Source organism: Plectropomus leopardus, chromosome 5, assembly GCF_026936395.1.
Source record: "Plectropomus leopardus strain MGB_pleo_1.0 chromosome 5, ASM2693639v1, whole genome shotgun sequence".
Lineage (NCBI taxonomy): Eukaryota > Metazoa > Chordata > Actinopteri > Perciformes > Serranidae > Plectropomus > Plectropomus leopardus.
Window position 1 is genome coordinate 30,360,012 of NC_142180.1, and position 282,949 is coordinate 30,642,960.

Sequence of the window (282,949 nt, forward strand, 5' to 3'; positions counted from 1 at the left end):
AGATCTGGGAAGCCCCTGGGAGGGTTAAGTAGGGAAACAGCAGAGATTGAAGTGGGGAATTCTCATCAAAAACGTCCAAATCAGGAAAGGTGTCGACAAGAGCCACCCTGCGAGGGGACAGAGGGGAACAGAGGCGTTGGATGAGTGTGTGAGTGCATGTGCTTGTGCATGTGCGTGTGTGTGGTGCAGTTAGAAGACAGATGAGTGTAATGTCTGACATAAGGGTGGCAACTGCGACGGTGAAGATGAGGGTAAAACAAAAGCAGGAGATACTGGAGTTACTTTGAGATTACAAAGGTTAACAGTTTATGTGGAGGGGATGTACTTATGTAGATATGCCTCACAATGTGGGGGCTCCATCTCAGGGGCGAGGTCGTGTTGGGGGGGGGGGGCCTTTGGGGCAGTCCTGTGGTAATGAGCTATTACTCTCAGAGGAAGAGGAGCTCTATTACAGGAGCACTGAGCTGCTATTCTGAGGTTTAATCTGCGGCTGGTTCACCTTCTCATGCCGCTCAGCACAGATACGCGCTCGTCCTTTGACAACCTGCTGAATCTTAAAGAGAAGCGAGCACTGAGCTCTTTGGGTTCAGAGTTAGAGAATCAGATCTAGAAAACAAATCTGCTGAAAAATGTTCCTGTTGTCAGATCTGAGCTCAGCCTGATGCTTGAATGGAGGGTGACGATCACTGTGGCACAGTTTTATCTGCGTCAAATCTGATTTCTTTGTTTCCTTCACATCAGTTTGTTTCTCTGTTCCTCTCGCTGTCACCCTCCTGGTGGTGGTGTGGGAATCCTGTTTTATTCTAAATAAACTCACAGGCAGAACGCCAGTCCTGCCGACCTCCGGTTTCTCTACAAGTTCAAAGGTTCAGCCCTGGAGGGAGATTTGCCGTCAGACGGCTAGTCAGCAGGTCAGCAGGTCGAGGTCAGAAAGCCAAACGTCTGCTGGGGACATTTGTCCATCATTTTAAGTTAAGCTCCGGGCACAAACAGTACTGTGTCTTTTTTCATCATGATTCACTTGTCAGTGCATCCTGTGAGACTGCAGTTTTTGTCTGTCACTGTTCGGTGACTTCAGTGATGAGGTGAAATTATTTGCATAAAGTTTTTGTTTTGTTGTTATTGACAGAGAAGCAGAAATAAAGATTAAAAAAAGCTTAAAACACACATTTTTAGCATGGCTTTCATCTAGTTTTCAACTTGCAATCTAACTGTTATTTCTTATTAGTTCTATTGTATTATATCTTATTCATTAATTTACATATTTTTATATAAACTCATGTCCTCATGCCTTTATTGTTTTTGCTCTTTCATGTTCAGTACATGGAGTTGCATTTCCATGTAGGCTTCAATTGTACAGGTCAATATCAGTTTACCAGAGCACTGCTGCATAATAAGCTGCTCTGGTGGCAGCTTTCAGACATTTGAATGAAACAATGATGATGACACCATGGTTATCTCTAACATAAACCCTGTGTTACAAACTGGGACTATAAAGTTTGCAATACACTGGCATTTACAGGCATGAAGTACCTAACAAAAGATGCTACTGAATTGTGCTATGAGAAGTGTTTTCAGAGCTTGACCTAATCCAATGTGATCTCAGCATGTAATATGTTGACAATTGGACAGAAGCCCTGTAGTGACCCCGGGGCTGTCCTTTGCATTGTATCTTACTGCAGAAGGGGTCGGCAGTAACCCCGTCTTGTCACATGAGTCAACTCACTGGACAAAAATGGGTCATGGTTGGGTTTGGGAAACAAAACTACTTGGTTAGGGTTACGAAAAGAATCTGACTGACATCAACACAGCTTACATCAACAACTGACGTGACCATATAACTCAACTCTTAGTTTTACACGAGACACAAACAGCGGCCTCCTCTGTCAAAGTCCTGTGCTTGTTGGACCAAACCACCTCCACCGCATGCTATAAGTGAACTTTTGCGCTCTTTATACTATGTCCCTTGCTCTAATAGTCTAATAACAAAGCTGCTGGGATTAGCAGTTGGTCTATGGCACCACATCTACAGAAGCTGCATCATCGCTGCAGTGGCTGCCTGTTCGATTCCAGCCTCGGTCCTTTGCTGCATGTCATCCCCTTTCACACTTAAGCTGTCCTGCCAAATAAAGGCAAAAAGCCCAAGAAAACAATATAATAATAATAATAATCATAATAATAATAATAATAATAATAATATTAATATAGGAAGTTAAATACTTTTTAAAAAAATCTAATGAAATTTAGTGGCCTGTTTACATATATTTCTTACTATAGTTGACAGTTAGAGGATTGCATAATACTTTAATTACTACTACTACTACTACTACTACTACTACTACTAATTTAACAAAACTATTTTTACTGATGAACTGAACTGTCAGAACTGTTCAGGCATCCTTGTGTGATCCAACTGAAACCTACTTCTGTTACAATGACTTGGTTAGTTTCATATGAGAAAATATGCTGCACAATATGATGTTAAATGTATTGATAAAATCAGTTTTTTGTTCTCAAGTTTATATTTTGGCTATCTGCAACTTCCTCATCATATTTTTCAACCTCAGACTGGGTCCATATTGAAGAACATAATAGTTAAAGGTGATATTTTTCTGCAAATATATTTCATAGTTGTGATCATCAATTTAGCAAGTGAAACTGTGGAGTCATGTTTTGTTGATGCTTCTGCAGCCCAAATCGGTTGAATGAGCTGCATCAAATGAATTTTCAGGCAAGCTGAGACGGACAGCCACACTCAATTTTCTGTCTGAATAGGAAAGCTTGTTGTAGAAAAAAAAGGACACAAAAAAGACACCAAATACAGGATTTTCTTAAACAATGGGCTACATAATTTTGCATCCTTAGTAAATTCCTCTTCTTTTTTGTTGTTGTTACAAATGGTAAACGGAGAAGAGCACATTCAGCCAATTGAAATGGTTCCTTGTCCTTGTTTTTCTGCCTCAGTGTGTCAGTGTGACCTGGTGACACACTGAGCTGTCAGGATCGATTGAGGCTCCTTGGTGCTGGCAGCGGAGACCAGGACTGGCATTCTGGCATCGGCATGCCATGTCTGGTCTACCATCCCTCCTGAAAAAGCCCACAGCCACGGTGACGCACCACTCACCAAGTGGAGCTGCAGCACACACACACACACACTGCACAAACACACTTTACCTACTTTAAATTTGCACCATTTTTTTCCACCATTAGCTGGGCTGCCAGGCTGAACCCTCTCACCTACAGCACACTGATAAACTCTCCCCCTGTGTGTCACTCTTTCTACCACCTTCAGCTGTGTTTTCTCTCTCCACATTAAGTGCCAAGTGAAGACGGCTCCACTGCAGTATCTGACCCATCCTGGCAGAGGTGAGGTTGGATAATAAAACCAGTGTTCCTGCCAAAAAGACGAGAGGAGATAAGGGTAAGGAGAGCAAAAGACAAGACAAATAAGGAGGCAGAGTAGGAAAAAAAAGCAAACAAGAGAGTGAAGAAACACTGGGGCCACAGAAGAGGGAGAAAGAATTGAAAATGGGAATTAGAGAGCTAGTGAGACAGAAAAAGACACGATTGGACAAGAAAGGGGAGAGAGGAAGAAGTGTAGTTCAGGGTTGACAAGGTCTGAGTGAGGTTGCAGGTGCAGCAGCATTATGTGCCTCTCCTTTCCTCCCCTCCCACCCCAGCATCCCTCCGTCCCATTTTGAGTGCCAGGGCGTTGGTGCAGAGGCTAAATCAATCACCTCTCTGCCCTCCTTCTCCTCCATCTCTCCATCCACACATTGTGCTGACGTAGTAGGTGGACCTTTTCCACATCACCATATAGGACATGGAACACAGAAAAGACCCAAAGAGGACACATTTCAGAAAGAGTGAAGCCACAGTCGTTGGTTAAACATCAGTCTATCGTTTTAATAATAGTAAAAGATAAAATGTTACTTAATATAAGTTACTGCAGTTTTTAAATAGCCAGAACCGCCAGTCATACAGAAGCAAGTTCTGTGTAGATTCATACAATAATAAGATGTGTGTGTGTGTGTATGTGTGTGGGAGTGTGTAAAGCCAAAGATGAGAGACTCAAAAAAGGAGAGCTACTGCAAGTCCGACAATCAAGATGATAGGCCAGAGATTTTTTTTTACCATGCTGTGAATGTATGTATCTTGTACTTCCTACATAGTGAGGACCTTGCTTTTAACCCACAAAGTGTAGACACTTTTGGAAAGTGAGAGGACATTTTGGTCAGTCTTCACTTCTGTAGAAGCCTGTTTGAGGGTCCAGACTTGGTTTAAATGTTTAGTTTGTAATTAGGTTTATGTTAGGATTTGGGTAAGGGGCTAGGGAATGCATTATGGAAATTAGGGTCCTCACAAAGACAGAAGTACAGGCGTGTGTGTTTGTGTGTGTTTGTGTGTATTTGTTGGAGCGTATATAGCCAGTGATGAGAGACTCTAAACAGGAGTGCGACTTTGGTCAGTCCTGACTTCCTCAAAAGGCCTGTTGAGGGTTAAGACTTGGTTTTAAGATTCAGATTACAATCAGGTTTAGTTTAGGGCGAAGGGCTAGGCAATGTATTATGTAAATCAGGGTCATCAGAAAGATAGAAGTACAATGTGTTGGTCTTGTACTTGCTACATAGTGAGGACTAATGATTATAACTCACAGAGTAAGGACGTCTATGGACATTTTGTCTGATCCTCACCTTCAAAGGCCTGCTATGGTTAAGACTTGGTTTAAGGGTTCAGGTTACTATAGGGATTATGTTAGGGTTTAGGTAAGGGGCTAGGAAATGCAATGTGTTAATAAGGGTCCTCACAAAGGTAGAAGTATGTGTGTGTGTGTGTGTGTGTGTGTGTGTGTGTGTGTGTGTGTGTCCTATGTGATATAGGTCAAAGACCCTCAGGTGCATTGATGCTTAGTGTGCTGTTTGCTTGTGGTGTGTTTCTAATGTATGGAAAGTGTGTCATGTAATTATGAAACATCTGTCTTTAGCCCTCTTGTGACCTCTGCTAATCACAATCTGGGCAGGCTGGAAAAGGCGCTTGCTGTCACTTTTCACACCTGATCCTGCTTTTAATTTTATTTTTAGTTAAAATCACCCCTGTCCACAGCGTAAAGCATGAACAAGAACTAAGACTAAGTTCTGGCTCTTTTGCAGACATTTGTAGCTAATACGTTTAGAATTATAAATACTGTTTTCAAGTTTTAATCATACTATGTTGACTTTTCTAGCATGGACTTATAGTCTGACAATTATTGTTTTCTCCTTTTAGTACAGCTACCTACTGCCTCACACACAGTTCACTCAGAATATATTGAAAGAAAAATTTCTCTTTCAAGTAAAGGTCCTTATAAACTCTGAGCACTTTTTCTATTGTAGGATGACTAATGTAAAGAGAAAATACCAGCATTTTTTAACCTTGGGCTTTCTCTCATGATTATGGCCATTCTGACTCATGTCAACTTTGCAAACTACCATTGCTTAGTAGAGCCCCATGCAGTTAGCTACATGAGCTATATTCTGTTAACTTTCATTATAAACAAGCATCTTGAATTGATTCATGTTCAATTCAAGTTTATTTGTAAAGCTTTAGGAGGTTTGTGCTGCTTATCCCAATATATGTGGCCACAATAATGAGAATAAGATTTTTTTTTTTAAAAAGCCAGAATTTTCCTCTAAGGAGGCTTTCACATCAGGGACCAAGGTCCAAATTCGAGTACACTTGACCCCAAAGTCCAGTCCATTTGATTGGGCAGAACACTGTGTACTGTATCTGTACAGGATTTGTTGATCCGTGCCTGAGTCCACTTGAAGAGGTGGTCTCGAGTATGACTCATGTCACTCGCATACTGTTCAGATCAGATATGAAAATTGACTGAATCAAAACACACAAGCTGATAGCCAATCTTATGCTCTGAACTAGGCTGCTCTCATGCACTGTGTTAATAGTTTACTATGTTTTTCTAAGAAAAGTAATGCACCAAAACATTGTGTTGCTGTTGCGTAATGTCATTGCTGGGTGCTAATTTCTGGAATATCATACAAAAAATTGTGTGCCCATTTTAATAGGATATCACACCAATCCTTGTTTAATGATACATTATCTGAACTGCAAAGAAATTGGTAATTAAGGAGGAAGGTAGGTGAGAGGGTCATTCTTGACATTGTCTCTACAATATAAACAATAACAGGCATAATGCGAAGGTCAACTGCATTGATTGGGCTTGGGATCTTGCAATTGGTGTGCTTTTATACGCTGTAACTACATGTCTCGTATATGATGACCCGAGTGTACTGGGGTATGGAACATTATTACAAACAGCGGGGAGTGGGGCAATCAAACTCATGCACGGATCAATCGTCCCTAATATGAAAACCCCTTAAGTCTCACAAATCTTTTCTAGCATGGCCCATCTACTGATTGTGTTGTCCTTTATGGTACAACCATCAAGTGAGTCCCTGCTCATCTCTTCTCAGGCTCCCTTTAACGGCATTCAAGGGCAAGCAAGCAGAGGGAATCCTGCTGACAGCCACACTCTCCTCTGTTCCCACACAATGTCATCTGCAGAAAGGCTTTTACGCTAGAAAGTGTGTATGTGTGTGTTTGTGTGTATGAGCTCTCAAAGTGGGGTCACGCTGAAAGTGATGCATAAACAGTTGTTGAGTTTTGACTCTTCACCTCTCCTGATTGATTTGAATATTCCACATATGTGATGTTCACCTCTTAAGAGATGTGAGATGAGAGCATGATCTCTATCAAAACTTTGTCCCGCTGCAGCCCCACTGTTCAGGGTGAGTACGGACGATGTAAAGGAGAATTCAGACATAAACTGGTTCAAAAAGTAAGAAGAAAATGCTCATCTTCACCCCGGAAGGCTGTTTTGTGCTGCGTGTGTGTGCATGTGTGTGTGCAATGATGGGATGTATTATTGACTTATTGCATTAGATGGTCTCTGTGCTTCATGCTCACGCTCTAACATCACCCTCAGAGAAATAACGGGATCAGAGTGAGCACACAAACTCAAGTACACACCCACACACACTCATAAACACACAGTAAGGGCTATGTGAACTCAAAATGTTTTGTCTTGTAGCATTGCTCTTGTGCTTCTGGGGTTTTGTGTTCTTAGTAGTATACATTTGCCATTTCTGTCTGTCTGTCTGTGTCCGCCTGTCTGTCTGCTATCGTTCACTGTCTCTCTCAAAGGGAAGCTGCAGAAAGCTGTAACATCCAGCAGGCTGAGTTTTGAGGGCCGTGTGAAGGATTAGAGCCTGCTCTTTGCCAGTAGAGTGGCTGAGCAGTTGGCAGCACAACTGAAATGAAGGGGGGAGGGGGGTGGAAAGAAAGAGAAAGTGGAAGGGTGGAGTGCTGTGAGCCAAGCAGGTGGGAGCAGGGTGTGAGGACAGATAAAGAGAGGAAAGAAAAGTTGTCAGATGAGAGGGGAGTGAAAACATTCATGTGTGCATCCATTGAAGTCTTCCGTGAGCCTCTGCTTCCTGCTCTAAGTCCCCGACCCTATCCTAGTGCCCACTGTTTGTGTACGTGTGTGTGTTGTGGTGTGTATGTGTGTGTGTGTGTATGTGAGACAGAGAATCTCAGCCTCTCTGAGATTGCTCTTTCGGTCCTCACAGAGCGGAGGTTATCTGTGAAACTGAGCCTCAATAGTCTACTACAGCAAAATGCACACATACTCACTCACACTTACTCCTGCATACACACACAGTAGGGACTGAGTATTAATATCAAAGGACACCACTTAAGTTTTAATCCATAAGGTCCAACTGAAATTAAATTACTATTTTGATCTTGCATACATATCTCCTCTCTAAATCACATGTCCGGTGCTCTTAAGGGGACAAAAAAGGAAACCAAAGGGAAGAACTTCATATTTTCTGGTTAAAATTGTACCCCTTATTTTTTAAAATAATTTGACGAAATACCACCAGGTCATAGATGGAGACCTTATGTCCATACAGCCATGAGCATCAACGTCGTAACCGGAGACTGTAAAGATGGACAACATGACAGTTCCCCCAAAGTGTGACATTTCAATCTCGATTGCCCCCGGCGTCTATCTGCAGTATAGGTCACAAAGCCCGCCCCTCCATGTTAGTTAATGGGACATGGGCCAAACTAAAAAGTAAAAGTATTCGCCAAATACATTTTTCCCAAAGATGGTTTCTGTCACTGCAGGTAGTTCTCATCTTTCTGAATTTTTTTTGTTTGTATTTTGTTTTTTTTTACAAGTTTGGTTTTAATTAGTTATTTAATTCTACAAAAAGGGGATTTTCTGCCATGACTGAAAGCTCTATGTGCCAATCTATGTGCTTGCATTCAATGGGGCTGCTTGTGATTGGTCGAATTAGTGTTTTGGTGGGACGTTGCCCGCCAAAACAAGGATCTCGCTACAGCACAGACTACGACTCTAAGTAACTTCACCAGTGCAAGATGACAGCGGCCATATCCCGTTATTTTATCCTCACTTAAGCATAGAAGGGGTAAGTGGGGGCACGTCGTCCATCTTTATATACAGTCTATGGTTGTAAATTAGGCAGAGCAGACTTTTACAATGAGCCAGCAGCTTGGTCTCAGTCCCAGGGCATCAAAAAATGCTGCTTGGTCAGTGGCTTCAGATATGGCAGACAACAAACCCCAATGTAAACCATCTGTGTCATTATTATATGGTCGGAGCCATGGGCATAGTTTAAAAGTGACCCATCCAGATGGGTCCAACAAGCACAGGTATTTGACTCAGGAGGCCGGTGTTTCTGTCCGGTGTGAAAGTAAAAGTTGTTGTTGAGTTATTTTGTCATGTAAAACGTTAGTCAATCATAATGTTTTCCTAACCCTAATTAAACAGTGTGTTGCCTAAAACTGACAATCTCTTGAAAAAGATACAAGTAAAACAGCTGCCCCTGGCGTACTGTAATGACTTGTGCCCAAGCATCAAAATATGGTAAGTTGGGAGCCAGACAGCAGCCTGCTATGTAAGACAAGAGCCACAGATTTTGAACAACATACATCAACTTTCCTGCAAGTCTCCTTCTCATCCAACTCACAAACATAAACACACAAATCTTGTCCTGCATCTTAGTTTGTTGAACAAGTGATAAAAAAAAACATTCAAGTGCAATGCTAACATCAGTTTGCAGGTTAGATAGCTGATTAGCTGTTCAGCTGCAGCAAATTTATTCTGTATGGTTTTACATCTTTGAGTATTATGAAAAGTGCTCTATAAATACAATGGATTATTATTATTATTATTATTATTATTATTATTATTATTATTATTATTATTAAACAGCATGTTAAAGATGTAAGATGTAACAACATGCTGTCTACACATAACATGTAGGCTACAGGGCAAACTGTTTTTGTTGTGCCCCTGAAGGGGCTCAGCCTGCAAGCTGCTGTCAGTCAAACACAGACACTGACGTACCTCTCCAGTCAACTTAGATAAGAAGGAGCACTTCTGATATCTGCCCAAAGACCCTTTTTCTACCTGTCTATCATCTAGACATTATTTTAAACTACGTAAAGAGATGTTTAAATGTAATTTCAGTTTGACTTCAACGTCTTTTGTCCTGGTTGATGTAACTTTACTGAATAACATATTTTACAGCAAACACTTGACACACTTGCTTCTTTGTTAGAAATGCAAGCTACTGCTGTATCCGTTTGCAGTGCAGCCAAACAGTCTCATGTTGTTTGAATAACTACATTGATCAATAGCAATTGCAACTTTCACAATAAAAGCCACCCCGTGTTTCAACAGTTTTTAATGTGAACTAGCAGCAGTAGGAAATATTCAGTTAGCATTAGCAGTAACTTAAATACAGCTCTGATACGGTGTCAGGAGTATGAACAGTAAATGGTGAGGCAGTTATCAGTGAGATAAAACTGCACTGCATTACATGCATGCATCTTTTTCCTGTGAATCTCTTGTGCTTAGGTAGGCAATCTGAATGGCGGACCTCGCCACTAACAATGAAAACAACCATGTAAAAAGAAAATTACAGAATATAAATATATTGAATTGTGTTTGCCGAAAAAATACTGACCATTCATGGTATAAAAACGAGGTGTGATTTCATGAAAATTTTAACTTCAAATGGATGAACTGAGTCTACAGATACTGTTAACACCCTGAATTAATGCATTTGATGCGAGACTCATTATTAGCACTTATGTATGTGTAAAAGAAAAAGTGCTTTGAGACAAAGGTTTTCCAGTATTTGTGGTATAAAAAGTCTTACAATATTTAACTGCTTAGTTTTTATTCATGTATGAATTCCTGTTCTATTGCAGCACAAGAATTCAAATCACTCTCTCAGTATTAACAAGCAAATTCTTAGAAAACTACTTCCCATCCATTCTTCATCCTTATGTTCTTTATTGCTTATGATTCATGATGTACAAAACTAAAGAAAACTCTAAAACAAACGACAACGTAAAGACATAATATACTGTACATCAGCAGGTTCATCGGCATCTGTATCACTATCAGAAATCCCATATTGAACAAACACACACGCTCACACACACACATACAGTGAGGAGTATTCAGTCTCTGCAGTTCTGTCGCCTTTGAGGACATCTGCAATCTGCAGCTCTAACAGCGAGCCAACACAGCACCTATGATCTGAAATCAGCGGGCTAATGATGTTTTCTCCTCTGCGTAATATTGTAAGAATGTACCACACACACGCACACATACATGCACACGTGTCAAGAGATGTCAAGAGGAGGGGAGAAGTTACAAAGCAACCCCTCCCTCTTATTCATCACTTGCTTGCGCCAGCCACATCCAGAACACCGCCCCGGGCAATGATTTTCTGAGCAACACCACGTCGATTTCTTTGAACTCGTCAGCCACAAAACGCTACACTTTTCTCCAGCGGGCGCATTAAATAGCTGCAGTGACTCAAAAACACACCACATCTTATGCAAATGTACTGTTTCGCTGCCAAACATATGTAGCTCATGTATAAACTCAGAGTCCAGGCACTGTAAATATCTCTGCATACAACATTTCACAGATGACAAAACCCCCGACACCTCCTACATGTGTGCACAAACACACACGTGTGCACACACTGAACACACGTCCTCTACTTCTTAGATCAGTGATATTTTTACTCTGTCCTGCCACGAGGTAACACCAGAATAGCACCCCACAAACACACACACTCCTCTCACGCTTTTCGCACAACGACTACCTCCCCTGTCCTCTGACCTGCTGCTGGTAAAGGACTGACATTTTCTGTCTGCTAAACAGCTCTATATTTGTCGGCGGCGTAAAACTGACATTCAGCCGAGCAAAATAGCTGCTCTTTCCAAACAGGAAGCACTGTGTTTAAGGATATGTTTCAGGTATGTAGCTGTGAGGTCACACTCTTGGTAGGTCAAATGTCTTTTTTTATGAATGTGACGCGACATAAGAAAGATTGACACCAGCAATCTGCAGGTCATTTAAAGCCTGTATGCCTCTAAGCTTCCCCTTGAACAAATGATCTGATAATGACAACCTAAAGATTTAACAGATAAATCATAGGTCCATAGGTGTGTGTGTGTGTGTGTGTGTGTGTTTGAGTGTGTGTTTGCCTGCGTTGTATGAAAGCTGATGACAGTGTCAGATCGAGGATGGAGGGGAAGATGAGAGGATGTAGTGATGCATGGTAAGAGAGACCGAAACAGGAGTGTTAATGTTCTCAGGCCCACGGCTCTGACTTTAGCTGTGCCCTTGAGATTTATCGTGCATGTGGGCGAGTCTGTGTGTGTGAGAGAGTGTGTTTGAGTGACGTGTGTGTCTGTGTGACAGTGATGATGTGCTTCAGCGGGCTCCTGTGTGACACATTTTGATTATAAATGACCCTCTTATAATAAAAAAAAGCTGTTGGTCTCTTTTGCATCCATGTATAGATAAACTGTCATGATCATAAACCAAGCTGGAAATAACCATAAACATGCACGCACATACACACAAACACACACTGACACACTCTGCCAAGCCCTCTGGAGAGTTATCATTTATCCATGCCCATTCATCCGGGGCATTTGGAGCCATTCAGCTCAGAAAATGAATAAAAGCCCGACTATCAATCAGTCTTTCAATACAGCTGCTAAGTACATCAATCAGGATGAATTCCCGCTTCTGACGGTGACCCCACTCTTTCTCCACCCCACCTCTATCCGCAGTTTGTCGTTTATCATCTTTAACCGCCCATCCGTCCCGTGACGGACGGGGCGGAAGCAGAGCAGGATGGAGGAGGAAGGCTTTTGGATCAGTCTGGGCTTGTGAATCACTTGTCCATGCCGCTTACAGAGATGCTCTGTGATCGCTCTACACAGTCACGCATACATGAACACACACACACACACACACACACACACACACTACTCCAGGGGCCTACTTCTACAATGACAGCTGGGCTATAGACTGCGACCTGTATGTGCTTAACTGTAACATGAGGTCAATCAAGCGAGGCTCCCAGTCACATAGTGTAGAGTCATCGTTAGCTATACGACTGACTCGATCACCCTGACGCTGTGTGCAGAACCTGCCCCAATTCTGCAGCTTTAATAATTTGGAGACTGGATGAGCAACTACTGCAGCACAAGAAAGCATATACACACAGAAACATGAAACACATGTACAGTACACGCAAGATATGATACAGTCACGTAGTGTCGCTATAGGTAGACTTGTTCTGCCAATCTTTGCAGGGGAATGAGCCTAAAAAGGAAGTCAACACCAGGCTGAAAAGCAGCAGGTCTGTTTCACTCCAATACGTGTGTTTCCACCCATCTGTCTTTATGAGCATTTTTCAATTTTAAAAGAAAATCTAAGTGAAGCTTCCGAAAAAATATCAATCCCCGCCCCCCCAAAAAATGTGATAGAGAGCGCAATGGTAACAGACCAAGTGAATAAATGATGGTGCACTTGAAGCACAAACTGAAACATCCACTGAAGCTTTCCCACTGAATTTTTCTATTCAGGGAACTTTTCCACTGAATTTTTCTATTCAGGGAACTTTTCCACTTAATTGACGAAAAGGCGGTAGACAAGAAACATCAGATTGGTGTGGCATGATGAGGAGACTTAAACGTTCTTCCCATCAGCACAATATAAATGCCATATTTCCATCACGTTTTCCATCATTTGACATTTGACAGGTGTTCTTTTAATCACTTCATTTTGTTGTGCCCTCTTCTTCTGTAATGTTATTAATGGCACGTGATTGGAGAATTAGTGCCCAATACAACATGCTATAGAGGCAACTTGCAATTTCCAATCTGGTCACTCCTCTAACTTGTCAAATAATTACGCTTGGTCAGTGACCCTCGGCCTCAGATACCGAAGCACTTTTAGTGGCGGCATGAGACATACCAGCTGGCATCATTTTTTCAATGCTCTGAACAACTGCTGCATTATAAACAGCAAAAAGCCCATCAATAGGTCAAACAAACTCCAGACTTTCACCCGAGTGTATGCTGTTCGTGTCCCAAAACAATCTAGTTTGTTTCTTTTATAACAACATAGAATGCCAGTATGTGTAGCATACTATGGTAGCGATGTATGTCAAATGACATTAAATCAAGTTAGAAACAAAGTACTTATTTTGAGCCAAATCATGATGCTGTTTTGCTAAATCTATCCACATGATTTTACTACCTAAATAAATGGAAATAAGCCTAAGTTTACTACCTAAGTTTTTTTTTAACCTACATTGTACGTGCATTTTGAGAAGAGACTGTATGCATTTCACAAGTGGAAACTGTACATTTCCTGTAAAAAAACAGGTTTAGTTTGAAAAGACATAATGCCTGAAACATGCATAAACCAACACACTGTCCCTGAGTGTCCAAAACTGACACTGGCAGGTTACCCAGAGCGTCAAAGTTCGATGTGCGGGCCACTGACAAGGGTTGGTATTTGACGAGTTGGGAGTGAGATTGTCTTGGATTTTCTTGTAAAAAACTTAAATTATGTGCCACATTTGGATGGAAACTTGGTCAAAGGTGTGCTCTGTTGCACCAGTAACCACAACCAACGGTAATGTACGGACACACCAAAGAGTACACCTCTTCATGATTGAAGCAAAGTAAACACCACTAGAAGTCAGCAAAAACAAAATTTTCAGGAGGGTGTTAAGTTGCTCTTTTAAGATACCCAGTGGAGTTTTCTTGTCAACAAACACAAGTTTGTTTACATTCAGAATTTATCGCATTTAATTTTTAAATTTTTTGTACCCTTGAGGCCTACGAATGTGCTGAAAGCATTTATATCCATTTAAAATATTTGATTTAAAAAATGCATTGCTTACATCCACGTTTAACCATCATCATGTCACCAGTGTGCTCATGCATATACACAGAGCACAACATACAAAAATTTTGCTCCATTGTGCCTCTCGGGGTTCAAAACTCCACAGGGTGCCTTTAAACTTCCAAACTCACATGTTAATCCCAACCAGCAGTGAGTTGTAAAAGTAGTTCATTCTTTAGTTTTTACATTCAAATAATTTCATCATTTCTCAAACTGTTTTTGGACAGATTCTGTCTATAGGAGACAACAGTGACTGTTAACTATTTCAAGTGAGTTGCCTTAAGGCATTCAGGAAAATCACATCTTAATACCGAAATGTACGAGTTCTCCCTTTTTTTTATTGTAGCAGAGATAAGGCATCACTCTCTTTGTGACCCCCAATACCTTCCAGTGTGTATGAATGTGTGAGTATGTGTGTGTGCGCATGTGTGTCACTCACGTAACACGTCTTGTTATAATCATCATTTACAGAATGTTACTCAAGAGCACTTCACATAGTATGCAGGTATGTCCGCCCACTCAGAGAAACCAGCGGCTCTGTGGAGTATCTGTGCTGAGGTGAGCAGTGTGTGTGTGTGTTTGTGTGTGTGTGTGTATGGGGGTTATTGCTCTCAATAATCTCAGAGGTCATTCTGTACTCCTGAAGTGAAGGCATAGTCATCCTTATTGCTGTCTCTGTCTGTCTCTCTTTCTCTCACACACACAAACACACTCACACACACACACTTTCTGTCCAATATGGTGAGGAGCATATTGCAATATCTAAATCTGTAACAAAGAGAGACAGTCAGATCTTTGTTCATCGCAGAGCCTTTGGTCTCAGAGTCCTCTCATCACTTCTGGTTCCTCCGCTCTTGTCTCTCCTCCCCTCCTGCATGTCATCCCTCCTCATGTTGCTCCACATCAGTCTGTCACACCTGCATGCCAGGCTTGCTCAGATCCCCGTTCCCCTGGTTCCCTCCTCCTCCGCCTCCTCCCCCACCCCCTCCGCCCATCCCTCCCCTCTCGTCCTCATCATCGCTGTCCAGCTCCTCGCTCTTCCTTTTGCTGTAGCGCTCGTACAGCACCATGAGCACGCCCATCACCCAGGCCGACACCGTGCCGGCCGAGAAGATGACGAAGCCGATGGCGATGAAGAAGAGGTAGTCCCAGTAGCCCAGGCCTTGGTGGCAGTCCGCCCGCAGCTGCATGCCGACCTCCGCCAACCGCTGGCCCGCCAGCTCTGGGGGACTCTGGCAAACTGTCTGGCCCTCGTCTGGAGGTGAAGGAGAGAAATAGGAAGGAGGGAAGAAAGATAAAGAGAGGTTAGAGGAGTAAAGGAGAGAATAGATTAATGAGGAAAGATATAGAATAAAAGAGAGCAGAGGATAACCAGTACATATGGGTTAAGATGAAGGGCAGAGCATCAGGAGAGAAAAAATGTAATTACTCCAGAGAAAATGGTGTACAACAACAAAAAAGCCAGGACATACACACATTCTCGTCCCTCTGTCTTTGTGAGGATTCTTGTTGACATTATCAATTCTGAAGCCTCTTAACCTAAACCACCACTTAAATACCTAATCCCAACCCTTACCGTAAACCTTTTTTATGTGTTTTTATTTTCTTAGTAATCATTCCTTTTTGAAGTGCAATAAGACGGATGGGTTTACTGTTTGTCTTTTGATAATAATATTGCATGCACTTTAAATAAGCACTCATATAAATGAACACTGATCATTCTCACCCTTTGAAGGTTTCATAAATAAAGAAACTCATCTGCAGTTCTGAGTTAATGTTCTGTGACTTTTATTTCACTTGTAATTAACTAATAATACCATAATTTTAATTTACTAATATATGATGTGTGTGTTACTTTGTGGTTTTAATGATTTACTTTGATTCACCTACACCTATAGCACTAACATTTTGTCATTACAAAGAAGTGTGTATTAGTATGCTTTAAATATTTCAGTACTTATTTTTATTTTAAAGTCCAGCATGTGAAATTTGGTGAGATGTAGTGGCGTCTAGTGATGAGGATTTTAGATTGCAACCAGCTGAAACTTCTGCCGATTAGAAGTCCTCCAGTGTTCATCGTCAGGAGGTTTGGACCAGAAGCTGAATTATCTGCAGAGGTCTTATTCTCCAAAACAAATGCATCCGGTGATATTAACCAGTAAAAACACTCAATAAAGCAGCATGGTGAACCATAAAAGCCTAAAAGTAATATAATCGATCCCTCCTCTGCCCCAAAACCTTACCCTAACACTAACCTAAACCTAATTGCATTCTGAACCTTAAAAGTAACTCTTAACCCTCAAACAGGCTTTCAAAGAAGTGAGGACTGGCTGATATATCCTCACTTTCCAAAAATGTCCTCACTTGGTTGGTAACACGTTTTGGTCCTCATTATGTAGCAAATACAAGCAACACACACACACACACACACACACACACACACACACACACACATACACACACACATCTGTTAACAATGCAGTGATAACCTCTATGATAAATGATCCCGAGAGACACTATAGATTTCCTCTGGGTAATGTAGGTCTTTGGTGTCTAGGACATGGCAACATTATTATGCTGCACACACATGTTCACACACACATGCTCACACACATGAACAGAAAAGGTGACTAGACTTGACTGCAAGGCTCTGACACACCAACCCTCCCTTCCCCTCACGCACATCATTATACACTAACAAATCACTCTGCAGCAGTGGAAAGATAAGGAGATGAGTGTTTTCCCTGACAAAACATCTGCTGCTCATAATGAGGAATATGATAATGAGCCGGAGCGACTTCAGACCACACGGGGAGGCAGAAAGAAACTCTACAAGCCTTTTGAATACCAAAGAGCATTTATTTATGTCATTTGATGCTTTGCGACAGAGAGGTCAAAGGTCGAGGGCGGCTGCAGAAGCTGGTCAGCGTCTCGCTCGAGAACACTTGAGCAGTAGCGCTTATCCTGCCCTGCTGCATGTTTTCATTCTGCTACAGTGACTTTGCAGCATTAGCAAATATACAGTGCCCTCATATGTTAACCCCTTAGATCCTTTCTTAAGCATTTAAACCCCTGAGACCCGAGAAAATTGGTTTGACTTCTTTTGAAAACATGGACAAAAAGCACTGAGCAACTTTGCAAGCGATATCCCCCAAATTGCAAAAAAAAAAAAAATAGTAAATGCTGGGAAGAAATTAACTTTAAAATATCATCTACAGTGGGATTATTAAATTTGAACAAAAAAAAGAAGGGAAATATTCATAATTTTTAAAATGAAATGTTTAAAATTATGCTACAGAAGATAGTTTTTTTAATTTTTATTTTGGTTCTTTCTTTAAGTAATTTTCTCAATTCTCCTTTTACTTTATTTTTTATCTTTGCTTATTTTCAGGTAATTTCCTTGTAATGTTTTACGAATTTCTTGTCAATTTTTGGGCCATTTCTTGTTGGTCATTGCTCATTGCCGTGGGTTATTGCTGTCTTTCGGTATTTTTCCAAAGAAATCAAGCCAATTTGCTCAGGCTTCAAAGATTTAATTAGTATGAATGCAGTGTTAAAAAAAAGAAAGGCGTGCTCTGTGTGGATCTAACGGTGTGATTGGAGACAGAAGGAGAGCAGGTACAGTATCAGTTCATCTGACTTCATCTCTCGTTACAAGCTAATTCCCCTGCTTCTTCACTCCCACCCTCCCTGCATGCTTAATCGCACTTGCACTCCCCCAAAAAAAGAAGTTCCTTTCAAGCTGGGAACAATGAGAGATGAGAGAGCCGAGAGAGCGATAGACAGACTGAGACGAGATGGGAGTATGAGAGAGACACAAAAAAGGAAGTAATGAGGAACAATTTGCACCCTCACACACTCATATGGAGGAGACAGATGCAGTGAGTCTGACCTCAAGTTGAGAGAGGACGGTATCTGGCTGCAGTCCTGTCCGCTGATGGATTATAACCGTTAACAATGTTAATTAAACGGCACTCATCTACCAATAAAGCCAAAGGTCTGAACATGGAACTGAGCGATGGGAGGATGGGGAGATATGATCTATACTCCTCTGTCAAGTTGCCAGGGCTTCATGAAGAAAAAATCTGGAGCTAGAAGTTGTGAAATGATTATAAAACCATCTTTTTGGCATCTACAGTCACACAAACTGACTTAAACCTCATAAATTCTTAAGCGCTTCCCTCTCCTAATATCCAAATTAACTCAGAGATAACCCTGAGACAGATTAGTCTGGTGATTAGATTACTCCGACTGTATGTCTGCAAGGGTTAAAATTACAGCTTAAAGTTCTGACAGGGTTTTTACAAGCCTGTCATTGAAAGCGTCCACAACACATCTGCAGGGGTTTGATAAGACTCTTGATCAATACGGACTTAACAAACACCTCCGCAGGGGGCTTTGTCTCAGATTTGAGGAGACAAGTTGTGCTGAAGCTGTCACAGTGATGGTTTGATGTTGTGTGTGCTAATGTCCTGTGAAGTTATAACAGCTCGGGATTATGCAAACTGTCGCCAGAGTTAGAGCGAGTGGATCAGGTAGCTGTTGTGTTTGTTTATTTGACGGTTAGCCCCATCCAGGCAGAAATAGCAGGTGGATATTAGGTTATTGAGTTAGCAGGGAACATTATGCAAGTCATTATAGTGATTAGTGGTTTGCTAAGATTACTGTACAGTTATTCAGTACCAATAGATAAACTGAGGGTGAACCAGGGGATGCATGTAACGCACTCAGCAGATGCGCTTATCCCAGTTTTAACTGTCCCTCAGTAGGAGGAAGGACATGCAGAGTCTTCCCCAAACTGTCACTTTCTATTCTCCCGCTCCTTGTCTGTGCTCACTTTCAGCACATGTCCTCAAGTGAAAAGGGGAACAATATATAATTCTGTCTGCAACCGTATGAGAGACATATGGGAGGTGGGTCTTAGCTAAAAATCAAAGAGGAAACAACATATGGAAAGATGCGGTTGGGTGATATCAGATGGTTAGTACAGGATTCCTACACATTCCAAAATTCCATACTTTTCCAGGCTCAAAGTGCCAGATTTCTTGGTAGATTTTTCAGACCATATTTGACACCTGAGAACAAAGCAATAACACGATATAAATAAATTGTTTTAAAATCCAACTGTTAACATATATGTTACATTCTGAGGAATTATGCTATTATACAGGCTGTTGTTATGCACTGTTCATACGTATGTATGTTTAAGAAAGTGATGCACCAGAATTTGTATGTAATCCTGAGCCAGTAATTTGTGTATAACCCACATAACTGGGTAGGCTTTGATCACTTGACCAATGCGCCAATGGGAGTAAAGAAAAGGTTAGGGTGGTGGATGGGTCAGACGACCGGGACTTTCCCCCAGGAAACTGGTGTTTGTGTCCCATGTGGTAGCATGTAAACTTTGAGTTATTTTAAGGTATGTCACAACCACGTCTCTTTTTCTAAACCCAACCTGCGTAACTTTATGTTAAATTGCCATTCGTGGGGCGATGTTATTTGTTAGATATCATACGAACTGTTGTTTAAGGACATGTTGTATTATGTCTTCAAATAATTGCCAAAAGATATTAGCGAAGTACTGTAGCTTAACATGTTAAATAAATAAATGTATATTACTGCTTCCTCCTATACTTTTTAGTCTCTTTCATAAATTGGAAACTCAAATGAGCTGAAACAAGTTGGATAATTTAATTTTCAAAGTGTTTGTGCAATCTTCTTTATTCACTGTGTCCTTGGAATTGGCAGCCGTGAAGGTTTTTTTGATTCAGCAAAGATTTGTTTACTTCTCTTATAATTACATCACTGTGAAACTCATACAATAAATGTTCAGACAAACTTCATAGTTGGTCATTTTAGATGCTATATGTATATTTGCTGTTCAAAGACTTAACCACATTGTCTTTTTCTAAATTTTATATATTAGAAAACAAAATAATAGGCAAAAGTCTAAGAAGATAAATATTTTCCCATACTGTTTTTTCTTAAAATCAAATATTCCACAGGAACCCTGTCAATGAGATCAACTAATCATAAAATCATTTTATGATTTATCATACAGTAAAACAGTTATTCAGAGCGACGTCCTTCAAAGATTGTTCTCATGCACTGGAGGAGTCATACAAAGAATGATTTTGCTGAAAGTTTCAAATTAACAGATTTTGGTCTAATTTTGAGCCTATTTAAAGAAGGAAATGTAATAAGTAAATACTCCCATTCATTTTTTATTGGGGAGAATGTGCTGCCCCAGTTTGGTTCTGTCGTCTTTTAAATAGTTTTTTGCTTTGTGTTGTCTTACTTGCAACAGATATTTTGAGTGTGTGATATGCTGTTATCTGATTTATTTGTCTTTATATTTTGGAAAATAATACAAAATAACAATTACAATGAACTTTGTAATACCCCTCTATTTATATCTCTCTATACTTCTCTATTTTTCTCCCCATCTCTGTGTCCCATCAGTTCCGTCCCTCCGTCACTCTCTGTCACCATCTGTGACGGTCTGGGCCGGCTCGCTGATCTGCTCAGTCTCATTACACTGCCAAGCTTGCCTCAGGACAGGTGTGAGGATTTGTCTTGTGATTGTGTGCGTGCAGTGAGGTTTCTGTCTATTAGTTCTTGCAATAACATTCATAGCTGGATGCCGGAGCAGCGAGTTAGAATCAGTGACTGTACAAACACACAACAGCAGCAAACAGGTCCCTTGGGCTGTTTGGGTCTCATCTGTCCCTCCTCAGTCACTGTTTCCTGCACCTTGCATTTGCACAAAGTTCTTGGCTGCATGTTTCTGCAGTCTGGTCACCTCTGTGAAGTGAGATGAAAGCCTGGACAAACTTTCAGCCAGAATTTGGCAGATGTAGCTCAAGTTCCCCCCAAAAAAGTTTAAGGCCCAGGTAAGCTTATCTCTTTTCCAAAGGTTGTTGGTCCTTTCGTGTTGTCCTTGAGAAAATTTCAGGGCCATTTAAGGCTTTCATCCACAGCTTACAATGTCCCAAACTAATCTTCTCAATTAACTTTCAGGCCAATTAAGGCATATTTAATTGCTTAGTATCACCTTTGAGAAGCCTGATCCTTCTCTCAGTCATTAGCTCTTACTTTGCCGATATCTCAGCTACATTTTGTAGCACTTTATCAAAGTGTCCAATGTGAATAAAGAGCTACTGTTGGTTAAAAACAGCATTTAAAACACAAAAATATAGGACGCAATTACTGTAGAAGTAATCAGTGATGCATAACATATCTTCTTAAAGTGAGGCCAGTGGTGGAAGAAATATTCAGAGCTTTTACTTAAGTTACAGAAGCAAGTTACCTTAACTAAAATTCCTCCCGTGTAAGTCTTGCATTCAAAATCTTACTTCAGTAGAAGTACAGAAGTATTAGCAGCATAATGTATGTAAAGTATCAAAAGTAAAAGTACTAATTACGCAGCAGACCCTTGTCAAGGTGACAATATATTGTTGGGTTATATTACGTATACATTACGATGTAGGCAGCATTTTATGTTGGAGCTGGTCAAAAAGTACAGTTGGGTATAACAGTCAATCTATAATTATTCTATAATTCATCATATTTTATAAACTGAACCTGTATGTTGTATGTAAAACCTTGATCTGAAAAGTAAATACAAAGTAAAGCTGTCAGTAACACAGCTGAGTGAAAAGTACAATATTTGTTTTGGAGATGTAGTGAAAGTAAAGCAGAAAGTAGCCTAAAATGGAAATATTTGAGAACAAGGTCCTTAAAATTATACTATACAATGCTTAAAAAAGTAAATGTATTTAGTTATTTTCCACCACTGAGCGATACTACTATCTTTTGCTTAACAGTGGTCTCTGTAGCTACAAGTGACAATTTTGGTATAATAAGCCAATTAGGCTAATGCTAAATAAGCCTCGATAAGCTATTGAAACAGCAGCACAAGGGTAAAAGATTCATGAAGTCTGTGTACTGACTCTTTAATGCTTACCTAAAGTTTGCAAGCATTAGTCACCATAAGCTTCAGGTCATACCAGACTAAGTGAGGCTGCAGCAGGAGAACCACGGAGCAAAGGTGCATTTTACTGTTTATGAATTATTTGTGAGAGAAAGATTGTGTTATCTCCAAGCTATTTAACTGTCAGACACACAGTTATTATTGTAACTTAGACTATGTCAACACTATAATACATTTTCCTTTTGAAATTAAAACAACTTCAGTCCACACAAGCATTTTTTTTCTATCTATCGAGCCAATTTTAGGACTGTTTCAGAAGTAATCTCCCCCCACACTGGCATGCCTGAAAATGCACAGCATTTTACCAGTCAAGTAAACTATGAAGATGGTGAAAAGTAAGACCAGAGATTTCTCTGCATGGACCAACAATAACGTTGAACCGTTACTGAAAACAACATAAGTATAGGGCGGCCAAGGCGGCAGAAAGCATAGATTGAGAGTAAAGCAAATTTGAATGGAGCGCAACAAATCAGGGAACGACATGTTGTGACTGAAAAGACCCAATCAGGAAGCGCACATCAGTTTCTGCGTCATTGTTTCCATAAGTCTCCATTTCAGCCCTTCGACAATCCAGGAGCTTTCATTATGAAACAGGTCAGCAGCATATTCAAGAGTCTACAGTTTCGGGGTTAACCAGAGTACTGTGGACGCAGGCACAAAAGTTGTGTTTGAAAATGAAAATGTGTGACTGTGAATGTAGCCATAGGCTGTTCCAAGTTAAGGAGTGAACTATGCAGCTGTATTATGTATGCAAACATAAATGTGGGACTGAAACAAGTGTTGGCGGATATTAGCCTATAGAAGGAATATATACATCAGGTATATTTCTTTGTCTCCCAAGCCCAAAGGAGAAAAAGGCCCGCAAATTTCTCTGCAAATCTATTCCTTTGCAATGACAGCTTCATTTTAGAAAGAATTCACGACTGCCTCTTATAATCAGAGATAAGAGAAAATAATTTGAGCATTACTGAAGAACACTGCGGGAAAAGGTGGCCGCCGGGATGATTCACTCTGCGTTCAGTCTCTCTTCACCGTCTGTTTCTCTGTCACTCACTGTTTTCTAACTCATCCCATCACTCAAGCAGGGAAACCACTCAGACATCATTCTGGCAGAACGCCCTTGACATTTTTAGCGTTTGTCCCTGTTTTTCACCGGTCCGATTTCTTTTACCTCTCCTTAATAATGTACAACTTAGCTATTTAATTTATAATCATATTCCTGTATCATAGAAGCTAAAGTCCAATATGTAAGGAATTACTGCAGTTGATGACATTGAATTAAAGGTGCTGGTGCTAACAGAGGTGAGGTGTTTTTTTGTGTCTCTGTGTATCTGATTATGAGGCACTTGTTTGACGATGCCAATTCATTTAAAGTGTGCAAAATCTACCCTTTAAACATTTCTAAAAAAGCCCACTCCTATTTCTTTCTAGTTTCTGCATATGTAGCACTAATAAAATCCTTTTGTAGATACCAAATCAGAAGAAGACGAGTACCTCCGGAACGAAAGTACAGGCCGTTTTCAGAGAGTATGTGCACGTATTAGAGTGGAAGGCAGAGATAAAGAAGTGTGTGTCCTTTTTGTTCCTGCAGCGCAGCTCTAATGTGCAGTCTAATTCCAGCAGTCTCAGGACAGTGGCTGCAGCCTTGAAGATTTCACACTTTTCTGCATGCATGCTGCACTGCAGTTTCCATATTCCTGCACCTTAAACAAGCACTGGCTGAGAAATGCTGCAGGATGGCCCCCACTCTGCCCTCTTATGATGAGATAGTCTGCTCTGAACATTAATCTCTGGCAAGAAATTTCTTCTCTTGGCCAGCGCTTAGTTACTGTCAGACTGTCGTTGGACAAGATGTCACTGTTGTCTGGTTTTTCCTCCAGCAGCATGACAGGAAGCAGAGTGGTCATCAGCCCCGTTCTCATTCTGAACTTACAAAATATGCTTTGACAGTGCTTTTGGCATTATATCGTAGCGCCAAAAGCCAACTTTCGCGTCCACATAAAACTCTGCTGGACGGCATCAGGTGAGAACGCTGCCAGATGGTGCCAATGTTATTATACGCGCCGAACAGCCGGGTGGCTGGATAGCATGTGCCGCATCCACCTGATGCGCGCATAACCCGCATCACTTGTGAACACAGGTGGACCATAAACTAGACGACATGACACTCTCCAAAAGTGAGGCCATCACCCCCTGGTGGCTGGCTGCAGTATAGGTCAAAAATCCTGCCCCCTCCATGTTAGTGAATTGGACATAGTTCAAACTAAAAACTTAAAGTACACATTCAGTAATTTTATTTTTTTTTTCAAAATATGGTTTCTGTCATTTAAGGTCAGGGGTGTTGGATGGGTCCAACAAACCCTGGACTTTCATGCAGGAATCCTGTGTTCACTTTACATCTGAATGTGCCTCCTTCCCTTAATCATAAGCATCCATGCCCTCGTTGCCTGATCTAACCAATTGTGGCAGCATGTGCATTAGTTGACGTCCCGGTGTTGGTTGCCATGTGCTGTTGTTGCGTAAACATAATGCGCAGCTTAATCGCACCATGTGCTTGTGTTGACATCACAGTAGCAGCATCCTGGAACGTAAACAGCAGCTGCAAAAGAATACGTAATATGTAGATGGGAAGTCCACTGCAAAGCAGTAACATGTGACGACTCTGGATGAGAACATGTCAGTGGTCACGTATCTGTCCTCACCGTGCTAAGAATCGTCTTGTTTCTGCTGTGCATGATGTCACGATGTTATGGAAATACAACCGGGGTTGTGGTCAGAGGTGTCAGTGTGGCACTATGCGGACAGTGTCGTGAAGCATGCAGCTGAGCGGACACAAAGCCCCGCAGCTCTGTGACACAGCACAGGCCGGGGGCTACAAGGACTAAAATAGTACCGAAGGAAATAAACTGCAGTAATCAGAGGAATAAACACAGTTCACTTACTTACAGATACACTCAAACACTACACACAAGTAGAGCTTTCCAGGAAATGTGAATGGGGACTTAAATGTTTTTCTGTTTGATCTGAAAGAGAATGCACAAGTATCCTGTGAACACAAACGTTGGTGTTTATGTGTGTGCGTGAATACATAAATGGCTCTAGTTGCTGCCACCGCTGCGGTGCGATACGGTCTCCGTGTCAAATCATCAGCTGGATGATTTCCAAGCTCAGCACTGAAACACTGACAGAGAGCAGGAGTCATCACCTCCCTGGAGGAGGGGCTATAGTGTAGGGGCGCGACGCCGCAGAAAAACACCGCTGACTCTTTTATGAACTTCACTCTGTTTTCCTCCGACTCCGCCGCTCGACACATGAAAGAGCAATGAGCGGCGGAATAACAATCATTTCTCTGGCTTTTCAGACTACGCTGTGAATGCAAACACATCCACAGACGCCTGCGGTCCGCACAGAAGCAATCAAACACTCAATTTGTGCATTCTGCGCGCATGCATGTACACAGTATGTTCATATAACTGATGATCAGAGCTGTGAGGTATTAACCTGCGAGGCACAGAGCCCGTCCTGAGAACTGGGAACAGAGCTATTTATAAGCAGATTAATTATGCCAATGCATATGGTAATCAGTATGGTTGTGGTCTCATGTGGAGGGGGAGGTGGAGGCTATAGACACAAACCTCCCCTCTTCCCCTCAATCACTGAGAATAAACCAAAGCCTACTGTTACATTTCTGTGGCTGACCTTGGCCTCTGACCTCCCTGTGGAAGCTGGCTGCTGAAAATAGTTTCTAAGATGTTATTTATGAATTCATTTGATCATAATAGCATTGATGTCCTCAGGCTCACTGCCAAGAGAGCCCAGGAACACTCATTTAGTGTTTTGCAGGTCAAAAGAAGTCTGGAAGTTGATGTTACAAAGTGTTAGGTAGCGTACAGACTGACTTTGGTCATCTAATTAGTTTGAAAGGAGCCAGTCCAGAGACACAGGAATGATCCCAACACAGATAAGGTCAACAAAACAACTCATTATTGTCTGGTGAAAAAAAGTCAGACGAGGCTTAACTTCTGCCACGACATTACAGCATCGGTCAAGATACTGCACTGGCCGATTAATGAGAACAGAAAACAAGTCCAGTTCATTAGTTTTTGTTTATAGTCTGTTATTCTGAGGACTTTCTTTGGGGGTTTTCTGTCTGTGTTTTCTTGTGTTTAGTCTGTTTCCTGTTTTATTTTGTAGATTCCCTGGGCCTTTTTCAAACCACCCCCCACACAGTCTCACTACCCACTTTCACTCCATTTCCGTGTTCATGCTGAGGGTCTGCCACATTAAGTGCTGTCCCAAACCATCTAGCATGGAGTGGAAGTGGCTTACTAAACCCTCCAACAGTGAACCTGCATCGATGCCTGACTACAAGCATCACCGCATTGTGTTTGTCATGGAGACACTTCTTAGAAGTCCTGTGAACACCCTTAGGACTGTAAACTGCTCAAACTAAGGGGACGTTTACACTGCAGTGTTTCTTGCACGACACATTTAACATTTGTTGCAGTTTGGCCTTTCGTTCACATGACAACCGTGTTTTGGGGGCCTGAAAACACAAACTATTGAAAGAGTTTAATCTTTTGAAAGCACAACCCTTCCTTCACCACGTAAACTGGCATTTTGCGGATCCTGTGAGAACGGTGACGTCACGGCCGCACTTTGTGTATGCACGTGGTGTTCTTCTATGTTGTGTCATTACAAAGTTAAACCACCAACTACTGGCCTGACATGCACACTACAGCGTTTTCTGTTGTTTCTTGCGGATCCATGTACATGAGGATTGTTCTCACAATGTTATGATATGAACATGGATTTTGTTTTTAAATGCAAAGGAAAGACTTTTCAGTTTTTAGTAGAGCGGCACAGCCTACAGATCAAATAAAAAAGAAAACAAACGCTTTATTTTTGTGCATGGTTATGAAATATTACAACAGCTCTTTTTTCCACTGCAGAGAGGGAAGTTTGTCCCAAAGCCTGCTGCTGTACTTATATCCAGCACCTTGATGAAGGTTGCTTCATTCAGCTGTGAAGGTAACTACAAATGAAGTGACACTCTGAGACGGAGTGGGAGTGTATAGGGTCGGTGTGGGTAAGGCCCCTTGTGTGTCATGACTGGTTTTGCTTCTTGCCTTTGTGTGTTTTCCCCCCTTAGTGATTGTCTGCCCCACCCTGATTTGTTTCACCTGTTTCTCATTAACCCTCCTGTCACCCGTCCCCCGTCCCTGCTCTCCTTGTGTGTTTGTTTAGTCCATCTGTGTTGTTCCTTTGCATTGGTCTCTGTGTCCCCCCTTGGATTCCCTGCATGTTTTTTGCTTACTGGTTTGTTTCTAATATGTTTTTTTTCCTCTGATATTTTGTTTTTCTTTTACCAGCTCTCTTAATTTTGTTGTCTGCTTGAGTTTTTGTCTTTTTGCACCAGCTGTATCTTATTAAAGCTCACTTTTCATTCTTCAGTCCTCCCTGCATAGTGTTTTGCAATTGAGTCCTCTCCTAAACTTTTGTGAATCTTGACTGTACAGACTGACCAAAAACAAGGGGAGCACGAAGACTAAATATCTCAGGGAGAGCAGGGAGATAACGAGGGAGAGTTGCAGAGTTGATGAGGGACAGGTGAAACAAATCAGAGTGGGGCAGACACGGCAGCCGGGCGGTAAAACCAGACATGAAATAAAAGCAGTGAACCTAAAAAGAAAAACAGTAAACCCCAAAACAAAGTCCGTAAAATGATGGACCATTAAAAAAAACCCAGGATCATGACAGAATATTGTAATCAAGCTACAAAAGATAAAATATTTGTTACCTCAATCACCACCCAAAATTGTGAAATTCTGCCTCTCGGTATTACAAACTGTGAGGTTTTAATGCTGATTTTGGTTAAAATGTTTGTTTGAAAATTTGCATTTTTACCAAAACATTACAGTTTTGCATTGACCATTTAGTTTTTCATAAACAGTAGTTCTATTTTTTCCATTTATGTTCTGTAGGTTTTAAAATACGTTTAATTGTATCATTATAAGGACATTTTTGTAAATAATTGATATGTTCATTGTCTCAGGTGCTGGCGCCCCTTTAGATAAGCTGTCACAGCCTGTGGTTTTAGTATAAAGACCTTGTTGTTTCATGTTGTGAATCTGACACCTGATAAAGGTCCAAGACTGTAGTGCTGTCAGTCATGGATTTCTGAACGAGCCCAGGGGCCCCATGTGTAAGGCCCCTCCGTGCCTTCACCTGCATGTAAAATGTCACTCAAACTGACATGTAATGACCAGGAAAAGACTCGAGATGAATACAGTGAGACACAAAAAGACCACAAAGAGATGCAAAGAAACTTCAAGATGACGCAAAATAACTATGCTAATAATGAGAATATGAGAAAATGAAAATGAATCTCAGAAAATGAGAAAAACAACCACAAAGTCACACAAAACAACCACAAGGCAATACAGAATGACACAAAACACTAAAAAAGACACAAAATGACCTCAAAAAGACACAAAATGTCCTAAAAGAAACTCAAACGACTACAAAAAGACACAATACAGGCACAAAGAGACACAAAATTACCATAAAGAGAGATAAAATAACTAAAACGAAACACAAAAAGACCATGAAGAGATGCAAAGGAACTGCAAAGAGACACAAATAACTGCAAACACAGGCAAAACACAGCAAGGACACACAATATGACTACAAAGTGATGCAAAATGAACAAAAAGAAAAAAGAAAAACATAAAATTGTCTCATTGAGACATAAAATGACATTGGTAAGACACAAAATCACCTCACAGAGACAAATTACAACAAAGTGACACAAAACAACCTCAGAGACAAAAGTAACTACAAAGAGACAAAACAAACAAAAAAAGACACAAAATGACCTCCAAGAGAGACAAAATAACCTCAATAAGACACAAAATTACATTGATAAAATACATTTTTACCTCAAAGAGAGACAAAACTGCCTCCAAGAGACACAAAATTAACCCAAAGACACACAAAGTTACCTCAAAGAGACATAAAATTACCCCAGAGACACAAAGTTACCTTGATAATACACTAAATTAAAGAGACACAAAATTACATCCAAGAGACACAGTTAGCTTTATAAGACATAACATTGAAAAGACACAAAATTACCTTCAAGAGACACAAACAACTACAAAACGACACAAAATAGTCAAAAGGAGACACAAAAAGATGCATAACGACTGTAAAGACATGTAAAAGTCTTTGCTCCTCTGCAGGAGAGGAGAGGTGGGGGGGGGTTTGCATAGCTGTTCCCTGGGGGCCCATTTTCTCATAATCTATTCATGCTCAATGTTCACTGGATCTCTTTTTTCTTTGCACCTCTCAACTAGATGCGCATTCGACAACATTTAGTTTGAACTACAGTCACTTAAATGAAATGCTGAAACAATGGCTATGTTGTAGGTGGACATTAAACTTTCACTTTCCGACCACATTTTAAAGACGACTGCTTACTGGAAGTGTTTGATATCGGATGTAAGACTTTTTTCGGCCCCTCCTCGCTGTTTATCCAGCCAAACGCATCATACAGGGGTTGGCTAAGACTAAGAATAGCTGACCTTTTCTCCATCACATCCACTAGGGCTGAATAACACACGCCTTCTGATTCCTCTCCTCTCAAATACGGCATTAGTCAGATTACCACATCCTCCTTTCCATCATTTCTCCATATGATCCCTTCTTCCTCTGGCGGAGGATGAGTAGAGAGAGAGAGTGAAGGTCAGATAGCAACAGCTCTCTCCTCGTCCCTCTATCGCTTTTCTTATCAGTCTTCCTCTCTTTATCACCTCCCACTTTTCATTTTCATTCTGGCACGTTTTAGCATTTATTCTCCCCTTCAGCCTTTATCGCTCTATTTCCATCTTCTTCTACGTCCTTCTGTTTCTCTCCGTTTTGCTCCGTCATCTTCGCACTCTCCCCTCTCTCTCTTTTCCAATTTTATTCTATTGGCTCGGTCGGACGCACACACACACACACACACACGGTCTCACACACACCTGCCTCTCCTCTTCGCCTCAGGTGATCACATCACAAACACACCCACACGAGCATCACATCAATCTTGGTTTCAAGCTCACACCGCGAAACGCACAGAGACATAAAAACATATACAGGCTGCACTACACAAGTAGGCCAGTTGAATTCGATACGGTTCTCCGCACCAGATGGGTCTGAGGAATCATTCCAGCTGATAAATAATGTATCCTCTACCTGTATTAAATTGAATTGATGCCTCCTTGTCATAATGAATGTTTTAATGGGTTTGAGTGACAGATCTGGGGCACAGACGATTGTTAACTCTTTTGTCCCTCTCTGTATCTCTCTGTCGCAAAGTCCATCTTCATCTGCCCAATTTTTCATCCCTTTCTGTCTTATCTCATCCTTTTTGTCCTGTTGTCATTTCGGTCCTCTCATCTCTCAAGTAATCTAAGATTCACTTTCATTAAGGATAAATCAAGTTCAAACGGTGCTAAAAACCTCCCGTCTCTGAACCCCCGGACCTCTGTTTCTGTTTCTCTTTTTATGAATATTTAACTCTTGCCCCGTGCGTGGCCCCTCTCCCTTGGCTCTTTGCCTCGGGTTTGTGAGCTGTCCAGGGCGCCGACGTGCAGCCAGAAATACTCCCCCCCCAAACACCGGAGCCGTAACACCACCAACTCTGCCAGCCCAGGACAAGCCACTTACACTCTGTGTGTTTAGCTGAGGCACTTGTCAAAATCGACCTACAAACAGGTCGTTCGACACGCTGAAATTCTATTACGACAAGAGAGGAAATGTAGGTATATTCCCAAAGTACGGAGAAGTGATGATAGAGAATATTCAGGTGTTCAGGGCCCGAAAGTTGAGAGTTTTGGAGGACAAGGCAGGGCAATAACAGTCTTTCACATCCAAAACCACATAAGACAGTAAACAAAACTAAAAAAAAGCCAAATCATCTGCATCCAAACGAACTGCAAAGTGCCAAAAAGCTAAATTATTCATTTGTCAAGTGATAAGGTCGTGGACAACATGTGCCAAACGCAGACAGTACGAACAAATAGTAATAATAGCTGTTGACCAGCAGCTGAAACCGTATAAAGGCAGTTTATAAAAGCTGTTAAAAGACATGCAACTGATATGAGCTTTTTTTTTTTAGCAGTAATTTAATCACCTGAAACTCAAAGTCCTTTTCAAAGTGTTTACTGGAGGTGTAAATTACAAAGTTTCATCACAATATAATATTGAGTCTTTGGATAACGATACAATATTTGCTGATATCAACAAGTCAAAACATGATTTTGATTCGGTTCAGTTCAGGGGCGTGATATTGATATGAGACATTATCAGTAAATGTCATCATTGTCTATGAGGATTTCAAAATTAATTGGCATCTAAAAGATGATATGTATCAATGTTTTGAATTTGAATTGGTAATATTGAATTAGTGATAATAAATTGATCCTTACTGATTATCGTCACATCCCTAATGTTTACATGATTTGGTTTATTATTAGCTAAGTTTAGTTCAAAACAATAAGCATGTATTCCCTTTTTACTCTTTCCTTATCTATTATTATTATTATAATTATTATTATTATAACATTATGTTTTGGTTTGCAGAACACCAAGCTAATAAAAGAAATACATAAAGAAATTTAAAAAAATAAACTAAAAGCTCACATGTGTAACATGGTTAACATGTTAGCAAACTATTGCCTGAATACCAAGTATCCAGCAGACACAAAGCAAAATTATCATAAGAGTTTTTTTTCGTGTTTTTGGCCATCTGGCAAACTCCAACATCCCTTCTCATTAAGCTCCTGAGAGAAATATTTATCTTTTTGGCTGCTAATTGCTCCACTATGTTCATCTCTAATTGTGTCGGTCTGCAACTTGGTATTAAGCAGGTAGTGTACAGCGAGTTTTGGGGGCTTTTTCTTAGCAAAACATCTGCCCTCTGTGGCTGAAGACAGCGTTTTAAGAGCAGTATGCATGAATCAAAACTGTAAATCTGCAGCTGGACTGCTCAACATTGAGCTGAAACTCACTGTAAATCTTTGCAAAACTGAGAAGACCTGCAGATTAAGGTGATAATTCGCTGTAGTTTCACTCCTTTCACATCATCACATTGTTTTCACATTGTCATGATGCACTGTTATTATCAACATAATCTTCAGTCTTTCTATGACCTGTGTGTACTTAAAGAGGTAAAGATTTTCCTCTGAGATCCAAGTTATATCCTGCACTCTCAGTATGAGCTGTTCAGATCAGACGGACAATACAGAGCTCAGCAGTGCAAATTTAAGCAGCCTAAGAACTCCTCAGTGTTTGCATCAGTTGGTATTTTAAACAGTAGCAAAGCAGAGGTTACAAAGGCTGTGCTGCAATAAAAAACCTGACTGAGTGGTGCCGCAGGGTGTGTATTTTTATATTGGTTGTGTTTTGGTATTTTTATTTGCTCTTTGATGTCTTCATGTCTTCTGTTTGCTGATGGAGAGCACCCACGTGTTGATGGGTCTAGCTTTGTAAAGTCCAACTCAAATTTCCCCATGTGGACAATAAAATTTCTATCTGTTTGATATCGAAAATATTAAGGCACAGAGCAACTTGGCAATAAATGTCCTGCAAACTGCAAGAAATGAGTGGATTTAGAAAATCATTTTTAAAAAATCTAGGGGAAAATGTCTATTCAACTATACTTAGAATTATCATAATTATGCATTTACAATTATGTTACAGAATTATTATTATTGCTATTTCCAAAGCGCTTTTTTCACATATTTCCTTGTTATTTTTTACTTTACTTTTTTTGACTAATTTTTGGGGTAAATGTCTTATTTTCTTTTTTTAACTTAACTTTTTTGGGGCAAATGTTAATGTTATTTTCTTGTGCTTTTTTTTTTTATTTATTTTTTTTTTTTACTAATTTTGTACTATTCTTTGGGTAATTTCTTAAGTTGCTCATTGTCTTTTTTTCCCATGTTTATGACCCAAATCAAGCCAATTTTCTCAGGTTTCAAAGGGTAAAACAAAATATTCCTCCTTTGCTCCCAAGCTTGACAAATATAATCTGCTACCAAAAAGGTTCCTTTTTGGTAGCAGCGCAGCAGCACAACTCAAGTTTTCCATAGTCATCCACGAGGAGACGGATCCACTCAATCTTTTTTATTGCTTTCTTACTTCCTCCCTCTTGTTGTCTTAATGTCTCATGGACAAACACTATGTGAATGCACCTGCCACGCTTTGACTTCGATGGCTCAAAATCACACCAAACAGACACAAACTGAGCAATTTCCTTAAACACAAGCAAACACAAGCTATACAAACTGGAACTCAGCAGAATGTAAATAATAAAGTTTTTTCCCCAATAACAATCAATGCGCTTATTAAAACCTACACAACCAGCAGCAATATCAAAGGGTCCTGAATGAGTTCCTGTGTGAAGACGTTGCACACACACACACACACACACACACACACACACACACACACACACACACACACACACACACACTCACACACTTGCATGCACCTGATTCATGTTCACACTGAGAGCTAGAGACAGCTGGAATCTCTGTACATTAGACTCACAGCCCTGCAGTCAGATTGGAGGGCTTTCATGACCAAGGAAACACACTACATGCTCTCTCACTCACACACACACACACACACACACACACACACACACACACACACACACACACACACACACACACACACATACACATATGCTCACTTGACCCCATTCACTCTGTTAAAATGGGTACAGTAGTTGTTATGGGTGCTGTTTTGATATTTGTGAGCGTGACAGACAGAGTATGTGTTACAGTTTTGTGAGTTCCTGAGGGATTACAGTTCAAACCAGAGTTCCTATGTGTATAATCACCTGAAAATAAGAAAGGGCGTATTTTGGTTGGCCCAGAATGAGTCATTTATATCTAAACGGGGGCTATATCCTCGTCCATGGAGATCGGCATTTTGCACCACTGTCTTTCTACAGTAAAACGGACAAACCAAACACTGGCCCTAGTTACGGCCATTTGTGTTTTTGCATCAGTCACCATAGTCAGCAGCCCTTTTATGACGAGCCAAACAGCGTTGAAAAACACTTTAATGTGAAACTGCTTTATTCACTGTTTTTACTGATTGTAATCACCTTGTGTGCTTGTTTTGGAGAGGAAGAAACCTCTGCAGATAATTAAGCTCCTGGTTAAAACCTCCTGAGCGTCTGTATTTTAAGGTATCAGAGAAAAACCGTGAGCACTCAGTAACAGGTGCTGGGCTAGTGGCCCGTTCCTGACATACCAACAGAAGAGAATGCCTCATTCAGCATTTTTACCCGTTTTAATCACCTGGTCGGTTTGTTTTTAAAAGGGAGGGGACCTCTGTGGGTAATTTGGCTCACGGTTAAAACATCCTCAACAATAAACACTGAAAAAATCCTAACTGGGAGTTCATGCTTGCCACATGAGAAAAGTTTCTGCTGGCTGCAATCTGCAAACCTCATCGGTAGATGCCACTAAATCCTACACGCTGCTCTTCAAAGTGTAGCGTGATGGCAAATACAGCTGTGATTTTGTAGTTTATAAGCTTGGATTCAAACCAAAACAAGGTGAACAATAACTCAGCTGTGGGTGTGTTGCGTCACTAAGATTCAAAAGCTCTTCTCTCAGAATATTTGTTCAGGTTTTTGTTTTTTTTTTTTGTTGCAAAAATGTGCTTGTGCAAGTGCAGGGCTTTCGGTGCAATGAATAGCAGAGCTGAGTGTGTACAGTAAGTGTATGCCAGCTTTTGAGTGTGCTTTCGTGCAGTGTAAAAAAAACAACAAAAGAAGGCAGATAAAAACTTTGGGGAGATGCTGTCTTTAAGTGGCCATCCTCTCCAGCTCCTTGTCTCTTAATCTCATTCCTGTTTCCCACGGGCCTCGGCCTTAGGGTCTCTCCTAACCTCTGGATCGCACACTGACTCACACACACTTAACTGGAGTGAGTCACTTGCAGATACACACACACACACACACACACACACACACACACACACACACACACACACACACACACACACACACACACACACACACACACACGCTGTCCTTAATGGGAGCATCGGAGTCCAGCTTTTTTGAGCACCATCATTAACCATCTGGACTGAAGGGCCAAAGCACACAACGGTGGGAGAGCCAGTGCACACAGGTGCACGCTGCGTGTGTGCGAGTGTGTGCGAGTGTGTGTCTGTGTGTGTACAGATGGGAGGGGCTGGCTAGAAAAAAAAGGCACAAAAGGACACAATCATCCTCTTAGCTTTATCTCTGCCTTCAGGACGCAGAAAGACACTAAGATCAATGGGATGTACTGACAGCTATTATAAGCGAGGCCACATTGTCACAGGACCTTCTTAGGACTAAGCTCAATTAACATTTACCACCAAAGATCATCTGAGCGTATCCTCGCTGAGAGGGTCACTGACAGACCCATTGTTGGTGATTTCTTTGGTCACTCTAATTCAATCCATTGGCTATTTAAGAAACGGACGGCTAAGGTGGCTGTTGCTTTCAAAATAACTCAGATTTGTTGGGTAAATTCGAGACATTATTAAGACGTGAAGGGCAGTCTGAAGGGATTACGTTGCAGAGGGGAGCAGGGGACAAAATTCTGAGATTGCTCTGACTCTGAGGTCAAACCATTAGGTCTGGAGTCCAAGTGTTTGTGTGTGTGTGTGTGTGAGTGAGTGTGTGTGTGTGCTTGTGAGAGACAGAGAGAGGGAGTCTGAGTCTACATCTGTGTGTGCATACATATCCATAAAATAGCAGGGAAAGCAATAAACAGACCACCATCAGGGACTACATTGACCAAGCGCCCACAATCAAATTATCTAAATGAGCTGATGTGACAATAACAAATGATAAGAAGACCTTGGAGCGTCTTTGGCTTACAGTCTTATCAGAGTAACAGTTTGTTCACTGGCCGGCGAGAGGATCCCGCGTCCAGAGCCAAACTAACAAGAGACCACCTGCACGAGGTCAGGCTGCTGCCACCTGAGCATGAGCTTAAAGGCTACATTTTGGCAAAGGATGCACGCATGGTGGGTACAACTGCCAGAACAAGTTTATAATAATAAAATAAAGTGTAAATTTCTCTTTTCTGACAGTTTGGATTACCCCTAATGTTCTATGTGTAGGGTGAAGTCAGGTAATGCAGGACATCAGGTTGCATAGGCCAACTAAGGTTCTACATATTGGGCTCTTTAACTCTTTGAAACCTGAGCAAACTGGATTGATTTCTTTCAAAACAACAACAACAACAACAAAAACGAAAAAAGGAAACGAGTAACTTAATGAGAAATGACCCAAACATTTGAGACCAGTAAATGACCCACAGAGCATAAATAAGTGCCAAAACAAAAATAAAAAATAGAAATAATAATATTAATTGTACTTTTTCCCCCTGTAACCTAATTTCAAATATATAATCATAATAATTTTTGAAATAATTTTCTGGACATTTTCCTCTTTTTTTAAAATTAATTTTCATTTTGTTTTGACAATTTCTTGCAGTTTGCAGGACATTAATGCCAATTTGCTGATAGGCTTTTTTATTTTTTTACTTAAAATAATGTAAATCAAACTACTACAGATTGCATTCAGCTAAAATGAGCTGTTTTTCTAAAGTGAAACCAGCATGTTTTTGTGCTACCAGGTGCCATAAAATCATGAGCTATGCTATTGTGCACCACCCTGTCACATTTCAGACATTTTTTTTGTATTTTTGTCACTTAAGAAATATTAAATATGATGCTGTGAGTCCATATCTGCCACGATACTCCAGAATTAGCCATAACTGTTAGAGACATGCATATCCATTGTAGAGGATATGGCGCCAAGGAAACAGGCAACAAACAAACTTGGAAAGCACGGCAGGAAAGTTGGATTTTTTTGCTGTTCTTGTTGATAAATCATTAGGTTACATTATGGTTTAATGAATTAGTAATTAACTGATATATGGATTTAACCATTCGAAAGAAAAACAAACATGATTTCCCCATTTCACCTGAACTGTTTGACGGATAAAGTTTTTTAAGTTTTGCTTACAGGTGCAATTCAGTCTTAAACCTGAGAGGCAGTAATGTGCCAGAGTAGTGTTTAACCTGCCTAAGTTTATATTAATAAATTGATACAACTGTTAAAAAGTAGTTTTGAATCTGACAAAGGGACATGTTGCTTGCTGCTAACTCCAGAAGTCTGTCTGTGTGTGTGTGTGTGTGTGTGTGTGTGTGTGTGTGTGTGTGTGTGTGTGTGTGTGTGTGTGTGTGGGAGGCTTTCGGGTAGCCTGTAAACACTGGCATGCAGATACCACAAGCTGTTGTTGGTATTGCGTGTGCACACATAAGTGAACGCAGTGCCCACACTAGGAGCTACAGGCAACAACAAGGCCAAAATCATGATGCCAATGAGATTTCTCAAAACAACTTGGATTACTTCAGACAAACAGTCTGGAGACGTTTTGTGCTTTCATTATGTATTTTTTTAACGTTCAAATAACCATTTGCTTTAATTGTTTGGGAGATGAGTGCAGCACCAGCTAGCAAGGAACGTTCCCATTACACTAACGTTACAGACAAGTTGCAATAACGTTTTAAAGAAAACATATTAAGATAAACTTTATTGTCTCCGGAGGGAAATTTGTGTTAAGCAACAATGTCACACAAAAACTGCAATCAAAGCATGCTCCAGACAGCAATGCACATCCAACCAACACAACACCACAACCACTTCAAAAAATGTTTTTACTTTTTAAACATTTTAACTGCAACATTCTGAGGATGTTTTGGTGATGTTGAAAGGTGACAGATCATTAATTGTTCTTTTTTATAAAATGTTCCCACAATGATACACGAGAACAAAACAACATTTCAAAGCAACATTCAGAGCATGTTATTGAGGCCTGAGATTGAAGAACATTTTATGAAAATGTGATGTAATGTGATATGTTAATAAAATAAAAAATGTTTGAAAAAGAATGTTACCCTATTTTTAACAAGAACATTCTGGGAACTAAAAGAAAACTCACCGCTGAAATTTTTACTAAAACATTGCACTGGTTGCATTGTACCATTTTAAGAACATTTTTAAAATCAAAAATTACTACCTGGGACGCTTTTTCCCCGTGAAACTCCAGCAGCATTTTGTGGACAATAAAACTTTCTGACTTTCCATTAGAAGATAAAGACTGAATTTTTGGATGAACTATCCCTTTAAGTGGATTTCTTGGTAATCTACCGAAAAGTGTCCCGCATCACCTGACTTCACACTATGTTTTGATCATCTTTCAGACTGTATCCATCCTCACCTTGGAACTTGAAGCCCTCTATCTGCACCCAGAGGCAGAGGTCCTCCGTGTCACAGTCGCAGCTCCAGGGGTTGCCGCTGAGCCCCAAAGAGCGCAGAGCTGGCAGGGCGATCAGGCTGCTGATGTTGAGGGCCGTCAGGTTGTTCCGGCTCACATCCAGCACCTGCAGAGCCATGTTCTCCGCGAAGGCATCCGGGTGGATCTCCCCCAGACTCGGGTTATCCGTCAGCCGGAGCATCACCAGAGACGCCAGGGGCCCGAAAGTCCGGTCCTCGATCTGCAGCAGGGTGTTGAACGACAAGTCCAGGTAGGCGAGTTTCCGCAAATTCCCGAATGTGGACTCGGAGATCTCGGTCAGAGAGTTGTTGCTGCAGTCCAGATAAACCAGATCGGACAGGTAGTTGAGCTGCAGCGCCGGGAGGTCCCCGATGCGGTTGTTGGAGATGATGAGCTGCCGGGTGGCCAGGGGCAGGTCATTGGGGAACAGGGTGAGCTCCTGCCCGGCGCACTGGACCACCAGCTGGTCGTCGCACACGCATCTGTCGGGGCAGCCGGCTGTGAGAGCCGGGGAAGGGGTCACCCCCATCACGAAGATAAAGAGGAAGAGGAGCCGGAGGGACTGGGCGCTGGGCTCGGGCAAGAGACGCATGACGAGGCCGCCCAGAGCGTCATGAACTCGGGCTGAGCTGGACCAGGACTCCCCGGCGCTCTCCGGGCATCCTGCATGGGTCTGAGGAGCTGAGAGAGAGGCGAGATGGCTGCTCTGAGTGTCTGGCTGTCGCTGCCTGAAAGCCTGGCTGCTGTTTATATCCAGCCTCTCTTTCTCTCTCAGAAAGACTATCGGTCAGTCACTCACACGCACTCTGGCGCGCCACGCACGTCGCCACAAGACATCATTTCAGAAGGTGACCGAGGGACGCTTATCGCTCTGTGGGTGAGAATCGCGCAGCTTACCGGACTTTGTCCCGTTTGAGAAGACCACAGAGCCGCTGGATGTTGTCGATCATTCCCTCGGTGACTCATCTTTGTGAATTAGTTGTCGCCAGCAGAGAGCATGGTTTATTTACTTTCCAAACAAATGCCATGACTTGCGCAAAAAAAAAAAAAATCCTGAATCCTGGATGTAGAGTCCACGCGGAAACGCACCCCGCTCACATATGTCCTTGACTGTTTGACTGAGTGTGTCCGTCGTACACCGCTGTCCAAGGCGGGTTTTTTTCCTGTCAGGAGCGCGATGGAGAGCGCGTCCTTCCTCTGCGCGCAGACCGCTCTGTGGCTGTGGCTCTCTGCTGCGCTGAGCTCAAACTCTCTCGCTCTGCGCTCCCTCCCTCTCCGCCGCTCCATCCGCACGCGCTGCAGCTCTGCACACACACACTGAAGTACTTTGTGTTTGTGTGTCACATGTGTGAGTTGGCAATGGTGTGAGTGCAATTGTGTTGTCACCAGGGTGTTGCTTTCTTAAGATATTCAGCGTCCAGAGTGCAAGAGAAACTCAGGAGGAACTAAAAGAGAAATACATCTCTCTCTCTCTCTCTCTCTGTGTGTGTGTGTGTGTGTGTGTGTGTGTGAATAGTTGTGGAATGTAACGAAGTACATTTACTCAACTACTGTACTTCAGTACAAATACTTCTACTCCACTATAATTAAGAAATATTATACTTCTCACTTCCCCACATTTGTCCATCACCTTTAGTTACTTTACAAATTCAGGTGTTAGGATAAAAACACAAGAAGAGTTTATAAAATATGATGTTTTGTTATTTAAATGAAATTACCATACAGTTTATAGTATAGTTTAAGTATAGCTGCAATGATTAGTTGATTAATCAATCAGTTGATTCACAAAATATCAGTTGCCAACAATTTTGATAAACTTTTAAGTCTTTTTCTTTCTTTTTATTTAAAATCATTTTGAGTTTTGTGGGTGTTCTTTCTTTTTTAATAATTTGGAGGTTTGGGAGCATTTTCCCCCCTATTCTTTTTTATTATTTTGAGTTTTTTGGGTGTGTTCTTTTTCCCAAAGAGTTGAATTACATCTTCCTGATAATACTTATATAATTATTTTTAGCTAAGTAACAATGTAAGAATTATACTTGTGTGTGTGTGTGAAGGTGTGTGTGTGTGTGTGTGTGAGTGTGGGTGTGTGTAGCAGCCTCTTAGCCATGCAAAGATTTAACAGGCCTTATCTCATGTGGTCCAGCGGCTAATTTCTTTTCATTCTGTCCCCCAGCGGCTTGTTGACAACATAATGCATTCAAATTGGATTGAGTGTGCTCCGTTATGATTTTTTTTCCCCTTCTTTTTTGGCATACTCAAATTTTAATTTAGGAAGTCACACATTCAGCTCTCCACGTGTGCGTCATTGTCTTTTGTCTGAACATTGGACCTGGAAGGTGGCTGACAGGATATTGACTGCCACCTCTTGTGTCTTTGCAGCCAACGTCTCATTACTGTGTCACTCAGAGGAACAAAAACAGTTAAAGGTAGATTTTGGATTAAGATGATGGATGAAATTAAGACCTTTTTTAAAACATAATGCCATTATGTTCCTATGGCTGTCAGAAATATGAATAAATCATGAAGTATCAGGTATAATTAAAGACATTAGTCCCATAAAGAGATTAAATATTCTTTTGAGCATAATTACTGATCATTTATTACCAGCTACTCTTTTTGTATGTAATATTGGTGCATTTCAAGCCTGCTTTCATTAAAGGTCACACAGAGGTCATTCATCTTTCAGTAGCATCATTACAACCGATGAACCTATTTTCTAAATCTGTCACTTAACATGAGACAGATAATCTGTGAAAACAAAATCATGTTTCTCTGGATCCCTCTACTGCTTATTATGGCATTTGAAATAATCCACCGAGCCTGAGCAAAAACAACCAATCAGAGCCAGGAGTCACTGCTCGTGCACACGCTGTGCTGCCAACAACAGCGTACAAAACAAGTAAACAGACCAATGATGAAAAGCACGCTAAAGGAAAGGGTTAAAGCAAGTCTGATATAACATGAGTTAACAAGAAAGAAGGGGGAGTAAAGCTGCATTCATGCGATGTCGAAGGTCCTAGTGTCCGAGTCGGGAAGTTGTCCTCCGACTTCGTCATGTTCATGTGCTTTGAGGGAGCAACATGGAAGCTACAAAGAAGATGGGATGCATTTTAATGCTAAGAGCATTTAAACAAGAGGTTGATTGCTGTTTCCAGTTTATATATATATATATATATATATGTTTTTTTTAAAATATATTTTAAATTATATTTTTATATTTAATCAAGGTCACTCTTCATGGACAGCAGTTAACATTACAACCATATTACACTATCAAAAATTGATACTTAATATGTAGATTCATAAAAAAGCTTCTTAGCATTGACCAAACATTGACTTTTGCCCGCCATGTTTATGCATTATGACGTCAAGTCAGCAACTCGTGTTATAAAATATTATTGTTATCAGTGTTAGTATACTCATCTGGCATGCTTTATAGTTTAAAGTTTGCTTGCTTGCTAAAGCTTATAGATGCATATACTTACATGAGCAACTACTAAAAGTTAATAGGAATAAAATAACAAAATATATCATTTTGTACCGTCAATTGTTGACACTGTTTCCATGCTTTCTGCCATTTCTGCTGCCCTTAAACGTCACATCTTTACAACTCAGGTATAACAGAAATTCCCCAATTTCCCACGCGTAAATACAACTTTGGCGGGCCGTTTACAGTAAAGCTGATGCTGACTGGTATTAGATTAGTTTTCCAGCTGGATCTGATGATGGAGGATCATCAAAGTTACAAAACATCATAAACAGGACATGAAGTTCTGTACCAAATTTCCAGACAACCCAAGTGACAGGTGTTAAGATATTTCAGTCTGAACCAGAAAATGTGGATGGACAGACACACAGACAGACAGACCGCCGTCAGCATCAACACTTAACCCTTTGAAACTTGAGCAAATCGGCTTGATTTCTTTCAAAAACATGGGAGGAAGGCGATGAGCAACTTGATCATAAACGTCTCCAAACCGGTCAAAAATTCATAGTAAAAAAATTACAGGAAAATTGTCTGAAAATTAGCAAAAAAATGTAATTTAAAAACAAAACCAAACAAGGAAATGACCTGGGGGAAAAATGCTACATATTTGAAGATGTTAGATATTTTGCAGCGTATTTTGAATACATAATTCTAATAATCATAAATATAGTTTCTGGAGACTATCCCCTATTTTTTATTTCTTGATACTTTTCTAAAATGTCTCTTTCTCTCTTCTTAAAAAAAACATAAAACATTTTCAGGCTGTTTTCTTATCACCTTTTACCAATTTCTTGCAATTTGCTCAAAGCCTTTTCCCATGTTTCTGAAGAGAATCTAACCTTTTTGTTCAGGTTTCAAAGGTTTAAATAGCATACTTAAAGGCATGTGAATGCAACACAAGATAAACTGATGTCCATTCAGCTTTCAAAGGTTTAATCAAGACTGAATTGTCATGACTGCTAAATCTGAATAGAGGGAATGGATAATTTGTCAATCGTGAAAACATTACAGCTTTGGATACTGACAGCTTTTTGCTCAGCTTTTGATATCAGAGCTGCTGTGGTCAGGCCTGGATATCCATCTTCAGTGTGATGCATCATTATCGAAGAAAAGCTCTTCTGAGTGCGTAGCAGCCTGGAGGAAAATGAGCCTATTTGATCAGTGTCGCTTCTCGTCGGCCTGTCTGCTCCCTCTGGCATCGGTCTGCTGTCTAAATGGCCCTGCTGGATCGTGTTCGCAGGTAAAGCCTGGCGATCAGAATCATTAATGTAACTTTCCTCCCTGACTGCTGCGGACGGTGTCAGCTTCCAGAGCTCCCTGTGTACATACACATACATGTGTGTTCATACAGTTGTGTGTGTTAAATGCTACTCGGAGGTCATGTGTTGCACGGTCATGTGTGTGCAGTACATGTGTCAAACTTGTCTGCATCGCTGTTCCCCTGCCTTTGTGACAGTGTGTTTTGAGTGCGTGTTTGCATGACAGTGTTGGCCACATCTTTATTTTTTAATAGGGTGTATACAGTGTCGGCTGTCAACTGCCAGACAGATCAACTGATCTCCGGCCCGAGGGGACGGCCAACTGTGCCATCAGAGGTGTCACTCACCTTTACTTCACACCCACTACAACAAATCTTTTAGCTCCTCTCCCTGGACTAAATAACGACAGGTAAAAGTTTTTCATAAGAGCTTTCTCCGTCCCTTTCTCTGCCTGTGTGTAGCTATAACTCCTCGTTCCTCCTCCCCTCTTCACTGTGGCTCAGTTTGCTCGTAAGTCTTCTCCCGCTATCTTTCAGGCTGTAAGTCCGAGGCTCTTTTTTTCCAGCACAACTCCATCATTCTAATGTAATTGAACCAAGAGTACGATGCTCTATCAGTCACCCTGACAGCCTCTATACTGGATGGTGTATTTGTGAGTGGGCGTGTACTCTGAGGATGGAGAAGATTAAACATAAAAACACAGCGTGTGGACTTTACATTTTATTTATTGCCTATAATGCTTCAGTATTGTTATCACAAAAACTGATCTGAAATGGAGGCAAATGTAGGATGTAGTGTCTTTTGTGAAGTGCTGCACATGGAGAATTTATTTCACATTACAGGAACATATCTTAAAGGATGAGGATCTACATTTTGGTTATTATTAAATGTTTTACAACATGTTAGTCCATCTCTTACTGACTTTCCTACCCTGTCTGTGGCTCTTGGTTTTGAAGGAACAGTTCACTCCCAAATCAAAAACACATTAGCCTGTTTTTCCTCCTACCTGTAGTGCGATTAATCAGTCTAGACTGTTTTGTTTGAGTGTTGAAGATATATCTGCCATAGAGATGTCTGCCCTCTCTCCAATAAAATTGAACTAGATGGCATTCGGTTTGTCGGACTCAAAGTGCCAAAAAATACATTTAAAAAAATAAATTGCAATCTTTTTCCCCAGAAATCATGACCTGATTACTCAAGATAATCAACAGACCTTATTATGAGCCATTTTAAGTAGAAACTATTTTCTCTCTACTAAACTACACCTGCCAAACAGAAGCACACATCTACTGCTAGCTCATCTGGCACCACTGAGACAGCTAATGTTACAGCTCAGCTGCGGAGGACACCAAAAATGTTTGCATTGCATCTCTCACTGTGACAGCATGAGCCTCTCATCCATCAGTAGATGCACACTGCCTTCTGCGCAGTAATACTTTACTTTCTGAAAAAGGTTAAATAGTTTCCTAAAACAGCCATACTGAGCTCTAGTTTCCAACAAACATTACTCAAACAGAATTAAATAGTGCTTTTGGGGACTTTTTTTCTCGTGTTGATGAATACACTACAGTGCTCATGTTCATGGTAAAGAAGGAGCATGTCAGCTGGTGCAACAGTTTGGCTCACTGATGGCAGCGGCATACCTCTATGGTCATGTCTAGCCAGGTCTTATTCCCAGGGCATCAAATATGGCAGCTTGGTCAGTGGCCGTCGACGTGCGATTCCAAACGCAAGGCACCTTTTAGCTTCTATATGAGACGCACATGGCTGTCAGCCCACCCGCAACAGTGACTTAAGAGCAAGTTGTGTTTTTAAAAAAAATTATATTACGTCATTATCGTCATGTGACAAACCTTTTAACTTATTTAACAAACATACTTATGTTAACCCAAAGCAAGATGTTTTTTTTCTGAACCTCACCAAGTAGTTTTGTTGCCTAAAGCCAAAGTAGTTTCAATAACAAAACCTATGTTTCCTGTGAACAAAGAAAAAAATTTTGAAAAGACATTTTGCATGTAACAGGCAGAAATGCCATGCTGTGCCTGCGCTTCCAAAATTGACACTAAAGGGGTACCTACAGTTGAGTGTCGTACTTTGAAGCATAAGGCCTGTGACCAAGCTGCTGTATTTGAGGCGATCCAGACAAAACTGTCTTAAGAACTACGCGATGGATTTCCATGAAATCTTGAACAGATATTCGTGGTCCCCAGAGGATGAATCCTACTATGTCCGATATGTTGGTTTATAACAAAACACTTGCACAACTACAGTCATGCCTTTCCCTGATTATACTTGTTCGTGGGAGCAATTCATGGTGCGTTTTGGTCTTTTAATGGGATTTGCTGACAGTATGAAAAATACAGTGTAGCAGACGTGTTCTTAAATATGCAAAACTTTTACACATCAGACAGTAATAGATGGATATCAGAGAGCGTCACACAGTCCACATCTACATTTTGATGGTATGTTATACCGGGGCGTTGATGACTGTCAGTTCTGCAGTATCAGCAGAGCGTATTAATCCACTGCAGCCTGCTTCTGTGCACTTTACTTAAGTTAATGTGCTCACATAATGGCAGCCCCTGTAGTCCTGCCCCCTTCACACACACTCACAAACAAATTTGCATCACCTCAAACAAGCATCTTCTCTCATATTCTTTATCTCCATCACTGCTCCTCCCACTACAAACATGCACACAAACACACAAGAACAAACACGACAGTGCTGCACAACTGTTGTTTTCTTCTATGGTTTTGTAAGTAAATTAGCTAAAAACAGCCCAGCCCGAGGGATGTTTCTTTTTTATATCAGTGACTGTGCGATGTGGAGCAAAAGTCTGAATGCAGACAGAGCTTGAGACAGAGAACTATGTGTGTTAGTATTACAGAATATGTGTGTGATAAAACATCAGACACAAAGGTCAAACACACTGTACATGCCTTGAGCGGATCACTGTGCTGTCTCGCTCTTGACAGACAGCTCCAGTAACAGGACGCCATTCACTCCCTCTGACTCATGCCCGGCCTCGTGCCCCGTCACCAGGCCCAAAATCAGCCACGGGCTTTGATGAGGCTGCGGCTGCGGGGCTGTCTGCGGCGGTCTACGCATGACTCTGCCTCCTGAGTCTGATGGGAGGAGAGCAGGAGGAAGGAGAGGAGTCACTTTTTGTAAAATGATAGACTCTCAATGACACAGTGGGCTGGTGATGAAGAAATCCAAAAGCCCATGGTAAAATGACATGACTGCACTGGAGCAGAGGAGCAACAGGGCAGAGTGAACGCTCCTCTAATACCCTCTGATACGAGGCTGACCCCTGCAGGATAGGAGGGGAGGTACTGTGGGGTTGGCATCAGCTTAAGTGTGCCATGCCCGAGCTGATTGTTGGCAGCGATGGGTGTGAATCTGTCCAGCTGCAGCCAGGAAATGATGCTATAGGGCAAATTAAAACACACTAGACAAAACAACTCCTCTCCTCTGATTAATGGCGACCATTATGTGTCTCCGAGTCCGTGTTCTTGCTGTGATGTGTGCCCAACCTGCACGTCTCGTCCGGGGACAGACTGCCTGTGTCCGTCACAGTCCATCAGGCTCAGTTTCTGTCACTCACACTCAAACGTCACACTGAAACGTCATCCACCATCAGATTTCCATCTCAAGGCACGTACACATGATAGGAGGAACGCACGCCTGCCAGACATCAAATCTAGGCGGCCTCCAGAGCAGAACCTCAGACATCCATCAGGTGACATTTCACTTCACTGCAACAGAATCTGCAGACGAACGCAAATCTGAGTGATCTCTCTTTACCTCTCAAATGACCTCGGCAGCCTTAAAGGTCGTGTGTGTAGGAAATAGGAGAATATATCAGCAGAAATACAATGTAATAAGTATATTTTCTAAAGTATATAATCACCTAAAAATAAGAATCTTGTTTTTCGCGACTTTAAATTGAGCTTTTTATATCTACATAGGGAGCAAGTCCTTGTCAGTGGTGTCTGCCACGTTTTCCAATTTATGGTAGCCCTGGCTCTGGATTTGCGTTTTTTCGGCAGCTAATGTAGTCAGCAACCCCTCGGTGACGCAACATTTTGAATGTCGGGATTACAAGATATCAGGGGACAAAAAGGTGAGCACACATTAGCAGGTGCCTGGCTAGTGTCCTGTCTGCGACAAGCCAAACAGCGTTGTTGAAACACTTATTTTTAACGTGAAACTGCTTTATTCAGTGTTTTTATGGGTTTAAATTACCAAGTCCATTTATTTTGGAAAGAAGGAAAACACTGAGGATAACTCAACTCCCAGTAAAAACCTCCTATGATCTTTAGTTATTAGAGAAAAGAAGGTGAACACACATTAGCTGGTGCTGGGATAGTCGTCCATATGTGACAAGCCAAACAGTGTCAAAGAAACACTGATTTTTAACGTGAAATTGCTTTATTGAGTGCATTTACTGGTTTTAATCACTGAGTCTGTTTGCTTTGGAGATGAAGAATCCTCTGGGAAAAATTCGGCTCCTAGTACAAACCTCCTTTATGTATGGATTTTAAGTTATCAGAGAAAAAAGGTGAGCACACATTAGCAGGTGCTTCCTAGCTAGCGTCCCATCTGCAACTTGCTAAACAGCGTCAGAGAAACAATGATTTTAAAAGTGAAACTGCTTAATTCAGTGTTTTTACCAGTTTAAATCACCTCGTTTGTTTATTTTAAGAGGGAAGCGGACTCTGTGGATAGTTTGGCTCCCAGTGAAAACATCCTGAACATCTGGATCATCAGAAAGATGAGCACACAATAGCAGTCTGCATGAGCCAAATAGCTTTGGAGAAACACTGAATTGTAACGTGAAATGGCTTTATTCAGTGTTTCTACCTGTTTTAATCACCCAGTTTTTTTATTTTGGAGAGGAGGAGACCTCTGTGGATCATTTTACTCCCAGTAAAAACCATCCCAACAATTAACACCGTAGAAATCCTGACCAAAAGTTCACCCTTGGTACATGGGGGACTTTTTTCCTGGTTATAATCTGCAATCTTCACAGCTAGATGCCACTAAATTCTACACACTGCTCGTTTTATATTCAAATTTTATACATTTCTGAGTGTCTTTGTCCTACTTTTATTATTTCTTTCAGTTTTATCCAATCTGTACTTAGTCGGAGGTCAGATGTACATGAGTAAAAATGTTCTGATTGGTGTTTTTGTATTAAGTTATTATTACAGTTTCATTTTCACTTTACCCACTTAACCTTGCTCACCCTCCTGACCCAACACCCTGCTGAACACAGCCGCCTACACTCTCCACTTTGGATGAATTTACATCTCTGTTACAAATTAATATGATTCATTGCCCAGAGTCACAAGCATCCATGTCAATTAGGAAGAGTAAACAAAGCCAGACAGCAATAAAAATGTGCTCGCTGTGGCAGGAGGAAAGTTACAGGATCGATATAAAGTAATCTGATGTACCTGAATGCTAAAATAACTTTGTGATATTTCATAAAAAGTCAATTTCAATTACAGTGTCTGGACTACACGCACAATGGATATGCACAGACTAACACAAACACATCGAGACCCGGTTCTCTCTGCTCAGACTGTTGTGCCATTAGAGCCACAGTCTGCCTGTGTAATTGCATAACCTGTAAAGACCTGCTCAATAATGCATGGTCAGACTAGACATGGGCAGCCTGACGGAAAACGTTACCTCAACCACATGCTTTGTCTGGCCAAAGACTGGACACTGCAGAGACAGGACACAACGCTGGAGGACAGTATGTGTGTGTGTGTATGTGTGTAGACCACTGTGTGTAGACCCTGTACCAAGCCAAATCTGGCTCAGTATAGTTGCTAGTTTGCCCCTCCTATCATTCCATACCATCTAATTAGGCCCTTCTGAACTGTTTATATGTTTTACTATCACTAAGTATCACATCAAAATGTATGTATATCCCACATAATCACGAGCTAGTAATTTGTGCATGCACCCACAAATTTTGTAAGGCTGCAATCATGCCATCGATGTGATGATGGGAGGAAAGAAGGACGGGGCCCCGGTGGTTGATGGTGCACAAATCAGAAATCAGAATCAGAATCAGAAATATTTTATTGATCCTCGAGGGGAAATTGCCTGACACAACACAGGACTTGTGAACTTTGAGTGACCTTTGAGTCATTTTCAGATACGTCCTCACCATGTTTCTTTCCCTAAAGCTAACCACAGTAACTTTACTTGCCTAAACCTTACCTCTATAACTTTGCATCAATTACATAAACTTACATTAAGGATATAACGTCATTCATGGGATGATAATTCATTGCGTATCATATGAATCATTAGTATATGTTGTTCATTCACAATGAAAATAAATTGATTCACACTGGATATTTTGTACTTTTCATTTATAAATTTAATATAGATTTCAAGAGTAAAGTCATAACATTACAGGAAAAAGTTGAGTTTTTAGGAAAAATGGTAAATTTATGGGAATAAAGTCCTAATGAGATTAAAATAAAAAAAGAAAGAAAAAAATCATAATATTGTGGGTTTTACTCATAATTTAATGAGAATTAAAGTCACAGATTAAAACCAGAGAGTTGGGTAATATGGTATAAAAAGCAACAAAGTATGAATAAATGATCAGAAGTGATAGAAGAATAAATATATTAGAAATATTTATTATGATTATTTGTGACTCTGTTTCTCATAAAATTATGAGTTTAATCTCAAAATAGTTTGACTTTTTCTTGTAAATTTACAAGTTTATTGTCATAATATTATGACTTTTTCTCGATATCTAAGATTTTTTTTCTTTAACATGGCCCTATTCCTCCATCATCATATAGGAGAACACAGAGCACATAAACAGCATAAAAATGGAGTTTTCTCATAAAAAAAGAGTGCCAGGGAGGCTAAGCCCCAAATCTCATGAAATCCTAGAAACGCAACTGAATACACCTGACCTGACCTATGTGCAGGGTCGGGCCTCGATTTCGCAATACATTTACCAGCAACTAAACAGAATTTACATGACTCAGAGCCTACAGCACAGTAGGTAGAGTTAAACTCACCTGTATCTCATTGAAACAGGGTTTACAAAGCAGGACCCACTTACACTAAATTGACACCAGCACAGCACAGATATTCACCTGAATCTCAGCAGGATTTACAGTACAGGGACACTTTAATCTAACTGCACAATAACCAAGAGATTATGTATTGCAAAATGAACCCAGAGAGGACGATACACAGAGAGGTCCTACATCACTCCTGGGTTGATTTTTAGCTCGCATTGAACATCTACGATTAAAACTGAATCCAGAGCAACAGTCTGTTGTTCACTGCAACTGTCTGCTATCCAAAAATAACAGTTTGCAGGACCCACCTTCACTAAACCCCTAAAATAATGCAATCTGATTGAATTTTAAACCCCAGATCTATTCTGCATGGAGAAAGCACCTGTCATTCATCACAAAGTTTGTGAATATCTAGGTTTTCCCTCTTCACAGTGCAGAAAGACGGCCTTTATTCAGTGGAATCCACTCATTTTTATTAAAACACACTTATCACAATTGTTATCTTTACTAAAGTAAAGGATATTTTCTTTATTATCTGTACTGCATAAGATTGTAAACACATTTTTTAGCAAGATATATCACTTGTGTGGCCTAACAACAGCAACAAAAGTCTCAAGCAACATAGATTATTATACTGTACAATGGGGACAGTATGCAAGTTTGTATTCAGATGTTTTTCTGTGTGTGTGTGTGTGTGTGTAGTTTATGTGGTATGAAAATTATTTTACAACTACCAGGTCAAAAGTGACCCTAAGACGATATTTTCACCCTGTGGCTGTACAGCTTTCATGGAGATATTAACAAATTTCAGTTTCTCATGTTGGAGTCATTCTAGGAAAAGTTATTTAATGTTGAAAAAAGATCATTAAGAGGGGTTTCTACGCTGCTATAAACTTAGTAGCGGGTCATTTTTGACCTCCTAAGACGACCTACGACGTGTCACCGTTATCTGTCAAAAGATGAGCTTAATTAGCAGCGGCGGTCTCACCTGTTGAGAAGCTGTCATGTCTCGTCTTCCTCTTGTCCCTGGCCTGTAACGTTTTTCCACTGGTATCAGCCTGGTCCTGTCCATGCTGTCCACACTCTGTCCTTGTCTTCGTTTGACATTAGCTCCGCCAACTCTGTTAGCACTGTCCCAACTTTCTGTCCTTCTCTGCTAACGAAAATTTTCGACACTAACTTTATTTTTCAACAAGTCTAAACTTTTTAAACAACCTCGAGTATTTTTTTATTGTTTTCTCAAACCTTCTTTGCTCCACCTGGTCATTTTTGGACTCCCCTTTCTCGTCTAATTTGTGTATTTATTCCAATTACGCCACTCCATCTTTATCTACTTAGATTTTGTTTACTTCCTGTTTGACCTCTGACATTACATGATGGACCGATCCACTTAAAACTGTGAGGGGAGGTGACCAGCGGCCGATACCACTGCACCTGCCTTAAATAGTAGTAGTAGTAGTAGTAGTAGTAGACATTTTTGAGGCCGTGTAAACCCCTAAGATATAATGATGTTTTTATTATTATTAATATTATTATTATTATTATTATTGTTGTTGTTGTTGTTATTAATAATAATAATAATAATAATTTATTATTATTAATTTATTTATTTTTGCCAGAAATGCCAGATGGGACAATCCGAGCTTGCTATGTAGGTTGCTGTAAGGGGCCCCTGCTCCTGTCATTTAGCAAAATTGTATATATGTTTATATATTATTCAGCATACAATCCAGTTAGGAACAGCAGCTTGCATGTAAACATGTAAACATATATATCTTCACTCAAACTGAGTAAATCAAATAGTAAAATACAAAACAACAACATTTATGATAGCAAATTAACCATAGACAGCAAGGACAATTACTTTAAGTGCACGAGACTGCACAACATTATATAAGTCACTCAGGGAATGATTATCTTTAAAATGTGTTCTTCTTTATGGAAAATAAATAGTTTTTGACTTCATTCTTAAGAGCTTAAGGAGGTTTGGGTATTGGCTAGTTTCCATTTGCATTTATGTGCATGATATTTACTCAGAATAATTATTATATTTACCGTTTTTGAGACTTCTTTTGGAAGACATCTTACCAAAACTGGGGATCATTTAGCAAAAGTGTCCCTGGGCAGAGCAAGCTGAGTGTCCCTGGTGCAGAATGAGGAAGTAAAAACATACTTTCACAATTAAATTTTCACTTTGAGACTTGCTGAGTAACATAGTAACTAGTATCAGGAAGTGGAAAAATACCCAAATTGCTTCATCATGTAGTCATTTCGGATAAACTGACAGAATAACATCATGTTTTAGCTCTCTGGTTGGTGTATTATCTTATATGAACCTGTCTGATAGGCTTATCGTTCCTGATTTGAAATAAAGGTCAGGAGCAGCTAAGTCCCTCCTCTCACAGGAAGAAACCTGCACAAAACTTCCTGCAGCTTTCCTCAACAATCTTCCTGCTTCTGAAACCCAAACAGCAAGCATGTCGACTCTCCTCCGCAGACTGGCAGGGCCCAGGTGTTTACCGAGACGGTGTTTAGGAGTGATTCTGCGGGAAAGGCACAGCCGAACTTCCCATCTGATCCCCCGGGAAGGATCGAGACTGCTGCCCGGAGGCGGTCGCCCTCTGACGGCGTGCAGTTGCGCTCACAGCCGCGGGCAGCACACGGAGGCGGTAGACCCAGTGGAGGTGGATTTAAAGCGGTTAGAGGGGGAAGACGATGGTAGGCACACACTTATATGTGATTCAACACTGTTCAAATTCACACTGACAAACTCGCTTCACAATCCCAGTCTAACAGCAACCTTTCAGCCATTAATCTGATAACACTGCACACTGAAGCCTGTATCTCCTGTGTGCTGTTACCACACACTGTAAAGGCAACCTAACAAGAAATAATGTTTAATAAGTAAGCAAATAATGATTTAGAAGACAAGATCACGGCACAGAACAATATTGATCCAGGAAGCAACATGTGGTTTGCTATTGAACGCTTTCTTTAATATAAAATGATGATATCAGAGGAGATACTGTAATACATTTACATTTTAGATTTTTTACAGTCTATGGCTGTAACTGCACAAATATTAGATTTGACTATATTTTCACAATTTCTGGCATTTATAGAAAACTACTAATGTACCAAGAGAACGTGTTTAATTCTCTTTGGAGGTTGTGTAACATCAGGAGATTTTACAAATGATTTTCTGTACAGGAATCTGGATCAGTGTTTATTTTCCTCACATGAACAGGACACTTAAATGATGATTTCTTCACAGCTGTTTCTGAGCTGAAAAATAGCATCAGAGCAGAACATTTCATGGAAATGCAGACTTTATGGAAGCTCAGCAGCCACAGGTTCAAACCCTTTGCTGCATGTTATCCCATCTCTTTCCCACTTTCACCCTTAAGCTGTCCTATCAAATAAAGGCCAAAGCCCCCAAAATAATCAAAAAACAACAAAAAAGAAGTAATCCCTCTCAATCATCATTTACAACTACTACAAGTGTGTTGTAATGTATTTTTTGCAGAGTCTGCCTGTATTTTGTTAGTATTTATTGCGTTTGGGGTGTTTGTGGGTGTTTATGGGCATGTTTCACCACATAGTCAGGTGAAGTTTGGGCTTTTTAAAAAGGTTTTAAACAGGTGCCAGACCAAAACACAAACATAACAAGGGCGAAATACTAAATGAGAGTGAATCTGGTTTTGGCTTTTGTGCTCTTCTAATCATTGCCAATTCTCCTCTAGTTATTTATTGACAGGAATATACTTCCTTACTGACTTAATAGAGACATCAGTACTTAACAAACCCACAGTTTTCACAGTCGAAAATAGTCAGTTGATTGCTGCTCTTTCTCTCTTGTTCCTCGCTCTTTCTCAGGGATAGTGGAGGTGCTGATGTGCCGACACAAAGCAAGAAACGCCTTGGGTCATGTGTTTGTGTCACAGGTGAGCAGACCTTCAAATCACCCCACAGACACACACACACACACACACACACACACACACTAAGACACCGTGTCCTATGTGTGCAGATGAGGGAGCTGGTGTCCACTCTGTCCAATGACTCAGCAGTTCATGTGGTCATCTTCAGGAGTTTAGTGCCAGGTGTTTTCTGTGCAGGTAAGTGTTGTCTGAACATCTGACACCAGCGAAGCGTCTGGGTTTGTGATCAAAGCTCGTGTCGATGATGTGTGATGGTGTGCGTCACAATAGGTGCAGACCTGAAAGAGAGAGCTCTGATGAACAACGCTGAGTCGGATCTGTTTGTTCACGGCCTGCGATCCCTCATGACTCAAATCGGTGAGACAGAGAATGTGTAAGAGAGTAAGTGAAGATGTATATACACTCACAAACCCTCCTCTGTTTATAGTAATGTTTATTATGTCCTGGCAGCGTCGCTACCCATGCCGACCATTGCAGCGATGGACGGCGTTGCCCTGGGAGGCGGGCTGGAGTTGGCATTGGCCTGTGACCTTCGCACTGCTGGTGAGTTACCTCTTCGCCTGTCCACTCTAAACTGTATGCATCATGCTATGGCATATTTAATCTTCCTCTTCCCTTCCTTCAGGTGATGTTAATGGTGTATGAAAGGGGATGTCAAGTTCTCTTCACAGCTGTCACCAGTCCAGTCATATCAGATCAGTGGTTGAGTCTCGACAGGACGGTGAGAGATAGTAGCGTCCACTTAGGGCCATTTTTCCAGACTGACAACTCCCTCATACCATCAGTGCAGATTAAAGCAGTCATTCTAAAGCTGCTTTTTGTGTGAAATTGTGGAGAACCGAACATCTCTGGGACTCTGGAACCTGTTCCACTTTAGTTCGTTATTTTTTTTAGTTATTTTTTGTGCATATGATAAAATAACAGGAAAACATACAATAACATGAGAAAATGGATAGGTGGGCTGAAAAAAACCCCTAAGGGCTTGCAAGAGGATCACACCTAACAATTAAATTAAATATACATTTGCTTATCACCAATTATCACCAACAAATAATTTTGAAATGTTTTTGAAACCAGTTTGCTTTGATTTCTTTTGATAACATGGAAAATAACAGCAAGCAAGAAATGTTCCACAAATTGCAACAAAAATAGATAAAAGGAACAAGAGAATTAAACTAAATATTTAAGTTTCTTTAAAAAAGGGTTTGAAAATGAAAAAAAGGAAAACATCCAGAAAACTATAGTCCTATTTGTTATGATTATATATTTAAAATTATGTTACAGAATTTTTTGGTGTGAGGGTCATTTTCCTGCTAGTTTCTTACTAGTCTGTTTTTTTCAGGTAATTTTCTAATAACTTTTTACTAATTTTTTTATTTTTGTCTTGTTAATTTGTTTATTTGCCTTCTCCTCATGTTTTTTTTGCAAGAAATCAAACCATGTTTCAAAGGGTTAATGAATATTTCAGCCACCAAAAGTCTTCAAAATTAGTATTTCTCTCTGTTTCATCATCTCATACTGTATCCTCCATGAATTGCTGGAGCAGGCTTGTGCAGAATATGCTGTATGTGATGTGGGCAGACTGTGGAGAAAGATGATTTTAATTATCTTAAAGAGGCTAAAAAGGTAAAAACTGATTTTAAGCGGTTAAAAATATAGCCATCCACAGCGGTTAAGCTAAAAACCAGCCTGTTGTTGTTCCTGTTGAGCAGTATTAATGATGTGCTGATGAGCTCGGGGACTAATGATCGCTGCTGAGGCAGGACACATCTGCCCAGCTGTTCACGTAGCTGAATCTACATGTGATTGGTTAAATTGGTGGTGGCAGCTCGGTGATTGGCCGAGCGCTGACGAGCTAGGTGAGCAGGTGTTTGCGTCTGTTGCTCTGACAGCGGCATCACTCAGACTTTACGCCCTCCCCGGCTTAATGGCACTCAGACCTTCAACTGTCCTCTGTGTGTGTGTTTGTGTGTGTTTCAGCCTTTTCTGCACAGATGGGTCTGATCGAGACGACACGAGGGCTGCTCCCAGGGGCGGGTAAGACGAACGGGGGTCACGGGAATGACCTTGCAAAGTAGTGTGTGTGTTAGTGGAGAGACAAAGCAGCTGTGAGAAGTTGACCTTGAGGTGGTTTGTCCTGCAGGGGGCAGTCAGCGGCTGCCGCGGATGGTCGGCATCACTCTGGCCAAAGAGCTCATCTTCACAGGTGGTGATACAGAAACGCTGACATGTTGCTGTGGATGCAGGATGCTTATCGTGTGGTTTTGTGTATCACCATCTCTCTGTGTCTGTCTGTTGTCAGGTAAGCGTGTGGGAGGGCAGACGGCTCTGGAGATGGGGCTCGTAAACAGAGCTGTAGAACAGAACCAGACAGGAGACGCTGCCCACAGAGAGGCGCTCAGCCTGGCCAGAGAGATACGGCCCCAGGTTAGAAAACAAACACACTTTTTCACTCTCACACAGCTCGCACACTGATGCATCCCTCCTCCTCCTCCTGCAGGCGGGGACCTGCTCTCTCACCTCTTCCTTCCTTAATCCTCTCTTTTTAACCACCCATCACCTCTGCCTCTTTTCACTCTGCTTCTCTCTCTTCCTGGTGTTTTCTTCCCACCTCCCTCTCCCTCCTCTCTTCCCTCTCTCCAGGCCTCTGTCGCTCCGCATTTCTTTCACTCCAGTTCAGATGCCTGCAGTTGGCAGGGCCAGAGTGGCAGTCAAGTGGAGAAATGGACCACAAATAGCACCACATGCACACAGACACACACATGAATCGACACATGCTTGTGTTGGTGTGGATTTAGTGATTGACAGGAGTTTGCATTGAATGAAAGTGAGGTCGAACGGAAGAGATAATAAGCTGTACGAGCCCAAGAATTTGAATCTTATTGCAGTTGTGGCTTCCTGACAAATATTCTCCCAATTTACAATACAGGTGAGGTAGTTTCTGCAGTTGCAGTTGTTAAGAATAGAATATAGAATAGAAATACGTCATTAATCCTGTGGGGGAAGTTGTTTAAATGTTTGGAGTCCCTGCAGTCAGTGTTGTGCAAGTTTCCACTTCACAAGAGCTAGCTCCAAGTTCACATATTAAAATGAAGTAGTTCTGTCTTTTGTTTTTTGGGGATTTTTTTAGAGAGAGCTGCTTGGATGCAACAGCTTGATTGTTGTTTCAAATTCACTGCCAGCAATGCTGACATTTGGACTTGTCTTTTCAGACACAAATAGCAGAAATATGTGAAACTTTTTACATTGGAATCTACTGATTTGTTCCTAAAACTCCTTCAAATATTCATATGAACTGCTGTGTGTGTGTGTGTGTGTGTGTGTGTGTGTGTGTGTGTGTGTGTAGATAGATAGATAGATACTGTATATGAACTTTTTTTAACCAGGTCAGAGTCTCATTGAGATTTTTTTCCTTTTACAAAAGTGGCTTTTGCTCCATTGATATGTGTTTACCAGCTGCCTAAAAACTGGGTGCTAAAGGAAAGATTATTTTAGGCCAAGATTACCACGATGACATCACTATGCCATCATCAGGGTAATTTTACAGATTTGACAGCACTCCTGCAGAATCATTGACTATATTTTATGTAAGTGATCTTTATGCATAAAGTTTCTGTGAACCTTTTAATGTTTTTAGTTTGTCATGTCCGGTTTTGGTCATTCTGTTTTTTGTTTTTTTTTTAAATGTTCCTGATATATTTAACTTTCATTGTGATGTCTGTAACAGCCAGTACGTGTTGTTTTATTAATACCATCCAACTCTGTTTCATTTCTGTTCTCAGGCTCCTATTGCTGTGCGGATGGCAAAAGAGGCAATGAACAGAGGCGTTGAGGTACATGATGATTCATACATTGCATTATTTTTTTTATTACATCCATAGTGGTGACTGAAATCTGTCTTTTTTAGGTTGACATGACAACAGCAATGGCGATAGAGAGGATGTGTTATGCTCGGGTAAGACTTCCAGTGCTTATGTAAAGTGGAAATAGAGTTTGGTAACTTTTATGAAAATAACTTTTTGTCATGTTTGCTGAAACTTTCACTAATCTCACACACTATTACATGAGACAGATAGTCTATAAAAGAAAAAATGCTCCTTTGCCTTTTTTTAGCGCTTCTCATAGCATCACCGCACGTGAACAGACACAACCAATGACACCCGAGGAGTCTTAAACGCAGCTGTCAAACATGTCAATCACTGCTCGTGAGCTGCAGTCAACCTGTCAAACTAGGCAGCGCTGATCAAATATGAATCAAGATTGTGTTGTTGCATTGCCTATTTCTCACCTCAAACGAATCATGTTTTAGTTCACTGTTTAGCTGTTTAAAAGAGTCTGGCACAGACAGTTTTATTTAATGTGTTTAAGTTATAAATTCATTACCATATCAAGTCAAGTCAATTTTATTTATAGAGCCCTTTGGAAATGCTCAGGGGAAAGTTGGAAAGTTTTCTCTTAATTATTTAGAAAAAAAAACGTTCTAAAATGTTGCACATGATTGGTGACTCAGATGCAGATGATCTCCATGATTTGTTACCCAATTAATTTTTGTTAAATTCAACAGCTTTGACTCTCCAGTCAGATCATCGTCTCACTGCTGTCCTGGTGTAACCCTGTCCCCTCTGTTTCCAGGTCATCCCGACACGGGACAGACAGGAGGGAATGGCCGCCTTCATAGAGAAGAGACCCCCGCGGTACACTGGGGAATAAACTCTGTTGAGCTATCGAATTTCTCTCTCACACAGACGCATGCCACTCTCCATAACCTCATGTCTGATCGACAATTAACACCCATTGATTGTGTGAGTGCATCCCAGCTGTTGTCAATACATTAGTTAAGGTCAGCGTCAATAATGACTGTTGCTTTGGATGAGACTGGTGAAGGGAGATTTTCATTTGTTCAAAACTATGACAGTAAAAAGTTGTTTTTTCCACTGTTAATTCAAAGATTCCACATTTTTAAATCTCATTTTTGGAATAAAAAGACGACAAGGTTTTTCTCCAGTTTACGGGAATGTACATTCTTTATTTCCAAACTTGAAAATGTGACTCTCTGCAGCAACATGGCACAGTCATAGCAGACATACAGCAGCTCGACTTTTTGTTTCCTCCATCTGAATTGTGAAAAATTAAACTGGCCGTTGTCCAGGGAGATGTTCAGAGGCTCGACTAAACAATCCAACACACAAGGAGCAAAGACTCAAACAGATCCTGTAATCCGCTGCTCTTTGCTCTCGCTGACACTGATGAGATCAGCTCAGCACACATGCATGATTAGCAAGCTTATACGACAGCTGATTTACAGAAAACGATAAGGCCATAATTCACTGAGCAGATGAGATGATGGATGCTTTGCTTGTTTTACAGTTCCATTTATTATTTATTGTTGTCTTTACTTCCATTAACATCAGAGTTATCTGACTTGTCATTGTGATTCCCGCTGAAGCCGAAATCCACTTTGCCTCAAAAATGTTGTATCAGGTTTGACAGCAGTTCCTATAAGCAAAATTTGTTCTGACTGAATAGAGAATGATGGTGAGGCTTTCATTAGAATCAAGACCTAAGATGATAAAGGAGAATGTGGACGTCAAGGTCAGCTGTTTCTGCAGAGGTGTACCTGGAAAATGGTCACCTGGTCCCAATCAACCCCCCCAGGAGCATCACTGGGCTCTGAAGCCAACTCGGCATAGTGGCCTAATGTGAAATTACAACATCTGGGCCCAAAAAAAGACTTTTTTTTCCCCCATAGGCTTACATTGTGATCGAAATGTCTATAAATTAGTGGATATACTTTTTTTTAATGCCACAACCCCTAATGATTAAATCATTTTTATCTCCAATTCAAGTTAGCGGAGAGCTAAACCACGAGTGAGTTGCTCGGCTGTCGTTTATCTCTAGTGCGCTTGCTCTGTGGCAGTGGTTCTCAACTTCTGGGTCGCAGTCCAAAAGTGGGTCCATTTTGAACAGACTGCAAGTGACTTGTAAAAGAAAAACAACCCAAAACTTTATTTTGAAGTACAATGAATTTCAAGCATGGAGCTTTTATTTTGATGTGCCATTTCTATTTATTCTTGCAATATTTTATTTCAATATATTCTAAGCCAACATTTTGTGTCATAAAACTGAATGTGGTCATTTATAATGTGTGGACCTTGACCTAATGACTAAGGAGAAAGGCCCCACCTTCAACACTGTATCCAATTCTCTTTATACATCCATGATCCTGACACTAATGTCACATGACCAGTCAATTTAGTGCAGAAATATTGAATATTTCCCATAACAACCTCACTATCTTCATGTAAACAGTGTTTCCTCTCTATTTACTTTGTTCTCAATCATAATTCTCAAATAAACAAATAATGGAACATACTGTATAATAATTTCCATGCAAACAATTCAACCAGTCCTGCACAAACAGATCCTATTTCTCTCTCATTTTCTATTCTGTACAAATTACATACAGACTTAAAGATGCAGCTACTTGTACAGACGTACATACACTCATGCTCACACTGCAGCGCAGTCTCTGTCTTTAAGCACAGCGAACATATCAATATATACACAAGTTTCTCAAAGAGAAAACGGCTGTGACTCAATACACATGTACACATGTCATGATTATACTGACCACTTCATTGCCATTTGTGTCAGGAGACACTTACAATTTACCAGGCATAATTGATTTCAGCTTATTTGCTCTAATCTGGATCTTCCAATTCATAGAACTGCTGGTTTTGCCGCTGATACGACACATTTAGGGCTGCCAAACATGTAAAAAAAAAAAAAAAAATGAACTGAAACTTCTCAAAGAGATACAACTTCTCTATAATTTAGGTTTTCATCTTTAATGTTTGGAACATTTGAAGCCACTGAACACACCCGAGGCAAGTGTCCTGTCACATCAAATCAAAAGGCATTAGCTGATAAAAGACTAAATAAAGAGGAGAGCAACAGCAGTATTGAGGAGCCAGAGGCGTGGGTTTCAGTGAAGCTACAAAACAAACAAGCAGGCATTCCTAAAATGAACATTACAAGCGTTCAGACAAACTCCAGCATGCTTGAGCTCACAGCAGCGTCATGCATTTATCTAATGAGCTAATCGACCAAATTCGGACAACCAGAGCCCTCAGTAACGTACAGCGCCGGAGGGTGTCGACCCTCAGCTGAGCTTTTGGGGGTCAATCCCAAACTGGGATTTATGCGTGTGCACTGACTGTTTGTTTTTTTGGTATGAAAATCATCATGATGTCAGACTAATGAGAGCGAACACAGAAACAAACCTCATATTGAGATTTGAGCTAAACTGACCGATGGTTCTCATAATTTAATTTTTTATCACGACATTAGCACACACAGAAATATTTTTGTTTTGAAACAAGCACAAAGAAAATAAATAAAGTTAGTGTGTGTGCAAAGAATTGCAAAGTCTTTGTCCTTTAGTGTTCTCGGGATTCTTGATAAAGTGTGTTTGTGCGTTGGATATGCGCACACACACACACACACAGACAGACAGACAGACAGACAGACAGACAGACAGACAGACAGACAGACAGACACACACACACACACACACACACACACACACACACACACACACACACACAAACAACCCCCTCTGTGGTGGATCCCAGCTTATGACCTGCTCTCAGTCAGGGAGCCTCATTTACTGAAAGACAAAATGTAAAAGAATGAAAAACCTCCAGCCTTTGTGAGACTGATAAAGCAAATGACCACCCGTGTGTGTTTTTACCTGTGAGGTTATTGCGGCGGTGGGCGGCGACTTGTGTGTGTCTGTGCAGGCTGGCCGGTGCGGGCTCTGTGGCGCTGCAGGCTCTCCAGAATGCTCTTAGCCAACAGTTTGACGTCTTTGTGGGTCTGTGGGTGCGTATGAACGAGTTCAAGTTGCTGTAGGCCGCCCTCCTCCAACAACATGCTGCAGTAGCGAGCAGCTGCAGACGCACGGGGAGAATTTAAAAAAAAAATCTGAATAAGTAACTTCTCAAACTGATGTCAGTAAATTATCTGTGAAAAAGTAGAAGCAAGTTTGTTTTTGTATGTGTCACCATTTTTGCTGCAGACATGCTGCATGGCCCAGGCTGCCCACAGCTGGACACCAGGGGTGTGAAAGCACTCCAGTAGGGGAAAGAAAGGGTTAAATGACCTAGACAATGAGAGAATAAAATATAGTTAGTATATAGTGTATATAACATGCTACGGTTTTTACCAGGCATCTACATAAACTTGTGCAGACTGGCATGATAAAGATAATGCATTATTTATTTCCCCATTTGTGCCCAAAGACTATGTTTAGTATGATATGGAAAAATGCAAAAACATTTGTTCTGCTATGGACATACGTTGGGCAACAGTACAACTTTGAAATTTTTAAGCTCACATTAAAAAAATAAATAAATAAATAAACCGCATATGTGTACATGTCTTTGATTCATCTTATTATGAGTTCATAGATACCAAGTAACACCAAGTAACAAGACATTTATTTATCAAACTTTATTTAGTCTTTGTGCATATTAGACTGCTCTTTTTTACTAAAACACATAGAAATATGGAAAAAATGTGGTCGAATGTGCTCCAAGACTAAATATTTGTGCTCAGGTAAGCTCAGAGAACAATTAAATAAAAAAAAAAATCAGTTGTGGTTGCAAATGGGTTAATTTTGTCAAGTTATGAATGTTTCTCTGCATTATTTGTGTAATGTCGTGCTTTTATTGTTTTTCTGCTTTATTTTTACTGTAGATAAGCTGCGTCTCACCTGTAGGCTACCATTTCACACTCAGGCGGGGGCCACTGCATTATGACATCATGCTAGAGAGACACACAAATGCACAAAAAACTTTTCAAAATAACAGTGCACAGTTTATATGTGTTTGCATTATGAGTGGTTTTGCTGATTCCTACCAGTTGCTCCAGCAGTGAGGATCGTAGCTCTGTGCTCAGCGTCCAGGCTTCCTCTCCTCGTGACGTCAGATGTGCGAGGATGCCTGCGGCAAAGTAGCTGACCTCCACCTCTGGGCTGTGCAGCAGAGTGCTGATGTGGTCCAGGAAGCCCTGCACCATCAGCTCTACATGCAGCTCCCCGACCTCCGCTATGTTGTTCTACACAACGGAAGGTAAGAAAGAAGGAATAATGATGCCTCAATATTGCAAATGTATTCACTTTCCTTTTTTCTAAAGGGTAATAAGGGAGTAGTGAACTCACCAGCAGACCGAGAACCTTCTGCTGGATGGAGGACTCATTGGGGAAGGACTGCAGAGAGAGGTGGTGGGAGGTATGGAAGCAAAACAATGAGTCAGCCCGCCCCAAAGACATACATACGTCTAGAGAGTAACGTGATTAAGTGTAATCATTAAGTAGTATGCCATGCTGCTTTAGGTTGTTTATTTACATGTACGTGTTGACATTTCTGTGTACCTCGAGAACTTTAATAAACAGGTCCAGGCCCTGGTTCTCGATAAAATGGCGACAGGTTGTTGGCGATTCATCAGTGAGGTTCCACAGTGCACTCAGTGTGAATTTGAGGGTGGCGTCCACCACGCCCTGAGTCGCCTTCTGACGTACAATGTGCAGCAGTTGCTGCAGGCAAGGGAGAGCATTTTAGCAATGAAAATTTACCTTTTTTAAAACATTTTTTAAAGAAAACGTGTTAGAGAACAGAGCCGAGATGAGATACTTACCTTCACTATGAACAGCTCTGCTCCCAGCTGAGCCGTCTGCTCTGTGGACAACTGGAAGAGAGTTCAAGAAGAGTTCATGAATCAGCCTACAAATGTGCTAAGAATGCATGCAATGTTAATGCGACACAACGTGTACCTTAGCAGCCAGTATGGAAATGATTGCCACGGCCATCCTCTGCATGTTCTGGTCTTCGTGGTTGCAGAGCCACTGCATCACTAGTTTGGCAGCTTCAAACCTTCAAACAGGAACATGTAAAATGATTTGATTTGATTTTATGTTAATTTTATTTTATTAATTAATATATATTACATTTTTATTTTTTTTTTACTTTTTGGTTTCCTGCTTTGCTTCCACTGACACACGTTTACCATTTTAATCATCTTTTTATTTTGCCCTTTTTAAAATGATGTAACCATTTGAAATGAACATTGAACTTTATGCAAAATTCGATTTAAAATACTACAGTAAAATGTGTATGTCTGACCTGTTAAAGGGAACCTCCTGCAGGATGCGATCACTGCACAGCGACAGCAGGCAGTTCTTCTGCAGCTGCACACAGAAAAAAGGGGGATCAGTCCAAATCCTGAACAACATGTGACCGTGATGACCTCATACAATCTACAAAACTACACTTTTTTTTGGCTTTGGGAAGTTTCCCAACACATTAGAGTTTTCACACTGTCACAATGCACACAGTTTGCAAACATTTTGGTATTTCAAAACAAAAAGTGTACCCTCTAAACTTGGCCTCCAACCCAAATTCACAGTCAAGCTTCAGTTATTACTTCTGTCTTGTTTGTGACCAACTGCAACTGTGTCTGAAGTTTTATGTACACTAGCGATTCTCAAAAGTATTGGGCAAAGTGTAGCCACAATACTTTCAAAACAGAAAGATTTTCTTTATTAAGGTGCCGTTTGCAAAACTTTGACTCTGAGCTGCTCCCGGGAAACAGTTTCCAAATTGTTAACATTTTATATATTTGATCTTTCCTCCATTGTGTATTTTATTCTGTAGCTTATTAATTGTTTAAATTGTCCATTTAACTGCTCTTACAAAGTTTCTAATTTGACTTTTATTCTTATACTAGTTGTTTATACACTTCTTATGATTATATATCTTCTACCTCCCTATTTATCTGCACTTATTTCTGTCTTTTAGATGCTGCAACACCTGAATTTTAATTCCTCAAAACCTCAAGACTCAAGAACAGTTTCTTCCTCTCTGCTGTCACCATCATAAACAATACTCCACCCTCCCTCCGCCACCGCCCACATGACACAGACTAATCCAGCCCCAGAGTCTGAAAACAAAACATTAATGTTAGGCTAAATCAGTTTTTATGCATTACATTAACACACACTGGACTGGATTTCTTTACATGCACACTGCCAGTTCACTTATTTATTTAGACTGTAGATATTTGCACTCCAACTTCTGCACATCTGTACTTCCTCCACTGCACCTTTTGAACAAACAGTTCGTGTTCTTTATATTTTGTTTTTTCATTTTTAAATTGCTTCTATATGTTCATATCTCATTCTATTTAAATTCTACATTTTTATTCTTCCTTCATGATAATTGTTTTGCATAATTGTTTTGGCAAATAAAAAGGATTCTGATTCTGATTTCCCCTCTGGTGATCAATGAAGGCTCATCTTATTTTGTGTATTATAAAGTATGTTGCAGGCTCAATATTAACATTTTAAAACAATAAAAAGTTTCATCTTTTGCGCTGAACAGTCTAAAATAAAAAATGCATTTAGAAATGCATGCTGGTAAAGAGGAAAACTGTGTAGAGACAGTTTTTTTATTGGGGTTTTTTTTTGTGCCTTGCTTGGCTTATCCATCTTTGATGGGGACTACTGACATGCCACACAAAACCCATTTGCATCCTCATATTTCATGCATGAAAATGAACTCTTCCGTGAAAAATTTCCCCTTTGCCCCTTTCATCAAAGTTCAATCGAGGGAAATTGATATGGCACGCATGACATATGTCATTAGGACAGCAGTGACGCTACCTGCTGGTGGTTGGGGAACGTCCTCATGGCCTCCAGTAGCAGCTGAGTGACGGTACTCAGCAGTCGCACAGGCATTCCCGCTGCCAGGTCCTGCTTCGTCAGGTTGAACACACAGGCGCTGGCTGCCAGCTGGACATTCAGAGTGGCAGGGTGATTCTTCATACCCAAGACAACCAGCTGGAAAAAAACACAAGAGAAGAGGGAAGTAATAACATCCTAAGTGAGACAAATGAGGAACTCAAAGCGTGAGGAAACGGCATGGGGGTGTACGGCTTTAACGTAACACTCTGCAACAGATTTCTAGGAAATCATGAGACTCTCCATCGCTTATCAGATAATTATGTGGTTCAGATAGGACATTATACGTAGTGCTTGAGCACAGTAAAAACAATGTAATCTGGTAATCTACATTGTTTTTTTTAAGGAGGCAATAATGAGGCTTCACCTTGAGGATGTCGGGCCGGTGTTTCTCCATGACGTGGGTCAGGCTGAACAGATGAAACAGAGCTTCTCTCACAAAACCTTCCCTCTCACTGTAGCGACGCAGGGCCTCACAGATCTGCGTCTCATTGGCTTCTCCTGTTACCTGTTTACATACAAAAGATAAATTTACAGTTGCAAACCTGAATTTCTATGCACATTATATCACTGTTAAAGAAAAAACTTTGATATCTTTTCAATCTGAAGCCTATTTTCCCATGTTTTTGTGTCTTGGACACATAACAATCTCAGAGTTTCTACACATTTTCATGGACAAAATTTCTACAAATTTTCAAAGACCCATAACAAAGATTTTTTTTTCTTGCTTGGTGTTAAACATATCACATTCAACCTCTCTTCAAACATAATTCCAGCTGGCTGGCATAAGGGAAGGGAGAGACAAACCCAGGACGAAAAAAACGAAATGAATGTAACGAAAGCCACGTTAGGTCGACAGCTTAAGAAAAATCCTTTGCCGCTATGTAACATTATGTGGAGGGTTATCCACGGAAAATTATTTTAACAAATCCATTATACACACAAAAAAATCGCTACATTTTCCAAGAATTTTTATGACTTTCACAAATTCCATGACTTCTTTGAGACCTGGAAAATGTGACTATGTAATTCCATGACTATTCCAGGGTTTCCATGACTGGGAAACCTGCAATCTGAGCCTGTCAGTGGCAAAAACAAGCACTTTAAGCAGACGGACATTTATGGTGTGCTTTTGCTCCAAACGATTACACTGTTGTCTGTTCTGTAGCTGCCAGCTGCATCGCTCTCGCTCAGTACTGGGCCAGTTTTTACAAAGTTGTTCCCATTAGTCATTTGGACACGAAAACATGGGAAACACATTCACGAGTCACCTGCCGTCCATTCAGAACGGACCCGTGACCCACCCTTGGACCACAACCCACCAGTTGGAAACCACTGCTTTAATGTTAATTTATACCTACCTTTAGATTTCCTTCTCCAGAGAGGAAGTCTGAAAATCCAGCATCTGTGGCCAGAAGTCCCACAAAGGTCATCCCTGGTCTCTCCTCAACAAAAGCCTTAACAGCTGCATCTGTCACCTGCAATGTTTACACATGTAAGATATTACAACTTAACCCTTCGAAAGCTGAGAAAATTGACTTGATTTCTTTCAAAAACAAGGGAAGGCAGCAATCAGGAACAGAAGAAGAAATGGCCTAAAATTTTCAAGAAATAAAAGTAAAAGAAAGCAAAAAATACAAGAAAATTACCTCAAAATTAGAAAAAAAAACCCCCAACCAAACAACAAAATGAAAACAAAGAAAGAAAAAGCATTGGAAAAAGTGCTTAAAAATCAATAATAATACTTATGCTACTTTGGTCTGACAGCAGCACAAGAAAAATGATCTTACTCAAGGTTTCAAAGGGTAAACTCTGTGTTATTTCTTCGCAATCTAACAGAGAAACCCATCGATAAATGTAAACACACACACCTGTTTCCTCCCCGACACATCCAAAGAAACGAGAGCGGGCAGGATCCCTGGCTGTCCGAGCAGCTGACGAGCCACGTCAGAGGTAAACTGCTTATCATCACTGATGTCCAGGTGCTACACAGATAGAGTTTTACACAATAGTATTTTTTAGTAAAATATAAACAAGCATAACTGGTGAAATTAAAGTGTTCCTCTCAGCACGAATAAATCAAATAAAAGCAGGATTAATAGTAGTGACAATACTCCATCCGTCCACTAACCTGCAACACGTTCAACTGGCCGATGACTCCCAGCAGCTGAGCGGTGCTCATCTCCAGCCTCTTCAGCTGGTGCAGAGTGAGCGAGCGCAGGCGCTCCTTCAGGCCCAGCAGGGGGCTCAGGTTGGTGACTGAAGTGTTGGAGAGATCGAGGCTCTCCAGCCGAGGCAGCGAACACACATCGACAATCCCGGAGTCGTAGAAGTCTACGTTGGCTAGAGAGAGGGAGCGGAGGCCCTGCAGGGAGCTGAAGCGATGCCGGATCGGTTCCTCTAGAGAGGACATGGTTAGACCTGTTAGGACAAGTCGCTGGAGGGACTCCTGCAGGATACACCCAACAAATAATAAGTTTCAGTTCATTAAACATCAACACAGACCATGTTTTTTAATAAACACAAGCTGACATACTCTCACTTTACCTGACAATATTTATTTGTGGACAGTCCCTGCAGAATATCGGGAATAGTGAGGTCTGCGTTGACCCTGGCAGCATCCAGCTCCAGCAGTCTGTGTGGGCAGACGGCTTTCTGGAAGGCCTCCGCGGAGATGCGAGCTGTGCGTATGCAGGCTCGTCTCAGCCGCAGATACTCGCAGTTCCGAAATACACCCACTGTGCTGTCATTCAACAGACCTGCGTGGAATGAACTCCAGTTAATCTCTGGGTTCATGGAGGACGCACTTGCACAATACTGCCTCTGTTTACCAACTGCAACATAACTGTGACAACTGTGACAACATACCATCAGATTAAGCGTCTTTTCTTAACTTTATTAATGGAGACGCTTTGGAAAGTCACCCAGGAAATGAATGCAAGTTAAGATTTTTCTGTTTGTATCAAGTGAATTAATGCAGGTCGGTATTACCTTATCTGCAAAGGGTTAACCCTTTGAAACCTGAGCAAATTGGCTTGATTTATTTTAAAAATATGGGGAAAACACAATGAGCAATGATAGAAGAATATGCAAATTCCATATATATATATATATATATATATATATATATATATATATACACACACACACACATATATATACACATATATATTGTGTGTGTATGTGTGAGAGAGAGAGAGTGAGAGAAAATTACCTGGAAATAATAATAATTTTAAGTATTTTAATTTTATTTTAAATATGTAATTATGATTACTATGCATATAGTTTGTCCCTTGCTTTTTTTTTTTTTCTTTAGACATTTTCTCCTAACTTTTTTAAAAATAATTTTCTAAATCTATTAATTTGTGTAACATTTCTTACCAAGCTGCTCTTTGCCTTTTTTCCCATGTTTTTGCAAGAATCTGCAGCAATGTACACAGGCTGCTAAGAGATCTTATTTTGATATCTTGAATTTTCCTTTCCTTTGGGTTTAGAGGTCCAGGTTTACCTTCAGTGGCCATCTTGGCCAGCAGCTGGTCTGCCAGCTCCTGTGGGAAGAGCACAGCCTCTCTGAAGCACAGGGAGCCATCAGGACGCTTCACACAGAAACACTCCAGGTTTTGGCTCACATGGGTCAGACACAGGTCTGTCAGAGCTGGCGGAGATGCCTCGTCCTGAATGCAAAAAGGGGATATCTGTTGCTATTGTGCAAGTTATTTATATTCCTTTTTCAGGTAATGAGTGAGCACAGACAACTAAATACGTCATGCAAATCACTTGAAGGCAAAACCGAAACTCACCGTGTTTAGGAAACTGCAGGCCATGGCTTATGAAGAATAATTTTAGCTTATGCAACAGAGACTGGTGTAGCTCCCAACACGGCAAAAAAAAAAAAAGCTATGCGTTAGCTGCCGAGCGGCTCCGTTGTTCGCCGTTTCAGTTTTCGGTCTTCTCACCTGCCTTAGACGTTTTGCAAACCTGTCTGACAAAAATACAGAAACCCAGAGATGACGACGAGCGAGCGAGCAGCCAGACAGCTAGCTCACTTGTTGTCTCCTCCGATGTGGAAAATCGCTCTCCGTGCAAAAATGTCGAAAGCCGTTTACTGCTGCGGAATCCATGTTTAAAAAAGTATCGACCGTAGCGGCTGGAGCTCCGAAATACGGGACCAGGAGGGGAATGTCGTTTTCACAGCCAGTAGTTGGGTCTATTTTTGACTAGACTGACAGTCAACAAAGGTCACAACACTGGAAGTACATCAGCCGAGGGGGCTGGACTACGGAAGCCTGTCAGGGATGGTTATGAAACCAGGAAGCGACCACCAGCGCATGATCGCGTTTTTCCTCTATTTTTAAAAACAGGAAAACCATTATTTAATCATCTTTTATCTCAACGTCACAATTGACATACATCATCTAATTTTTTTTTTCCAAGACATTTTTTTGCAACATCGCTGTGTAACACCAAGGTCACCAGTGCGACCAGTGGATGTAGTGGGAGCTAATCCCTCAGCACGCGATTATAGTAAAGTTTTAAAGCCGCACGTGCACGAAATATGGCTGGACTTATAAACTTTGAGGATGAAAACGAAGTGAAGCAGTTTTTGGACAATTTGGGAGTGGAGTACAGCTTCCAGTGCTACAAAGAAAAGGATCCTGAAGGTAAAACCCCTGAAACACTGAACAGCTGCCACACATGGAGGTTAAATGCTTAAATCCTAACCTAAACCCTAACTTAAATTAATAGCAATTATTTGCTTAAATCAATGAAGTCAATAGGCTAATTTTTGGGACAGGCGTCTCTCTGTATAAGAAGGGCTTTTAATTTATGTCCAACAAAACTGTTGCTCAGCAAAGATGGAAATACAATCAAATTATTATTTGATCCCTTTTCCCCCTTTTGTTTTTGCTCTCTTATTGTTTTAAGTGTTTGAATGCAATTTTAATGTTTTTTTTTTTAATTTGTATTTCATGGATTGCTGTGCCCCTGTAAAACACTTTGAAATGCCTTGCGTCTGAAGGGTGCTATATACGTAAATGAACTTGCCTTGCCTTTGAAACATATAGGCATATTGGCTTAAAAAAGGGAAGAAGTTAATGAGTAACAAAAGAAGAAATAACACAAAAGTAAGCAAGAAATCTGTGAAAAGTACAAAAAATACGTGGAATTTAAAACAAACAAACAAAAAAAAAACATAAAAAAACCCAAACAAACAGAGAAAGTAAAATTACAAAAGCCAAGCAAGAAATGACCTAAAATGCTTAAAAATTGTGATTCTGTAGAATAATTATAAATATAATTCACCTGACATTTTTCCTAGCTTTTACAAAAAATAATCTTCCAATCTCCTTTTTGCTTTTTTCTTGTTTACTATGCCGGTAATTTCCCCTTTTTTGTGTTCATGGTGTCATTAAAAGTAACTGAATTGTGGAGAATCTTATCAAGCTAACATTGTGAGTAGTATGTCCATGTTGATGAAAGTTTAAATATATATACTGGTATGTGTTAGTGATTATTACTTAAACATCTTTCCTTGTGTCGTGCTCTTTTTAGGGTGCCAAAGGCTCGCAGACTACTTGGAAGGTGTGAAGAAAGACTATGAATCTGCAGCACAAGTGCTCAAACATAACTGTGAAACATATGGACACGGAGAGAGCTGCTATAAACTGGGGGCATATCATGTCACAGGCAAAGGTAAAACAGTAATGTGTTTTTTTTTCATTATTTTACCCTGTCCAATGTTAATGGTCATTTTACATTTTGTGTCACACAAATTTGGACAAAATTGTCTGTATGTATGGGATTAAATAAAGTGCTCAAGTAAAGTACAATGCACTTTTTATCTACTACTTTTGTGACTGTATTCAAGTTATTGGTTAAATTGCAAGATTTAAAGGTTTAAAAAGGATAAAATATGGGGGATAACATCAAACATGATGCTTTCTTTGAGTTTGTAGAATAAAACAGTGTATGTGGTATTTAGTAACTATACCAAACCACCTACTACATAGAAATCAATTTGTATTAGTTTAAATGAGAAGCAGGTTAATTGATTACCAAAAACCTAATCAAAATCATTTATCAAAAGGTCAAAATGCCAAACACTTACTGTTCAATACCTCTAAAAAATGAAATTTAAGGCAGTAGTTTGGTTTCTTGTAACTTGTTATGCTAAAAAAAAATATAGTGTAGACAGAGTAATTCAAATGGGAGGAAGAAAGTATTTTAATTTTTAACAACAACTGATGATCTCATATTTAAAGTTAAACACAACTGAATTCACAGCATTAAAGTATTTACTTTGAAAAATCATGTATCTGAAATTATTTGTTCTGAATTCACCTCTTTGAAATTAAAATATAAAATCTGAAATTTACAATTTCAAAAGCTAAATTGGAATCTTTTTTTTTTAATGTTCAAAAATTCAGATCCAAAAATTAAAATTTCATAATAATAAAAATAATAAGAATTCAGGTCACCTAAATTTGACTAGTAAAAATCAGATCCAAAAATTCAAATAAAAATCTGTTATTTTAATTTTTTTTGTAAGTTTTGAAACCTGCTTTTTTGGCCCTGAATTTTTTAACATTACAGGAATATATAACTAAATTCAACCTTTCTAACTCAAGAAATTGTATAATATGTGATTTCAAAACAAATAAACTCAGATACATGGTCTTTGAAGGAAAATATTTAAACGCTATAAATTTAGTGGTTTAAATGTTAACTATTCAGTGGCTGGTAGAATTCAAGTACTGGTGCCTCTCATTTGCATCCATACATTCAATAAAACAATGTTAAAAATAAACTATGAATATTGTTAATTGTGAACATTAACATAAAACTCTTCACTTTGAATTTTGATACAGACAGTGATGGTTTGTCTTCTTTATATTCAAGTGAGGTATTTGAATTCCTCTGCAGGTGGAGTGACTGAGTGTCTGAAAACAGCGTTCTCCTGCTTTATGCGCTCCTGCAACACTGGTGGAAAGAAGTCTGTAGATGCTTGCCATAATGTTGGTCTGTTGGCCCATGATGGACGAGCTATGGAAGGAGGTACTGACCCGACTGTAGCTCGGCAGTACTACGAGAAGGCCTGCGCTGGCGGCTTCGCTCCCTCCTGCTTTAACCTCAGTGCTTTATTCATAGAGGGTAACGCCAAAGGACTGGCACCAGATATGGTACAAGCTCTGAAGTACGCCAGCAGGGCTTGTGAGTTGGGACATGTGTGGGGCTGCGCTAATGCAAGTCGAATGTACAGACTTGGGGACGGGACGGAGAAGGACGAGAAGAAGGCAGAGGAGTTGAAGAATCGAGCGAGGGAGCTGCATGGTTTAGAGAAGGAGAGGCAGCTCAAATTTGGTGAATGAATGTGACTCATCTGATTAAATTATTATTGTCTTGGTTTGACTACACATGTGGTGCTCAGTCAGGTTGTTTGTGGGGACGAGTAAATTTGTGCTGTTCAGGGCTTCAGAGGTAGGAGACGATAGGTTGTTTTTAAAAAGAATGGTTGAATTAACATGTTTGCCTCATTTACAGTGCGTAGACCATCAAATTCAGGGAGCAGTGTTGACTTGACTGTATTGGTAGCCAAATGTATGTTAATATAAATGAAAAAAGACAATAAAATGAATTGTGAATCGTATAAAGAAGTCAATTACTAATAATGCCAGTAGTGGTAAAGGAATTAGGAATAAGTTTATAGGGTTAAAGGGCAGTTTGAACTCAGTATACTGTATTCAGCATCAGATTTTGCCTTCATACAAACTATATGTATATATATAATTTATATTTTATGACTTATAGTTCTTGTAGAGGTTGATTATAGGGCTAACAGGTAGTTTGAACTCAGTATACTGTATTATACATATATAACTAAAAGTTCTTGTAGAGGCTGATTACTTACCACCAGGGAAATGGTAAAACCAACATTTTTGTGTTTATGTGACTAGGACCTTGATCTGTAATTTAAGCCATTTGTTCTGAAACTTAAATATTTTTGAAAAATAAGAGGAAGTCATTTATTGAGACAAGAAATGTTGCTGCATGACAGAAATGACCTTGTTAATAACAGGACATCTTAAAACCCTGTGTAGCCAAATACTGGATGATACTGGATAGTTTTTACGAGCACAACTTCAAATCGACCACAGGAGGGAGTCAGAATCAAAGACATGAACTTTGCGCCAACCTTTTCAAATCTCACAGGGCGCTTAATTGTGAGGTCCGTGCAATAAGTGGGCACTGAGTCTACTACTGCATCCTGTAAACATTTGAACTCAAACTGCATCAGAAACCTGTGCATAATTTAGCCTACACGTTGACAAAAGCTCTGTGTGTATATGTGTCTGAACTGAGCCGGTGTGCGGAGGATGGAGGGCGGACTAGCTCCGCCCGTCAGCCGTGCGCCTCCTCAGCCCTCATTCAAAACAGAACACAGCTGTTGGAGGCGCATCGTCGTGTCCTGAACGTTAGCCTAAAAACTGTTAGCTGTCTGCTCCCGTCTCCTGCTGGTTTCTCATGTACCCGCTGGAATACCGGAGGAAGAAAGAAGAGAACGGCGCACTTTGGTGAGTTACAGAGCAAAACGAGTTAAAGTTTGCTTTCGTTTGTGATATATCATTTTAGAAACCCCCCCCTCATGCAGCCGTCGAGTTAGCAAGCTAACGTAACGTTAAGCCCCACGAACGGTTTGGATGTGTTTGTTTTCATATGCAGGATGCTCCGTTATCAAAGTGCATCGACATCCATCAAGAGGAGGGGACAAGGAGATGAGAGAGAAACGATAATACTTGCCCTTATTTTTGTGAAGTAGACAATCTGTAGCTGGGTGCAGAGGTTTATTTAAGCCACTATTTAATTTTTTCCTCCACCCACGTGAAGACACGGCCACCCCACCGCACACACACCGAGAGGCAGCACCGAGGAGTTTGATTTAATGCTAATAATAAATCATGCGCTCCCTCACGAAGCTAAGTTGGCTAACGATTCAAGCTAGCAACAACACGCTAATATGGGAACCTCTGAGAAAAAGAGTGGTGAGAGTCAGTGAGTTAGCAGTTTATTATTCCTCCCTTGCAGTTTGTTTACTTTAGTGGCTACGGGGTTAGCTTCTGTTTAGGCAAACGGGGGACTTTATGTCCCGTTTGTGCTGTTAGCCCCACAGTCATACCCACTGCAGGCGCCCTGCTCCGGGTAGCTCATTGGCGGTGAACCCCCTGCTGCACAGTTGCCCTCCGGGGAGTGCTTTGGGTGTGGCGTGGGTTCACCCACGAACAATACTGTGTACAGCAATATCCTGTCTTCTCTCAACCATAGCATATCTCTGCTATAAAATAAGCACAAAAGATGAGTTGTTGAGGTGTTATAAGTCTGGGAAAGGGGGGACCAACAGTTCTCAACCTCAGTGAAATTACTTCCTTAAGAGGAAACTGTCAGAGCAGAAGAGGTTGCCTCTAAGTTCAGCTTGTAGTTAGGTGTTTCCTCAAATAATGTACTCACATCTCATCAACAAGTCAACCAACAAGCTGTTTGATTATTGTTTTCCTCCATTAAGGTAATCCAATTTTCTGATCAATAATAATAGTTTAAAGGTACAGAGTGTAGGGTTTAGGAGAATCTAATGGCAGAAATTATATATCATATCCATAAATGTTTTCATAAGTTCATAATCACCTGAAAACAAGTATCATTGTGTCTTTGTTACCCCAGAATGAGCTGTTTATAAGAAAAAGCTCTTCTTTTTACAGATTATCAGCCTGGTTGATTATTGGAGCCAATATTTGGCATTTTGCCGATTATCTGTATCTGTGTTTTACTGATCACCAATGAATTTAATTTATAAAAAAGTGCAAAGAAAGTGTCAGCATAGGAGGAACTTTCACTTTGCAAAACCCCATGGAGCTGTTTATTTTTTCATTTCTGTTGAAATTGAAGTTTTTTTTTTACTTTATTAAAAAAAAGTTTCTGGGGATTTGCTGTATATGTTAGTGAAAGCTTCAGTTCTGATTAATAATTTACTCAAGGCATTTAAACAAAGTTTTTTTTGTTGAAGTTTGTTATATTCCAAATTCTAAATATTGACAAAGATTTCCATTTTCATTGTAAATACACATCAATTCCAAATATTGGTTATTGTTCTCATTAACTACTAATAATAGGTGTCGTATTGACCCTGAAAAACCAATATTGGTCTGCACCTAATAAACAGCATGGCAGACCCCATGGATGAGGACCCGCTCTTTATGTAAACTGTTAATTTTAAGGTTACAAAAACACAACAGTACTTATTTTCAGGTGATTATAAAGTAATGAAAACATAGTTATGGATATTATATGCAATATCTGCCAATAAATGCCCCTCAAAACTTACACATTACACCTTAATTTTGAAATGAATCTGTGACAATGGCAATTTGTCATTGTTCCCTGAATTTCTGAGGTCAGGAGTATTCAGAGATATGTTTTTGTACTGGGAGCACACACACTTGAGTGGGCCAGCTCTATTAGCTGTCAAGCGCAATTAGTTTTGATTCAAATTCACGTCTTTTTCACTATAAGGCCGCCCCTTTTTTCTTAAACAAAGCCTCCCTCTGCTGAAAACTCCTATCTAACACAGTCTTTGTCAGTGTCTTGCGTGACGCTGCTGTTGCTCGCGCCTCGCTCCCCATTTTAACTGAGGAATGTTCCATATCGATATTTAGTGTGGTTGTTTGGAGCTGCTGTTCTCAACACTTAACATATGACCCAGAGGTCACTGGTTCACACTCATGACTGGAATGCCTTTACAGTGCTGTGGTGTCATGTTATGCAGTAAAGACTGAAACTCATTTGGCTTTAGCAGTCCTCTTCAACGATAAAATAGATGTGTAATTTATCTGTTCACCAGATAGAGTTGATAGTGTGCTAGTTCCAAAAGGACTGTTTGATTGAGTGGTTAGATAAAACTCAAGTTAAGACCAAAAAGGGAGATGAAACCTAATTATTTCCAAATGCTGGAGGTCCTCAGTCTGTCCATATGTCAGAGAAGGAATCTGTCAGGAATTCCTTTTGGTTTTTACTCCGTCCAATTCAGGCTAAATGTGGGAGAGAAATTGTTATGGATTATCAGCGAAAGTTTCACCCACAGGACAGTGGGTGCAAGGGTCCATCTTTAGTGTTTACTCATGTAGTCTTTGTACAGCAGCTTAGGTTTTAATCCAATAAAATATGGTTGATTCAGTATTGGAGTCAGCATGTCGAGTCCCAGTGTCCGTCTTAAGCAACACAAGTCCCATCTGTACGCCTATTTACAAACGCAGCGTAGAATTATCATTGTGTGTTTGGGGGTTTATCCTGTTCTTCGTCTCTCTCTTCCTGACTGTAAACATAAAGAGTCACGTTGCAAGTCTGTTGCTTGCCAACAGAAACAGTTTGAGCGCCCAGAGGATATGCCGAAGCCGACTTGGTCACAGAGTGCCGCTCTTAATTTCAGTTACATCACTGTGAATATAATACATAATTATTTATCCCTAAATGTCTTTGCAATGACGCAAGCCAACTCTTCTTAATTGAAACATTTGGTCAAGTTCCAACCGGAGGAAGGATACCATTCAGAGGATTTACCCTCACAGATGCATTTACAGTTTTCCATCTCTGAATCATTGAACCCACTTGGATGACTCCCCTCAGAGTCATTTGAGCTACTTTTTAGTAACCGTCCCTCTGTAACTTTACATCCCGCCTCCACCTTCTAGGCTGAGCTAATCCCAGAGATGCCTCGTGTACATGGGCCCATCTGTTCAGCACTGTGGTATGGCTGCTCCGTCCAAGGCCTGTAAATGTGATTAGTTAGAGATTACATCTGTGTGTGTGAAATGAAACTCCCCTCTCAGAATCAGAGCCGTGTGTTTACAAGAGAAAGGGATAAAACACTGAAGGGCTTTTGCGTCATCAGGTTCAATCCCTGGTCTGTCTCAGGTTATGTTTCTCTGCTCTGCATTGCATCATGTTCACTACACCAGTGGTTACCAACTGGTCCAGCCACTGGGTCCAGTTTTCTCCTTAGTTATTATATCAAAGTCAGCAAACAAGAGAAGTTACCACATACTCAGTATGATATGAGAAAGTGTAAATAACACATGGGTTTAAAACAGAATGAGGTCAAACATGTTGCAAGATAGTGTAATTAGTTTACACTAGGGGCATTTCTAGGATTTGAAGACGTTGGAGGCTTAGTCCGGACCTGTGAAGGAAAAAAAATCACTGGAATTTTTAAAAAGAAACCAAACGGGCACATGTTTTGTTTTTTTTTTGATTGTGGTGATTTTTTTTCCTTTAAAAATATTTGGTGACTTTTAACACTTTGGCTTTTTCTTTGGGGTAGGGTTAAAACGGTTTGGCAATTAATTTTTAAATTTTTCAAATGTGATTTTCTTTTTCTCTAAAATATTTTGGAGAGTTTTTTTTTTCTCAAAACATTTTTGGTAAAGTTTTTTTCTCTTACAATTTTTGGTGATTTTTGAAGAAAACATGCCTTCTAATACTGCAGTCACAGGCAAAATGATGCTATTTTTCAAAACCAGAAACTATAAAAACCGAAATAATTCGTTGGATTTCCAAATTTCTGACTGTCCTTGAACTGTTTATTTGGGGTGCATTTTCCCTGTCAATCGAAAACAAATATTTGTAGCTTTGGGGAGGGTCAAAATAGAAAAACGGCCACCACCCTCTTCTTATAAATAAACAGTCCCTTAGGCCTACTCTTATGTTTGGAAACAAAAAAAATTGGCCACATAATAACAAGAACAGGGCAATAAAATAGCTACTGTTCTTAAAAAAAAACCCAAACCCCTCTCACTCTATAAAAAGAAACCAACGCTCTATGCTGCAAATTTACTGCGCTTCATAATAAAACATGTTTTTCACAAACTGGACATGGTCGTGAGTCCCTTAAAGGCCATTCAGAATGCACCCATGACCAACTTTTGGACCACAACCCACCAGTTTGGAACCAAGTACAGTTTATGTGAAATGTTCTTAGATGCATTATATCTGTGTGCAGTAAAATATAGAGCACAGCAGACTATTTGACTTCCCTCTCTGTGTTTATAATCAGTCATCTCAAGCCTCCTTCTGAATACATATTCTAGAGGCGTTTTAGTCTGCATCAAGCTTTTTCTCTGTGTGACCTCCAACTAGGGCTGTTGCTCAGTTGCCAGGGTAACTTTATGCGTGCGTCTGGCACATCCATTCAGCACAGATGGAACTGCGAAGTCACATGTCGTCACACTCTTCCTCTGATGCCTTCCCAGCCTTGGCTCTGTCACTACAAGTGCAAACACAGAGCTAGTTATCTGTGTTCATTTTCTGATTTGGTTTTCACAAAGTCATCTGACTTCTCTGGTACTGTTGGGAGTAATATTAAAGCTCTCTGCGCTTGACAAGTTGTTTTGGAACAGTGATAGTGAAACTGTCATTGATTGTGTGCTTGATAAAGACCTTTTACATATGAGGTGTTTCTAATGTTGCTGGCATTCGGGTGAAGTGGGTGCTGTAGATGTGAGCTTGGCTAGCTGACTGCGTGCGTATGTGTGAAAAAGCAGATAAAAGACACGGATAATGCACGTCCTGGCTCTCTCTCTGGAGAAATCACAGAGGCAGGCACTATGTTTCACTGCATAGACTGAGCAATGTGACTTTGTGTTTCATACAGTATTTGAGGAAGTAGTGCAAAACGGCCTCTTCTTATTGTTATGTGCGTTTGCCATGTGGTTCCTGCTGTGTTGTAATCGCAGCTCTTGATTAGGAGAAGTAGAGAGCAGCTGGACACAGAGAGTGTTGAAACAGAAACTGCACACAGAGGGTCACTCGTGACTGATGGCTTAAACTCTTACAGACAGACACACACCCTGTTAAATGCACGCCACAATAGGCACAGTGGCAGCAGGAGGCCTGGAGTTTTGAGAACATTTTAGCCTGAATTTATCCACTGACTGGAGTGGCTCATACATGAAGGGCTACGCAGCGAGTGGACTACAACTTTGTCTCCCCTGCCTCTTTCTCCTCTCCAGTTCCTACCTTCTCCTTTGTGTTATTTCACTCTCAGTTTCTTTTTCATGTTGCTCTCTTGTTGTGAGTGGGATCTGATGCTATTTTAGTCCTGTCTTGTCCGCCTAAGATTTGTTCTGCATAATTATTAGTCAGTTTCTCTCACAATGCCTTGACATACACTACATTTACCAACCCACAAACCTCTGCTTTCTGCTTCCTCCTCCTTTTCTTGTTTTGTCCTCTGGGGACTTTTGTAAATACGTCTCATTTGAGATCACTGGTGCTGTTATGGCACCTGACTTGTGATGTGATACTTCTTTCAAAAATCCCTTCTTAGTATACTTCTCTTCCATTTAAATGAGCTAAGCTTCTCAAAAAAAATCAGTGTGTTTTTGTTTTACCATGCACAATGCGTACATGGATCTTGTTCATGAATCTTGTAATGTTTAGCATATTTTATTCAGGATAAATCTGATATGAAGTACCTAGTATTTAGGTTTCATACCAAGCCTTACTTGTTAACATGGTTGTGTGGAGTTGTGCTGAGTTGTAACTGATCTTTAAAATCAAGACACAGATCTCTTATAACCTCATCTGTCATGTTTCACTGTGACTGCCAACCAGCCGTTTTATATCTGTTTCAGCTTGTTGAGCAGCTTGAAACAGCATTTGATAAAACACAAGGTGCTTTTACTGCGATGATATTTAAATGTCAAAAATTTTTCAGAGATAGGTGGTGGTAGTTTACCAGAATACTGACTCAACAATGTAATAAGAGCACAAACTTGAGCCATTCTGGTATTTGTATTAGGTGAGATCCTTTTACTTCTCCCCTTACATGCCTTTTGTATAGAGTTACTCTTATCAGGTTTGACTTCAGCATTAGGCTGACTTGTCAAAATATTTGAGGAAACCCCAGGGCTTCCCTGCCTGTTTTTTGGTCAAGCTCATGTGACTGTGTGTGTTATGTAATAGCAGCTAGTTTTGAAATATTTGTCTTAAGTTTTTACTTAGTGTTATCGTCCCCAGGCCCAGTAATACTCGACATAAAACCCGTAAGTCAGTTGAGGCCCGCTGACCATCTTCTAATTCATAAAAAAGATAAAATGATTTACAGCAATTGATTTTTTTTCTTTGAATGTAAGTAAGGTAGTACACAAACAGCATCAAAATTGAGCTTGTTTATAGAAATATTTTTAAAAAGTGCAAGGGAGCGACCCCCTGATAGAGGTCCAGGTGAAATTTTTATCCAATATCACTGATGTTTGTTTATTACTGGGCCCTTGGCTTACTGTCACATTGCAGAAGTGGCCCCAGGCAAAGCAAGTTTAGTAGCCCTGCCCTTGGCTTTGTCAGTTATTATCCGTCATGTAAGACTAGACCAGGACTTGACATTGAACATTTCTTTGTGTCAAATTACTGTAAACTCTCTGGGTAAGTCAAGATCATCAACCACTCAGAGTACTGTAACATTTTTAATACTTCAGTTATATGCAGACTTGCCTGTTGTAAGACTTTATGCCTGAATTGTACTGCGCGCTCCCCTGGGCTGTGAACAGATGCAATTAAAGCCAAAAAATGGCAATGTATTGATCAGTTTGTATTGTGGCTGTTTGTTATGCTGGTTCGAGAAAAAGGGGAAATGTCTTACTGAACTGGCTTTATTCAAATTCATGCTTGTCCACCACCCTGACTGTTGTCTTTCATGTCTTTTCATCTGTGTCCATGTGCATCCATCCAGTGTATGCATGTTGTTGTTTTTTGGTTTTTTTTAATAATCTGTTTTCAGCTCAGTATCAGCCCAGCTCACCCAGCTTAAAGGCTGTGTGCTGGTGTGTCATGTTGTAGGAGTTTGAGGTCATGAGGACACGGGTCAGAGGTGAGTTAAGGGACAGTGCCGTAGTAAAAGGGCCCAGCCTTTAAGGCATGCAGAGTGTAAGCTATGGTGGTCTCGTTCAGCGGGACACTTTCAGGCGGGTCTGTCGCGGCCTGTGTCATGTGGCTCTGCATATCTGGAATATTCTCACCAGAGGAAGTTTCACATGACCAAAGTATGAAGCAAAGCGGAAGTCTGCTTAAAGGAATATGTTAAGATATGTGATTTTGCATCTTATCAGCATAAAAGTCATTAACCTAGTTTTAAGTGTAGAGGTTGACAAATATTCTCAAAGGCCCTGGCGCACCAAGCTGACAGTCGGCCGTTTGTGTCTGTCGGCCTAGTCACTGTAATGTGTCATGCATTGGTGGCCCTCAGTGCTAGTTTGCTCGTTGAATCGGTGTCTGCAACAAGGGAGCCAGATGATAAATAAAATCACTCTGATTGGCTGTTCAGCTCAGCATATGAGAAGAGACACAGAAGTGAGTAGGGTTCCTGTGGATTCTTAAAAAGTTTTAAAAGACATTGAATTCATTTATCTAAAATAAGGCTTCAGTTGGTATTAAATCGATTCAATTAATCTTTCAAAAATCTTAAACATACTCAGACATGGGAAGTAGGTTTTTATTCATGTTTTTTCTGACATTGCATTGTTAAATCTCAAAATAACCAGTAACTAAATAACAAGTAATTAATTAATTAATTTTCTTTATCTCGCCATGATGGGAATCCAGGCAGTGGAATGTCACATGCAGGTTGAGCAGCACAAAATCGTTCAGAAAACAGGCCAGAAATGCCAGATATCTCCCACTTCTGTAGGTAAACCAAATAGATACTTTTATGATAATAAAATATGTGCATCGTCTTTCATGTGTTCCACTATTAAAAGAATTTTTTCCCCAAAATATTATGCAGATAATTCAATTTTTTGGCCAGACAAAAAAGTCACGTTTTATGTTGCAGTAAACATTAGGGCAAAATAACAGGAACCCTGACTGAGGAAAGTAAACAAAGGGCTAAAGTCAAGAGGGTGTGAGTTCAAAACAAAATTGTCATATAAGGTAAGATTACTTTTTTTTATCCACTGAGCTCTGTAGCAGAAACATTTCGTAGTGGTTTGTGTTGTTGGTAACTGGCGCATGGTAAATATGCTTCGTTCTTTCAACATTGGTTGTGTTGTTGGCTAACTACCGTCAGGACAGTCCTCTGGTTTCCCTTTTTGAATGACAGTTGCCATCATTTGCTGGTATGGAGGAGTATTTCTGCAAGTGCAGAACATACATGCTTATTGGCTGCTGGCTGTAGTCCTGTGTTCATGTGCAACTTTTTGGCCGTGACATAAGCGAAGTAAGGGGCTTTTGTCACTGTTGGTACTGTGATATCGGTTTGATATGTCCGTACCTTAAATGTAGTTTAGATTGGGAAGGAGAACCCTGTCATTTCTGCCATTGACGGTGGACAAAATATCAGGAACGCAACTCAGTTTCATGCAAGGCTGTGAAATAGCAACCGAGCGTATTTCCAGCATAATCAATCACACCACAATTTATGAACTTCATCCTCCTTCTGTAGTGTGTACTCACATTCGTGGTATTTAAAATATGCCTGAGCTGTAAGTTGTATGATTTCTGCTCTTAATGTACTAGGCCAAATCTTTGTGTTCAGGTGTTTTGATTGAAATGGATGTCAGGGCTATTGTTCTGTTTTGTTCTACAGATACAGATTGAGGATCAGACCATAATCCCCCTCCCACTGGCCCAATACGTAAACACAGAGATGCCGCACCCTTCCACTTCCCCTGCATATTGTCCTGATCCACCATGTCTCAGAGACAGGGCTTTGTGGTCTAGCCTCATCTATCTGTCTAAACCTTGAGTGTTTTGGCCTGGAAGTCTAACTGTGAGCTGAGCCTTGGCTGTGTCATGGAAACTTGTGAACTTGGTCCTGAACTCTGCCAAAGACAATAGATCAGATACAGACAAACATGATTTCACCTCTCGCTCCTTCTCGCTCCTCTTTTGTGTATTCTTGCATTTGCTCTCCACCGTTTTTGCAGTCTCTCCTCACCACCAAACAGACCTGTCTTATGTACTCTGTTGGACTTTTGGCCTTTAAAACGCAGTGTATAAATATAAAACCTCATCCTCCGCACCTGTTCTGCACCTCTCTCTTTTTTACCGTCCAGCATCTCTTCGATGAATGAACAGTGATGATTCATGTCTTAAGAAGACATGTTTCTCAGTGTCATCACAAAGAATTTGTCTAGATTTGTGTCACTGAGACAACCTGTTTCCTGTCTCCTTTGTCAGGTTTCCCACAGGTCGGATCTTGACATGCAGACAGAGACATGTGCTCACATGCCTACAGTTACACACTTCACATCACCAACTGTCAGACTCGCTGTTAATTCATTTCATTCACACTATTTTTGCCTTTAAATGTCATGTGAGCTCATGTAAGAGAACAATAAAGTTATTATGCATTTCCAGACAAGGCAGTTAGAGAAGAAGCACAGACTGTACCAAGCACAATTCACATGTGATACCAACAGGAGGAAAGTTTGTTTACATCCAAGTGTTATACAATTTAAGAGTTTTTGGCAAAGAAAGTAAAAACTGGCTACTGTTACTATATGAATAAGAAGATGCGACACTCCAAGAGTTAAAGCTATTCAGTTACATCTGCCCACATAATATGGCATTTATACAATTTTCATGAATTAATTTCCTCCCACCACATATAACAGGTGGAATTTATGTCTGCTCCTAGTTTGTTATAATGTTATGTAAAGAATATTTGCAATATTTATGAATATGTTAAATGCCTTACATTTTATGTATAATTTTGTTTGTGCAAACTCAACACGTCATTCTTTCAGACCAGTGGAGGGAAAATTATGTACAGATGTGAATCTTATTACTGCAAGCTCAGTGCGTGATAGAGATTGGCAACCAGGATTGGGCAGTATGATCGGGTGGCGGAAGAAATATGTCCACAGGTAGAGATTTGGCAATACCGTTTCTACCAGGGGAGCAATTTGTGGCAGTCTATCTAGTAAATCAGAGCTGGATTCTCACGTAATCTCGTGATTCTAGTACCCAGCTCATAAGCGTTATTATGGATCACTACCTTTCTTTGCAAGTTCCACCCTACTGTGTAGCTGTGATTTGCTAGTATAAGCCCAAGGTGTGGGCGATATATGGAGTATACTTGATGTATCGTGGCTTGTTCCACATCGGATATATAAAATGACTATATCAAGAACATCGAGTATAAATTGTCACGTTTTTTTTTAAAGCCATGGGCATTGCAGTTCTCTTGTTCTCCACACACACACACACACACGCAAAGCAGGGCTTTTGCAGTGCTCCAGACCGTGACTATTTAGTCATATTTTGCGACCATGGAGCACTACTGCGATTTTCAAGTACTATTAATACATGAACTGCAGAGCTGTTAGTTTATTTCAAGCTGACAGTGAATAAGTCGTGTTTACGATGCAGCGGTAACTCTCTAACTTAATGAGTGATAGTGGCGATAGTGTGAGGAGGTGAGGCGGGATGTTTGTATTTGCAGAGCTTTTGCAAGCACCTGTGTGACTTGCACATATTAGTAATATATGCACTGGAGAGCTGTTTGTTTATTGCCTGCTCACAGTGGATGAATCCTCACGGTTAAAGGCGCCACGGTATCTGTTTAACTGTCTGCTGACGCTAACATCCAACTGTCAACTAAGCCCACTGCAAAAACATTGTCAGCTTCAGCCTGAGACGAGCCCAGTCCTTCAAAATAAAAGCACCATGGGTCCCGCTCTGATTTATTTAATTATAGCAATACGTTAAAAATTTCATTATAAAAGTATTTATTTAACTTCCTTATAACAATATTTTATGATATGTTATTATAACAATGGTGTGTCCAATTTTATCATTTGGCAGCAGTTACTTTATTTAACTTTATTTTAACTGCAGTTCATTCAATATTTATTTAGTTCAGTAGTTGGTTAGCATAGTTTAAAGGACATTTAAAAACATCATATATTTTGTGCATTGCGATGTAGCCTTAAATATCGGCCATAATGCTTAGCCCTAATACAGTATGCAGCTACCATGATATATACATATATGACATATACTGTGATATAAGATTTTGGCCACATCACCCACCCTCACTGGCCACTGACAGTGACAAGCTTCTAGAAAGACTTGATAGACAGGCCTAAAATTCAGGATTTGTATGTGGAAAGGATAACCTGAACGTTTCCTTTTGTCTCATCGTTAGAATCGGACAAAGCTGGGAGGGCGGGAGGATTTTGGAAGAGAAGAGGGAGGGCGACATTGCCGCTGGAAACAATGTCTTTCCTATTTTTAGTCAATAGATGAATGTTTAGTAGCACATGCATCCTGTCTGTACTTGTCCTCTGAGTGGAGAACAGAGGCTCGAACCAGTGTGTAACTCGGGCACATATTGTAATTTGCGTGTGTGTGTGCGCAGAAAGAGCGTAGCCCCTGGCCATGCTGCTCTGTGGGAGAGGAGGGTCAGAAAAGGGGTGTGAGGGGCTCATTCAGGGAGAGAGGGGGAGAAGGGAGAGGGGGAGGGGAGCAGTGCAGGCGCTGAAGAGATACAGCTGTTTCTCCAGTCTCAGCTGTTGCTCCTCTTCCATTCGATGCAGGCTCGGTTTCCCCTCTCTCTCTCTCTCTCAGACACACACACACAAACACACACACACACACACACACACACCCTAACTGGAAGAAGCACAGAGTGTTACATTGTTCTGCCTTGTGAGAAAGATGAAAGAATCAATCTTTCATAGCTGCGATCAGATGGGGAATAGTAAGTGCTCACCATATTAGTAAAAGAGACAGCCATGGCTAGATTAGGAAAAATCTGCCTCCCTGTTTTTAGCACATTTTTTTGTTGTTTCTCATTTTGGCTCTTCTTTTTGTTGCTTTTTCTGCCTCAGTTTCTTCATCTGCCAGGAAGTCTGATGGGTCTAGTTTCACTTTCCAAAAGGATTTAACAACCTTTTTTTTCTTTTTTTCTTTGTGTATCTCGCTTGTGTTTTCCCTCAACCTCCGTGTGTGTGGGTGCAGTGTTTTATTCCCTCATGTGACCTTTGACCCAGTGAACTCTCATGGCAAACAACTGTGTGTGTTTGTATGGGTGTAGTTCATGTCCCTCTTTGACCAGCTTTGGACAGGCAGCCCTTAAATAAAGCGTTTGGTTTTGTTTGCAGTTTTTCATTCATATTTAATTTTTTTAGTCATTAGTGCCGTAACTGAAATAAAGTTGGCTGAATGAATTGGTTGGAACATTAAACTTTTTGTAGAAGAAATAGTGGAATTTCTGTGAGGGCTCTCTCACCCCTGAAAGGCAGAAAAAGGTTTAATCCACCCTTGCACTTAGATTTGTCTTCAAATGTGTTTAAAGCCAAGTAAGATCTTTTTCACACAAGCTGCATTTACACTGCCTGTTCAAGGCGGGATTATCACGCCATTATGCTGCCTCGCTATTCTGTATATAATGGCCGATCATAAAACGAGGGGACAGAGTGGGCTTGCCTCTGAGGAGGAGGTAGTAACCGCCCTGAGGTCTGTGTGAGACATAAAGCTGGAAAAACGTGACCATGGTCAGCAGGAGTGTGATGTTTTGACGTTTGTACATGGAACCTTTCACAGGAGATTTAAATGGATTTAAAATAATAATACTGCATCTTGGCATCCCACAATCAAAACAGGCACAATGTGCGTGACATTAAACACAAACATTCGCCTCTAGCATGACATATCATGTGTGCGTCGGCAGTGCTTTCTAAACAATACCAAAAGCATAACATCTCAATCGCTGTCATTTCCCCTCTCTGCTATATGCGGCTGATCTTCTCCTCTGCTCGGAGGGTAAGGAGCTCCTGAATCTCACTGTTTTCCCAGTTTGCGTACATTATGGCTGCTTCTCTTCTTTTAATTAGCGGCTATGCTAACAGTTGCTTTTTAAATCTCCTGCAGTGGGTTGTAAACATAAATTTGTTGTCAAAACATCACACCCTTACCACCCATAGTCATGTCTTTATGGCTGTAATGGTGTGATATTCCCGACTAGAACAGGCAGTGTAAATGCGGCTAGTGTGCTAGTGTTAAAGGGCTTTAGGATGGACTAGAACAAAAAAGGGAAATCAGGGTTCCAGAAAAGAAAGAATAGAAAGGAAAGATAAAAAAACAATCCCAAAGGTGTGTGAGAGAGACCTGGATCAGGAGAGGAAGGACAGGGGGCCCACAGACTGTTTATGCATAGAGTCCAGACTTTGGTGATACACCGCTGGCTGTGGTGAACAGTTTGGATGCAGACCTGGTCCAGTCAACCTCACTGAAAGTGTTGAAAGTTGACACACTCATTCTTCCCCCTTTTTCCTTCTTTACTCAATCCTTCCCCAGCTTTTCCCTCTCGGCAGCAGTCCCTTTGTGTTTTAAGTTGTAATTGGTCGTGTTATCAGGCCCTGGAGACAGGGCAATGCCGTGTTAGAGGAAGTCATGCGTGTAGCTGTGTGTGTGTGTGTGTGTGTGTGTGTGTGTGTGTGAGTGAGAGAGAGAGCATGTGCTAAGCAGTACGGGAGGCCTGTTATCTCAGTCTTGCTCAGTTAAACTGGTTCAAAGTGGCTTGGGTTCTGGATTGAAACTAATCTCCAAACTAAATACTCAGAAGTTTAACTCAACAATATGAGCAGCACACGGTGATTTTCTCCGCCAGTGTTTTCTTCTCTTTGAGACCGCATATGCATACACATGATATAAGACTAACAACAGCTTGCCTGCAGCGTGTTTACTTTTAAAGACACCGCAGAGTCTGTGCTTCAGTGTTGGCTGGTGCTCTGCTCTTTTAGGCCGAGTATCAGAGCAGAGTAGGCCAACCTAAAAGAGGGCAAAATAACTTGTTGGAGGAGGATGAGCTCATTGTGATAGAGATGGTAGATTTTGCTGTTTTATCTGGGGGATGGATGACTTAAAAGATAGGATGAGAAGCACTCCCTCTGTTTTTCAGAGCTGCTCCCTGACTTTCTCTAATCTCATACTACCTCATAAAACAAACTCCTAAAGTTTTGTATCTCAGTCCAAGTTTGGCTGCTAGGATGACCTTGGAGGGGCCAACAAGTAAGCAATCCTTATGCAAAATGGCTACAACATGTACGCAACGTGTGTGGGAGTTTTTGTTGAAGCAACATTAAGACTGTGTGACCTTTTGGTTGACAGTAGCATCAAGCTTCTACAGCCGGAGGTTTAGTCTCTGTTATAGTCGGTTTCCTGTGCCTGGATGTACAGAGTTTTTCTGAAGAGAAAGACGGTGTTGTTGTCCCAAGACTGTAGGTTTTTGTGTGTGTGTTAGTGTTTGCTCTTGCATAATTGTATGGTTTGTCAGGTTGCAGCATGTCTTGTCTCTTTAGTCTGTATCTCACTCAAAAACCCTGAGGGCCCACCTGGAACTCAGTCCTCAGAAATGCTACTTACCTGTCTTTGTGGTATCATCAATGTGAAGGTGAAAGAGCTATACTTTGAGTGGCAGGCGGAGATGGAGCTGAGAGTGTGTTTTTCTAACACCATCTGTTTGCCAAAGTTTTATAGAGTGCTATGGCAGGGATGGCGTTTATTTGTAGGCCAGCCCGGAAGTTACATCGCCTGGGTTCCCATGACAAAAAGCCAACGGAGTTTTCGTTTGGATTATTGCGAACAAACTAACAAACTAACAAAACCCATCTTAAAAACATATTTTACAAAATCACAAATATGATTATGAGTAGGATGTAAATTAAGCTGTTTGTTTTGGGTGAAGAAGTGGAAAAGTTATGATTGATATATATGGTCACAATTTGATTCAAAATAAGGATCGACAGATTATCGGCCTGGCTGATAATGGGGGCTGATAATTGGCATTTTGCCAATTACCTGTATCGGCGTTTTATTTTAATTGTCACTGAAAAAAATAAATAAGTGTGTGTATTACACTCGACCAACACCAGGGAAAGCAGTCTGCAATACATGCAAAGAAAGTGTCAGCATGTGAGGAACTTTTCCTTTGTAAAACCTCAGGTAGGTCTGTATTTATTCGTATTTTTAGTTAAATTTTCACTGAACTCTATGAAAAAAGTTGCAGGGAACTTGCTGTTTATGATATCAAAAGTTTCCGTTTTGATTAAACATTTACTAAAGGCATTTAAACAAAGTTTTGTGTAGGAGTTTGTTATGTCCCAAATTCTAAATATTGATACAAAGATTTTCATTTTTATTGTAAATCAGTCATCTCGGGCAAATTTAAGCTATCCCTCCCAAAAAATGGCCAAACGAAAGGTGGACTTGGTGGAAACATGTTCTAATTTGTAGTCAATTTTTCAATAAATATTGAGTTTGGCCCGCAACTTTGTTCCAGTTTTTCATTTTAACTGGGTATTTGAGTTTGACACCCCTGCTCTAGGCTGTCTCAGTCCAAACACACTGCTGTAGATTGAGAAACATCTGGACTAATCTGCTGTGACTAAAACTTCAGATAATATTTTTATAGTGCTGACTCAAAGCAATGTGTCATCTGTTATCATCCTGGGCTGGACCAAAACATTTAGTGTGATTATTGTAAGAATGCTAGCTGAAGATAGGTAAGCTGTTTCAATAATCGAGACATACAGTCTGCTGATTTGTAAAGCAGTTGTGTAACCGATAGATATGGACATATTCACCAGTGGCACTGCAGATACCATTTAGCAGCAATTTAGATAACCTTTGCTCATTGAAAAAAAATGTAGTGTCAAGCAAAAATGTGATGTTGTTGATATAATATTCCAAGATATACAAAATAGAAAGTTATTGATAGATTGATATAATTAACATAAAACAATAATGCTCATCATACTGTTTACCAGTTGTCACAATAGCTTCAATGCTCAGATGGATGGATCTTCATAACTGTAATATTTTGAAAATCTCAATGGTCAGGTTAAAACAGATTTTCATACAGCAGAGTATGCACTTCATCCTGAGAGATGAGAAAGCTTACAGTATTTGTCCTGCCTGTGGAAAAATGCCTCTTACTGAGCCAATCAGCAGTCACCCCAGGATAAACATTGAAAGTGTGATTTGAGGTTAGTAAAACTAACCCATTTAAGTCGAAATCTGTTTTTATTTGGCAATAACACTATTTATCATGATGTAGTAAATGATCCAGAAATTCACCTGAAAAACAGCGTAAAGATAAATAACCAGATGGAAAATGTTTTTTGGCTAATCCGGGGAAATGAGTGCTTACAAGTAAATGTGCTGCGTCCAGTGTAATGTGAAATATTTAAAGGATCACTCCCTCAGTAGATAGCCGAGCAAAATTTGAAACAGAGTAAAACAGGGAGAGAGAGGTTGAGAGAGGGGGATGACGTGCAGCAAAGGGCCGCAGGTTGGAATCGAACCCAGGGCCGTGCGGCGAGGACATAGGCCTTTGTACATGGGGTGCCCCGCTCCACCAGGGGAGCTACTGGGTGCCCCATACTTAGCTTTTTCTTTATATTTTGGCCTTACATCCACATGCAAACTGGGTTTTAGGTCATTTTAAAAGAACATTTTGTAAAACTGTTGATGGACGACGTGTCCCCTCTTCCTCCTGCTATGCTAAGTTAAGCTTACACATAAATGTAGAATTACTCTTCCACTATATTGGTGAACAACAGTGTCAGAATGAGCTTTGGATGTCACTGCTGCGGGTGGCCTTCTCATAAGAGCGTGTCTCAGGCTTCTGATTGGCTAAAGTAAAATTTAGGGTCAAAGTTATCCTCATAACAATTAATCGAGTCGTAAAGAATTTAAATCAATCGATAGACTTTTCAGTGCTGTCAAAGTATATGCAGTATGTTTCTGGGACTTTTGATTGAGGAAAAACATGTTTGGTATTGTTTGAAATAAGCAAAGTTTTATTTTCAAATAGCAGAGAATCTGAAGTGGAACGACACAAACGGAAGAAAGAAATATGCCAGGGACAGCAGATATAATTGAACAAAGTCTAATTGGATAATCGTGGCCTCACTCATCTGTGGCATTGTTGGAGCGGAGTTTCATCAACTGATCAGTATGCTATACATGTTTTACGTCTGGCCCACTGTGCAGGAGCTTTACATTTGTCTTTTGCTTGCACACACACACTGAGTCTCTTGTCTTGTCCAAAGAAAGGTTTTGTGTATATATGTGGCGTATGGTGTCACTTTTTAGCCCTAAATTGATTTTTGATCGGTCTCCACGAGGAGGTTTCACTGTGGGTTTGACTTGTGCCAGTCCTCAGAGACTCATAGAGGAAGACATAGAGATCCTATCAGTTTCCTCTAAACATTACTGCGCTGACTGACTGCTCTGTTGCCCTGTATTGTTAGGCTTTCCTTGTTAATAGTCCGTGCAGGGAATGACCACAGACATCGGTGCCGCTGCCAGCTCCACACTTCCTCTGCTTCCTCTTTCTCTGTCTCTCTCTCCTTTCCCTTTTTTGCCACACTCATCTGTCACCACGCTCAGGTCGCCTAGTCCTTAGCAGTTGAACTTGGGCTGGGCCGCCTGCCCGCTCCCATTTGGGCCACAAATCAGGCTGAGGCCAGCACACACACAAAAGCAGACATACTCTCAAACTGTAGGCCGGTGCTCTATCCACACGTGACAGCCTGCTGCTCTGGGGCACTGCCACATGCCACTACTCACAAACTTGGCATCGTAGACTCTCTTTGGTTCAATTCATAGATAACTAGATACTATTTAAAAGACTGGTTGGGTTCTTGAATTGGCTCTCAGTATAAATATTTTTTTATTGTGTAATTCAGTTTGATTGCTGCTTCGAGCTATAGGCTGGGCTATCAAAGGTAGGCGTTATCTAGGTCTGTGAAAGTTGTACGTACCAAGTGTGTATGTGTCACTGGGAGATGTGCCAGGAGAAAAGACAGAAGCAGGGCCTGAACAGCCTGTCTGTATAGCCTGAGCTCTAATTATCAACCCAGAGAGCTGTAGGGATCGAGGGAGAAGGGAAGAAAGAGTGTGTGAGCGAGAGAGAGAGGGAAGTGTATCTAAAAAAAGCCTAATCACACCCCACGGTGCAAGCTGCTGCTACGACACCAATTTAGATCTAGTGGAATTTCACAAACAGGGTATACGGATCTAACTAAACTAGGGTTAGGTTTGTCTCTTTAACCCCATGAAACCTGATATTGGCTTGATTTTTTTCCCCCAAAACATGGGCAGTAAGCAATGAGCAACTTTAAAAAATTGACCCAACCAATTAGCAGGAAATTAATAAAAAGTTACAAGAAAATTACCCCAAATTATCCAAACAAGAAGAGAAATAAAAGTAAAAGAACAAAAACAGGAAATGACTTGAAATAATAAAAAGATTTATGAATAAAACTAATTTCTTTTTATTATTTTTAGTATTATTATTATTTCTTATATTTCTGTAGAAGTGGATGTTTCTGGCACAACTTCACCAGCTTCCAAGGTGAATGGAGAATGAAGAGAGTCTTCGAGATGTCAAAGAGCTCCAGCAACACTTGTAGCTTGAGAAACAACTTTATTTGACCGCCAAATACCTTAAAAATTTGCTAAAACTGAGAGAATCATTAGAAAAAAAAATAACTAAGGAAAAATATCTTAGAGTGGTCAAAGAGCTCAAACAAACAACTTTATTTGACCTACACGAATCGGGTCCCTGATGAAGGCCACAAACTGAAACGCGGTGATTCTCTCTTTTTAAGCTAATTTTTAAGGTATTTTTCTTGTCACCTTCTACAATTTTTTTGCAGTTTGCGAGACATTTCACGTGAAGTCGCCTGTTATCTTTTTTCCCATGTTTCTGAAAGAAATAGCAGACATTTTCTCAAGGTTTCAAAGGTTGAAATGCACAAGAAAACTGATGAGGATCCAGATTTCAAAGGGTTAACATGCATCGTCAGTGTTTATCCAGCTGAAAGACCTGCTGACAGAATTTAATTGACCGTGCAAATTTGTGTTATGTGTGTTGAGAACAGAAAATAAAGCTTTCATTATATATTTACATGGCGGTGTTTCACAAACATCTCACAAACATTGAACATGAAGTCATCCATTACACTTAGCAGCCTTTTGTGCACATCATGCACAAATATTGATAAAGGAAGTCACAGCCTGTTGAAAACAAATTGATGCTTGAATTGGGCTTGCACTCACTACATGAGTCTGGCTGGTGTAGCCAGTTTTTTTTTTTTCCTCAGCGGCAGTGTGAGACAGAGTGGATTAAAAAAAAAATAGATAAATCGATATTTAAAAATATTTGTTAGTTGCAGCCCTGTTGTTTGTACTGGACAACAGCATAACAAAACTTGATATGATCATGAATTGTATTTAAATTTAAATGAAATTTACTGTATTTCATAATTACTTGCACATATGCTCCTCATGAATTTACATGCCTTTTCTAACAGAAATAGACCGCATGTAGGATGTACAGTAGCCATACCAGAATAAGTTATCTAAGATAAAAGACACATTCTGTGACGCTGTGGTTAAGATGATGATGATGATGATGATGATGATGATGATGAAAGAGGAAAAGAGAGAGTCGGCCCAGTGGTAATTTTAGATCAGATATGTGGATTAGATTGTCATTTTAGATATAAAGAGCATTACTAGCAGCAGCGTCTTCTACACAAGGACCACAATAAAAGTAAGATGGTATGGACAAATGCAAGACAGTGTCACTGTAAAATATTTTGAGGTTCAAAACAAGATTATTGTCTCCACGTTTTCCTGGGCTTCATCTGATGCCTTTTAAGACCCACTGTATCCCCCTGAGAGCTCTGTTTACTCATAAGATCATACCTATTTCACAGACGGGCCTAAATATTCATGTGCTGATGGCTCAGTAGGTTAGATGGTAGAGCACAGCTGCTTCAGTGTCAGGGTGGTGAGAGTCTATGCAGTGTCATTGGGTTCTCTACATATTGATTTTCTTAAAAAAAAAAAAAGCTTTTACTGTGAAATGATATGGCACCATTAGATTGTTGTCTTCTTTTTCATCACGCTGCTGTAAGTCAGAAACATGCAGTCTTCTTGTCTGGAAGGATGAGTGTATGTGGAATGTAAGATATATCTTCTTACTTCCTGTTGTGTGTGTTTTCTGTGTTGAGCCACGGGGACACCAGAGTGTGGCGTAAGCTGTGTTGGCAAACCATGTGAGTCCTCAGAGTTATAAACCTGTTCTGTGTGTAAGAATTAAAATGACAAAACACCCTGTTCTAGGCAGGGCATTTAGAAAGCCTGGGGCAAAAACTGTTATTCAAAATTTGAGCAAATGGAGTTCATGGTTTGAATGTACAGATCTAAGTGTTTGCTTAATGTAGTTTCGGTCTTTTTTTGGTTTTTACTCTGCCCTACATACAGTAAAAAACACTTTCTCCCCTTTACTCCTACTTAGGAATGGGGATCGTTAATATTTTCGAGACTATCTATCGAGACTCCTTAACAAACCCAGTCTTTATCGATACCACTATCGATACGTTTTTATTTGGCGAAAAAGACGAGGCGACAATACGTTTTTAACAGAACTGGTTTTGCGTTTATTGCTTTTAATTTGATGGAATGTCCTAAATATTGGAGAAATTGTTTTGTTTGTGTTTAAAAATGTTTTTCATTGTCACACCTAAGTGTTGATTAATGTATACTGTCACTTTCAGTCATGTCTTAAGTGATTAGGAAATAAATTATTGTATTTCAATTTAAGCACTTAAAAAATGTTGGCATCCGTAGTTTTAATTATGTATTGTAAGATGATTACGCTCCAAATTTTTCACCCAAACAACTGTATTATTATTGTACTTTTCTTTTTCTTGATGTTACATTTGAAAACATCATTATGATCTTTTTTTTTTTACCTTTGCCTAATAGTCATTTTACTGACTCGACCTTGAACACATCACCGTGAGACTTAATACATCATTTATTTAGCTAACCAGCTTTTCTCCTGCTGATAACAACTCAGATTTTAACACTGGATTACTTTTTTTACTGACGGGACTTGCTACAAAGTTTGTGTGTGCTTACCACTGCTGCTTTGAGTGGACAGTGATGAAGACAATCGTATGCAGACCAGTGATTGGATTTAAATGACATGACTTGACTCGAGATGTAATATGACATTATTTGACCCACGGGACTCGATAGTTGTATTAAGAAGCCCAAATGTTAATGATTTTTGAGTTTTGAAAAAAGAGGAACAAGGTCCTCAATAGAACCAGGTTTTGATCCCCATCCCTACTCCTACTGGTCCAAACTATCATGCTGCCCCCCTCCACTTATTGACCTCCAGAAGGATCTGAACATCAGTGGCATGTTTAGGGATGATGTGAAGGGGCTGTTGGTCATGTTCCCTCGACAGCAACGCACACACACACCATCCACAGGCAGTGCCACCAACCTCTGCGTCAACAGCTAACCTGCTGAGTGAAAGCAGTGCATATCGAACTGCTGTGATATGCAGCCACATGCAGTGTCAGTGTGTGTATGTGAAGGTTATTAGAGAGGGTGTGTGATCAATCCAGCCCCTCTTAGTTCCAGATCAATAGTGTTCTCTCCAGGGAAAGGCTTGACTAGAGCCCGGGGAAATATAGGACCTCGATCCAGTCTCTGATGCCATAGCATTACTGCAGTACCACCGGCCAGCTCTGTGGTGATTAACAGGCTCTGCTAAAGTTGTAACCAGAGCTGGATATATGGCATTTCTCTTTGTTTCTTTAGAACAGGAGTGAAAGAGAAAGTAGACCCACATTTCTTATCTTAGATGCTAATTCTGTTTTGGATTCTTGTACATGCGAAATGATAAAGGGGGTCAGGTCCTAGGATTTCCATCAAATATTCTTAAGAAAACAACAGACATTCAGTTGTAAAAATTTAAAGTCAATTGTGGGGGAAAAAAAGCAGCAAGACCTGTCTGCCTGGCAAGTTCTCGCATGGGCCTGGGGTGCTGCACTGAATGGAAATTCTTCATTTAAACTAGGGATGGGTACTTGATTTGGGCATCAGTATTCGTTCAATGTAGGAAGCAATCGCCACCCAACCTCACACATTTTGCTGTTGTAAATATATATAGTTTTTTACTATTTAAAATGTATTATTCTGTATTATATTCATTGTACATCTGTGTGCAGTGTATTGCTTTGCTCACCCCGGTATTGACTTGCTGTTGCTGTAATTGTTTATCATGAGACTACTGCTGTGGGAGTGTGAGCTCCACATCGGGGAATAGTTGGTGAGAGTCTGCTCACGCGTGCACAGTAACAGGGCTAACTGTTAGCAACTTACAGCGACAGAAACGAGTCATTTTGGTGTCAGTGTAAGTTTGTTAAACAGTTCAGTGTAGAATTAGCTGCTGCTGTTGTGTTCGCTTGTGACAACGTGGCAGACCTCGAACTGATCGGGAGGATAGCGACTCTGGACTCTGTCCTTCAGCTCTGCATGTGCATGGCAGTGTTTGAAAGTTTGCAGATTATTCTTAACATTAATTTTATCGTTTCCATTTTTGGCCAATGTACTCTCCCATTTTAGTTGCTTAAAATGCCCATCCCTAGTTTAGTGTGGATATTATATAACCTGTATAAAAATAAGACTATAGAATAACATCGATTACAAACCATTCATTCGAACTCACTTTGGGAGACAGCGTGTTCTCAGTTTTTTACTCTAGCACCTTCCAAGGCGCAGAGATAGAAGTCTGCGGTCCTTTTAAATGAAGTTTTACGCTACAGGACATTATTTTATTTGTTTAACTTGTAATATGTAGGTATGTAGTTTTAAAAGCCATACATTTATTGAAATATTTCTAAACAAGTAGTTCTGTCTCTTTTTGCATTGGTTTGCCCTTTCATGAACACAACATTCAGAAATAGATAGTTGTAGTAGTAGTAGTAGTAGATAGCAGTAGTTTTGCTTGTTTTTTTAAGCAGGAATTAAGCATCATTTTAAAGCAATTTGGCAACAGTTCCTAAGTTGCCTACAGGTTCAGCCTTTTACAGTGTGTCTTTTTCATATGACAATGCGACCTAATACTACTTTAGTGCAAAGATAACTGCTTTTACTTTAAAGGCCTACAGCTCCTAACAGTGCGAATGACCTTATTGTGTCTGTGTACTAAAGTGAAGATGAAGAGTACACTGCTAAAAGGGCTGTCAGACTCCTCACTGCTCAGCTCAACACACTGACCTACTTTAGTTGACTTTGGTGCATCTGCGGCATGCTTTTCAAATGCATCAAGCTCTGCCGCTGCTAGGCAAAACAGAAAGCACGTGTCTGTACAGTGCATGCATTATAGAGACTGACAGAGAGGAGGTACTGTAAATTTAATCAGAAAGCACAGTGAAGCAAAAGTCCAACCGGATTCTTTTTCTGCCTTTTTTCAAAGTGTTTGCAGTGAAAAGGCCACAGCTCTCACCTGTACTTTGTTCCTAATATGAGGTCTGTGAGTCTTGCTGAGCACAAAAGGAGAAGGACATTTGTGGCGCTCTCACACTCAGTAGGAGCAGATTGAGAAGCAAGGCTCCTGGGGCTGTTAAGTGTCAAAGGCAGGCCTGCAGTGCTGCAGGCAGAGACTGGCAGAGCTGTTAGAGCTGTAGAAGTCACACAGCACTCTGTTAATGCTGAACGTTACACAAATCTCACATGTCTGATCCTTTATTTGCAGTCTCACAACTTGTGACCTTTCCCTGAACACACTCAATGTATAGCTCTGTAGAGAGACACACACACACACTTGGTCCCTCACTCACACACATTAAACACACTAAACATGCTAATCCTTTGTTAACGTGTGCCTGTGTGTGTTGGGGCTGAGATGGAGGTCTGAGTAAACGTGTACACATACAAAAGTAAATGAGATTAAGGCTCGGAGCAGTCTGGTGCTTTGGATGCCAGGTTCTTACAGTGTTTCCACGATATAGAGCCATCTGTAATCCTCTGCCACAGTTTTGTCATGGCTACCAAAGAATAATAAATTATGAACGTTGCATTACATCTTGCATGAAAAAGCTGTGCCAAAGGAAGAAAGCAGCTGCTGTCACAGATGTTTGGTCAAGAGAGGGCTAATGGGGAAGTTTCAGTGTGTCACCATTTCACTGGAATCTGTATTTGATATTGATAAAATATTTTTTTGATAATTTACTTCTCCATCCAGATATGTTCAGCTGCCTTTGTCACCTGTTGATAACCTTTACTGACAGTATTAGTGTGGGAGTAGAGTTAGGTCTGCAACTAACAATTATTTTCATAATCAAACCATCTGCTGATTGTTTTCTTGATTGCTCATGTAAAGCCGATCATGTTTTGTCGGACCAAAAGTCTAGAACCTTAAGAAATGTAATTAACACGGATAGAAAGACAAGAAATAAAAAGCAATATTCATATTTAAGGAGCTAGAGTTGTCAAATGTTTGACATTTCTGCTAGAAAAATGACAAGAATGACCTCACTTGACAACAAAGAAAAGCAGCAATTTCTCACAATTAAAAAGCTGGAATAAGAAAATTTTGTTTTTTTTGCTTGAAAATCACTTCGGCAATTAGTCAGTTATCAGAATTGTTCTTGATAAATGTTTTTGTCAATTGACTAATTGATTGACTATTTGTTTACTTTAAGTGTTGTTTCATCCACTGCCACAAACATATTCATTTATGCAGTTCATTCTCTCTGATTTATTAACCTTCTGGAAATTATAGTTAGTGTTCATTATTCCACAGTCTTTAAAGGGATAGTTGGGCTTTTTTGAATTAGGGTTGTATGGGGTATGTACAATAGTCAGTGAATCACTTACAGTGTCTGATGGTTGGTGCAGGCAGGAGTGTGGACATGGAAGCTAAGCAATGTATTGTAGATGGTGGCAGCAAAAATGCATATTTGAACCAACTAAAAAAACAAAGATAAATGACCTACCTATAAAAAATCAATTTTGGGTTGAGTGTACACTATATTGAGAATACTTTCATTGTTTTACCATGCTGCAGACAGCCTGTTCAGATGGAGACCCTGTTAATGGCTTCAGTTCCCCATCTATGCTCTCCTCAAAGCCACAAGACTCCATTGACAAGAACAGTAATTTTGTGTTGCTGAACAAGGGCGCTGCTACTCTACATTTTGGAAGTCACTGTCTGATGACAAAGAAGTGAAAATGCTCTAAATATAGCAAACACTTAAACTGATAATATTTTTTTTTTGTCTGCTCCACAGCAGCACATAGTCAAGGTTCCTGTGGATCCTTAAAAAGTCTTAAAAGGCATTGAAATTTAACTAAAATAAGGCCTTAATTGGTATTAAACTGTCTTAAATTAACCTTTCAAAAGTCTTAAAAATGTGAAGACATGGGAAGTTGGACTCCTTTTCTTTTTTTCTGACATTGCATAGTACAATTTCCAAATAATTGTTAAATCTTGTAATAATTCACCATATCCCTCTTCTTAAACTCTCAGTGAGGGGAATTAAAGCGGTGGAATCCCACATACAAAGTAAGAAACACAAGATCAGTAATAAAACTCACCAATAAATGCATGGTATTTCCCATTTCTAACTAGATCTAACTTTTTCACTAGATCCGAAATGTAATGTTCTATGTTACATAAAGTTAATTATTCTTAACTTGATGTAAAAATTTTCATTGTTCATGTTTTTTTTTTCTTCCAGTTTTGGTTTTTGTACAAGTGGTCTTACATTTCAGCCTAATTGGCATTAAAAAAAAGTCTTAGAAAGTATAAAATTGAATTAGCCATAAGCTGTAGGAACCCTGATAGCGTCACTTCAGTGTCAGTGCCTGTTTCTCCAAACTGTGGGGGTGTGCCAACTAACATCTACTGTATGTAATACACCGTCTATGGATAAGTACCTCATGCAATCCCATTCAAAAGAGCTATCTGAAGTATCCGTTTAAATTTGGATGTTTCTGCTGTAAAATGAGGTCGAGGTGAAAAGGAAAAGGACAGGAGACGGGCACCATAAGGAGGACGGAGGACAAATAGAGTTGGTGGAGACCTGTTTTCAGGGCCACTGGAGACAGGAATGTAAAGGGTCAGTGCAGGATGTGGAATGTGTTGTCACATGCACAAATACGCCGGCATGTGCATGACGACACACAAAAACACTCGCTGATACTCATTGTGCCCTTCAGTAACGAGGCCTGTTAGGTTGCCAGCGTCTTTTGTGTTTGAACCGCGGGATGTATGCGAATGTCAAAAAGCAGTCTGACAACACGAAACAGAGGGAGGGAGAGGCGCCCGATTCAGAGAGGTCTGATTCAACAGCACCTGCTATGCAGTGTAATGAGTCACATTTAGCTGAAGAGCGACACATCCTCTGCTCCAACATGAATCACTCCACTTTCTGTCACTCTTCCTCTGTTATTCTCAGCTTCCTCCTCTAATCCCTGTCATGTCCCCCTGAAGTCTTATCCCGCTGATGCCGAAACACTGTCAGCCCATCCGAACACACACACACCTACACCTTATCAGCACTCATGTTGTTCCTTCAGCCGGGCATATTAACATTCCCCCGAGGTGAACCTTGATAAGCGAAACATGAGGATTCAACCACGTGGAATTATGTCACCAAACACAACACATTTCGGCTCGGCTCGCTGTCAGGAGGATGTTGCCAAGAGCTGAAAGTAGGGGACTCTTACATCAGGAGCCTGCAAGGATTGGTGACTCAGAAGGAGGGGGTGTAGTCTCTCTCTCTGTGTTTTTGAAGTAGCATAGCTGGAGGTGTGGGCGTCGGAAGGAGCTGTAAAGTTAAAGAGATGTAAGCAGGTCCAGGATGGATCATGACTGACAAGGCAGCTCAGACAGCGAGCAAACTGACAGCAGACGAGCAGAAACAGGCTGCTGCCAGGGGGATGTTTTCACTGCTCAGGGTATAGACAGATCAACTCTTTAAGTGACGGTGACACACAGAGTTTAGATGTGAGCTCATTGTGTGCAAAGAGATGTTATTTCAGTATCCCCAGCACAAAAACATGGGCTGTAATCCAGCTGCGGGATGGTGTTTACTTGGTCAGATGTGATCTTTAAAAGAATGTATAGGCTTAGGTCAGCAAAGGTTTAAAGTTTACTCTGGTGAGTGGAAATCTTAATCCACTGTTTGTTCTTCTTGTGAGCTTTGTACCCGTACCCGCCATGATAACAACCTGGAGGGGATGACAAGATCTCAGCCCCTACCTGATGGCTGAAGGCCAACTGCTGGTCTGCCAGCATGCAGCATTTGTCCTCAGCCAGTGTCTGTCCCTAACGTTGACACAGAGTTTTATCTCGCAGAGTAGTGAGACACCTACTGGCTTATGTGAGTCATATCATGTGAGAGGTCTAGAGTCAGAGAGCATGATGGGATTTGAACTTGATGCATGATGAAGTAACACAGTTTGGGGATGTAGTAAATACTTTCACTGGCAAATCTGGAATATTTAAGTCTATATTTTTAATTGTGAAAATTATGGGCAGATGAATCAATCATGAAAATAATCATTTGCTGCAGCCCTACACTCTTGTCTTTATGCCCTATAGTCAAGTGTATCAAATGCAATCAAATGTAATGATCTATTAATAATGATAATATTAATATTAATAACATATTTTTTGTACCATCTTTTGGTATTGAAGTTGAGATGCACAGGTGCTCCAGTAGTCATATGTGTGAAGGGAGGTTTACTGAGAATTAGGTTACTTCTATTAATCTGTCTCATAGTTGCTAAAACTGATGGTTGAAATGATGCAGCACCAAAGTTTCCACTAGAACAGACGCTACAGATCTTGCCATTTCATCGGCTGATGGTTTGCACTTCCACAAAATCAGATCAGCTATTGGATTTTTTTGGCAAACGTACGTTTGCAATGGCTGCGTGGGTTTTTTCTCATGTTCAGAAGAATCATTCTGCCGTCCTCACTGTCTGTCTTTTGTTCTCCTCACTTTCACACAGACAGCAGAAACCAGCCTCAGAGGAAGACGGGACTCGATAGACAAAGACAGCAACACAGAAAAAAAAGGCGAAACCTCACCTCCAACACTATGTGCATCTGACACACAACTGGTGAGTACGGCCTCATCTTAATGAAGGCAACTTGTTATTGGAAGTGTGGTGGCAGAGCAGGTTTGTCTATGAGCCTGTAGGCTTTTATACTAACTGTTTTTAATCCTCTTAGCTTATGATTACAGCTGGGCACATCACAATTAAAGAAGCAAATATAACTGTGCGATGCTTAGTTTTTTTTGATACACAGGAATCCTCAATATGCCAGAATTTACGATACTTAGTACCACTTACATACCAAGGCAAAAAGAAAAGAAGTGTTAAGATGATAAGATATATTTTGTCTAATTTTTTGAAGCCTTCACACAAAGCGGGTTCAGAAAAGTCACTGAACACACACCTCCAGTCACGTGGTGGGCTTGTTGCTGGAGAAATGTGTAACAGCCGCAGGTTGAGGACCAGTTGATCATCCTGCTCTTTGTTTAATTCTCGGGTTGAATGTCTGATAGTAGCTGTGTGTGTTTAAATAGTTTTGATACTTCAAATACTATTAGATGTATAATCAGCTTAGATCACCATTCTAAACATGTGGTATTGGAAAAGAATCAAAGTATTTGTACTTTTGACAAAATTACATGTTAATGTAGATGGAATCCAACAAACTGTTGCGTTGTAAATGTATTTACAGTTTATCTTTCGATGAAAAGATAATTGCTAGTTAAATGGGACGCTTGCATTTCTTGTAGAAGGGCTGGGTGATATGTCTACAGGTCCTTAAAAAGTATTGGAATGTCTTTAATTCAATTTTGTAAATATTAGGCCTGAAAAGTAGTTTAATGGTCTTAACTTTCAATTTGTGAGGTCTTAATTGCCATGAAAATTTATTTATTGAACTTTCTATCACAAAAAGCAGTCTATAGGAGAAAACAGATTAATTTTTTGTCAACATAAACTAAAGAAACGTAATAATCCCACAAGAGCAGTCCCACCCACCCTTACCCCCCCATCATTAAAGCATTTGTAATTCTGCCTTGTTTCAAGTACATCAGACGTATCTCGCTGTCAACCCACAACAGATGGAGAAAGGTTTTCTTTTAAAATTAAACAGAATTTTTTTTCTGATGCCATGTACAAGGAGATTGCTTTAAGACGCATGGAGACAGAGTGAGCGTCTGCACTTTTCCATGATAAAGCATTTATTACCAGCAGTCATGACCAGTGTGATGAATAAGACCTTGTTTATTTTGGCAAGAGGGATGTTGGATATGTGGCCTAGTCAAGCTAGCTTACGTGAACAAGGGATCCATTTCTTTTGGTTGTAAGAGTGAAGCTCTTCTACGTGAAAATCAATTGTCAAAATTTTCGGTGTTACAAATCTGACATACCTGTAACTAAATCTACTCCAACTAATAACCATATTCCTACATAAAACCTTCCTCTGCAATGGATTACATATATACTGTTCTCCTCTTAACCTACCTGCAATGGTTAAACTAACCAGACGGCTCTGGCTGTTCCTTTTATTTGTCTTCAACCACTTATTTATTATACCCACATGACTGATACAGGGTTCCTGCAGATCCTAAAAAAGTCTCAAAAGGCATTGAATTCATTAATCTAAAAACAAGGCCTTAATTAGTATTAAAATAATGTTTTTTTCTCACATTGCATTGTAAAATCCCAAATTAATTAAAAATGAATCCTTTTTTTTTGCAAAACATTGATAAATTCCTCTTTTTGAACTCCTCATGATGAGAATTCAAGCAGTTGAATCACACATGCAGAGTGAAAAATAAAAAAATGCACAGAAGTGCCAGACATTTCCCTAAAAGGGAATAATGATAATATGATGATAATGTGATAATGTGATATAGTCATTGTTTTTTCTTTGTTTTTTCAACATTTGATGCAAATAATCTAACTTTTTCACTGAACCAAAGGCATTCATGTGTTATGTATCACTAAACATTTGGGCAAAATAAAATTCAGTTTTGGTTATTAGAAAATTAATCTCAAAATTCCAAGTGACATTTAAATGTCTTAAAAAGTCTTAAATCTAACTTTCCTAAAGCTGCAGAAACCCCTGCGATGATTACTTATCAAGAAATCTCATTGTGTGAATATTTTGGTAAAGCACCGAAAGTCAACCCTACAGTATCGCTACAATACTGATATTGAAGTATTTGGTTGAAATACCTTGACATTTAATTTTCTCCATATGACCCAGCCCTATCGTATAGTATGATTACATTCATCACAGCAAAAAAGGACCTGCGTTGTGTGTTTGTGTGACAACTGTGTACAATCTTTCCAAGTGGTATTTTGCGTCACAGCCTAGAGGCACCTCAGACAACACAACAAGACATACGTAGGTATTAGAGCAGGAAGTGAGGTAATTACAGATGTACGACTTTATAAACAACAGGCAGACTCAGACTTGTAAATACAGACTGGCGATTGCTTCCTGTGTAGTTATACACTGCTGGCAAACAATAGGAGGGAAGCTGAGATGATGTAGTGGTGTTTGCTCTCGGCTTAGCAGAATGCAACTGTGGGGAGCAGCTAATGGCTCTTAAAGCACGGCCCATTTCAGCTCGAGCCTTTAGCCAGCCAAAAAAAACAGGCTGAGAGATGGACACACACACACACACACACACACACACACACACAGAGGGCTGCATTGTCAAGTACACAAGGGATGGCTTTGCTGGCTTTCAGTATTCTAAGCAGCTTCTTATTTTCCTTACTGTCTCTTTGTGCTTTTGGCAAAGAATCGTCTCTGAGGTGTTTCAGTCATGGACAGAGAAGAATATTTAAGAATATAAAATATAGTCTTAATAAATTCACTACTTATTATCTGATTCGCAGGAGGAAAAACTTGGCAGCACTGTTGGGAACAGATTCAATCATGTAGATAAATTATCAAGAAAGCAAACAAACATTTCCCAGTTACAGCCTCTAATACATTTTTGTGTTGCTGACATTTGGTAAAGGAAAGAGTAAGAGTAAACTTTGGGCTGTGGTAGCTTGTGTTGTGTATTTGTCTTTGACATGAATATAATTGCTTCAGTTAATTGTATGATACTTAAAATGGTATGTATGAGATATAAGTTTTTAGTAAACCAAGTCATCAAGTGTTTGACAGTCTCCTTTGCTTTGTTTTTCACTGTCTTTAAATATTATTATTTTTGTCTTTCTGCTCGTTTGTATAATCATTTCTTTTGTTGCTTTTTTACATGTTCGAAATAAATCAAATCATACATGGAGTATTCAGGTACTCAGCAGGTTTTTCAGAGGATGAACATAACACCAACTAACCAAAACACGAGAATAAACCTCGTTTTTGATGATTCTGTCATTTCCAGCAGACAGTTTTTACTCCTGAAAATCATATTGACTGTTGAAATCTAGCAAGAGCGAGAATATCAGGATGAACATATTCTTCTCTGGTAGCTAGCTGACAAAAGAGAAAAGAAATCTTTCCTGTGTCCGGCCTGTAGAGTCACCGAGTGGCAGTGGGTCATGCTCGAGTGTCGGCTGTAAGCTGTTTAGGGTTGTGGCTCGGTCTGACAGCTGCTTTCTCCAAACCCCTTTCACAGAGGATCTCCTCCTAATGCTCAGCCTAAGCTCCTTCTGTCCTGTCCTCTCTCGTGTGTAGTGAGTGACAGGCTCTGAAAGTGCGTGTCCATATGGAATTCACAGACATGCCGGGACAATCGCCGAACTTGTCGACACTTTCACCGCCAACTCAAGTTCACTCATGACTCATTTTTTGAAGCTGATTTCAGTTCAGTATTTGACTAAAATAATGAGAATGCTAGGATCCAAGAAAAGATCCGCACACTATATCAAAAACTCCCAGTAAATTTTAATTGTGCAATGTTTCGATCTAACGGAGATCTTCGTCAGGCATTTTCAAATATCATCACAGAGCAAGCAATATAAAGACACAAGCACATTCATCTCTCAGGTGATTGTGACTTGCTTGATTAAGAGACGATCCACTCTCAGGCGGAGACAGTCGGGCTGGGCCACTCAGAGCAAAGCTGACAGGTGCCCTCTGACACTCTCACATGGGGGACAGAACATGTCTCCATGAAAAGAAACAAGAATGTACCACATACAACACATCAAAAGTTAAAAAATACTAAGTACAACACATCAAAAGTTACAAGTATAAATCAAAATTCATCCAAAAACACTAATTTTAAAAACAATCTAGAAAAGTACATAGAAAAAATAGTAGACCAAAATGTCAAAAATAGAAGAAAGGTAATAAATTATTCTCCCCAAAAAGTTTTGGAAACACTGGCAAATTCAGTCGGCAATTTGTGTTGTGTTAGGACCTAAGACAGCAGAACAACACAAACAAATAAAAGAAAAACTTATGTTTGATTCATGCTTTGGTTTGATCTTTTTTTGATCGATCACCTGTAAAAGTCCTTTTGATGTGCGTGCCCTCCACCTTGCTTGCTCAAGCCGGAGAATGCTCTAACTTATTTTAACCAGTAGGTGGTGCTGCCGCCACAAGCTGGTTTGTCTGCTCATGTTTTCAATCATAATGGCCGAGATGTAGCGCAAAACGTGCTCACTGTGGCGTATTTTGTGTGTTTTCAGAGGGCCGGGCGGGCTTTGCTGCAGCTGAGGATGATGAATGGTCTCGTGCGCTAGAGCTGGATGGTGTGGGAATGATGGACCTCCCTAATGGCCAATCAAGCATCACCACCACCGCTGCAACTGTCTCTGAGGTGAGGCCACGCCCACTTGCCAGACCACCATCTGTTTGTCAAAATTCATCTTGTGTGTGTTCAACCTAGCAACACTGGTTCAGAGTGTAATTATTAGGTGTAGTTATGTGAAATATTAACATATTTTTCAATGATTCTCAGCTGTGCTACGACATCATGTTGCTTAATTCACCCTCTTGAACTTTGCATACTTCACCTCTCTCCTCCACTTTATATTCTTGGTCTTAACGTCACAGCCGTCACTCCTCTCACCTTTTAATGCACCTGTGTGTTTTCTAGAAGAGCAGCAGCTCAGAGTCTCTCAGCGACAAGGGTTCTTCGGACCTGAAGAAGAGTTTTGACGCCGTTGTGTTCGATGTGCTGAAGGTCACTCCTGAAGAATATGCAGTAAGTAAAGTGTGTGCGGCTGTCTTTGTCTGATTTATCTGTATGTAGTGTTTAAAAAACTGAAATGATTCGTCAGCACAAATGTGATGTGCTGACTTGAGACAGGAGGAAATGGGATGATAGGGGAGGAAATGGGGTCAGAGTTTGGATCAGTAATAATTGATGATGTTTGGCGGTGCCAAGCAGGCACTGATAGATTTCCTCTGGCTGCCTCTGTGCAAACTTTCCATGGTGACTGAACAAACAGAAGTCACATTTCTGTAGAAATAGCCTTCTTTTGTAGTGAGGAATGTTTCTCGGGATTGTCCCATGATAAATCAAATAAAAGCACATTCCCCATCATGTCTGTAATCTTTTATCAATGCTTTGATGCATGTTGACTGTTTTGCACCATTCGGCCATAAGAGGGCACTCTTTATCTTCTCTTTCCCCCAAGTGTCTTTACTTCACATCTCCATGCTACAACAAGGCACAATATCGTGTTATAGGGACACGACTGAGTCCCTTCATCATGCTGCCTTTTCATTATTTATTTATTTAATGTTTATTTAAAAGGGACATCGCATATTAATGAACACCAGTATAAAATACAGATGTAAATATGCCGGAGTTAGCAAGACTGCTAATTTACATCCGAAAATAAAGACAGAAAGAAAGAGAAAAGGAAAACAACACAACAGAAAACAACACAACAGTTCATCCAGAGGACAAAAGTGCATTAACAGTAGCAATGTAAACTGCATGGCATAAAGTGCACGGTGCAAAGTACTTTATCTATGTGCAGAATGTAGAATTCAACACGTGTTGGTTCTAATTTACACAGAATTAAACAATGGCAACATCATGCCACTATAGTGTGTGATATTAGACAGCATGCTGGCATTGTGGAGGCAAAAGAGGCATGACATTTAACACAACAGTGTCTGCCTTTAGTTTTACATATAACATTCATGTAAGCAGCCTTTACTAAACAATAACAGTTGCATAACATGGCAGTCACTATATGGTTGCTGATCTCATCCTCTTTTCGAAAAGTAAGGAGCTCCTAAATCTCATTGTGGACATTTACTATTATCCTTGTTCTTTAGCTGTTATCTACGAGTAGATGCTTTTTAAATCTCCTACAGCTAGTCATTACACACCATCAAAATGTCCCACCTGTCCTGCCAGCTCAAAGGTCAGACAACTCTGCTCCCCAATTCCATGACTGTACCTTTTATACAGAATGGCGAGACGGCAAAGTGGTGTGATATTGTCATCGTGGAAAGGCAGTGTAAAAGGGGATTATAAAAGACCACAGTCACTCACTCCTACCTGCTTTAAATGACATGACCTCACTTGCAAAAGCAAGTTTTAATTGTTAAACTGTTATTTAAGAAACCTTAGACAATTGGACAATTTATTATTCTTTCAGTTCGCGATAATATATCTCTTAAATGGCAGTGTGATATTTGAAAGGTGTGACAAAATGTTTGTTCCAGTCTGAACATAGCCATCCTAACAACTGTTGTGTTTCGTCTCCTCCAGGGCCAGATTACGCTCATGGACGCTCCTGTGTTCAAAGCCATCCAGCCAGAGGTAAGCTGATCTCAAATCTGTAGAGAGAGCAGAGGTGTTAAAAGCATTATTTGGATGTCATTTTGTAAAACTGACCAGCTTGGAAACCTTGGCGCCTGGCATTTATTTTGATGCTACACTCCACCCTCCCAAACAGTGCAGATCAAGTACACCTCGTCATGGCAACGGCATTCCCTGATGGCAGCCGGACAATGCGCCATGCCACACTGCAAAAACTACTCAGGAATGGCCTGAGGAATGTGATGACCTGACCTCCAAATTCCCCAGATCTGAATCTGATTAAGCATCCGTAGGAGGTGCTGGTACCCTAGAGGTTCTATGTTCATGCCTCGACATGTAGAGCCAATCTAGTCCAAGGTGGGGCCTCTGACCTGTCAAAGCCCAGACGCAGGTCCTCTGAGGGGGTCCTATGTTGTAGGGCACCAGGATGTTGGCAGCAGATCTTTTGAGTCTTGTGGGGCACCGGCACCTTCCACAGATGCTTGATCGGATTGGAACCTTTGTCTTGGGCCATACCTGAACAGTTTTTGGCATTGCTTTGTCTAGCTGGGGAGGACACTGGTATCAGGGAGTGCAGTTCCAATGAGAATACGTGCTTGATCTGCAATGGTGTTTGTGTTGGAGATGTATTTCAAGGTTCATCAGGCTCAGGTGCCCAGTAGCTCAGTTGGTAGAGCGGGCGCCCCATGTGCAGAAGCTGCAGAGGGTTAGATTCTGGCCTCGGCCCATTGCTGCATGTCATCCGCTCTCTCTCTCCCCCTTTCACTCTTAAGCTATCCTATTAGATAAAGGCAGAAAAGCCCAAAATAACCTTTAAAAAAAAAGATTAATCGACATGAGTGCCAAGATCCAAGGCATTGTAACGAAATGATCAATGTCACTTACTTTACCTGTCAGTGGGTGTAATGATGTGGCTGATCAGTCTATTTATATTTAAGATTTCACTCCCTCCTTTTGCTGTCTGTCTCCCTCTGTCCTTCTCTTTCTCTTTTCTCCATCACAAAGTTTCCATGCATTTGATATCCCTGTACCATGCTGAGCAGCTGTGATCAGAGCTCAAAGTCAGAGACACATATCATAGTAATGCAGAAAAAAGAGCATCTGTAGGTGGGTTTCCATTAACCCTAAATTTATGCAAATTGAAACAGCGAATATAAAATACACCTAAAGGAAACATGTCAATTTTGAAAAAACTCCCATTTACTGCAAAAAAGTTTTCATGCTCACATGAGGTGGTATTTCAGGCAAACAGAAAAAGACATTTCACAAAACACTTTTTTCGCTTTTAATGGTCACATGATGCTATGGCTATGCGCTTGTCGGTAAGAATGGCATCACATAACATGCCAACGTCGCCTTTGATTGGAAATAATGACAGCTAATGTGGTGGCTACAATATAAATAAAGCTGCTAATGTTTTGAACATCCTTCGCAATGCTTCTTGGAATGTTATCGCCAGAGGAGAAGTTGCATAACATCACTTAAATGGAAAATGCAGTCATTTCACAATTGTGTATTATTGACATTTGAAATATTACTTACATTTTGCACAAATCTGTAATGGAAACCCACCTTGTGTCTCACCCATTCTTGCACACCTCGTCTGTTGCCTCAGTGAGAGCCGGTTTAATCTCTTTTGGACTGTTAGCTCCTTCCTGACAGCAGTCATGGATAACCTGTGTTTAAGGTTGGCCGCTGTGGCCTTATAAAAGCAGCATTTAAACCGCATTTCAGTGTGTTGTGGTACATTCTGACTCCTGCTATTGCATATGTGCAACACTTGTCTCAGTCTCAGCCCCTGACACACACACACACACACACACACACACACACACACACACACACGCACACACTGCCCTGGCAAGATATCATTCACAGATCCGCATTTTGAATCAATTTAGATAACAATGTCATTGTGTGGCTTGACCTTTTTGGATTCTTGTAAATAGTTTGTTGTATCTGAGTAATGGAAAAGATTAAGGTTTCTGAGGAGTTTCGTCAGGATTTGTCTTTGGGGTATTGCCGTTTCTTGACTCAGAGGGGAAGCCATTGACGTCGTCTGGACTCCAGCCCTAACGCCTCAACTACACGGGGCCAAGTTCACACAGAGGCGACTGCAGGGTTTTAGAAATGCAAACATGCTCATGTGCTTAGTCTGGTCTAACTGACTGACTGACTGAGTGGGTTTTACAAGCCTAATGAAAATGTGTCTGTGCATTTTAGTCCAATGTTGCAGTCTGAAAAAGCTTTAAAGGGTTGGGTGCATGAGGATGCAGTTTCACTTATTGCTTTGAAATGCTGCGATCTTTTGGAGAGACTTGCAGTGGGATGTTGGGGGTGAAAAGGTGATTTGGAGAGAAGTCAGAGGCCTGATTGAGGGGGAGGGCTGACAAGAAGCTGAAGGCTGTAGTCCTGAAGGGAGTGAAGGAGCAGTGTGCAGTATGCAAAGAGACCCAGCAGCATCCTGGCAGGGACAGACTGGACTAGAGAGGCTTTTCCTGCTCTCACGGTGCTTTTGTCTCGAGGCACTGGCCGAAAAAAGCAACACAGCTATGACCGAACTGAAACTCAACTAGAGTTTCCACTGCTGTCAGTCTCCTCGCCCTCCTCACAGACACATAATGAGAAAAGCAGGTGTGTGTGTGTGTGTGTGTGCGCGCGCGCGCGCGTGTGTGTGTGTGTGTGTGTGTGTGTGTGTGTGTGTGTGTGTGTGTTGGTGCACGCCTGCTGTTTCACTCGGCTCACTGCCTGAATAGGAAAATATTAAATAACTTGGTTGAATCTGTTAGTTGTGCAATAATGTTTTTACTGACATGAAGCCCACTTTTGCCTTTTAAAGTACCCTTTAAATGCCATGTTACAACACTGCATTCAACTCATATTTCAATTTTATCTATAAATCCTAACATCACAAATCACAATTTGCTTCAGAGGGCTTTACAGCATACGACATCCCTCTGTCCTTGGACCCTCACAGTGGGTGAGGAAAAACTCCCCTCCAAAAATCCTTTAATGGGGAAAAGAATGGTAGAAACCTCAGGAAGAGCAACTGAGGAAGGATCCCTCTTCCAGGACAAACAAACGTGCAATAGATGTTATGTGTGCAGAACAGATCAACATAATAAAATAAGACAAAATGATAGAGGGAGAAAGAGAGATAGGGAGAGATGCATGGCAAAAATGGCAACAATAATAACAACAACTATAGTAACTACTACCACCAACTTTAACAATAGCAACAGAAATATGAATATTGATGAAAGTAGTTTATAACAGTATGTATGTTGCATATATAAAATAAGTCATCATGGAACATGAATGTATACAAAGTTTACATATTTCTTGGATGATAGAATTATTTTCTTGGATCATATGCTGGTTTACAATAATAGTATGTGTATGTGACAATAACTATCACAGGTGTAAAACAGTAGTAATAAGTAACATGACTAATAATCCTACGATAATACTTGTAAAAACAGTACTTGGTGTCTGGCAGAAGAAACCTGTGAGACAAAGGAGCTCAAAGGCTTTGGAGAAGAAGCTGAGTCATTAATATGCATTAATAGGACATAAATGTTTGCAAGTGAAGAGAGAGAAATGGAGAGAGGAGCTCAGTGTATCATAGGGAGTCAGCAAATTAGACCTATATCAGCCTAACGAGGGGCTGGTTCAAGGCAAGTCTTAAGTCTACTTGTAAATGTGGTATGCTATGTGATATGGTAGCTGAAGTTTTACTTATTGATAATGAGAAACTGTGCATAATTAGGAGATTGTGAGAGTGTGAAGAAGACAAAGGGTGTTCGTTTCCATGATGTGATATGTTGTAATTCTTATTCGATGAACTATTTAAGGGAATGAGTTAACTTTTGATTGGATATGATATGTTCAGTTTCATGCTTTACTCAAGTTTGACAAATCCAGATGTTTTTCAGAAGGTCTCATGTTAAAGTATTTTGACTTTTTGCATAATAACAAACAAAAGATGATTAAAATTTTCCACCAGATTAGATCCAAGTGTTTCTGCTCTGTGGTCGCTCACATTATAAATGGTTTGTTACATGCTCCTTGAGTGACCTTGCAACAGAGTTAACCGTAGATAAACTCAGCTTGCTCTTTTGTTTTTAATGCATGGTGCGAATGTTGTTATGTGCGTGGATTGCATGTTCTGTGTCAGCAGTGTGTCATACCCTAATGTTTCTGCAGTTTTTCCAAGACTGCGGTAATTTCCGTTGTACTGACTACTTGAAATAGTTGAAACGGCCATAAACTAGCTGTGACTTTGCCTGTTTATGTCTGTGTTCAACATTTTATTTTTCCCCTCACCATAAACACATCATAACGGCCTTAAAATAATATCTGTGTAGGGTTTGAGGAAGAGAGCGCCATAGAGAGAGAGAGAAAGAGTGAGTCCAAATGTTACTTTGCGTGTTTACGACGTTTTGTACATGTGTACATGACGCACAGATACTCTGGCCTGAGCTGGAAAAGTTACCCCAGACAAGACTGCAGCAAAACAGTGGATCTCATTAACTCAAGTGTTCCAACGCTGACATGGAGCAGATGTATGGAGACCAGCCGGTGAGGTTAAGCCAGACCCTCTGGACGAGGAAAAAAAGTGTCTGTCACAATAGCAGTAAAAGATTACATGAGAGCTGAGGGTGGAGACACTGAAAACAATGCGAGGAGATGGTATAAAGTCAGGCCAACACCATTTGGGAAAGAAACATAGTCTAGGCTCCTCTTTTCTTCCATTCTGTGGATATACTTTATAGTGTGGAGTATTATGGATAATAACCGGAGAGCAGTGTTTCTAAATAACTCTTTGATATCCAAAAAAGCCTCAAAAGAGCTTGGTTTAAAAGCTCAGAGCTTGAACGCATGCCTCTGACACAGCAGACAGCACAGAATCTAAACACATCTGCTTCTGATGATTCGTTAAGTGACAGCTCATAAGATGTTGCCATGCATGAGGGTTGCAGTAATTTACTTCCTACACGTAATGGACCCTCGTCTACAGCACAGAACTCATAGTTCTCTGTGAACAAAAAGATGGCAGAGAAATCGACAGAGCTGCTGAGCAAAGCATTGACAGAGTCTTGTGTTCCTTTTTAAAAGATGAGAACACCAGAAGTTATTTTTGATGGTAAAATAATCTATAGCACAGAGCAGACTGATGTGTAATCTACAACCCTCGGCTGAATTACTGATATGTTCTTTGGCTGTTTGGTTTGTAAAGTGAAATGCCATTGAAACGACAAGACGGATCATAGAGAGGGGCAGGGGAGAGGATGCAAGGGACTTGCAGCTAAAACTTTTTCTCTCGTGTAAATTTACGAGGCTGTGATTAGTAATGGGTTGTAGCATTGGCTGGTTTTATCAGGAGTGAAGTGGATGGAAGTTTGTCGTATGGATAGATCAGCTGATGTGAAATGTAGAGAATAAAATTAAGTGAAAAAGAGAATCATGGTGAAATAAAAGAAGACTTTTCCTCCCTTCATCTCGTCTGTTTCTCTGTCTCAGTTGACCATTTCTAATTTCATAATCAGACGTGCGTCTATGATCTACAGCTGGATGTTTATGAAAGTTTATGAAATAGAGGCTAAGAGCAAAAGAGAGATTGAGTGATGTAGAGGGACTCAAGGAGACGGGGGAGGTTGCTTTTGTTTTAAACACACAGTCATGACAACAGCTAAGTTAGTAATTTAGTGGCTTTGGCTGGCAAGCTTCAGCTCAAAGGGAATAGCTATCGGATTGCATTTTACGTACCGCTGAGAAGTATGTCAGTTCCTCTCATGTCTGAGCGCCCAGCGTAGAAATCCTCCGAACAGACCGAAGGTCTCATGTGAGATGGTGATGACTTGTAGTTGGAGGCAGGTAACGTTTCACATATTCAGGCCCGTCTCGCCTTCACGCTTAATGTTTTCCAGCACTGATTGTGAGATAAAAAGTCAAATCTTTTCTGTCTTACAATCACAGCTGAATATGAGATGTAAAAAAATGCATTTTTCAGCAGGGCCCTGTAGTCTGCACATGTTGTTTTCTGGTGGAGGGATTGGACAATGATTTCTTCACAACAAACACAAAAGGGAATCCCACCCCCACTACAGCCTGTCAGCATGACGGTCAATACACATTTATCATGCTGAAAGGTGTAGAAAATAATGTTTTGGCAGTATAGTCAGAAAACCACAGGGGCAAGTTTTTCCTTGTCAAAGAGGATTTTGTCCGAACATTGAGTTTCGGTTTGAAAAAAGGTGCCAATGGAAAATACTTGAAGAATCTGTCAAATGCATCAAAACACATTTAATGATTTATCTCTGCCCCAAAATTACAGTGATTTTTGGATTATGTGTATTTTTTTTTCTTTTTGAATATCATGGTGTATCAATATTGAATAGACATTCAGGTGGAGATCAAGCAAGGTGAACTTACCTTTTAGAGCCAGCATTCTTTATACTGGGAGAAACTCCAGAGAATACAGACACCAAAAACCAGACTTGTTTGCTCTGGGTGTTGCTGTTGATCGTTGAAGAAGATGATTACAGTGTTCTGGAGGAATTTAAGGCTGCTAGCTGTCCAACAATGGAGGGAAAAGATTGAAAAGGGAATATTTAATGGAAAGCATAAAAGCCAAACTCTAACCAAGAACTGATTTCAACATTCAAATAATACCTTACCTGCAAAATACCATTTTAACATCAGTAACACACTGCATATTACCTGAAATTCATGAAATTAACTTTTTTGTTTTGTTTTGAGTTTCTTGCATGCCTCAACAGTGAAATCAGGATGAAAAAGTCAAACATTCTTCATGAATTGAAGTCATTTGGAACCACATTTAACAGCAACAACAGTATTTCAAAACATCCGTTTATAAACACTCAGACAGCTCGTGCAGGATAATCCAGCTCTCATTTTGTTTTTATGCTCAGTACTTACCAAACACATGCATTTTTTCTACAAAATCTACCTACGAGTAGTGTGCCCTGAGTGTGCCTGGGCTCCACTTTTGCAGAGTTTTAACATGTGTGCTCATGCACGCTACTCGGCTGTGCATGAGACTGTTGGTACTGACCTGTTTTAAACTGTAACATTTTCGCATAAAGGCATGTCTTTAGCAAGTACTGAGCATATGACTGGACAAATGACTTGGATTTTACTGCACGAGTTGTGTGAGAGTTTGTAAAAGGATGTCTTGATACAGTTTTGCTGTTGTTTATTGTGGTCCCCTTTAACTTGAATTTATGAAAAAAGCTTGCCTTTATTGGGTTCTTTGTTGACCGTGGAGTTGTGCAAGACAAACATGATGTCCTTCATGAATTAAAGGTAAAATGAGGCGAGTAATTGATTCGCAGTAGGTCATTTTGCAGGTGAAGTATTAATCGATAAAACTACAGTTGCTGAGACTGATTAAGGACACAACTTCTCTGCAACTCCAGTGGAGGGGAGGGATTGGACTGGTGCTGTCTACATGTAATAAGTACCATGTATACAGATTTGACCGTGACTGCAATTGTGTAAAAGTACGTGTGTAGTGGTGCTACAGTGATAAACTTATTGAGATTGCCCCTGACAATCCTTTCTTTATGCTCTGAAGTTTCTTATAAAAGAAATTAGATATAATGTTCACTTCTATATGATTACATATGATTGAATATGAAAATAAAACTTAAGTGCAAAATGATTTTTACGATAATATCGTCTCTAGCAAATGTGCCGTAAAATCTTTATTTAGGTACATGCATGGTCTGGTTTTACTAGCCATGAAAGATGGCCTGTAAGAATCACATAAAGTACATGCACTGAAAGAATTGCTGGAAAAGTAATTCTTTTAGCGCTGTGCACAGTTAGATAATGCTGCTGGCTTTTAGTGTAGGTCCCTACCTGGTTTATAGTTTGTGTGACTGGGACAATAATGCATTTTACTGCCTTTGCCCAAAAGTTCCTTGTGTTTTTTGTACTGCTCCTTTGAACAGAAGAGAACAGGTAAATCTGTAGCTCAGTGGCACCATAAATTTGGCACAGCCTGGCGTTCAGTTAAGGGTTCCTGTGTCTCGCTTTAAGCTGAAATACAGATCAGCAACAGACACAACTGTGCAGATTTTCCGTTGGACTCCTTCCTGTCATCCTGAGTTTATCTCCCACAAACTCATCTCTTGTTGAGGCAAACCTTTCTTGATCTCACTTCCGCCCCTCCTCATCTTCCCTCAATTTCCACCCTATCCCTAATATTCCCTCGGATCCCAACACTTTAGTTTTCCATTTACAACGAAGGCGAAAACAAAAGGAATTGATGTGGTATCATCCATGAGGTCATTGCTATGTGTGGCCGGGCTGCAGGCTGCAGCTGGTTATCTTATTCAGCCTGTGCAGTTGTTTATGTAATACTGCTCACAATGTGGTTTTGAAGTGGAGCTGAATCATCACAAAGCTGAATGAATGGACAGGGAGATCTAAAAGGTAATTGTAGGGTTAAGATTAGAGATGTTTTGGATTAGGTAAAGTTAATGCTAATGTTATCATGAGATAGGATGTTAACCCTTGGTAGCGAGCATGCTGCTCGGTTTGGATGCAGTGGAATTGTTCCCAGAGGGTCAAATACATGGAATTTCCTGAAATTTAAGCCCATGATACATAGACAAATGTTTTAGCAAATTGCTGGTGTCTCCACCCTTACTTGAAAGCATCATTTTACCAAAAAATTCAGGCAGCACTGTTTTCATCTCTCTCTGTGAAATGAAGCTTCTCTTTGGACCATTTCTTCGTTCTACGACTCCTTATTGTTTCCAGCATCATAGACACATGAGTTTGAGGTCATTACATGTTACGTGCTACTCCAAAAAAAACCGTGGCGGCATCAATTAAAGGAACTGCTCAGTAGGACATGAACGTGATGTATAGGACAATTTGGAACTGGTTCTCAACTGGAACCAGTTCTTCATTCTGATCCCTACTGAAAACGGACTTCTGTCTAGTAACATCTGTTGGCCCTTTAATTTTGACCCCTCAGAGCTTTTACACCAAATATAAACTGATTCAGGACCTGAAAAGTTGTGGAATATAAAAAACTCAAAAACAACACAAAACGTTGGTTAAATGTCTTTAGCAAATGTTTAATCAAAACTGAAACTTTCAGCATCATATACAGCAAGTTCCCTGCAACCTTTTTTTGATACAGTTAAGTGAAAATCTAAATAAAAAATTAATGAATAAAAATAGCTCCCTGAGGTTTACAAAGTAAAAGTTCCTCCCATGCTGACACTTTCTCTGTATTTATTGCAGACTGACTGTTGGCTTCAGAGCCAAAAAGGTCACTTTACTTAACTTTCTGGTAATAGTTTTTTTTAGAGGCTTCTGATTGCCACCAACTTCCTCTTCTTATTTGTGAGGCTTTAGGGTTCCGTTTATATCACCACATGTTGGTTTTGTGTGCTCTTTACTGTGTCTCAATTGTGTTTTTGCTTTTTCATGTGGACAGAGATTTTTTTTGGGAATGAGGGAGGGGAAATCCCTGTTTCCAAAAATATGCGTGTCCATGTGGACTAGGCCTTAATACCTTTGGCTGGATATTCTTAAGAATGATCTTTTGTCCCATATGGTGTTTATTTATAATGTTTTTTTTTTTTTTTTACGATTTAAACTTTTAGGTAAATAATACATTCAGCCCGAGTTGACGTCAGTTTTCCTTGACAGCACGAATGTTAGCTATAGTTTTTAAAACAGTGCAGATACAGCCAGACTCAAGGAGCCCCGTAGGACTATTCTTTAATGAAAACGCTGCTCAGCCAGACCAGCATGTGGAAATGACGGGCTGTCTGTGGCTTGGCGGAGCAGCCTTTTCACTGCTCTCTTTTACTGCAGCATTTAAATCCCTCTCCTTACCAGAGCTGTCTCATCAAAACCTTCCTCCAACGACTCAACTGTTGTCAGGTTTTTTAAATGTTGCCTGAGTGTGAAATGAGACTATGAAAGGCAAAAGAAAAATAGAGGAAATGAAATCTTAATAGTTTCTGTAGAGGCTGCGGATCACTTCCCTGCTGTTTAAAAGCATGCGGGGCACTGACATCGCTTATTACACAACAGCCGAAGAACAATACAACATAAATTACTTCATTCAAGCTTAGTATGATGGACAGATGGACGGATGGTTAGATTAGAGGACTGGTGCTGGTGGTCCAGGATTGAAGGGTCAGTGAAGGTTGTTGAAATGTTGTGGTCTCGGTGAGTGAGGGAGACGTAGGACCGTCTGTGCGCCTCATCTCTGGTGTACCGCCTACCTGGGTGGTCAGGTGGTGGTCCAAGCTTCGAGACACACAAACACACCCACCTCCCGCTAACTATGGAGCGTCTTTGTTTAAGAGCCGTCACCAACCTTGTGAATGATTGACATGATGGCAGGAAGAAGGGAAGCGCTTATTTGAAAAGGACAGATGTTAAATAAACTCAGAGCTCTCTTTGGTGAGACGTGCATGTGTCTCCTACCCTCTGATTTACCCCCATCCTGTCTGTGACGAGGACAACATGCTCCACACAGGCTTGTAAACCTTGTGGGAAGATGCTGTTATGTCTTCTACAGTGTTGTCTTTTACAGTCCTAACAATATCCCTTCATCTCCTCTGCGCTCTCCGCTTTTTTCCTATCCTCATTCTGACTCAGGCAACATAGGCCCAGAGGCATCACCTCACCCACGCATGGATGTCTGCTTTTAACATCTGTATTTGATATGTTGCTTCTTTACCCCCGCCGGTTGCCTCTAACGACTCAGAGACTCACCCTTGAATGAGCACGACTTCTCCTTGCAAGGAGATGCGGCCCAGGTCAGGGAGTTGTGAGCGGTTTGGTCGAGGTTGTTGCTTTCAGACAGTCAGTCTCACAGGGGGGTGTTGCGTGGGGGAGCTGCAGCCTGATTCAGCTGTTCATATTGTAGCCCAAGTCAGCCGGGCTGGCAGGGATTAAGAGGAGAGCTTGCACAACATTTTTCCTACTGTTACGTCAGTGTCCCTGGCCTCCGGACAGCCTGCGGGGGCCAAAGGAGGGCCTGGGTTCCCCTCGTAGTGTCTGTGTGGTCTCTGTCTTTACCTCACCGCTGAGGACAGCGGTCGAGGCCAAACTGAGTCCAGCCTGGTACTCCGAGAGAGATGACTATTTGTGTGTTGTTGGGATTTTCTGTGTATGAGTTCCAAAATCACTGCCCTGAAAAACAATGTAGTGAAATTACTATCAGCACTGCTGCTTCCACAGCTGCTGCTACTTTGTAGGACTGGTATTAAAAGAAGCACAGAAATGAATGATCCGATGATCAATGGAAAATAAATATGCAACAGTTTCAATCACTGAATAAAGTAAAAAAAAAAACAAATCCCAATAAAGACTTTTGAAGGTATTACTTTTGGAAAGGTGGTTGTTTTTTTTTTTTGTCTATGCAGTAAAAAAGACACAAATGCTTTTGAAATTGGTGCTACATGACCAGAGAAAAGAGAGAAAAATAAAGAACTACAACTACCATAATTCAGTCACACTGAACCAAAAAACGGTCCTGTTGGTGGGTGACGTAATATGAGCTTGTCTGTGTTGACACAAGAAACAGTATGGTGGCCAGCTGGTAACACATGATTTCATTTACAGTTAAACAATACACTAACATACTGTATGTGTCTGAGAATAATTTAAGCAAGTATTTAGTAATGCTGTGGCAGAATCTTCAATGTCAACTAACTCTGATGGACATTTGCCGCCATTGCCAAAATTATATGTATTTTGTTTACATTTTATAGATCTATACTGTAAAAAGTTCAAAATGCGGTTTACTATAGAGTGTTTATTGTTTACATGCAAAGCAACATGCTTTTTAAAAAAAAAAATGCATTTCTTTTATCCACGGCTATGCCCTAAAGGTGTAACAAGCATTCATGGATGTACGTCCTGCCATATAAAACATCTGCAAATCCTATTTTTAAATCAACATTGTTTACAATGTCATGCGGTTGCGACTTGCGGTTTGTGTCTTTTCTGTTAATGTGGAAATCCAGTCTTTTGTATTGCGATACTAGTATAACCACCCTTTGTAGCTGGTTGAAATATGTACCAGATAACCCCTTGTGTTTGTTGCATGAGTTAGTCACCTCCCGCACAGAAAAGCTTACATTACATTTAGGTGTGGGTGTTCCAGGGCATGACTAATTGGGATGGGGTTATTGTTAATGTTGTAAGTTACAGCTGTGGATTTTCTGCTATGGCAACTCAAAATATCCACAGTGAAAAATATTTGTTTTGAGGTTGAATGATTCAATTTCGGAGTAATAGTTTGGTTGAATATTGGAATTAATCAATATTTAGTGCTGAGTTTCAAAGTGAGGCAGCGTGTGCTCCTGCATAGATTCACCTGTTTTCCTTTGCAGTCTCCCATTAATCCGTCCGACCCTTTGACTCAAGCTTATCCTCTGTCTCTTTCTCTTTCTTCCTCTTTGTCTGCTTTTCTCTGCTATCATATTCCTACTCTCTGCCTCCTCTTTACCTCCTACCGAGTGATCTCTGACTTGACTGTTAAGTACATTTAATAAAAACTCTGGCAAATGCAAAAAGACTTTTTGGCTCAGTGCGTAATGTCAGTTTCCTGATTGTTTTGTGTGTTTTCAGGAGCTGTCAAGCTGCGGCTGGAACAAAAAGGAGAAGCACAGCTCTGCTCCCAATGTTGTGGCCTTCACTCGCAGGTTCAACCAGGTGAGATGCAAACACAGTTATGTCACATTCAGTAAAAGGAGAGAGAAAACAGTCCCTGCTGCAGTGTTAAAGATTTATGGGGAGATTACAGCTCCTCTTTCCATCCTGTCCTCTTCCTCCGTCCTCCAAGTGCTAAATCATCACCCTAGCTCTCCCAGAGGTGGTTGTTTTTGAAGCCCTGCTTGTCATGGCAGCGCCTAATAATCTCCACCTCTCCTCCCTGCTAGTCACCATAAATAGTCCCCAGGTGGAACAGGTCAGATGGAGGGTAGTTTATTTTGTTCAGCTGGTCCTTGGTTCTGGCACTCATCAAGTTATTAATGCGTTTCTGCAGCACATGTAGGAACATTTTCAAATGTATGCAGGAGCGTGTACGGCACGCTCCCGCAGTGCCCCTGGGAAATAATCAACAGGAAGTCGTGGGCTATGATGTAAGGGGTACCAATGCCCTTTAATCCCTTTCCAGTGTTGTTGCCAGGCTTCTTTAAGACCCATTTACTGCCCTCCAGCATAAATATGAGATGATCTAACAAGAATGTGTTGCTGTGGAAACTTCTCCATGTATAGCAGATCCCAAACGTTGATTCAAGATGTTAGCTGCACACACTTCACCCGCTGGGAGCCAAGGAAAATGAGCTTTTTGGATAATGGGGCTTGGACTGGGAGGGCAGAGAGTCCCAGAAAGCTCCTTAGCATGAGCCGAGGCCACATTCCTCTTCCTTCAGCCCGCGTTTTGTTGGCACTGTGCTCTGGGAGCCAGTGGAGCAGCAGAGAACTGGCCAGTCTATTTAACAGGAGTGAATAATTCAGAACCCATTATGATCAATGTACGCTAATCTGCCTTATTGGGTTTTATGTAGAGAGCAATCACCAACTTACATGCAGCAGTCAAAAAGTAAATGTTTATTCAGAAATCATTATAGCAGTTATAAAGAATTAGTGGTGATTCTAAACAAATGGGAGCATAACGGCACCAGAAGGGAAGATCTGCAGAAGACATCACATCAGTGCAGATTCAATACAAGCATCCAGAAAAAAACTACATCGATCCAGATTGATACATTGTCGCGCCTTTACTCACAAATGCAATTGCACTGCACGGGCCACACTGCATGCATGAGCAGTGCATAATGGCTATCTCTCTGAAATGCTATGGCTTGCACACTTGTGGTGTTCTCACTGTCAGCGTTGTTGCTACGGTGCTGCTGCAGAGCTGCTGCAGAGCTGCCTGCCTCTATAAATACAGTATTTCCACAAATAAAAACACATACTCCACAAATTTATGGAGCCCTGCAAACCACTACAACAGCACAGTCATGCAAATAATTCACAATTAAAAGCCTTGTGTTAACAACTGAAGAGATTCTGTTGATAGAAACATTGCCAGAGAGCTCTTATGTTGAAATGGAAACAAAAAGGTTGAACTTAAGCATAAATATTCATATTTTATCTGGTCTTTGATATATACAGACATTGAAACTGTAGGAAAAGGATAAAGTCAGTGTGACCACACTGCGCTGCTCACACAGGCAGTTTGGCCCCAGCGTTAATGTTCCAAAGGGGAGAATCGCCAAGTTATTCCACTCATTGTTGGTGTTTGGGTCATTCTTCACAGAGGTCTATAAATTCAATTTCTGCCACCAAACAGACATCAGCACATTTGCTTGTCAGGCAACTGTAGTCCCTGATCTTGCTCTCCATCCCATCCCTCCTCCCCTCAGACCATTTAATGGGTTGATCCCCAGCTATGAGCTTTGTGTCTGGATCTGTCTGCTTCCGCTTTTTTATGATTATTGAAGCGCAGGGGCCTTGCAGCTCCATCTGGAGGTCTTGAAATGCTTATAAATGCAGCCTTAAAGACATGATCTTTGCTTCAGAACTTAATACAAGATCTGTGAAAATAAGAAAACCCCTGTATCCCCCCAAAAACCCTTGCGCTCAGTTGCAAACGTGTGAATGCACCTATGTAGAGCCCTGCCATCCTGAGTGATCTCATCGCCATACAGTTATGGAGGCCGAGGCTGTTGAGGACGCAGGCTCCGTAATGAGCCCCAGTGGTACGGTGATTTGGACAGACACGCTTCGTCCAGACTGACCTCACATTTCAAGTAAAACTGCTGAGGAAACTAAATATGAAGCTGCAGCATGTTTTGCTTCCAGATTGGAATCACGTTTTACAGTCTGTGGAAACTGCTGTCTACTGTAAACTGTCGGTGGACGGAAGATGTGACGACATTTGAGCTGCCACTTCACATGAGGTCATTGTCTCGAGGCAAAAGATGCAAATTAAAGTCGAAGATAAAGAAAGTCAGGATCAATGTTAATTTTACAAGAAATATAACCTTTATTTGAGGGATCGGACATACTTTACGCACTAAAAGTCCATAGACAGCTGCGGTCACATGCACACTGTTCTGTTTATTGTGCAATTGAGGGTGGGCTAACAGGAGAGCTGGAAGGTGAGCTGACCATCATGAGACTGATAAAATAATGCTGTGTGTGAAATGAATGTCTATCAAAAATCTATCTAAAAAACCAACTTCCCTGTGTTGAGATGGCTATGGCTGCACAGACAGCAGTGTTTTTGACTGGGGTTGAGTGTTATTGGAGCATACTCATTGCACTCCCACAGTTTGCATGATCCCAAAAATTGGCTGCACGCAGATGTTTGCATAAAGTCTGTGCTGGCTCTTGTGGACATAGATGGATGACGACATTTATGTCATGGCCTTGGAAACTATAAATTGTGGCCCTTAGTCTTACTAAAAAATTGTAGTTTATCACATAGTTGTATTTTTTATTTGTTTGTTTGTTTTATTCAATGATTTAGACAGTGGAACTTAATTTAAGTTTAATTTTGTTCTCTTTTGGTTGTAATTTTCCTTGCCAGTTTAATGATTTTGCCGAAGGATAATTCTCCTGGCTGTGAAAAATCCAATAAGAAGTAAGCATGCCTTGTTTATGTGTCTCTGACTTAGCGTATTACAAAAATGAGCACTTAAAGTCATTTATACCACTACAACTTCATATTATGAATACTGCTGAACTCTTCTGCTATATTTGGCGTCATGTTTCTCCACAGAACTCTGATCCAAAGGTCCGGTGTGAAGAATATCTAGGCTTTTATTGGCAGAAATGTTGTATAATATTCATGTCAGTGTTTTCATTATTTTATGATCGACTGAAAATAAGAATTGGTGTTTTGGGTTTTTTTTTTTACCTTTGATTTAGCAGTTGATGATATCTACATATGGAGTGGGTCCTCTCCCACGGCGTCTGGCATGTTTTTCTACAGTAGCCCATAAGAGACAAACCATACACTGGCTCTAGACAGAGCCATCTGTGTTTTTTCCATCGGTCATCATAGTTCTCCTACATGCTTTGCACACAGGAGAAGTTTCTATTTTGCAGCCTCACCATCACAGATGGCATTAAATCCTACGTAATGTGATTCCACATTTTCTAGAAAATGTGGAATCACGTTCACACACTTCACATGTAGCTAAAATTAACACTGAATATGTTAAACATACAGCAATGAGTAAATGTCATTTTATGAATCATAAGAAATCATAAATAATTGTTATAAAAGGAGGAGATGTTTACCATGAGCTAGCGACTCTAGTAAATTTAACTATTTGTCAATGGAGCAAGGCGGCCAGCTGCAGAGATGAACGGAGATGGCTATTGTGATCTAACTTAGGTTCTCCGTCTAAACAGAGCCAACTATTTTGTCTCATCTTTACTTGTTTTCCAATTTTTCACATTTACTTTGTTGTAATAAGAGCAATGAATGCATTTTTGTTGTCAGGATGAACACTGGTCAGGGTCAACCATCTATGAATCATCTGTTCATTTTCATCACCCCCTCATCTTGTTTACAGACTTCTCCTCATGAAGTGGTGAAAATGAAACCCATATGGCTCTGTTTCCTGGAGATGCAGTACCTGCATAGATTGAGTGTGTGTTTGTCATGTGTTTATAAGAGAAGACAGAGAGAGTAGTTGGATGAATTTATGTCTTCACTCCTCAGCTGCTCACCTCTTCTCTGAAACAAAAACAAGTCTAGGATCTGTTTCCAGGAAAATGTAGGCAAGGCCAGCTGTTAGTTTAAATTGAATGTAGGAAAGCAGAGCGAAGCAGACACACAAGTATACTTAACTTATGGACACACGCAAGAAGAACACCTAGTGGTCTGTGGCTTGAAGGGAGGAGCACTTACAAGAGTCTAAAAGGAGAGAAGAAAGGGTATGGAGGAGCAAAGCAAGAGAAAAATCCAGAGAGAGATAAAAAGAAGAAAAAGTAGAGATGGTCAGTCCGCCTGGGACGGTCTTATCAGAACACAATGTGCAGACAGCTGTGGGCTTTGAAAGCCCTCAGAGCCCTGCAGCATTGAAGCTAACTTCCCCTCCCATTACCTCCTCTCTTCCCTCACTCCTCTCCTTTTCCTCTTTCCATTCTCTCCCTCCCCAGAGCTTTAACACTGATTGATTCACTGACTCGTCCCTGTGTGTGTGTACGTGACGTGTAATCAGAACTTTGGCTTACCAGCATTCTCCCCAAAGAGACAGATTTCCGACATCACTCTCGGCCCGGCCAAGTACTCTGAACACACACACACTCCTCCTTCTTTCTCGGTTGACATATCTGGAGTTATGGGGTGTATCTGTTGTGTAATCAGTTGGAATCAGATGGATTTTCCTCTTGAAGCGCTTGTTTTTCCTCAAGAGCTGATTTCTAATCGGCTTTAATGGAGCGTTCCCGTTAGCAGTCTGCCCTGTGCTCTCCTGCTCCGCTCTGTACCGGTTTCAGCCCACAGCTTTCAGGTCTGTCTGCAGACCTTTGGCTCTAGACTCAAAGACACGAGATCTAACAAGGCAGAACCCCTCCCTGTCTGTCTTTGCACACACCTGAAATCTTCATTGTGCTGCTTCAGAGAGTGTAACACATGAAAGATAAGTTTTCTGTGTCATCACTTTTTGGTGAGTTTGTGAGAGTTGCTCAGTGCTGTAATCTCTGTATGCATTTTTTTTTTTTTTTCCATCTTACTAGACGAGTTTCTGGGTGGTACGAGAGATCCTCCATTCACAGACGTTGAAGATCAGAGCAGAGGTGCTGAGTCTGTACATTCGCACTGCCAAGGTACACAATCCGCACACAGCATGACATTGTTTTTTTTTTTATGCTTCTGAATGTTTGCGTTGTAAACCCAACTTAATGTATGTACTGTAACTTTTCATAGAAACTGTGCGACATGAACAACCTCCACGCGGTCATGGCTGTGGTGTCAGCGTTACAAAGTGCCCCCATCTTCAGGCTTACCAAAACATGGGCGGTGAGTATATTTACCTTCCTTCTGAAGGCAAGTCTGGTTTATTAGCAGACTGCTGTCAATAAACTGGGATGTTGCACTAATCTGTGCCAAAACACTGGACACACAAACAAAGGCTAATAAAAACTAGCACACAAGTGACAACACATGATGAATGGCAGAGTTCGGGGAAAATGAATAAACAAGAACGACCGTTTAGACCATGCAGAAAGTTTAAAGGGAGAGTTCAACCCAAAATCAAAAATACCTATCTTTCCACTTACCTGTAGTGCTATTTATAAATCTAAACTGTTTCGGTGTGAGTTGCAGAGTGTTTGAGAAATCGACCATAGAGATGTCTGCCCTCTCTTGAATATAATGAGAGTAGATGGCACTCAGCTTGTGGTACTGAAAGCGCCAAAAAAAAAAACTCAACAGCAATGTCTCTTTCCAGTAATCATGACTGGATTCCTCAAGATAATCCACAGACCTTGTTATGAGCAATTTCATGTAGGAACTATTTTCTAAATGCCAAACTACATCTTCCAACCAAATCACAGCGCAGAAGAAAGCATCTACTGTTGCTCACCCAGTACCATTGAGCTTGCTAAAGTAACAGCTCAGGCAAGGAGGACACCATTAATGTTTAAATCTTGCACTGTCACGAGCACAGGCCTATTATTTATGCTTCCATCAGTGCGTTGATACAGTTGGCAGGTGTAGTTTGACAGAAAGAAAGTAGTTCCTACATAAAACTGCTCACATCAAGGTCTGTGGATTATCTTGAGTAACTGGGTCATGATTTCTGTAAAGAAACACTACTGTTGAATTTTTCAAATGTATATTTTTGGCACTTTGAGCACCACAAGCCATATAGTTCCATTATATTGGAGAGAAGGCAGACACCTCTACCGCCGACTCAGCAGCTCACACCACAACATTGTAGATTTAGAAATAGCACTACATGTAAGACGAAAAATGTGTATTTTTGATTTTAGGTCGAACTGTCCCTTTAAATTTGTCCCTTTTCCCTTGATGTAAAATGAGAATTTGACATACCTAAAGATTTTAGGAGATGGCAGTGTCCTATTCTGTAATTTGTGAGTGCTGTCGGTCCTCTCTCTTCCAGTCCTCTAGTTTCTTATGCAGCACCTTTACACAGATTTCAGCAGATTTGGAGAGTAACATCGTAAACACATTCTTTTGTAGGTTTTTATGCAGGAAATTATGTGTCAGTATCCAATTTAAAAACGTGCGAGGGATTACCGATGTGTCTCAGTGTTCTCATTGAAGATGTAGAGCTTACATAATGGCATGATGATGTTCTGATGTAATGGTGGAAATTTCTAATACCCGGCTCCACAAAACCACAAGAGATTTTTTTAGCCAGTCAGCAAATGCTATTGCTGGCCAGAACGCAGCTCACCTGCGTCTTAGAAGACAGAGGGGCAGACACTCACACATGCATGCACACACGCATGCACATGTGCACACACACACACGCACATACACACAATCTCTGCAGGTATCATTGGTACTTTCTGCTATTGTCACAAGTTCCTATGTCAGCACATCAGGCTGCACTACAGTCTGATGGTTTTCCACTGCTGCGGCTTCGGTCCAAAGGCTAACTCGTCTGCAGTGCAGCCCTCTTGCAGGAGTAGCTCTCTAAAATGGATAACAATACACACACAAACATGCAAACTATCTGTCTCTATTTGAAATGCTGCATGCTTCTGGCACTGCGGCCAGTTCATTAAAACAAGCAGCCGGCTAGAGAGCAGCGGTTGCATTCTGGATAACAAACTGCATTTCATTTTATTCTGATACTGACATCTAAAATATAGCAGAATTTTAGCAGGTATTTTTTTTATTTAGGTACATTTTTTATTATTTTCCAAACAGGCAAAACAAAACAAAAAAGCATTCATTATTTCAACAGTTTTGCATGGCTGTAGACAGACTACAGCAACTTCCCCTTTAAATTTTTTTTTTTTTTTTAGTTTTGTTAAAGTGTGACTGAAAATGTTAGATCTTTAAAGCTAGATTGATCCTGTTTCTGACCCCGATTTTTGAGGTACTCGACTCATTTTACAGTTGGACCAAATTCCCGCTGCGTCAGATGTCTCTTGCCGTGCAGTGTTCATGATTTTACGAGGCCCAATCATGGCCTGGGAATAAAAACAGATTTTTTGGGGTTGAACAAATGGTTTATGATAATTGAAACCATTTTAAAATAATTTCAAAGTGTGGGGAAAGGAGATACGTGTACAGTTGAGATTCACTGCCCAGTTGCATTTGTTTAATACTGTAGATAAGCAAATGCACGGGATTTGAAAATCATAAGTTTTCATACTGTGGTCTATGTTTTCAAGGTACACCAGTGTATCCCTGATGCCCAGATTAAAAGAAAAGCTTCAGAATTGACTGTTTATCAGTTTGCCAGCAGCCATCCCTCACAGTGAACACTATCTGTCAGATCTCCACATACATTTCTCTGCTCCGTCTCTGATTCTGCTTTTTTCCTCTTACTGTTGTTTTAGCTCTTCAGGCACATATCAGATTTCACTTATTCGTAAGTGCATCTGAATTAAAGCGTCTTAAATTATGTTTCTGTGTTTCTCCTAGCCCCAATGTGTTGCTAATGCCAACACATTATTATTGTTCATTTTAGGGTAAAGCTCTCATTCTCATTGTCCCTTTTTCTTCCCTTTTTCTTCTTCTCACAGTTATTGAATCGGAAGGACAAGGCAACATTTGACCGCCTTGACTATCTGATGTCCAAAGAAGACAACTACAAACGTCTGAGAGACTTCATAAGCAGCCAGAGCATGGTCTCCTGTATACCATACCTAGGTACCACACAAACACACACGCCATGATCTGCACTGAGATGTCTTACTGCCAGCTTCTTATCTTTATGGGCTGTTTACGGGACAAAGGCTAATCTGGGGACAAATCATCTGAGTTTTACGAAATGAGCTGTCTCTAGATGTGTGTCTGGGGCCATTATCTCATGGATTATTCAGTGCCACAGTCTTCAGACAGACACGTTTTATGGTCTGTTCTTACTCTGTTTCCCCCTCCTCTCCTTTCAATTAGCTGCTTGTTTCCACTGCAGCCTCTAAGTTTGTAACCTTTCATCCGCTTTCTTGTGTTCTCATTTTGCTTTGCTCCTTGGAGTAGAGGAATGTGAAACATAAATTTGCCTCTCTGTTGTGAAACATCTTGAAGTAGCTGGAACAAACACATGAATCAGTGAGAAAAAAAACAAGATATATTTTTCCATCCTATCCTTAAATATTTATGCCCCCTCTTTCTTTGGCTCCTCAGTATGACATCACAGAGGAATCCCTGATGTGTTTTGCACAGAAAACTCTCACAGTGATGTAAGAGATTTGTGCACATGGGCACATGTGTGTGCAGTTTTATTGCTGTACTGTTTGTTCTTGTTTTGACTCGATAATGACTTTGATGTTCTTGACTGCGTTACGGCTGTTTCTCTTACCATCAGGCTTGTATCATAGCTACTGCTGTGCGATTCAAACTAAGTATGTACAAACAAACACGGGCACATCAGAAAGCACAACAGTCTGTTTGTCATTAAAGTAACTTTTAAAGACTCATTTTCCCCATCATGCTCCGTCACGGCAGTCTGGAAGCAATGACAGGCCGCGAGGCAATCGCAAAGCTAACGCTGTGAAACGGCAATCATTTGCCAGCTTAACTGTATGTCCTCATTGTGTGTGTATGCGAATAAGAAGACTTTCCGTTCGGTAAGCGCTTCAGTGATGTGTGACTAGTTGGTCATTCTCTGGGTGGAGTTTTTTGTGTTGTAAGCCGTCGTACGTGTGAGGGGGATGGTGTTTCCTTAAAGTCTGAGTCTGTCAATGATGCGTGTGGCCGTGTGATGTGGGACCAGCTGGCAGTCTTTGGGGGTGAATCGAGCCAAGTTGGCCCACAGGAGGGAAATCGCCACTCTCTTGTTCTCTGACGTTTTCCTACATTAAAATCCACTAGATCCCTCTGAGGGGAAAAGTGGTAATGAATGAGTGGGAGACTGAAAGCCGCAGCGCATGTTCCAGAGCATCACTCCCAACATAAGCGCTGGGTGTGTGTGATGGTTAAACTGAGTTTGGGGGTTTCTACTGATGTATCTGTGCACGTGTTTACCTCTTTGCTCACTAAACAAAGTACCTGTTGAAGCTCAGATTTTAGTCCCAATCCGCAGCAGAGGGGTAAAATTACCATGTGTGTTTTTCTAAGTGCTAAATACACCACAGGAGGGTTAACTTCTACAAAGTGTGTTTATGTTCTTGTGCCACTTTGTGACTTCCTATCATGTTTCTGTCTTTACGCCATTTGCATCTTTGGATGCTTATCTCTGGTGATAACGAAGCTGGAGAAAGAGACATGTGTCTGCTGTGTCGTCACAGAGCTTTGGTTTTTCCACAGTGCTACATTTGTGTTAAATTCTGTGTGTGTGCGACTGTATGAACTCTGACCTGCTATTAGGCTTGGCAGACACAGCCCCCTCCTGTCTGCGCTCACCACAGGGCCCGCCTGTTAAATGCTCAGATGAGCTTGTTCCTGTTCTCTGGCCAATCATGCAAGGACAAAGAGTCCAAAGAAATGTATGGCTCCACTGTGACAGAACGCATGCACTTTAAAATGTTCCCCCAACTTGTTTCGCTTTAGCCGCGTCTACAGTGGCCACGTAGCCAAAACAGCACAACAGCAGTAGGTACAGTCCTTGATATGTTTGCACTGAAGTGGTCTAGTGACGTACAGCTGTGGACTCAGGTGTTTTGACAGTGCTCAAAGTCTGGCACATAATCATGTATCATGGGGGAAAAACATTGATTTAAAGCTAAAAGGAGCTTTGTATTGCAGTCAGCACAGTTGCACTGGGTCTTTTGTGTTTGATGGATGAGTGAAAATTGCAGCTGAAAAGTGTCCTGTGTAAACAGGGTTTACCATCATACTTCTCTTGCTTGTCTTGCAGAGCCAAACCTGTCTCGTGCTGTGCCAGGGCTGGACAAAAGGTCTGGCTGAGCTCATTATAATTTTACACAAAGGCAAAAACAACTCTCTGGGTTAATTGTAGTTGTGTTTAAACCAATTATAACTGTTTTGGGCCATACTAAGCCCAAGATGCAGCCACAGTATGCCTGCAAGATAGAGTCAGAGGGAGCTTGTTTTGTTGAAGACGAAGTGCTGGTATTAAAATGACCAAAGAAAATGCCACATTAAACATTAAAAGGTATTTAGGTAGGTTCCTAACGTGAACATTGATGTTGGTTTTTTTTTGTGTTCACAGTCCTAAAATGAGGTGTGGAGATAGGTCCAGCTGTATGGGATTAGTTTCTTATAGCGATTTTGAAAACGATTACGCGGAATAAGTGTGTCACCATCTGAGATTGTCAATATACCCACAGCCTAAATCCTGTGAGCTAGACAAGTTCTTGAGCAACAGATCACCATGTGCATTTGTGCATTTTCATTATACTTTTTACTTGGATCCTGCAGTAGTTCTTTGCTGTTCATCAGTGGAGAAAAACTCTACAGAGAACCAGAAAGCAGCACACAGGCTCATGAGTCCCTTCTGCTTCAGCATGCTGTAGTTGTTGGTGTAGCTGTAGAATCCCAGACTGAAACCAAAGCAGCAACATATGCAGCTGTTTTTTTGTGAGCGTGCAAGTCAAAATTTCTCATCGATGCACTTATGCTGCTGATAGTTTTTACTGGGACTCCTGCTGGCACTTGGTGCTCTATGCACAGCACATGATGCGCTTGTAAATAGTTGAGTACAACTTTACAAAACAATCCATTTAGCTGTTACAGTGTTTAAAAAATGAAGCGATCTATCGTTGATTATTTCAAAGGCAAAATAAGGAGAGAGAGGAAGAGACTGGTGGGGAAGGAGAGACAATGAGAGACTGATTCAGACGCCACTGATGATGAAAATGCAGGCAGAGAGGGACCATCTGAGCCAGTAGTGTAAAGGACCGCTTTTACAATTGTTATGTTTTTCTTTACCAAATATAATAAAAGACGACCTAATATGTCAACAATTGGTCGTAGCAGAGAAACTTAATATTTAGATAACTATATTTTAAGTCTTGACTCACAGATCTTTACATCAATGCAAAATAAGGGTATCCAAATCATCAGCACGCAGGGTCCTTGATCATGCTGTACCAAAAAAAGGTTGTGATCAAATCATGTGCTGGTGCAACCAGCTGAGAGAGATGGTAGCACCAGTGCTGCAAAAGTAAGTCTGAAGCCGTGCAAGCAACACTGTGTGGAATAATCTATGCAGTGGAAAATACAAGGGGTACTGTTTGGTGTCATATGTGTAAGATTATAAAAGTCGGCCACCTGAGGGGTTTATTTCCCCAAAGGTTCCTGACCTACAGTCCAGGTGGTATTAAATCCAGACCATGCCTGGTCTGGCCTGTTGTTTTGGACTGCAGGTATATAAAGTATTTTAAAAGTCTGACAGGAAGCCTACCTGCCAGGTTTGTTGGCTCGATGTGTGTTTGAATATCTGAGCTACAATGTGTTGACTATGTGTCTGCGAGCTTCTCCTCCTGCGGTGTTTGCGTCAGACGGTTTCTATCTGTTATGACTTACAGCTCCTCAGAGAGTTAGGTCCAGAGGGGAGCCATAATTTCAAGATATACGTTTGTATTTTAGGGAAAGACAAGCTTTATGTGGAAGGAATGTTCCCCTCCTTCACTTTGCCGTCTGTTTTTCTATTGCTCTTCATCACCCTCACTGTCTCTCCAGTCCTTTCATTTTAGTCTAAATTTTTCTATAGTTGCATCATCCAATATCCTCTATGTTATCTGTTTCTGTGCTGAACTTGATATGCTTATGCCTAATTTTTATGACGTCTTACATAATGCTTTCAAACCTCTCCTTAGCCTCTCCTTTTAGAACACAAAATAATGTCATTTTGAATCTCCTCACTGGTGGCCGCAGTTAATTTTTATTCTGCCCATTTTCTTTAATTATTAAATCCCTTTGACCTCCATCAGTGCGTCAGCAGCGTGTACTGCAGTTAAATCAGACCAAAGAGCTTTGAAGTGTTTCATTTCAGATGACTGTATTATTTTTTGTACCGTCAAAGGCTAAGCTCATATTTTATGTATTTTAATACTTCAAGTTTTACTTTCACACTGGAATTAATGTTGAAACACTCATTTTGATATTCATTGGTACTGGGGCTGGGTATTGTTTAAAAAATGATCATACTGGTACCATTACTGGTAGACTTAAAGTGTCACCAGTACCTGTGGAGTAGTTAATTTGATACCAATAATATAAACAGAGTGGTGTGTAGGATAGCCATAGTTTCAGTCATTTTGGTGGTCATTTTCACCACACCACAGATTTTATTGGTTGTAGTTTCTGCTACTAAAGTGTGAGCTCAGCGCTGTGGACATTAAGCAAGAGTCCGCATAGGTGCACACACACAGTGACAGGGCTAACTGTTTGCATCACAGGGCTAAAGTTACCTAGTGGCCATTCACGTTTAACAACAGACTTGAGCTGTTCCGGTGTCTGTGTGACACTGTGTGTTGTTACCTTAAAGGTATTGAGTACTGATACCAGACTCTATCTGTTATGAAGCTGAGTGAAGAGCGAGAGACCATTCAATGTTTACAAACAAATTTAATTTGATGAAAACAGGCAGTGCATGTCTCATACTCCCAACTAGACATCCACTCTGGATTTATTGGTGCCGACTATCTCTGTGCGTGTGTGTGTGTGTGTGCGTGCGTGCGTGTTTGTTTGTTTGTGTGTGTGTGTTTGTGTGCCTTTAATCAAGTGTCATTAAAGTATCTCTACTTGGGTTAAAAAAAATGTAACAGTTGTTTTATTAAAGGGTTAGATATAAAATGGCCATGACTATACTTTCTATAAATACACTGATAAATAACAAAGAATGGCAGAGTGACGACATTGTGAACATTCGGCCTGAGTAGAGTCACACCTCTTAAATTACCTTTCACAAATAAAGCCAAAGATATTTACATACCAAAGCCAGCTAAGCCATATGCACATCGGACTAGCGCACTGTTGCACCAGTTCATTTTCTGTTGGAGGTCGAAGAAATCTCCCAAAAGTCCAGACGAAACCCAGAAATGAGTAAACAGTAGGTTTAGCAAGTCCTTGATTGTCAGAGACTCTAACCGGAAACATAACTTTTAAACTTCATCACTTTTCATGCTACTATAGTTTAACATCCTTGTACATCCGCTACCCTTTGGTATGGGCGACACTACGTTCGTTAGCTGCTCAGAAGAAATCTCATTTTGTAAATGACCATTTCCCTTTTATTACATACTGAGTTTCAACAGGAATGAGTAAAACAGGACATTTAAGAGTAATACTTCATGATCCCAGGGAGCTTGATGGACCATTTCTAGAGGTGGAGGAGAGCAGTTACTCAGGGAGGGCAATGGCATCAGTCTTCACATCAAAGTCAACATGGGAGCCAGCCACTGCGCAGACTGCTGGAGTCTTTATTGTCTGGCCATAAACACGCCACCGTCTCTTCCTCCGTTTATTGTGAGGCACCCTTGTAGGATGGCAGGGATTCCCGGCTCTGCCTTTACAGTCTTTGTTTATGGGGAGATAAAGATAAGGAAAAAAACTGAGGTGCTCTTGAAGGAAGCTGCAGTCTGATGTTTCAGTCAATCGGTCGAATCATGAGGCGGACTGACTTGAGGGAGTAAAAACCTCCTCCGTAGTCCGCCCAGAAGATTCCATCCTGAAATTTGCTGCGGTAAACTCCGCCGCTGTACCAGACGCCGTTCAGGTTGGTCTGGCCGCATGCGTTGTACCACCAGCCGCCCTTATGGAAATGGGCGCAGTTACCTAGTGGAGAAGGACACAACATTACAAAACAAGATGAGTCTGATGGACAGAAAAAGGATAAAAACTTACCCTCTACTGTGTCTAGAGTTGTTCTGATATCAATACTAATATTTCAGAAATGCCTTCAATACTGCTGAATATGCTGGATTGGGTACCGGTGAGTAAGTAAGTGATGCCAGTTTTTTAACTAAGGGTGGGGAAAATAATCTATATTTTGCAAAGCAATATTATATCGATACACACATGGAAATTAATAATTTTATATAAATTATTAATATTGCAAACAGAAATTCAACTTTTGGTATCTTGGTAGCTTTTTCATTCCACTAGATACAATTTGCTGCAGTGAAAATGACTGAAGTTAGATGAACAGACTTAAAACTTTGCCTTGTTAGATAATGAGGTCAAAGTTTTCCTTTGTGGGCATAATTTGTAGTTGAAAAAGGTATTAAGTTGCAATGCATTGCGATATATGTTATCACAATATTCTACATATTGCAAGATGTCTAAAATGTCAATGATATTGTATCATGACTTAAGTGTGCACAATGATATAACATGACATTCACCCCATTCTTATATCAGATCTGTGCAATGTAATGAGTAGAATATTGGGATTGTAATAAATGGCTAGATTATCCCTTGCACATTTGGATAGTATTGTAAGGCCATGTTCAGGGCCTACTGAGAAGCCCTTGGATATATGTCAGATATAATAGTAGATAATCATTTTTTATGCAGTTTATTTGGTTTCTTGACATGGAAATGGGTAACTTTTAGACAATTTTGTTTCTTAACGTAATTCCATCGGTACTCTATATATGCCAATACACAAGTTTAAGTGTTGGAATCGGTATTGCGAAAGAATTGTATCGCAACATTTCTAGCTGTGTCATCATACTACTACTAATATAAGAAATCAAAAAGCACTTGGAACTCGTCCAGCATCCTACTTACCAGAAAATGCATCCTTGTCGCGATCAAGCGTGGTGAAATGTTTGCCGTTGTGACTGCTGAAGGAGTCGCCGGCGTTGCCCTGGTAGGTGCCGAGCCTCAGGCGATAACCCTCGCTCTCTGACTCCAGGTGGAAGCTGCTGTACTCTGCATACACCTTCTTCCCCGTCCAGTCCTCCAGCTCTATCATCAGCTTATAGTCGCCCTGTTTCCCCAGGTTGTAAATATTGTCCAGCCCGAGCCAGTGCTCGCCGTCTATGTTTCCAAAGCCTCTCTGTGGGGGACAAGCACCACAACATGCTTTATTGTTACTCACCACCAGTTGTGGTTCATGTTAAAATTGCATTGTAGTGTAGCACAGACCAACAAAGTGCAGTATTAATTTGTGGTGGATTAGCCAACTGGTGAGAGAACAGATCTCTTTTTATTCTAAGGCCACTGAACTCAAATCACATCCAAAAAACACAAATATAGCAGAGTGAGGTTAATGCGACTTAGCTGAGTGTTGAGTTTAAAGGGGTCTGGTGCATGCAATCAAGAAAAATGAAATCAATTCTGCTTCCCATTGAGATGCTAATGTGTTAAGTTTTTGATCTGTGGTTTGTCACTTGAGAAGAATTAGTTGAATAGCAGGGGCAATGGTAATTTGGCTGCAGTTAAATGGATAGTTTAATACAGCAAATGCAGAGCTGCAGAGACACATTTCTGTTCTGGATCCAAACAGCATGTAAGTATTGATTTCTAAATCAAATTTTACGACACAGAGGAAAACTCTCGCCTTTGCCATATTTCTTTTTACAGTGAAAACCGGGAGAATAGTAAATTTTGTCATGCTGTGTATCCATGTCGTTTTTTAGTGTTCCTTCTCCGTCCCCTGCATGCTCTGTTTGCTCCTGGATCCCATCTCAATCACAAAATCTGACGCATGAGAAGAAAAGGATAAAGGGATCACTTCCAGTTGTGTTGAGCTGTATTTGCCTCTCAGCCCACCGTGGCTCTCTGATTGCGTAGATTTGTATGTAGGTCCCTGGCTCCAGTTCTTGGCTGTGATTTCGGTGTGAGGAAATCCACCGCTAAGCTGTTTACATTGATGGAGCAAGTGCTTGCTCAGTGGCCCCGAAATGAACTGTTGAGAGTGGGTCGCTTAGGTAATAGGAAAGGAAAAAGCCGTAAAAAACAGTTCTCTCTCATGCTTAAATAGGCTGTTTCCTCAGTTTACCTTGTAGTTCTCCCAGTTTCTAAAGAAGTTGACAGATCCGTCTCTCCTCCTTTGCAACACGGTCCATCCTCCGTTGTCAAGGCCGTGTTCGCACCAAGCTTGGATCAAGCGTTCATTGCCGTCTGTTTTAAGCAGGTACATCCCACTGGTGGTGTGGCCTGCCTGTCGCACCTGGTAACAGTCTCTGAAGGGACCTGTGGTCGGAAAGATGGTTGTAGGAAAAAGCGGAAGATTATGTGATAGATATGTAAGATATGTGAAGTTATCTCTATTGGAACACACAATTTTTTCACAATCTGTTTTCATATTGCAATTATGATAATACTTTAATGAGCCCTCTTATACCTGGTATTAACCCTTTGAAACCTGGATCGACGTCTCTTTACTTCTGCAGCATTCACATGCCTTTCAGAAGTATTTAAACCTTTAAACTCTGATCAAGTTGGTTTGATTGCTGATAAGAATGTGGAAGAGGGCAATAAGCAACTTAGCAAGAAATGTTTAGCAAATTGCAAGAAATAAGTAGATTTAGAAAATTATTTTTAAAAAAGCTAGGGAAAAAGGTCCATAGAACTATAATTAAAATTATTGTAATAAAACATTTTAAATTATTTTACAAAATTATTATAATTTTTAAGGTCCCCTTTTCATGTCATTTTCTTATTAGCATTCTAATTTTTGGGGCATTTTTTCTTAAGTTGGTCATTGCCTTCTTCCCACATTTTTGAATGAAGTCTAGCCAATTTGCCCGTATTTCAAAAGGTTAATATGTGTCCAGTCTCAAGTGGACAGCGTTTGTAACAAGTAAATGACCAACAAAATACATTGTAATCTGATTACTCCAACCATCTGCTGAGGTGGTCATGGTCTCAGTTGACCATATACCTTTTATAGTATGAACATCAATGTGTCCTGATGTGTACTGGACAACCACGTAACAGGAAAATACATCATCAATGCAGGAGGTGATGGTTGTTTTTGTGACAGCGTGCTGATGTGCTATAACGTGGTTGGTTGTTTTTGTGACAGCGTGCTGATGTGCTATAACGTGGCCATTTAATGACAAATAAGGTGAGTGACAGTCTATCATTTTGCCCACAAAAAGAAGTCGTGTTGAACACTGCTGACAGTAACATCTTCATCTCTACTGACACAACTGCTTATGTGAATAGTGAGCATGCTTGCAAGCAGCTATCAAAAGTGTGGATGTAATAACTGCACGGAGCCCTTTTTAGCATAAGTACTGTAGGCACTAATAAAATCCAAACACAATTGATCAGCTGGAGATGCAAAATAAACACAAGTGTCTAAACTGTCCGCTTGTGTACGGGTCAAAAAACAACCTATGTTCATACAAGGTGTTAACAGGCTTAAAGTTCTTGAGGGCCCCAGGTGTTTTGGGTATAGTAGTTGATAATGCTTAGCTCTTTGGGAAACAAAATGTGAGAATGAGTTATAACCGCCAGTAAAAAGCCGGAAATTAGCATAAAAGTTAAAGGCTTTATAGATAATTTATCTGTATATTTTGTTACTGACTCTTGATTCCTACTAAAACCATCCTTTCTTTGAAATATAGTCAGTTTTAGCTTCCTGAATAAATATACCATACTGCGCCTTCAACTGAACAAGATGTCTTTTTTGTTGCATATGTAAAAGTCATCATCATCAGTCTCGGGACTCCAGACAGCAGACAAGAGAAAAGTTTGGAAAGAGCGTCTGTTAGACCCCATAGTTTGACTGGATGTGACTTTGCGGCTGCATTCTTGGTAAATCATCTCCTTTCGCCCACACCATCCAAACGTTACAGAGTTACGCAATCATGCATGTGCACACTTAAATTGTTAAATGAATTTTCACCTAGATTTAGCTTTCCATGTGGTAGCACTGCACCCAAAGTTGAAGCAGCTGAATTGAAACCCAACATATTTCCTCTGTTTTCCCCAGTGTGAATATGTATTAAAAACTGTATGAACACGGGCATTGTGTGGGGGCCCCCGCGGCCTAAAGGCGCATGGAAGATGGTTTTCTCAGCTGAGTATAGCAGCACATAGGGACCCAGTGTAATGCCCTCACACAGACACCTAAAACTCTGCAGCACAAGCTTGTATTTTTCTAGTAATCATATGTCTTCATCAGAGCTGTCAGTGAGGGGGCTCTCTAACGTGTTCCACTTTTCAACTTTTCTGTCACTTTCTTGTTAGTTTCTTTAAACAGAGCTTTAAGGGGTTGAGTTTAAAAATAAATTAAGTCAATGAGCTGTAGTGGTTTTTAAAAGGTCTCAACTAGACCAAATTGTGGTCAAGCAATGTGAATTTACAGTAGTAGTGATCCCACATGGAGGAAAGCCTATTAATGGTTATCCGTGACTTGTGTTTGGGTTGAACTTTTACCTATTTTCTTTTCTGAGTTAGATTAAAAACCATCTGTTGAAAAGTGTACATTCATCCATATATTCTCATAATCTCATATGACTTTATCCCAGTTTATGAGCACGCATCCTTATCTCTGGGAATTGGGTAGATATGTTTTATGGAGACAAGTGGTAGAAATATTTCTGCGGATTTGTTTTTCTTCTCCGGAAAATGTAATGGTAAAGGATTATGTGTCGGCCACCAAAATAAATATGATCCATCCCTGGCTTTCTGATGTTTCTCTTGGTTGTAGATAAATCAAGGGTGTCCAGATTGAGAGCTTTGTTTCTGTCATAGACAAAAAAATCTGGAAGATTGTGAAAGCAGCAGTTTATTGCTTTAAGGAACAATTCACCCACAAAATAGTCATTTGTATATCAATTACTCATCCCATATTCTGTTGAACTTGTTAAGAAAAGTTTGTTTCCTTGCATGCCTTCACATGGATTGAAGAAAAAAAATATAAAAATAAAAACAAAGAAATTTCTTTAACTTGTAATAAAGGGCGTCTGTGTTTGACGACAGCAAACTATAACAAAACATCTGCACTCTAAAAAGTAATTCAGTGGACCTATCACCGCTGCCTAATTAAATGCATGGTTGTGGATAAAAACTCTTTTCAAACTTTAAAACTTTTAAGTAGGAAAAATAATTTTGATGAGTTGTGTTGAAATTAAGATGTTGATCATTACATCAGCTTAATATTTTGTGCAACTGAAACTCAAATTTATGTTAATTTATTTGAAACAAAATTTAAGATGTAGTAAGGTAATGATAATGGCATGATAATTTAACATTTTTCCTCCTTCACTTAAAATGCTAGACAAATTCAGACAGTTAAATCTGCGTTAGGGATCTGCAGGCCAAACAACACAAGCGACATTTTCTTACTTTAAAACTTTTACTATAAGTTATTAAGTAAACGCTACTTAAAAATGCCTTTGATAGTTGTCATAACTTGAAAAGACTGATGCAAACTGTTCCGTTAATTTTTTTTTTTTTGCGCAGAATAATTTGTCTTTAGAGTGAGTTGACAAACTCTCTCACGAACTCACTTTTATGCAGCTGTGTGCGCCGTACTTCCCAAACACATGCAATATCGCCATACTATTTAGATAACTTGTGCAAACGAGTAGCGCGCCTGGGCAAGCTCGTGCGTTTGAACTCTGCTTGTGCATTCCAGCGTGCAGAGTTCAAACGCGCGCTTGCCCAGGCGTGCAACTTGTCCATGTGTAAGATTGTTTACGTCGAAGTGTTTAAAATAAAGTAAGGTATATTTTGTTGCTGTTAAACGGGGCTCCCTCTTACTCTAATTGATAAAGAATTTTCTCTGTTTTTTGGGTTTCTTTATTCACCACGGAGGCATGCAAAAAAGACATTGGTGGAGTCTCCCTTTTCACGTCTCTTTGATTATGGATACTCTGGATAGCGTTTATTTTCGGGCTCTGAAATTCATTACAAACTGGATTTCTTACTCACCATTGTGTCTCGTATTTAAAATATTATATATATTTGGCCTGCTTTATGTTTACGATGCCCCAGTCACTGGCATGTTTTTTTCATCGATGGTTGGTAAAATTCCTACTTACCTTCTTCACTTTTGATTGTAAAATATGGAAATTATGATATCCGTTCGCTGGACTTTCTGCATGTTGTTGTGCACAAAGTTAGAAATGAATTGGGAAAATTGGCTTTTAGGTTCTCTGCACATCTTTGTGCTTTTATGTGAATTTTATTTGTTATTGAAACTCTGTTGCTGCTATTCTTGGCCAGGTCTCCCATGTAAAAGAGATCTTTGATCTCAGCGGGACAAACCTGGTAAAATGAAGGCTAAATAGATTAATAAAATGTATCACAGGGTGAGTGATAGATAGATGCAATGAGCACTGTGTGGGTGAAACATTCCTTTATATTTCATCCAGCTAAGGCCTGTGGAATTGCAGGATTATTACATTGGAGCTCCCAGTTCTAATGAGCTATATTTGACTAAAAAAAGGCTAAAATTACAGTTCGACTGGGGCTTTGCTTGAAATAACCATGAGAACACTCAGTCCTCTTTTTTTTCATCTACAACTGGAGTCCTTTCCATTTGACCTCCCCCAACCACTTCACCGCCTTTATTTTCCATTGCTGTGTTTCCTTAGTTCTTTTTTTTCTCCATGGAGGCTTTTAAAGTATGGCCTTTTGCCTTTCTGCTGTTAAACATATTACATGATCATTTTTTTGTTATGTAATCGCATCATAGGGATGGAAAGCTGATGTTTTAATAAAATGCTGAAATTTAAGAGCTAAATTCTGTAGTTTGGCATATGGATTTTCTAAATGGTGACAACATCTATCTCTTATGCAAAGTAGAAAGAAAGCAATGATATCTGTAACTGGAGTCTTCTGGAGTCTTCAACACCTTTAAGATCTGGATTGAAATCAGTTTCCTGATGCTGTGCTCAGACACCTTGCACAAGCATTTAAACTTCTAAAACCTGAGAAAAAATGCTTTTACTTCTTTCAAAAACATGGGAAAAACTTTAGTAGCATCTTGGCAAGGTATGTCCCATAAATTGCAATAATATAGTGAAAGGTGAAAAGGATATGAACTGACAATTAGCTGGAGGGGATTATTAAATATTCCTAAACAAAAACAAACAAACAAAAAAACAGGAAACGATGTCCAGAAAACTTCATTCATTTTCAGGTTATTTTCTTGTAAGTTTTTACTAATTTCATGCTTATTTTTGGGCCATTTCTTGATCAGTTGCTCATCGCTTACTTTCCATGTATTTTAAAGAAGTCAAACCAATTTGCTCAGATTACAAAGGGTTACGTGTCAGACTTTACCAGAGCTTCAAATATCTGATTTAAACAAATGTGGGATAAGGTATTCTCACCTTATCATCCCTTTGTGAACCATTATTATGTCACCCGAAGTGGCTCTCCTGTCAGTATTCAGACAGATCTTCTTTTATTCCCCTTCTTGTCTGAGGGATGTTATGCATGATTTCATCCATTTCACCATCTGGTTGTATAACCTCTGTCAACATTCCCCGCCATCGTCTAATCGCCAGTCAAAATACAACAGCCCTGACCAATTTTTCGGAGTCATTTCCAAGTAGCGTTCTAACCTTGCAAATTGGTTTCACATTGGAGACGATTTTGCTTAGAGGAGCTACATCCATCTAAATTGATAGCTTTGTCTAGTGGTATGAGACATGATGGATCAGATGTGTGCTGTGTTTGTAAATACCTTGTCGTGCATAGACTGAATGTAAATCCGACTAAAGCCTTGCAGTAGATATCTATTCCCGTTCTCTGAAGTCGTTTTAATGCTGTTCAAAGAGCCCTAATCCACATTCTGCTAATTTAGTACACATGCTGACTGCAGCGCAGCCAATGCAGGCGGCCAAGTGGGAATCATAGGAATGTATGATTTCACTGCCCCCGTACGATGCCAAGGCTTAGCCAACTGTGCCTCAGCAATACCCACTGTTGCAAGAAATTACTTTTTGAATAACAGTCCTCAGTAATTGCCCCAATTAATTGCACACTCAACTACTAGTGCAATTACTTAAATGCTCAGTCACTTATTTCTTCATCATCCCCTGCCGCTTTAAATTTTAGGGCTGTATCCAACTCAGAATTATGCCAGTCCAATCGGATTTGGTTGTTCACCTCGAATATTTGATGATTTGTTTTGCTTTTCTTATTGGGGGTCAACAGATTATCGGTCCGTATATCTGTATATCTCTATGACATTCTGCCGATTATCTGTTCTGAAATTTATTTAATGATCGCCAGTAAAATTAATTAATTAAAAAGTGCAAAGACCGTGTCAACATGGGAGGAACTTTTACTGTAAAACGTCAGGGAGCTACTGTAAATTTATTCTTTTTTTAATTTAAATCTTTAATTGACTTTAAAAAAGTTGAAGAGAACTTGCTTTTTATGATGTTTAAAGTTTATGTTTTGATCAAACACTTGCCAAAGGCATTTAAATAAAGTTTTGGGTTGGAGTATTTTGTATTCCAAATTATGATTTTGACAGAAATATTTTCTTTTCTTATGGTAAATGCATATCGGTTCCAAATATTGGTTATTGTTCTCATTAACTACTAATAATCGATATCGGTAACAGCCCCGAAAAACCAATATCGGTGGACCCTTACCAGAGACTGTATTGTATGAACTTGAGGTGAGCTGTAAATTCACCACATCTTCACATTACGATGCAGTCTGTCTCCCTCTGTGCCGCTGCCTGCATGTCTGCAGCTGCAAAGATTAGCGTGAAAGTCACGAGCGCTCACTCTGCAGCAAAATCTTGGGAGCAAAATGTCCCCAGAAGTGAAATAAACAGAAAAGTATGACTGCTCAACTTGAAACAATCTCAGTCGACTGATGGTCTCTGACTAATGGTCTCTGACTAATGATTCGAGCCGCTGACTTTCAAGGGGGCAGCCTTATTAAAATTTGTACATACCATCAGATGTAAGTGTTCCTTGTGGCGGCGGAGGGTCAATCCCAAATGGGCTTGGAGTAGGGGCGTCCTTTCCCATGCGTGATCCTCGGGGAAAGGCGCGGTTATTATTGTCCCTCTGTATCTCATTGGTGAAGCGATTGTTAACTGGTATATTCTGCGGCACCACCTGCACCAGCGGGGGGACCACAGGCAGCTCACTGCGCCCCAGTGTCCTCATACACTGCTCCTCCAGTGCAGTGATGAGAATGGACTGGTTGTTGACCACCCCGGCCATCACGGCAAACCTGGCCTCCAGCTCCCTGTACCTTGAAGCCAGTCGCATCATCTCCGAGGTCACATTGAGGACGCGGTTCTCCAGCTGGGCCAGCTCCAGAGAGTTGTCTCTTTTCCTGATGATCTCATGCAGCAGCTGCATATAGAGCTGGGTCACCCTGGAGTTCATGTTTCTGCTCTCTTTCCGCAACAGCTTCATCTCATTCACCAAGTTACCATCCACGTCCACCACCAGCTGCAGCGTCTCAATCTCACGCCGCTGTTTGCTGAGCACCTCCCGCACATCTGCAATGTCCATACGGGTCACTCTGTCCTTGTCTGGCTGCGGGCCTGTCGTGCTGGCACAGATTGGACCTGATGACAGATATGAATTATTTAGAAGATTACCAAGAAGAGGCTTAACTGAAGACAGCCATTTGATTAATAACTGGAAGTGTATAACAAAGAAAAGTTATCCTTTGAACCTGTGATTTTCTGCTCAGGCACAAGGAAGGTGTAGGAACACTTTTTGGCATCAGGGTCGATGGGGGCTCTTTTACTCCTGTGGAGAGAAGCCTCTTTGGTCCTCCGGGCTTCCCTGGAGCTCCTGCAGTAACTTTGCTCCCAGAGGGAGAGGCAGAGCAGGGCACACAGGCTCCACATCAGCCCCTGCATCGCTGCTAGCTGGTTAGATGGATTGATGGACAGCTACTGGTGCTCCCTCCAAGTCCCCCCAGGCCTCCCTGCAAGAACACAAGATCCCGAGACTCTAAAACAGACACTTCTTTGTTTACAAAGGCCAACAAAAGGAATGTTAACAGCAGGAGTGTTGATTGGATGTTATTCCATAGCAGAAGAAGTTACTTAATGACAGGTTATTTGACACTTTTTCAAAAATATTCACAGACAATCAGTGATTGTTTCACTCGGTGTGCAGTAGCAGAGTTGTCAGGTCATTGTTCCACATAGAGTTGGTTGTGTGGAAAGATTGAAAGAGAGAACACATTTGCTGTCCAGCCCGCGAGACGAGGTCTGCTTTCTGTCTCGGTTAGTTCCACTGCTGACAGACACCCCATTTTTCTGAGGTTCTGTTGGTTTCCCCTCTATTAAAGAGGTCTGCTATGTGGCTGCTGGCTGCGTTTTATCTTTGGTACCTGCCCTTACTCTTACATCATCTTTTTATTTACTCCAGCAAACTCCATCCTCTTGTCTTGCATTTTTAGTACCATAGAGGTCCAGTGTGTAGGATTTAGGGTGATCTGGCAGTAGGCCTGGGTGATATGGCTTTAAAATAATATAATAATATTTTTAGGCTGTATGGCAATACATAATATATATCTCAAGAGTCTGAAATCCCCCCTAAACTACTGTAAACTACTTAAATAGTTCATGTAGACGCCCCCTCGGCCATGCAGACGGATGCACAGCATTATCAGATGGTGTAAATGAAATAAACGATATGGCATAATATGAAATATATTTTGTCATTGCACAGCCCTAACTGGCAGAAATGGTATTTAATGTTCATAAATTTGTTTTTACTGGCATATAATCACCTAAAAATAAAAACTGTGTTGTTTTTGTTACCTTAGAATAAGCTGTTATATATGCATACAGAGCGGATCTTTTTCAACGGAGTTCAACAGTCGTTTCTATAGTAACCCAGATTGGGAAAACCAAACACTGGCTTTAGATAGGGCCATTCGCGTCGACACCATTGTTCTCCAAGTGTCTAGGCACTGGAGGGAAATTTTGGCTCTGTAATCCTACTACTAGATCCCACTTAATCCTCACACCGGACATTTAATGGTCTTATTCACCCTCTAAAACTACTCCAGGAACCTTTTTTTTTAGCAATCCAGGAAGTTTTCAGCACGCTGACCACAAGAACGCAGTTCAAACTTTTGTTTCTGGGCCATATTGTAGTTCCTGGCCCCATGAGTTGGCACAGTCTGATGGCCTAGTAACTCAAGGTTTGCAGTGTGAAATGGCTGATTTGTTCAACACAAGCTGTGTGATGACTACGCTCATGTAGAGAAGTCAGACTATCAAACAACAGGGGTTGTCTTCAGTATCAATATCAGACAAAGGATTGAAATATCATTTAAATTTTAACTTTATAACAATGTTTTATGTAGCTCACTCCTGGTCTGGTGTGAAATGAGCGTTATCAAATCAACGCTAGTTATTTTTTGCGTATCATTTCAATGCAATCAGACACTGAATCTTTATTTAAAAAACACTCTTTTCAATTGTTTTGATACATAGTATTTCTTCAAGGTTGTTTTTAATTTCCCTATTCTGCCTCTGCATCCTCTTTTCAATGCTGACTTAAGCATCACTTTCAGCATGCAAAACTACATAATAAACACTCATCGCTTTTTAATTTATGATTTATTTTCACACTTGTTTGGATGCAACAGAGATGCAAATCGCTTGGGGAACTCTTAGCTTCTGATTTATGTCCTTATGTTGTAAAAATTTCCTCTAAAAGGCCTCTAAGAGGGTTGAAGACCTCCCCTCCCTGTTCAGAGATCTGACCTTAGTGTCCCGTACAGCAGCACCTCCTCCCAGTGAAGCACATTGACCCCAATGCAGCTTCCTGTGAGACAGGTTAAATACGCTCGCTGCTGAGCACCCGCTGCTCCACATGCCTCCATACATCCAACGGGAATGTTTAGCAGGAGGTCGTATTTGTGTTCCACTTGAAAGATTTTTACAAAAACACACAGGCAGGCAGTCACTATAGGGGTGTGAGATGAAGGCAAGAAAACGGTGTGTGCAGAGTTGTCTTCAGCTCTAATTTGAGGGGCGACTGCTGGCACTCCCTCGCCTCTTTCTTATCCCTGCTGATTCAACTTCTGTTTCTCATCAATGCACAAGCACAAAAACACTCACAAAGACGCACACACTGCTCCATTTAACACCCCGGCCTCGGCCTGCGCAAGGCCAAGACTAGTCTAGCCCTACTAATCCACTCCATCACCCCTCAGCCACTTTTTATTCAGTGCCACATCATTACCTCCACCCTGAAACTCCGGCCCTGTGTGTCTCCCTGATGACGCCATTGTGGTTCTTTAGGAATTCTGGCAACTCTGTCGCTTGGAATAATGTCGAGAGGGGACAGGATTACAGAGAGTACTGCAGATCTTACTGGTATGCTCGTGTATCCATCTGTATGATTGAATACTGCGTGTGCATGACTATCCAGCGACGTTATTCATTTTCACGGTGGGGTATTTTTCCAGCAGTCGATGTGTCTGACAGCGTAACCAGGTACTGTATCCTTACTGACCTCAGTGAGAGCCGCTAATGACTTTAGCAGCAGAGTCAGCAGTATAGGTTCTCTCGAGTGCGTCTTCTCATCCAAACTATGACTGGCTTTCTTTTGCTGCTCCATAAAGCGTTCATACACAGCATCATCTGCATGCCCCCGAAGCATGAACAAGACGGGCAACGTTACAGCTCATCCATCAGCCATCACCTCCTTCAATTCCCATCTCTTTCTTGTTATCCTTTCCTTCTCTCCCTTTCTTTCCTGTCTACTGGAGTCTGATTTCCTCCTGGGTGGTGGTTCTGAGTACGAGGGGCCTCGTTTCTTTCATGGAACCACAACATATCAAAGGCATACCAGGGGATGTGGAGAGGTCACCCGTGTGTGTTGAAGGTACAAGGTTTTACAGCGTTTCCTCAGAGCACGCAGAGCGGCCTCTTTTTTCTGCCCCAACAAACCGAAACTAAACACTGCAGAAGTGCTTAGGGACCGGGGAGGCTATTGAGCGGAAAACATAAAGTTGCTCACCTGTGGGCGTAAAACTTCATGCACACAAACGTGCCTTTACATCCTGTAGTTACAGGCGGATACTCAGCGTTATTTTTGCATAGACTGAAAATTTGGATTTCTCTCTGCACACTGAGTCATATTTGTAACCTCTACATTATGTTTGTACCAGTCTGCCCCACTTCACAGAGTATATTGGGTCGGCAGAGATGGAACGGGCCATTATGCCAACAATAGCTCACATCTGCCACTTTTTCAGATTTAGCAACCCACAATAAAAGTCCTTGCATGGCTGACTAAAAAGGCTGCACTTAAATCTCACAGACCTGTTTGTTTACTGAATCTGGTTGCAGCTCACAATAAAAGCACTGTGCACTTCCTGTATGTATGTGTGAGCATTTTTATGACAAATTCAGTGCATGTGCATTGATTTATTTTCATTAACTTGACAAAGACTTGAAGTAATAGTTTGAGATTTTTGAAGTGGGGCTGCATGAGGTACGTATCTATAGTCAGTGTGTATTACATACAGTTGATGGCGGTTGGCTCACTCCCTGTTTGCAGAAACAGACGGGACTCACACCCTGTTGCTCAGCCTGACTCTGCTGTGAAGGGGGGTGAACATTAAAACTAATTTAACCACTTTAAAAAAGGCATGGCTACAAAAACAAATCAGTATGAGTCTAAGTGCATGTTATATTTATAGTATTTTATCCACTTCACCTCGCTGTCACACAGCCCTTTCCTTTGGCACCACATTTTCTCAACCGTGTAACTTCCATTTTTCCTACACAGAGGCCAATCTGTTGCCAGTCAGCTGTTTGGGTCAGAAAGTGCTGTAACTGACTGTTAAGCGATAACCCTGAATGACTCTTGGCGGTTCTAAAGATTTTACATGCTTGTCTTGTATTTCCGGGCTGTTCAGAGAAAGAAATAAATACTGTTGTGGCTAGTTAATATACACATCAACGCTTCACCTGCAGCCAGTGGCGTAATACAGGACTCGGTACAATTACAGGCTTCTGCGTGGAATATGAACGTTATACGGTTGAGAAACTGTAGCGCTGAAGCAAAGGGCTGTGTGACGTCGAGGTAAAGCAGTGAAAATACTCTCAATACAGCGTGGACTGATGTCCTCCCCACAGTGGTGTAATGCTGAGCTTTGGGGTGACAGTCCCGTCTGTTTCTGCAAACATGGAGCATGCCAACCCGCCATCTGCTGTATGTAATACACCGGCTCTATAAGTATCTTTTACAGCCCCACTTAAAATAATCCCAAACTATCCCTTTAAGTTCCCTTTCAGTCCACATGAACAGCATGTCTAGGGTTGTGTGCCTCGGCATGAATGAGCAATTTTCCCTCACATGGTTCTAACTCTTACTTAGCTGTAAATGCATTATGAGGTGCCTTGGAGAAATGTTACTTAAAATCATAACCTCGTGCATTGTGAGCTATGAGCGCTGATACTACAGAGACCAAACAAGGGAAGAAGATGAAGAATGACAGTCTGTAAGGCTAAAACAAGGGACAAAGATTTAAAACACTACTCTATTAAAGATGTGACAAAGTACTGTGATAGGGATAGAAACTGGGTCATGGCCTTTTTTCCCTTCTTGGCCAGGCATCGTGAACAACACCCGAGGGCCGTGAACATAACTTGAGGCAGAGCCTTACTTAGATGAAATACTCCTATTCCTTTTTTAGTCTTGACAAATTTGCCCTTTTCTCTGCCTGATTTCTTTAATTACTTTCCTCTCCTCCTTCCCTTCCTTCCGTTCTTGAATACTTTCCTTTCTCCTTGCCTTCTCTGTTTTGCATTCCTTTCCCTTTCTTCCTCTCCAGCGCTTTCGGTTACAGCTAAATCACTTAAGCAGCAGATTGCAGATACATATGAAAGTCATAGGCTGTGAGCTGCAAGCAAATAAGAGCAATTTTAACCAATGTACTCCTTAATACATGTAGGATTTATTGAGTTTCTTTTTGGCTCGACCGTACAGACAATCAGCTCTCATACTCAAAAACGTCCAAGTGAAAACAGTGTGTTGAATAAAGGATTTGCAGCAGGCTTCTAACTCCGCTTGCCTAATGTTTTGGCAACAGTTTGAGCTTCATAAGTCTTCCCAAGTGCACTGTTAGGTCCTCAACCTGCTAATAGTTATTAATAGTCAGGAGACGAATGACAGTTGCTTTTTAATTGTCCTCACTCCCCACTTTCTGTCTGTCTTTGGCTTGATTTATTTTCCTGTTTTTTATTAGAACAGTCTAAGGACAGCCAGCGTTTATCTGTAACGTACTTCTTTGGCTCTTTTTACACCTCAAAAAAGCCCGAAACTATTTCAGTTTGGTGAGGCTTGCTTTAATTATGTGGAGCTATGTATATAGCGAGGACACTGGCTTTCATCGACCTTTTTTTTCTGTTTAGGAGCTGATGTCGTACATTAATGGTGATTAGGTTTGCACTCAAGTAGAAGACAGAAATAATTCTTTTCTGCATGTCGTCGGAGAGGAAATGACTAGAGAACTCATTAAGTGAGTCGGCTGCTTACATTACTGCTCGACAGGAAAAATGTGTTTAGCCTCGTTGGTTAAACAGCGTAATGAATGTTGGTTGTTACCTCAGACAGACAGCTATATGTCACACTAGTGGCTTCAGGTTACTCTGTGTGTTTTGGCAAAAATCCCTCATCAAATGCAGACATTATTTTGTGATCTGAGCCAAAGAAAACTGCTTAATAAACTGATTGATAAGCTATAGGTATGCTTCCATGGAAAACCAGTTCACTGCAGGGTTGTGCTGTATGTCACTATCATACAGTGTTATTTAACTTGTAACATGAATCAGTTTTTTCAGGATAACTTGACAAAGTAATGCAGTCTGATGCAACAGACCATAAATCAACATCTTTTAAACAGATTCAACAAAAACAGAACATCATAACCCTCATGTAAGTCGGATTTATTGCAGGACAGCTGTATTCGACATAGTTAATTTTAGCCGGGTGCACCTGGAGCCCTTTTCCCGCTAGATCCGCTGGATTCTTTTCCCCGTTGTCAGTAGACCAGAGCAGTGTACACGGCATTGCGGTAGATGAGTATGCCTTTATATTTATATTTTGGATTTTTTTAATGGTGTGTCACCATCAGTGTCACAACATGATGAAAAACAGGATTTATAAAAGGTAGAAAACAGCATAGAGGTCTGAAAATGTTACGGTGGTTACTGCTTTATTATATTTTTCACTTATTCAGTCTCTGTTTCAGACTTGGTGCCGATTCAGTTTGAAAGATGTTAGCTTGGATGGAGACGGATGTTATGTTTATGGCAGTGCGTCATTGCATTAACTGTTACAGAGAAGTAAAAAAACTGAAAAATATTTACATTTAAGAAGCTGGAATCTGCAAATTCTGACTTTTTTCCTGTTAAAAATCACAAACTGTTGAACTGATGAATCGGTTATCAAATGGATTGGTAATTAATTTTAAAGTTGGCAACTAATCAATCTAATTAACTAATCGTTGCAGCTGTAAATGTGACACACCAGAAAAAAAGAAGTATTGTCATCTACTGGCAATATAAAATAAGACTTACAGCTATTTTTAGTGGAATTTTCTGCATTTACAAAACCTGCATATACGTGCAACTTTTGGTGGAAACATGTTAAAATAAATAGGCACAGTTTCTATTTGTATGTCATCATCATCAACAGTCATAGAAGACCGTAGCACAAAAGGTCAGATACTGAAAGGTTAGTTTGTCCTGATGCTTTGCGCTCACTAAATGACACAAGCCGGGAGAATCTGTTGTGACGACATCCTGTTACATTTGCTGTTCCAGCATGTATCAGGTAGGAACATCAACTGGAGTTTGTAAGTTTGTAAAATGTAGATTTAGGCTGTCAGCCTTCCAGACGTGTCGTTTGACAGTTGTGCGGGTTTCAGATCTCCTGCTCTGCGGCTGTGATTTACCTCTTCTGATCTGTCGGTCTGCAGCCTGATTTATTGCAGTTCAAAAAGCGAGAGAGATATTGATTTATATTTTCATAGCCAATGTATTTCCAAGCCTCAAAATCCCCAGCTTCCACTCCTCCATCTGGTCCTCAGACTTTCCCACAACAAGTCCAAAATGCCCTGAAACACACAACACATCATGGCTGGACAGAAAAAAGAGAGAAAAACAAAGAGCTGGATGTATGATGGAGAGATTTTGGATTTGGAGTGACAATAAACAGCAGCACTGCTTTACATGACAACATGGAGCTTAGCCAGCTCTACTGTTGGTACGCAGCCAGAGACCGACTTCCTCCGCAGCGTTTCATCCGCGCATGATGTCACCAGCCACCGTTTTTGAGTTACATGACCACTCATACGCTCTGTCCCTCAAAGACACAGATTGACTCATTCTTTTGTGCTTGCTGAAACAATTGGATGTGGGAAAATGAAGGAGAAGTGACAGCTGAGAAACCACCAGACTAGTTTGGAAAAAAGGACAGATTCAAAACAAGAGCGAAGGAATATCTGATGTTTTTGTGGACGTGGGCTGGAGAGGTGAACGCAGCATGAGTGGGAGCAGTAAAAGTACTGACATTATGAAACAATTAATGGAAACACAAACAACACAACACTTTAAAAACAGTACTAAAACAAGGAAAAACTCATAAAAGCCTTATTACCAAAACCAAAGAAACATTACAGAGATTAAATACAGCTCCCACAGCGGAGTAGGAAGCGCATTACGGCGCTGTATAAGTTGAGTTGTTTTATATCTCCTCATTAAATCGTGCATGTTGGAAATATTAAAAGATAGAAATGGATTTCTCTGCATTTATTACTTGAGACCAAAGCCGCCTGCTAGAATAAAAGAATGAACGATGAGGTGAAAAAATTAAGACGTTGTGTTAGATTCCTGCTTTCTAGCTTTTGAGTCGCCTACCTTCATGATTCTATATTACTGAGGATTGAGCCCCCAAATTTGGCCCTGCGTCCCCCATCTGTTTTCCTTCTTCTGTGGTGAAACTCTAAACATGTGGGCTGATGTTTGGGAGGGTCAGAGGTCTATATGTGGGATTAGGGTGCAGCCCCACCCTTCCTCCCCTCCACCCGTCCGCTCCACAACCCCCGCAATCAATCGGTCTTTGTGGAAAACGGGTTCCCCCTTGTCCTCTTTTTTTTTCCAAGCACATAAATGCACAAACACATAGTTCTTATGTTTGAGGTTTCCATTGGATCAGAGTTCACATAAGGCCGTCGTTCTCTATCTGTCATACTATGTCAAGATAAGGAGTCTCAACTCTCCAACACCCTCCTCCATCACTGCGCACACTCATCCTCTTACCCCCCCCCCAGAACAAACACAGCCCCTCAACACAAACGCACGCTCGCAATGATATTTGCACGCCTATTAACCACAGTGATTTATTACCCGGGCTGACATATTAGCCATTACCTTTCCGTTCAGGTGGCTTTTCTCTCTGATTAAATTAAACTTGTAAAGTGACACTTTGGCTTTGAAGGAACACATGCTGCCACGACGCTTTCACGCTTAAGTAAAGAGCTGGAGGAGGGTCAGGGGAGAGCGGAGAGCTGGGAGGAAGGAGTATTAAAATTTTACTGCATTCATGTAAATGTCTGTTTGGCTTGATGGTGCAAATATTCAGGCTTCAACTCTTTCTTTCAGGATTTGTACGGCCATGAAAAACCTGGTAAAGTCATGGAATTTGAAAGTAGGGTATATTTAGTTTTAGAAAACTAAATATACCCTGAAAGTTTTTGAAAAGTCATTGAATTTTTTTCCCCTCATAAATCTGTATAAAAACACGTGATGTGTTCAAGAACCGTTGAAAATGTGAAAAATTATTGATAAATCTGTTTTTCAAGTTTTTAGTCATAAATTGTGTCAGTCTTGGTGTTTTGCCTTGCAAGCATGTGGCCTGTGGGTTTGGAAAGCGTGTTTTATTAAAATTAAACAACAAAAAAAAATACCCCAAAACTTTTAAAGAAAAACATTGCCTTGTTGTTCAAAAAATGTCATACATTTTTGAAGGAAAAAAAAAAAAAAATTTATAGATTATAAATTAAAAAATCACCAAAAAATGTTTTTTTTTCTTTAAATGCATGTTTTCTTTTAAAAATATATGTATAAATATTATTAAATAATAAGTTCCAACCCTGATCAGAATTAATTTTAAAAAGCTATTGTATAGTTATGATGAATAACCAATAAGCAGTACTGATGTTCATTTTGGAGATTGTATGGTCTTGAAAAATATGCATTTAAGTCATGGAAATTTATTGGTAAAAAAACCCAGTTCTTCTGTTTTTAGTCTCACCCTCACCTCAAGCTCACACGTCCAACTCTGCATGCTTTCTATTAGTTAAAATAGCAAGGAAGAGCATGTGAATTCACTTACACTGATTGCCCACTGGCTCTACTTAGTAACATGCCTCCACTTCTCTTGACAATTTGTCCTGACCTCCGGGTTGACCTCTTCCTCCCTTCGGTGACCTGTCCGTTCAACTGTGTCCAAGCTCTCATTAGAGGGATTCTAGATGAGCTTCACGGAGCAGCTACAGACTTGTCTTTGAATTGAGCTCCTGTTTTTTTCACCTCACAGTCATTTTTTGTGACTCCTAATCCCAATCCAGCAGTGCTACAGGCTGCAGCTCATAATGTAGTTTGAGTGCTGAGATACAATATGTCCGGCTTGTTGTGCTGCGGTTTGATTTAACTGCATGTGGTCAGCACAGAGTAAGTGCTTTTAAGAAGGGCCAATGTCTGTATTTAGATTGTGTTATCTTCTTCTATATTAGTTTTACTGATAAGATCAGCTGAGCTGTGTCTGTGAAGGGTCCACACACAGCCTCAGGTCACATACGATTGGACACATGCCCATCGCCCCCCTCAGAAAAACACAAGTTGGCTGAGTGAGCTATCAATCTCCAGCTGCGTTACAACATAGTCTGTGACACACGGCCGGGGAAGGCAGCGGTTAACTGGCTCTGACAGTCTACCACGCACTACCTGACCGCTATTTATTGGCTTGTCCAGGGACTGTTAAAAACCTAAAATAGGAAACATCAAACAGAGAGTCTGTTGAAAGTTAGAGTCCTGGGTGAGGGTTAAGAGAATATGTGTGGATTGGTTGTAATGACCCATTTAAAGCTCTCTCCCAGCCCCTGTCCCCCATGAGGCCACATTTCAGGTGAACCCGAGGGCCAAGCATCGCCGCTGCAGCACAAAATGTTCTGGATGTTTCACCGACAGCTGCTCCCTCCTTCTCTTTATCTTTTTTTTTCTTTCCATGCTGAATTATTGGAGGTATTGATCTTCTGATTTATTAGTCTACGGGAAAAACCAGAATGTTTTCGTAGCCTTTTGCCATTCCCTCATTTTGCCCTTTTCCTCCGAGCTTTTTGAAGCTCAAAGACTGTGTGTTCTCTGCACTGTCCTCCCCTCTCATGGTCGTTTACAGCATTCACAGATGTGGCTTTGTAGCGAACACAGTATTTTCCACAGATCCCACCAACAGGCCCCGGACTGTAAGTGAAAACATTTGAAGATAATTGCGAGTCGGTGATATGGAAGTGCACCAGATTGATGCTGTTAGTGTTCAAAGCGTTTGCTATCATGGCAAGGTTGTGACTGAAGTGTCTTATATCCACGGGGTGTACTGATAGAGGATGTGGTTATGGCTGGATTACATTGCATCATCAATTTTTTTAAACACGACCCGGTGAAAGGGACTTCTCTTAGAGAATGTGTTCAAAATGTCACACAATGTGTTTTCTGTGCGTCTCACTGTCTGATTTCACGGCCCTCATATGTGCTAAGAGACATGTCACCGCCTCATTAGGAGTAATATTATTGATCTAACCCTGATTCCACGGGGTTAACTCGCCTCCATCCCTGTGCCCCTCTTAGTGGCCGGGCTCGGATGGTGCTGTATTAGGAAACCAAAAGCCAAGAAAAAATAAACAAGCCTGGCTCCAGGGTTCAAATCTCTCCATCTGATCAGATCAGCCTCCCTCAAGTGTTTTGCTGGAATGCCCTACTTTTCTTTCTCCTCACTGCTTTTTCTCCTTTCTCTTTTTAGGTTTCGATTTCTCATCAGGATATGCGTAATTTTAGATAAAGTTTGGGTGTTACAGTACTGTGCAAAAGCCTTACGCCACTCTGAACTTTTTTTTATTTCAGCAATGTTATAATGATCATACATATTTATTTCTCAGTAGTCTCTTTGCTAAAACATAACCAGGACATACAGGAAATATTTACAGTAGCAGCCCAAATGGGATAAAGACCAAATATGGAATCGGACAACCGTAACAAAAAGTATCTCAAACAATCAATCTTGAGCTTGAATGCAATTTGGAGTAAATAAACCAGAGGATTTGTATTGTAAATCTCATATTGTCTGCCAAAGAGAGTTCAATCCATGCTCAGTGGAGAGGGAGGTCACACTAAATACTTACAACTTTAGCCTGTTAAAGTTGTTTCTGAAATATTTGCATTACAACTGTATACATATTGTATGTCCTGTAGGTTCGGATTATATTTTAGTAAAGAGACTACTGAGAAATTAATATGTATGCTTATTACAACCTTGCTGAAATAACAAAGTTTAGGGTGGTCGAAGATTTTAAAATTTACCACCATTTAAACACATTACAACATTACAGTTTTTCTTTATATTCTTTTAATCTTTGCACTCCTCACAAGAAAAAATGCAAAATCCTACACATCCTTAACATCCCTTACTTGCTTGCATGTATTGAATGTATGACATGATGCGATTCTCCGCATGCTGTACACGGTATATGTCCCAGGCCTCAGACTCCAGAGGAAAGCCAAAGAAGCGTTGCTAAATGTTTCTGTCTGCAGCCGGAGCCTGCAGTCACGAAACGTCCTAACCTCTCCAACCTCTCAGCCAGAGCTCTCACAGCTGCCCAGACTCTATTACATACACACACACACACACACACACACACACACACACACAAACTTCAAAAGCAAACTTGCATTACAGATTACAGATTGAACTCCGGCAGTATTTACCTTCTTTGTGTTACCAGCAGTGGGGGTGTGTTTCCTTCAGTTATAGTTTCACGTGTGTATTGTGTTGTGTCTTCACCGAGCTGCAGTGCTCAGGACTCATCTCTCTTGTCTCTTTGTCTCCAGTCTTCTGAGGTTGCTCCTCTTTCCACTCACTCCTTCTGTCCTGCAGCTGAAAACCACAATATATGAAGTTTTGTTTTAAGGCCCTACTTCCCAAAGATGAGCTCCTCTCTGTGGACTCAGCTGTCCTGGGGCCCGGGCTGGGGCATGGTTCAATAGCCGGCCACTTCAACAGACTGAGCTCTGACGACTGATGCCTTGAGTTTTTCACAAAGGATGGGGGAGACGAGAAGAGGGAGGGGGAGGAGGAAGAGAGGGGAGGAGAAGGGGGATGAGGGTGTGGGAGTTTGAGATTGCTTCTCTTTTTTTTTTCTTCCCCTCTATTTTTTTTGGAGTGGCCCAGCCTACCTCTGATGTCACTCTGATGGAAAAAAGACAGAAAAAGAGAATAACAGCGCTGCCTCATTAAGTTTCCCCATCCTCAACAATGACCGTCTCAGTTCTTATGTAGAAGACCTAAAAGGAAACTGCTCAAATTCAAGAGTGTTTTTGCCGAGTCTGGGGCGCAGGCATGATCTGTTTTGACCCCTTTTTCTTTGATTACAACCCCTCATTTTTTTCTTTCTCCTGTAGCAGTGGGGAAAGCTTATTGTAACGCTGCAGACGTTTCACAGCAGCTTCCTGTGGAGCTTCAGCTGGGTATGTGAGAGCAGAAAAAAGAGGAAGGCAGATAAACCTTGTGATGTTATTGGAGAAAAATCCCTCCTCCAGGTGCAGTCTGAGCTTGTCCTTGGTCCTTATCACCACTGTCACTCACTTCAGTGTCTTCACGTGTGTGAGACATGGACAGATATGGACTTTTTGTGTGGAAATATTTTTCAATAATTGGCTAAAAAAAAGAGGATTTTTGATGTTTTCTCCATTTTTTGCAACCACATTTCTTCCGTCTTTGCCTGGGGATTCTATTTTGATGTTTTCTTACAAGTTTTGCCACATGTGAACACATACAAAATGCCTGCGTACCCTAACCACAGTACCCTGAGCACGCATCTGTCTGTGTGTGTTCCAGGCAGTGTGGATTTGTGCATGACTAACTGCTGTTATCCCTGACATGCTCGCTGAAGAGCAGCTACAGCGGTTAAGCCTTCAGGAGCCCTTCTCTTCCTCCTCTTCCTCCCCATCTCTCACTTTCCCCCCTTACAGCTGTGTCTCCAAAACTCTTGTAAACTGCTTCCCCTGCTCTCAGCCTAGCTCCGTCTGATTCTAATCAAATGGTGTTGTGTTTGTGTGCGAATGGCATCCCGAGGACGAGCTTTGGCCCTTTTATCAACTGGATCTGATCCTGCATTTCTGTTGTCTGTGCTTATTTGTTCATCTGTGTTTAGACTCTGCGCGCACAATGTTGTAAATGGATGTGTCTGTGAGTTTGAAAAGCATTTTCCAAGGAGAACAGGCAGGGAGTTGGTGTCATGTAGTCAACTGTGTGATAACTTTTCTTACATCTGTACTCAATCTCGATGCTGGTGTGTGAAGGAAACATTAAGCAAGAGAGAGAGAGAGAAGAGGAGGAGAGCGGAGCCGGGAAGGAGAGGCACACCATCACTTCACGTTGAAACTTGTTAGTCTCCGTTTCCAGTATGGTGGGAAGCCGCTCCTGGGTTTGTCTCTTAATGTTAATATTTATGTAACGAGAAACTAAGAATCTCAGCTCTGCTCCAAGTCTGCCAAAAAGAGGCAAAGAGTGCAGGAACAGGGAGGAAAGAGATGACTGTGAGCTGGAAAGGCTGAAGAGAAGATCAGTCATCCACTCAAGGCACTTATTTAGATCCAAGGGGAGTGGATCAATACAAAAAAAGTCTACTGAAACTTGAGCAAAGTTTATAACATTTTGAGAGTTTATCGAGTTCGTATCAAACATGCAGTCTGCAAATACCAGCTGGTCTTCACACCAAGAAATCCACAGCTGCATGGCACTTGCACCATGAATCCAAGAATACCTGGCCCAGTTACGACATCCAGCCTTGTTTGCTTTCTAATGAGTTGGGCTCTCTGTGTCCAGGCAAGAAAATCCCAGTGTTCCCCCACTGGTGTTTAAAATAACACCTCCAACAGATGGACGCTGTCCTCATTTGGCTTCTAGTGGGGGCCCTCGACTCACCAAAGGATGAGAGGAAAATGGGAGGAGGGCTGTGTGTTTCTCCTGGTTTGATGTAACGTGTTGCATCTTTGTGTGTCTGCTGCTTTGTTTCAGGGATGTACCTGTCGGATCTGACGTATATAGACTCTGCCTATCCCTCCACCGGCAGCATACTGGAGAACGAACAGAGATCGAACCTGATGAACAACATTCTCAGAATCATATCGGACCTGCAGAGATCATGTACATACGGTGAGTTTTGCACAGCCACACATTGAGGGGAGGACAGCATGGTGTTGTGACAGGAAAAACCTGTGTAAAATTCATAAAAGTTTTGGAAAAGTCATAGGCCCTTTTTTATCAACAGTTTGTAAAAAAGGTTCTAAATTCTGTCTTATAAATTAAATTTAGAATGTGCATAAGTGCAAAAAATCTGCATTTATCAATGCCACTTTATCGCCAGTCATACACACATCAATGTGCAATTAGAGTTGATAAATCCCACTTATTCTTAACCACCATGCTCATGCACATTCAGGGTCATTTGTGCTCAGAAACACCTCCACTTAACCATATAAAGAAAGGACACGTCTCTTTAAAAAAGACACGAAGATGTTTTTTCCTCCCTTGAATAATGACAAAGAGAGCGAAGAAAAGAAACTTCTTGTCAACAGAAATTGAGGTACTTTTGGATGAGGTTGAATCAAACCAAGTGTTATTGATTGGTTCATGCAGTGCGGGTGTGACTAACAAAAAAAAAATGCTGCGTGGGAGGAAGTGACAAATGCTGTTTAATCTGTTGAATCAGAGGAGAGAGCACTTCAATGAAAAGCCTGCTGATTATTCCAGTATCATGTTTTAACGTCAGACATGATATTTTAACAGCAGTAAACCGATCACTCATTAAATCAGTCCTCACATTTAACAGCGCATCCTGGCACAACTGTCTTACCAGAAAAAAGCAAGTTAAAACTCACCAGAATCAGAATCAAACATGCAGCTAAGATCACCAACACCGCTCAAACCTGCTCAAACTCAAGCTTTACAGTCGGGCGGTAAAAAGAAAAGCAGAGTGCATCACTGAGGACCCTTCACACCCCCTTCACCACGTGTTTCAGCTACTCCCTTCGGCCAAACGTTTCAGAGTACCTCTGGCCAAAAGGAGACCTTCCTGCTGCAATATACTTTTTAAGCAAGGCAAAATAGTCACTACTTTTATATTGTAGCTTTGCACACGTTTTTATTGATATAAAAATTTGCTGTGTGATTTTATGTGAGTCTCATGGGTGTGAATGCTTTTTTTAATGTTTTTTTTAGCCCCTAACCAAAGGCAATTTTCTGTCACTGTATGATAGACAATTAATGTGTTTGAATCCTGAATCTAAAATGCTGGTGAGAGTCTAAAAGCAAACAGGCTTGTAATCACATGGGGAATTTATCATTCGATATACAGACACGACTACCATAAATTTTTGCTCGCCTCAATAAGTCGATAACGTAATTAATGTTGAAGGCCTGAAGGCAGCTGATAAATCTCACACAAGTCCTCACTGTACCATCATTCATGATTTCTGTTTGTTGTGTGGAAGAACAAAAATTACAACAAAGGAGAAGAGGGTTTGTATAAAAACTGCATCATAGCCTTGCCAACTTATTTTCTGTTGCCATGGAGACACAATGAAATAGTCTCTTCTGTTCATCAATACTTCTGTGTGTTTTTGTGACATCTGAGCAAGTTAAATAAAATGAACTCAGATTTTCCTCCATCTGCCGTCAGCATCAGCCACAAAAACTAGCACATTATAAGTAAATTGAATCGCTATATTAACTGCAGATGTGCTTCACAGTTTTTATATATATATATATATATGGTTTACATCACATTTATACATGTGCATTTATTTTAATATTTGTCGTCATCTTCCCTCTTTCAGATGTACCAGTGTTGCCTCATGTACAGAAGTATCTCAACTCAGTCAGGTACATCGAGGAGCTGCAGAAGTTTGTGGAGGATGACAATTACAAGTAAGAAGCCAAACTCAGATGGACTCTTTTTTAGTGGCCACGTTCTAATTTTGTTATTTGCTGCCTGCACAGTGCTCATCTGTGAGAAATTCACAGAAGACAAACTCAAGCTAATTGATTTATTGGTGTTCTTTATTCAGGTTGTCACAGAAGATTGAGCCAGGCACCAGCACACCACGAGCAAACGCCTCTAAGGAGGATCTTGTTGGTAAGTTGGGTGTTAGATGCAGAATCAAACCTGTTTATGATCTTTATTCTGTCTGTTTTTCCTAGTCTTTAAACCTGTCCTTACCTCCCACTCTTACCTACAGGCCAGGAAGCGTCAGCATCTCCTCTCTGCGGCCGTAAATGCATGGTAGCAGCTGAAGGAACCAAAGTCCCGGCCACGCCGCCCTCCCCCAGGAACCTGCTGCCCTACGGACACAGGAAGTGCCACAGCCTGGGCTACAAGTCAGTTTTAGTTTTTTTTAAATTATATTAGGTAAAAAAGCTGTGCTTTCATCAATAGGCATGTCGCAATACAAGATATTTAGTAGTCAATACTAGAAAAATTGCACAATTCTCATTACTCAATATCACAGTAAAAAAAAACAACCAATAAATCAGATTTACTTAAACATACAATCCTTTATTAAAACATTTAAATAGCATTTAACATCAAATGCAAAGTACTAATTTCTGTAGTGGTTTCATAAGATTTTGTAGTCGAGGAAGCAGATATTAATATGCACTAGCTTGCAGTATATTGTTTTTCTCCCCCATTGTTGTAGTTTTTTAGCACATGTAAGATGTGACGGCTGTTCTTTGTGGTTTGCTATTTGTCCCGCCCCTCCTCCAATTTGATTAGACGGGTGGGTAAAATGTGATGGTGACAAGCGCAGAGTTTTACCCAATGTTTAATAATTTTCAAGTCTCAGTGACCAGAAAAAAAACATTAAATGTTCAGCGCCCGTCACACATTTCCCTGGTTTTACCTTAGTAAAGAATAAAAAAAATACCGTGGCCTCAGGAAAACACATTTTTCGTTGAGTTGAGGCAGAGCTGTCGCTGTAGCTGCACTCTTCCTCGCCGTCTTCCTCGTGTTGTTTTTTCATGCAGTCTAGAAAACTTGTAAGCACATAAACTGTCCCTTCATATAAAAAGGATTGCATTGAAACTTGAGTACCATCACTTTTTCAGAATTTTGGCATCAAAATCGCACCAGTTTCGGTTGTTTTGACTTCTCTATTCATCAATCAATAATGCATCAATCTTTTGTTGGATCATGAAGATGATGGCCTAAAAACCCTTCAGAATTTATAAAACAATGTCATAATGCAAATTACTTACCCCTGTCTTTTTTCTTCTGTGTCCTGTGCCTTTTATAGTTTTATCCATAAGATGAATACAGTCGAGTTTAAAAGTGCTACGTTCCCCAACGCTGGTTCTCGCCACCTGTTGGATGACAGTGTGATGGAAAGCCACAGTCCCACGAGGGGACAAGCAGAGAGCTCAACTCTGTCCAGTGGTATTTCACTTGGTAAGACAAAAACATCTATACTTGTTATCATGAGGCACAGTTTGTTTTGAGTTTTTGTGATGATTTGTATGTGTTTACAGGGAGCAGTGAGGGCTCTGAGCTCAGTGAAGAGGTGTCTTGGCCGGCATTTGAGAGGTAAGGTTACTTTGTTTGGGTCTGCGGTGCTTTTTCTTTTCATCACATCCACATGTAAGATCATAAAATCCCCCCATCCACGATGTGATTGCACAATTTTCAAAGCTCTGGCCTCAAGACACAAGCTATGCGAAACGATCAGCCATTAAAACTCACGCAGCGTCCAGCCTCGCTTTTTCAGCCTTGCAGCCAGGACCGCCATGCCTCATCCCTCCACCGCTGCTCTCAGATGCTTCTGCTTCTGCGGCAGCCCGAAATGTATTATGAGCTTAACATTTAAATCCCCTAACCAGTAGTCCCTGCGTGCCAACAAGTGTCTGGAGCCACACTCTAGAATCAGCTGCCTGAAAATCTTCTTTCCAAAACTTATTTAAACTGTTGAATAACCCTGTAAACACTCATTCATCAATTACTCCTCTAACCCAATGACCGCTCCTCCATCCAGCCCTAACCCATGCAATCTGAAGGGAAAAACAAAAACACCCTGACAGCCTTAACAGTGTCCCGTGCCGCCTATCCTATCCTGTCTTATCCCATTCTGAACAGGACTCGGTTCTATCACTCTCTGGGCCCAGTGACCCGTGTGGCCCGCATCCCCTACAGAGGAGTCCTGAGGCCCAGCAGGTACACTCATCCCGACCGGAAACCAACCTGACCTGAACCAAACCCTCTCTTATCCTCACTTCACGCCCCTCAGTCCCTGCCAGGGGCCGCTGTTTGCTGGTGCTTAGAGTGTGTGCGCGTGCTGGGATAATGTAGTGGTGGGAAAAGAGTGTGTGCCTGTGTGCCTGTGTGTGTGTGTGTGTGTGTGTGTGTGTGTGTGTGTGTGTGTGTGTGTGTGTGTGTGTGTGTGTGTGTGTGTGTGTGTGCGCGTGCGAGCGTGCGTGCGTGCGTGTGTGTGCACATGTGCGCATGAGTGCTGGTGAAATCACGAATCAGGTTAAGGGCAAAGGATCTGTTTGGGGTCTTCATCTTTTGCTGCGTACCATCAGTCTTTAATTCACCTTTTGCTTTCTTTAATTAATTGCATGTCTGCCTCACACACACACACACACACACACACACACACACACACACACACACACACAAACAAACAAACAAACAAACAAACACAAACACACAGAAGGCTTATGGTAAACCTGGACTTCTTCTTGTGATACGTTTCCAAGATATTTCACACAGCTTGGAGCTAAAAGTGAGTTTCCACAGTCGCACTGAGCTCCATGTGTTACTGGAAACAAACTGTTACATCCTCATTCCTGAGGTAGAGAGGAACAGACTCTTCAGGATTATTAAAGCCAATTCTCATGGACGTTGCATATAAAAGCGTCCCTTGCGGTTAGAGATGGTTCTCTCTTTCTGCCTCTCTCTCTCTTTCCACCAGGCTTCACTGGGCTCCTGTGCTGGGCTTCCTGCTCTGATCCTCCAGACAGACACAATCTGCACACCACCTTGTCCGCCTCTGCTTCTTCTCTCTGCAGATCCCTGCGTAAAAAATTTATATCTGTGAAATTCAATTCTGTGAAAACAAGACCGAAATAGATGTAGCTTTTAAAAAAGGTATTTTCATGAAGCAGAGTTTAAGGCGGCTTTGCAGAATGTGTCTGCCTTTACTTCTAAGTTCATCTCTGATTTGATCTGGTATGCGTGCGGGCATGACAACATGCATGTTTCTTTGTGTGTGTGTCTGCATTATATAGCTTGTAATGTTTTTTTTGTGTCCTGTTTCTAGCTCAGCAGAGTCAGAGGAGCTCGCAGTTCACTTGTATCCCGGAGCGGTCACTGTGCAGGGGGTGCTGAGACGGAAGACTGTGCTGAAGGAGGGCAAAAAACCGACGGTGAGATCACACACTCATACATACATGTCCATATACGTGCATTTGTCCATGTGCTGTTCATACACCTATACCTACTTACCTACTGCACAGGAGCAGATGGACAATAAAAGCTGTCTGTGAACAGGCCCTCAGAGACTCCTCAACCTGCAGAACATCTCTCTTTCTGTCTTTTCCTGATACTCTGTTAACATGCTCTAAACATTTAATGTTTTGCCCTTTTCCTGAATAAGAGAATATTCCTTCTAGGCTATTTACATGGTGAATAAAAATGAATTTTCCATTTATATTCCTGCTCACATGCAGCCATGCATTTTCCGGTTAATGTGCCTTAACGTGTCGTTTATCATATCAAAATATGGAAAAGTGGAACGGCTGGAATCATTTATGCCGTTTTACTTCTTTGCATCATTTTAGGATTTTTCCTATAATGTCCTGAGTTTGAGTAACTCTGTTAAGTCACTCAGATTAGTGCCTGCGATTTTGCAGCAAGTTTTGACCAAGCCCAGCAACTGGTTTCTGTTTTTTAAATTAAGTGAACCATAAAAACAGATACAAGAGAAGGTAAGAACAGATTCGATAAAACAAGAATAAAACATTTTCATAAAAACACTGTCAACATTAAAATTATGCAGCTTCCGAACCTGAGCTTCAAAGCTCAGCTTGTCATCCACCACAGTTCCAAGATATTTGTACTGTTTCACCGTCTCCACGGTCTGACCATCAATCAGCACGGGAGAAGAGAAGTGGCAGTGGGATTCTTCCTGAAATCCACTGACATGTCTTTAGTCTTGGATACATCAAGAAAAGAAGATTTACATCACTCAATAAAATCAGTTCAAACCAGTCCATGATCAGGGTCATTATTAGATAAAAGCGACACAATCATCGGCAAAGTTAATGATGTGACGCCTCGCATACTGACTCTGGCATTCATTGGTGTAAAGGACAAATAAAAGTGGAGACAGGACACATCCTTGAATTGAATTCAAGAAAGAATAAAATCCGATAAAACACCGTTCACCCTCACCCGCTGTTTCCTTACAGTTAAAAAGTCCATCAGCCAGCTTATAAGACCCAGATCAATTTTGTCGATGCGCTGTAATTTTTCTGCTGAAATGTGAGGCTGGATGCAGTTAAAACCTGAAGAAAAATCTATAAAAAGTAGTCGTACAAAGGTTTTTGCTCCCTCAAGGTGTGTTAAAATCAAGTTAATAAGTGTGGCAATAGCATCATCAGCACCCCTCTTTGACCTGTACACAAACTGAGGTGGATCTAGGCTTGCGTTCACAGTGCTCATAAGCTACTCCAAGTTTCTCAAATGATTTCATGACCGAGGAAGTGAGTGCAACAGGCCAGTAATCATTGAGTGACTTTGGAGCACTAACTTCTGGCACAGGTACAATAATAGAGTCCTTCCAGAGATATGGAACTCTACAGTAGTAACTCTGTAGTTGTAGTTGTCGTAGTATTACTATAAATATATAAAATCTTCCACATTCCCTAAACATGAATATCACCAAAAAAGTCATGCTTTATGTTGCTACAAATTTTTAGGAAAACTGTCCCTAAGGAACTGAAAAAACTGTCAGTTTTGGTTGTTGTTAAATTGGTCCTAAATGTCAGTCCATATTGTATTAAGAATTCTTAGAAGTCTTGAATCTAATGTGTCTTAAGCTGCAGGAACCTTGCTTCAACCACCCTCTTGAAAAACGTCAGCATTGTAATATTTTCTCATATTCAAAACCTGTTGATATCTTTCATAATGTTTAAATCGATGCTCTTCTTACTACCAGAAATGTGGAATTTTCTTTTGGGCATACATCTCTGCCCCACAGCCTTGCAAACTGATCACAAGTTGGGTTTTTTTGCATAAAGCATCCATGACAACATATAGTGATGACAGTAAACAGGCAATAGACTGTTTATTGCAAACTGAGATGCATTAGCTGTGTACATATGCAAAGAATGCTGTTGAAACCAGAATAAAACTGACATATCTTACGTCTTAATCGGAAAAGGCCAATATAAACTAATATAAACAAAATATGCAGTTAGCATGACCCCTGGAAAATTCCAAATATTGTCATATTTAGAATAATGGTGGAATATTAGTGTGCAGCGGCTGTGACAAAAGTCCGTTACTGTCTGTGCTAGGGTGCACGTGACGTGAACCATCATGTCGCGCATGCATGTAAATTTGATTGGCAAAGGATCGGCTTTATCCGAGACTGACCGCAGGGTCACAGGTCATGGCCAGTCAAGCTAAAAATCAGCTTATTCCGTTCGCCAGCTTATCGGATGGTGCATCTCTGCTCACTGTAACTCTCTTCCTCTTTGACTGCGCTTGCATTTTTCCCCTCATCTGATGTTTGCCTTGTGCCTCTAAAGCCATTTTTATATTTGCACTGAGATTATCCTATTCTGTTTTGACTGGAAACAAATCTGGAGCTCTTTATGCAGTTAAAATAACTTAAACCTGTCATAGGTAGTGCGGGTGATTTACGAGCTTCTTTGATGATGTAACAAGGTCTTAAAAATATTTTCCCCAATGTGGCCATGTAGTCAGGAGAAATCTCTCTGCACCAGGAGTATTAATTAGCTGGATCACTTTGTCCCTTTTTTCTCTCACATGCTTTCCTTCATCTCATAACTCTCTTTGTCTTCCTTGTATTAGTTTTTAAAGCTTTCAATGTTTATGGAACAAGAAGCTAATTTTGCACACTTATTCTGCTCATCCAACCGAGCATAGATAAACAGAGTTTTGGTTCCGTAAACCGTGCAGTCCTCTCCCATGTGATTCATCCCCATGCCTTTCTAATCTTGTCTCTTCATCTGTCAGACTCAGAGCTTTGTAAGTGAGTTATAAAGCACAGAACCAGACATATAATAAAACCACACACACAAAAAGAAAACATTCAGCAGAGTTAACCCTTTATGAGAATGTGATAGCACGTTAGGGTCATAGTGTAACTTTACACTATGACTTTTATTTAACTTTTATTTCACTTTTGTGCCTCCAGGTGGCGTCATGGACCAAATACTGGGTCGCTCTTTGCGGAACCCAGCTTTACTATTACCCTGCCAAGTCCCTAAAGGCCACTGAGAGAAAACATGTAAGTCACACAAACATTCACACTGATTCATCACCGTCCTCTGTGTGATGGTCTGAGGGCACATTTGTGGGCACCTCTGCAGCACATGAGATGTTTTGGTGGTTTTACTTTAGTCCCTTTTCAACCGCAGGAACTTTACCCAGAAACCTCTTGCACTGAATTTTGACCACAGGAACCAGAGTCCAGATTAAGTCTGGGGACTTTTTTTTTCCTTCACAAAAAGTCCCTGATCGGTGGGCAGTACTTTCTAAAAATACAAGAAGTTTTGGTGTGGGGTGGCAGTGATAACCGTCACTCATTGGTTTACCTGACTCAGAATTATGTCAGTCAAATCAAATGCAGCGGTCAAATAATAGTAAAATATTCAGGGTTTGGTTTTTTTGGCCATATAAAGATTTAAAGTTTGAATGGGCTCAGAGGGACATTCACTGTATCAGTTGCATTCATGAAATATAGTAAACAAGCTAACGTTGCAAACAACAGATAACAAATGCGCAACATTTTTTGCCGACACTAAATATCAAACAAAAGCCAGAGACTGTCGTATTAAGTTGCTTTGAGCAGTAAATCCATCACTTCTATGCAAAAGAGAGAACATAATGTTGCCTTAGGGCCTTACAGTGCAGAGTTTCTCCTCTTCTGTGCTGCTGCATGGTGTCCACTGCAACCTCTACCAAAGAGTAGCATGACAGTCAAGAGCACTCACTCTGCTGCAAAATCTATGGACCAAAACATTCCACAGCAACCTGACTAGCAAGAAAACAAAAAAAATTAAAAACTGCTTGATTTGAGGCAATCTCAGTCGACTGAGGGGTCTCCGACTTTCAGGAGACAGCCCTAGTCATAACATTGGGTACAACATATGCACAATTAAATTTTGGACTGCACTTTCCAAAGGCTCAATAGCAGGCGTACTATCATAGAACATGGTGATGATTGATTCATTTCACTAAGGCTTCTGCATAATTAAATTTATTAAGAAAAAAATAGGCAAGAAATACAATTCTGCAATTATTTAAAAGATCCTTAATAAAGTATGCTTTTGCTATAAAAGAGCAAGAGCACCAAAGACGGCAAAAAATCTCGCACACAAAGAGCACCTGAGTGGACACCGTCTCTTTACTTCTAGCGCCGTCTGCTGTAACCCTTTGACATCACAGCTCCAGGTACATTGAGCATGTGTCATCTCCCACAGCTCTCATGGGGTCAAAGAGCGTGTCCCAGCCTCCTTTGAATAGCCTTGCATAAAGTGCTCGAGTATCAGTTTAGGACAAAAGGAAAACATTTCTCTTTGATAACATTTGGGGATGATAACTAATCGACAACATATTAATAGGTTGTTAAGTATTTCATCAAGCATGTGAAATTTAATCTGTCAATGGATAGGCTACACAGTGCTGTCAAAGTATATGTAACATGTTGCTGTGAGCTTTAAGGAAAAAATGCATTTAGTATTGTTTGAAATTTGAATTGTTTTTTCAAATAACAATTAATTGAAGTGATTAATATTTGCAACCTTAATAACATTTCAAATTAAGTTTGGCTTTGCTTTCGGCAGGGAAAGTGAGAGATCGTGCCAGCACGCTGAGAGAAACAGTGTTGCTATGCTGTGAGAAAGCCAGTGGATGAGAGGAATTAAATTATATTTTCTGATTGTTTCACAGCATTTATGTTCTAAAGCACAAAATAATAATCATCAGATACTCAACAGATGATTCAGAGTGGAGACAGACGCTCTTAATTTGATTCTCCTCTGCATTTCATTTATTATGTCCAACTTGTAGCAAAACTATGCGTCCTCGCAGAAAGACAAAACCTAAGGGTGTTTTTCATTGTCCTCTTTAGATGAAAGGGGTGAGCACACTAAACTACAGGCTGCTGTGAGTTCACTCCTGTGATCACCAGCAGACCTCGTACTGTCACGTTTCTTTTGCGTACGTCAGCGTTCTGATTTGCCTAATCTTCACTGATTTTAAGACCACTTTTAGTTCCTTGAAAAGTAGTTCGCGGGAGAAAATGTCCTGAGTTCTTTTAGTGTAAACACGGCTCATGTTTGTTTGTGTAGGCAGGTGAGGACAATAATTTATAGCACATAACTGCACTGAGACATTTCAAAGTCTCGGATTTCTTCCGTGTGAGCTGCAGTTGTTGATAGAAGTGAGAGCAAATGCACCAAATTACACCAAAACACACTCAGTTTTAAAAAGAGACGACACATGATAGCCATTACTTACTCACGCTGATTACAGAATAAACTCAGGGCAACACGCTCAATGATTCTTCTTCGTGTTTTTTTTTTTACTTCTCAGAAAAGAGAAATAACAGATTTTTCATGCAGTTTTGACATAATTTAAGAACAAGCACAGCGTGTTCATCATATCTGGCTGTGTGTGTGTGTGTGTGTGTGTGTGTGTGTGTGTGTGTTTGGACTTTATCAGTTTGACAGGGACATTTACTGAAACCAAACAGGAGCTCAGGAGACTGCGGGGAAGAGAGGAGGCAGGAGGGACGATAAGAACAGGAAGAAAACAGTAAATGAGTGGATGTCACATGCAGTGTGTGTGTGTGTGTGTGTGTGTGTGCGTGTGCGTGCGTGCGTGCGTGTGTGTGTGGTAGGGGGACTGGACAGGGTCTGGCGCAGCGGGGGGACAGACAGATGGTAGCACTCATTGAATAATGAGACCAATGACATCACTGCAGTCCTGTGTGTCACTCACAGGCTAATGAGAACCTTGTGGTGCACATGCAGACACACAGGCGAGAGGCCGAGGTTTTGCACACACACACATTCACACACACACACACACACACACTTAGGTAGCATTTAGACATAACACAGTCATCACAAGAAAGACTATTAACTCTGCTTGTCCTCCACCCAGTTCAAGTCGACATCCAGTAAGTGCGTGTGTGTGGTGGGTCTAATGGCCATGATGGCCGACGATCCCGAACATCCTGATGTCTTCTTGCTGACGGACTCGGAGCACGGTGAGACACACACACACACACACACACACACACACACACACACACACACACAAATGGAATTATAACCCTAGAGAACTGTGATCCCGTCAGCTCGTTTAACTGTAATTAAGTCCTTTTTTGCGTCTTCTTACATCGTTGTCTACTGCTTCATAATTTTCTGTGTTTCTGGGTGTTTCTGGTAATCCATGGTTTCTGGTTGTAGAATCATTTAACTGTCAACACAAACCGACCTCAATGACCAAACACAGGCAGCGCCACACTGCAGCCGCCTCTAAACAGTGTATAGCAGCTATGCGCAGCAGGAACAGGACAGCGTCTCACATTGCCACTGACACACCAGTCCTCATTCACCATAGAGCTCACGCCACGAGTCCTCTGCTCTGTTTTTAGCAAAGTTTCAATGAATCAAAGGATTTTATAGATATCATGTTAGGAACTGATGCTGCATGGAGGTCGTCCAGTTCATTTTCCAATGCCTGTTCAACTGCTAGCAGGATGCTAGTTCAGCTGGTGCCCATTTCTTCTCCATCTTTCCTCGATGTTTACTTATGTTTACGTTTGAACACTTCAACCTATCCAGCAAGCAGTTAGCTAGCTGCAAGTCGTCAAACTGAGAGTTTACAGTTAGGTGAGTTGATTTTCTCATTCTGATGAGTAACTTGAAGCCACACGCCACCACCATACAAACCAACCACAAAAAGCATCAACAAGACGTGCAAAAGACACACAAGACCCTAAATTTAGTAGAAATTCAGCAGAGCTGACAGAGAGACGACTGGAAACGTCTGCAAAAAGCTAAAAGGAAATGACTAATGCAAGCAAGCAGTCAGCTCTCTGAAAACGGATGCAGTGAAAATGTGAACTAGGTCACTGGAGTTTGTTTTGAATGGTGACTTCACCTGTACACACAAATACACATACACACACACACACACACACACACACACACACACACACACACACACACACACACACACACACACACACACACACACACACACACACCACCTCAGTAAACAGTAAGGTTATCAGGTTAAGTATATGACTGCTTGTTGCTCATATCTCGCATTTTTCGTGTTCATACACACCTGTTAATACACACACACACACACACACACACACACACACTCAAACACACCTCTTACCTCTGCCCTGAACTTTTCCACTGTGACTTTGTTTTTGTTTTACCCGTCGAGCCAAAGTCAAGTGAGGCCTCTGCCATCTTTCCACAGTGTTATGAAAGCAGGTGGAAATGAGAGACCTGGCATCTCACACTGTTTGTCTCCGTTGCCTAGGTAACACCTACAAGTACCAAGCAGGGAACAAAGCAAACGCTTCGCTCTGGTTCAAACATCTGAGTGCTGCCTGTCAGAGCAATAGGCAACAGGTAGGGAGCCGCACAAACACACACACACACACACACACACTGTTGAATATCGCCTTTATTTTTAATAGAAAACTATAAATGTATCTCTTCACTTTAGCCTTTACCTGCTTCTGACTTAACTGCTTTGCATTTTGCATCGCACTTGCACACTGCTGCACCTTTTTCTGCCTTTTTTACACTCTATTCTTAGCTTTGTTTTTTATTAATATTATCTTATGCATTCTATTTTTATCCCTTTTTTATTAATTATTCTAGTATTATAAAGTTTGTTTTATCCATGTGAGGATGCATTCTATGTATTTCATTTTGATTTGATTTTATTTTTACATGCAGGTTTTATGACGTCTTTATGTCCTTTATGTCTTTGCATGTGAAGCACAGGTGCTATACAAATGAAGTTTAATATTCTTCTTCTTATTTATTTATTTATTTTATTTTTTTGCACACCTTGCTCACTTTTTCGCTCTGCAGGTGCCAGCCAATCTGATGTCATTCGAGTGAGCGATGCTGAGGAGAGTGACTGAGCAAAAGGAGAGAGGGATGAGGAAACGGATGATGAGGATGAGGATGAGGAGGAGTTTTGACTCAGTCGTGGGAGCTTTCACTGCCAAGAGCCCTGACCGCCGATTCTCCGATTCTAGCCCCGGCCTCACTGCAGCCTCACCTGCCACCACTGCCTTAACCAGAGTACCCTGTGTGTGTGTGTGTGTGTGTGTGTGTGTGTGTGTGTGTGTGTGTGTGTGTGTGTGTGTTTGTTTTTGTGTGTGTGTGTGTGTGTGTGTGTGTGTGTGTGTGCGTGCGTGCGTGCGTGCGTGCGTGCGTGCGTGCGTGCGTGCGTGTGTAAGTGACTGTTTTGGGTGTACCAACTACTGAACAAGGACCTGCACCACTCTTGCTCTTGTCTCCCATTTGCTCTCTTTTGTTTTTACTCTTCAGCACTTCAGTGGAGCCACTTCTCCTCTTCTCTCTCACAGACTGTCCTCGGATGGACAGAAATAATCCTTTCCTATGTTATTCCTTTCCTTTTTTAAGGGGTTAACTATTTTTTATTGTGTCCCCCGCCAAGCTCGAATGCAATTTTGAATCGGCCGGACACACAATCATAGCACGCACACTCACATCGGACTAACCCATCGGACTTTTGAGGGTTTGAAAACACTTTTTTTTAACTTACTCAATTCACACTTTAAACTGTTCTCTTTATTCACTTGTGTTGGAGTCACATGCTGATTTACACGAGCCTCACACACTCTCACACACACACAGGCCTATTTGATTGCATCGTCGTAAACGTAAGGGCTCTGATTCGCAATCGATTCCAGCAGAAACAACTCCCACACTTCCTGAATGTGTCTAGTTTTTATTACAGCTACCCTTTTTTCCCCCTCACATACTCGCTAAGTGTTCTGTGTGTGTGCGTGTTTGTATAAACTGCATCGGGTGAGGAGGGATGAGGGTAAAATATGTGCTTAAACGACAGAAATCTCGCGTGTTCCACAGAGGTACGATCATCCCAGAATCTAAGCTAAAACATTCACAGTTGGAAAGTTAAACCTTTTATTTTACAAACCTTTTTGATTTCTCCAGTGTTGTCTGCTCTCTTGTCGGCTGACGCTCGGTTCATCAGACTCACACACACACTAAACACTAAAGACTTGAAACTGTGAAAGAGTCCAGGAGAGAGAGAGAGCAGCAAGAACTCATTATACATGATTTTATCTCCTCTTCTTCTCGTTGCTTAATATGGTCAGAGCCTCTGGTCTGGAGCAGACATTCAAAGCTACCTGGAGCCATACAGAGTCTACTTTAAATCTTGTTTTGTTTATGTTGTTTTGTGTTAGTTTTTTCTTTTTTTGGGGGGGAGGGATGGTGCAGTTCACAGTATTACCGTGTAGTAGATGATCGCACGTCAACATAGTTTTGTCTGTTACATTTGAATGTTACATGTTTGTGTTTTTTCTCCCCTTTTGGAGCAGTTACTTTGAATATTTTATGTACATGTGAATTTAATTTTTCATTTTTTTGCCCCTTATTCTGTTAACCCAGAACCCAGCTCAATCTCACACTGTGTTACATCTGATTTGCAATAGTGTAAGCACCTTGGTTGTAATTAGTGCCAAGTGATGTAACGTCGCTGTTTTCTTCGTGAGGACAAACAGAGCTGCAGTTAAATCAGATATAGTGTCGGTACTGGCATGTTTCAGCGGGAAAAACTTTGGATTTACAGTTTTTTTTTTAACTGTGCATCACACATTTCATGGTGCCACGAATAGATGATTTCTGTTTGTTTTTGTTGGCGGCAAATTGCATCCAAATGAACAAACGCGATCAGAATGACAGAGAAGATGACAATGATGGGAAGCTTTTCACCCAGTAATATTCATCAAATTCTAATCTCTTTTTTTTTGTAAAACAGATGTTTACATTGTATGTTTACACAATCTTTTGCCCAAAATCACAATCCCATCAGTGCTCCACATGTACTGTATGAATTCTAGTATTACAGTTTATAGAAACAAACCTCCTGCCTATCAGTGGGGTATATGAAAGGGTAACTTTGGTATTTTTTAAAATTTAGACTCTATTTTCCCATGTTTTTGTGTCTAAGTGACAACAGTTTTTGAAATTGGTCCTGTTTTAAATGAGTGAAACAGGCTGCAATGTAACCACTTTAGGCAATAAGCATTGTCAATTTACGTCCACTAAAAGTGTTTTTGCCACGGACAGGGGGAGATTATTCTAAGTGACTAACAACGTTATAGAGATAGACTTAATTTGCCAAAATTAAGATCCCTTTTGTTTAATCAGAAACAGCTGTGAAATCTCTATCACCAAACCCATCAGACTCCATTTAAATAATTAGTCATTTTAGTGTGTGTAGAGCCGGCATATTTTCAAATCTAACGAGGTGAATTATGGGTTATTCAAACCAATTTCAGTTGGTGATAATTGAATAAAGTGGAAATATGAACCATTTTTGCATGCTTTATTTTGTTTCTGTGGACTTTAAAGTGTGTTTTACAATGTTAAATTATTTTCTATTTAAGAGTCTGGTATGTTTAATGATAGTTTATTAATAGTGATTTCAGATATGTTTCTACTTAAACTAAAAGGATCTTATTGATTCAATTTGATTTTTATTTGGAATTTAACAGCACAACTCTCACAAGTATGATGACATTAAAAAAAATCCTATAGTATAGCACTTAAGAGCATTACTAAAAACACTTATTTCCAAAGTGGTCCTTTATCATTGCAAACAAACAGATTACACTGTAAACTCTGCAACTCCATGCAGGCACTCTTTAACAAAAGATCTATCTGGGATCGTTTCCATAATGTTTCCAGACACTTCCTGTAAGCACTTTCAGTGGATGTAAGTTGACGGTGTATATTGCCCAGAGTGTTTACATTGCAGCCTGTTGCATTGCTGCCAGCTTCAGCACTCAGCACAGGTACAGTTTCAACAAATAAAGTTCCCATTAGACACAAACACATGGAAAAAGAGAGTCCAGGGTCAAGAATACCCAAGTTACCCTTCAAGCTCAAAGTTAGTTTCCGGTTGTTGATAGGAGGTGATGGGATGCGGAGGTGAACATATCCACTGGATCCCCTCTACTGTGCTTCACTCAGTCTTCTCTGGGAGAATATCCAGCCCATAAAAGCACACTGATACATTTAAACTCTCCTCAACACAACAATTCAACTTTTTAGCTCAGATGACCAACAAACTGAGACAGTATAGTGCCCGTAAAGAGATGTTCAGTCCTCTCTATATTAACTGCAGGAGTGGTGAGGGTGGATGAACCTGTGGAGGAATGAATGAGGAAGCCAAAGACAGGCATATGTACTATGTGAATGCATGTGTGCGCCTGTGCATACTTATCTATTTTTCTAAAAAAAATCAAGCCAGGTAGGTAATCCCTGGAGGCTGTCGTCACTGCTGTGGGAGTGAGTGTGACCGCTTATCTAATCGTTTGTGTGACTGACTGCCAGCTCATGCCACACAGCTCCACACAGGACAAGCTTTTTTTTGCTGTTTTGAAGTGACAGATCCCAGAGCTGAAGCACTATGGAGGCTGATTGATGCTGGTGTTTGAATCTGATTGGTTGGCTGCGGGGAGAGAGAGAGTGAAATGGGTGATAGAGTTTGGGGTTTGGAAACTTTACCTGTCTATATCTGCAGGCGGTGGTGCTTAACCTGCTGTCATTTGCAAGATATTGATAAATTGGTGCAGCGATAAACTCTAGAAAATAAAGGACTGTGAACAGAAGGAGCTGGGATGTAAACAAACCCAGTGTAGGCAGTCATCCCCATCACATTTCTCTTCTTTTTGCTTAATTAATTTAGATCTAACTGATATAGATTCCTGCGTTACACGTTTTATAGCTTAATGGGACCTTTTACATGCATCTTGGAAGGTTTTTTCAAATCAATATGGGTTCAACGGTCTTTCCCTGGAGAATTACCCAGATCATGTTGAGCGCTTTCTGTGAGGTTTTTCCTCACTTTAACCTGAGTTTACACTTTTTTTTTTAATCATTTCTGTACAGCGTATGGTCAAAATAACGGAAACACGTCTTTCATTTCGGGATGTTTTGTGGTTTTAGCCGACTCATTTCTTGGTCTTCAAGGCCAATCACTGCTAATATAATGACCACCACAATCATCTATTTGTGGAAAATTCAAGGCACTCATTTAAGATAATTTTTGGGTTATTACGAAGAAACTTGACGCTTGAAAATGTCTGTGCTGAGCTCGTGTTGTTTCCTTTAAATTGACCATACTGTCTACAAATACACAACTTGCCCTGTATTAACTGTTTTGAGTGAATCTGCCTTCTCATTTTTTTTTAATGGTCATGAAAAATGTTTAACAGTTTGAGATGAAGGTTTCGGCGCAGTTACACGATGCGTCCTCTGATTTTGGTGGAAGAGAGGAATCAATGTGAATCTGGACAGGCATCATTCACTGTTTACTAAGGACGACCTTCAACGACCTTCTTTCCAGTCACTGAAGGGTGACGAGGGTGGTGTATAGATGACCTTCACCCTTTACCTGGCTCTCTGCGTGTGTCTGTCTCTGTCTGCCCGTGACGTGAGTGTGGCGAGCGCTGTGACCTCACTGCTGAGTGATGCGCTGCCGGGTGTGAAGACTGAGAAACAATAAACACTCTGCCCTTTTTTACTCCACACATCGGTTTCATGCTCATTGTTCTGTCGGAGGTTGTGACTGTTTATCTGCGATGCAGGAAGACGTGAGTGGAAGGATGTGTGAAAGTGAGTGTGTGTATTGTACTCTAGTTGTGTTACATGGTTCAGTACTATTTAACCCTTTGAAACCTGGAACAAAGGTTTTCTTGTGCTGCTTTCAGATGCCTTTCTGGGCAAATTGATTTGATTTCTTTTAGAAATTATGGCTAAAATGGCTCTAAGCAACTTGATAAAGAGATGACACACAAATTGCAAGAAATTAGGAAAAGTTGACAAGAAAATGACCTGAAAATTAGTTTTAAGAGAGAGTGAGAATTGTTTAGAAGTTAATGGTGATTTAATAAATATGGTAAAATGTCCAAAACTTTATTACTATAATTCATCATTATTATTATTATTATTATTATTATTATTATTATTATTATTATTATTATTAGTAGTAGTAGTAGTAGTAGTAGTAGTAGTAGTAGTAGTAGTAGTAGTAGTAGTAGTATCTATTTTATCTCTATATTCTTATTCTATATTTATTTAATTATGAAATTAAGCAAATTTGCTCAAGTTTCATAGCGTTAAATAAAGTCAGTTTAGGCCACAGTTTGAGTTGTTGCAGAGAACTGGGAATAACTGGGACCTTCTGTCAGTAAACTCCTGCAGAGTCAGCTTCATTTCTTTATTAGTATTGCCCTGGGCCTTAATAACAACACAAATATTACCCAAAAAGTTTGATTCTAAAATTACTAACAAAATACCAAAGAATATTAATTCCAGTTCCTGAATTGCGATGGCTTGTTTTTTCTAAATTAAGCATTACTTCAGTAGGTTGCAGTTACAGTCTCATCCATCACAGCACCAATAGTCGCTTTTTATTTCCAACATAATGAACAGATGTGGAATAATTTACAGTGAGGGGTCGGTCATCAAAGTAAAACATTTCTTATGATATAATTTTAAAGATTTGCCGGGTATATGAAACACCTTGTTGTACATATCCAACTGTGTTTTTCAGAGGTCCATTTGAAAGTCCCTAAAATGTCTTAACATTTAATTTTAGAAATAATAGGACTTTCAAAACATTAAATAGTCTAAAATTTGAATTTGTGAGGTCTCTATTGCCACAAACATTTTATCTAGATTCATTCATTCATCTTTTAATGTATTTTTGTCAAAATGAGTAAAGTGCTATGTAAAAGTCCACATTTCTGATGTGACAAATCTTCAAACCCACTACTGAACCTAATACTGTCTTTTTTAAATACTTATCTGTTGGCAAAATGATAACCTAAAAGATTAACCTTAAAAGTACTTCTGTAAAGGACTCACCTTTATATTTACCTGCAATGAATAAGAGAAACGTTCTATCAAAAATAAAAATCTTAAATTTGGTTAAAAATGGTCTTGAAAAGGTCTTGATAAGCATCAAATCTAGCTTGTTAGAGCACAGTTTTAATTGGACTAAAATGAGGCAGTGAAGGACATATTTCTTTGGACTAGTTTCTAATTCCCCCTTGTTGTTGATAGAGCAAAAAAAAAAATTCTGTTGCTTTGCATCTTTTTGCTGTGCAGGAATTACTTTTTTGGCAAAGCCTATTTCTTGACATTTTACTTTTATTTACTTCATTTTGCTTTATTGCCCAGTTTAAACAGTTGTTGGAAACTTAATTAAAAAGTAGGTAAAATTAAATTATCCTTTATATGTACAACTATGGGGAAATTTGCATTGTTACAGCAGCCAGGTGTGTACAAGATGAGCAAGAAAAAAACAACATGAATAGGAGAAACATTAAAAAAAAAAAGGTGCCAAATATTTTGCAAAAAAACAAGGTGCCAAATAGTAAAAAAGTAATTAAAGAAAAACAAAAAAAGCCCAAGGTGCCAAAGAGTAAAAAAACAAAACAAAACAAGAACAAGATGAACAAGAACAGTAAAAAAAACCAAAAAAACATACAGACAAAAAAACAACAAACGCAAGGTGCCAAACAGTAAAAGAAAAGAAAATACAAAAACAAAACAAGAACAACAAAAAAACAAGGTGCCAAATAGTAAAAAGTAATAAAAACACTAACAAAAAACAAAGTGCCAAATAATAAAAAAATTTAAAAAACAACAAACGCAAGGTGCCAAACAGTAAAAGAAAAGAGAATACAAAAGCAAAACAAGAACAACAAAAAACAAGGTGCCAAATAGTAAAAAAAAATATATATATATATTAAAAAAAACAACAAAAAACAAGTTGCCAAACAGTAAAAGAAAAGAAAATACAAAAACAAAACAACAACAAAAAAAGTACCAAATAGTAAAAAACTAAAGAAAAACAAGGGGCCAAACTCAACAATTTAAAAAAATATATTTACACCAATTGCACATGGAAGATAAGTGCAGCAGTCAAATGTAATACATTACTTTGATGAAGTTATTAAAATAATTGCATTACTTTTACATTTTTAACAGGCTCATTAGAAACCGATGCAGCCCTGTGTGAACGCACGTGATGCAGTAACGCCACCTGGTGGTCTCGTGCGGCTCCTGCGCGAGGAGGAAGTATTTCGGAAGTGGACACGGCAGGCCAGAGGAGGAACCGAAGGAAAAGGGCGGAGGAGAGGGAGCAACCGGGGGGATTCAGAAAATGACAAACCACCGTGACTTTTAGCGGCAGGACAATTTATTACATTTATCTTCAATATCGCAGGACTTTACGGACACTTGGGAGCTACTTTGTCTCCGGCTAACGGCGCACGGCCGCACGGTGAGTGAGCTCCGGTCGGCAGCCAGTAAAAACAGCAGACGACGTGCTGGAGCTAGCTGGCAGCGCTAGCTAACCTACAGCAAGGTGTGCAACGGCTTGCTAAGCAGCTAGCGTTATGGTGATAGATGTGACCACATCGCTGCAGATTCAGTGAATTAATGAGGAAAATATGTCGGAGTAGTTTCACGGGAAAGCATCTCAGTGGAGCTACCGTTGGGAGGTTTTAGGCGGTTTCGGTTCAGTCGGTGTTAACCAGCCGTTTTCTCACTGGTGTTTAAAAAAAGGCATCATGAAAGACCGATTGTGTTGAAGTGATTGCCTGCGTGGCCAAACCTGTCGGGTGAGTGTGTCAAAAGCAGCTTTTAATCGCGCTAAAGGCGAGCTTGTTGTCACAGTTTTGATTTGTTGTTGCTAACGTTAACCAGTCAGTTGAACGTGGCACGTCGTATTCATTTTACTGCTTTGATAAAAAAGCCCACAACATGCAAAGCTGACATCCAGGGCCCCCAGCTTATTTTGTTAATGTGCTCGGCTGCAGGCAGGTGAATTCATGCTTTTGCATGTATGGAGCATGACTGAGGTTCAGGCTATTTATGTTTTGCCATGTAAGTCAAAGCAGAGGAGCTGTGTTTGGTCCATCACTTCATCTGACCTCCTCTGCACCACAGCAGGACTACCTGTCCATCATCAGCTTACAGGAGTCCTTCCTTCTCCCAAATCCAGTCCAGTTTAGGACAGGGAGGGATTTTATTAGTTACCTGAAACAGGGAGGTTTTAACGCTGTAAATGTGTCCCTGCAGCCTCTTAGCAGCATGTTTAGTCAACAGTCAAAGTACACATTGCTGTTAATTTTACTCACAGTGCAAGTTTAATGCATGGGCGGATTATGAACCAATGGGCCCCTGGGCACAGATGAGCTAAAAGGCCCCACCACCTCTCCCTCTACATGGGTAGAGGAAACAGAATTTGTGGTGGTTTTGCATGTTTTTGCAGTCGTATTGCAACATTTTGTTTAGCAATTTAGCCATTATATGTGTCGTTGTAGTTGTTTTGTTGTTGTTATTTTGTTTGGTAATATTGTGTCTCTGTTTGGTTGTTGTTGTCATTTTGTGTCTCCCCATAGTTGTTTTGTATCTGCTTGTTGTCACTTTGTCTTTTTGTAGTCATTTTGTGTCTCCTTGTAGTTGTTTTGTGTCTCCTCAAAGTTGTTTTGATCGTTTTCTGTTGCTTTGCAGTTATTTTGTGTCTCTTTGTGGTCCCTTTGTATCTCCTTGATGTCATTTTGTGTCTCTTGTAGTTGTTTTGCATCTTTTTGTAGTAGTTTTTTTTAGGTAATTCTGTGTCGTTTTTGTTTGTTTTGCTGTGTAGTCATTTTGTGTCTGCTTGTGATTGTTTTGTATCTCTATGACTGTGTTTCGTATCTCTTCGTCATTTTCTGTCTCTGCATAGTCGTTTTATTTCTTTTTTAAGATTTTGTGTTTTTTGTAGTTATTTTATAGTCGTTTTTGTTTTGCTTTGTAGTCATTTTGTGTGTCTGTTTTCATTTTGTGTCTGCTTATGATCGCTCTGTGTTTCTTTGTCATGTTCTGTGTCCTAATCTTTCTTTTATGTCTCTTAAGGTCATTTTGTGTATTTCTTTGTTGTTTATCGCTCTGCAGTGTCTCTTTTGCTGGGTTTGCTTTTTTTTGTTGTTGTTATTTTGTATTTCTATGCAGTTAATTTGCATCTCTTCATTGTCTCTTTCTGGTCAGCACATGTTAATTTGAGTGTCATCTTGCAGGTGAAGGCCAGGGGGGGCCCTGTCACTTTGGGCCCCTGGCCTGTGCCCTTAGGGCCTGTTTAGTTTTCTATCTTTGGTTATAATGCGTGTACTTTCGAACATACACACACGTTAACACGGAGCAGACTGTGCGGTCCTGATGTAGTTACGTACCCTGGACAGGCTTCAGCTGTGCTGCAGTACTGGGTCATCGTCTGTCCTGAGGGGAAACGAGCAAGAGGGGCAGCAAATCGATCAGTTTTCTCCACATATATTATTGACAGTACAATTTTCATCTCCCCCACTGTTCCCTTTTCTACTTCTCGTCTGTCTCCGCTCCTCCCAGCCTCCTCTCATCTCCGTCTCTCTCCCTCCAGGTGACTGCCTGTTTGCTCAGATCGTAGCACAATAACGCAGCAGCCCCCATCCTTCAGAAGAGTTTGTCTGACGGGGCAGGTGGGCGGCGGGTGACAGGGAGTTGCAGGGGGCCATGCAGCAGGGGTGAGGGGGGATTCGCACAGACACAGCGTCGGGTGAGGAGGGGGTCGGGGCAGGTCGGTGTGGAGATGAAGCTCAAACAGCGCATGGTGGTGCTGTGTGCCGTGCTCCTCCTGCTGGGCCTGGCCAAGATCTTCCTGCTGGATGGAGGCGAGGGCTCTGCAGCCAGCCGACGGGATCTCAGAGCGTTTCGCAAGGTCAGAGTGCCATTCATCTTCAGTCTTATTTGAAAAATATATTAAAACGGCAGGGCTGGCTTTTGGCAGATTAATGAAGTAGGATGAAATTGGCTACAGCCACTAGTGGAATTTAACTAAGTACATTTACTCAAGTGCAAATTTGAGGTACTTTTACTTTACTTGAGTATTTTCTCTTTGTGTCCCTTTGTACTTTTACTGCACTTCATTTCAGAGGGAATATTGTACTTTTTCCTTCACTACATTTATCTGACAGCTTTAGTTACCTTACAGTTAAGTCTAATTTTTTTAAGAATAATTTTGAGCTTTTGAGGTGTTTTTATTATTTAAAAAAGTATTTTTTAGTTTAGGTCAGTTTTAGCTAGTTTTCTATAGTCTTTAAATCATTTAGAGATTTTTGAGTGTTATTTTTCTTATAATGTTGAGTTTTTAGGATTTTTAAAATAATATTTTTGAGGGTTTGGTGGTATTTTGTTGTTATTTTATTTTAGATTTTCATGTATTTGGTGCTTTTACTACTTTAAGTTCTTCTCCTGCATATAGTGACATACTTTTACTTCAGTAAAATTTCAGGGCTTTAACTTGTAAAAGCATATTTTTTACAATGTGGTATTGGTACTTTTACTTAAGTAAAGGATCTGAGTTCTTTTTCCGCCACTGGCTAAAGCTAGTATACAGTCATTCTTAACAGTGCTATTATTATCACCCACCTTTAACAGATGGAAGCTGGCCTTTCTCTGTCCCGGGGAGCTCGCCTCACCCACACCCTCCAGTCTCCGTGGGAGATAGCGAGCCAGTGGGTCGGGCCGAGAGAAGTGTACCCTGAGGAGACCCCGGAGCTGGCTGCTGTGCTCACCTCCCTCAGCACTGCCAGGATAGAGCGGGCGGATGTCGGCTATAAGGGCACGCAGCTCAAAGCCCTGCTGGTGCTGGACGGGGGACAGAAAGTGGTCTTCAAACCCAAAAGGTCAGATTTTAACTCGGACTGAAATCTAAAAAACATAAAGAAACATAAGATGAGTTTATGAAATATGATATTTTGTTATAGATAAAATAACCTAACAGTCTATACAGGTACAGCTGCAATTATTAGTTGTTGAATCAGTCAATCAGAAAATTAATTGCAAGTATTTTGATAAACATTTAAGTCTTTCCTTTTTTATGTAATTTGCGATTTTATGGATTTTTTCTTATTATTTATTTAGATAATTTTTAGTTAAGTGAGTTGTTTTAGTAAGTTTTAGCTAGTTTGTATTGTTTTTAAATAATTTTGAGATTTGGGGGTATGTTTCTTATTCTTTTTTTATTATTTTGATTTTTTTTCTTCTGTTTTTTATTTTTTTTTTAATTTTAATTTTAAAAATTTAATTTCTTAGTAAATTTTGAGTCAAACTGTAAAATTAGGAAGTGCGGATCAAATATAAATCAAATATAGATAAATATATGATCAAATATAAGATTATGTTACTGCACTGCCTATTTTTTTCTGAATATGTTTTTAGTTACAATACTGCCTCCTGCACAGTGAAAACAGGCTGAACCCCCCCCCCAAAAAACTGCAATACAAAGCAGCGCTGGTCACATGCAAGGAGCACAAGATTCTGTTACTGAGTTGCATATTTTTAGCCTCAGTTTTTTTTCAGAAACATGTTTTGTCTTGTCATTAAACTGTTATATAAGATTGCTTCTTGCCGTCCGTCTCACCACTTTTGTTTCAAACGTATGAGGACACATCACTTCGCCCACCAGCAGGATCACTTATTATAGCTGAAGGTTTTCGATGTCAAAAGTATTTACGTCTTTCTGCTGCATAGATGGCCTAACCCTCTGTATATTGTTGAAATATATATATATATATATATATATATATATAATATTCTTTGAGAGTGGCTTTTTACTTGTATCCTCTCCGCAGATATAACAGAGACTACGTGGTCGAAGGCGAGCCGTACGCGGGCTATGACAGACACAATGCAGAGGTGGCTGCTTTTCACCTGGACAGGTGTGTAAACATCCTTATCTGCGTGTCTGGCCTTTATCCTCTCGGATCTGTTGATGTAACGTGGTGTCGTGTCCTGTTGCAGGATCCTGGGTTTTAGGAGAGCGCCTCTCGTGGTCGGGAGATACGTCAACTTGCGAACGGAGATCAAACCTGTGGCCACAGACCAGCTTCTGAGCACCTTCCTCATGCAGGGTGAGTGTCTGTCCACTCTTTCAGCGTCTGTCACACTCTTCATATGACTTCGTAGTAAGATGTCAGTGCTGTCAGATGGTCCGGACTGAGCGTGTGGTCTTACTGTATGAATCATTTCCTTTTATTTTGACTCATCTGTCCACTTTCTTTCTTATTCCGATGTCACTCTCACTGCCTCTCACTCTTTGTCTCACTCACCTTAACTGTCTTTTTTTTCCTGGCGTTCTCAGTCAGCACAGTAGACCAGGATATTCCCTGCCTGGTCCTTTTCGTTGAGGGTGTTGCATCATAAAAGGGAAGCTTTTAATGGCACTCGTACCCTTACCAGTACTGCTTGTTCATCTAGCGCCTTAACAGTACTCTTATTTGTTCTTTTTATTATTTTTAAAAAGGAACAAATTAAGAACAGAAATAACACTACTTTTTTTCCTAATATGTACTGTATATAAAATAATATTCTTGAGTACAGGATTTTTTGAACCAGTCATAAATAATGATAATAATGATAATAATACCTGTAAAAACAGAAGTAAGAAAGTGCTTTGACAGACAAAGCAAAGCAGAGGCAATAAACCTCAGAGTTATAATGCCGAACGAAGGCAAAAAAAAAGAGTTAAAGCAGAATTGTGCAGAATATCAGGGGTAGAAACATGTAAGAAAAATACAATAACAGAATAGAGGCAGTGAACACAGAACATAGATAATAATGATAGTAATAAACAGGGTCAAGACAGAATAAAAAAGATGAGTTAAAAGATAAATTAAAGATCAATATAAAAGACAACATCACATAAAAGCAAGTCTGAAGAAACGGTTTTTAAGAAGTTACTGATTCTGCAGCCTTGTCTCCTCAGGCAGGTCGTTCCAAAGTCGAGGGGCCCTGATGGCAAAAGCACGCTCACCTTCAGATTTAAGCCTCGATTTATGTTTTCGCACATACGACAGTCTCAGAGATAAATCTCTTTTGTGTCGGCAATAGCAAAAATTAGGTCTGCATGATGGGCAAAAACAAAAAGGTCATATTATGTTATTTTGACAGATATTGCATATGCATTATGAGTTGTGTAGGAATGATAATTAGAGATTTTTCGCATTTTATTTTCATAAAAAAATAAATAAACAGATATGATTTTTGCTGGGGTATGATTTGTAGGCCAGAAGGCCCCGCTCTCATCTCTGCAGCACCACACTGCTTCATGTATAATGGTTATAATGGTTTATCACAAATTGCAGCTCCTGCAGTTTGGATGATATGGTAATTAATATCTCAACTGGTTTTAACTTTGTTGCAACCAAATGTTGATTCTGTTTAGCATTAATATATTTCTATCATATCTAAAGTGTTTTGGTTTTGTGTGGATAAATAATTTAGTGCCACCGATCTTGGTAAATATGCTTTTACTTTGGAGCTAAAAGAAGTCCCTTTTAAAGATATTTTGACAGTATATTTCTCAAAAGGAGTCTGAACATTTATTGCATATATTTTAAAAGATGTTGTTTGTAATAGTGCTTCATCCTAGTCCTTGGTATTTTTCATTGGCTGTAATATTATATTCAGTGTTTTGATTTCATAAGTATTATCTGTACTTTATCTGACTTCAAGGGTTTCCTTTCTCTGTGCGATACCTGTTGAGCCGGTTTTTCATTTGGTTCAGGAAATATGCAGGTTACAGCTCGTAATGGCTCCAGGCAATTAATCACATTTCCAGCCCTGCCTTTTAAAGCCGCAATCACAACTTTCCTCTCATTCAGCCAACAGCAAAGATTGTTAAATATTTACTTTAGATATCTCTAGAGCTGCCAAGAATAATCGCAAAAATTGATTAGTTTACAGATTGATAGAATATTAACTGGCAACTATTTTATACTGGATTAATTGTTTAGATGATTTTTCAAGTAAAGATGCCAAAAAGACATTTGATGGTTTCAGCTCTTCTAATGTGATGTGACAGTATTGTAAATTTTATATTTTTGGATTTTGGGTGATTAAGTGACAAAAACAGGGCATTTGATGATGTCACTGGATGCTCTAAGAAATAGTGATGGGTGATTTCTAATTTTCTGAGGCTTAGTAGATGAACAAAAAAAATACATGAGCTGCATAAGCTTCAAAACATAAGCTGCAGCCGTGATTGTTTCATATCGGCCTTGTTGGTATGCGGTGATGAGTTTACATACATACTTTGAAGTAAACGGATTTGGGGTCCATGGCTTCGTAAGTTTGACAGGTGTGACCTAACCTGGGTGTTATCCTCATTTTTATAATACTCGTGTATCTTTATCTTCTATCTCATAAGGCATTTAGGCCCGCCTCAGTAATAATTATGTACACTTTATTATTACACTTATTGCCTGAAACATAGACATGACCGTGATCATTGACTGTGTTTACACGTGTGTTTGTTAACATACAAATGTCTCCAGTATTTTAGCCAACATGGCAGCAGGGTTTAGACCTTTACTGACTGACAGTCCTGACAGTTTTTATCTTGCTAACCCCTGGCAACAAACCAAAAAATCCGTCTTTTCAACTTTTACCCTCCATCAACTTCGTTCTCCGCTCCATAAATCCACCAGCAAACCGCTCGGCTCCCAGCCCATTCGTCCCCGGCAGCACAGCAGCCTGATTATGGAGGTAACTGCGGTAATCCCGAAGCTTCACTAAGCTCATCTGTTAGTCACAAGATGCATCACTTGGTTTTGTTCTTGAGGGCCAACAAGCCTCAAACTGAGTAATTTTGGGCTACTCCTATAAAGGAACTAGAATTTTTTTAGATACTTTTTTGTGTAAATTAACAGGTGTTAATTACTTTTTAAAAAATATACTAAATATGTGTTTTTCATATCTCAAATCCAATGTCTGAATATTTTATAGAATTTAAAGCCCATTGCTCTTTGAAAAGGTGTGCTTGCATTATTATGCCATTATATTATAATTTTATCGTAAAATGGTTCAAAATGACAACAGTATCAATAACCACAATTATTTTTCAGACAACATATCATCAAACAAAGTAGTTATCCTGACAGGCCTAAATCCATGTGCAAAATTTTACTTCTTGTGTGTAATTATTTATTTTTTTGTGGTTACCACTGAATTGTCCTGTAGGCTTCGTATTGTTTTAAGTAGATTGCAGCTGCATGTAGCACTATTGCTCAAGCAGAATTTCCCCTTGTGGACAATAAAGTGTATCTAATCTTATTAAACCAGATTTCGAATTAAGTAGATGAGTACGGAGTGCGTCTAAAACCACAGTCTTGAATTATATGTAGATTAATGTTGTGGTAATTAAAAAAAAAAAAACCTTTCTGATGTCAGCATTAGGTTTTTTTTAGTCACTGTTAAATGTCAACAAGTGACCTCTGCTCATCATGGTTGATGTACCAGGTTGTCATAACTCTGTGGCTTTGTGGGATTTTCTTTTTTTCATATCACAGATGCTTTTTTTTCCCAATTACGGAAAACTGATTCACCAGCTTTTAGGCCCCTCACATGTTTTATATTCTGTAGGTCACCATACGTTATAGCTGTCACTTACCGCCAACTGGTGTTGAACCTATTGTGACTCATCTCTTTAACGGCCTCTGCAATTGTGGTTTACAGCGGAGGGTCAGAGCAGAACGCACTTTCACAGTAGGACAGGAAGCTGCAAGGATGTGTCATTTAGTCCTCAACAGAATGATTAATTAATACAAACTTCAAAGGGTTGTTATCTCAATACGAAAGACCACCTACTCCTAGATGCATGAAGTTATGCATAAAAATGAATATGCTTTATTGTCGCTGCATGTTCAACACAATGAAATTTGGTTTGGCTGCAATCCACTCCACTTAGCAGCATAAACAAATATAATCAACATACATATATAACATATATATAAAACTAGAAAAAGTGTAGCGTATAAAATTATCAAAGGTCATTAAGATTTTAATCGAACATTTGAAATTTAATCAATTAATTGATAGGCTTTGAAATGCTGTGAAAATATATGCAATATGTTACTATGCGCTTTGACTGAGGCAAAAAATGCATTTGGTATCGTTTGAAATAAGCCATTTTCTTTTCTCAAATAATGATTGATCAATTTTTAATTTTAGCCAATAATTTATTTTAAAAAGTGCTTACAATTTGCAACCTGATTCACCACAATTAAAACCATAATGATGGTACATCTTATGTTTTTTCGTTTCTTTTTGCTGCTCACAATTTTAAAACATGACATTAAAAAATGAACACAGACTGTGTCCCCCTTCCCTCTGGATTATTGCAGAGACTTCACTGTCAACAGTTTATAACAGCACTAATCGATTTTGTCCAAAATGTTGACAGCCTATTGTTTGGATTGTTGATTGGACAGTAATTTTAAGAAAATATTCTTTTGAATGCGTGTAAACCAAACCTTTAAAAAAAGGGCTACAGCCAATGGTTATTGATTGTCGATTAATCCAGCGATTATTTTGGTCATTTAATAGTTGCTATGTTTCTGCGTCGGCAATAGCAGAGGCAGGAGGTATAATGATTTTGGGTTACCTGTCAATCACATTCTTGTGAACTTGATATCTCAAGAACGCCTTTAGGGAACGTCCTCAAATTTTGCACAAACATCCACTCAAATTCAACAATGAACTGATGAGATTTTAGTGATCATAGGTCAAGGCCAAGGTCATTGTCTGTCTTACTTTCATTAACATGATATCCCAAATCTTTCAAATGTTTACTGCGACTCAAAGATGAACTGATTACATTTTGTTGGTCAAAGGTCAAGGTCACTGTGATCGTGCATGTGTCTCATTTTCATGAACACGATGTCTCGGGGGCACCTTGAGGGAATTTCTTCAAAATTGACGCAAACGTCCACTTGGACTCAAAGATAAACTGATTAGAATTTGGTGGTCAAAGGTCAAGAAACATGTTTCTGTGGTCCAGGCAGTAATTCTGTTACAGTCCATGAAAATCAGAAACTGGTAATAACTGTGAAGCACTGTTTTCCAAAGCCAGAGATGACGTCCTCAAATATCTTTTCTCCACAACCCAAAAATATTAAGTTTATTGGAGTAAAGAAACCAGAAAATACTCATATTGTATAAGCTGAAATCAGAGAATTCTGACTTTTTATTTTTTCCAAAAAATATTCAAACCAAATAGCTGATTATCAAAAGTTGACAACTAATTGATTAATTGTTGCTGCTCTACTTTAAAGCTGTATTAGGAGAAAGAAACTGTTCACGTGTAGACTCTCACTAACACAGCCGAATGCAGTTTTTATTAGATATTTACAGCCTCATAAAAGATCTTAACTCAGCACCTGTGGGAGTCTCCCTAACATCTGAACATTTAAAGTTCAACAGGTGTGGTATTTACTGCAGGGCTATTCCTTTTTTATTAAAGTTGTGAAAAGCGTCTCTCGACTGCACTGAACAAGTGAAGCAGGATTATTCTGCTTCATTAAGCCAATTAAGGGCACAAAGTGGTTAGACTGATGTTATCAAGCCTTCTGTTAGAAAGAATAACTTGTGTATTAAAAGGTAAACAGCATATATTTGAGAAAATACAGAGTCCCTTTATAAATTATATAAAGGATTTAGATCTATCACATGAACAAGTGAATGGCAAATTTTTATGGACCATGCAGATTCTGTGCCTGTAGGAATTATTTATTTATTTTTTTGTCTTTTAAATACCTAATATTTAGCATTTATTGCAATAATTGTACTCCATTTTGTATAGCTTGATTGACCCTTTTTGACATATATGAGGAGCATTCTTGTTTTTATTTTATGTATTTTTTTCCTACTGTTTTTCTTTCTATTTTGTTCTGTATGAAAACAAACTTATGTGTTATGTTATATGCTATAAGATTGCAAAAAGCTGTATTTTACAGCATATTTTGGGGGGAAAAAAATAATTCAAGCCAACTAAGGAGTTAATGTGATCAGATTAAGTCATGTCCGGTTCAAGAACTGACATACCATTGAAACATACTATTACAGCAAAAATTAACACATACACTGGAACAAAAAAAAGCAAAAGAGTACGAATGGCAGCATGGTGTACATTAGAAATAAACTGCGACACATGTAGAGAAGAAGTCAGTAATTTGAACATCTGATAAATCTTGTTATCGAGTTCAGATTGCTCACGTAGTTGTGGGCTCAAGTCCGATGTGAGTAATGTGAAATTTATTAGAATCATATATGCTCAAAATTAAAGTTATGCATTTTTCGAAACTCAAGTTCTCTGACAGCTGAACTTTGTTTTAACAAGTGACATAAGAGCTTCCACTCGCTGAAATACTGTTTAAACACCTTCAGATTGTCTGTCTGTCTCTTTCGTATTTTTAGTCCGCAGATTTCTGTCTGTTTCTTTGATTTCATTACATAAGTGACATTTGAAGACAGAACAAATGGTGGAAATGCACGTTCCTCCGAGGCTAGTGTCATGGGTTAAAGTTGTTTATTTGCTTCATTTCACAGTTATTTCACATTTTTCACTCTTTTCACTCCGTTATTGACTTTGTTTGTCCCAAGAACTCAGTTGAGAGTTTCATACTGAACCGCCGCACAATGCCATGTTTGCATCTCTTATGTTTTATCATTTAGGTGTTATCGTCAGGTGGATTTATTTTCTCGTGGACCTTTACTCTCTTTCTCTCTCCAGGTAATAATACATGTTTCTATGGAAAGTGTTATTACTGTCGGGAGAGCGAGCCAGCGTGTGCGGAGGGAGAGATCATGGAGGGATCGTTAACCCTTTGGCTTCCAGACGTCTGGCCGTTGCAGAAACACCGACACCCCTGGGGACGCACATACAGAGAGGGAAAACTGGCCAGGTGGGTGTCTAGAAATGAGTTAAGCACAGGGAAAATCCGGTGTCTTGACTGAATTGTCACTGATGTTTATCAGAAGGAAAAGGAAACATCTTTGTGCTGATGCTGAGCTCAGGGTTTCCGTCGGTGTTTTGCAAGTCCACCACACCTAAGCAGTGGGGGATTTTTAAAATAATGTGTTTAAAGATGTTTTTATACTACATTAGCCTCCAGAGTAAAGCAAAGTACCCCACTGACAATAAACTGAATGCAGATGAAAATTAAACTGACTTCACACACACACATTACAGAGCCGCCAGCCTCATGAGCCGCAGCAGCAGCTGGGAATTTAACCAGAATCAACATTAATAATAACATTACCTGTTAGCTGTAGATAGACTGTTTTATGTTCATACAGATACAGTTAACAATTTGTCAGCGGAGGATTGCATTTTCAGTGAGTGAGCTGACGCACTAAAATAAGATCTTTTCATCGCATTGTCCTTGGCAACTTGCTGTAGGTGGCTTTCCATTAACCCTCAAATTGCGCAAATTGAAATTGCGACTATAAAATACGACTAATGGAAACATTTTGATTTTGAAAACCCTCCAAGAGGTGTTGTTGTATCGCATTACTCTTCAGAAGTGGAGCGGATCATCTGAAAGTTTTGAATCCACTATTCCTCTGTCCAATCGTGGACTGCCTCCTCCCAGATATGAAGGGCTTATCTTTCCATTATCACTTGCACAACTCGCTCACGTCGCCTACAATTGGATATAATGACGGCTAGTGCGGTGGCTGCAATAGAAATAAAGCTGCAAATGTTTTGAACATCCATCGCCATGCTTCTTGGAATGTTATCACGAAAGGAGAAGTCGCATAACATCAGTCATCTTGCAATTTTGTTTTATCAACTTTTCAAAAAAATCGCTTACGTTTTGTAAATCTGTAATGGAAGCCTACCTAGTGTCTCTCCCCATGACAGCTGCTTGTTTTCCAGGAGACACACCAGCTAGCAGGACCATTTCTAGCTTTTCTAGTTTTGTCACTTTTTCTTTCACTCATAAATATGCAAATCTTCATCATATTTCATATGCACATGACACTAAATATTACATTTACACTTAAAAAACTGTCTTTAATTGAATGTCCAAATCAAAACAGTGACTCACTGGCCCCTGTCAAAAAAGGCCCCCACCTGGCCTAACAACATTTCTGGGACAAACCCTAGTGATCATCAACAGCTTTTCCATAGTGATGGTATTTTAGGACCACAGTTATTAAAAGACTGACCTGTACTTTCCTAATCATAAAGAGCAAAGACACTCCTACTCTGTTCCGAGAAAGGCTTCCTGAGGTGGGAGGATGACTGAAGGAGGGGGTATGTGGCGAGTTTGCAGTGATCTTATCATTTTATGAGTGATAAGTGATGCCCATGCTGTGGTTGCAGTGTGTGCAGCACAGTGAAAGTTTCTAATATCACAAATTAAAGCAATGAGAATTCTCTCCGAATTCATAGTTTGGAGCCCTTTTTTTTCCAATTGGTAATTTAAAGTGCATCATCAAAAACTTGATTTGAAGTTGTTTTTTTCCCCTCTGGTTCAATATAAAAAAACTGTTCAAAATGATAAAAATTCTATTAACAGCATCAAAACATTGAACCACTGAACACCCATGCTGCCATGGACGCTTCTTCCTCGTGTGTTTTAGGCAGATGAGATAACTGACAAAGTGATAGTACAGAGAACTCATCACTTCCATTCAGGCTTCATTTCTATTGCTTTGTAGCACATAACTTTGAGTTTATTAATTCATCATTTAAAAGGTGATTTAATTCATTTACTTTCAATTGTTAATTAATCAATTCATCACAAGGTCTTCATCAGGGTTCAACAGTAGAAAATGCTTGACGGTTTAATACAGTACTTGTTTTAAACAAAATATTTTAGCATCTTATTTATTATCAGTTTGTTAATTCCTTAATTATTTGCAAGATGTGTCCCATGAAGAACATGCTAATAATTATATAAGTTTATTATAATTGATAAGAGAGAGTGTTCAATTCATAAAATACTGTCCAAGTGCGTTTAGTTTTAGTTTCAAGTGTTCCCTACAAAGTACAGCAGTGCCACTCAAAATGAAAAATGTGAAATTTTTCCACAGTACAATTCAACATTTCTGAAGAATCACATTTCCAATAATAACTGAAAAAAGCAATACATTAATTATTTACTGTAGTTTAAATGGAGCGATTCCATCAAGTATAATCCTATTACATCTGCAATCATTAATAATAATTAATGTTGCCTTCCCAGGAAATTATTACAAAACACTCCAAAATTATTACCCATAAAATAAAACATTATGAATTACATTTTATTCCTGAGTAGCATTAAAGCTGGAGTGGGAAACTTTTGTCTCCCCCCTCTGGCAGAGCAAGTCATTATACAAACATTGTCAAAAACCAGCTTATGATCAGTATCTGTAGATGAGCTCGCTGCATTTCCCCCGCCCACAGGAGCGCTCTCTGCAAGTCTTTAAATGCCTTTGCAGCGATGACAACTATGGACAGAGGGATTTCTTAAGATTATTTATTTATTTATTTACAACATTACAACACTACACACAAGATTCACTATATAAGCAACACATCACAAACTATCAACATCACAAGACAAATTAAAAAAGGAGGAAAAAGCCAAAGTGGCCAGCTGACCTTTTGATAAAGGTGGCAGTGTTTGGTGCTGTAAGGATCACCGGTAATGAACCTTAGGGCTTGGATTTATGTAGCATCCAGTGACTTTAATGTTGAGGCAGCAGCTTTTCCTTAAATGACATCCCCATAATCTAAAACAGATTAAAAAACAAGTGATTCAATTGTTCTTTTTCTTTACAAAAAAGGGAAATGGTTCTTATTCCTGTGAAAAAAACCAGTTATTGTTCTCAGTTTATCAGTAAGGATGTCAATATGATCACTCAGTGTTTTCACAACATCATTGTCTGTAAGTGTGTTGATGGAACTGTGCTGATGAGGAAGTATTATTGCTGACAAATATTTCTTTACCACAAAGAACTAGCAGATTTCATAAGAGATTGCATTATGGCGTGCCGTTCTGCTTTTGTTACAACATTGAATTTTTGTGAGCAATGTGAACTATGTGGAACATTGTGAACTATGTGGTACACTGAGTTAAGTGACACATGGTGAACAACAGTCATGTGCATACTATGGGACCACACAGAATACACACTGATCAGCCAAAAATATTAACAGCACTGGTGGCTGAAGTGGACAACGTTGTTCATCTCGTGACAGTGCAGAGTTCTGCTGGGAAAACTGCGCCCTGAGTGTGTGACAGAGTTAAAGCTGAATACGCATGCAGAAAAGCTATGTAACTGGAAAACCTTGCTGAGCTCAGCAGTAATTATGCTCCCTGCTGAGCACTCCTGATGAAATCAGATCTTTCCTGTTGCAGAAGTTCAGTCACATTTCATAGGGATTTTCAAGGATATGTAAGATTACATATTACTGGCATTGTCTCTTTCACGTTCTCTCTCACTCTCTCTCTCACACACACATATACGCACATGCACACACTGTTGAGGTGAGGAAAGCAGTGTTGTGTGCGCGTTGTGTTAGCATCCTGTTTGTGACAGCAGATTGAAGAATGTCTTAATAGTGTGAAAATAAAATGGATAAATAGATGCTTGGTCTGTTCAAGTGAGGTTGGCTTTAGATCACGAGAGTCAGCCGTCTCTGCTGAGTGTAGGGAGGACGTAGTTAGATGAAGAGAAAAGCAAGGTCACAGAAGTATGGTACATGAAGAAACACACACAGACAAAACAAAAATCAAAAACACTGAATGCAACACACGCAAATGCCACCTCACACATTTGTTTGCGCTCACACGTCATTTTGAAAGACTTAGTTGATTTTATCAGCGTCAAAATTGGAAATAAATTTTACCTGCTCATAAAATCTACTTTTTGAGTAATTGTGCGAGTGGCGGTGATTTACTCGTGTGTGTGTGTGTGTCTGCACGCTAACAAACCATTATTGTAAACAGGTTTGATTTTCATCTGATTTCAGTGCGTTTGTGTGTTTGTTGATCATCCAGGTGGGAGTATGATGAGAGTTACTGCGAGGCGGTGAAGAAAATGCCTCCATACGATGCAGGACCGAGGCTGCTCGACGTCATCGACACGGCCATATTTGATTATCTCATTGGGAACGCTGATCGCCATCACTATGAGAGTTTCCAGGATGACGGCGGCGCCAGCATGCTCATCCTTCTCGACAACGCAAAGAGGTGAGTAATAGTAACATTTTATATTTATATATATATATATATATATATATATATATATATATATATATATATATATATATATATATATATATATATATAATTTTTATACCATAATTTTTACTATTTTGGAGTTCGGTAATAAAAACAACAAAATGAATAAATCAAAGGAACAAAACTTCAGTAAAAACATGAAACCCTTAAATTCTCATCTAAGACTTTTTCCGACACATCTGAGCTTTTTTCTAAAACAAGAAAACTAAAATGGTTATAAAATCTATTGAGAGTTTTCCCTAAAAGTGCTGTATGTAACTCTGGAGAAAGACAGTTTAGTCTCATTCCCAGGTCGTCAAATACCAACACTTTGCTTGGACACGAAGAGTTGATATTCTTTTACTCATTCTTTTATTCATTCTTTTACTTTTAAATTAAACATACTTTTTTACTCATCTACAAGGTCTTTAAGAGATAGATCAGATCTTTTGATGTGGGGTTGTATGAGGTACTGACCCATAAGTCAGTGTATTACATACATTTGACATCCGGCGGTACGAAGCAGAAGCAGACAGCCCTTTTTGATGGTGAAACTAACGGATCGAGGCAGTGATAAACCAGCAGCTGCTGTGTTACTCATTGTTATATGACTTATTTTGTCTGGCTTCGTAGAGAGCGATGCAACTGTTTCAGTTCCCCATCTGAAATCACTGTCTGATTGCAAGTGAAAGCAGTAAAAATATTCTAAATATAGCATACATTTAAACTGATAGTATTTTTATAGGTGTCTGAAATATGTTTTGCTGCTGCCTCCGTGCGCAGCAGTACATTGCTCAGCTTCTGTTTCCATGCTCCTGTCTGCTTCTCCAAGCTGGGTGCGTGCAGACCGAAATCTACGGTATGTAACACACTGACTATAGAGAAGTACCTCATACAACACACCACAAAAGATCCAGAATATCCTTCTTACTCACACCGGTTCAGAAGCAGTGTCTGAATTACTGTCTTTCCAAAAAACAAATATTGTCAGTTTATATGGAAATGAGCTAGATTTGCCTACATCATTTACATTAACAATAAATCAGTTGACTTACTGGAAAATTTTAGCCTTATCAAGTTACATGTCTGGGCCTGTAGAAATTGTTTATATGAAGTCTAATTTTCGTTCTCAAGGGGTTTATTTTGACATTTCCCCGCTTGCCCATCTTTTCAGGAATCCACTTATCGCCACTGAAACTGGTTTATAGCTGAGTCATGTTGCACATCCAGTTCCATGAAGTCAACCGTTACTCCCTCTTTGAAGTTATTTTGGTTTTGATGATCAAAACCATAAGTGGAACATTTTTTATTTTAATTACTTAAAGAACTGAAAATAATAGCTGTTATTTCCAGTTAAGCTGCTGATGATTTTGTTTTCACATATTTTTTTTATTGAACAAAACAGCAAGTGCACATTAAGTGTCCTTTCAGTGGCATCATGTCATTTTTTGTTTTCTTGATATTTTTTGCACAAATCTGGGACTTCTGTTTTGAGTCTGGCTTTAAAGTTCAGTCAGCAGCAGCAGGTTCTTGCTCACTGCTTCTGAAACTTGAGTCAGACAGTCCTACCTGTCAGTGTCACATCACACACGAACATCAGGGTCAGTCAATAAACGGAAAAATTGACCAAAACCAGCATCATTAATGTTTAACGGACTTTATCTTAATCATATATGTGTATTCTGAGAATTCATTTCCCTCAGTCAAGCTATTTTCTTTTATTTTAGAGTAGTTAAAAGTAAATCAGCCAGTCACATCTTACCTAAAGTATTCTCTGTGCTTATTCAACATTTTTCTGCCTCGCAGTTAAAGCAATTCAATGCATGTTCAACTCTGACACACAAAATCACTTGAACTGTAGCAGGAGCAGATGACAAGCAGACAAAGGATAATATAATCTTTATTTATAGAGTGCATTTCCACTTCAGTGTCACAAAGTGTTCAACAAAGGCAGCGAAATAGTATTGACAAGAATGATTGAAATCAACGGTAGAAAATCTGGCTTAAATTCTATTTAATCTGTTCAACTGGTCAATGGGGGGAAAAAATACTGCACGTTATCTCTAGATTAGGACTCTGAAGCCTCCAAAAGTAAATTATGACCACAGTTGAATCATACATTCACACAGTTATTATTAGTATACATGATGACATTCAAATACTTTCATATTGAATAATTTTTAACGTGCACAAGCCTGTCTGGCTGCTAAGTGTTGAACAGGACTGATGACAAAAATCATCAAAAAAATTTTACAGAAGTTAACTCTGGGGTTGAAGATATCATATACAGCATAATGTTATAAACGTTAAATATCTCTGTAAAGCTGCGTGCATGAGATACATTTTTAACCCAGAGGCTAACGTTAGCATCCTGCTGCTCCAGTGTGATTGTTTCCCCCTCAGAGGCTTTGTAATCCAGCCTTGAACTGACACTGAATGCCTTCTGTTATTATTTATCAGGGGTTTTTTTTCAATTAAAAATGCTTAACTTTTGGTAAAATGCTACGTTGGTCAATGTCATTAGTCATCCAATCACAGTAGAGAAGAGGCGGGACAAATACCACAAAGACAAACTGTCACAGAGGACAACTATGAGTGTGAACCACAAGAGCTGCTGTTTTCAGAGGAGAAACGCTTTCATGGACACACGATCTTATTAAAGTGGCAGCGATTGCGAGGTGGAGAATGTCCACATCGCAGTTAAAGCAATTCAGTGCATGCAGTAAACCAAGAGGACCAACTCTGACACGCAAAATCACTTAAATTGTAACAAGAGCAGATGACAACTAGACAGAAGATAACATAATTATAGAGTGCATTTCCAAATCATTGTTTAAAATACTGATTATCAGCGTTTTTAAAGAAAACATAAAATACTACTTGGTGTATAAAAACTAATAAAACAAGAAAGAAAAAGAAAGAAAGAAAATTTTTAATGGAAATAAAAGATGGTTTAAAGGAAATTAAAATTCACATATGCAACAGCTGACAATGTAATAACACAAATTAAAAAAAAAAAAAGGAATCTGTTATGTTTGTGGTAAAGTGAAATATTTCAGTTTTCAGAATATTCCCACAAATGTAATATGAAAATCAAAAAATGATATTATGTTATACTATATACCTGCCGATGGGCTTGACTCAGCTCATTGAAAAAATATCACAGTCTTGGGCAAAGTGGCCAAAACTTACCATAACATTGCATGCAATAAAGGATGTGCCAGTAACAAGTGCATTTTTAACCTTCTCTTTTGCTTTCTCTCTCTCTCACTTTCTCACAAACACGTGTGTGAATGTATTCATTTTGTAAGAAGTGTAACTTACTGTGCTTCTTATCACCGTGTCTGGGTTTATTTTGCAGTGGTTACTGTAGCAGTTAAAGCAATTCAGTGCATGCAGTAAACCAAGAGGACCAACTCTGACACACAAAATCACTTAAATTGTAACAAGAGCAGATGACAACTAGACAGAAGATAACATAATTATAGAGTGCATTTCCAAATCATTGTTTAAAATACTGATTATCAGCGTTTTTAAAGAAAACATAAAATACTACTTGGTGTGTAAAAACTAATAAAAAAAGAAAGAAAGAAAGACAATTTTTAATGGAAATAAAAGATGGTTTAAAGGAAATTAAAATTCACATATGCAACAGCTGACAATGTAATAACAGCCCACAACTGTAAAAAAAAACAAAAAAAAAAACAACAAATGTAATACATTTCCCATAAATGTAATAGCTATTACATTTGCAGGAATCTGTTATGTTTGTGGTAAAGTGAAATATTTCAGTTTTCAGAATATTCCCAGAAATGTAATATGAAAATCAAAAATGATATTATGTTATACTATATACCTGCCGATGGGCTTGACTCAGCTCATTGGAAAATATCACAGTCTTGGGCAAAGTGGCCAAAACTTACCGAAACATTGCATGCAATAAAGGATGTGCCAGTAACAAGTGCATTTTTAACCTTCTCTTTTGCTTTCTCTCTCTCTCACTTTCTCACAAACACGTGTGTGAATGTATTCATTTTGTAAGAAGTGTAACTTTCTGTGCTTCTCATCACCGTGTCTGGGTTTATTTTGCAGTGGTTACTGTAGCACATGTGGAAATCACAGGGGGTCTAGATCCTCCCTAACTGGAAAAAAAAATAGATTTTCTCTCCACAAATAATCTCTATCATTAAAATTTTTTTATTTCAAATTCAATACGAATATGTACTAAAACACTTGTGCTAATTAAAGACATTAGACAGTGGTTCTCACAGGGGTTTGGTCCACTGTCAGCCATATTACACATTATATTTGTAGTAGGCAAATTTGCTATTTGCTAACATTTGTGGGATTATAAGATTAAAAGCTGCAGATTTGTATTATGTTTGTGGGCTGTTATTATGTTACAGTTACAGGGGAAAATCAGGGAAAATCAGATAAAAGCATGTTTTCAGAATGGACTTCAAGGAAATCATTCACTCAGACGACCTGATTTGAACTGATGCCAATGTGGGATGTGTGGGCACATTTTGACGTCACCAAACACAAACTAAAAAAAAGCTAAATGTCAATAATGTTGGAAAATGGTTGTGGTTGAGAGGTAGTAGCAACAATTTGTTCTTTTACCTGTAAAAACAAACCAAATAAACGAGCACATTTTGACGTCACCAAACACAAACTAAAGAAAAGCTAAATGTCAATAATGTTGGAAAATGGTTTTGGTTGAGAGGAAGTAGCAACAGTTTCTGCTTTACCTGTAATGGATACACATGAACTAACATTTGCACACTGGACCTGAGCGCTGCAGTACACTGTTCGAATGCACTGTTTGAAAAGATATGGTTTTATTTATAATTACTTGTTTCCAGGACCTGAGATTGTTTCCATCAAAATGCGTGCATTGCTGCGTGTCACTGTGTTTTTTTGCTCAAACTTTGATTAGAGGTTGGTATCAGCAGTAAACGAGACAGTGTGCGGGAGTTCTCATCTTTTTGAAGACTGCACCTTCCTCCGACACACTTTCACACTGTCAGTGTTTTTGAGATTTAAAGGGAAAGGTCAGCCCAAAATCAAAAATACATATTTTATTATTAATATTTTATATATTCTCCTCATGTGTAATGATATTTATCAATCTAGATTGCTTTAGTGCGAGTTTCCGAATGTTGGAGATATGTCTGCTCTCAAAGCTCTAAAATAATACTTTAGAAAAACTCAACAGTATTTCTCTTTCCAGAAACCATCACCAGTTTATTCAAGATACTCCACAGACCTTGTTGTGAGCAGTTTTAGTTGAATTGGATTGAATCTACTTTATGCCCAAGTGGTCATGCCCACACCTCAACCACTCTGTTCATGCTCTTCATAGAAATAATCAACAACACTATCCCATTATAGAAAAAGAAAACCATTAACAACATCACCACCATTAGCGTGCTTACATTTCCAGCCCTCATTTCTATGCTTCACAAAAAGAAAATATTTTTAAACCGTCTGATATTCCTACTTTGTTGTCCATATAACTGGTTATTTCTTCTGTTAGTTCCATTAATGCCATGAATGTTGACCTGTTTGCCCTGAATCCGACTGTCCAACAACAATTTATGCTTTTCCATGAACTCGTCTAACCTGTCAACAAAGCGTTTTTCCAATATGTCTTTTCAGCAACAATATTGCATGTTGATGTATTCACAGTTTGTGTTTAATAACGCCTGTGCTTTCTCGCCAGCGTCCCATTTTAGTCATGAAAGAAAAGGTTGTTTATGAACATTTTAGTCATAATTTTTTGTGAACAGAACTAAAAGTCTTTATTGCATTTGTTGTCAGTACTATTTGATGTTTTTTCTGAATGTTTGTTATCTTGATTTTAAATCTGCAGACTCCTCAGAGGAGTACATCAGATAACAGGGAAACTGCTGTTGTGGCAAAAATGAAATCCACGCAACAGAAAGAGAAACTCTCTTCTGGTTCAGATAGTTCTTGCTGAGTGGAGTGTGTTGCCCGCATTGATTTTGAAAGTGTGTTTCGGGGTGTGTGTGCAGTCCTGTACAGTGCCATGGCCAGCAGAGTGTGGCTAATGCACTTTGATGGCTTCTCCTTACCGCAGTGCAGACAGGCCTCTGGCTTCAGTTGCTTTACTTAAGTCTTAATTTGTAATTTTATTTTCTGTTTTTTTTTTCTGTGTGCAGCTTTGGGAACGCAGCTCTGGATGAGCGAAGTATCCTCGCACCTCTCTATCAGTGCTGCATGTGAGTACTCAGAAATCTCAATTCTTGATTTTTATGATAGTTTTATTTATCGTAACAGGGAATGGAAATGTGTCATCATCCAGACTGAAGGATGTAGGGCTCCAAGCATCTGTCGCCCTGGTCAGTGCAGTGTGTCCCAAACCTTTTGCCCTCTGCCTTTCTTTATCCACTGACGGCAGAGCCCACCGGCAAATGAAATCACTGCTCAGCGTGACATTGTTCGGCTCGAGAAGAGAAACAGAAGTGAGAAAAGTAAACAAACAGCTAAATTCAAGAGGGGTGAGATTCAAACAAACTTGATATATTAGGTAAGAAGGCTTACTTAGTTATGAATAATAATAGTAAACTTTATTTATTGAGCACTTTTATAAAAGGGATGCTGCTCAAAGTGCTTCACAATTAAAAAAAACAAACAAACACAAAGAAGCACAACAAGATTAGACAATGAAAAGACAGACTGATAAACGAGATATAAAAGTAAAAGTAAAAAGTACAGAGACTAGTAAGAATAGTAAAATTAGAGAGTTGATATAAAATAGTAATTACAAGAATTACATTAATGAAAAGCCAGACTAAATCAAAAGGGTTTTCAGCTGTCGTTTAAAAATGTTCACAGAGCCCGCTTCTCTTGTAGCTTGTGGAAGGGTACTCCATGATTTTGGAGGATTTTTAATGAAAGCTGTGCTTTTTGTGTGTGTAACGGTGTGTATTTAAAATCCCAGCAGCAGAAGATCTGAGAGCTCGTGAAGGATTATAGATCGACAGAGAGTCTGCAATGTAGGCCGGTCCCAAACCATTAAGAGCTAAAAAAAAAAAAAAAAAAAAGTAAAAGAATATTAAAATCTATTCTAAAATATACTTGGTCTACTTATACATGACGTGACAGATGATTAGACTTGCAGCCACCATAGCTACAGACCCTCAGAGATACCGCCGCCGCTCCCAGAATACTCCAGGATTCCCATTCTCCTTATCTCTGTTCCTCTGTCCGTCAGGGTTCGTGTGTCCACGTGGAACAGGTTAAACCTGCTGCGAAATGGAGCTTTGAGTTCAGCGATGCGGCAGGCTCTGGCGTTCGACCCCATCCACCCGGTCCTGGCTGAGCCACACCTCGCAGCCCTGGACAGGCGTCTATCTGGAATCATAGCAACTGTCAAACAGTGTATGGAAGCACAGGGCCCCGACAACACTCTGATAGAGGACCGAATGAACCTCCCACACCCTTAGAGACAAAGGACAGGAGAAATCAGCAGGAAAGGAGCAGCCAGGACTGAATTCAGGAGCCCGGAGAAGAGGAGCCGGTCCTGGTGTTAAAGAGATGCAGAGTGAGTAAGTGGATTGACGGGGTGGAACAACGACTGTGAATTTCTTCCTCTCTGGTTCTTTTTCTTCTTTGTCACTCTGATGAGGCGGGGGTGGTGGATTCAAAGTGGTGCCATCTTCGACCACAGAAAACTTTTTTTCTCAGGACTGTTGTACACTATAGGACGGTATCTACTGTAAGAACCTCTCTCTCTACTACTCCTGGTTGTGACGACGCTCCGAACTTGTGCCAAATTCTCCCTCCCAGTCCAGCTTTTCCTCGAGACTTGACCAAGGAGAAAAGATGGAGCTCGGAGGGACGTAGACACTCGAGGGGGCAGGAGGGACGGTGAAAATGAGCCACCAATGTCTCGATGAAAAACACTGTACAGCCGTGTTTTAGGCTGTTTGGAGCTTACGATCCTGTTTAACAGGAAATTAAATCAATTTTAGAATTGAAGGGGTTTTTTTTTTTCTCGAACAGAAATTGAAATTTTATTTGAGGGAAAAGAGAATTAACTCGGCCGCCCTTCCTTAATTATTGTGTACATATTTAACTAAGTAGTGACATAGAATTATGAGACGAAAGAATATAAATTTGTGGATTATAATATTAAATAAACTTAAGGGTGTGTGTGTGTGAGAGAGAGAGAGAGAGAGAAAGAGTGTGTGTGTGTGTGTGTGTGTGTGTGTGTGTGTGTGTGTGTGTGTGTGTGTGTGCGTGTGTGTTTGTGTGTGTGGAAGAGCACCACATTGTGCCGTAAATAAGAAAAGCTACTGACTTGACTGACTTGAAGTGAGGGGACACAGAGGACGGGTGTGTGGGTTCATCTTCAGTATTAAACTATGATCTATTTAATTGTGTTTCTCTCTCAGTCATCTCTTTCCGTGTGTTCACCTCTGGAAAAAAAAGCACAAAGCTTGCTACTATAAAAAAAAGACATTTGCTTTTGATGCGGTGCAGTGTTTATGTTGAAAGGGACTTTCACTTTAGTCCCTTTTAGTTGTTTGGATATCTTTATTTTAGTCAGATTTTTTTTGAGATGTGCTACAAGTCATATCTGAAAGACAGTGGTTGTAGATGACATTGAATTTATAATAACTAGTTCTCATCTGTCACCGTGTCACTTTCTGTAAACTTTCATTTTTTCAAATTTGAATCACTTCTTGTAGCCTCAATTTAGTTCAAATATAAGGGTACAGTTACTCCTTTCAGTGGGTGGGAGATGTGATCACAAACGTGTCTGCGTGGTTTTACTTGTTGCCAGGACCTGAGATTGTTTCCATCGAATGGCGTGCATTGCAGCATGCCATTGTGATTTTTGGCTCAAGCTTAAATCATGGTTTGGTTTCAGAGGTTCGTTTATGCAGATAAGAAGAACTCCTGCACGTCGTCTCGCTAATGGCTGTTCATCTGTAAGTGAAACAGTGTGCGGGAGTTCTTCTCATTGTTTTCAAGACTGTACCTTCCTCCGACTCACGTGTCGCACTTTCATTGTTTTTGAGATATTTTAAAAGGGACACGTCACCCTAAAAACAAAAATACATATTTTCTCTAACCTGTAGTTCTGTTTATCATTCTAGATTGTTTTGGTGTGAGTTGTCCAGTGTTGGAGAAATCAGCTTGGAGAAGTCTGACTTCTCGCCAATATAATGGAACAAGATGATTCTGAGTTTTTGGTGCTCAGAGCGCCCAAAAAAAAATATTTGAAAAACTCAGCAGTAGTGTCTCCAAAAAACATGACCCATTAACACAAAATAATAAACAGACCTTATTGTGAGCACTTTAATGAAGGAGTTATTTTCTTTCTACCAAACTAAACCCACCAACATATCGCTGCACAGAAGGAAACATGCATCTGCTGCTAGCTCACCTACAGCACCACTGAGCTTGTTAACATTACAGCTCGGCTGAGGGGAACAGTATCATTGTTTACATCTTGCGCTGTTCCGAGCGTATTCGCTCGTCTATGAATAGATGCACACTCCATTCTGCGTGGTGATGCGGTTTGAGGGAAACTGCTCACAAAAAGGTCTGTGGATTATCGTGTGAGTGGATCATGATTTCTAAATAGAAATATTGCTGTTGAGTTTTTCAAGTTTTTTTGAGCTTATGGTTGCTTTGTGTCTCTTTCAGGACATTTTGTGTCTCTTTGGTGTATATTTGTGTCTTTTTTGTTGTTTTGTGTCACTTTGTAGTTCATTTGCATCTCTTTGTTTTGGTTTTATGTCTTTCCAAAGTCAGGTTGTGTCTCTTTGAGTCCATTTTGTGTTTTTTTAAGGGTTTTTGTGTGGTGGCGCTTTGAGCACCACAAGCCGAGTGTTATCTAGTTCCATTTTATTGGAGAGAAGGCAGACATCTCTACGACTGATAACACTTGCTGACTGACCAAAGCAATCTAGACTGAAAAGCAGCACTACAGGTAAGAAGAAAAATGTGTATTTTTTATTTCGGGATGAACTGTCTCTTTAAACAGATAGACCTGCTGAAGAGCCAGTGCTGATGTTATTTCCTTATCACAATAAAACCAAATTTAATTTTTGGGGGGTCAGACGCAGACTTGATGATTGAAGTGGGAGGTGTTTTCAGTTGTGGTTTACGCACCTGTGTCGGCAGCTTAACTTCCATAACATAACTTCAGATCTTTCAGTGTTGTACATACTTAAAAAAGCACCCCGCTGTGATCAGGCACGACATGTCTGACTGTCTGATTTTCAACTTTTCACCTTAGGCCAATTCTCAAACTGAGCAAACTTTTTTAACTCAGTTGTGCAGTTGCATTTTTGTGACGTACGTCATGTTTGCACACATATGAGGTGCAGGGGGTTGTAAAAGGATGTGCGTGGGCTGCTGAGGATTAATCAGATAGCACTCTTCTTCCACAAACTCAGTCTTTCCTTTTCCTTTTTCTGTCTGTCGGCTAAAATTTAAATACCCAGCCTGTCCAAAAGACAGGCAGCTCCTCCTGAATCCGATAACTCTTTGAATCAATATTTGAGGCCTGTGGACAGATCTTAGTGTCCTTACAGTATTTCTGGTGATGGATTTCCCCATTTTCAGCTTGTTCTTCTGTTACAGATCATTATTCATCACAGGAGTTGATCCTTATCACTTGACATTTATTTCATCTTGTTTGTATGGTAGTGGTGGTATCACAACTGCAAGCACATATACTTATACTTATTCTCTGATTTCAGTGAGTTGCAATGTTTTCGCTTCTCCCACACAAGGGAAACTTCATTGTGAAACCATGTGGCAGGTCCCCCTCTTCCCCACATGCAGATGTTCACTCTCAGCTGCCTGCTCATCTTGCAGGCACACCCTGACTTCTCTTTGTTTATGTGTGCAACAAACCAGATGATGTAGGACACCTGTTTTGTTTAAGCTAAGCAGGTGTTTTACTTGAGACACAAAACAAAACATTGAAAGGTTGATGCAAACCACATTTTCCCTATCATGTACAGGCATGTTGGGTCATGTCAGAGTCAGTTCTGAATGTGCCTGAATTATTCTACGTCTGTTTGAATCTGTAGTTGCCATCATGCCACACAACATTGTGCATCCCTATGGTCAGGAGGCAGTGAACAAAGTGTGAAAAGTAGGCTAAAATTAACACAATTAACTCAGCACAAACACATCTTGTCCCTCTAGGTTAATTTATGCATGACAACAAGGATGGACAAAGTAGCAATGTGCTCATAATGTCATTGTAAACTCATCACTGAATATGACCGACACCGCGGAAGTCCCACCTATTACAGGAATATCAAATGCTGTGTGTGTAGGAGAGAGAAAGAAAAAGTCGTTAACTATGAAATGACGTTTGACTCATTACAAGTACCACAAACACACTGTACATCACACGCTCTTTAAAGTGAGGCAATGTCTACAAATAGGGAAGCAACCATACTACTTTTAATGATGCAAACAAAGAAATCCTTTCATTCAGCTTAACTCACCTTAATGAGGAAGTCTGCAGGGGAACTACCCACACTGTTGAAACAAGCTGTACACTAATGACTATTTTAATGTGTTGCTCCTAGTTTTTGGTTATTTGCTCAGTTGTGCAATATAGAATTAAATGTAGAGGTCCTGTGCCAAATCTATTTGTAATAATTCCCTTCGTTGTCAACAGTTTGATGAGAAGATTGATTCGACTCTGAAAGTGTTAGCAGACTTTTCATCTAACTCTTGGCAAGCAAGTAAGTGTATTTGCAAAAGACAGTAAAAATGGACATAGCTATGTACTGTGCTATCTCCATTGGTTTGTGGATTCCTGTTTTGAAGCCTTGAGGGGTTTTTTTGGGGTTTTTTTTTTTGGCATTTTAGCATTGCCATCTTCAGCATTTCAACACAAGGGTCAATGGGGATTGACTAAAGTGACCATTCGAGAAACTGCAGTTTTTCACCATTGGCTTCATTTTTTAGCCACTGAGGTTGCTGCTTGGTATTTCCCAAACTGTAAACTATTCCTAAAATAATTAAACATCTTAAAAAAACAAAACGTGTAACATGAACAAAAGGGATGGGCTGTGTGTTCATAAGGGGCCCAAGCTTGTTTGTGCCCCAGCCCTCTCTTGCATGCTACTCTGGCCCTGCAATTATGTGCAATTTAAGCTTAAAAAAAGTTACCTACTGTAGCTTTAATCGGTGTTTCAGAGAGCAGGGAGAGGATACTTCTTAGGTTTTAAACCACTCGGTTGTTTAGAAAAATCAACTTTCACACAATATCTCCTATTTTTAGACATAAAAACCTAACAGCCATAATGGTGTAAACTGTTAATATTTTGTTTAAATGGAACTGTTGGCTTTATATAACTATTTACCATCATGGTAACACTGTGTTTAGCTGTGTAGTGTTAACCCAAAATATTGCCTGCTTGCTCACCTTACAAGACCAGATCAGCTGATCCTTAGAAAGTGACAGTCACTGTCAGTCACTGAGTTGGCAGCTCAGGTACTTTTGTAATCTTGAGAATTGATGGTTTGAGGTTATTTTGTAACATTGCAGGTGCTTGTGCTTGCAGGTGCAGATCTTGCAACAGTGTCAAGTCACCCTTTGTTTTCTGTTCAATATGTGCACCTTTCATGATTAAGCCTTTACTCATATTCTGTTACTGTTTTGAGGTTCCCCCATGATACTTCAAAGACCAAGCGGTTACTGCGTCAGCAGGGAACAAGTACCAAAGTGGTGGGAACACAAAACATTTTTGTAACAGTCAGCATTTCCCTTATACTCTGTCACTTTCCCGTAACAAAAATACACAGGCATAGACATGTCTCACACATCAAGAATCCCCAAACGACCATTTTCCTTAATTTGACCCACACTGGTAAATCTAAAATCCAATCCAAGAAATTCGGGGCAGATTTGACCTTGAATAGTCTCAGTCATGGATGGATTACTGAACAGACCTACTGGTCACTGAAATTAAGATGCAGAAACCAGGAAGACACTTTAGATGACCACAAAGAGATGCAAAAGAAGGACCAAGAGACATAAAAAGATTATACAAAGACACAAATATACCCCTAAGAGACACAAAATGGCCTCAAGGAGACACATAATGACAACAAAGACATGCAGAGGAAATGATAAGATACATAAAACAACAAAAAAGGACACAAATATACCCCACAGAGACACAAGACATCCTTAATGAGACATAAAAACAACCATAAAGGCCAAGTATACTTCAAAGACACACAAAACCTAGACAAAGATATGCAAAGGACCTACAAAGAGACACAAAATAACAAAAAACAAATAAATATACTTCAGAGACAAAAGTAATATGAGACACAAAACAACAACAAAAAAATGCAAAAAAACTACAAAGGGACACAAAATGTCCACAAAGAGATGTAAAGGAACTGCAAAGAGACACAAATAGACAAAAAATGACACAAATATATCTCAAAGAGACACAGTTTGTCCTTTAAGAGACAGAAAACTGCCAAGTGATGCAAAAGAACTATACAGAGACATAGATCAAAAAGACACAATATACCCCTAAAACGCACAAAACCACCACAAAGATATGCAAAGCAAATACAACAAGACACAAAACGAACAAAAAAAAACAAAAATACCTCAAACAGACACAAATTGATCTTTAAGACACAAAATGAACACAGAGATGCGAAGGAACTACAAAGTGACACAAAGCAAACAAAAAAGACACAAAGATACATCAAACACTACAAAATGGCCTCAAAGAGACACAAAACAACCATAAGAACAAACAAAATTACCACAAAGAGACACAGAACCACTGAAAGATGCAAAACAACAACAACCAAAAGAGGCAAAACCAGCACACAGTCTCTGTCTTGTTCCTGTAAATAGGAGCAGTGGTTGGGCCTTTGGCATCTCTTTGCCCCGGGTCCCAATGTCTCATTATCTGCCCATGGCCTAAATGTTAAAATATAAACAAAGTATTTCTGTATACTGTATATGTCAAATTTCACCTAGAACCGTATGTAAAACTTCACATAACAAAACATAGACGTTACTTAAAGAGTGATTAAAAACAGCCTACATTTCCTTAATGAACAGTTGGCTGCTTTTAAGAATCACACATGACTGTGCTATTGAATCAAGTAAGCTGATCCATCATTTTTTACCATCTATTACATGGTGAGTAATATTTTTAAGAAGTTCACACGGGCACTTACGTGTTGTTTTTTTGTTTCCTAGAAACAAGCTCCACTTCCTTTCCGCGCTCACATCTCTCCCTACACCCCCTGATGAATATTATGGGAACAGTGATTGATGCAAACATGCTGTGGGAGGTTTCACTCCACGCGCTTTGTGTGCCAGCAGCATCTCAGAGAGCCGCCGTGCAGCAGAGATCTCTGTCAGCCACTCAGCTCCGGCGCTGGTTTCATTCCTGCCTCTCTCACGCTGTGTGCGCGCCCGCGTAGCCTCTTATGCGTTTGTGTGCGTTTGTGTGTGTGTTTGTGTGTTGCACGAGCGCGCTGCAACCCCCCCACCCACACATACACGCACCGGCAAAATAAAGAGTAGATCACGAGCGGTGTCTTTCCAGTCACTCCCCTCCTTTCATTGTGCCCACTCGCGTTTTAAAAGCGTCGCTGAGCTCCTGCAGGGCGCTCAGAGCTCTGATGGACCAGAGGAGGATGGATGCTGACGCGGGCCGCGTGGTCCATCGGGGCAGGCGCGCGAATAAGCTGGCTGTGGTCGTAGCCTTGCAGAACGTGCTGGTGATTGCGTGCATGGTGGTCACGGTTTATGTCTGCCGCAATGTGCAGGTGAGTAAAGAGCTGATGTGCATACTATTATTGTTTTGTTTTGTTTATTTTATCGTTATAAATATATTAGTTACATAAGTTTATTACAGTAGGTTATTATGTATATTGTATGTGTATTCGTATGTATATAAACTATAATATTATACATTAGTGCAGCTAGGTCAGTGTAGATTTATTTCAAGTAGATAAGTTTACCTTAAAATTTGAGTCATGCAGCGAACATCCAGATAACTTTTTCTGCTTGTGCGAAAATTGAATTAACTTGCTGTTAAATCTTATTAATTCATTTGTAACACTGAGTTTAGCTGCTAAAAAAGTATTTACAATGAAATTAATTCAGCCAGGTGCCCCATTTACAGAGAGCTGGTATGGTTTACTTTATGGAATCTTTACAATAGAAAAATGTACCCTTTCTTATGAGGCATTAGGAAACTACATTTGAGGAGATTTGGAAAAAAGTGGTAAAAGTATTTACCCCAAATGCCCTGCCTTTGTTCAAATAAGTTTATTCAGTCTTTACATTTCTTCTATTGGATTTAAATGTTATTTTATTTCTATTTATTCAAATCAAAAATACCCACTGTTCTTTGTTTGTTTGGGATTTCTTTGTAATTTTACATTGTTAAAACAAAATGGAAACAAAAGGTTCACTCTGTAAATGCATTTAACTATTGAGTAAAACCAAATAAAGAAAAAAAAACTTATCAAACCAAATTTATCAAGATTGCTAAAACCACTGTTTTTCATGTATATAATAATCATAGAATTGGATGATTAATATCAGGCACAAAAGGTTTTATTTCCCCAGACAAACTTTATTTAATTTTGTTTTTTCTACATAGTATGGAAACCCCCCCGGTGCAGCTTTGTTTCATTCATACCATTTGTGGTAATCGTATGTCTGGTTTGTGCATGCAGTCATGCAGACTGCAAAGGATGTCTTATTGTCAGTGCTGAGAAGTTCAAAGTTTAAATTGTACATGGATCGATTGTTTCAGTACAGTGAACTCATATTTAAACAGGATGCCACATTGGACCTCTCACTATGACAAAATGGGACAAACAAAACGCCTTCAGAAAAGCTATTGTGGTTTTCAGTCTTAATCTTGAGCCTAGAGTTGTATTTTAACCCATTCAGAGTTTGTTTGATGGAGCAGAGCTACAGAAATGTCGCAATTTTCAAGGTCAGAGACGACAGGAGTTTCTCCAGATATTCTTTGACCTGAATGAGTGATAATCAGCGTGGACATATCAGTAGGGGCTTACTGTATAAAGATCGTTTTAATGACTAACATTTGTTCTACATTCAGGCTGAGTGTTTATCGCTGCAATGCTACTCTCACTACAGCTATTAATCATCCCACAGCAAGACTTTCCCTAGTTTCTGTCAGCCTGCTTTTTTTCACACATCACTTAACCACCGAATCAAACAAACAAGTGCTCTGTGCTTTTCAGATTCAACCACCGGGAGATCAACCACTGAGAGACCAGGCTCATGTATACATACAGTTTTCTGCATTATCAGGTGAGAAAAATACCTCTATTTTTTATCTTTTTATTTATGTTTTTAACACTCATATTAACCCTTTGAAACTTGAAGTGACATCTCTTCTCTTGTGAGACCTTTTAACAAGTATTTAAACAAAAAAAAAAGTTTAATTTTCATGATTACATATTTAAAGTAATGTTCAAGAATTGTTATAAGTTTAAAGCACTTATTCTAGGCCATTTTCTTGTTGTTTTGTACCTTTTTAAAACATTGCTTTCAGGTAATTGCACTTTTTTGACTAATTTCTAGCTTTTTTTGTGTCACTTTTTCTTTTGTTGCTCCTTGTCATGTTTTTGAAAGAAATCAAGCCAATTCCCCCACGTTTCCAAGGGTAAAGGGGATTCTCTTTGTTTTCTACTCTGTTTTTTTTAGCTTATTTTTAGATAATTGTCTTGTAACTTTTTACAAGTGCAGTTTTTCAGCCATTTCTTGTTAAGTTGCTCATTGCCTTCTTCCAAAGATTTTAAAAGAAATCAAGCTGGTTGGCTCAGGTTTCAAAGGGTTAACGAGAACATTTCTCCACAAACTAAACAATCTGTGTAAAATGTTTTGACCTTTTCCCCTCACTTTCTATCATTCCCGCTCCCTTTTCCTACTCTTCCTTTCACCCTCCAGACATCTCAGAAAGTATGACGCTGAAGTTCCCTCATATTATTGGCAGAAATCAGATGGGTTTGCTTGACAACGAAGAAACAATCTACACCAACTGCACTGGACCCTATATTCTGCACATGGACCTGTGTTGCCTCTGTTACGGGTGTAACCCGAAAGGGGCCACAGGGAGCCTGCAGCTGCACGTAGCAGAGAGGAAATATTCTGTCAGCTCTTTCACCGTGAATAGTTCAAGTGAGGTCTGCACGGGGCTCTACAGTATAATCTACCTCAGGCAAAATGAGAAGGCCAGTCTGCACTTGGACTCCACTGAGGGGTTCAAGATTAAGAACGTGACTGTGGGCCTGAGCTATCTGCTGGGGAGCCAGTGTGAATACTGGTGAAAGCTCTCTGAAGAAAGACACATGAAGATTGGTGCCGACTCGAACGAGCAAAGAAGGGAGCTCAGCTCTTGTGTTCATCTGCTGCTGTGAGAACAGACACACTAAGCAGGACTCACACTGATGGCATGACGTGTGCTGTGTTAAAGCCTCGATCAACGGAGCTGCGCATCTGACAGTTTGACTGTCAGGGAGAAATGTCAACAATTTTGCGCAGTCGTGGCCAGGACAGATCATATGATTTTGTTGGTGGCGATTTGCAATTCACATTTTGTGGATATGAAATAGCTAGAATAACTAAAAACAACAATAACTAACCCATTAGAAAGCTATTTTACTTTCTTTATTGTTTTATTATTGTCTTGATAAATCAATTGAAGGGTCAGTATGTAATTCTGGAGAGAGATAGTTCATTGTTGAGGTCATTCCCAGGTCATCAAATACAGATGTCAATTCAAATGTATTGATAATTACCATTATAGCAAATCTCAATTAGCCTCAGGGGGCTTTACAGCATACCACATCCCTCTTAAGGATGATAAGGAAAAACTATCCAAAACAGGGTAAAAAAAAAAAAAAAAAAAGCCACAGTAAAAGCAACTGAGGAGAGATCCTCAGCCAAAACATCTCAATCAGCCCCTGGTGGCTGGCTGCAGTACAGGTCACAATGCCTGCTCCCCCTCATGTGTGCGGATCAAAGTACGCATCGATTAAATTGCACCCAGAGATGGCGCTGCTTGTGAGTAGTTGGACGGGTGTGTGGGTGGGAACTTGAAACCACAGAGATCGCTACTGCGCAGACTCTGGTTCCAAAAACCATCACCAGTGCAAGATGACAGCGGCTTTATTTGGGATACTTTGGCTTTATTTTTGATTTGGAGTCGTGTCATCTATCTCTATATAAAGTCTACGATATTTGACAACCTGGGAATGAGACACAGCAATCAAATATCTTAACACAGAATTGCATATTGCACCTTTAATATATTTTAAAACGTTTAATATGTGAAAAATATAAACAAAAACACGACCAAAAAAAAAAAAAAAAAGTCAACAGTAGTTGCTTAATCATATGCTTATGCTTGAAGTTTACCATCAAAACTTGATCTTACAGGAATACGCAAAATCACAACGACCTCTGAGCATCCCATTAATGGTGGTGGCACATATTGTGTTGAAATTACATGGTGGCGTCAAAGTTTGGTTTAGGCACCAAAACTACTTAGTTAGGTTTAGTAAAAGATCCTGTTTTCAGTTACCGTAGGTACACTTGTAAATACATATGAAGTAGCTCATCTAATGGAATTATAATAATGATAACTTTGTTTACATAGCACCTTTAAAAAAAAGATTACATCTTGCTTTGACAAACAAGATAAAGCGGAAACCAGACAGGCTTCTTGCAGAGGCAACAGGACTTTAAGAGCCAAATAACAATGTCTAACTAAGGCCAGATAAATTTTAAAAAAGTAGTGTTTAACAAGGCAAAAACATACTAGAGGGAAGACGGACAACAATGAGAAATAGAGACGAACAACCACAAAACAATAATAACAACTAATACAATATAAGCTGAAGCAATAGCACCAGTGATAGAATTAAACATGACCAAGACAATAAAATAATACATTAAAAAATAAATCAAAAGACTAATTAGAATATATGACATCTCACAAAAGCAAATCTATAAAAATGAATTTAAAGAAGTGATTTTAAAAAAATCACTGATTTTTCAAGCCTTAACTCCTCGGGCAGATTGTTTGAAATTTAGGGGCCCTAATGGCAAAAACACGGTCATCTGTAGTTTTAAGTCTCGACTCTGGAACAGCCAGAGGGGCACTTACACGAGGATCTAAGGCTTCAAACGGGCTCATATGGGGTCAGCATTTCTGTTATGAAGCTTGGAGCCAGACCAAGACAAGCTTTATAAGTGATCAGTAAAATCTTAAAATTAATTCTAAAAATAAACAGGGAGCGATTGGAGTGATGTGATAAAACCAGTAATTAAGAATTATGTCAGGTGATGTAATCATATAAAGGATGTACGTTAAGTTAAAAAAAGGCAACATTGACTTAATTTCACACAAACAGCAGTCTTCTGGCTGAAATTATTTACACATCTACCACCCTGACTTCCTCCCTATGTGGACTTTCCTGGTTTTTACCCCTCTTAATCTAAGGGATTTTAACATGAATCACTGCCCACTGTGTGTCATCCTTAAACCAGGGAATTTGTGTGTCCACCACCAATAAGGATCCAACTTGAATTTTTGTTGGTACTGTGGTACCGGCACATAATTTCAACATAATACATGTTGCCACAATGTAATGGGGTGAGTACTGAACCTCATTTACCCTTTTTTTTGCTGCAAAATGTATGACTGTTATTGCACTGACAGCAGGATCTTAAAGTGATTTACACAAGTTTAATGGGTAAAGAAGCAGTTTTTTACTCCCTCAGGTACCTTCTAGATTTGCTTTTTTAATATATATATATATATCTGTAGGTAATAGCTAATATACTGTAGATTGACTTTATTTGTATACTACCAAATGAATGTATTTTGTTATTGGTGCATTTTTTTCCACATGAAGCTTCAATCTGAGTCTCAAAAACTTTCTGCGCGCTGTGCGGCTACCAAACATTTGCTCATACAGTGTTTTTACTGGCTGGGATTACCAGACTGGTTCACCACAACAATGACTGATATGTCTGTTGTGAATGCACTGAGCTGATGCTCTGAGAGTTAAACACATGTCTGACAGGTTTGATGCTGCAACCGCACTGATGCGCAGACAGCTCAGGGTAAAGACCAGAGAGAGGAGGTGGATGAAGGGGAAGTTCACTGTTTTGACTGTATCTGCACACACAGTGCTAAAGCTTTGACATGTTTGTTTTGAATAGTGCCTTAAAAGCAGGAACCAGATGTTGAGTGTTCCCTGTATATACCATATTAGTGAAGCTATGATATTTTCAATGAAAAGGCATGTTGTAATGTTGATGAATAATACTCTTTAAGTATGCTGTAAGGCACATTGTGTCGAACTCTTGCCAAACCATCACATAGGCAGATTTATCTGGTCCAGGCTTTAAATAATGGCCTGTTTACTGTAATTGTTGTTGGTTTGGATCTCTACTATATCTTACAGAAAATATTTTATCAGTTGAATGGCTAAATGATGATGATGATAAAAAATAGTATAATGCTCTTGTATAATTAACCCCTCAATACCTGGATCGACATCAGTTTTCTTGTTCCACATTCAGACACCTTTCACCAACAAAAAACAAACAAAAAACAAACAAACAAAAAACTAGGCAAAATGACCATAAAACTATATTTATAATTCTCTTAATTATATTTAAAATTATGTTACAGAAAAAATAGGTCATTTTCCTTTTTTTTGTTTCTTCCTTTTTTTTTTAATTTACTTTTTATTCATTTTCTTTTAGCAACAAAGAAAATGTTGTTGTTTCTTACTCTTTTAAAACTTTTTTCTTTTCTTTTTTTGTGCTCAAATCTTTGGGCCGTTTCTTGTGTTGCTTGTCGCCCTCTCTTTTCATGTTTTTGAAAGAAATCAAGCCAGCTCAGGTTTCATAAGTTTCATCCAGGGATCATACTTTCCAGCTACATTATGTATGACAGCTGTTTTGATGAAACTTTAATAAAGGAGTTTCCATTTGGCAATAAGCCTCTCTTCTTTGTTTTCACGGTCCGCTGCTTTCTCTCTCTCTTTCTGTCTGCTGTGATAGTCAGCAGTTTCATCATCATTACCTGGCACGTTAAACATTGCTTAACCAAAAGTGAAAGTGAATTGCAGAATCCTCTCATGTCACACAATAGCATGACGCGTCAAGTTTGTACACTGACTCTACCACAGCTGGAGGGCTTGAGAGCTCAAGGTTGCAGTTTCAGACTCACTTCCTTTTTTTTTTAAAAAAAAAAAAAGGACAGTATCGCGTGTCTGTGAAGATCTGAATCTTAAGCCTTGCTTCTTGTTGTTTGGCTTTCGTCATTTCTAAAAATAGAACAACAGAAATGTTTCCATCGAAAGTGTGTTTAGACACAACAGAGTTTCCAGGATGTGGGTGAAAAAAAATCCACTCAATCGACAGTTGACAGCGATTTTGGTATCAGGAACAAGGATGGGTGTATTTTTGGGGAGAGCCTGACTGTGAGATTTGTAATCAAGTCACAAAAGTCATAAATCTTTAACACCCACAGGCTTGTTTACACATACGTGTGTTCAGCATTAGCATAAAGTAAAAGAGGTTTCCCACGGATCCTTAAAAAGTCTTTAAATGCACTGGTTTTATTCATCTAAAAATAAGTCCTTAATCGTTATTAAAATGTCTCAAAGCTATCTTTTAAAAAGACTTTCTTTTGAATATTTAGGGACATGATTGGATAAATATTTGTTTTTCTTCTGATGTTGAATTGCCAAATCCTAAAATTATTCGTAACATTGACTTTAATTTTTTTTTAAAAAAGGCAAATGGCTCTCAGATTTACAGAATGGTCACAATGTATCATTTAAATTTAAATGTACAGATCAAAGATATGCCGTTATATTTAATTCGGAGTGGTGTTTGAATAACTTATTAAAATGTCCGACATCTGACTTGGTAGGAGGAACCCTATAAAACCAGTGTAGATTGCATTTAATGGTTGGAGTTATTAATGTTATCTGTCAGAGCACCTGCAAATGCAGCTCTCATCGGCCAACTTTTATGTTGTTAGTTCATTAAATGATGTCAATCAGACAGTTTTGAAAGTTATTTTAGAGATTATTTGTACAGGACTATGTCACACACTGCATACTTAAGAGGAACAGTAGGTTTTTTTTTCCTGATTGATTGAAGAGGATATAAAAGTGTTGGTTTCGGACACCATCCATATGCCAACCATCCAAAATGCCCTCATGCCAGTAAAGTTATTTTAGAGATTATTTGTACAGGACTGTGTCACACACTGCATACTTAAGAGGAACAGTAGGTTTTGTTTTCCTGATTGATTGAAGAGGAAATAAGAGTGTTGGTTTTGGACACCATCCATATGCCAACCATCCAAAATGCCCTTATGCCAGTAAACACAGAGTGTTAATGTGTCTAAATCTGACCTATGCTGTGCTTGATAAACCTCAGTTGTATGTTGTATTTGTTTAATTTTTCTATTAAGAAAATCATGATGACATGCTGAGGCCGAACATGACAACACCATTAGCAAACAAAATACATAATATTTGCTTCACACTACACCAGAGCCTAATCAACACAACTGAAAATCTAAACAAAAAGCATTTAAAACTAAAGGCCTGTAAAGTGTTTCTCTTATAACGCTGCACATTTCACTTTTGTTTACCAAGGTTAAACCTACACATACTTTCAGCCACAATGACCCAACATCATAAACTCTCACTCAGACAAATAATGAGCTAAAAGGTCAACTTCACTGGAATATATACGTGGGAACAAGCATGCCAGGATATGCAAATATAATGGAAGGAAATGGCAACTGACAGTACAGAAACACAGCAAATTATGTCTATATGGTGCGTGTCCCGAAATTAGTCAACATCATCGGCATATGTCTGCACATTTTTTTGCTTTCTACATCAAGTTGCACTGTACTTCACTCAAACCAACAATAATTAGCCTACAAGATAAAGACTGTTGCTGGCAGATTGTGTATCTGCTATGCTTTTGAAAGGGTTTTATATATAGCAGTGTTTTTTCTCTCGGTCAAATGGTGTTTGTTTTCCTGGGTCAACGTGTTAGAATTACCCACGTACAGGTTTCAGCCTACTGATGTTACTCTTTGAAGCCTACATCCTCAAACTTGTGGGGAGAGACAGTTTTCTTGACTTTAGACATTGATATCTTCATTGTGACCGAACAGATTTTTACCATTCATACTGCAGTTGAAGCATATATCTCCCTTTGTGCTTTTGTAATTTGAACTTCAAAGCTATCCCTTGCCAATCCTTTACAGTGCTGATGTATATAGGACAATGGGAACATGGGATAACTTCGTATAGAGCTTGGTGCTAGTGTTAGCATGATAAGGAAAAATGTAAGCAACCTGCAAATTTACATCTGAGGTTGTCACGTGTTGCTGCTTTGCACAGGACTTGTGTGTCTTCATCTTATGCTCTAGGTGTCCTTCTGTATCTGCTATTTACGCTGCAGGATGCTGTTGTCATGATGTCAACACAAGCACATGGTGGGATTACACTGCACGTAGTTCTTTTTAGACAACAAAAGCACATGGCAACTAACACCGCAACGTCAACAAATGTACATGCTGGCACAAAAAGTTAGGATGGAAGCACATGGTAAGGTGTAAAGAAACCCCAAAACATTACACTCAGGCCGCAAGTGAACACCAGACTAACCTGACGCTGTTCTGCTGTGTTTCTTGCGGATGCGATGGGTTTCGTCTAGCTGCGTTTTCATTTGATGTGGTGGGTACCATCTGGCCGTCCACTGGCATATAATAGCTTTGCAACTGATTCTGTCCAGAAACGTTTTTACCTGATGCCATCCAGTGGTGTTTCATGTAGACGTGAAATGTGTCTTTTTGCATTACAATCTTATGCCAAAAGCATTGTCAAAGCTGCAACATTTTATGAGTTTGGAATGAGAATGAATTAGCAACGTGGTTTTATTTTTTATTTTAAAAACTGTGTTTTCATTTTTAAGATCTAGATCTAGATCAAGATCTAGAACTGGCTTCTTCTCAGTGGGAAATGCTATACGGACAGTGGAGCAGGAGGAAGAGTGCATCTACTCATGGACCAGAGGCCTGTGCTCATCACAGACCGAGATGTATTTTTAGCAGTTCTCCTCGGCTGAGTTATAACGTTAGCTAGCTTAGTAATGCTAGTTGAGCTAGCAGTAGATGCACACCTCCATCTGTGCAGTGATACAGCTGATTGGTGTAGTTTGGTAGAGAGAAAATAGTTCTCATATGAAACTTTTACAACAAGGTCTGTGGATTATTTTGAGTAACTAGGTCATGATTTATGGAAAGAGACATTGCTGTTGTATGTAATATATTTTTTGGCAATTTGAGCATCAAAAGCTGAGTACCGTCAGGTTCTGTTATACTAGAGAGAAGGCAAATATCTCTATGGCTGATATCAAACCCGCTGCAGCTCAAACTTTAACAATCTAGATTGATAAATGGCACCACAGGTAAGAGGAAATCCTTAAAAGAATAACTAGAGCAACAACAGACGGGACGATCCCACTGGAGAGGCTCGATGTTGCAACAAACTATTGATCCCATGCCAAACATCAAGGAGTGGCTGAAAATGATTTTCACACTGAAAAACGTAGGCTGTCTGACGCTTATGGCTGCTAGTGATGGAAAACTAATGCAAAGAGGGAAAGCACCTGTATGGTTGAGGCTGTGTAGGTAGATTGATCATGCCCGTACACATAATGCCCCCTTTGAGCTGGCTCTTGGTGAGGAAAAGGCAGAAAAATTGGCAGCGAGCCTGGAAGGAGACAGTTTCAGCATTTTTTAGGCTGGTTTGAACAGTCCAAGAGGAGAAAAAACATTGTCTTTGAGAAAATGCACTTGACTGCTAAGGCTGACAGGGTAAATAACAAGTAGTAAATAGCAGTCCATTTCATTACTTTTTATTTATATATCAAATTTACAGTTGTTAAATAAAATGGTAATGTGCATGAGAAAAAAAGGAAGAAAAAAAATCTGTTTTGTTCATCCACTTATTGTGATCAGTTTGACCTGGAGACGTGATCCCTCTAAGAGATTTCCAGTGTATCACAATGTTTATATTTAGTGAACTTTTATGGATGATGTGCTCTATAGTACCCTCTGACAGAGCAACAATGGCCACTTTTATGAGATGTGACTTGCACTCTTTGCACTGAACTCTGTACCTTTATGTTGATACCGTTCCTGTAATTGTGACCTACTGTGCTAACAGTTTGTTTTAAACACCGTAACCTCAGAAAGTGCAAAGGGCAGCACATAAAAGCCAAATGGGGCTCAAGACAGATTGTTTTTAGTTTTTATTTTGAACATTATTGAATTTTCAAGTGCTGGTCATAACCATATAAACATGTGGGGGGAAAAAACAATACAAGCTTCACTAATTCAATATTTGCTGCAGGCCTTTTGTGTCAGATGATCATTGGCAGCCATCATGAAAATGAGCTTGATGTGGCATTACTCCCACAACTTAAGTCTTACAAAAGATGAGGTGGAAGCTATACATTTATTCTCTTCTTTCTTTTGTATGGTGACTGGAAGGGGTTGGAGAATATGACTTTTTAATTGAATCTACACTTTATTTTTATCAGTTCTTTCAAATAAGGGAGGCAGATGGGAGGAGGCCTGGCGACAGTCCTGAATCTGGTGTTTTATGGTGTTTTCACACTTGTATGGTTTCAGTCCTCCTACTGACTCAAATGCCTCAGCAGTTTTTGCGCATGTGTGAATCCTTCAAACAAACTCTGACCCGTCTGAAGAGGTTCTTTTAAAGAGGACTACATGTAAAATCACCCAACGTGTGGTGAGAGCGGGACCTTCAGTGAGGGTTTGGGGTAAATCCCTGTGGGTTTGAGTAATAACTGTGGTTTCAGGTCAACAGCAGTTTCGATTATAACAGGTTTCCACACAGGTAGCTAAATGAAAGAATATTGCATTTGCATGTACAACCCGAAAGTCTACAGTGACCATTGGTTGGACCGCAAATCTCTGTTTTGGTATTTGCATAACAGGATGCTTCAGTCGTTGGCTGTTCATCTAGATGTATTTTAATTTAGAAAATAATATTCTGTATTCAAATTTTGTCAGAATGAGTCAGTGCTCCAGTGATATTCTTTTTGAAATTCAAAAATGATTTAGAGAGATTTGTAACTCTTTTACTTTTTATTAATTAAGACATGACCTACAAATCATGGTGGTGAGTGAATTGTTGAAAAAAACTGAGCAGTTGCTAGCAGATGAATTAAAATGTTATAAAATAATTCCTGTGCAAAGCATGTAAAGTCATACCTGCCTTTTGGATGAAATCGCTACATTGCTTCCAAAGACAGTCACACCCAAGAAATATCCAAGAAGCTGCGATTTTATTTGTTGTGCGCAAGAAATTAGTTTGTGGAATAGTTTATGGTAAGAATGTGGTTTTATCTTACTATATAGTTATAGTTATTGATGTTGTAGTAGACTATTTCATTTTTATCTTTATTTTCCTCACAGCATCAACTGTGGTGATCATGGATGCAGTTTTAGTGCAAAAGAAAAGAACAGTATTGCTCTTTTCAGTATCGAGTTCAGTATCAAGCATTGTTCCAGATTTAAAAATGTCCTACCTTCATTATACAGGGACACGTGATCATAAATCCAGCATGTGTGTGATTAGATAGTTGGGTTGTCTATTGTCCATGCCTCTGGCTACAGAAGCAAGTTTGGTAAAAAACAATGTGCATAGTGTCATACCTCTGTGGTTTAGTAGACAGTAGTCATGACTAATATATTTGTTATGTCAAATTGCAAACAAGCATTGTTTAGATTCCCTCAAAAAGTCCCTTAATTACAGTTTTGTAATTGCAGCTTGGCCGTGAAAATAATACAGGACTTGGCATGCATGTGACTACAATTAAAACGGTGCTTCAGGAAGCTCCAGGTATCAAAATGTTCTTTGAACTAACGGCAGAGACAATCTAAATTTTATTATTGAAACCTGCAGCACTGGTTGTTTAACTTCTGTCAGGTTTCATGTATTCAATGTAGGAATCGGCTTTCTCTTGAATCCAATGTTCTATAACTTCCATATAAATATGTAAACTGTGAAACTAACAACAGACCAAGTTCTCACTGTGAAGATGATGAAACTGAACACAAGCGAGATAAGAAATTCACAAGACAGGGCTGTGCAAAGAGAACGGTAGATAAGCAGTTTTTGTGTGTTGGCTTTGCGTCCAGTCATATCTGAAACATGTCATCAAGCATGCGGGCAGATCGGACTGAAGCCAAGACGGATATAGAACAGCAGTGATGGTGCAAGGCGTCTGCTCAGTGCGTGTGGGCGGGACAATAACAGTGATGTAACACCCGGCAGTTTCTCTCGTGGAGGAATTTCCTGCTAATTGGATCAAGATAAACGAGTAAACAGAGACTGAGAGAGATAGAGACAGGTTGTTTAAAATGTCACTTTCATGTTTCTTTGAACATCCGTGTTTCAGTCGAGCTGTTTTGCCGCCCCTGCATTTTAGTGAAACAGGTTGCACAGTTAGTTGGCAAGGGAAAGCATGGTGTGCTAATAGAGTCTTATTGTAAAGAAATTGTACAGCCTCACTTGTGCTTCCATGTTGATAATATAATGCAGTTTACTGACATGGGGAAAATGAAAAAGCTGCAAGTCATAACAAACACCAGAGATGGTAATGTAGTGGCTTCAGGTGTTTATTCATGCTCTGCTTTTAAACCGAAATAAAACTACTATTTCCAGGACCAGAATAACTCTGTGCTTGTCGGTTCAGGTGCAGCAGAATTGACACAACAATAGATGTGCGTGAGAACGAACATAGGCATTTGTAGTGTAAAAATAAGTAAGTAATTACCAATCCAGCCCCTGAGATCGAGCATGTATGAATGGTGAGGAGAGAGGTTGTGTTCCTTTACCTGCCAGGACACTGACTGACCAACAGAGACAGTTTAGTTTTTTTAAAGCAAGTTTTAAAAATTCATTATCAAATATGAACTTGAATTTGAAACATTGTCATCACACAACACCTACAAGCATGACCGTGTCTTGTATTCCACAAGATATAAATCAGATGTTTCTCTGGCAGAGACTGCAATAAGGCGGAGATTAAAGAGAGAAGACAGTTTATTCATTAAACCAGTTTTGCTGTGAGTGTTGAGGGATTCCCTTGGCTCTCCCTGTTTGCTTTTTATTGCACATGCAGGAGGCGGAGTCAACTGAACGTGGGATTCCCACTTTCTATTTTAGTGTGTGGGAAGACATGTGCTATATAATTAGGTACAAGGAGTCAATCTTCACAGGAAACATCCCAGTCTGCATCATGGAGAGACATCACACAGAACAGGGAGAGGCTCTGGTGGAGGTCAGGGTGCTGAAGGACAGTCTGGAAGCTGTAACTCGACCAAAAAGTTCACCTGCGGACAGCCGTGGCTGTTTCAAGTGTACATTTGCTTTGGCAACAGTGATGGGGTTCATCGTTGTGGCTCTGGTGGTGGGCTTTATCCTTCATTTATTCATGTTCACGCCATCATGGAACCAGGTGAGTAACATCTCATAGCATTGATTAAAAGTTCTCTAGGCGTTTTTCACTTTTATCTGTCAGTGTGCATGCATGTCTGATCAATCTGCCTTTCTACAGGATGTCCAACAATCGACTGATACAGCAAAACTCAACATGACCTGCAAACTAAAAAGTAAGCACAATGTAAAACTTCAAGAGTTGATTTTATTTTAAAAAATTTGAGGAACTTGATTGCCTTGAGAAATGTAAGTAAATATAACTAAGAATTGTGATTTGTGTTATCTTTATATCTAATTGTTAAGTTTACTTAGAATTAAGTTAATTTATAGAAATGTTGTGAAGTTGTTGCAACTTAAAAATGACATACGATCAATCTTTCTAAGTTTTGGCAATTCAGTAAACCAAGTATACTGCGCTATACATCTGCCTTCTGCTGGTTGCAAACTAGTCAGTCATATTTGTATGTTGACATGTTGACTAAACAGAACTCTTCTTCATTAACTTCATTATTGCCAAAATCTTCTTTGTCAAGATTAAGTTAAATCAGATTAACTTGTTTTACTGAAGTTACTAACAAGAAAGAACAAAGTAATTTCAGTTGTCATTTTTATGCTGCAACAATCTCACAGTTTCATGTATACTTAACACTTATATAAATAGTAAACATAGATAAAGTTTTAAAGTTATATTTACTTTCCTTTTACAAGGCAGTCAGTGTCCAAGATTATTTTAAGTAAAATCAGCTTGTCATTTGCTTCCAACCCTCCTAATAGGTTGTGCCTTTCTTGGTGTGCTGATGGAAAATATTTCCTTTTCCTCCGCAGTGAGCAGTGAACATGAATATGACATCTTCACTGCAAATAAACTTGCAACCTACTTAATCTACGGATGGGTGAAGTTCTCAAATGACACCAGCGAAGAGGTTATCCTCATGCATACGATGAAGAAAGACCGCTTGATAATCCTCAAGAAGAAGAGTAACGAGGAGTTCTTCTTTTTGGGAGAGAAGTTCATGTTGAGGAATGGTAGCAGAATAAGCATTTACTTCAAGTCTAACTACACAGACAGCTCGTTCAATGTCTATGAACTCTGACCAGCCTGAAATCACTCTGCCATCATGTAAAGCAACACAAACTGCAGTCAAGGCTTCTGGTTCACATGTGGCTGTATTAAGCGGTCAAACACTTTGATGTGGATGTTATGCAACTTCTCCGAATTCTTGTGCACTTATCAGAGGGTAGTTTCATAAACAGAGAAGGAATTCAGAGCTGTGTAGAGAGTGAGTGTGACCAATGAAATTTCTCAAGGACAGATGTGAATCTTCTTGATTCTTCAAACCAAAAGTGCAGTTGTGTATTTTAATACGACTTTATCCAACTTACTGTGAATGAGCGCTGACGAACTACTGAGTTCTGATGGAAGTGTCTATGTTCCTGATTGCCGCATTAAATTATAGTAGAAAGTCCTCACGGATGAACCGCTTGTTTAATTTTATCTATATCTATATCTATCTCTCTCTCTGTATATATATATATATAAATATATACACACACACACAAACGTATATATACATATATATGCATATATATATTGACAAAAAATTACAAAGCCAAAACATGTCTCATAACCTCAACTGTAACTCATAATGTGCTTAACTTTCCTCCCACCCATTCAAGTGTTAATTGCACTTTCACAAGAAAGTTTCTTGTTAGTCATTTTCATCTCTCTGATTGACGGTTACCTGTGAGTGTGACCAACCAGGTGGGAAATGCAAGTTCCATTTCTCAATCACTGTTTGTCAAATTAAACCATCCCTAAGACTGCAAGTGAAAGCTTTTTTTTATTTAATATAGCTGTGTTGTGGATAGAAACATTCTCTAGCCAGTGAATGTCATTTAAACATTGAACATACTTCGAACATTTGAACACCCTACAAAACAAATTTGTGATTTTTTCCCTTGCTATGTACTGTAAATAAAATTAACTTACTATAATGTTGTAATTATTGTGTCTTTGTCATTTAGTTTTCTGTTTTCTCTCAAAATGTGTATTGTTTTATTGACACATAAAAATGATAAAATCACATATTTTCAAGTATGTCTTACTGTATAACCCACAATCCAATCTGTATTTTGCTATAGCTGTTCCTCCTGTCTGTATACAGTCTGCAAAATCCCACAAAAAAGCATTTGTAAGTTCATCTGAAGCTAACTTTAGGCTTCAGCAGTGTGGTGTATTATGCTCAGTTTCTTAAAGTTCCTAATTTGGTCAGGCAAGGAAGCCTCGAAGTTAGTGGTCTGGGGATGTTTAGGCCTGGAAGACAAATGCGAGAATACTGGCACCAGGCTAGCAGTAATATGGAATAAGGCTCCTTCCAAATAAGGAGATACTTGTGGGGTTTTGTGATTGATCATAGCAGGGGAAGGGTTGCTTTACAGACAAATATATTGATGCCTGTACGTATATAAGAGACTTGCATGAGCTGAAAGGGAGAGATTCGCATTGGTCCCGAATCCTCTCCCAGGCAGACCATGGGGCCTGGTGGATGCTGAACTTTGTTGTAATAAATTGATTATTATGCAACCGAGTCGGTGTCCGCGGAGGTTTCTTCATCTTCCACACATCATTGCTACTTAAAGAGAAACAACTACAGCAGTTTGTATTTAACAAATCAAGTGGGTGTCAGTAATAGTCCTGATTTGTTTTCAGAGAGGAGCTGTTCAACTTTATGGCCATTCAGGATGTAGTTTGTGGTGCTGTCTAACTGTATTGTATCGTACAATTAAAATTTTTATGACCAGTTTTCAGCATTTAAAGATAGACTGAATTACAATAGTATAAGTTCTGAGACTACGACTTTTTCTATGCAAGAAACAAGGTACATTTCTTTCAAATTTTTGTCACAAATTTGTCAAATGTGCCATTACCTTCTCCAAGATAATCCACCTGCCTGACAGATGTGGCATATCAAGATAATGATTTACCAGAAATGTTACAACACAAGTGTTGTAACCTTTGATTGGTCACAGTAAAAGTCCAATCTAAAATCTGCTGTTTTATTTCACCACAAATGTTCAAAGTTTTAAGGGAGCATGTCATCGGCATGCTGACTGTCCACCAGAGCTGTAACCAGTGAACTAAATGTTAATTTACCTCCAGTTTCCATTAATTTGGCAGTAAAACAAATCAGCCCAATAGCCGCAGACCATGTGTAACCACACCAGTTCAGGACCTCGACATGCAAAAATTTCTGCACAAACTGTCAGAATCTATCACAGGAAAGCTCATCTGCACATTTTAGTGTGGCCTGTTAATGTGACCAAGCATACCTTAAGTCTGCAGATGTGAGGCTGGTTGGATGTACTGCCAAATTTACAGATATGACAGCTCTGGTGGACATTCCTGAAGTCACCGCACAAATGGCATGCTCCCTTATAACTGAGGGATTTACAGTCCATCCAGACCCCTAAGAGCAGCTGATCAGTTCCCTTTTTGTTGTTATTGTTTTGTTTTTTTTAGCTATTTTGATTCTGTTTTTATTAATTTATTGACTGATGTGTTTGATTGATTCGAGTTTATGTACTGAAGTAAATCTGTTCACTTTTTTTTTTTTTTTTTGGTTGGGTTGGTACCATCATGCAGCCCACCAAGTGTTTGGTGGAGGAAGAGATTAGAAATGGATGGCTGCCATGCGATAGAAAATTAACACTTTAATAGCCACTTTAAATCAAAAGTGTCAGTTTGGTAATATACATAATGTGTTGTGATTGTCTTTTTTAAATCCTCTTTACTGTCTGCTATGTCATTCAGTCTTATATATTACGATATTATTATGTCTATAAAGGAAGCTAGACAGCCATTAAACAAGCCTGATGAAATGTACAGAAATCAAACAGTTACCGGCACAACACCTTATTGTTACACACCCACATACACTTGGTCAAAAGACTGCTTTTGCGAACTGTAAATCACTCTTGTTCAAAGAGGAAGTGAAAGTCATTGTGATGCAATATTTGAAGGAACACCTTCAGTTCCCCCGCCCCAGACATCTGCCCATTTGAGTCTCACTGCATAACCAAAACCAAACACAAATCACAATGTTTATATTATCCTGCAGAGAATTTAATCAGGGCCAGACTGGGAAGTACAAAATGGTCTTTAGGCAGGGAAGGTAATGAAACAGTGTGAAAGATTGCATCAACAAGTACTTTGCATGCTATGATGTACTGTCAGACTGAGGAAGACTAATAAAAGAGAGAAGAATTACAGAAATCAAAATAATAGAATATCAAAATAAAATGGAAAACAACTGTACTTTTTAATTCATTATAATGATTATTTTACAAAGTGGTTTAAAAGGTAATCCTAGAATTATCAATTTAATATTTAGTATGAGTGAACCACACAAGTTAATAAAGTACATTTTTTCACCAAGACAGAGAGTCATTGAAGTATAATTGTTTGTTTTCAGTATTATACTCAGATTTATTAATTTAATCAATGGTCAGTTTTATCGATCAACAAAAGACAGTTATGCTCAAAAGCCCTTTCATAATAATTTCTTCATTTCATTTTTTAAAAAATGTTATTTTACTTTAATTTCATTTACATTGTCTCATGTAAGACCACATCCACAAACACTGAGCACAAACAATTATCATAATAATAATAATAATAATAACAGCGTGGCTAGAGTACAACAAATGTTACTTAAAACACACAGAACAGAATTATTGAAATAAATACATGTATAAAAAAATAAATATGCCAGCCTTGATCAGTGACTGGTGCTACAGGTGCAGCCAGTATTGGGTAGTTTGCTCAGCCCAGACAATACAGGTGTATGGGAATCTTGCGGGTTATGCAGAAACTGTATCTGTGTGGTTTATATGGTTGAAACTAACTGTTAAGGCTGAAGATCAGTTCATGTAGTAGTGGGAAAGTGAGTTGACACTTTCTACTACTTACAGTAAAGGTACCCTTTGGCAGCTGTGCCCCTGTTGAAACACATCTGACCACGTGGTCAACAGTGTTAAACGGTAACAATTAGGTTTAGGCAACAAAACCAATCGGTCTACTGGGTGAAAATCAATGTTTGATTGAACCAATTACCACAGTATTATTGTAATAGCTTTGCTGTAACCTCAGTAAATAAGCCAGCTCTGGCTGCTGCTCAGGAGGTAAAGCAGGTCGGCCATTCATTGGAAGATCGGTGGTTCAATCCACGATGCCTCTAGTCTGCATATAAATGTAACCTTGGGCAAGATACTGAACTGCCAAAATCCTTGTGACAGTGTGTAAATGCACATGAATCTGATGTGTAGTGTTGAAATACTTTAGACTAGAAAGGTGCTATACAAGTGCAGATGCATTAAGCACCAAATACAGAAATCACTATGTTTTGTTAACAGTACGCGTGTGCCATCATATCTGATACCCATTGCTTGGAAAAAATATTCAAAGCCACTTTTTGAGTTTGCCTAGTCTCTTAGTCTCAGATATACGAGATAGTGAGATAGAGCAACATCACTGTGCAACTTTCTGTGACTGTTTTTGAAACTGAGAACAATGCTCTGGGCAAGATACTGAACCCCAAATTGCTCCCAATGACTGTTCCATCGGTTTATGAGTGTATGTGAATGGTTAAAAGCTGAGTAGCAGGTGGTACCTTATATAGTAGCCTTGGCCATCACTGTATGAATGTGCGTGGGAATGAGTAAATTTGACTAGTAATGTGAAAGCACTTTGAGTGATCAAAATTTACTAGAAAAGTGCTATACATGTGCAAGTCCATTTACTAATGCTGCTTATTTATGTTACCTGCCTATATTCTTTCCACCATCCATCCATTCATCCATCCATCCAAAGTACTCCAGCCATCCCTCTCCTTAGCAATGCTTTCCAGCTCTCCCTGAAGGATCCCGTGGTGTTCCCAGGCCAGATGATATATATATAATCCCTCCAGTGTATTCTGGTTCTGCCCGGGCCTCCTGCCAGATGGACATGCCCAGAAAACCTCCTGCCCAAGAGGCATTCTGATCAAATGCTTGAACCACCTCAACTTGCCCTTTTCGACACAAAGGAGCAGCGGCTCGACTCTGAGCTCCCCTTGGATGTTAGAGCTCTATCTCTAAGGCTGAGCCCAGAAACCCTACGGAGGAAACTCATTTCGGCTGCTTGTATCTTCAGTCTCATTCTTTCAATCACTACCTAAAGCTCATGACCATAGGTGAGGGTTTGGACTTAGATGGACCAATTAATCTAAAGCTTTGCCTTCCAGCTTAACTTTCTCTTCATCAAGACAGCTTGGCACAGTGCCAGACACCACACCAAACTGCCTATCCATCTCACGCAGCATTTCACAAACTATCTCAACCCAGAGGGGGCACCACCTTTTTCCAATAGAGATCCATGGCCTCAAATTTGGAGGTGCTGACTCTCATCTCAGCTGATTCACAGTTGGCTGCAAACCACCTCAGTGCATACTGGAGGTCACAGTGTGAAAAAGCCAACAGAAACACATCATCTGCAAAGAGCAAAGTTGTCCACACATCAATACTTCCAAATCTGAACAGGCAAGTTGTGCCGCTTCACCTTTAAATACTGCTGCTCTGCAGCTGGTGTCGATTGTCATCTACTGTCTCATCTACGTCCGTATCAGCATCTGCTTTCTCTGTTGAGTATCTCTCCATCGCAGCTGACATTTAATTGCATATTGGAAACTATCAGTCTACTTGTGGCTGCTGGTTTCCTGCCCATCACCTGACCTCCTTCCCCGTCTGCCCTACTTCCTATTACTCATTAACCTCACCAGACTCAACGTAAAATGTGACTGCTGTCACTTTCATTTGCAAATGTACAAATGTAAAGACTGACTAGGAGGAATATCTCTAAGTTATGAAAAGTAATATATGTGTGGGACAAACACTGTTTTTTAGGGAAAGCCAACCTATATTTCCAATATTCAGAACCTACAAAACAAAGGAAATAATATTTCAATAAATCATAAGACAGATCCTGCCAAACCTCTGCAACTTGTTTTTTAACTCTCTTTTCGTATGCTCACAGGTTGAATCTATTCAGGTATGTAAACAGCCACCGTGCGTGGGTGGATAGGGCAGGGCTTTCACCACTTATTGTTTGCTTTTATGTTAAATTCAGCGAGGTAATGTTCCTGTTTGTAGTTTTCAACCTATTCACTGTATCATGTAACAGAGATGTTTTTTGTTTCCTATTTCTGCTGTGTAATGTTAAGTTTTTTTTTTGCCTGATTAATAACCAAATATAAAAAAGGAAATAATAATAGACAAATTAAACATATCCTACACACTTTATAGACCTGTCTCACAGCACTTGTCACACAGGTTCAGCTCATAACAAAAATAGTGGGTGCATACCATAAGTAATAAAAACCCACGGTACTGTGGATCCTGAAACCAGGCCAAGTTTGCCTGGCTGTTTCTGTGAAGGTCAAACCTGCATGGATGTAGTGTATAACATATTTGTTTTTTTCTGTTTCAAGCCCAATTCTTGACAACCAGTCAGCTCATTTGAGACTGTTGGAGGATAATTAAATGAGACATTTCTGTGTATCTTGAACAATCTTTGCCATGAAAATCTAATTGCATGGAACAGATTCATAACTTATGATATTTACATTCTGTCTGTCAAAATGGGATTCAAAATATCCACCATGAGACTGATCATTTGTCAGTTTGTCATTTGTCATTTGTGTCGGTCACTTTTCCAAAATTCCTTTCTCACTTAACAAAATAGTTCAACTTCATGAGAAAAAATTACATAAAGGAGCCAGTTTGCAGATGTCTACTAACTTAGTACTTAACCTGAAAGACTATCAATTACTTGTGCAAACAAAGAAAAGTTTAACTTTAACCGAAGCTTCAGTGAAGTGATGGAGAATGGCTGCTCTGACAACTGCTCTTCAGAACTACTGTTGTTTTTCAATGCCTTTTCTTTCACGGGAGATATGATAAATTTGGCATTTACCCTGCAGTCCTCTTAAGCTTTCACAGTTGCGTCACTGAGAGTGATCCTGCTGGGTTGCATCACTGTTTGGTTTGGCAGCTGCTATGCTCACACCTGCAAATCTCTCCAGAGGGCAGTACTGCAAGGTAGATCATTGGCAGGAAACACCCAACCATTCAGACACTTCCCACACACCGTGTCTAAGGAAAGCCTGCATGATAGTCAGTAAGTGTTGCCAGCCACATGGCATGCAAACCATTTATCCTGCAGCCATCCTACAAATGGTGTTGTCATGACAGTATCATTCAACCATCAGGCTCCTTTCAATCCTGACTTCATACAGCAGCTGACTTAAAGGGCTGCTACCTAAATTAGCAGTACTCTCTTGGTGTACCAATTAAATCAACATACCACATGTAATTACTGCTAATTAACTGAGGAAATGATGTTGTGTACTTAGAATTCCCTGTAATATTTTAGCCACACTGATTATGTGCTGTTCTTTTGGTAGGTGATTTTATTACTTGCAGCCCCTACCGGCTGATGCCTTTGGAGCAGAAAGCATAAAGAAATCCTGAGAACGCAGAGTGTTGTCCAGCACTTTTCTGTGTGATAAAGACACAGTTTGGGAATGGTGTAAGATTTGCCTCACATAAATGTGTACCAATGGCAAAGCCTGCAGTGGCTAGATCAGGCCGTCCTACCTGAAAGTTTACAGAGTAAATAGCGAATAGAGTTTACCGTTTGATAACTGTTGTAGTTTGGGTTGAGAGATTACTCACTGCAGGAGATTCATCTGAATGTAGTTTTATTTCAGCAGTAACACAATAGGCAGTAATCTCAGGGGCATAACATGGACATCTGAATATGAAGAATTGCCCTCGTAGTACATTCTTTTTTACATGCAGGGTGCAAACTAGAGGGGAGCCATGGTGCAACACGCTCAATCTCAACGCTTTGGTAAATCCACAGTTTAAGTGAAAATGCAAAGTACAAATATTTTCAACAGTGTACAACAACTTTGCAGGCAAATCCAGAAAAAATTTTTTATCAAAAAAAAAAAAAAACTGCAACTAATAAAAATACAGTACTTTGTTTAAAATATTCATCTGGAATTAAATAAATCCTTTCATGATGGTTAATTCTTGTAGGCTGTGAGGAAGTTTGTGAGTGGTAAACAAAGCAAACATTTAAAATGAATTAAAACATTCTTCATCTGTATAGCTTCAAACATGGATTTGAGATTTGAACATGGGATATTTGGTTTGGAATCTTCATCTACATGTGCTGCCGTAGTCATTATAAATACTGCATAACCAAATACAGCGACCAGGTGTTAACCTTTCCTCTCTACCTGTCTTAGCTGATGAGCCATTCAATCTGAGCAGCACATACAAGAGTTAAAAGTACGAGAACATCACTTTGACTAAAACATAAAACTAAAACCCATGCAGAACCGTTTATGAGAACTGTTTAAAGAAAAAAAAACATCTGTTGACTTTGTGTAACAAGAGCCTTCATAGAAATGTAGTGAAATCAAAAGTACAATTTAGTGGAGTCAAAGTAATAAGTTAAAAAAAAAAAGAAATCAAGTACAGCGCAGGTACTCTAAAACTGTACTTACGAACAGTTAAGTACAGTACCTAGGTACTTTGTTACTGTCCACCACTGGTTGGGGTTCAAAATTTAAAGAACAGCTCTACAGCTTTGTGCTGCTCTGTGAGGACAAATCTGAACCAACAGTAATGACTGGACTCAGTTTAGGAGTTCAGCATCATAACCAATTTTTTGGTTTAACCTATATGTCCTATCTTGTGAAGCATTATTCTCTCTTACACTCTGCTGAATGTTGTCATCTGTGTCATTTCTTTAACAGTATTAAGTTGATAGCTATATATAGCATTTTTTGGTCAAACGTGTAGGCTTTTTTTTTTTCCAACAAAATGACCTCCAGGGGTTTCTGTATTACACTGGAGGTGTTAAGAGATAATCAAGTGGAATATCAAACCACCTTGCCACGTCATTCCCCCTCTCCTCTGTAAGTTGACATTTGCAGTAAAGTTAAAAGTGCGATCATGTGTGGTGTGTGAAGGCATGACTTTAGAGTCAGACCTCCGGTATGATCAGATTGTGAACTTAAAAAAGCTCTACTCAGGAAGAAAAATCATAATGACTCAGATGTCTGATACAATATCTTTCCATTAGATAAACTAGGACAAACTCTGACTTTTGCTTTCAATAATTTAATCTCATATTGATCAGGTATTTGTAACTGCAATTGCTCTGTATAGGGAGAGATGTTTTGATTTGGATATGCAAAGCGTGTGGCTTTGACCCCAGAGAGCGTTCTTCCGCTCTTACAAACACGATAGCTTAACCACGACCCAGACCTTTTAGCTGCTCAAACTTCATATTTTTGCTGTCAAGTGGCAAATCATTGTGGAAGCCTCTTTAGGCTTGTTTTGGCACGGACAGATAACCTATATTGCTGTGTAGGTGTGTGGATGTTTAGCTGAGTCTTTCATTTCCTGAGAATCAAAACTTATAAAAACTGCAAGTGAACAGAGCTTTTGGAGATCTCAAAAATATATGGACTCAAGTTCAGGACCTGTCTTCAGTTTAGTTTTACATACCACTCTCATTAGTAATTTTCCAAAAACTAGATCTCTTGGGGGTGAAACTTGAGGGTGTTGCAAATATGACATATTCCAAAGAATGTGTTGATTAGTTTTTGCATTATTTGTCGTCCTCACTGATTCCTGTAAATCATTGCACCCATTTCATAAGAGAGGGCACTGATGATTCATGGTAAAAAACTGGGTGGAAGCTTTAGCATCTACAGTTGAAATAAATTACAAATTATGATATGGTGCTTAAAACTTGAAGTAAATTTAAAGTTTTAAGCATCACTTCCAGTTTTGTATCATAACAATGTGGGTAGTACTGTATGTGAAAATGAACTATGGTAAACTTCCCTCCATCTAACCATCCTGCAGCAAAAGTCACTGGCTCTCAGGGTTATTACTTGAACTATACGCTGTACTTCAGCATTTCCGCCACCCATGCACTACAGACACAGATACCTCTTGCCCACTAAAATTAGTGTTTGCATGCAGGTTTTTCAAACATAATTAAGCTGCTAAAAATAGGCTACAGAATGCTTTTCCATTGTTTTTATATATCTCTTAATTATTAAGTCTCTCTTTCAAACTTGGTGCAGACTAATTTGGATCAATGTTTTAGCACTGCTTAGGTGGAGATGGAGGGTAATTAGTGGTGGCGTGTCATTGTATCTTGCTGGTTAAGGAGCTGCTATTAGCGCCTTCTCCCAGGTGTTGTGTTCCCATCAATGCTAATCAGAGCCGGAGGCACTAATACCCATGACCACTGCAGTCATTTGACGTGGGTGTGAATGTCAATTGTGCACTTCCCCATTGCATTAAAAAGTCAGATGTTAACGGATGTTAGTCATTTTTTGCTTGTGCAGTTGGTATGAGGACTAAAAAGACTAGAAGTGGATCAGGAGACAGACCTGACCCCCATCTCTCTGAAACTTGGACTGAAATCCAAACAGACATTAAAACTAGGCATTGCTACTCAACTATAAACCAAGGTCATAACCTTGGTTTATATTTGAAAAAGGCAGTGTAGCAACATATTGCTACACTGCCTTTTTCTCTCCTAATATGTTTTGAGAAACATATTTTAGTGGCCTGAGCTGAAACAGCGACAGTCTGTGAACAGGGAATGGACGCCATAATGTTTCCCACATTTTGAAAACAGAGATCAAACAATAAAACTAAGCAGCGCTGATCAAATATAAACCAAGATTCTGTTACTGTGTTGCCTCAAATGTTTCAACTTACCATTTAACTGTAATGCAAGGTTGTTTGTTATCTGCCTGCTTCCAAGTTTGCATTGCATCACCTACCAGTGGAAATGTTTTTTGGTCTGTTGCAGTGCAATTCATTCTGATGGTTGTTGTGTTCTATCTCTAAAGTAAAAATGAATGCCACAGTCCCTATGTAGCATTGATTTCAAAAGTATGTCCATATTTCCACTACATAGACAGCCTTGTCTTATGAAAATCCCTCCAGAAGCGACATACTTCTTTAACAGAACTTGACTGGCTTCACTGCTTTACCCAATGGTAGTTCCTAAAACACCCTCAGTGTGATTTATATTTGACCTCAGGTGACATTTAAGGGTTTTGCTGATTCCATGCATCACCAACGACTTCTTGTGAAAAAGATGAATCAAATCAAAGTGTAAGACAAGAACATTTAAGTAGGAGTAAGGAGTTCACTTTTCCCTTCTTGTGTATCTGGGAAAGTCTGTGGTGTGCTGCTCTATGACCGCCCATCTGATCAGCTTTACACAAACCCCCCTAATGTGTGTGTGTGATTGTGTTTCTGTGTGTGGTATAAATACGTTTTACTTTTGAGCGACTGTGGGAGATGACACTGGAACATAATGTATCTGCTGGTATCACAGGGTCTGTCTTTTCCACTGTGACACGTAAACATCCCCTTCATTACACCACACAGGTCAGCTGACTTCCTGTATCACTGTCTGGTGCTCAGGGCAGGTGAACAAATTGTCCATACTCTGTCAGTTCACCCACACAGTTCTGTCTTAGATCTCACAGCAGGTAGCGACACGTTTGTGTTGCCTCACAATGGTGCAATTGTTCTTACTCTTGACTGATACCTTGGAATCAAAGATCTTTGATCCTTGATTCAGAGTCACATGCCAATGAGAGAGAATCAGTTACACAATTTACACCGTTTTTCCACTCATTGCTCATCCCATCACCCACTCCCTGTTTGCAGGAATCCACACTCCAAATGTGATTATTACTGTATTTGGTCATGTATGTCTGTGTCTGTATGTATATGTCTGTTCCTTAATCTTGTACTACTGGAACTGTCAGCCTAATATTTTTTGAGCACATTTTAGACTGTATGCTCAGAGACCTCTTATGTTTGCAGTGATTGGTGATTCGCAATCCAAAAACCAACAACAAGAAAAATCAACAGCTTGTTTTATTGACTGTTTTATACTGTTATTGACAGCTGAATCCTCAATCCTCGCAAGGGGCTGCAAATAATCAACAAAATCATGTAGCAAAAGGAATATCCGGAAATCGGATGGGGTAAAACCAAACCCTTTGTCACAAGGCCTTTGTTGTGGCCCAAAAACTGACATCCGTCAAAAGGTTTGGTTTCATTTTGAACTGCAGCATCGGCAAAGAGTGATTAAATATGCAAAAAAAAGAGTGTTGGAAAGGATATTGTGGCAGACTGGGTGTAGAGACATCAGTTACTGAAATATGGCAAGCAGTTCATCGTATGTCAGGAGTTAATAGAAAAAATAAAATGGCAGTTTTAGAAGATGAGGGAATTTTAACATCAAGCGACTTGGAAAAAGAAAAACTGTTAGAAAGTGAATTTAAGTCTGTTCATAGAGGAGCTAACATTGGTGAGGAAGGGATAAAGAAAAAAATGAGACCTGAAAGCAATACAAGTACAGACTTGAAATAAATGATCATTCTGATGTTTGCAATTTATATTTCAGCTATTATGATGCTGAAGTCTGAGGGCGTATGCTTAAGTGGATTCAAACATTTTTTGATTATTCACCAAGGATTGTAAATGCTTTCTCTGATGCTACAAGCATTGATAATGAAACATCCCAAGAAAGTGTAATTAGTCCGGTGTTTGTTTGACATAATGATAAATGACATATTTCAAGATACTGGGTCTGCCTTTGTACAGAGGAAAAGGAAGAGGCAGAAAATATAAAACAAATAACGGAACAAATGCAGGTAGCCCTAACCAAAATAACTAGCTTAAAAAGTGGGGATTTACGATCTCAGTGGATAAATCAAAATATATAATATTTGGTAACAAAAAAATTAGATGTAGAAAGTTTGTATTGGGGGTTTTGAGTGTTGGCCAGTCATCAAGGACGCTGTAACAGCAGAGTGGCAGAGACTGTGGGAAACTGAAAGGGAGGGTTGCAATTACTTTTTGATTCAGAATAGTGTAAATACATCACAATGTCATTTTGGCAAGGACAGAGGGCAAACTGTGATCATGACCAAACCGAGAGAGAAAACTGGAAAACACAAGGATGGACTCTCCGGATTTCGCAAACAACAACAACAAAAAAACGTAAAACATGTACTGATGAAATGCAACCTGTACAACGAACAAAGAGAACAACTATATACAACAGAAAGAGAGAGAGAGGGAGGGAGGGAGAGGGAGAGAGAGAGGGAGGGAGGGAGGGAGGGAGAGAGAAGAGAGACAGAGAGAGAGAGAGAGAGAGGAGGGAGAGAGAGAGAGAGAGACAGAGAGAGAGAAAGAGGAGGGGGAGAGGAGAGGGAGAGGGAGAGAAGAGACAGAGAGACAGAGAGAGAGAGAGGAGAGAAAGAGAGAGAGAGAGGGAGAGGAGAGAGAGAGAGAGGGAGAGGAGAGAGAGAGAGAAGGAGAAGAGAGACAGAGAGAGAGAGAGTGGGGGGGCGAGAGAGGGAGAGAAAGAGAGAGAGGGATTTTCATGTGTGGTTTGAGCTGACTGTAGTTACATGCATTGGAGTTACTCTAAGTTATGAGGAAGCCCAGGAGGGGGGCAGCTGTGATGGGGACTGGTTTGGTGTTACAATGATGTGAGACCACACTCGTCTCATAGTACTCACAGTCTAAGCGACACACACACACACACACACACACACACACACACACACACACACACACACACGCGGTGACGGACAGGTGAGGGGACGGACATCACGGCAGTGAGCGGACACACGCTGCAGCGACGAACTGTCTGATCAAACTAACTCATGTGAATCTCACAGGCCACCAAAGTGTCCGTTAACAGACTCTGATTTCACCGAAAACACAGAGATAAAAGTTCATACTAAACAGCTAGTCTGTGCATTATATCAAGACCGAGCTAACACAGATTAGCAAGCAGCGTGCAGGACCATGTTTATGTGTTGCTAGGCAACAGCTGCCACTTCCAGCGGTTGCGGAAATATTAAATAATTAATTAAACAAACAAATAATCTGTTGTCGCTTGTTACTATAAACAAATCAAAGACGAATGTAGAACTGTTGTATAAACGCAATGTCACACTCGAGGTCGTGTGTTGAGCTGTGTATGCTTAATTATTGTTGTTATTGTTGTTGTTATCTAACATATTTGTTTTTAGTTTGGCATCATTAGTATTATTTTGTGTTCTTCCAGTATTTTAAGTTTTTAATAATTTAGAAAAGAAAGTTTTTTAGGTGGAGGCTTTGAATAAGCCCTTTGGATTTTTGCCTCTCCCTGCACTGTATATTACCTGTCTTTCTTTTTTTTCTCAGTATGTTTTAAACTGTGCAAAATGAATAAACACAAATACAGATAAATACAAAATATCATCACGGCTGTGATTATCTTTGACCTACGACCGAGTCACAGCTGGGAACAACATCACTCCCTCTCCTGTGATATTGCTTTAGTATCAGACACCAGAATCCAGAGAGTAACTTTAAGTATTTTACTAAATCCCTCCGAGAAGCAGCTGCAGACTGACCTGAACTTTTTATCTTCCACAGGATTACTATGAAACTGACAGACATTTAGGATGATACCAATAGCGACCTGTGGGTGGCATCGATAGTCCAGATTACCGGAAATCTAAAAGAAGAGGAGGAAGAAGAAGAGGAGGGGGAAACAGGAAGTAGGAAATAGAAAAACATTGAGACTTGAGAATAGTGAACAGAGCATAATGCATCCATGGAAAAGAGCATGATAGCAGTTATATGGTTTCTCCTCTTGAATTAAGCCCAATCCTCCACGTGAATCCCACTGAAAGCAATGGCTGTAAGTTTTGGATGTTCTTTGCAAGAAATTTTACTTGGTGTTTTGGTGCAAAACAGTTAACATAAAGGAAGAATACAAATTTTGAGTATAAGACACAAGATAAAAATATAGAATCAATTTATAAAGAACACAAAATGTATGTACAATGAGTGCAATGGAGGAATTGAACAGTTGTGCAGAAATTGGAGTTACAGTGCAAATATCTCTTAAATAAATAAATTAATCTACAGTGTGCAGTGTAAACAGAGAAAGTCCAGTCCAGTGTGCGTTAATGTAACGCATAAAAACTGCTTTGGCCTCACATTAATAAGATGTTTTCAGACTCCGGGGCTGGATGAGAGCCTGTGTCATGTGGATGTTGGGCCGGAGTATTGTTCATGATGGTGACAGCAGAGGGGAAGAAACTGTTTGTAAGGTGCAAGGTTTTGGTCCTGATGGACCGCAGCCTCTTGCCACAGGGGAGGGTCTCCAAACGTCCGTGTGGATGAGAGGGGTCGGACAAAAATTTTACCTGCACGCCAAGAGGTGCACAGGTCTTGGAGAGTTGGAAGATTGCAGCCAATCACCCTCTCCGCAGCGCGGGTAATACGCTGCAGCCTGTTCTTGTCCCACGCCGTGGCTGCAGCGTACCAGACTGAGATGGAGGAGGTGAGGAAGGGCTCGATGATGGCGGTGTAGAAGTGCGCCATCATTGTCTTTGGCAGGTTGAATTTCTTCAGCTGCCGCAGGAAGTACTTCCTCTGCTGTGCTTTCTTGATGAGGGAGCTGATGTTCAACCATCTCCAATGTCTTCAGAGCATTAAGCTCAAGGTTGTTCTTGCCGCCTGTCTTTTATTCCCACTTTGTTCACTATGGTGCATCTCTACAAGCAATTCTATGTCGTTTTCAGTCATTTTTAGGAGAAGTCAAATTTCGACTTTTTTTTTGCCATAGTATAGTGTTGCCTTTGTGGCCATTTTTTGACATGCTTTATTATGAGGTTTTTGGCCTTTTTTGGTCTTTATTCCAACTTTGTTTACTATGACGTGTCTCTACAAGGTATCCTATGTCGTTTTCAGCCATTTTTGGGACAGGTGAAATTTAGACTTTTTTTGACATACTATACTATTGTATTTGTGGCCATTTTTTTGACATGCTAAATTATGAGATTTTTGAACTTTTTTGGCTTTTATTCTCACTTTGTTCACGATAACTCATTTCCAAAAGTTATTCTATGTTGTTTTCAGGCATTTTTAGGGGCGGTCAAATTTCGACTTTTTTCGCCATACTATAGTATTGCCTTCGTCTCCATTTTTTGGACATGCTAAATTATGAGTCTTTTTGGCCTTTTTTGGACTTTATTTTCACTTTGTATACTATAATGCGCCTCTACAAGCTATTCTATGTCATTTGTAGCCATTTTTAGGGGCGGTCAAATTTTGACTTTTTCGCCATACTATACTATTGCCTTTGTCGCCATTTTTTGGACATGCTAAATTATGAGGGTTTTTTTTTGCCTTTTTGGGCTTTTATTTTCACTTTGTATAATATGACGCGCCTCTGCGAGCTATTTTATATCATTTGTAGTCATTTTTAGGAGTGGCAAAATTTGGACTTTTTTCGCCATACTATACTATTGCCTTTGTTGCCATTTTTTGGACATGCAAAATTCTGAGGTTTTTGGCCATTTTTGGCCTTTATTTTCACTTTGTATACTCTAATGTGCCTCTACAAGCTATTCTATGTCATTTGTAGCCATTTTTAGGGGCGGCCAAATTTTGACTTTTTCGCCATACTATACTATTGCCTTTGTCGCCATTTTTTGGACATGATAAATTATGAGGGTTTTTTTTTTTGCCTTTTTGGGCTTTTATTTTCACTTTGTATAATATGACGCCTACTTCATGTAGCTATTTTATATCATTTGTAGTCATTTTTAGGAGTGGCAAAATTTGGACTTTTTTCGCCATACTATACTATTGCCTTTGTTGCCATTTTTTGGACATGCAAAATTCTGAGGTTTTTGGCCATTTTTGGCCTTTATTTTCACTTTGTATACTCTAATGTGCCTCTACAAGCTATTCTATGTCATTTGTAGCCATTTTTAGGGGCGGCCAAATATTGACTTTTTTCGCCATACTATCCTATTGCCTTTGGTACCATTTTTTGGACATGCTAAATTATGAGGTTTTTGGCCTTTTTGGGCTTTTATTTTCACTTTGTCTAATATGACGCGCCTCTGCGAGCTATTTTATATCATTTGCAGCCATTTTTAGGAGTGGCAAAATTTTGACTTTTTTTTGCCATACTATAGTATTGCCTTTGTCGCCATTTTTTGGACATGCTAAATCATGAGGGTTTTTGGCCCTTTTTGGACTTTATTTTCACTTTGTATACTATAACGCGCCTCTAGAAGATATTCTATGTCATTTGCAGCCATATTTAGGAGCGGCCAAATTTTGACTTTTTCGCCATACTATACTATTGCCTTTGTCGCCATTTTTTGGACATGCTAAATTATGAGGTTTTTGGCCATTTTTGAACTTTATTTTCACTTTGTATAGTATAACGCGCCTCTACAAGCTATTCTATGTCCTTTTCAGCCATTTTTAGGAGCGGCCGAATTTTGAGTTTTTCGCCATACTATAGTATTGCCTTTGTTGCCATTTTTGGGACATGCTAAATTATGAGGTTTTTGGCCATTTTTGAACTTTATTTTCACTTTATATAGTATAACGCGCCTCTACAAGCTATTCTATGTTGTTTTCAACAATTTTTAAGAGCGGCCAAATTTAGACTTTTTCACCATACTATACTATTGCCTTTGTCGCCATTTTTTGGACATGCTAAATTATGAGTTTTTTGGCCTTTTTTGGCCTTTATTTTCACTTTGTACAATATGACGTGCCTCTGTGAGCTATTTTATATCATTTGTAGTGATTTTTAGGAGTGGCAAAATTTTGACTTTTTTCGTCATACTATACTATTGCCTTTGTTGCCATTTTTTGAACATGCTAAATTATGAGGTTTTTGGCCTTTTTTGGACTTTATTTTCACTTTGTATACTATGACGCACCTCTATAAGCTATTCTATGTCGTTTTCAGCCATTTTCAGGAGCGGACAAATTTTGGCATTTTTCACCATACTATACTATTGCCTTTGTCGCCATTTTTTGGACATGCTAAATTATGAGGTTTTTTTGGCCTTTTTTGGCCTTTATTTTCACTTTGTATACTATAACGCGCCTCTACAAGCTATTATATGTCATTTGTAGCCATTTTTATGAGCGGCCAAATTTTGACTTTTTTCGCCATACTATACTATTGCCTTTGTTGCCATTTTTTGGACATGCTAAATTATGAGTGTTTTTGGCCATTTTTGGCCTTTATTTTCACTTTGTATACTATAATGCGCCTCTACAAGATATTCTGTTTCATTTGTAGCCATTTTTAGGAGCGGCCAAATTTTGACTTTTTTTCGCCATACTATAGTATTGCCTTTGTTGCCATTTTTTGGACATGCTAAATTATGAGTTTTTTGGCCTTTTTTGGCCTTTATTTTCACTTTGTATACTCTAATGTGCCTCTACAAGCTATTCTATGTCCTTTTCAACCATATTTAGGAGCGGCCAAATTTTGACTTTTTCGCCATACTATAGTATTGCCTTTGTTGCCATTTTTTGGACATGCTAAATTATGAGTTATTTTGGCCATTTTTGAACTTTATTTTCACTTTGTATAGTATAACGCGCCTCTACAAGCTATTCTATGTCATTTATAGCCATTTTTAGGCGCGGCCAAATTTTGACTTTTTCGCCATACTATACTATTGCCTTTGTTGCCATTTTTTGGACCTGCTAAATTATGAGTTATTTTGGCCATTTTTGAACTTTATTTTCACTTTGTATACTATAATGTGCCTCTACAAGATATTCTGTTTCATTTGTAGCCATTTTTAGGAGCGGCCAAATTTTGACTTTTTTTCGCCATACTATACTATTGCCTTTGTTGCCATTTTTTGGACATGCTAAATTATGAGTTATTTTGGCCTTTTTTGGCCTTTATTTTCACTTTATGAGCGGCCAAATTTTGACTTTTTCACCATACTATACTATTGCCTTTGTTGCCATTTTTTGGACATGCTAAATTATGAGTTATTTTGGCCTTTTTTGGCCTTTATTTTCACTTTGTATACTATGACGCGCCTCTACAAGATATTCTATGTCATTTGTAGCCATTTTTATGAGCGGACAAATTTTGACTTTTTTCGCCATACTATACTATTGCCTTTGTTGCCATTTTTTGGACATGCTAAATTATGAGTGTTTTTGGCCATTTTTGGCCTTTATTTTCACTTTGTATACTATAATGCGCCTCTACAAGATATTCTGTTTCATTTGTAGCCATTTTTAGGAGCGGCCAAATTTGGACTTTTTTCGCCATACTATAGTATTGCCTTTGTCGCCATTTTTTGGACATGCTAAATTATGCGGTTTTTGGCCATTTTTGAACTTTATTTTCACTTTGTATAGTATAATGCGCCTCTACAAGCTATTCTATGTCATTTATAGCCATTTTTTAGGAGCGGCCAAATTTTGACTTTTTCGCCATACTATACTATTGCCTTTGTTGCCATTTTTTGGACATGCTAAATTATGAGTTATTTTGGCCTTTTTTGGCCTTTATTTTCACTTTGTATACTATGACGCGCCTCTACGAGCTATTATATTTCATTTATAGCCATTTTTTAGGAGCGGCCAAATTTTGACTTTTTCGCCATACTATACTATTGCCTTTGTTGCCATTTTTTGGATATGCTAAATTATGAGTTTTTTTGTCCTTTATTTTCACTTTGTATACTATGACGCGCCTCTACAAGCTATTATATGTCATTTATAGCCATTTTTTAGGAGCGGCCAAATTTTGACTTTTTCGCCATACTATACTATTGCCTTTGTTGCCATTTTTTGGACATGCTAAATTATGAGTTATTTTGGCCTTTTTTGGCCTTTATTTTCACTTTGTATACTATGACGCGCCTCTACAAGCTATTCTATGTCATTTATAGCCATTTTTTAGGAGCGGCCAAATTTTGACTTTTTCACCATACTATACTATTGCCTTTGTCGCCATTTTTTGGACATGCTAAATTATGAGTTATTTTGGCCTTTTTTGGCCTTTATTTTCACTTTATATACTATAACGCGCCTCTACAAGCTATTATATGTCATTTGTAGCCATTTTTATGAGCGGACAAATTTTGACTTTTTTCGCCATACTATACTATTGCCTTTGTTGCCATTTTTTGGACATGCTAAATTATGAGTGTTTTTGGCCATTTTTGGCCTTTATTTTCACTTTGTATACTATAATGCGCCTCTACAAGATATTCTGTTTCATTTGTAGCCATTTTTAGGAGCGGCCAAATTTTGACTTTTTCGCCATACTATACTATTGCCTTTGTTGCCATTTTTTGGACATGCTAAATTATGAGTTATTTTGGCCTGTTTTGGCCTTTATTTTCACTTTGTATACTATGACGCGCCTCTACAAGCTATTCTATGTCATTTATAGCCATTTTTAGGAGCGGCCAAATTTTGACTTTTTCGCCATACTATACTATTGCCTTTGTTGCCATTTTTTGGACCTGCTAAATTATGAGTTATTTTGGCCTTTTTTGGCCTTTATTTTCACTTTGTATACTATGACGCGCCTCTACAAGCTATTATATGTCATTTATAGCCGTTTTTTAGGAGCGGCCAAATTTTGATTTTTTTCGCCATACTATACTATTGCCTTTGTTGCCATTTTTTGGACATGCTAAATTATGAGTTATTTTGGCCTTTTTTGGCCTTTATTTTCACTTTATATACTATAACGCGCCTCTACAAGCTATTATATGTCATTTGTAGCCATTTTTATGAGCGGACAAATTTTGACTTTTTTCGCCATACTATACTATTGCCTTTGTTGCCATTTTTTGGACATGCTAAATTATGAGTGTTTTTGGCCATTTTTGGCCTTTATTTTCACTTTGTATACTATAATGCGCCTCTACAAGATATTCTGTTTCATTTGTAGCCATTTTTAGGAGCGGCCAAATTTTGACTTTTTTTCGCCATACTATACTATTGCCTTTGTTGCCATTTTTTGGACATGCTAAATTATGAGTTATTTTGGCCTTTTTTGGCCTTTATTTTCACTTTATATACTATAACGCGCCTCTACAAGCTATTATATGTCATTTGTAGCCATTTTTATGAGCGGCCAAATTTTGACTTTTTTCGCCATACTATACTATTGCCTTTGTTGCCATTTTTTGGACATGCTAAATTATGAGTGTTTTTGGCCATTTTTGGCCTTTATTTTCACTTTGTATACTATAATGCGCCTCTACAAGATATTCTGTTTCATTTGTAGCCATTTTTAGGAGCGGCCAAATTTTGACTTTTTTCGCCATACTATAGTATTGCCTTTGTCGCCATTTTTTGGACATGCTAAATTATGCGGTTTTTGGCCATTTTTGAACTTTATTTTCACTTTGTATAGTATAATGCGCCTCTACAAGCTATTCTATGTCATTTATAGCCATTTTTTAGGAGCGGCCAAATTTTGACTTTTTCGCCATACTATACTATTGCCTTTGTTGCCATTTTTTGGACATGCTAAATTATGAGTTATTTTGGCCTTTTTTGGCCTTTATTTTCACTTTGTATACTATGACGCGCCTCTACTAGCTATTATATGTCATTTATAGCCATTTTTAGGAGCGGCCAAATTTTGACTTTTTCGCCATACTATACTATTGCCTTTGTTGCCATTTTTTGGACATGCTAAATTATGAGTTATTTTGGCCTTTTTTGGCCTTTATTTTCACTTTGTATACTATGACGCGCCTCTACAAGCTATTCTATGTCATTTATAGCCATTTTTAGGAGCGGCCAAATTTTGACTTTTTTCGCCATACTATACTATTGCCTTTGTTGCCATTTTTTGGACATGCTAAATTATGAGTGTTTTTGGACATTTTTGGCCTTTATTTTCACTTTGTATACTATAATGCGCCTCTACAAGATATTCTGTTTCATTTGTAGCCATTTTTAGGAGCGGCCAAATTTTGACTTTTTTCGCCATACTATAGTATTGCCTTTGTCGCCATTTTTTGGACATGCTAAATTATGAGTTTTTTGGCCTTTTTTGGCCTTTATTTTCACTTTGTATACTCTAATGTGCCTCTACAAGCTATTCTATGTCTTTTTCAGCCATATTTAGGAGTGGCCAAATTTTGACTTTTTTGCCATACTATAGTATTGCCTTTGTCGCCATTTTTTGGACATGCTAAATTATGAGGTTTTGGCCATTTTTGAACTTTATTTTCACTTTGTATAGTATAACGCCTCTACAAGCTATTATATGTCATTTATAGCCATTTTAGGAGCGGCCAAATTTTGACTTTTAAGCCATACTATACTATTGCCTTTGTTGCCATTTTTTGGACATGCTAAATTATGAGTTATTCTGGCCTTTTTTGGCCTTTATTTTCACTTTGTATACTATGACGCGCCTCTACGAGCTATTATATGTCATTTATAGCCATTTTTTAGGAGCGGCAAAATTTTTGACTTTTTCGCCATACTATACTATTGCCTTTGTTGCCATTTTTTGGACGTGCTAAATTATGAGTGTTTTTGGCCTTTTTTGGCCTTTATTTTCACTTTGTATACTATGACGCGCCTCTACAAGCTATTCTATGTCATTTATAGCCATTTTTAGGAGCGGCCAAATTTTGACTTTTTCGCCATACTATACTATTGCCTTTGTTGCCATTTTTTGGACATGCTAAATTATGAGTTTTTTGGCCATTTTTGGCCTTTATTTTTACTTTGTATACTATGACGCGCCTCTACAAGCTATTATGTGTCATTTATAGCCATTTTTTAGGAGCGGCCAAATTTGGACTTTTTCACCATACTATACTATTGCCTTTGTTGCCATTTTTGGACATGCTAAATTATGAGTTATTTTGGCCTTTTTTGTCCTTTATTTTCACTTTGTATACTATAACGCGCCTCTACAAGATATTATATGTCATTTGTAGCCATTTTTAGGAGCGGCCAAATTTTGACTTTTTTCGCCATACTATACTATTGCCTTTGTTGCCATTTTTTGGACATGATAAATTATGAGTGTTTTTGGCTTTTTTTGGACTTTATTTTCACTTTGTATACTATAATGCGCCTCTACAAGATATTCTGTTTCATTTGTAGCCATTTTTAGAAGCGGCCAAATTTTGACTTTTTTCGCCATACTATACTATTGCCTTTGTCGCCATTTTTTGGACATGCTAAATTATGAGTTTTTTGGCCTTTTTGGGCTTTTATTTTCACTTTGTATAATATGACACGCCTCTGCGAGCTATTTTATATCATTTGCAGCCATTTTTAGGAGTGGCAAAATTTTGACTTTTTTTCGCCATACTATAGTATTGCCTTTGTCGCCAGTTTTTGGACATGCTAAATTATGAGTTTTTTTGGCCTTTTTTGGCCTTTGTTTTCACTTTGTATAATATAACGCTCCTCTACAAGCTACTTTATGTCGTTTTCAGCCATTTTTAGGGGTGGTCAAAGTTTGGCTTTTTTCGCCATACTATACTATTGCCTTTGTTGCCATTTTTTTTTGGACATGCTAAATTATGAGTTATTTTGGCCTTTTTTGGCCTTTATTTTCACTTTATATACTATAACGCGCCTCTACAAGCTATTATATGTCATTTGTAGCCATTTTTATGAGCGGCCAAATTTTGACTTTCTTTGCCATACTATACTATTGCCTTTGTTGCCATTTTTTCGACATGCTAAATTATGAGTTTTTTGGCCTTTTTTGGACTTCATTTTCACTTTGTATACTCTAACGCGCCTCTACAAGCTATTCTATGTCGTTTTCAGCCATTTTTAGGAGCGGCCAAATTTTGACTTTTTCGCCATACTATAGTATTGCCTTTGTCGCCATTTTTTGGACATGCTAAATTATGAGGTTTTTGGCCATTTTTGAACTTTATTTTCACTTTGTATACTATAATGCGCCTCTACAAGATATTCTGTTTCATTTGTAGCCATTTTTAGGAGCGGCCAAATTTTGACTTTTTTCGCCATACTATAGTATTGCCTTTGTCGCCATTTTTTGGACATGCTAAATTATGAGTTTTTTGGCCTTTTTTGGCCTTTATTTTCACTTTGTATACTCTAATGTGCCTCTACAAGCTATTCTATGTCCTTTTCAGCCATATTTAGGAGTTGCCAAATTTTGACTTTTTCGCCATACTATAGTATTGCCTTTGTCGCCATTTTTTGGACATGCTAAATTATGAGGTTTTTGGCCATTTTTGAACTTTATTTTCACTTTGTATAGTATAATGCGCCTCTACAAGCTATTCTATGTCATTTATAGCCATTTTTAGGAGCGGCCAAATTTTGACTTTTTTCGCCATACTATACTATTGCCTTTGTTGCCATTTTTTGGACATGCTAAATTATGAGTGTTTTTGGCCTTTTTTGGCCTTTATTTTCACTTTGTATACTATGACGCGCCTTTACGAGCTATTATATGTCATTTATAGCCATTTTTTAGGAGCGGCCAAATTTTGACTTTTTCGCCATACTATACTATTGCCTTTGTTGCCATTTTTTGGACATGCTAAATTATGAGTTATTTTGGCCTTTTTTGGCCTTTATTTTCACTTTGTATACTATGACGCGCCTCTACAAGCTATTCTATGTCATTTACAGCCATTTTTAGGAGCGGCCAAATTTTGACTTTTTTCGCCATACTATACTCTTGCCTTTGTTGCCATTTTTTGGACATGCTAAATTATGAGTGTTTTTGGACATTTTTGGCCTTTATTTTCACTTTGTATACTATAATGCGCCTCTACAAGCTATTCTATGTCATTTATAGCCATTTTTAGGAGCGGCCAAATTTTGACTTTTTCGCCATACTATAGTATTGCCTTTGTCGCCATTTTTTGGACATGCTAAATTATGAGTTTTTTGGCCATTTTTGGCTTTTATTTTCACTTTGTATACTATAATGCGCCTCTACAAGCTATTCTGTGTCATTTATAGCCATTTTTTAGGAGCGGCCAAATTTGGACTTTTTCACCATACTATACTATTGCCTTTGTTGCCATTTTTTGGACATGCTAAATTCTGAGTTATTTTGGCCTTTTTTGGCCTTTATTTTCACTTTGTATACTATGACGCGCCTCTACAAGATATTCTATGTCATTTATAGCCATTTTTAGGAGCGGCCAAATTTTGACTTTTTTCGCCATACTATACTATTGCCTTTGTTGCCATTTTTTGGACATGCTAAATTATGAGTGTTTTTGGCCATTTTTGGCCTTTATTTTCACTTTGTATACTATAATGCGCCTCTACAAGATATTCTGTTTCATTTGTAGCCATTTTAGGAGCGCCAAATTTTGACTTTTTAAGCCATACTATAGTATTGCCTTTGTCGCCATTTTTGGACATGCTAAATTATGAGTTTTTGGCCTTTTTTGGACTTTATTTTCACTTTGTATACTCTAACGCGCCTCTACAAGCTATTCTATGTCGTTTTCAGCCATTTTTAGGAGCGGCCAAATTTTGACTTTTTCGCCATACTATAGTATTGCCTTTGTCGCCATTTTTTGGACATGCTAAATTATGAGGTTTTTGGCCATTTTTGAACTTTATTTTCACTTTGTATAGTATAACGCGCCTCTACAAGCTATTCTATGTCATTTATAGCCATTTTTAGGAGCGGCCAAATTTTGACTTTTTCGCCATACTATAGTATTGCCTTTGTCGCCATTTTTTGGACATGCTAAATTATGAGTTTTTTGGCCTTTTTTGGCCTTCATTTTCACTTTGTATACTATAATGCGCCTCTACAAGCTATTCTATGTCATTTATAGCCATTTTTAGGAGCGGCCAAATTTTGACTTTTTCGCCATACTATACTATTGCCTTTGTTGCCATTTTTTGGACATGCTAAATTATGAGTTATTTTGGCCTTTTTTGGCCTTTATTTTCACTTTGTATACTATGACGCGCCTCTACAAGCTATTATATGTCATTTATAGCCATTTTTAGGAGTGGCCAAATATTGACTTTTTTCGCCATACTATACTATTGCCTTTGTTGCCATTTTTGGACATGCTAAATTATGAGTGTTTTTGGCCATTTTTGGCCTTTATTTTCACTTTGTATACTATAATGCGCCTCTACAAGATATTCTGTTTCATTTGTAGCCATTTTTAGGAGCGGCCAAATTTTGACTTTTTTCGCCATACTATAGTATTGCCTTTGTCGCCATTTTTTGGACATGCTAAATTATGAGTTTTTTGGCCTTTTTTGGCCTTTATTTTCACTTTGTATACTCTAATGTGCCTCTACAAGCTATTCTATGTCCTTTTCAGCCATATTTAGGAGTGGCCAAATTTTGACTTTTTCGCCATACTATAGTATTGCCTTTGTCGCCATTTTTTGGACATGCTAAATTATGAGGTTTTTGGCCATTTTTGAACTTTATTTTCACTTTGTATAGTATAATGCGCCTCTACAAGCTATTCTATGTCATTTATAGCCATTTTTAGGAGCGGCCAAATTTTGACTTTTTCGCCATACTATACTATTGCCTTTGTTGCCATTTTTTGGACATGCTAAATTATGAGTTATTTTGGCCTTTTTTGGCCTTTATTTTCACTTTGTATACTATGACGCGCCTCTACGAGCTATTATATGTCATTTATAGCCATTTTTAGGAGCCAAATTTTGACTTTTAGCCATACTATACTATTGCCTTTGTTGCCATTTTTTGGACATGCTAAATTATGAGTTATTTTGGCCTTTTTTGGCCTTTATTTTCACTTTGTATACTATGACGCGCCTCTACAAGCTATTCTATGTCATTTATAGCCATTTTTAGGAGCGGCCAAATTTTGACTTTTTTCGCCATACTATACTATTGCCTTTGTTGCCATTTTTTGGACATGCTAAATTATGAGTGTTTTTGGACATTTTTGGCCTTTATTTTCACTTTGTATACTATAATGCGCCTCTACAAGCTATTCTATGTCATTTATAGCCATTTTTAGGAGCGGCCAAATTTTGACTTTTTTCGCCATACTATAGTATTGCCTTTGTCGCCATTTTTTGGACATGCTAAATTATGAGTTTTTTGGCCATTTTTGGCTTTTATTTTCACTTTGTATACTATAATGCGCCTCTACAAGCTATTATGTGTCATTTATAGCCATTTTTTAGGAGCGGCCAAATTTGGACTTTTTCACCATACTATACTATTGCCTTTGTTGCCATTTTTTGGACATGCTAAATTATGAGTTATTTTGGCCTTTTTTGTCCTTTATTTTCACTTTGTATACTATGGCCTTCTACAAGATATTATATGTCATTTATAGCCATTTTTAGGAGCGGCCAAATTTTGACTTTTTCGCCATACTATACTATTGCCTTTGTTGCCATTTTTTGGACATGCTAAATTATGAGTTATTTTGGCCTTTTTTGGCCTTTATTTTCACTTTGTATACTATGACGCGCCTCTACAAGCTATTCTATGTCATTTATAGCCATTTCTAGGAGCGGCCAACTTTTGAATTTTAAGCCATACTATACTATTGCCTTTGTTGCCATTTTTGGACATGCTAAATTATGAGTGTTTTTGGACATTTTTGGCCTTTATTTTCACTTTGTATACTATAATGCGCCTCTACAAGCTATTCTATGTCATTTATAGCCATTTTTAGGAGCGGCCAAATTTTGACTTTTTCGCCATACTATAGTATTGCCTTTGTCGCCATTTTTTGGACATGCTAAATTATGAGTTTTTTGGCCATTTTTGGCTTTTATTTTCACTTTGTATACTATGACGCGCCTCTACAAGCTATTATGTGTCATTTATAGCCATTTTTTAGGAGCGGCCAAATTTGGACTTTTTCACCATACTATACTATTGCCTTTGTTGCCATTTTTTGGACATGCTAAATTATGAGTTATTTTGGCCTTTTTTGTCCTTTATTTTCACTTTGTATACTATAACGCGCCTCTACAAGATATTATATGTCATTTGTAGCCATTTTTAGGAGCGGCCAAATTTTGACTTTTTTCGCCATACTATACTATTGCCTTTGTTGCCATTTTTTGGACATGCTAAATTATGAGTTATTTTGGCCTTTTTTGGCCTTTATTTTCACTTTGTATACTATGGCGCCTCTCTGAGCTATTATATGTCATTTATAGCCATTTTTAGGAGACCAAATTTTGACTTTTTCGCCATACTATACTATTGCCTTTGTTGCCATTTTTTGGACATGCTAAATTATGAGTGTTTTTGGCCTTTTTTGGCCTTTATTTTCACTTTGTATACTATAATGCGCCTCTACAAGATATTCTGTTTCATTTGTAGCCATTTTTAGAAGCGGCCAAATTTGGACTTTTTTCGCCATACTATACTATTGCCTTTGTCGCCATTTTTTGGACATGCTAAATTATGAGTTTTTTGGCCTTTTTGGGCTTTTATTTTCACTTTGTATAATATGACACGCCTCTGCGAGCTATTTTATATCATTTGCAGCCATTTTTAGGAGTGGCCAAATTTTGACTTTCTTTGCCATACTATACTATTGCCTTTGTTGCCATTTTTTGGACATGCTAAATTATGAGTTTTTTGGCCTTTTTTGGACTTTATTTTCACTTTGTATACTCTAACGCGCCTCTACAAGCTATTCTATGTCGTTTTCAGCCATTTTTAGGAGCGGCCAAATTTTGACTTTTTCGCCATACTATAGTATTGCCTTTGTCGCCATTTTTTGGACATGCTAAATTATGAGGTTTTTGGCCATTTTTGAACTTTATTTTCACTTTGTATAGTATAACGCGCCTCTACAAGCTATTCTATGTCATTTATAGCCATTTTTAGGAGCGGCCAAATTTTGACTTTTTCGCCATACTATAGTATTGCCTTTGTCGCCATTTTTTGGACATGCTAAATTATGAGTTTTTTGGCCTTTTTTGGCCTTTATTTTCACTTTGTATACTATAATGCGCCTCTACAAGCTATTCTATGTCATTTATAGCCATTTTTAGGAGCGGCCAAATTTTGACTTTTTCGCCATACTATACTATTGCCTTTGTTGCCATTTTTTGGACATGCTAAATTATGAGTTATTTTGGCCTTTTTTGGCCTTTATTTTCACTTTGTATACTATGACGCGCCTCTACAAGCTATTCTATGTCATTTATAGCCATTTTTAGGAGCGGCCAAATTTTGACTTTTTTCGCCATACTATACTATTGCCTTTGTTGCCATTTTTTGGACATGCTAAATTATGAGTGTTTTTGGCCATTTTTGGCCTTTATTTTCACTTTGTATACTATAATGCGCCTCTACAAGATATTCTGTTTCATTTGTAGCCATTTTTAGGAGCGGCCAAATTTTGACTTTTTTCGCCATACTATAGTATTGCCTTTGTCGCCATTTTTTGGACATGCTAAATTATGAGTTTTTTGGCCTTTTTTGGCCTTTATTTTCACTTTGTATACTCTAATGTGCCTCTACAAGCTATTCTATGTCCTTTTCAGCCATATTTAGGAGTGGCCAAATTTTGACTTTTTCGCCATACTATAGTATTGCCTTTGTCGCCATTTTTTGGACATGCTAAATTATGAGTTTTTTGGCCTTTTTTGGACTTTATTTTCACTTTGTATACTCTAACGCGCCTCTACAAGCTATTCTATGTCCTTTTCAGCCATTTTTAGGAGCGGCCAAATTTTGACTTTTTCGCCATACTATAGTATTGCCTTTGTCGCCATTTTTTGGACATGCTAAATTATGAGGTTTTTGGCCATTTTTGAACTTTATTTTCACTTTGTATAGTATAATGCGCCTCTACAAGCTATTCTATGTCATTTATAGCCATTTTTAGGAGTGGCAAAATTTTGACTTTTTTTCGCCATACTATAGTATTGCCTTTGTCGCCAGTTTTTGGACATGCTAAATTATGAGTTTTTTTGGCCTTTTTTGGCCTTTGTTTTCACTTTGTATAATATAACGCTCCTCTACAAGCTACTTTATGTCGTTTTCAGCCATTTTTAGGGGTGGTCAAAGTTTGGCTTTTTTCGCCATACTATACTATTGCCTTTGTTGCCATTTTTTTTTGGACATGCTAAATTATGAGTTATTTTGGCCTTTTTTGGCCTTTATTTTCACTTTATATACTATAATGCGCCTCTACAAGCTATTATATGTCATTTGTAGCCATTTTTATGAGCGGCCAAATTTTGACTTTCTTTGCCATACTATACTATTGCCTTTGTTGCCATTTTTTGGACATGCTAAATTATGAGTTTTTTGGCCATTTTTGGACTTTATTTTCACTTTGTATACTCTAACGCGCCTCTACAAGCTATTCTATGTCGTTTTCAGCCATTTTTAGGAGCGGCCAAATTTTGACTTTTTCGCCATACTATAGTATTGCCTTTGTCGCCATTTTTTGGACATGCTAAATTATGAGGTTTTTGGCCATTTTTGAACTTTATTTTCACTTTGTATAGTATAACGCGCCTCTACAAGCTATTCTATGTCATTTATAGCCATTTTTAGGAGCGGCCAAATTTTGACTTTTTCGCCATACTATAGTATTGCCTTTGTCGCCATTTTTTGGACATGCTAAATTATGAGTTATTTTGGCCTTTTTTGGCCTTTATTTTCACTTTGTATACTATGACGCGCCTCTACGAGCTATTATATGTCATTTATAGCCATTTTTTAGGAGCGGCCAAATTTTGACTTTTTCGCCATACTATACTATTGCCTTTGTTGCCATTTTTTGGACATGCTAAATTATGAGTGTTTTTGGCCTTTTTTGGCCTTTATTTTCACTTTGTATACTATGACGCGCCTCTACAAGCTATTCTATGTCATTTATAGCCATTTTTAGGAGCGGCCAAATTTTGACTTTTTCGCCATACTATACTATTGCCTTTGTTGCCATTTTTTGGACATGCTAAATTATGAGTTATTTTGGCCTTTTTTGGCCTTTATTTTCACTTTGTATACTATGACGCGCCTCTACAAGCTATTCTATGTCATTTATAGCCATTTTAGGAATGACCAAATTTTGACTTTTTCGCCATACTATACTATTGCCTTTGTTGCCATTTTTTGGACATGCTAAATTATGAGTTATTTTGGCCTTTTTTGGCCTTTATTTTCACTTTGTATACTATAATGCGCCTCTACAAGCTATTCTATGTCATTTATAGCCATTTTTAGGAGCGGCCAAATTTTGACTTTTTCGCCATACTATACTATTGCCTTTGTTGCCATTTTTTGGACATGCTAAATTATGAGTTATTTTGGCCTTTTTTGGCCTTTATTTTCACTTTGTATACTATGACGCGCCTCTACGAGCTATTATATGTCATTTATAGCCATTTTTTAGGAGCGGCCAAATTTTGACTTTTTCGCCATACTATACTATTGCCTTTGTTGCCATTTTTTGGACATGCTAAATTATGAGTGTTTTTGGCCTTTTTTGGCCTTTATTTTCACTTTGTATACTATGACGCGCCTCTACAAGCTATTCTATGTCATTTATAGCCATTTTTAGGAGCGGCCAAATTTTGACTTTTAGCCATACTATACTATTGCCTTTGTTGCCATTTTTGGACATGCTAAATTATGAGTTATTTTGGCCTTTTTTGGCCTTTATTTTCACTTTGTATACTATGACGCGCCTCTACAAGCTATTCTATGTCATTTATAGCCATTTTTAGGAGCGGCCAAATTTTGACTTTTTCGCCATACTATACTATTGCCTTTGTTGCCATTTTTTGGACATGCTAAATTATGAGTTATTTTGGCCTTTTTTGGCCTTTATTTTCACTTTGTATACTATGACGCGCCTCTACAAGCTATTCTATGTCATTTATAGCCATTTTTAGGAGCGGCCAAATTTGGACTTTTTCGCCATACTATACTATTGCCTTTGTTGCCATTTTTTGGACATGCTAAATTATGAGTTATTTTGGCCTTTTTTGGCCTTTATTTTCACTTTGTATACTATAACGCGCCTCTACAAGCTATTATATGTCATTTATAGCCATTTTTATGAGCGGCCAAATTTTGACTTTTTTCGCCATACTATACTATTGCCTTTGTTGCCATTTTTTGGACATGATAAATTCTGAGTGTTTTTGGCCATTTTTGGCCTTTATTTTCACTTTGTATACTATAATGCGCCTCTACAAGATATTCTGTTTCATTTGTAGCCATTTTAGGGCCCAAATTTGGACTTTTTTCGCCATACTATACTATTGCCTTTGTCGCCATTTTTTGGACATGCTAAATTATGAGGTTTTTGGCCTTTTTGGGCTTTTATTTTCACTTTGTATACTATAATGCGCCTCTACAAGATATTCTGTTTCATTTGTAGCCATTTTTAGGAGCGGCCAAATTTGGACTTTTTTCGCCATACTATACTATTGCCTTTGTCGCCATTTTTTGGACATGCTAAATTATGAGGTTTTTGGCCTTTTTGGGCTTTTATTTTCACTTTGTATAATATGACACGCCTCTGCGAGCTATTTTATATCATTTGTAGCCATTTTTAGGAGTGGCAAAATTTTGACTTTTTTCGCCATACTATAGTATTGCCTTTGTCGCCAGTTTTTGGACATGCTAAATTATGAGGTTTTCGGCCTTTTTTGGACTTTATTTCCACTTTGTATACTATAACTTGCCTCTACAAGCTATTCTATGTCGTTTTCAGCCATTTTTAGGAGTGGTCAAATTTAGACTTTTTCGCCATACTATACTATTGCCTTTGTCGCCATTTCTTGGACATGCTAAATTATGAGGTTTTTGGCCTTTTTGGGCCTTTATTTTCATTTTGTATACTATGATGTGCCTCTACAAGCTATTCTATGTCATTTATAGCCATTTTTAGGAGCGGCCAAATTTGGACTTTTTTCGCCATACTATACTATTGCCTTTGTTGCCATTTTTTGGACATGCTAAATTATGAGTGTTTTTGGCCATTTTTGGCCTTTATTTTCACTTTGTATACTATAATGCGCCTCTACAAGATATTCTGTTTCATTTGTAGCCATTTTTAGGAGCGGCCAAATTTTGACTTTTTCGCCATACTATTGTATTGCCTTTGTCGCCATTTTTTGGACATGCTAACCTATGTGGTTTTTGGCCTTTTTTGGCCTTTTTTTTTCACTTTGTTCACTTTGGCGAGTTTATACAAGCTATTCTATGTTGTTTTCAGCCATTTTTAGGAACGGCCAATTCATGATGTTTTTCGAAATACTATACTATTGCCTTTGTGGCCTTCTTTTGACATGCCAAAATTTTAGGTTTTTTGGCCTTTTATCCATTTTGTATACCACGATACATTTTACATTCCCTTTAAAGTAACAGGATAATAACATGACAACCAAGAAGACGAACCAGGGTATCAGTGGACATAACAGTAATTTATTTCTTACCAAATAAATATATTAGACACCAAACAAAGGTTCTTTAAATTTGAGAGAAGATTGGATAAGGTGGTTGTGATAAAGAAAATAACTTAATACAACAAAACTGGGTTTAACTAAATCACTACCTCTGAAAACAAAGTGGAAAAAAACTCCCTCCACTAAAAAAAAAAGTTTATATGAACAAGCACGGGCGTAAAAACAACCACTTAATCTAGTGTGTCTTACAGATTTTTCCTGAGTGTGTGAAAATGTAAAGGGTACCCCAAACTTCCCTAACATCCACAACCTCTCATCAGATACCTTTCACCAAATGCAAACACACTCCTGATCACAAAACATACAGCCAGCTCAGGCAGAGGACAAAAACAACAAAAGAAGGAGCAGGCCTCTGCAGGACATCCATTTTGAGGACGACGTAGAGGGATCATTGGCAGGGTCGGAGTGGAGGGAACCAATGGGCATCCTGACCCATTGCACTGGTGGTAATCAGTCAGAATGCACCGGTGGAAACACACAGGTCATTAGTACCTGGGAAAAAAAACACAAAGGGTGAGGGAGAAAACAGGGAAAAAAAAAAAACACACAGCACTGTGCCCCTGCCTATCACGAAACAACGTGTCTCTACAAGCTATTCTAAGTAGTTTTCATGCATTTTTAGGAGGGGTCAAATTTTCACTTTTTTCGCCATACTATACTATTGCCTTTGTTGCCATTTTCTGGACATGCTAAATTATGAGGTTTTTGGCCTTTTTTGGATTTTATTTTCACTTTGTATACTATAACGCGCCTCTAAAAGCTATTCTGTGTCCTTTTCAGCCATTTTTAGGAGCAGCCAAATTTTGACTTTTTCGCCATACTATACTATTGCCTTTGTCGCCATTTTTTGGACATGCTAAATTATGAGTTTTTTGGCCTTTTTTGGCCTTTATTTTCACTTTGTATACTATAACGCGCCTCTACAAGCTATTATATGTCATTTGTTGCCATTTTTATGAGCGGCCAAATTTTGACTTTGTCGCCATACTATACTATTGCCTTTGTCGCCATTTTCTGGACATGCTAAATTATGAGGTTTTTGGCCTTTTTTGGATTTAATTTTTTACTTTGTATAGTATAACGCGCCTCTACAAGCTATTCTATGTCGTTTTTAGCCATTTTTAGGAGCAGTCAAATTTTGGCTTTTTTCGCCATACTATACTATTGCCTTTGTCGCCATTATCTGGACATGCTAAATTATGAGTTTTTTTGGCCTTTTTTGACCTTTATTTTCACTTTGTATACTATAAGGCGCCTCTACAAGCTATTCTATGTCGTTTTGAGCCATTTTTAGGAGCGGACAAAATTTTGACTTTTTTTACCATACTATACTATTGCCTTTGTCACCATTTTTTGGATATGCTAAATTATGAGGTTTTTGGCCTTTTTGGGACTCTATTTTCACTTTGTATACTATAACGCGCCTCTACAAGCTATTATATGTCATTTGTAGCAATTTTTAGAAGCGGTCAAATTTGGACTTTTTTCGCCATACTATACTATTGCCTTTGTCCCCATTTTTTGGACCTGCTAAATTATGAGGTTTTTGGCCATTTTTGAACTTTATTTTCACTATGTATAGTATAATGCGCCTCTAGAAGATATTCTATGTAATTTGTAGCCATTTTTAGGAGCGGTCAAATTTTGACGTTTTCGCCATACTATACTATTGCCTTTGTTGCCATTTTTTGGACATGCTAAATTATGAGTTATTTTGGCCTTTTTTGGCCTTTATTTTCACTTTGTATACTATAACGCGCCTCTACAAGCTATTCTATGTCGTTTTCAGCCATTTTTAGGAGCGGCCAAATTTTGGCTTTTTTCGCCATACTATACTATTGCCTTTGTCGCCATTTTCTGGACATGCTAAATTATGACTTTTTTTGGCCTTTTTTGGCCTTTATTTTCAATATGTATACTATAACGCGCCTCTACAAGCTATTCTATGTCGTTTTCAGCCATTTTTAGGAGGGGTCAAATTTTGACTTTTTTCGCCATACTATACTATTGCCTTTGTCGCCATTTTCTGGACATGCTAAATTATGAGGTTTTTGGCCTTTTTTGGACTCTATTTTCACTTTGTATACTATGACGCGCCTCTACAAGCTATTATATGTCATTTGTAGCCATTTTTAGGAGCGGTCAAATTTTGGCTTTTTTCACCATACTATACTATTGCCTTTGTCGCCATTTTTTGGACATGCTAAATTATGAGTGTTTTTGGCCTTTTTTGGCCTTTATTTTCACTTTGTATACTATAACGCGCCTCTACAAGCTATTATATGTCATTTATAGCCATTTTTATGAGCGGCCAAATTTTGACTTTTTTCGCCATACTATAGTATTGCCTTTGTTGCCATTTTTTGGACATGATAAATTATGAGTGTTTTTGGCCATTTTTGGCCTTTATTTTCACTTTGTATACTATAACGCGCCTCTACAAGCTATTCTATGTCGTTTTCAGCCATTTTAAGGAGCAGTCAAATTTTGGCTTTTTTCGCCATACTATACTATTGCCTTTGTCGCCATTTTCTGGACATGCTAAATTATTACTTTTTTTGGCCTTTTTTGGCCTTTATTTTCAATATGTATACTATAACGCGCCTCTACAAGCTATTCTATGTCGTTTTCAGCCATTTATTGGGGCGGTCAAATTTTGACTTTTTCGCCATACTACACTATTGACTTTGTCGCCATTTTCTGGACATGCTAAATTATGAGGTTTTTGGCCTTTTTTGGATTTTATTTTCACTTTGTATACTATAACGCGCCTCTACAAGCTATTATATGTCATTTGCAGCCATTTTTAGAAGCGGCCAAATTTTGATTTTTTTCGCCATACTATATTATTGCCTTTGTTGCCATTTTTTGGACATGCTAAATTATGAGTGTTTTTGGCCTTTTGTGGCCTTTATTTTCACTTTGTATACTATAACGCGCCTCTACAAGCTATTCTATGTCGTTTTCAGCCATTTTTAGGAGCAGTCAAATTTTGGCTTTTTTCGCCATACTATAGTATTGCCTTTGTTGCCATTTTTTGGACATGCTAAATTATGAGGTTTTTGGCCTTTTTTGGATTTTATTATCACTTTGTATAGTATAACGCGCCTCTACAAGCTATTCTATGTCGTTTTCAGCCATTTTTAGGAGCGGCCAAATTTTGGCTTTTTTCGCCATACTATAGTATTGCCTTTGTCGCCATTTTCTGGACATGCTAAATTATGAGGTTTTTGGCCTTTTTTGGATTTTATTTTCACTTTGTATACTATAACGAGCCTCTACAAGCTATTTTATGTCATTTGCAGCCATTTTTAGAAGCGGCCAAATTTTGATTTTTTTCGCCATACTATACTATTGCCTTTGTTGCCATTTTTTGGACATGCTAAATTATGAGTGTTTTTGGCCTTTTGTGGCCTTTATTTTCACTTTGTATACTATAACGCGCCTCTACAAGCTATTCTATGTCGTTTTCAGCCATTTTTAGGAGCAGTCAAATTTTGGCTTTTTTCGCCATACTATAGTATTGCCTTTGTCGCCATTTTTTGGACATGCTAAATTATGAGGTTTTTGGCCTTTTTTGGATTTTATTTTCACTTTGTATAGTATAACGCGCCTCTAAAAGCTATTCTATGTCGTTTTCAGCCATTTTTAGGAGCGGTCAAATTTTGGCTTTTTTCGCCATACTATAGTATTGCCTTTGTTGCCATTTTTTGGACATGCTAAATTATGAGGTTTTTGGCCATTTTTGAACTTTATTTTCACTTTGTATACTATAACGCGCCTCTACAAGCTATTCTATGTCGTTTTCAGCCATTTTTAGGAGCGGTCAAATTTTGGCTTTTTTCGCCATACTATACTATTGCCTTTGTCGCCATTTTCTGGACATGCTAAATTATGAGGTTTTTTTGGCCTTTTTTGGCCTTTATTTTCACTTTGTATACTATAACGCCTCTACAAGCTATTCTATGTCGTTTTCAGCCATTTTAGGGCGGTCAAATTTTGGCTTTTTCGCCATACTATACTATTGCCTTTGTCGCCATTTTCTGGACATGCTAAATTATTACTTTTTTTGGCCTTTTTTGGCCTTTATTTTCAATATGTATACTATAACGCGCCTCTACAAGCTATTCTATGTCGTTTTCAGCCATTTATTGGGGCGGTCAAATTTTGACTTTTTCGCCATACTACACTATTGACTTTGTCGCCATTTTCTGGACATGCTAAATTATGAGGTTTTTGGCCTTTTTTGGATTTTATTTTCACTTTGTATACTATAACGCGCCTCTACAAGCTATTATATGTCATTTGCAGCCATTTTTAGAAGCGGCCAAATTTTGATTTTTTTCGCCATACTATACTATTGCCTTTGTTGCCATTTTTTGGACATGCTAAATTATGAGTGTTTTTGGCCTTTTGTGGCCTTTATTTTCACTTTGTATACTATAACGCGCCTCTACAAGCTATTCTATGTCGTTTTCAGCCATTTTTAGGAGCAGTCAAATTTTGGCTTTTTTCGCCATACTATAGTATTGCCTTTGTTGCCATTTTTTGGACATGCTAAATTATGAGGTTTTTGGCCTTTTTTGGATTTTATTATCACTTTGTATAGTATAACGCGCCTCTACAAGCTATTCTATGTCGTTTTCAGCCATTTTTAGGAGCGGCCAAATTTTGGCTTTTTTCGCCATACTATAGTATTGCCTTTGTCGCCATTTTCTGGACATGCTAAATTATGAGGTTTTTGGCCTTTTTTGGATTTTATTTTCACTTTGTATACTATAACGCGCCTCTACAAGCTATTATATGTCATTTGCAGCCATTTTTAGAAGCGGCCAAATTTTGATTTTTTTCGCCATACTATACTATTGCCTTTGTTGCCATTTTTTGGACATGCTAAATTATGAGTGTTTTTGGCCTTTTGTGGCCTTTATTTTCACTTTGTATACTATAACGCGCCTCTACAAGCTATTCTATGTCGTTTTCAGCCATTTTTAGGAGCAGTCAAATTTTGGCTTTTTTCGCCATACTATAGTATTGCCTTTGTCGCCATTTTCTGGACATGCTAAATTATGAGGTTTTTGGCCTTTTTTGGATTTTATTTTCACTTTGTATACTATAACGCGCCTCTACAAGCTATTATATGTCATTTGCAGCCATTTTTAGAAGCGGCCAAATTTTGATTTTTTTCGCCATACTATACTATTGCCTTTGTTGCCATTTTTTGGACATGCTAAATTATGAGTGTTTTTGGCCTTTTGTGGCCTTTATTTTCACTTTGTATACTATAACGCGCCTCTACAAGCTATTCTATGTCGTTTTCAGCCATTTTTAGGAGCAGTCAAATTTTGGCTTTTTTCGCCATACTATAGTATTGCCTTTGTCGCCATTTTTTGGACATGCTAAATTATGAGGTTTTTGGCCTTTTTTGGATTTTATTTTCACTTTGTATAGTATAACGCGCCTCTAAAAGCTATTCTATGTCGTTTTCAGCCATTTTTAGGAGCGGTCAAATTTTGGCTTTTTTCGCCATACTATAGTATTGCCTTTGTTGCCATTTTTTGGACATGCTAAATTATGAGGTTTTTGGCCATTTTTGAACTTTATTTTCACTTTGTATACTATAACGCCTCTACAAGCTATTCTATGTCGTTTTCAGCCATTTTTAGGAGCGGTCAAATTTTGGCTTTTTTCGCCATACTATACTATTGCCTTTGTCGCCATTTTCTGGACATGCTAAATTATGAGGTTTTTTTGGCCTTTTTTGGCCTTTATTTTCACTTTGTATACTATAACGCGCCTCTACAAGCTATTCTATGTCGTTTTCAGCCATTTTTAGGAGCGGTCAAATTTTGGCTTTTTTCGCCATACTATACTATTGCCTTTGTCGCCATTTTCTGGACATGCTAAATTATTACTTTTTTTGGCCTTTTTTGGCCTTTATTTTCAATATGTATACTATAACGCGCCTCTACAAGCTATTCTATGTCGTTTTCAGCCATTTATTGGGGCGGTCAAATTTTGACTTTTTCGCCATACTACACTATTGACTTTGTCGCCATTTTCTGGACATGCTAAATTATGAGGTTTTTGGCCTTTTTTGGATTTTATTTTCACTTTGTATACTATAACGCCTCTACAAGCTATTATATGTCATTTGCAGCCATTTTTAGAAGCGGCCAAATTTTGATTTTTTTCGCCATACTATACTATTGCCTTTGTTGCCATTTTTTGGACATGCTAAATTATGAGTGTTTTTGGCCTTTTGTGGCCTTTATTTTCACTTTGTATACTATAACGCCTCTACAAGCTATTCTATGTCGTTTTCAGCCATTTTAGGAGCAGTCAAATTTTGGCTTTTTTCGCCATACTATAGTATTGCCTTTGTTGCCATTTTTTGGACATGCTAAATTATGAGGTTTTTGGCCTTTTTTGGATTTTATTATCACTTTGTATAGTATAACGCGCCTCTACAAGCTATTCTATGTCGTTTTCAGCCATTTTTAGGAGCGGCCAAATTTTGGCTTTTTTCGCCATACTATAGTATTGCCTTTGTCGCCATTTTCTGGACATGCTAAATTATGAGGTTTTTGGCCTTTTTTGGATTTTATTTTCACTTTGTATACTATAACGCGCCTCTACAAGCTATTATATGTCATTTGCAGCCATTTTTAGAAGCGGCCAAATTTTGATTTTTTTCGCCATACTATACTATTGCCTTTGTTGCCATTTTTTGGACATGCTAAATTATGAGTGTTTTTGGCCTTTTGTGGCCTTTATTTTCACTTTGTATACTATTGGCCTCTACAAGCTATTCTATGTCGTTTTCAGCCATTTTAGGAGCAGTCAAATTTTGACTTTTTCGCCATACTATAGTATTGCCTTTGTCGCCATTTTTTGGACATGCTAAATTATGAGGTTTTTGGCCTTTTTTGGATTTTATTTTCACTTTGTATAGTATAACGCGCCTCTAAAAGCTATTCTATGTCGTTTTCAGCCATTTTTAGGAGCGGTCAAATTTTGGCTTTTTTCGCCATACTATAGTATTGCCTTTGTTGCCATTTTTTGGACATGCTAAATTATGAGGTTTTTGGCCATTTTTGAACTTTATTTTCACTTTGTATACTATAACGCGCCTCTACAAGCTATTCTATGTCGTTTTCAGCCATTTTTAGGAGCGGTCAAATTTTGGCTTTTTTCGCCATACTATACTATTGCCTTTGTCGCCATTTTCTGGACATGCTAAATTATGAGGTTTTTTTGGCCTTTTTTGGCCTTTATTTTCACTTTGTATACTATAACGCGCCTCTACAAGCTATTCTATGTCGTTTTCAGCCATTTTTAGGAGGGGTCAAATTTTGACTTTTTCGCCATACTATACTATTGCCTTTGTCGCCATTTTCTGGACATGCTAAATTATGAGGTTTTTGGCCTTTTTTGGATTTTATTTTCACTTTGTATACTATAACGCGCCTCTACAAGCTATTATATGTCATTTGTAGCCATTTTTATGAGCGGCCAAATTTTGGCTTTTTTCGCCATACTATACTATTACCTTTGTCGCCATTTTTTGGACATGCTAAATTATGAGGTTTTTGGCCTTTTTGGGACTCTATTTTCACTTTGTATACTATGACGCGCCTCTACAAGCTATTATATGTCATTTGTAGCCATTTTTAGGAGCGGTCAAATTTTGGCATTTTTCACCATACTATACTATTGCCTTTGTCGCCATTTTTTGGACATGCTAAATTATGAGTTTTTTTTGGCCTTTTTTGGCCTTTATTTTCACTTTGTATACTATAACGCGCTTCTACAAGCTATTGTATGTCTTTTGTAGCCATTTTTATGAGCGGCCAAATTTTGACTTTTTTTGCCATACTATACTATTGCCTTTGTCGCCATTTTTTGGACATGCTAAATTATGAGTTATTTTGGCCTTTTTTGGCCTTTATTTTCACTTTGTATACTATAACGTGCCTCTACAAGCTATTCTATGTCGTTTTCAGCCATTTATTGGGGCGGTCAAATTTTGACTTTTTCGCCATACTATACTATTGACTTTGTCGCCATTTTCTGGACATGCTAAATTATGAGGTTTTTGGCCTTTTTTGGATTTTATTTTCACTTTGTATACTATAACGCGCCTCTACAAGCTATTATATGTCATTTGCAGCCATTTTTAGAAACGGCCAAATTTTGACTTTTTTCGCCATACTATACTATTGCCTTTGTTGCCATTTTTTGGACATGCTAAGTTATGAGGTTTTTGGGCCTTTTTTGGCCTTTATTTTCACTTTGTATACTATAAGGCGCCTCTACAAGCTATTCTATGTCGTTTTCAGCCATTTTTAGGAGCGGACAAAATTTTGACTTTTTTTTACCATACTATACTATTGCCTTTGTCACCATTTTTTGGATATGCTAAATTATGAGGTTTTTGGCCTTTTTGGGACTCTATTTTCACTTTGTATACTATAACGCGCCTCTACAAGCTATTATATGTCATTTGTAGCCATTTTTAGAAGCGGCCAAATTTTGGCTTTTTTCGCCATACTATACTATTACCTTTGTCGCCATTTTTTGGACATGCTAAATTATGAGGTTTTTGGCCTTTTTGGGACTCTATTTTCACTTTGTATACTATGACGCGCCTCTACAAGCTATTATATGTCATTTGTAGCAATTTTTAGAAGCGGTCAAATTTTGACTTTTTTCGCCATACTATACTATTGCCTTTGTCCCCATTTTTTGGACATGCTAAATTATGAGGTTTTTGGCCATTTTTGAACTTTATTTTCACTATGTATAGTATAACGCGCCTCTAGAAGATATTCTATGTCATTTGCAGCCATTTTTAGGAGCGGACAAATTTTGACTTTTTTCGCCATACTATACTATTGCCTTTGTCGCCATTTTCTGGACATGCTAAACTATGACTTTTTTTGGCCTTTTTTGGCCTTTATTTTCAATATGTATACTATAACGCGCCTCTACAAGCTATTCTATGTCGTTTTCAGCCATTTTTAGGAGTGGTCAAATTTTGACTTTTTCGCCATACTATACTATTGCCTTTGTCGCCATTTTCTGGACATGCTAAATTATGAGGTTTTTGGCCTTTTTTGGATTTTATTTTCACTTTGTATACTATAACGCGCCTCTACAAGCTATTATATGTCATTTGTAGCCATTTTTAGAAGCGGCCAAATTTTGGCTTTTTTCGCCATACTATACTATTGCCTTTGTCGCCATTTTTTGGACATGCTAAATTATGAGGTTTTTGGCCTTTTTGGGACTCTATTTTCACTTTGTATACTATGACGCGCCTCTACAAGCTATTATATGTCATTTGTAGCCATTTTTAGGAGCGGTCAAATTTTGGCATTTTTCACCATACTATACTATTGCCTTTGTCGCCATTTTTTGGACATGCTAAATTATGAGTGTTTTTGGCCTTTTTGGCCTTTATTTTCACTTTGTATACTATAACGCGCCTCTACAAGCTATTATATGTCATTTGTAGCCATTTTTATGAGCCGCCAAATTTTGACTTTTTTTGCCATACTATACTATTGCCTTTGTTGCCATTTTTTGGACATGCTAAATTATGAGTGTTTTTGGCCTTTTTTGGCCTTTATTTTCACTTTGTATACTATAACGCGCCTCTACAAGCTATTCTATGTCGTTTTCAGCCATTTTTAGGAGCAGTCAAATTTTGGCTTTTTTCGCCATACTATAGTATTGCCTTTGTCGCCATTTTTTGGACATGCTAAATTATGAGGTTTTTGGCGTTTTTGGGACTCTATTTTCACTTTGTATAGTATAACGCGCCTCTACAAGCTATTCTATGTCGTTTTCAGCCATTTTTAGGAGCGGTCAAATTTTGGCTTTTTTCGCCATACTATACTATTGCCTTTGTCGCCATTTTCTGGACATGCTAAATTATTACTTTTTTTGGCCTTTTTTGGCCTTTATTTTCACTTTGTATAATATGACGTGCCTCTGCGAGCTTTTTTATATCACTTGTAGTCATTTTTAGGAGCGGCCAAATTTTGACTTTTTTCGCCATACTATACTATTGCCTTTGTTGCCATTTTTTGGATATGCTAAATTATGAGGTTTTTGGCCTTTTTGGGACTCTATTTTCACTTTGTATACTATAACGCGCCTCTACAAGCTATTATATGTCATTTGTAGCAATTTTTAGAAGCGGTCAAATTTTGACTTTTTTCGCCATACTATAGTATTGCCTTTGTCCCCATTTTTTGGACATGCTAAATTATGAGGTTTTTGGCCATTTTTGAACTTTATTTTAACTATGTATAGTATAACGCGCCTCTAGAAGATATTCTATGTCATTTGCAGCCATTTTTAGGAGCGGTCAAATTTTGACTTTTTTCGCCATACTATAGTATTGCCTTTGTCGCCATTTTCTGGACATGCTAAATTATGAGGTTTTTGGCCTTTTTTGGATTTTATTTTCACTTTGTATACTATAACGCGCCTCGACAAGCTATTATATGTCATTTGTAGCCATTTTTAGAAGCGGCCAAATTTTGATTTTTTTCGCCATACTATACTATTGCCTTTGTTGCCATTTTTTGGACATGCTAAATTATGAGTGTTTTTGGCCTTTTGTGGCCTTTATTTTCACTTTGTATACTATAACGCGCCTCTACAAGCTATTCTATGTCGTTTTCAGCCATTTTTAGGAGCGGTCAAATTTTGGCTTTTTTCGCCATACTATAGTATTGCCTTTGTCGCCATTTTTTGGACATGCTAAATTATGAGGTTTTTGGCCTTTTTTGGATTTTATTTTCACTTTGTATAGTATAAGGTGCCTCTACAAGCTATTCTATGTCCTTTTCAGCCATTTATTGGGGCGGTCAAATTTTGACTTTTTCGCCATACTATACTATTGCCTTTGTCGCCATTTTCTGGACATGCTAAATTATGAGTGTTTTTGGCCTTTTGTGGCCTTTATTTTCACTTTGTATACTATAACGCGCCTCTACAAGCTATTCTATGTCGTTTTCAGCCATTTTTAGGAGCGGACAAAATTTTGACTTTTTTTACCATACTATACTATTGCCTTTGTCACCATTTTTTGGATATGCTAAATTATCAGGTTTTTGGCCTTTTTGGGACTCTATTTTCACTTTGTATACTATAACGCGCCTCTACAAGCTATTATATGTCATTTGTAGCAATTTTTATGAGCGGACAAATTTTGACTTTTTTCGCCATACTATAGTATTGCCTTTGTCACCATTTTTTGGACATGCTAAATTATGACTTTTTTTGGCCTTTTTTGGCCTTTATTTTCAATATGTATACTATAACGCGCCTCTACAAGCTATTCTATGTCGTTTTCAGCCATTTATTGGGGCGGTCAAATTTTGACTTTTTTCGCCATACTATACTATTGCCTTTGTCGCCATTTTCTGGACATGCTAAATTATGAGGTTTTTGGCCTTTTTTGGATTTTATTTTCACTTTGTATACTATAACGCGCCTCTACAAGCTATTATATGTCATTTGTAGCCATTTTTAGAAGCGGCCAAATTTGGACTTTTTTCGCCATACTATACTATTGCCTTTGTTGCCATTTTTTGGACATGCTAAATTATGAGGTTTTTGGGCCTTTTTTGGCCTTTATTTTCACTTTGTATACTATAAGGCGCCTCTACAAGCTATTCTATGTCGTTTTCAGCCATTTTTAGGAGCGGACAAAATTTTGACTTTTTTCGCCATACTATACTATTGCCTTTGTCACCACTTTTTGGATATGCTAAATTATGAGGTTTTTGGCCTTTTTGGGACTCTATTTTCACTTTGTATACTATAAGGCGCCTCTCCAAGCTATTATATGTCATTTGTAGCAATTTTTAGAAGCGGTCAAATTTTGACTTTTTTCGCCATACTATAGTATTGCCTTTGTCCCCATTTTTTGGACATGCTAAATTATGAGGTTTTTGGCCATGTTTGAACTTTATTTTCACTATGTATAGTATAACGCGCCTCTAGAAGATATTCTATGTCATTTGCAGCCATTTTTAGGAGCGGACAAATTTTGACTTTTTTCGCCATACTATAGTATTGCCTTTGTCACCATTTTTTGGACATGCTAAATTATGACTTTTTTTGGCCTTTTTTGGCCTTTATTTTCAATATGTATACTATAACGCGCCTCTACAAGCTATTCTATGTTGTTTTCAGCCATTTATTGGGGCGGTCAAATTTTTGACTTTTTCGCCATACTATACTATTGCCTTTGTCGCCATTTTCTGGACATGCTAAATTATGAGGTTTTTGGCCTTTTTTGGATTTTATTTTCACTTTGTATACTATAAGGCGCCTCTACAAGCTATTATATGTCATTTGTAGCCATTTTTAGAAGCGGCCAAATTTAGATTTTTTTCGCCATACTATACTATTGCCTTTGTTGCCATTTTTTGGACATGCTAAATTATGAGTGTTTTTGGCCTTTTGTGGCCTTTATTTTCACTTTGTATACTATAACGCGCCTCTACAAGCTATTCTATGTCGTTTTCAGCCATTTTTAGGAGCGGTCAAATTTTGGCTTTTTTCGCCATACTATAGTATTGCCTTTGTCGCCATTTTTTGGATATGCTAAATTATGAGGTTTTTGGCCTTTTTGGGACTCTATTTTCACTTTGTATACTATAACGCGCCTCTACAAGCTATTATATGTCATTTGTAGCAATTTTTAGAAGCGGTCAAATTTTGACTTTTTTCGCCATACTATACTATTGCCTTTGTCCCCATTTTTTGGACATGCTAAATTATGAGGTTTTTGGCCTTTTTTGGATTTTATTTTCACTTTGTATAGTATAAGGTGCCTCTACAAGCTATTCTATGTCCTTTTCAGCCATTTATTGGGGCGGTCAAATTTTGACTTTTTCGCCATACTATACTATTGCCTTTGTCGCCATTTTCTGGACATGATAAATTATGAGGTTTTTGGCCATTTTTGAACTTTATTTTCACTATGTATAGTATAACGCGCCTCTAGAAGATATTCTATGTCATTTGCAGCCATTTTTAGGAGCGGACAAATTTTGACTTTTTTCGCCATACTATAGTATTGCCTTTGTCACCATTTTTTGGACATGCTAAATTATGACTTTTTTTGGCCTTTTTTGGCCTTTATTTTCAATATGTATACTATAACGCGCCTCTACAAGCTATTCTATGTCGTTTTCAGCCATTTATTGGGGCGGTCAAATTTTGATTTTTTCGCCATACTATACTATTGCCTTTGTCGCCATTTTCTGGACATGCTAAATTATGAGGTTTTTGGCCTTTTTTGGATTTTATTTTCACTTTGTATACTATAACGCGCCTCGACAAGCTATTATATGTCATTTGTAGCCATTTTTAGAAGCGGCCAAATTTTGATTTTTTTCGCCATACTATACTATTGCCTTTGTTGCCATTTTTTGGACATGCTAAATTATGAGTGTTTTTGGCCTTTTGTGGCCTTTATTTTCACTTTGTATACTATAACGCGCCTCTACAAGCTATTCTATGTCGTTTTCAGCCATTTTTAGGAGCGGTCAAATTTTGGCTTTTTTCGCCATACTATAGTATTGCCTTTGTCGCCATTTTTTGGATATGCTAAATTATGAGGTTTTTGGCCATTTTTGAACTTTATTTTCACTATGTATAGTATAACGCGCCTCTAGAAGAGTATTCTATGTCATTTGCAGCCATTTTTAGGAGCGGACAAATTTTGACTTTTTTCGCCATACTATAGTATTGCCTTTGTCCCCATTTTTTGGACATGCTAAATTATGAGGTTTGTGGCCTTTTTTGGATTTTATTTTCACTTTGTATAGTATAAGGTGCCTCTACAAGCTATTCTATGTCCTTTTCAGCCATTTATTGGGGCGGTCAAATTTTGACTTTTTCGCCATACTATACTATTGCCTTTGTCGCCATTTTCTGGACATGCTAAATTATGAGGTTTTTTGCCTTTTGTGGCCTTTATTTTCACTTTGTATAGTATAACGCGCCTCTACAAGCTATTCTATGTCGTTTTCAGCCATTTTTAGGAGCGGTCAAATTTTGGCTTTTTTCGCCATACTATAGTATTGCCTTTGTCGCTATTTTCTGGACATGCTAAATTATGAGTTTTTTTGGCCTTTTTTGGCCTTTATTTTCACTTTGTATACTATAAGGCGCCTCTACAAGCTATTCTATGTCGTTTTCAGCCATTTTTAGGAGCGGACAAAATTTTGACTTTTTTTACCATACTATACTATTGCCTTTGTCACCATTTTTTGGATATGCTAAATTATGAGGTTTTTGGCCTTTTTGGGACTCTATTTTCACTTTGTATACTATAACGCGCCTCTACAAGCTATTATATGTCATTTGTAGCAATTTTTTTAGAGGCGGTCAAATTTTGACTTTTTTCGCCATACTATAGTATTGCCTTTGTCCCCATTTTTTGGACATGCTAAATTATGAGGTTTTTGGCCATTTTTGAACTTTATTTTCACTATGTATGGTATCACGCGCCTCTAGAAGATATTCTATGTCATTTGCAGACATTTTTAGGAGCGGACAAATTTTGACTTTTTTCGCCATACTATAGTATTGCCTTTGTCACCATTTTTTGGACATGCTAAATTATGAGGTTTTTTGGCCTTTTTTGGCCTTTATTTTCAATATGTATACTATAACGCGCCTCTACAAGCTATTCTATGTCGTTTTCAGCCATTTTTAGGAGCGGACAAAATTTAGACTTTTTTTGCCATACTATACTATTGCCTTTGTTGCCATTTTTTGGACATGCTAAATTATGAGGTTTTTGGCCATTTTTGAACTTTATTTTCACTTTGTATAGTATAACGCGCCTCTACAAGCTATTCTATGTCATTTGCAGCCATTTTTAGGAGCGGATAAATTTTGACTTTTTTCGCCATACTGTAGTATTGCCTTTGTCACCGTTTTTTTGACATGCTAAATTATGAGGTTTTTGGCCTTTTTGGGACTCTATTTTCACTTTGTATACTATAACGCGCCTCTACAAGCTATTCTATGTCGTTTTTAGCCATTTTTAGGAGCGGTCAAATTTTGACGTTTTCGCCATACTATACTATTGCCTTTGTCGCCATTTTCTGGACATGCTAAATTATGACTTTTTTTGGCCATTTTTGAACTTTATTTTCAATATGTATACTATAACGCGCCTCTACAAGCTATTCTATGTCGTTTTCAGCCATTTTTAGGAGCGGTCAAATTTTGACTTTTTCGCCATACTATACTATTGCCTTTGTCGCCATTTTTTGGACATGCTAAATTATGAGGTTTTTGGCCATTTTTGAACTTTATTTTCACTTTGTATAGTATAACGCGCCTCTACAAGCTATTCTATGTTGTTTTCAGCCATTTTTATGAGCGGTCAAATTTTAACTTTTTTCGCCATACTATTGCCTTTGTCGCCATTTTTTGGACATGCTAAATTATGAGTTTTTTTGGCCTTTTTTGGCCTTTATTTTCACTTTGTATACTATGACGCACCTCTGTAAGCTATTCTATGTCGTTTTGAGCCATTTTTAGGAGCGGACAAAATTTGGACTTTTTTTACCATACTATACTATTGCCTTTGTCACCATTTTTTGGATATGCTAAATTATGAGGTTTTTGGCCTTTTTGGGACTCTATTTTCACTTTGTATACTATAACGCGCCTCTACAAGCTATTATATGTCATTTGTAGCAATTTTTAGAAGCGGTCAAATTTTGACTTTTTTCGCCATACTATACTATTGCCTTTGTCCCCATTTTTTGGACCTGCTAAATTATGAGGTTTTTGGCCATTTTTGAACTTTATTTTCACTATGTATAGTATAATGCGCCTCTAGAAGATATTCTATGTAATTTGTAGCCATTTTTAGGAGCGGTCAAATTTTGACGTTTTCGCCATACTATACTATTGCCTTTGTTGCCATTTTTTGGACATGCTAAATTATGAGTTATTTTGGCCTTTTTTGGCCTTTATTTTCACTTTGTATACTATAACGCGCCTCTACAAGCTATTCTATGTCGTTTTCAGCCATTTTTAGGAGCGGCCAAATTTTGGCTTTTTTCGCCATACTATACTATTGCCTTTGTCGCCATTTTCTGGACATGCTAAATTATGACTTTTTTTGGCCTTTTTTGGCCTTTATTTTCAATATGTATACTATAACGCGCCTCTACAAGCTATTCTATGTCGTTTTCAGCCATTTTTAGGAGGGGTCAAATTTTGACTTTTTTCGCCATACTATACTATTGCCTTTGTCGCCATTTTCTGGACATGCTAAATTATGAGGTTTTTGGCCTTTTTTGGATTTTATTTTCACTTTGTATACTATAACGCGCCTCTACAAGCTATTATATGTCATTTGTAGCCATTTTTAGAAGCGGCCAAATTTTGGCTTTTTTCGCCATACTATACTATTACCTTTGTCGCCATTTTTTGGACATGCTAAATTATGAGGTTTTTGGCCTTTTTGGGACTCTATTTTCACTTTGTATACTATGACGCGCCTCTACAAGCTATTATATGTCATTTGTAGCCATTTTTAGGAGCGGTCAAATTTTGGCATTTTTCACCATACTATACTATTGCCTTTGTCGCCATTTTTTGGACATGCTAAATTATGAGGTTTTTGGCCTTTTTGGGACTCTATTTTCACTTTGTATACTATAACGCGCCTCTACAAGCTATTCTATGTCGTTTTTAGCCATTTTTAGGAGCGGTCAAATTTTGACGTTTTCGCCATACTATACTATTGCCTTTGTCGCCATTTTCTGGACATGCTAAATTATGACTTTTTTTGGCCATTTTTGAACTTTATTTTCAATATGTATACTATAACGCGCCTCTACAAGCTATTCTATGTCGTTTTCAGCCATTTTTAGGAGCGGTCAAATTTTGACTTTTTCGCCATACTATACTATTGCCTTTGTCGCCATTTTTTGGACATGCTAAATTATGAGGTTTTTGGCCATTTTTGAACTTTATTTTCACTTTGTATAGTATAACGCGCCTCTACAAGCTATTCTATGTTGTTTTCAGCCATTTTTATGAGCGGTCAAATTTTAACTTTTTTCGCCATACTATTGCCTTTGTCGCCATTTTTTGGACATGCTAAATTATGAGTTTTTTTGGCCTTTTTTGGCCTTTATTTTCACTTTGTATACTATGACGCACCTCTGTAAGCTATTCTATGTCGTTTTCAGCCATTTTTAGGAGCGGACAAAATTTAGACTTTTTTTGCCATACTATACTATTGCCTTTGTCGCCATTTTTTGGACATGCTAAATTATGAGGTTTTTGGCCATTTTTGAACTTTATTTTCACTTTGTATAGTATAACGCGCCTCTACAAGCTATTCTATGTCCTTTTCAGCCATTTATTGGGGCGGTCAAATTTTGACTTTTTCGCCATACTATATTATTTCCTTTGTCGCCATTTTCTGGACATGCTAAATTATGAGGTTTTTGGCCTTTTTTGGATTTTATTTTCACTTTGTATACTATGACGCGCCTCTACAAGCTATTCTATGTCATTTGTAGCCATTTTTATGAGCGGCCAAATTTTGACTTTTTTCGCCATACTATACTATTGCCTTTGTCGCCATTTTTTGGACATGCTAAATTATGAGTTTTTTTGTCCTTTTTTGGCCTTTATTTTTACTTTGTATACTATGACGCGCCTCTAGAAGCTATTATATGTCATTTGTAGCCATTTTCATGAGCGGCCAAATTTTCGCCATACTATAATACTGCCATTGTGGAATTGTTTTTGACATGCTAAGTCATGTGGTTTTTGACCTTTTTTGGCCTTTTTTTCCCACTTTGTATACTATGACGCATTTCTACAAGATATCCTGTGTCATTTTCAGCCATTTTTGGGAGCGGTCGAATACTGACTTCTTTCAACATACTATACTATTGCCTTTGTCGCCATTTTTTGGACATGCTAAATTATGAGGTTTTTGGCCATTTTTTGAACTTTATTTTCACTTTGTATATTATAACGCGCCTCTACAAGCTATTCTATGTCGTTTTTAGCCATTTTTAGGAGCGGTCAAATTTTGACGTTTTCGCCATACTCTACTATTACCTTTGTTGCATTTTTTTTGACATGCTAAATTATGAGGTTTTTGGCCATTTTTGAATTTTATTTTCACTTTGTATACTATAACGCGCCTCTACAAGCTATTCTATGTCGTTTTCAGCCATTTTTAGGAGCGGTCAAATTTTGGCTTTTTTCGCCATACTATACTATTACCTTTGTCGTCATTTTCTGGACATGCTAAATTATGAGGTTTTTTTGGCCTTTTTTGGCCTTTATTTTCAATATGTATACTATAACGCGTCTCTACAAGCTATTCTATGTCGTTTTTAGCCATTTTTAGGAGCGGCCAAATTTTGGCTTTTTTCGCCATACTATACTATTGCCTTTGTCGCCATTTTCTGGACATGCTAAATTATGAGGTTTTTGGCCTTTTTTGGCCTTTATTTTCACTTTGTATAGTATAACGCGCCTCTACAAGCTATTATATGTCATTTGTAGCCATTTTTAGAAGCGGCCAAATTTTGATTTTTTTCGCCATACTATACTATTGCCTTTGTTGCCATTTTTTGGACATGCTAAATTATGAGGTTTTTGGCCTTTTTTGGCTTTTCTTTTCACTTTGTATACTATAAAGCGCCTTTACAAGCTATTCTATGTCGTTTTCAACCATTTTTAGGAGTGGTCAAATTTAGACTTTTTTCGCCATACTATAATATTGCCTTTTTTGCCTTTTTTTGGACATGCTAAATTATGAGGTTTTTGGCCTTTTTTGGCCTTTATTTTCACTTTGCATACTATAACGTGCCTCTGAGAGCTATTCCATATCATTTGACTATTCTTTGTCATTTTCAGCCATTTTAGAAGCAGTCAAATTTCAACTTTTTTCGCCATACTATAATACTGCCATTGTGGAATTGTTTCTGACATGCTAAGTCATGTGGTTTTTGACCTTTTTTGGCCTTTTTTTCCCACTTTGTATACTATGACGCATTTCTACAAGATATCCTGTGTCATTTTCAGCCATTTTTGGGAGCGGTCAAATATTGACTTCTTTCAACATACTATACTATTGCCTTTGTCGCCATTTTTTGGACATGCTAAATTATGAGTTTTTTTGGCCTTTTTTGGCCTTTATTTTCACTTTGTATACTATGACGCACCTCTTTAAGCTATTCTATGTCGTTTTCAGCCATTTTTAGGAGCGGACAAAATTTAGACTTTTTTTGCCATACTATACTATTGCCTTTGTCGCCATTTTTTGGACATGCTAAATTATGAGGTTTTTGGCCATTTTTGAACTTTATTTTCACTTTGTATAGTATAACGCGCCTCTACAAGCTATTCTATGTCCTTTTCAGCCATTTATTGGGGCGGTCAAATTTTGACTTTTTCGCCATACTATACTATTGCCTTTGTCGCCATTTTCTGGACATGCTAAATTATGAGGTTTTTGGCCTTTTTTGGATTTTATTTTCACTTTGTATACTATGACGCGCCTCTACAAGCTATTCTATGTCATTTGTAGCCATTTTTATGAGCGGCCAAATTTTGACTTTTTTCGCCATACTATACTATTGCCTTTGTCGCCATTTTTTGGACATGCTAAATTATGAGTTTTTTTGTCCTTTTTTGGCCTTTATTTTTACTTTGTATACTATGACGCGCCTCTATAAGCTATTCTATGTGTTTTTCAGCCATTTTTAGGAGCGGACAAAATTTAGGCTTTTTTCGCCATACTATAGTATTGCCTTTGTCGCCATTTTTTGGACATGCTAAATTATGAGTTTTTTTTGGCCTTTTTTGGCCTTTATTTTCACTTTGTATACTATAACGCGCCTCTACAAGCTATTATATGTCATTTGTAGCCATTTTCATGAGCGGCCAAATTTTGACTTTTTTCACCATACTATACTATTGCCTTTGTCGCCATTTTTTGGACATGCTAAATTATGAGGTTTTTGGCCATTTTTTGAACTTTATTTTCACTTTGTATATTATAACGCGCCTCTACAAGCTATTCTATGTCGTTTTTAGCCATTTTTAGGAGCGGTCAAATTTTGACGTTTTCGCCATACTCTACTATTGCCTTTGTTGCATTTTTTTTGACATGCTAAATTATGAGGTTTTTGGCCATTTTTGAATTTTATTTTCACTTTGTATACTATAACGCGCCTCTACAAGCTATTCTATGTCGTTTTCAGCCATTTTTAGGAGCGGTCAAATTTTGGCTTTTTTCGCCATACTATACTATTACCTTTGTCGTCATTTTCTGGACATGCTAAATTATGAGGTTTTTTTGGCCTTTTTTGGCCTTTATTTTCAATATGTATACTATAACGCGTCTCTACAAGCTATTCTATGTCGTTTTTAGCCATTTTTAGGAGCGGCCAAATTTTGGCTTTTTTCGCCATACTATACTATTGCCTTTGTCGCCATTTTCTGGACATGCTAAATTATGAGGTTTTTGGCCTTTTTTGGCCTTTATTTTCACTTTGTATAGTATAACGCGCCTCTACAAGCTATTATATGTCATTTGTAGCCATTTTTAGAAGCGGCCAAATTTTGATTTTTTTCGCCATACTATACTATTGCCTTTGTTGCCATTTTTTGGACATGCTAAATTATGAGGTTTTTGGCCTTTTTTGGCTTTTCTTTTCACTTTGTATACTATAATGCGCCTTTACAAGCTATTCTATGTCGTTTTCAACCATTTTTAGGAGTGGTCAAATTTAGACTTTTTTCGCCATACTATAATATTGCCTTTTTTGCCTTTTTTTGGACATGCTAAATTATGAGGTTTTTGGCCTTTTTTGGCCTTTATTTTCACTTTGCATACTATAACGTGCCTCTGAGAGCTATTCCATATCATTTGACTATTCTTTGTCATTTTCAGCCATTTTAGAAGCAGTCAAATTTCAACTTTTTTCGCCATACTATAATACTGCCATTGTGGAATTGTTTTTGACATGCTAAGTCATGTGGTTTTTGACCTTTTTTGGCCTTTTTTTCCCACTTTGTATACTATGACGCATTTCTACAAGATATCCTGTGTCATTTTCAGCCATTTTTGGGAGCGGTCGAATATTGACTTCTTTCAACATACTATACTATTGCCTTCGTGGCCATTTTTTTGACATGCTAAATTATGATTTTTTTTGGCCTTCTTTGGCCTGTATTCCAACTGTGTTTACTATGGTGTATCTCAACAAGCTAGACTATGTCGTTTTCAGCCGTTTTTGGGAGCGGTCAAATTTAAACTTTTTCAACATGCTATAGTAATGCCTATGTGGCCATTTTTTTGGGCATGCTAAATTGTGAAGGTTTTTTTGTCTTTTTTGGCCTTTTTTCCCCACATTGTATACTATGGCGCGTCATCATCATCATCCCACGTAGGAGCACACACCGATGCCAGGACCATAGTAGTGTTGTGTAATTTGCTGGAGACTATAACAGAGTGTCCATTAGGGTCGCATACAGTAACAGAAGGTTCAGAGGTGATGTCTCTACTTGTAAGAATAGCTGCACCCCTTACCCTTTCAGTGAATCCAGAGTGGAATTGGTGACCTAACCAAGCCCTTTTTATATGAGAAATTTCAGAGGTGTGTTTCTTGTAAGAAGCACAGATCTCCCTTAAGGTGTTGTAAGTGCGACATTACCTTGTTGGCCTTGACAACCTTATTCATTCCTTTCACATTCCACGGGATGAAACAGATACTCCTACCAGTCATCAGGATACATTTTCAACAGAACTGTACGACTGAGCTGCAAGCTGCGACTGAGGGGACAGAAAAGAAAAAAAAAAAGGGGGAATATAGAAATACAAACATGTTGCACGCACGCAC

General features: G+C 39.3%; 9 protein-coding genes across 12 annotated transcripts; 6 read left to right on the forward strand and 3 right to left on the reverse strand.

Moving 5' to 3' along the window:
• Nucleotides 1–9,757: 9,757 nt before the first annotated feature.
• Nucleotides 9,758–40,166, reverse strand: lrrc52 (leucine rich repeat containing 52). Its single transcript, XM_042484099.2, has 2 exons — nucleotides 38,669–40,166; nucleotides 9,758–15,578 (listed from the first exon to the last, which is right to left on the reverse strand). The coding sequence occupies exons 1-2, from the start codon at nucleotides 39,315–39,317 to the stop codon at nucleotides 15,235–15,237; spliced, it is 993 nt and encodes a 330-aa protein (XP_042340033.1). The 5' UTR covers nucleotides 39,318–40,166; the 3' UTR covers nucleotides 9,758–15,234.
• A 12,688-nt stretch (nucleotides 40,167–52,854) lies between these two features.
• echdc2 (enoyl CoA hydratase domain containing 2) lies at nucleotides 52,855–59,492 on the forward strand. Its single transcript, XM_042482705.2, has 11 exons — nucleotides 52,855–53,260; nucleotides 54,419–54,486; nucleotides 54,573–54,660; nucleotides 54,754–54,840; nucleotides 54,934–55,026; nucleotides 56,464–56,520; nucleotides 56,627–56,689; nucleotides 56,786–56,910; nucleotides 58,266–58,316; nucleotides 58,391–58,438; nucleotides 59,116–59,492. The coding sequence occupies exons 1-11, from the start codon at nucleotides 53,020–53,022 to the stop codon at nucleotides 59,191–59,193; spliced, it is 999 nt and encodes a 332-aa protein (XP_042338639.2). The 5' UTR covers nucleotides 52,855–53,019; the 3' UTR covers nucleotides 59,194–59,492.
• Nucleotides 59,478–70,507, reverse strand: zyg11 (zyg-11 family member, cell cycle regulator). Its single transcript, XM_042482697.2, has 18 exons — nucleotides 70,084–70,507; nucleotides 69,792–69,957; nucleotides 68,831–69,042; nucleotides 68,415–68,732; nucleotides 68,155–68,268; nucleotides 67,645–67,761; nucleotides 66,651–66,791; nucleotides 66,206–66,382; nucleotides 64,668–64,732; nucleotides 64,319–64,418; nucleotides 64,183–64,233; nucleotides 63,920–64,081; nucleotides 63,707–63,754; nucleotides 63,406–63,603; nucleotides 63,260–63,312; nucleotides 62,550–62,647; nucleotides 62,237–62,435; nucleotides 59,478–62,152 (listed from the first exon to the last, which is right to left on the reverse strand). The coding sequence occupies exons 1-17, from the start codon at nucleotides 70,105–70,107 to the stop codon at nucleotides 62,245–62,247; spliced, it is 2,235 nt and encodes a 744-aa protein (XP_042338631.2). The 5' UTR covers nucleotides 70,108–70,507; the 3' UTR covers nucleotides 59,478–62,152; nucleotides 62,237–62,244.
• Nucleotides 70,508–70,577: 70 nt separating this feature from the next.
• On the forward strand, nucleotides 70,578–73,938 carry coa7 (cytochrome c oxidase assembly factor 7). The gene is made up of 3 exons (XM_042483926.2): nucleotides 70,578–70,944; nucleotides 71,837–71,977; nucleotides 73,208–73,938. Exons 1-3 carry the CDS (start codon nucleotides 70,839–70,841, stop codon nucleotides 73,651–73,653), a joined length of 693 nt encoding a protein of 230 aa, XP_042339860.1. The 5' UTR covers nucleotides 70,578–70,838; the 3' UTR covers nucleotides 73,654–73,938.
• Nucleotides 73,939–74,598: 660 nt separating this feature from the next.
• ralgps2 (Ral GEF with PH domain and SH3 binding motif 2) lies at nucleotides 74,599–179,396 on the forward strand. 2 transcript variants are annotated; one of them, XM_088077930.1, is made up of 21 exons: nucleotides 74,600–74,856; nucleotides 103,172–103,282; nucleotides 107,840–107,970; nucleotides 108,250–108,357; nucleotides 109,885–109,935; nucleotides 122,575–122,658; nucleotides 127,711–127,800; nucleotides 127,901–127,993; nucleotides 130,699–130,825; nucleotides 161,311–161,448; nucleotides 163,131–163,221; nucleotides 163,362–163,429; nucleotides 163,533–163,671; nucleotides 164,589–164,740; nucleotides 164,821–164,875; nucleotides 165,422–165,499; nucleotides 166,608–166,713; nucleotides 169,734–169,826; nucleotides 172,709–172,814; nucleotides 174,110–174,201; nucleotides 174,673–179,396. In XM_088077930.1, exons 3-21 carry the CDS (start codon nucleotides 107,911–107,913, stop codon nucleotides 174,700–174,702), a joined length of 1,761 nt encoding a protein of 586 aa, XP_087934056.1. In that variant the 5' UTR covers nucleotides 74,600–74,856; nucleotides 103,172–103,282; nucleotides 107,840–107,910; the 3' UTR covers nucleotides 174,703–179,396. The 2 variants fall into 2 exon arrangements, with proteins under 2 accessions (XP_087934057.1, XP_087934056.1); XM_088077931.1 differs by lacking the exon at nucleotides 165,422–165,499 and having other exon boundaries at nucleotides 74,599–74,856.
• On the reverse strand, nucleotides 135,630–159,317 carry angptl1a (angiopoietin like 1a). Its single transcript, XM_042482710.2, has 6 exons — nucleotides 159,000–159,317; nucleotides 146,651–146,908; nucleotides 145,914–146,540; nucleotides 139,032–139,225; nucleotides 137,816–138,086; nucleotides 135,630–136,858 (listed from the first exon to the last, which is right to left on the reverse strand). The coding sequence occupies exons 2-6, from the start codon at nucleotides 146,838–146,840 to the stop codon at nucleotides 136,671–136,673; spliced, it is 1,470 nt and encodes a 489-aa protein (XP_042338644.1). The 5' UTR covers nucleotides 146,841–146,908; nucleotides 159,000–159,317; the 3' UTR covers nucleotides 135,630–136,670.
• A 2,296-nt stretch (nucleotides 179,397–181,692) lies between the features above and the next one.
• Nucleotides 181,693–208,053, forward strand: fam20b (FAM20B glycosaminoglycan xylosylkinase). 2 transcript variants are annotated; one of them, XM_088077933.1, is made up of 9 exons: nucleotides 181,693–182,242; nucleotides 184,295–184,612; nucleotides 185,332–185,579; nucleotides 186,528–186,614; nucleotides 186,697–186,806; nucleotides 193,466–193,637; nucleotides 197,733–197,924; nucleotides 204,140–204,199; nucleotides 205,195–208,053. In XM_088077933.1, exons 2-9 carry the CDS (start codon nucleotides 184,484–184,486, stop codon nucleotides 205,424–205,426), a joined length of 1,230 nt encoding a protein of 409 aa, XP_087934059.1. In that variant the 5' UTR covers nucleotides 181,693–182,242; nucleotides 184,295–184,483; the 3' UTR covers nucleotides 205,427–208,053. The 2 variants fall into 2 exon arrangements, with proteins under 2 accessions (XP_087934059.1, XP_087934058.1); XM_088077932.1 differs by having other exon boundaries at nucleotides 181,693–182,158.
• A 2,664-nt stretch (nucleotides 208,054–210,717) lies between these two features.
• LOC148189596 (uncharacterized) lies at nucleotides 210,718–218,992 on the forward strand. Of its 2 annotated transcripts, XM_088077935.1 has the most exons (3): nucleotides 210,718–212,777; nucleotides 214,233–214,302; nucleotides 214,942–218,992. In XM_088077935.1, the coding sequence occupies exons 1-3, from the start codon at nucleotides 212,631–212,633 to the stop codon at nucleotides 215,319–215,321; spliced, it is 597 nt and encodes a 198-aa protein (XP_087934061.1). In that variant the 5' UTR covers nucleotides 210,718–212,630; the 3' UTR covers nucleotides 215,322–218,992. The 2 variants fall into 2 exon arrangements, with proteins under 2 accessions (XP_087934061.1, XP_087934060.1); XM_088077934.1 differs by lacking the exon at nucleotides 210,718–212,777 and having other exon boundaries at nucleotides 212,788–214,302.
• A 7,233-nt stretch (nucleotides 218,993–226,225) lies between these two features.
• On the forward strand, nucleotides 226,226–227,905 carry LOC148189597 (uncharacterized). The gene is made up of 3 exons (XM_088077289.1): nucleotides 226,226–226,602; nucleotides 226,702–226,756; nucleotides 227,409–227,905. The coding sequence occupies exons 1-3, from the start codon at nucleotides 226,261–226,263 to the stop codon at nucleotides 227,675–227,677; spliced, it is 666 nt and encodes a 221-aa protein (XP_087933415.1). The 5' UTR covers nucleotides 226,226–226,260; the 3' UTR covers nucleotides 227,678–227,905.
• The last annotated feature ends 55,044 nt before the right edge of the window (nucleotides 227,906–282,949 follow it).

What these genes read in the sequence shown, in the direction of transcription:
- lrrc52 (XM_042484099.2), bottom strand. Translation starts at nt 39,317, where the DNA reads ATGCGTCTCTTGCCCGAGCCCAGCGCCCAGTCCCTCCGGCTCCTCTTC. An exon ending in AGAGGGCTTCAAGTTCCAAG is followed by an intron (nt 15,579 to 38,668) that starts GTGAGGATGGAT and finishes CTTCACCTCCAG; the next exon opens with ACGAGGGCCAGACAGTTTGC.
- LOC148189597 (XM_088077289.1), top strand. Translation starts at nt 226,261, where the DNA reads ATGCAGGAGGCGGAGTCAACTGAACGTGGGATTCCCACTTTCTATTTT. An exon ending in TCACGCCATCATGGAACCAG is followed by an intron (nt 226,603 to 226,701) that starts GTGAGTAACATC and finishes GCCTTTCTACAG; the next exon opens with GATGTCCAACAATCGACTGA. An exon ending in CATGACCTGCAAACTAAAAA is followed by an intron (nt 226,757 to 227,408) that starts GTAAGCACAATG and finishes TTTCCTCCGCAG; the next exon opens with TGAGCAGTGAACATGAATAT.
- fam20b (XM_088077933.1), top strand. Translation starts at nt 184,484, where the DNA reads ATGAAGCTCAAACAGCGCATGGTGGTGCTGTGTGCCGTGCTCCTCCTG. An exon ending in GAGCACCTTCCTCATGCAGG is followed by an intron (nt 186,807 to 193,465) that starts GTGAGTGTCTGT and finishes TTCTCTCTCCAG; the next exon opens with GTAATAATACATGTTTCTAT. An exon ending in AGAGAGGGAAAACTGGCCAG is followed by an intron (nt 193,638 to 197,732) that starts GTGGGTGTCTAG and finishes TTGATCATCCAG; the next exon opens with GTGGGAGTATGATGAGAGTT.
- ralgps2 (XM_088077930.1), top strand. Translation starts at nt 107,911, where the DNA reads ATGATGGACCTCCCTAATGGCCAATCAAGCATCACCACCACCGCTGCA. An exon ending in CTCCTGTATACCATACCTAG is followed by an intron (nt 130,826 to 161,310) that starts GTACCACACAAA and finishes GCTTTGTTTCAG; the next exon opens with GGATGTACCTGTCGGATCTG. An exon ending in GCTGACGGACTCGGAGCACG is followed by an intron (nt 172,815 to 174,109) that starts GTGAGACACACA and finishes TCCGTTGCCTAG; the next exon opens with GTAACACCTACAAGTACCAA.
- angptl1a (XM_042482710.2), bottom strand. Translation starts at nt 146,840, where the DNA reads ATGCAGGGGCTGATGTGGAGCCTGTGTGCCCTGCTCTGCCTCTCCCTC. An exon ending in GCCTGAGCAGAAAATCACAG is followed by an intron (nt 146,541 to 146,650) that starts GTTCAAAGGATA and finishes ATCTGTCATCAG; the next exon opens with GTCCAATCTGTGCCAGCACG. An exon ending in AGGAACACTTACATCTGATG is followed by an intron (nt 139,226 to 145,913) that starts GTATGTACAAAT and finishes TTCCGACCACAG; the next exon opens with GTCCCTTCAGAGACTGTTAC.
- echdc2 (XM_042482705.2), top strand. Translation starts at nt 53,020, where the DNA reads ATGTCGACTCTCCTCCGCAGACTGGCAGGGCCCAGGTGTTTACCGAGA. An exon ending in GTTAGAGGGGGAAGACGATG is followed by an intron (nt 53,261 to 54,418) that starts GTAGGCACACAC and finishes GCTCTTTCTCAG; the next exon opens with GGATAGTGGAGGTGCTGATG. An exon ending in GTCATGTGTTTGTGTCACAG is followed by an intron (nt 54,487 to 54,572) that starts GTGAGCAGACCT and finishes CTATGTGTGCAG; the next exon opens with ATGAGGGAGCTGGTGTCCAC.
- LOC148189596 (XM_088077934.1), top strand. Translation starts at nt 214,062, where the DNA reads ATGACTAACATTTGTTCTACATTCAGGCTGAGTGTTTATCGCTGCAAT. An exon ending in ACAGTTTTCTGCATTATCAG is followed by an intron (nt 214,303 to 214,941) that starts GTGAGAAAAATA and finishes TTCACCCTCCAG; the next exon opens with ACATCTCAGAAAGTATGACG.
- zyg11 (XM_042482697.2), bottom strand. Translation starts at nt 70,107, where the DNA reads ATGGCCTGCAGTTTCCTAAACACG. An exon ending in CAGGAGGTTCCCTTTAACAG is followed by an intron (nt 64,419 to 64,667) that starts GTCAGACATACA and finishes TCCTGTTTGAAG; the next exon opens with GTTTGAAGCTGCCAAACTAG. An exon ending in TTTCCATACTGGCTGCTAAG is followed by an intron (nt 64,234 to 64,318) that starts GTACACGTTGTG and finishes ACTCTCTTCCAG; the next exon opens with TTGTCCACAGAGCAGACGGC.
- coa7 (XM_042483926.2), top strand. Translation starts at nt 70,839, where the DNA reads ATGGCTGGACTTATAAACTTTGAGGATGAAAACGAAGTGAAGCAGTTT. An exon ending in CAAAGAAAAGGATCCTGAAG is followed by an intron (nt 70,945 to 71,836) that starts GTAAAACCCCTG and finishes TGCTCTTTTTAG; the next exon opens with GGTGCCAAAGGCTCGCAGAC. An exon ending in ATATCATGTCACAGGCAAAG is followed by an intron (nt 71,978 to 73,207) that starts GTAAAACAGTAA and finishes ATTCCTCTGCAG; the next exon opens with GTGGAGTGACTGAGTGTCTG.